Raw genomic sequence first — 248,612 nt, forward strand, 5'->3', positions numbered from 1 at the left:
AAATCCACAATCACCAACAAAATCTAACCTTGTCTTCATTGCAACGAGAACTAAAACAAAATAAATTCATTTTCATAAAGCACATCTTCTATGACAAAAACTAAAGTAATGTAGTAAATAACTTTCCCACACAAAGAACATTCCATAATCACTTCAAATTTCATAGTACAATACAGATACACAGAAACAATATATTTGTAGCAACAAGAAATTTAAAAAAATCAATAAACAGAATATATCTGATAATAATCTCCTTCACAATTCACCTGACTAAGATATGCAATTCAACCTTGCACAACTTTAACAAAAATATGAATATGTAGAGTCTCCTTGCATACAATTTGACAATTAATGGCATAAAGAATACAAACTTCTCAAGATAAATCTGTGAATATTATCAATCAGATGTAGGCTTCTCTCATACCCTTATGTTGCCTCCTTTCTTAATTCCTTGTATATTCTCTGCACGCAATCATCCCCAAATCTAAGAATGGGAATCATTGAACAAGAAAGATCATAAGTTTTATTGAAAGTTTGAAGCCGCTAATTGATAAATTACTGTTAGCAAGACATAGTAGAAAATAAGACTAAAAAATACATTAATTGTTGATTTTGTTTCACTGATGTTTACATAGCATAGCAATTTCAATACATAAGAAGGACATATTTCCATAGCAAGTCAATTTGTGATATTGTTATCAGGATTTAACTGTGTAATTTTTTAAGTCAAATTCATTAATGTATGATGTCCCCATCCTTACCCTAGTGACAGAACAGCAATAGAATACTTATGTGGTTAAGGGGTGGCAGATCTTGAGCACCAACAACTAGCTAGCTTGCTTAAAATGAATTACCTAAAGAATTTGCATATCACATCTTGAGAAACAATGAGAAAGAAAGTCAACCATTTCCGAATTATTGATGTAACCTTGCAGACTTATTCATGTAACCTTGTAAACTTATGAAACTTTTTGCAATAGGAGCTGCAGCATCATTCCCTGGATGTTCCTATGTTCCTAGTACGGGAATGGTGAAGGATGTCATATTGATCATCAGCGATGATGAAGACATTCCATTAAAAGTAGCCAAAGTTCCAGGTACTTTAAAGTTATTATTCTATAGTGATATAATAGTAATTTAGTTTTTGATCACTCTTCATCAACTAATAATCCCATGATTGTTTTGTAGGGAATGATGTCTTTTGGAAAAAACTTGGTGATGAGTGTTTGCGAATATTCGGGTCCACCGTGCATACCTGGTAGAACATCATATCCTAACTAAAACCCCAAACCACTATTTTGATTTCATATCATTGCTAGAATAGTTTTCTTTTTCATCCATTTCTTGAACTATATTAAAGGTAGCTTCACTTCATTTATGAGTCTAACATGTTTTTTTTACTTAAAAGGTGGAATATCCAAGACAAAATGTTGAAGGATGATCTTATAGAGAGCATGACCCAACTCTTTGGACCTCGTGCATTCGAGAAAAACAAGCTCCTTGAAAAAGTTGGTTTATGTTTGAAGTATATTAGGGACTAGTACAGAAAAAATTTACGGGATAACCCTAGGTATGAGCATCAGCCCTATGTTCCTAAGGCTGAGTGGTAGGCTCTGATTTTGGATGGAAAGTATAAAGCTGACAAGAAAAATACAATTACACTAGTAGAGAGTACACCGCCAAGGTATGTGATACTATTGAGAATGTAATTATGTACTAATTAACCTCTATATTTATACTATCTAACATATTTCAAACTTTTCATAGATTGTCTAACACATCAAAGGCAACAAAGGCAAGACTAGAAAAGCACGGGACACACAAGCTCGGCTCTGGTGGTTTTTCGAAACTTCAAGTATGAGTTGTAAGTATTCCTGATCCTCAACTTTTGCAACTTTTGTATTTCCTTTTGATATTTTAACTACCCTCCATTGGTTGATGAAACAATGCAAGTAAAATTCACCATACCACGCAAAAATGCAAGGCTCAGAGTTCAAGAGATGCCTCACAGAAGAGGATAAGAGAATTGGCTTCCAATAAGGCTATAGAGTCGTGGTTGAATGGCTACAAGCTAAAATCAGTGTGGAAGGTTCTAATAATGATGCATCTAAGCCATAGGTAAATAAGCTAAATGAAATTTATTTCAAATTAAATACTTTACCAATTAGTCTATTTGATGTTAAGTTCCAATATAAAGTGAGTATATCTATTTTAAGGAAGCAATGATAACAATGTGTAGGATGTTGGAATGTAGCCTGACAATCCTTCTACACAATCTGTGAATGCTGAAGGTTCACATGATGTGCATACCAATGGTGGAGATATATATTTGCTATTAAAATTTTTATATGTAATTGCAATTGGTGTTTGGATTAATGTAACATTTTGTATAGCAACTATAGAGGATCGAGGGGTGGATGTTCATGAGCATGTTGACGTTGAGTCCAGACAAAATGATGTGGTCAGATCAAGTAAAGAGCGCCACAGTTATGTTATTTAAAATAATTAAATACTTGTAACAATTATAATAAATTGTTTTTAATTTAACTCTTTTATTTGTTATTGCAGAGGACCCCCCTTTGCAACAGCATAGGAATTTGAAATCATCAAGAACAAAGAAAAGAACTGATGAGGGGAGAATTGATGATGACGTTGATGCTCCTCTTAGAGCTTACATAGAAAAAAGAAATAGAAAGAAAAAAAAGAAATGATTGTCATCTACATACCTTAATTGATAATGACTAAATTTCATGTCTCAATGAATTTAGTTATGTGCTAATGAATGTTCATGAATTATGTGTTAATGCAAAATATTGATGAATGTTACATGTTTATGAATCTAATGTGTTAATGAATGTTATCATGTGATATTGATTGAATGTTACATTTTATTAATGGTTGAAAGAATGAATGAATGTTAGATGTTAACGGGGAATGTAGAGTGATGTTAGGGGGAGGGGGGTGGGGCCAAATGAGCTTCCACCTTCACCTGGTTGGCCCTATTTAGTAGAGAATATTAAACTATTCTTGAAACAAAGTGAAGCTCAGTAAGATGTAAGTGAAGCTCAAATTGGCACAAATAGGGAGTCAATATGATGTAAAGGGTCATTTGAAGTCCTAGGGTGTCCTAGGAAGAGTTATGGGTGGACGGTAGTGTTTACATGATGTAATAGGCTATTAAAGCCCCTAAATGATGTAAAATGCACTCAAAGTGCAAGATCTTGTAAAATTGCCAACATTGGCAACATAAGCCAACTTAGGCTTGAATGGGGTTAGTTAATGTTATAGGTGTGTGAAGAGTGTTTTAAAAGGTCTTTTAGAGTCATTTAGGAATGACATTATAGTTGACATTATAGGAATGACAAGGATTGATGGTCTTATTTTTACCTTTTTCTCTAACACACCTTACTTCCCATGTTATCATTCTTTATGATTCTCTAGCTTAAGGATCCTCATATTCTCGAAGATTCTTCTTATATGTGACTTAACTTGGTAGGTTTAAATATATCTTGCAGTAGGTATATGAGGCCAATTCGAAAGCTAAATATGACGCAGCAGGAATCTGGTTGGTTTTGTTTCTTGGCACAATAATATGAAGATTGCAATGTTGATTATCTTGATTATGTCGAGCACACAATAATTTCTTTCAATGATTGATTCATGAATAGGTATGAGCATAGGCTTATTGATGACATGGTAGCTTATGATTTGAAGAGTGATGGTGCCTATGTTTGGGCATGAAAAAATTATGACGGTGATGTGCAGAGTGATTTCCTTGCGCAGGGTTAGTGGTGCAAAATACTATTTTTCATTGAATCTGGCTTTGAACTAATCATTATATCTAATCTTACATATATCTATTGTTTTTGTAAGGAAGGAAACATGATTACTTTCTTTAGAAGCAAACCTGACTGGATTTTCTGTTTTCAGGATTTGGATCTCTTGGTCTGATGACATCTGTCCTAGTGAGATTGTAATCCACTTTACTATTATATATAACTTGGTTCAATTACCTATTTGTTTGGTGTATATGTTTTCTTACAAGTAAATCATTTTTAAACACGGGATTATTTAGTAGTATTTATGTTATTTGTCAGCAAACATGCACACATTCATCATATTCTATACCCTCATTCTTATTCATACTTTAAATTGGTTTAGATTTGGTTCATGAGTTGTATGCTCTAATTAAATATTTTTCTGAATTAAGCTCAATTTCCATGTCCTGTACTTGGGGTATTGCCTATCATTTGTCATGGCGTTCATTTTCGAGCAAGCTTGTCTGGATGTACACACCATGACATCTTTACATGGACATTATGTGTTGCCACTTTTATCCATTGGTGGAACTGCATGCATTTAAATGTCTGGCATATGTGTCCATGATTCTGTGTATTTTTGTGGTTGTGAAGAGCTTATATTTCAAAAGTGAAACTTTCGGAGGTTTTTAATATTTATTTTTGTGATTGAATATAAACATGCACAATGGCATGGCTCAAGTTGGGCTCATGATTCATGTATTCCAGTTTTAAGAGGACCTATTCTAGGTTGTTAGCCAAGATCCAAAATCCTCTACATCTGAGTTAATTTTGTCTCATCATTTTTCAAAATTTCAAATCTTAATCTTCTACAGGGCCAGGAGATTCCTAACAACACAGAACATTTATTTTATTAGAAGACTAAAAACGTTCTGGTCGATCACTAAAATTTGGATGCAGTTTTAATTCTGTCTGTTTTCATAAGTCTAATTGCATTGCCAGTTTGTTGAAGTTTCCCAAATTTAATGTCTACATATAGAATATTTTTAGTTGTTTGCAACCATTATCCCTGTGGGACTTGTAGAATAATTTGAAACTAGTAAATCCATTCTTCGCAAATCATTCCTGATTTTAGTTATTTCACAGGTTTGCCTTGATGGAAAGACTATTGAGGCTGAAGCAGCTCATGGTATAGTAACTTGGTATTTTTGTGTTCATCAAAAGGGAGGTGAAACTAGCACAAATGGCATAGCTTCTATCTTTGCATGGACACGTGGGCTTGCACACAGGTACAAGCACCTGGTTTAGAAGTTCAATGATTGATGGGTGATCCACATTCTATTTATGGCTTTGACCAACATCTACATGATAGTGTATCCACTAACTTCTTTCAGATCTGACAAGCATTCATCCTAAGAATGATCTAGATTCACTTCCAGTATCTTCTCTATGTTTAATTGCTTTTACTGCTTTTACGGCAGGGCAAAACTAGATGAAAATCCAAGACTACTTGAATTTTCAAAGAAGCTAGAAGTTGTCTGTGTAGGAACTATTGAGATAGGGAAAATGACAAAAGATTATTTAGGATATTTAGGCATGGCAGAATATCTTTTATTTTGTTTGGACTAATACAATAATATTTGACATTTTGAAGTGTATGTTTGTATTTTTTTATTATAAATATAGGATGCATACATCTCCTTGTAAAAGTTGATGATAGAGATGAAAATAATTAAGAAATAAGTCATAAAGGGCTTCATTTGAAGCATCATGAGTAAATGCTCATAGTTTCGTGACTGAATGCTTCGTTGAAGTCTTTGTTTTAGTTTTTTTAAATTTCAAGCTATAAACATCTTGTTGTGAAAGCCGATGGTAGAGGGAAAAATAATTAAGAAGCAAGTCATAATCAGCTTCATTTGAAGCATCGTGATCAAATGCTCATAGCTTTGTGACTAAATGCAACAATAGGTTCTATGTTTTGTTGCTAAGAAAAACAATCATTTATCACTTTGTATGTGCTTCCATGTAATATATTAATAATATCTTTTATCAGCATGCTTTTGTAGTATCTGTCAAACTATTGATGCTACTCACAAACCGAGTAAAACAGAGGAATACTGTGAAATGTTTAATCTAGGAAATGTTTGTAAGGTATGTAACAAACTAGGAACTATGATGGTCATTTAATTTTTCCCAGAGAGAAGCACTTTCCATAGGCCATATTAGCAGCCAAGGATTTAGTTCTGAGTAAATGGTTATACAAAGTTAGAGTGTTATTTAAATTTAATTAGATATAAATTAATATTCTTAGCATTCAAAATTCCAACTGTCAGTTTAGTTCATTCTTGACCATGGTCTGTTTGTGATAATTCAGTTCAAAAGGTAATTTATGGAAGACCCAATTTGATCCATCAATCTATCATGCAATATTTTGCATAATTTTTTCTCAAATTGTAGGATTTTATGCTTTGATTGTGAACAGGACTTAATGTTAATTCTTAACATCATCGTCGTAATGTGTTGTTATATTCGGTGGATTCCATCATTGTAATTCAGGCAGTTCCATTTTTCATTATAGAACTAGTTGTTTTGTCACTATGTGCTGCTCTATTTTTCTATGTTCTTTCCTGCAAGTCTGGCTTCTATTTTCCTAGCTAGATCTATGTAATAGCAGAAATTCTACAAGCTACACTCACCATGAAGAAGGTCATATGCAACACAACCAAAAGAAAGCCTATGATATAAATATAAAAATGAATACTGAGATAGCAATTATTCACTCAAACATATGTTAAACGGATAATGACTTTACAAATGGCTTCTAGGTATTTCTGCAACGAAATACATGCTTTATCAAACTTGCAACATGCACAATACGTAATGATAATTCTTAGCCTTTATTACCTGCGTATTCATAGCTGTCAAATTGTTTTCTTGCTCTCGCTTCTTTGAATGCCGCATGATGTGACAATGCTTTCTTTTTTGACACAGGAACAAGGGAGCGACGACACAGACAATAGCAGGTTCGGCTCTTTGACTGCATACTAGGTAATTTCCCCAATTCTCAAGAATTCGATTTTTTGACACTAAATGCAGAAGTTATAATTACTAGGCTTTACAAGCCCTATATATTTGAATGAGCGTTTTCTCTATCTGCCAAATTTTGAGACTATGTCTTTGGCCAAATATTAACTTGTTCTCTTCGTACAGCTGAATTCATATGTATGAAAATTTATTGAGTACTTGACAAGTAAGTTTATTATTGCCCACAAAAATGGTCATTTCTTTTGGTTCAACTTTGATATGAGACAATCACGACACTCTCTACTTGGATTGCTTATGTTGTAATAGTATATCAATTATTATGCAGCATTTGCTTACACTGTGTGGATCCATCAGTTTTATTTTAATTGTGATATACCTAATAGAGTATTGAGTGTAGATAGTTTATTTGGTGAACAACTTTTGCCTGATTTAATCGTGGACAGCCATATATGCTAATTGTAGCATCGATTTGGTGGAGCATTTTATGTTCCTGTTGTGATGATAGTTTGTATGAGTACTATATTGCTCAAACAAATATAATGACCAGAGGTAGAGACTAATGAGAATGATAATTTGGGTTAGCATGTTGGTGTAAGATTTCATCCAGTGTATCTATTATAACTTTTAAAAACATATAACTATATGAAGAGAATGGCTATAATTTGTATTTCATAAAGAAAACTATAAAGAGTTTTATTGTTTATTTCTCCACTTTTCTCCTAAATTAATTATAGAATAATATAAAAGTTAGAACATTCAACACTTCTTATTGATGGCAGGAGACTGCTTTTCCATTGAAAAATCAGTTTCAATGTCACCACAAATCTATATAAGACATCTAGGATAGTAAGGACCAGCGGAGCCATGAAAAAGTATAACAACAATGCATCATAATTTGCAATAGAAGGCAACACCATTCCCCTTTTAATTGTTAAGACCAAAGTTCAAACACAACACCTTAGAAACATTACTGATAATCCCTCCCTACCCACTCCAAATTTGATTCAAACAACATAGAAAAACCTTTCAAACAAGCTTACTTCCAGCTAAAGAGATAAGTTTCATTTCTTGTAGTCTCTCTCTTTCTATTTGGCTTTCCTCTGAGTCTTCTTCTGGAATCAATGCTTGAGGTGTCTCAAGAGCTGCATAAGTAATGATTTAATAGTAAGTTTCTACAATTTATAAGAATTCTTCAGTTGATGCTTCTAGAATCGATTATTAAAGGATTTTTTCATCAATATTTCGGAACACACTCTGTGATCCATCCTCAGGATGTGATGCAAAATGTTGATGAAAAACTGACTCTGAAAAAACTATGATTTACATGGACAGGCAGATCATTATTTTCTTGAGTATTTTGAATCACCCAATTCAATTAAGAGAAAGGGGATTTCAGGGATTCAACTTACAATCTAAATAATTTGAATTACCCAATACAATCAAGAGAAAGAGGATATCAGGAATTCAACTTACGATTTAGATAGGCCAATGCGAGGGTGTAGAGCAAGTTAAAGAGAGATTTTTATCTTGCCAGTACTCCAATGGTCATCCAGTACCAGTAGCTTTTAGGAAACAATCCACGAGCTTCTAACGTTGCCACACCAATTGTTTCATTGCTTGCTCCGCGCTGCAACAATAACCGGTCATCACATTATCATAACATTTCTCAACTGAAACACAAAACAAACATCAATGCCCCTTTCTAATCTATATATGTTATAACACAGTTACGATCCTAACCTTCAGCCAACGCATTGATAGATATTCATTCACTGCAATGGCATTTTGAGCATACATGAGAGGAGATATCCAATACCCCCATATCCACCAGGGCTTGATGTCCTCTGCAAACACAAGATCCACGAGGAATGTCAAATTATTTCAAGTCTGGATTACTAGAATCTATTCTACTTTGTTGACAATGGTATGGTACCTCTAGATATAATGAATCCACCAAGGACTAATACAATCAGGAGTACAAATGTTCCAAAGGTGTTTTCCACAAGCTTACTCCGTCCGACTACAACAATTAAACAAAAAAGCGAGAGAGACATTTGGTGTAGGATGAATAAGAGTAAAAACTGTCGAAAAAACCTGCATGAGAGAATGGATTAGAGTCATCAAGTGCTGAATTGATGGCGCTATGAGGAAACGAATGGTCTTGAATCTAATACCTTTGGGGATTTGGGGTAAAGCCAATGGTATAGTAGGTGAGAATGACCCGTATGGAAGATTCCAAGAGTGGGAGAGGAACTCTCATGACCCATGTAGGAAGTGAATAAGCTCAGACAGGATACAATTTTGAATCTCTCTACTTGTAGAACACGAGAAGGTGAATAATAGTAATAGACAGCTCTATAAATCCGTTGAACATGATGTTAAGCAGGGTGAAAAATAGAGCACCGAAGTAAACAGACACGAATTATTTTTTTTTGTTTTACTTCTTTTACCATCGCAATTGCGACGGCAACCCCAAAAATTGTGACGGGGTTGTCGTCGCATCTACAGTGACTCCGTCGCAATTGTTGGGGTTATCGTCGGCAACCCCAGCAATTGCAACGAAGTTTCTGTAGATGCGACGGTAACCCTGTCGCAATTGCGACGGAGAACACAAGAATTGTGATGGGGTTGATGTGCCAATAAGGTGGCTGCATAGCGACGGATAGGCGTCGCAAATGTGACGGCAAAGGGTAGACGTCATAAATTGCGACTAAATAACTACGATGTCAATGTCTGTCGCAGTGGCAACACATTGCTGTCGTAATTGTGACACATAGCCATCGCATATCGATGCCAAATCTATTAGTGTGAGCATCATTACCACTAGGGTTTTCCCTTTGATCAAAGGTTCTCCTAGTCAACAAATCTAGTGTAATTGTCTATGTGCATCTTTGTATGGTTGTTGTTTACTTTGGTTGAATGGTTAAGTTTATTTAAAAAAGATAAATGTTTTAACTATTGGATAACTGATTCACACATCCCCCCATCAGTTATCTAGGTGGAATATTGTTTTTAACAATATATGTAATAGATGATAAGTATTGTAGGTTTTATTTTTACTTTTTTACTTTTTTCCTTACTTTGTTGCCATGAATGCCAAATGGGGAGATTGTTGACAATTGGCTATAAGTAGTGATGTAATTATTGTCATTAATAGCAACATATTATGTGCATACTTATAGTAAACCTTGAAAATAAAGATACTTAGCTTTTGGTACTTAGAAAATTGTCTAAGTATGGAAATGGTTTACAACAGTGTATTGTTTTATATGTAAAATGTTTCTAACATCATATTATGACTACCAAAGTTAGATGGAGATAGTATACATGTTGGTGATGATGTGTATAACCTCATAAATTAGTACAAATAGTTTGGGAGAGAGATATGTAAAATCTATCAGCATAACTATGTACAAAACAATGAAATTTAAGGTAAAGGAGTTATTTTGTTTACAAATGTATTACTTGACCAATTGGAGCCAACATCCTAGATGTTTACTCTAAGTTAGAAATTTTTATTTTGGTCTTAGCCGACCTAGCAACAATTTGTGAAAAGGCATGGTATTTATGAAAATGACATCTTGCAAGGTTAATTGTGTTTTTTGATGAGAGAAAGCGATATGTGAACTTCTTGTGAAGTGATATATGCAAAGCTTTTGAGAACCTATTTTTGTGATCCGAGATCAAGCTGAGGTTAGATATCAACTAGAAAGAAGTGACAGCTTTTATACTTCTATATTTGAGGAACTTAACACTAAATTACTTGTTTGAGCAGTGAGCTCTTCTTGTAATTGAAATTGTATGTTTGGGCAGTGGGCTCCTCTTGCATACATTTGTACTACAACTCCTAATAAGGTTCAATGTCTCTTAACAGGGACTCACATGCACTGAATGAGTTTATAGACTCCTAACAAGGTCCATCCTCTAACAAGGAACATTTATATTAGTACAATATCTAGTGGGTATCATCCCCACCAGGCTTTTCTCTTGGTAAGAGTTTCCCTAGTTACCAAAATATGGTGTTATTAGTTCTCTATGTGCATGGTTACTTTTACTATTCAACATTACTTGTTTACTTTCTTATGTATGGTTCAAAGTAATAAATAATATACAGTTTGTAACAAAATTTTGTAGAATACTAATTCGCACCCCCTCCCCCCCACCTCAGTATTGCCTATTTCTAATACTAAAAACATATATTCGAGGAGCCCAAGCTTAGATACCATAGATTGCTCAAATTTCCAAAATTGCTCAGTACTGATTGTATTTTACCGCTATCTAACACCAGTTGTTCCAGAGATTAGAGAAAACAAAATTCATAATATTATTACTAGAAAAAATTAACAACTTTTTTAGTTGTTTGAGATGTCCTATTGATTTTGGAAAACATTATAATTAGGGGCAATCATAAATAAGAAACTCACTTAACTACATAGGGACCTACGATACATTATTGAGTAAAAAAATGTAATGATTGAAGCAAATATAAAATAATTGAAATGAATATTTGAAACAGGTAAAATGATCACCACTTGCCTCACTGTTAGATTCCCCCCATAGCTCTTCTAAGTGATGCTCATCCCCGTAATGTCTTTTGTAGAGTTCTGACACCCTCAACTTCTTCAATGAAAGCCCATATGGTGTTAGAGTAAATTAATTACTCCAACATGGTCAGCATAGACCAACTCTTTCCAAATAGCCATTAAAACATGTGTAGCTGCCTCTGTCATTCCCACCTAACTACATCAACTAACATTATTAATAATTCATCGAGTCCAACCTATTGTATATGGAGTATTTATTACTCATTCTCTTATGAATAGAATGTCTAAGAATGTGCATTTCAGTGCTCATTTTCTAAGAAATGTTGTGTTGTTATTCTTGAATATTCGGAGTCATCTATTTTTAATCATGGTATCAGTGCCATGACTAAAAGTTTGTGACTACAAAGTGTTGAATCTTTTTTTGGAAAATAAGGAGATTGATGTTGTTAAAAAACTCTGCGTATTTCACAGCCTGTGAGTTGTTAAGGAGAATATCATATAAGTGGATCAAGAAAAGGCAACAGTGTTGAAGGTAAGATTTCTTCAAGCTCAAAGCACAATTTATTTCCAATTGTAAAAAGGCTTGTCCATGAAGTATTGGATTTGGAAATTTTGAGGACCACATTAATGTGTGGGCATGTTCTATATTGTTTAAATTTATGGTGATTTTTGAAAAGTTTTTTATGGTGAATATATTGATATGGTGTTGTCTTTTATAGTGGAAATATTTGAGAGATCTTTATATATGATTAAGAAGTGAGAGTATCTTTGGAAGATACAAATTGTGTGTGCCTCAAGGTGTGGAGATATTTTATGTGATTAAGAAGTGTTACTGAAGATTTATTGTGAAGTGATTGATAAAAATAAAAAGTGTTAACTTTGTTTTGAAAAGAAAAGTTTGATAAAGTTTTTGGAAGTCATTGTTTCTTTGGTTCATAAGAAGGCCAAAATCAAGGTATGATATTTGCAAGATCATGGATGCTTGTGTGATTTTTGTTCTTGCACATTTGAAATGTTGTTATGGTTGCCAATTAGATGCCTTGTCTTTTGGTTAGTGAAAAATTGGAAATGTGAAACAGAGTTAATTTTACAAATGAAAGACTTATAGGAAGTAGTCATAGAAGAAGAACCTACAGATCAAAGTGAACATGATAAATGGAATAAAAAGATGAATGCACATGCAACACTTTGGGAAACTATGGGAAACTTTGCAAACAATGTATGAAAGAACTAGCAAGTTAAAAGCAACGGATATTAAGAGGCAATTAACTAATTTGAAAATTAAAGTAGGAGATAGCATGAATGATCATATTGCTAAGTTAATTTTTTTAAGAAATCAACTTGCAATGATGAAGGTTGAGTATGAAGATGATGAAATCATAGAGTTCTTAATTGAAAGTCTTTCAGAGGAATATAATAATTTTATTCGTACATTGGAATTAACTGACAAATTTGAGAATATAGCATTGGAAGAAGTTTATGGTGCTTTGTTAAATGAAGAAGAAAGGCTTAAAAAGTGTAAAAATGATTCTAACAAGAGTCAAGCTTGTGTAGCTAGAGGAAAATACAAGAATTACAATCAAGAAAGATCGCATCAAAATTAGATAACTAATCAAGGGAATCAATATAGAAATAATCAAAGACAATGGTCTCAACAAAGAGATAATCAAAATAGGCAAAGTTATCAAAGACCACAAAATGAATGTACAAGTTATAACAATCATTTTAAAGGAGAAAGTACAATCAAATGTTTCAAGTGTGGACAAGAAGGGCATAAAAATGATCGATGTTCTAAGAAATGGAAAAGGAGATTTAACCAAATAAGGGAAGCAGATTTTGTTCAAGAAAAGGGTGATCATCATATAATAATAGCATATTTAGCTACTCAAGGTGATTCAAGTAATGCATGGTATATTGATTCAGAAGCTAGCCAACATATGACTTACAATAAAAATATATTTATCTCTTTAGAAGCAACAAAAGGTGCAAAAATATTTCTTGGTGATGGTAGTTCACATGACATAGAAGGAATAGGTACAATTTCAATGAAAGGAAATGATGGTAAGAATTTGGAAATAACTAATGTGAATTTTGTACCTAGGTTGGCCAAAAATCTTCTAACAGTGAGTCAAATAACTCAACATGGTTCTAAAGTGGAGTTTTATTCTAATAAGTGTTTAATCAAGGATATTAATGATGGATACCAAATAATGGATAGAGGTGTTGAAAATGATCAAATATATAAATTTCTAGCAAGTGTTGACAAGAAGGCTTATATAACTCCAAGATCATATTTAAGTGAGTTATGGCATCAAAGATATGGTCATTTAAAATATCAAAGTTTGGCTATGCTTTCAAAGATGAATATGGTTGATGGATTACCTTGGATAAATGATGGATCATCTTGGGTCTATGGGAAAGCTTGCATTAACCAAAATTGTTTAATTTTAGTTGTTTCAATAACGGTTGTCTTAATGTAGAGTTGTCTGTGGAGGTGGATGTTCTAACTTACTGAGTTCTTTCATACATTGTTAGATTGTGAGCTCAAATAACTAACTTACTAAGTGGATCTTTGCTTAGTAAGTTAGTCATTTGAGCTCAGAATGTCCTAATTTTGGAGGTGGATGTTCATCTTGGGTATATCAGCCTATTATGGATTTTTGGCTTGTAATTTTGGTATATAAACTTTTGGCTCACCCTTTAAGGCCTAAATGTACCTGGATTACACCCAAAAACATGATATATTGTTAGATTTTGGTGACTGATCCGAAAAGTACTATACATACTCTATAATGCCTTGGTGAGGTTCAGAGCCAGCCCAAGCCCCAAGCGAGTGTTTGGGGGTGGCAACCCCTAATACAACTAGGGCTAACAAGCCACAACTATCCACAGGTTCGAGGGCGGAGCCCCCGTGAAAAAAAAATTGGGGCTAATTTATCGACATTTTATGGCAGACATGTTGTAACTAGTTTATACCCTAAAGCAGCAAAAATACTTCTATAAAAGGGCTTAGGGTTAGGGATTATTTCATTGTGGGTGATGCAAAAATTGGTTCTTGTGGCTAAATTGAGTTGTAAGGGATTACAGATTGTAATCAGTTTGCAATCACTAGATCATAATAATATTGGATTTGTTGTTTGGTGGACGTAGCCCAAGGTTTGGGTGAACCACGTTAAATCTTGGTGTCTTGTGTTCTCTTCGGTGTGATTTATTATTTTTTGATATTGTTTAAATTTGCATGTAATTGTTATTTTTGTCTACGGTTTAATCATAACATATATAAACACTTTCATTGATACGAGCATGTAGATCAAAAGCTAAGGTTTCTAAAAAGTGGCTATAATAGCCAATCAGAGCAACAGTTCGAGAGTTATGACCTTCTAAAGTTAGGTCGACTAAAAATTCCACAATAAATGTCAAAAATGTAGTTGGATGACATTATATGTATTTTTAAGGTTTTTCGGCCCTAGGTATTAAGTTTGAGTGTCTAGAACCTTCCCAAGAAGCATGAAATTGCCTAGTTAAGAAATGTCTGAACATTGTCTAGGACAGCTCTGGGTGATAGTTTGCAACTTTGTCTTGCAAATTATTGCAATGAAGTTTCCCAGGTGAGGTAGCATATAGTAATTATGAATTCTATAATATTGCATTTGCGGTGATAATAAGAAGACCATATTTTATTCTCCCAAAATGTTGTTATTTATTTATTTGTGTTATGTGTTTATGGAATTAAGGGGACCACACTTCATTAAATGGTATTATAGTCGGAGTTCCCAAGTGTGTGGATAGATCAACAATTGTGAGGAAATTCACACCAAGATCATGGTTTGGGTTGTGCATGTAGACAGATCACCAACTGGGGGCAGTTTGCAATAGGGTTTCAGTAGAAGCATGAAAATGCCTCCATGAGGAGAGCATGGTGGAAGAGTAGAAGGTGTTACACCTAAGGATTTTAGAACCCTCCAGAGGCAAATGAAAGCATTGAAAGAATAGATGTGTAGAGGAATCAATCTTTCCATAGGAGATGAGGAAATTGAGGATGAAAGAGAAGAAGAAAATGCAGACCAAGTTGTAGTAGAGGAAGTTCTTAACCCAAAGATCCAAGTGAAGCTTTTTGAGGCCATTTTCAATATTGGAAAAAGACCTAAGTTTGTTGCTCCCACATTTTTGGGAAATCTCAATCAAGAGGAATTGATCGACTAGATCAATAAATTGGAAGAGTACTTTGAATATGAAGATACTAAAAATCTGGATAGGGTCAAGTTTGTGAAGGCCAAACTAAAGGGTCATGCAAAGAACTGGTGGCAGGAGATCTAGTTGGATCAAAACAAAGGAGGAAAGGACAATATCACTAGATGGGATTAGATGGTAGCTAAAATGAAGCAACAATTCATTCCCATGGATTATGAGCTTGATCTATTGAAGACAATGCAAGGTTTGAAGCAAGAGGAAAAATCTATTCAAGAGTATACCAAAGAGTTTTACCAAGTTCTCATTAGAACTAACCATGCAGAAGCTGATAAGGAGAAAGTGGCCCGTTATGTTAATGGGTTAAGCCCAAGAATTCAAGAGGAGTCAAGTCTTGTTCGAGTGCCTAGTATTTAAGAGGCATACCACTTTTTCCTAAAAGTGGAGGAGAAGCTGAGAAAAAAATTTGCTAACAAGAATAGTGGAAGAGGTCATGGGGGGAGATCTAGTGGACGGTCTTATGGAGGCCAAAATTATTATCAAAAGAATAAGGATGAGGTGAGCAGTAGTAATCAGAACCAGAGGGGGAACAATTCCAATCATTTCCATAATCAAAACAATAGATATCCTAGAGAAAGAGGCAAAGGACAAGGATCTGGAAGAGGAAGCTTTTGTTTCCTAAGAAAAATGCTCCTCCACTAGTTCTCTTTCTGTCATCAATAAATATAGCCCAATTAGCATCAGTGTAGGCTCTCAACTCAAATTTCTCATGTTTCTTGTAGTATAGACCATAGTATTTTGTCCCTTTCAAATATCTCATTATTCTCTTAACAGCCATCAAATTATTATCCCTAGGATTAGCAAAGAATCTTGCAACTATCCCAACAGATAATGCAATATCAGGTTTGCTATATACTACATATTGCAATTTTTCAATCATAGGTTTGTACAATGTTTGATTCACCTCAACTGATTCATCATTCTTTGACAATTTATGTCCTGTCACCATAGGTGTGTTTACTAGCTTTAAATCTTCCAATCTAGAAGTTTTCACCATTTCCTTTACATATTTTGACTAAGTAATGTATATACCATATTTCATTTGATGTACTTGTAAACCCACAAAGAACTTGATCTCTCCAAACATGGACATTTCAAAAAAATTCTTCATTTCATTTGCAAAAACTTTACATAAAGTATCTTGATCTCCAAATATGATATCACCAACAAAAATTTTGAATAGTAAAATACCTTTGCCTTTCTCTATCTTCAAGTACAGATTGCTATTATCATTAGTTTCTCAAATCCAACCTTCACAAGATAGTTGTGAAGCCTTTCATACCATGCTCCTGGTGCTTACTTCAAACCATATAAAGCATTGAGTAGTCTACATACCATGTTTTTGTTGTTAGCATCAACAAATCCTTCTAGTTGTTCTATATAGACCTCTTCTTCCAATATGTCTTTCATAAATGCAGATTTAACATTCATTTGATAAACTTTGAAACATTTGTATACAGAGTAAGCACGTAGAGTGCTTACTCCTTCCAATCTTGCAACAGGAGCAAATGTTTCTGCATAGTCTATCCATTCTTCTTATGCTTACCCCTTGCAAACTAGTCTTGCCTTATTCCTTGTGACTTCACCATTTTCATCTATCTTGTTTCTATACACCCACTTGGTGCCAATCATATTTTTATCTTCTGGTCTAATTACTAGAGTTCATGTCTTGTTCTTTTCAATTTGTTCAATCTCATCTTTGATGTCTTTACTCCAGTCCACATCTTCTAAGGCATCTTTCACTATTTTAGGTTCATGCATGCTAAGAAACATGTACCATTTCTCAACATATTTCTTGTCATTGGTCTTACATATCTCCAATAATTTGTGTAGAAAGGTGACGTCTTTTGACATACTTTGACAATCTTGGTTTTGCTCTGTTTTCCTCATTTGGTCTATCAACTTCTGAATCAGTGTGTACTTCTCTATCAGGTAACTCAACATCTCTTTCATGTACACTAATCTTAGAATCAAAATGTGTCTCAACTTCATTCTATAACTCGGCACCTGATTGTAGCTCGATTCCTGAATGCAACTCGGCATTCATTGTATGAGCATTGAAACTTACTATTGATTTGCAACTTAATTTACAACATCTTCGTCAACAAGCATACCTTCATAAAAGTATACATATGATTTATATTCCACTGGTTCCTTCATAGGTTTAGCCTTGTGTACTTCTGTATATTCATCAAATTTCACATTTGCACTTTCCACAACTTTGTTAGTGTTAGTATTTAAACACTTATTGTGGAATAGCCAAGGAATATACTTTCTTCACTTTTTGCATCTAATTTACCATTTCTAAAATCTTTGAGAATATAACACTTTCTTCCAAATACTTTAAAATATTTTACATTAGGTGAGTATCCATACCATAATTCAAAAGGTGTTGAATGAGTACCTTCCTTGACTTGCACATGGTTCAAAGCATGGACAGTTGTACTTACAGCCTCCCTCTAGTATTTCAAAGCAACATTATTCTCCATCATGAGTGTCCTAACACAATCCATTACATATCTGTTCCTCCTTTCAACAATTCCATTTTGTGGAGGGGTTCTAGGGGCAAAAGTTTTTCTTTTGATACCTCTATCATTACAAAACATCTCAAACTCATTTGATGTAAATTCTCCTCCTCTGCTAGATTTCAAATATTTCAAACTTTTACCTATTTCCTTCTCAACTCTTACTAAGTACCACTTAAACGTTTGAAAAACATCATATTTATGTTTCAAAAACATAAACGTTATCATCATATAATAATCATTAACAAATAGCATAATGTACTTATCACCTTTGTAGCTTTGCACATAAATTGGTCCACACAAGTTAGTATGAACAATCTCCAAAATTCCTTTAGAGGTGTGAGTCTTACTCTTAAAACTAAACTTTGTCATTTTGTCTAACAAACATTATTTGCAAATTATATTGTCAGGTTTCTTCAACTTAGGTAAACCTCTGACTCTCCTTATGTTATGGATACTAACCAAGTTATCAAAATTAACATGACATAATCTCTTGTGTCATAACCACATATCATCAAATTCTACAACTAGACAAGTAGCATCATTCATATCAAGGTAGAATAGATTACCTCTAGTTTGATCACCTTTTCCCATTAGTTTCTTATCAATGTCATATATCTTAGCAATCTTGTTCTCAAACTCAACCCTGCAACCTGAACTATTTAGTTGTGACACACTCAACAAATTATGGTTAAGTCCTTCAACATAATAAGCATTGTCACATAAAATCTTTTCTATGAGTTTGATAGAACATTCTTCTTTTATCAGATAGGGTGTATCGTTACCAAACCTTATACTATTTCCATTATAATAATTCAAGGTAATGAACTTATGTTTATCTCCAATAATGTGATGTAAACACCCACTATCAATGATCCATCTGTCATTCTTGTTCACACAAGACACTAGTGTAGTTGCGTCATCCTCATCAAAATCATCCTTCATTGCAACATACACTTCATCATCATGATCATCATATCCATCTTTGGTTTCCTCTTCTGCAATATAGCAAGACTTCTTGCCTTTGTCTTTCTAATCTTTGTTGTCCTCATCTCTTCTACTTTTGTATATGTCTCTACCTCTATATTTCTTATTCTCTGGACATCTAGCAGCAATATAAGCAACCTCATTGCAATTAAAACACATGATAGGTAACTTACCTTTGAATTTTTCTTTACCTTTGTGAAATCTCCTTGCTAGTAGTGCTTCAAGGTGTTCTACATCCTCCTCATCTGTATCACTATCATTGGAAACATATTTTACCTTTTTCTTCTTCTTCTCATTAGGTTCCTTCAATAAGAGCTTAGATTTGAAAACAGATTCAACATTGTCAGATTTGAAGTTATCAAAATTGGATAGCTCAAAAGCAATGAGCCTACATACCATACCTTCAAGAGTTGGATTAGAACCTAGTATACATCTCAATTCTTGCATAAACTCTAATGGCATAGATGAGCAGCAATGTTCTTAAAACTTTGCTTGGTCCAGTCTCATCATCTATCTTACTAGTAGATCCTCTTATAGCATCAACAACATCTTTTATCCTAGAGCAATATTGAGCAACATTCTCACCTTCTTGCATCCTCATATCATCGAACTTACCTCTAAGACTTTCAGATTTGGCTCTCAAAACATTTGCATCACCTCCATAGATGATGTGAAGAGCATCCCACATTTTATTTGCACTGACACAACCCTTGATGTCATCGAACTCAGCATAACTTAGGGTAGAAGCAATCTCTAACATTGTCTGGTTGTATTCTTTCTTCTTTTTCAGATCTTCAGCAATTATGGCTACAACAAGATTAACATGTTCAGTGGCGATGGTAGATTGTGCATGGTCTTCAAGACCTCGTAGATGTAGCCTCATCAAACTCTTCCATGCAGGAAAGTTGTCCCTATTAAGCTTGGGTACCTCTCTTTTTGACATCTTGATCTTTTGCTTCTAGTACCTTCAAACTAGTCCTCTTAAGCAGATGGCTTTGATACTAATTGTTAGAATTCTTTACAATAACTGAGAGGGGTGGTGAATTAGTTATCCAAGGTTTAGATATACAAATAAAACTTTTCACAGCTTAGTAAACTCATATCCATAAAACATATTCATGAATGCATCCATTAGATCATACAATCATTTAAACTTTGTAGGTTATTGTTAAATAAACTATGTAGAAATGTAAGCATGAAACATAACACATTTGACACAATGATTTTACATGGAAACTCAATTTGGGAGAAATCACCAATAACATGCTACTCATTCTTGCTCTTCTGAAGTGATACCCTGTGAAAGGCCAACCCTGTTAAAGGTTACAATACACACTATTAAATGTGACCTAGTTAGAGGATTTCAATCACCCTGTTAGGAGTGAGCCTTATTAGAGGAGATCATTCATTTGGAATGTCACCCGGTTAAAGGATTTACAAATGACTGTTAGACCAACCTTAATCCAAAGGATTTACCGTAGACTAGTACAATGATTAGAAAGTAAAAGTAAGGCTTGATCTGATAACAACTTACAACACACTTGCAGATTACATATCTTTGTTTTAGTCCTCCATTCTGCTTGGCTTTCACATACTTCAGCTCTGATAGCTTGTTCACCCTTCAAGCATTCATACTCTTAAGCCTTCTTGCTTTGCTTTCCAATAGTAGTCTCTTTCTAGTTCGGTCTCTAAATGAAGCAATACCTTAGACCTCTTGTCTAAATTAGGTTCTCCAAAATTGATCAACCTTGCTTTTGACCAGCGATCTCTATAAATAGAAAATTAAGATTTTTTTCCTTTCATCCTCTATCGTCCATTTTAGGGTTAGGTAGGATTTAATGAATCTACCCACTTTTTCATTTTAGTCCCTTCTAAAAACTTCTCCTTCAATCCTCTTTGAATTTTTCTCAAAATAGTTTACCATGAATTATGTGCCACCAACTTGTCATAGTTATCTTCCACATGCTTCCCAAAATTCATGAAAACAAAATAGTCAGTGCAGATTTGTCAAATCCATGATTTAACATGAATACTGGCACTCAACACCAATATGCTATCACTCGGCTTTCATATTGTTCTTCCACTTGTCATCAACTAGATCATTCAACAAACACTAAAGTTTACTGTTACTCAACATCAACTAAACTTTACTTGGTTTATATTGTATCACTTAGCATACACTGAAGTTTGACTTTGCTCAGCTCCAATTGATTTTCTATTTAGCTTGCACTAACTTTTTTCGGCACCTATTGTCCACTTGGTCAAGTTTGGTAGACTTAGTTCTTCTTACTTATTCTCTTAGACTTTGTCAATGTATCCAAAATTTGCAACCTTAAGTAGATAATCAATGCACTATATCATCACAGTCTTAACTGATCTTTGTACTCATTTTACATACCATAACTCAACCTTTTCTCTAGGTGCTATTGTTATATCATTTGATCAAAACCTCCTCATCAATCAAACAAATGATAGTTCTCAAATCAACTAAGAAGATTTCTTACTAACAAGTAGCAAGTTTGACATTAGTGACAAAACAATGATTGAAACACATTTTCATACTTGTATCAATTTGTTTTCAACAATTATTTAGTTAACATTAGTTTCTATAAGAAAATTACCATGGCAATCATAGACATTTCCAGAATGGTTATAGCTTATATGATATGATCATATTTATGAGCCCTTCATTTTCATCAAGCCCATTACAAATACAAAAACCATTAGTATTTTTTTATAATGTTGAAGGGTTGTTTTCAATATCAAAATTATCTCAAAAGGTGTGGCATTTTCACACTATCCACTCTTTTCTTCCTAGTTAACAACTAACATATAAAGCCAAGGCAATCCTAGGGCAAAATGCCACCAATGCAATTTTTCTCACTTTCAACCAAAGTTTTTTTGGTTTTCTCACTACATTACAAATAATTCTTTAGTTTCCTTCGCCATAGTTATCATCATCTCTCTATACAAGCAAGAGAATCAGTCACATATATCTTCACTTTTGTCCAATTTGATTTGCAAATATATCCATATTCTGGCATCTACTCTTCCATTCCACAATGACCCACAAGAAGCAAACTACAAGTGAATAAAATGAAATATGAAACACACAATTGAATACATGCATACCAAGTAGAGTTTAATCAATCATATGCATTTGATTTTGCTTTTAAAGATAACAAAATAAGAACATTGATAAAGTTCAACCAACACATCAAAACATAGCATCTTCAAGACATATGCATGAGTGCATAAATTTAATGAGAAGAGATGTTTTATAAAAACATATATTTTTATTGTAAAGAAGAGTATTCATTTACAGAAGGAAAACATCAACAGTTCACAAAATTTCATTGATATCAGGTCCAAAGTTTAACATGTACATATTGGAAAACAGATCAATTATTTTAGTATCCACCGCAAGTCACAGGAGTTACATAATGATGTATTATGCACAGAAAACATTGAAGATTACTCCAGGAATACTACAACAACATATTGATAAACAAGATTTCAATATCAAATGAATTTGATGCAATTCATCGATGGATTTTAATAAAAGAAAATATGCAATAACCTATCTACCATATTCAAACATCAAATCCAATAGTAAAGAAGACAGTGACACGATGGAAGTAGAGGAAGCATATACAAATTTCAATAAGTGATTGAATGAAGGGTATTATCTTTGGTAAAAACTCAAAACATCAAATATAATGTGCGATGATAAAAAAATCAATATACAAGTCAACATGTGTGAAGCAAAAGAGGTGATATTAGGGCAGTTGAACAAGTGAAGCAAATGAGGTGACATTAGGATAGTTGGACAATTTGACCAATTGATTATCAATCACCATGCAATGTGTGCCGCTTGAGATATAAGCATTGAAGACTTGCCTTCCCTATTACCTTTCAGTCCATATGCCCTAAGGAATAGTGTTGGTACAGATTGGTAAAACCTACTGAATAAGGATAAGCACAAACGTGGTGAAACTTTTCAACATTTTAGGCTTTGGGAAGGATGACAAGTGTGGGAAAGACATTGATTTTTATCCTTTTGTCGGAGCTCTGCAAGAGGTGAGGAAAGAGTGTTCCCTATCTCGTAGGTGAATGAGATCTGTGTCACCACTTTCAAAGTTTCTCAATGAGAAGAGTCAATGAATTCTGATACAGAGGAGTTTTTTCCACTGAGTTGGAAAAGGAGGTTTTGATCGAGGAGGAGGTCAAAAGTTCAATTCCTACCAAACAGTGGAACGACTTTCTGTTCAGAAGCGCTAGTGAGGGGCGGGCGAAGAGTAAGGGCAGGGTCACACAGAGATTAAGAAAATCTCATAATGGGTTAAGAACTAAAAAATACAAGAAGGAACAAATAAACATTATGTAGAAACAAATAAACATTGTTCAAAAACAAATAAACATTATGCATGAAAATTCCTCCACCAAAATGCATAAAAATTCCTCCACTTGATGAAAATGACCCAAATACAATGAGTGTGCGCCAATATTTTGTCTAAAAATTGAGCACCGCACTTTTTCACAGATTTGAAATATTATGTTTTCTAGAAAAGTAAAAACGGAAGAGGAATGGACATTTGCTATTCCACCTATTTGGGTGGAATAGAAAATGCCCATTTTTAGGCAAAACTGGCATATATATTCTATTATGAATTCCGATAGGACGCACCCAAACGAAAAATTGAAAATTTTAAGAATTTATCAACACCTTTTCCACTCTAATTTTCACTGCCAAAGGGAGTGGTTTGAGTATTGGGGGATCAAATTGTATAACTTCTTACAAACAATGGTGTATTTTAAGGTTTTTCTCACATGCTTTCTCTAATAAGCATTTGAGTCCTATTTTTATTAGTATATATATTTAGTGGCTTCTCTATTTTTTTGCACTAAAAAATGAAGTATCCTCTACAATTATTTTTTCAGTTTATTCCAACAAATCTAAAAAATATTAGAGTTACTAATCTATGAATAAGTGATATTAATTGTATATAAAATAAATGGTAAAGATATATATATATATATATATATATATATATATATATATATATATATATATATATATATATATATATATATATATATATATATATATATATATATAATGAATTTTTGTGAAGATTTATATTTAATGTATTGCTCTTTAGTTGCTATTTCAGACTCTGATCCTGCATCTAGGGCACATTGTCGGTACACTTAGGCTACTATCCTACTGAGATTGGTCAAGATAGACATCAATCGTCTCCCTCCCTACCAGTTCTCACTAGACGCTCCAGCTCACCTCCTCCCCTTGACAGGAGCTAAACAAATATATTAGACTTGACATCTACAAACAATATATTATTCGAACCTGAGTCGATCCTCTAAGGGGTTTACACCCGAGGATGACATTCTATGCTGAACACTTCTTGGATATTCGAGATGGGATCATTTGGCCCCCGAACTACTTAGATAGTGGACCCATGCCCTATGTATCTCTCTTGGCTCCTTCAGGGTGGGCTCTCACTAACTCCGGATTCAGATCGACCACCATATTGATAGAGAGGATCGAGTTTGTAGACTTTGTACCATGGCAGAGGCAGAATCTGAAACCCATTTCCTTTTTAGATGCCCCATATACTATGAGATCAAAGGGAAATTCTTTTGTTTGTTTAGAGAGTGCAGATCTCTCTTGGACTTCTTCAAGTACACATATCAGTGTTGCCTTACACTCTTCTTCATGAAGCCATACAACTTCACAACCACACTTTGCAACTATCTTTTCCCACGGGTCAAACCCAGGTATAGCTTATCACATCCTTCTTCTCGCCCTCATCTCTTGATCAGTGTACGAAGCAACCATATAGTTTCCCTGATACTGGCCACTCTAGATCAGTGAAACCTCATAGTGTTCCTCCCCACCAACACACTCCTCCCACAACACTCAATCACAAAATAAAGTCCAAGCTCACCATGTCCTTCTCATTCATTGTTGTCCTCCTTCCCTTTGCGGAAGGATCCCAAAATTCTATTCTTGTTCGGGATGACTCTTGCTCTCTTCTTTGTCCTCCTTTTTAGATTTTGTGCTTACTCTTTTATTGGCACCATTTGGTGTTCCATTTAATGTTATCTTCTTGGTTGTAAGCTCCCAATCCCACAGACCCGTGTTGTGGTCTCTTATTAGATATTAATATTATCTTATCTTATCTACACATAATCAAATATATTTACCATCAAACTTTATATATATATATATATATATATATATATATATATATAATTTTAGATTATAAATTTTTGTGAAGATTTATATATTTTTTACACATAATTAAATATATTTACCATCAAACTTTTGTTTAAGTTATATATACATTATTATAAATTGATTGATAAATTGATTTGAAACTATAACAACTATGATTCATTTTAAATTACACTTTATATAATCTCATTCTACATATATTTAGCATACCTATTCCAGACAGAAATGTAATTACTAGTAATTACACATCTCAAAATTGGAATTCGCAACAAAGACTATTGCTGGCCTTTTATCATAATTATCCACTAAGTGCCCTCGCAATAACATTCCCTCAATGATTGTGTGGCTATTGTTTTGCAATTGTTTTGTAACTCCACTTTGGAAAAGCGACAATAAGCTGTGAACTACTTCCAATAATGCTTGCTCTTCCCCTCTCACTAGCAATCCAATCTCCATCTCGTCCTCTTCTCCGCACTCTCCTCTTCTTTGGTATAAACGATACTCTGCAACAGAGTTCTCAACCTCTTCTCCTTTCTGCACTTCATCATCTTCATTGTCTTCTCCTTTATTCACTTCGTCGTCCTCTCCTTGGTCCGCTTCATCCTCTTCTCCACACTGACCATACGATTCGATGCTCATCCTCTTCTCCACACTGACCATATGGTTTGATGCATATCTTCTCTGCTCTGAGAAATTCATGATGGAACCTTTATGTGAAAACACCGACTCGTGCCCATCTACCCTTTTCAAACATTATTGAAAAACTGCTCTGCCATCCAAGCACTATTGAAATTGTCATTTGTGAAGAAATGACAATTTGTAACAAGATAGAGCATTACGGCATCGTCACCAGAGGAACCCTTCATCACCAATTCCGGCTTGGACATTATTTTGTAGTTGGAGATGGAGTCAACAATCACTACATTCTAAGACAACAAAGAGTCTACAACTGAGGCTGTTTCAGGGACTGCACGCGCACATATTGTTGTTTCATCTGGCCATTTCTATGAATTGATTTAAGAAGAGTTAGTCAATGTGCAATTAGATGGAAAAAGAAGATATTTGTAGTCCTAATAACTATTATTACCTGTATTCTTTGAATACAATGCTTAATAACTGCTCCCTTGTTTCCACAGAGATTCAAATTCTTCAAATTTTGCATGTGTTCCAAGCTTTCTATTCTCGGGTGAAAGGATTTAAACAGAGAAATAAAATAGACGCAATAAGAAAAAATATGCAACACCAGATTTATCTTGGTTCACCACAATAGTGGCTACGTCCAAACTGCAAAGTATTGGATTATTGTGTAAAAGATGAATACACATGAGAGGGAGCAACATATAAAAAGGCTCCAATAATATTACATATGAAAGGGTCTCAGGAAACCAAGAGACACACTTATTAGAGGGAAGAAACAAGTGATTATTGTCCTTCACCATATCAACAAACTCCCACCTGAAGGACAACCAATGCTACAACTGATCACCCAATACCCTGCTCAAAGAATGATCTATCTTTTCTTCGCAAGCCCAAGAGAAGTTCTAGCACATTCGAACTTCTCTTTGGCAACAACCTTCGTGAATATATCAGTCGGATTGATCTTGGTATCAATCTTGACAACCTTCAGCTTGCCCTCTTCATCTACATGACAAACAAAGTGAGCATGTGCGTCAACGTGCTTGGAGTGATGTTGTGATGAGTGATTATGTGCCATGAAGATCGCACTATGGCTGTCACAAAATAGGTTATATTCACTTTGATGAGCTTTCAAGTCACCAAGTAACCGCTAAAGCCAAAGCATTTCCCTTGCACCTTCGAAAAGAGCTAAGTGTTCAACCTTAGCTGAAGAAAGAGCAATGCAATGTTGCAACCGTGAAGCCCAACTGATCGTAGCTCCAACAAACGTGAAGGTATAACTAGTAGTAGACCTTCATTTATCCAAATCTTTGGCAAGATCAGAATCAGTGTAACCTTGTAGCTAAACTTTGTTTCTACCAAAACATAGGCGTAATCTGAAGTGCCTTTTAGATACCTTGGTATCCATTTGACGGCTTCCCAATGAGCTTTTCCAGGATTGCTCATGAACCTGCTCACAACTCCCACCGCATGAGCAATATCGAGGTGAGTAAAAACCATAGTATACATAATGCTACCAATTGCTAATTTGTAGAGAATTTTCTCCATAAATTCTCTTTCCTCCTGTGTTTTTGGACATAATTCAAAATTTAATCGAAAGTGACCAGCAAGAGAAAAAGGAGTTACTTTTGCATCAGCCATGCCAAATCTTTCAACAACTTTGTCAATGTATTGTTTTTGAGACAAAGTGATTTCCCTCTTTTTCCTATCCCTTGTGATTGTCATGCCAAGAATCTTTTTGGCCACCCCTAAGTCTTTCATTGCAAATTTGCTTGCCAATTTTTTCTTCAACTCATTAACTATTCTTTTGTTTGTGCTAGCTACTAACATGTCATTGACATAAAGAAGGATGACAAACTCACCACTTGGAAGTTTCTTGAAGTAAACACATGGGTCTGATTCACATCTTGTGAAATTATGTTTAGCCATGAAGCGATCAAATTTTACATACCATTGTCTTGGGGCTTGTTTGAGGCCATACAAGCTCCGATTTAATCTGCAATAAAAATGTTCATTTCCCTTCTTTACGAACCCTTGAGGTTGCTCCATGTACAGTTCCTCTTCTACATCACCATGTAGGAATGCAGTTTTCACATCAAGTTGTTCTAACTCAAGATCCGATGCTGCTGCTAATCCTAGAATAGTTCTGATAGTTGTCATCTTGACAACCAATGAGAAGATTTCATTGAAATCTATCCCTTTTTCTTGACCAAATCCCTTTACCACCAATTTGGCTTTGAAGTGTTTGTTGCCTTTTGCTTCTTCTTTTAACTTGTATACCCACTTGTTCCTAAGTGGTCTTTGATTAGGTGGAAGAGATACCAAATCCCAGGTTTGATTCTTGAGTAAAGAATCCATTTCTTCATGCATCGCAACTTGCCATTTTTCACCGTTTACATCGTTGAGAGCAGCTTTGTAAGTTGTTGGCTCAGAGAATTCTGAAATCAAAATTGAAGGCTCTGCGTCTTTAGCAAATAACAACTCATAATCTGAGAATTTAGCTAACATTCTCCTTTCTCTAGTGGATCTTCTCATTTGGGATCCTTTGTTCTCTAGTTTAACCAATTCAAATGGAGAACCAGTTACACTAGTTCACTGGTTTAAATTGTGTATGCCCTCTCTACTACTGGAGAATAGATTATTATAAAATTCATTCACATGACTTTGGCCATTGATGGCAATTGGATTTGTAGGCTTTGAATTTTCGTTAACATCCCTGTTGGACGTCCCAGTCTTACCAGTAAAATCCCTTGAAAAAATTTGCATATTCTGTGTCTGGAGTGATCTCATAGTGTCATGGGAGCAAGTGTTACCAATGTTTGTTAACTACTGGTTCAAACACTTGGTGTTAGCTATTTGCAGTCCAATGTGTTGAGTGTGCACGTCATTAAGGGGAGTTTTGACCACCTGCGGATCAATTTGCACCCTGTGAAATAGCTCTAACACACTGTGGATGGAGTTCTTCACCTTGTGCATTAACCTCTATTACTTGCGTGTGCGTAATACTATTTCTGTCCTATGGATTAGTTGGGCCCTGCGAATTGCATTGCATATTACCTACACTATGAGATCGTGCATTACCAAGGATGTGGCCTGTGTTCCCACTGTGCTCAAAGGGAAAGGGTGACACATGTTCACCGTGAGTACCCTACATAATGACAGGATTACCCTGCGAAGCAATTGACACAACCTGTGAATTGACTTCAATTGCCTACCTCCGTGGACTGACTTTAGCAACATGCGGGTTGTGAAGTTGTCTTCCTTCAAAAGCGAAGTCTTCTATGTCCGCACTGTGGCATGCATACTCAACTACATCTTTATTGTGTAGGCGCACTTTTTAGTACCCCTGTATCAAAATTTCAATATTTGGTTGTCCTGGTCGATTTTCCCATAAGTTGCCTGAACTCTCTTTAAACATGATGTTGTAAAAGATGAAGATCAAAGTTCTAGTGCAGATGTGAAAGTTCCTATTCCTCAATCCAGAATTCATTGCATCAGTTCAAGAAAGAGGTATTCGCAGATAAGACCACGTTCCATGGAAAGGAGGAGAGAGACTATTAGGGAAGGTCATGGGTTGCTCCTCCAAAAGATGCAAAGACTACAAATGTTCACTGCTATATTCCCAAGCCTATGGATACCAAGATCAAAATTTGGGATGTTTTTAACAGCGGTAAATGCATGAAGACATACATGGGTCATTCAAAGGCAGTCATAGATATATCATTTAGCAATGATGGTTCCATGTTTTTTTAAATGTCTGGTACGACAGGAACATCAAGCTTCGGGACACAGAAGCAGGGAAGGTGATTTCAACATTTCTCCATGAGGAAAATTTTGTATGTTGTAAAGCTCAATTCAGATGAGGATAAACAAAATGTGCTTCTTGCAGGTATGAGTGATAAAAAGATTGTGCAGTGGGACATGAATAGTGGGGTCAGGCAAATCAAGCCTTTTAGCCATAATACTAGGAGAAATACCGAGGGTTTCTGGCATTGTTAGGTTGAGTGATACAAAAGCTTATGTACCTCAGTCCCCGTGGATACAAAGCTGTAAAATAGAGGACAATATTGTCTTTGGGAAACAAATGGAGAGAGTTAGGTATGAGTGCATACTCAAGGCCTGTGCTTTGAAGAAAGATATTGAATCATTTGCATATGGTGACCAAACTGTAATTGGAGAAAGATGCATTAATTTGAGTGGTGGCCAAAAACAAAGAGTATAGCTGACACGGGCATTATACCAAGATGTAGATATCTATCTCTTTGATGATCCTTTTAGTGTGGTTGATGCACATACAGGCACTCACATTTTCAAGGAACGTGTTCTTGACATTTTGAGTAAAAAGACTGTATTTTATGTGATCCATCAAGTGGAATTCCTGCCAACTGCATATCTCATTTTGGTAATGTGCGATGGCAAAATTACCCAAGATGGGAAATATAGTAATATTTTGCAGTCAGGTACAGATTTATTAGAATTGGTTGGTGCCCATCAAAAAGCTTTGGATGCCATGGATGCTAATGCAAATTCCCATCATATAGTTGCATCTTCAGAATTTGATACGGTGGAATCAGAAAATCAAAATCTAACTAATAATCTACCAAATGAAGCTAAGCCACAGGTGCCATGAACAGAAAGCAATAATGAGATTTTTAGAGGAGATAATGACCAGGAAGAAAGAGATAAGAGAACAAGTGATGTTGATCCTGAGAATAAGAAGGCTCAGCTGGTGCAAGAAGAAGAAAGAGAGACTGGCAAGGTAGTGATTATTGGATGGCATGGGCAAACCCAACAACCTTTGGCAACAAATCACCAATTAGCAACTCCCTTCTAATTCAGCTACATTAGGCAGCTCTCGATGTAGCCGTCCTCATTGCCATATTCAATGCTTTGTGTTGTGAATCTTCATCATGCGAAAGTGCAGGGACCCAACACACATCTCATTGGCCATCACTAGTTAAACAGTATGGAACATATGAGAAACACAGAAGCTAGTATCCTCGAGTCCTTCCAAAAGCTGATTTAGTTGGTGCCTCCAAGGAAAAAGAACTTGCAGATAACCAGATCTCAAGAACTAGAAGGAAGCAAGTTGATGATGTGCCAAACAAGAGCAGCATGGCTAAATCAATAGATTATACGAGGAAAAGTGAGACGACGGGACCAAGGAATTTTGGAGCAAAATGGCAAAAACAACCAAAACCTTTGTCGCAAGCAACTTCTTCTAAAGCTACAATTGAAGGAAGGTTAGGACCGGCTGGGGGATGTTGGGATTGTGGGAAGATCATTATAAGAATGAATGTCCATAAAATCCGAATAGAAGAACTCAAGCCCAAGCTGTATTTGGAAAGTGAAAAGGTCAATTGTGGCAATTAACATTTGAGAAGATAAAGAGTCTAAATAGAGTATTAGATGAGAAAAGCATAAAACATCTGATTGGCTTTCAATCAATATTTGATTGTGTGTCAAATTTAAAGTTTCCTTCTCACATGAAGAATATCATCCACATTCATTGGAGATGGGAATATGAATCAGCTGGAATAAAAAGGAAGTAAATATTTGATAATATGATGAATAAGATTGACTCCGAAGAGGCAGGATGAAGCCGAAAGGTCATGGAAAGTTATTTATTGGTTTTTTTTTTTTTGATGCCAAGGGTTCTTCTTTTCCTGCATATAGTCAAAGTGCTGGAGTAGAGGAGAGGGCATATTAGTTTTCATTGCATATAGGGAGGAGAAAATTGTTGATGTATCAGACTTATTATTGCAGAGCCAATAAAGAGGATTTTATGTCAATGGTTTTCTGTTCCCTGTAATTAGTCATTGCTTCTATGTGTCTTTCTTTTTCCGAATTACAGAAGGAGAGAAAAGATGTTTTATTCTTTTGTCATGAGGATATGAATTAGTCACAGTAAGAAGTGCTTTGGGGTATTCAAAGAAAGATTCATTAGAAGTCTTTAATCATCTCATTTAAATTAAATGTTGAGTATATGGATTCATAAGAATTGTGAGTTCTATTGCTTGGTTAATAGATTATAAAGTTTTTCTTGCCTGGATTAAGTCTTGTTTAGGCTTAATTCAGTTTACCTCTTTTGCTCTCGGGTTAAGAGCATACCCCGTGTTAGTTTAGGAGAAAAACATAATTCCTTGAATATTATTCACATAGGGAGCTGTACCTTAATTCAGAGGGAAACTAGTTATTCTCAGAAACAGTTTCCCAACTGTTGTGTAAAGTTGTTCTTCATTACAAATTGGGTAAATTAAAAGGAGAATCGGAAGAAGAACAATCTGTTTACCAACATATTGCTATGTTGAATTGACTGTAGATGTCTATTGACATCCATACGCGCTATCTCATATTGCGCAGAGTTATTCGGATTGTATGAAGCAGAGTGCGGGCCCTGGAGATTGGAGAACCTATTAGGAGAGAGAGTGCTTGGTAACTTGTCAAATCCCAACCCATATTGCTGAAAATCTTTGTCTATGCCATTGTATCTTATTCCTCGACAATTACCTTGGCAATGAAAGTGTTCTATTTCATAAACCTGAGGTTGTGAATATATAGGCTCAACATTTGATTTATTTATGTTAGTTAACTATCTTGAGCTTACACTTTCATTGTCATAATTTCCCGAGTTGAAGAGGGAATCTTCTTGTTCAGTATGCCATGTATCCTCTGAGGGAGAGACAGGGGTAGGAGCAAGAACTGATGTAGGAGAAAGATTATTTGTGGGATACAACAATTGTGTATTACCATGCTAAGAGTGGGTGCCATTACTCATCATATCAAATAAAGGAATGAATTCTCTGTTAGGAGTCTCATCTTTAGAATGCGGAAATACCTTCTCATTAAAGATGACATCTCTGCTCCTAATGATCTTCTTTTTAGTTAAACTCCAAAACTTGAAGCCAAACTGATCCTCTCCATATCCAACAAATATGCAAGCTTCGGATTTAGGATCCAGCTTGCTTCTCTTTTCTTTGGGCACATATGCAAAAGCTTGACAACCAAAAACATTAAGATGAGAGTATGAAATTCTTCTATCTTGCCATTCCTCTTCCAGAATTTTGAAGTTCAACCTTGAAGGACTCCGATTAATGAGATATATGGCTATATTACATGTCTTAGCTCAAAAAAATTTCCCAATCCTGCATTTGAAAGTATACACCGAGCTTTCTCCATTATAGTCCTATTGAGTCTTTTCACTGCCCCATTTTCTTGAAGGGTGTAGGGTACAACTTTCACCCTACGAATACCATTATCTGCACAATAATTGTCGAACTCTAGTGAACAAAACTCACCTCCATTATCCGTTTTTAAACATTTGATCTTATGGCCCCTTTGATTTTCAACAAGAGCTTTGAAAACTTTAAACTTAGAAAAAACTTTAGATTTATTTGCCATAATATATATCCATACTTTCCTAGTACAATCATCAAGGAAAGTAACAAAAAAAAATTGCACCTCCTAAAGAGCTTACCTCAACCGGACCAAATACATCCGAGTGTACATGTTCCAATGGTTTTTCCTTGAGATTATGTCCATCTTTCAAGAAGTTGACCCACTTTTGCTTTCTGTAAAGGCAATGTTCACAAAATTTCAAATTTGCTAATTGGAGACCCAGTAGTTGATCCCTTTTGAGCATTACCTCAAAGCCCTTTTTGCTCATGTGGCCTAATCTTTGATGCCAAAGTGTTGCATCACTGCCCATGACTGTCATAGTAGCCCCTATTTCAATAGGCTTCTCAAGAAGATAAAGATTACCAACTTTGTTTCCCTTAGCAATTATTCTTGAACCCTTGGTAACATTCCAAGTATTTGGATGTAAGGATGGATAATATCCTTGTGCAAAGAGCTAACTGACGGAAATCAAATTTCGCTTTAATTTGGGAACATGGCGAACATCTTTTAACAACCATTTCCCTCCATCTTCCAGTTGTAACAAAATGTCACCTTTGCCAACTATTTCACATGATTTATTGTCTCCAAGAAATACCTCTCCAAATTGACCTTCATGGTAGTTTATGAAACAATCCGTACAAGGAGTGGCATGGAAGGAAGCTCCGGAATCTATCACCCAAGAATCTGATTTTGTGTCACTTGTAGAAAGAACTAAAACGCTTTCATCTTTCTCATAACTTGTATTTGCTTCCATGTTTCTCACATTTTCTTGTGCTTTCTTGTAAGCCTGGCAATTCTCTTTGTGGGGCCAGGCCTACCACAAAACTAGCATCCTCCATTCCTACCTCTTGACTTTGATCGATTGGGTGACTTTAATCTTCACTAATTGTAATTATTATTTCCTCTATGATGGCTTCTTCCTCTTCTCTCAGTGTTGACCATAGTGAGAGCATCACTAGATGAGGAGTCTTTGTTACTCCTTCTCATGTCTTCACTTAATAAAGTGGCAACAACTTCATCGTAGGCCAACTTTGACTTTGTAGAGTTTGAAGTGCTTACAGCTGTAACTACGGGATCCCAACTGTCAGGTAAAGAACATAACAAGATGATGGCTTTGGCTTCATCATACCAACCGAGCTTGCTTGACATAGTAGGGTATTCAAATCATTTATATGATTTGACATTGTAGTCCCTTTCTTCATTTTCAGTTTGTAGAGTTTCTTCATAATGAAGATTTTGTTTGCAGCCGACACTGTTTGATACATATTCTGAAGTTTGTCCCAAACTTCTTTCGTTGACTTCTCGTTTGAGACATTGAACAAGACATTTTTCGCTAGCGAAAGAAAAATGGATGCCATCGCCTTCTCATCCATCTTTTCTCAATCTTCATTAGACATTGTAGCCGGTTTATTAGACTTTCCTTCAATTGCAAGTGCTAAGTCTTGCTTAACCAACAAAGAGCGCATGTACACTTTCCACAGGCTATAATTCTTGCCTATAAATTTCTCTATTTTCATATCCTCCATCTTTTTGAAAAAAAAACTCAACACCAATTTCTCAATCTGCACACCTCATACTTTGATACCAATTGAAAGGCTTTAAATAGAGAAATAAAATAGACGCAATAAGAAAAAATACAAAACACCAGATTTATCCTAGTTCACCACAATAGTGGCTACATCCAGACTGCAGAGTATTGGATTATTGTGTAAAAGATGAATACAAATGAGCACGAGCAACATATAAAAAGGCTCCAATAATATTACATATGAAAGGTCTCAGGAAACCAAGAGACACGCTTATTGGAGGGAAGAAACAAGTGACCATTGGCCTTCACCATATCAACACCAGGCCCTCCCAGCAGGTGCCTATGAGATCTTTTGATTGGAGAGTCCTTGGCAGGACTTCGATCTCCTCTAAATGGTGATTGACAAAAATATGGAGCCTCTCCAAGTTCGCACACTTCAGAAAATGAAATCCTGCACACTTGTATTTTTTTCAGGTTGCTCGATCGAAAAGATAAAGATGATCCACTGAGGGGCATCCGTTTATGTGCAGCCTTTGAAGATTGCCCAGTTGCCTAATTGCTTTTTATAGAGATTTATCTCCTTGACCGTCCAGTCTAGGACAACGTTCAATTACAAGTTCCCTCAAAGAAGACAAATCTCAAAAAGAGTCAAGTACATGTTTCAGCTCAGGACATCTTTGAATATAGAGACTCGTCAAGGAAGATAAACCTCCAATAGAGTGCGGTAGACATTCCAGCTGTGGACAATTATAAATTGAAAGATTAGTCAAAGAAGACAAACCTCCGAGAGAAGTCGGCAAGCTAGTCGACAACACATTTTCTATCCTCATATTTGTCAGCCTGCTGAGTTGACCGATGTTATCTGGTAGCTCCCTTAAACTGCTGAAGTCCAAATCGAGCTTTCTCAAGTAAACATTATTTCCGATGTGACGAGGCAACTCTCCCAAGTTTGTACACCAACTGAGCCCAAAAAACTCCAGCTTTCTTATGTTTTCCAGAATGTCCAAGTCCTCTGGCGCGAATGTGAGTTGAGTACAGCAGCTCAGATTCAAACATTCGAGGTGCATCAGGTTCTTAAAAGAAATGGGCAGCCTCCTCAATTCTGTGCAACGATAGAGACTTAGATGCCGCAGTTTGCTCAAATAGCCTAAATTTGTGGGTAGTGATTGCATTCTAGCGTCTTCTAACACCAGGTATTGTTGCAACCAACTATTACAATCCTTTTCAGATGATTGAGAAGTCCTATTGATTTCGAAAAACCTTTAAATTTGTAGCAACTAGAAATAAGCAACTCCCTTAACCGCACAGGGACCTGCAACAAATTTCCAAGAAGAGAAATGCCAAGAATAAAGCAATTATAAAATGATCGAAATATAAAATCCACAAAGGTAAAATGGACGCTACTTGCCTCGCTATCTGACTCCCCCCAAAACTCTTCTAAGTGAAGTTCCTCTTTCTGTGCCCATTTGTATTCATGGAGTTCCAAAACGCTCAACCTTTTGAATGAAAGTCCTGAAGGAAGATTTCGCTGTCCAATCTCATACCAGCGGAGCCAAACCAGTTCTCTGGATACTTTATTCATTACTCGATTGAAAGAATCTCCATGGGTCACTAAATACTTTAGTCCAACTAAAGAGGGTGAGAGCGACCAGATTCCTCTATTTGTTCTAACCTTCAGTTCCCCTTCCGAGGACCAAACCTGAAAACCAACCTCACCACGTACTCTGGCCATTTCAGGTATGCCCGTGTCCGTACCCTGAAAAAAAACATAAAATATTTGGAAAATAAAATGATAATATATTAATATAATAATAAACTTTTTCAAACAAATAAATAAGATAGATAATTTTCACAGCAAGTCAAATTGTGATATTGTTATTAGAATTTAACTGTGTGATTTTTGAGTCAAACTCATTGACCCATGTTTCATGAGTAGAGAAATAGTTATGAGAGTAGAGAAATGAGAGATGGTCAAACAAACCGAATAAGTAATCCATTCCACGTTGCTATTATTCCATGAATGCCGATTCTGTTCTGCATACGGTAAAAATTTTAAAATCAAAAAACTTTAAAATAGAAGAGCTAATACAGCCAGCACGCAGTTCAATAAATATTTGGTTGTCCTGACTCCAAACACAATAGCATCTAAATAAATCAGTTTTCCTCAACTGTTTGGATGCAAAATAGGTCTAGCTAACAAGATTATCTTCGTATTGTGTCTTTAAGAGAAAACAAATTAAACCTAAATGAAAAGTTACAGAAATTGAAACAATATGTTTTAACAATGCATTTTATGTAATAAATTCATGGAAGATTCTGAAATAGACACTAGTATCTCAACGACGACAACTCTTTCAACACAAGAAATGCCCCTATCCAAGCGGAGGAAATATTTCAGAGCGGCAAAAAAAATTTAAAATAGCAATTTTTAACATTAATACTCACTTCACTTGCTTGCACTGATTTCTCTAGAATGAAGCGGTATAGTAACTGTTTTTACCAATGGAATATGTTTTGAAGGAGTTTCTTAGTTGTTTTTCATGATAGAATATCTTGTTTAAGAACAGTTTTTAATGACAGAATGTAGCTTAACTAGTATCTCAACGAAGACAACTCTTTCAACACAAGAAAAGCCCCTATCCAAGCGGAAGAAATATTTCAGAGCGGCAAAAAAAAATTTAAAATAGCAATTTTTAACATTAATACTCACTTCACTTGCTTGCACTGATTTCTCTAGAATGAGGCGGTCTAGTAACTGTTTTTACCAATGGAATATGTTTTGAAGGAGTTTCTTAGTTGTGTTTAATGATAGAATATCTTGTTTAAGAACATTTTTTAATGACAGAATGTGGCTCATTTGAAATTACAGTTTTAAAGGATTAAATTGATTTTTATATGAATTTCACATTAAAAAATAAAAATTATTAGTTAATTAAGCCGATAGGCTTTTATCTGTGGGCATTGCCCACTGACGGAAACTTGTCAGACACTGAGAAATTGTCTTATGACAGACAGGCAAATTGTCTCATGTCCGGAAAGGTAACTCAGAAAATATTTCCCATTTTTCAAAAGAAAATTTGTAGAGGATTTCCTTCCATTGTCATTACAAACTCTTGACACAGAGCTGCTGGCAGGGGTTTTGTTCTCATCAGATTGTTCGACAAACATACCACTAAGCATTTTCGTAGAACCCTGCCTAAGACACAGAGGTGTTTTCTGGTGACTACCACCGCTTCAGGAACTACCGCCGCTGCGCATTTCATATACTCTAATATCACAGGATGGTAGCAGTTCACCTCACAACGATGGTTTCTGGTGAGAATTTTATCCCAACAAAGCATTGAAGCTCGGAAGAGACTGATAAATTCCTGTTTGAAAGTCCACCAGAACAGGTGCGCTTATCACCTTACTCTCTCTTAATGCCTTGATGTAGCCATTTGAAGGAGATGGCGGTGATGTAGGCTACTAATTTGGTAGGTTTCCATGCCTGTGGCATCATTTCAATTTCTACGAATTGGAAAACATATTATAATAGTATAATCTATTTATTCTTACATCTTTGGAGGTTGCATCTGGCATTTCCTCTTTCGAATTTAGTGCCAGAGCATGTATATGATTCATGCTCACGTTTAATAGGTCTTCCAACATCCTTGTACGTTCATCACACGTGCTTTTCAGCAAATCTTCCCTACGCTTAACAATCCTAGCATTCGTGTAATGAAATATACAGAGGGCCCCGATTCAAGAAACTACACAAAGAAGCAACAACCTTTTCAGCCAAGTCCCTCCACCAACCTTTGATGGACTCTGCTTCTTAGTAGCAGCAGAACTTTTTCCCCACCAACACATATTATAGCAAAAGCCGCCTTGGAAATGAATGCCCCGGCTAAGTGAGAATAGGGACGAGATAACTCAATCATGGATATGATTTAACTTCGTTCAGCACATACGTGTAGCTACGAGAAGGATGTGTTGTGCTAAATGAGCTTTATCATCAGTATTCAGCTTCCTCCCTCATCACAATCCCATCTAAAAGGTGAACTGCATCTGATATATCTCTGCAAACACATTTTTTTATCAGTATTGGAAAAAAAAATGTTTTATCTGATAAACGACATTGCACTTAATTTTCATTCGGAAATTTGAACTTCTACATATTCATTCATGAGCAAAAAGATGGATGGTTGTCTTAAACAATTAAGACTCTTGACAATCTGTCTGTAATGTCCCCTGTTTAACCAGTTTGGATATATGTTGTCGTTAGCCTACTTCTATGTGGTCCCGGGGGCTAACAAGGACATGGACGGGATCTTGTGGTGTTTTGGCCTAGTCGATTTTGTTCTGGGGCCAGCTAAGTTCGTTTGGAGGCATTTACAATGTGACTTACTATTTTTAGTAAGTCAGCCAGGCTAGCCGGATGATAATTTTGATGATGGGGTTGGATGTGTTTTTCTTAGCTCTTTCTAACGAGCTATCATTTGTGGTGTTTCGAGATCATTTGCTATGGAATTTTAATGCCGGAAGTTATTTAATAAAGTAACTTCAATTAAATTAATATTATAAGGTTACTTTATTATATTTTGTATTTATATGTGTGCCCAAGAGTGGGACACCAAATGATCTCCTTGGGACTTTAAAGTGATAAATGGAAACAATATATTAAAATGCAAATATGAGATTTAATCCCACATTGCTTGTGGAGTGGGGGTCGACCCTCTAAGAGGACTTTATATACAGCCATGAATGGGGTGTGGAGATATGAAGAGATTGATGAATTCAAGCTTAGTTTGGTTGGTTTGGTTGCTGGCTTTTGGAGACGAAATCCTCCATTGGTGACAATCCTTTCGCTCTTGGAAGACAGAGTCAAGGGATTTAAGATCTATTAGCTTCATACTGTGAGCATTCAGCTTCAATTTTTCAGCTACAGGTAAGATTGAAATTGTTCCATTTCCAAAGGCATATCATTGCAGACATTGAACAGCATGGACAGCAGATTTGGAGGTGAGATTTGGAGCAGGTTTGTGGGTAAACAGTGCTGCTACAGTGCGCGTGAACCAGTGCATGTGAATAGTGCGCATGAACAATCCTCATTCTGTGTACTTGGAGGTCATATTTCATACCCTAACCGAGCAGCTATTAGATGGGTTGCTAAACTGGACATCCATCCTCAAATTTCGAACAGCAGCGATCATATTATTTCCAGGTTCTTCTACACCCGATTATAATAGTTCAATGAATGTATAGGTGTCATAATTATAAAGAGTTTTGCATATTCAGTCACTATGTAACAGTCTTTGCACTACAAACTCAGTCACTTTTGTACACAGCTATATGAAGTTTGTATATCTTGAATAGAGGAATAAGTGTACGGAACATTTACGATCAGTCCATAAGAACTCTTTACATTGCATATTTGTAGTAGTGTTCAAGTGCCAAGATATTTGTCCTTGCTATTCTTCAGATCATATGGTCATTGTTTGACAGAGAAGTATTATAACATCTGAACAAGAACTCAGAAATTATAAATCAGACTTTGCACACCAACTGTTTGACAAAATGTTGTTGAATCAAAACTAAAAAATTCAAGGTAGAATTAATAGGGTATGTTACAGTGGTATCAGAGCTATAAGTCCTGCCATCCTGTGGAGGTCTTATAGGAAATTTGGAACTGGCGGATAGAGGGGAAAGTGTTTTTGTCAAAACACTAAAATCAGAGCATTTATGTTTGAGCATGCGACAGGGGCCTTATAATTTCCGCAATACCAGAGCAAGACAAAGTAGGAGTTCAGACCTGCAAAGCAAACAGTCTAATTCATCCGTACAGGGGGGTATAGAATCCAGTCATACAGACACAGCGGAGGTATTTTTTGATCAAGACAGCAATATGGGTGACCGAGATGACAGGAATACAAGATTAGGTGGAGGCGGGAATGCCGGTCCAGAGCCTGGAGAGGAAAGATTTTTACAATTATTAGAGACCTTGGCACAGGGACAGCGATTAGCAGAACAAAGGGCACAGGAACAGAATCAGAGATTGGAGCTTATGATGCAGATGATGGCTCGTCAAATGGGGTTGAATGCTAACATGGGTGGAGGTAATAATCAGAATGGTAACAATCAGAATGGGAATAATCAGGATGGGACACATAATGGAGGTGAACAAGTTGGGAACAATTTCGGTCATGCACCCCAGCAAGCTAGGACCGTGAGTTCGAGGCCCATGATTCCCACATTCCCTCCTAGAGCTCCAGAGCAGCCCGTACCAGAACCCCAGATCATTGATATACAGGACCAGTTGAGGAGAGATTGGGAAGCCGGAGGTCCAGATTTTACTGCTGCAATTACCTTTAGGGAGTATATGGATGTGCGGATGAAACATATGCCACGTGGACATGACAGGAACCAGAACTATGAGCTACGGAAGAAAGTAGGGAAACTTCAGTTACCATATTATGATGGCTCGGGGAAGTCTTCAGCAAGAGCTTGGGTTCAAAAGCTTGACACATACTTTCAATTGAACCCTATGCCTGAGGAAGAAGCTATTAAGTACGCAGCAATTCATCTGGAGGGGTTAGCACACGAGTGGTGGCATCATGGTATGGTCACTATGGGTCATGCACACATTACCTCATATGTGGAGTTCACGGAAAGACTGATTGAACGTTTTGATAGGAAGGATCCAGAACTCCATTTCAAGGAGTTAGCTCAGCTTAAACAATGGGGATCATTGGAGACATACATTTCAGAGTTTCAGAAACTTGCAGTGTTAGTAACAGATGTATCTGAACGGAGGATACTGGTTCTATTTATGGATGGGTTAGCTGATCCGTTGAGAGGGTGGATTAAAGCTCTCAACCCTCCCACTTTGCAGGAAGCCATTAAGAAAGCTCGTGACATGGATTCCTCTTCAGCTTCTAAAAATAAATTCCTGGCAAAGAGTTTCCCTTCAAGGAAAGATAAGGACAGGAAACCTTTTCATAGAGAGCCTCCGCCACCTAAGGAGGAAAGTAAGAGGTTGGACAATGAAACACTTAATGATCTCAGGAAGAAGAAGCTTTGTTTTCATTGCAGGGAGCCTTGGGATTTGTCACATAAGTGTCCATTGAAAGCAAAAGCTAAGCAGATGGAGTACTTTTCAGCTGAAGAGTCAGTGGATGGAGATTCAGAGCAGTCATCAGAATCAGATGGAGATGATGATAATTCTTCACATGAGGAAGCACGTAGTGATGGCACGATAGCTCAGTTGTCTAGTATACAGGAGGCCGTCACTTTTAGAGTTAGGGGAACTTTGGATGGACAGAGATTTGTGGCACTCATTGATACAGGGGCAACACATAACTTCATTGATGAGAAGTTTGTGACACGCAGAGGGCTACATACAGAGGAGCATAGGGGATTTAAGGTGATGGTTGCCGATGGCTTCAAAATTGACTGTACCAAGAAAATCTCCAACTTGCAGCTTCGTTTGGGAGATTATGACATGACAGGAGATTTCTTTGTGGTGAACATTGGTGATCAGGATATGGTGCTTGGAATGAACTGGATGAAGTCTCTGGAAGAGTTTACATTTAACCTCCAGAAAATGGAAATGAGGTTTGAGGCAAATGGTAAGAAGATAGTGCTCAGAGGTTTGTCAGATGAGAGACTTCGAGTGGTCTCACTCAAACGAATGCAGAGTTTCTTTAGACATGATCAGGTGCAGTGGGCAACAGAGTTCAAAGTAATGCCTGAGGTGACAGAGCAACATAAACAGGAGTATCCACCTGATGTACAAAAAATAATAACCAAACATACTAAGGTGTTTGATGAGATACCTCCAGGAAGACCCCCAGATAGGGGAATCGAGCATGTTATTGAGTTAGAGGAAGGGGCTAAGCCAGTTATCATCACACCTTACCGCCACCCCAAGAGATATAAGGATGAAATAGAAAAGGCAATCAAGGAGTTGATTGACATGGGGCACATACGGCCAAGCAAGAGTCCTTTTGCTTCTTCAGTAGTATTGGTGAAGAAGAAGGATGGTACAATGAGGATGTGCATTGATTATAGGGAGCTAAACAAGAAGACAATCAAGAACCGATACCCTATCCCGCGCATCGATGAGCTTATTGATGAATTGCACGGTGCATGCTACTTCTCTAAGATTGATTTGAGATCTGGCTACCACCAGATACGGGTTAGAGAGGGGGATGTGGAGAAGACAGCTTTTAGATGCCACTACGGACATTTTGAGTTCTTAGTCATGCCTTTCGGGTTGACTAATGCTCCCGCCACTTTCCAGTCCTGTATGAATAGAGTGTTCAGAGATCAGCTGAGGAATTTTGTGTTGATATTCTTTGATGATATACTGATATACAGCCATACTTGGGAGGAACATTTGAAGCATATTGATACAGTGCTCAGTATTCTAGAGAGGGAGTCATTATATGCCAAGATGAGTAAATGCGAGTTCGGGATGACAGAGTTGCTCTATCTAGGGCATATTATTAGTGCAGGAAGTGTTCGGGTTGACCCAGACAAGATCAGGGCCATTCTGGATTGGCCACCGCCGAGGAACACTTCACAACTCAAGGGATTTCTCGGGCTTTGTGGGTTCTACCGCAGATTTGTGAAGGGATTTTCACAGATAGCCGCACCACTTACAGATTTGACACGGAGAGACAGTTTCAAGTGGTCAGAGAGGGCTCAGGATTGTTTTGACAGGTTCAAGGAGCTGATGAGTACGTGTCCTGTTTTAGCCATTCCAGATTTCACCAGGCCTTTTGAGCTGCAGTGTGATGCCTCGGGAGAGGGCGTAGGAGCTGTCCTCATGCAGGACAAACATCCCATCGCATATGAGAGCAGGAAATTACGAGGTGTTGAGAGAACTTACAGCATCTATGACAAAGAAATGCTAGCAATCATGCACGCGCTAGCTAAGTTCAGGCAATATTTAGCAGGGAGCCGATTCACAGTAAAAACAGATCATAACAGCTTGAAACATTTCCTTGGGCAGAAGGATCTTAATGACAGGCAACAGAAATGGGTGAGTAAGTTACAAGCTTATGATTTCGACATAGTCTATGTCAAAGGGAAGAAAAATATTGTCGCAGATGCTTTATCCAGAAGGCCTCATTTGCTTGCTGTTGGGATAGTCATGGATGATTGGAGAGAGTTGATCTTGGCAGAGTATGCCAAGGATAGTTGGGCATCTAGTATTATTGAAGGAACTATTCAGGATAGCCGATACACTGTTGTAAATGATCTGATCATCTACAAGGAAAGGATTTATTTAGTACCCGGGTCTGCTATGAAGCAGAAGATTTTGAGGGCGTTTCATGATTCACCATTGGCAGGACATCCTGGATTCTTTAAGACATATCGGCAGGTGAGAGAGCGCTTCACTTGGAAAGGACTCAAAACAGAGGTGGTTCAATTTGTTAGAGAGTGCCAAGTATGTCAGCAGAACAAACAGGAACATTCCTTTCCAGGTGGTTTACTACAGCCCCTACCCATACCAGAGAAGAAGTGGGATAGCATTTCCATGGATTTCATCACAGGCCTCCCCAAGGCACAGGGTCGGGATTGTATCTTTGTTGTGGTAGACAAATTGACGAAATTTGCACATTTCTTTGCAATTTCGTCTACGTATTCAGCAACACAAACAGCAGAACTATTTTTTCGAGAGGTATTCAGACTACATGGGATACCAAGAAGCATAGTCAGTGACAGAGACAACAGATTTATGAGCCACTTTTGGCAGGAGTTGTTCAAGTTATGTGGAACAGAGCTCACTCCGAGTACCAGTTACCACCCCCAAACTGATGGGCAAACAGAGATAGTGAACAAGTGGGTTGAGGGATATCTCCGAAACTATATTGCAGGGCAGCAGAGGGCTTGGGTGAAGTGGCTACATCTAGGGGAGTACTGCTATAATACCTCTTACCATATGTCTATTCAAATGTCCCCTTTTATGGCACTATACGGGTATGATGCTCCTAATTTCTTGGATTTGTTATTTGGGGACAGTAGGGTGCCTAAGGCCAAGGATCTTTTGCAAGAGTGTCAGGACATTATGCGATCCTTGAAGGAAAACTTGCAAAAGGCACAAAATCAGCAGAAGCAATATGCTGATCAGCACAGGGTTGAGAGGTCTTTTGAGGTGGGAGACATGGTGTACCTCATGTTACAGCCGTATAGGCAGTCCTCTCTCAAGAGGAGTGGAACAGAGAAATTGAAACCGCGCTACTATGGACCATTCAGAGTAATCAGGAGAGTGGGCGAGGTAGCTTATGAGTTGGAACTGCCTGCAGACAGTAAAGTGCATAATGTGTTCCATGTGTCACGCCTTAAAAAGGCATTGGGGCACAATGTGGTGCCTTCAGTAGTATTGCCACCTCTCGATGATGAGGGAAAGCTTATCTTGGTTCCTGAAGCTATACTTGACACCCGGGAGAGGGTGCTTCGCCGGAGGACTATCAGGGAGTACCTAGTGAAGTGGAGGAACCTACCTATTGAGGATGCAACATGGGAGGCAGAGCAGGTTCTTCAACATCCAGAGTTGAGATTGCTTGGGGACAAGCAATTTCAAGAGGGGCGGACTGTAATGTCCCCTGTTTAACCAGTTTGGATATATGTTGTCGTTAGCCTACTTCTATGTGGTCCCGGGGGCTAACAAGGACATGGACGGGATCTTGTGGTGTTTTGGCCTAGTCGATTTTGTTCTGGGGCCAGCTAAGTTCGTTTGGAGGCATTTACAATGTGACTTACTATTTTTAGTAAGTCAGCCAGGCTAGCCGGATGATAATTTTGATGATGGGGTTGGATGTGTTTTTCTTAGCTCTTTCTAACGAGCTATCATTTGTGGTGTTTCGAGATCATTTGCTATGGAATTTTAATGCCGGAAGTTATTTAATAAAGTAACTTCAATTAAATTAATATTATAAGGTTACTTTATTATATTTTGTATTTATATGTGTGCCCAAGAGTGGGACACCAAATGATCTCCTTGGGACTTTAAAGTGATAAATGGAAACAATATATTAAAATGCAAATATGAGATTTAATCCCACATTGCTTGTGGAGTGGGGGTCGACCCTCTAAGAGGACTTTATATACAGCCATGAATGGGGTGTGGAGATATGAAGAGATTGATGAATTCAAGCTTAGTTTGGTTGGTTTGGTTGCTGGCTTTTGGAGACGAAATCCTCCATTGGTGACAATCCTTTCGCTCTTGGAAGACAGAGTCAAGGGATTTAAGATCTATTAGCTTCATACTGTGTGCATTCAGCTTCAATTTTTCAGCTACAGGTAAGATTGAAATTGTTCCATTTCCAAAGGCATATCATTGCAGACATTGAACAGCATGGACAGCAGATTTGGAGGTGAGATTTGGAGCAGGTTTGTGGGTAAACAGTGCTGCTACAGTGCGCGTGAACAGTGCGCGTGAACCAGTGCATGTGAATAGTGCGCATGAACAATCCTCATTCTGTGTACTTGGAGGTCATATTTCATACCCTAACCGAGCAGCTATTAGATGGGTTGCTAAACTGGACATCCATCCTCAAATTTCGAACAGCAGCGATCATATTATTTCCAGGTTCTTCTACACCCGATTATAATAGTTCAATGAATGTATAGGTGTCATAATTATAAAGAGTTTTGCATATTCAGTCACTATGTAACAGTCTTTGCACTACAAACTCAGTCACTTTTGTACACAGCTATATGAAGTTTGTATATCTTGAATAGAGGAATAAGTGTACGGAACATTTACGATCAGTCCATAAGAACTCTTTACATTGCATATTTGTAGTAGTGTTCAAGTGCCAAGATATTTGTCCTTGCTATTCTTCAGATCATATGGTCATTGTTTGACAGAGAAGTATTATAACATCTGAACAAGAACTCAGAAATTATAAATCAGACTTTGCACACCAACTGTTTGACAAAATGTTGTTGAATCAAAACTAAAAAATTCAAGGTAGAATTAATAGGGTATGTTACACTGTCAATCTATCCCACAAATGCAGTATTTACTATGATTACAAATGTTGATTTTCTTACTGAATATAATAGATTATATAGACACACTAGAGAGTGAATTAGCAGCCATGGAAGAAGAAAGAAAAGCCATGGGCAATAATAAATGAATATTTTTCACTTTAAATGATTTTTCTCAATTTATAGTGTTTGAAGTTTAGCTTTATACTGGCAACAACAGTGCTGGCCACAAAAAAGGTATTATTTGGTATATATGTTTCCGTTCAAATTCAAGATTTATGTGTTGTTAATTAATAGCAAAGATTTAAATCATTTGGGTATTTCTTGTTCGGTAAGGTTAATGAAATATATACCATTATTTGTCTCCGTAGCCATAGGGCCACATTTAGTGGATTGTTTGGAAGACATGAATCTAGAACCACTGTTGGTAATATTCCAAAATGAATGAATGTTTTGTTGTAGGTACATAAAAATGGTAAAATCAGTGAGGTTTTTTTAAGTCACTGGTGTTTGTAGATTTAAGTTTTATCCAATTCAATTCCTTGGGTTTACAGTTTCCCACGGCTGCATTATATACAACACTTGGAAGTATATGGCGACTTTATAATGGCTATAATTATTCAGCCACAAAACTATTTGTAGAATGAGCTTATTTACTTCAGTCACTCGGTCAGTTCATGCTTCAAGGGAAAGAAGGTAGCAAAAAGGACCTATATGTGAGTGACAACTTCTTCAATGCTATGTTCTATACTTGCTTCTTTTTAAAACAAAATTTACCCTGTTTGGTCAGGAAATTTATTTTTTCAATCTAGAGATCAGTGACATATCTGATGATTGAGATATAAACGTTTTTCCATATGAATGGATTTGTGTGGGGCTAATTCTGTGTTGGAGGGCCAATTTCCAAATTATGCTGGTAATGATATAGTGTACATGGGCTTGTCCAGCGTTATTACCAAGGAAATAAACAACAAATTTATATGGTGTAGGTCATTTGCTCCAGCTTTGACTGTTTCCACATGTTTCTTAAATGTGTGCAAAGGTATGTTGAATTGTGCTGCTATTAAGACAGACTTGTATTTCTGAAGTGGATTGCAAAATATAGGGAATGCCCAACCAAAGTAAAATACATATTCATTCTAAACAAGACTGTGCATAATATAACTACATTATAACTTACTAATTTATTATACAAAATTACATAGTTAAAAGGAGAATTTAAAAATTTTCAATAAAACTATTATTATGCTCAACTACTAATTGTAACTGGGTGGTTATGGCATGTATAGAGGATGAAACGAGGAAGGCTGGGATCCAAAGTAACACGAATTGATGATCCCTGAAACCAAAATGCTATCTCTGAGTGATACTATGAACAAATGTGTGAGTCAGCATCTGGGTGGTACAAACAAGTTGAACTTCAATGGTTGGGAAAATGTTCTTCTGCTGCTACTAAGAAACAGAACCCATCAAAGGTTTGTTTAAGCAATAGTGCTAGCAAATGCACCTTGGGCTGTAATGGGTACACGGAAGAGAATGTCTGGAGAAAAAAATCAGTGCTGGCTGGGATGGAGTAGCCAAAGGAAATCCGAACTGTCAACTTAGAATATCCACGTCGGCTATAAACAAGGAATAAGTACATAGAAAACAGGGTAGCATTCACACGGACACTAAAAAGAACATTTTTGGGTGGCAGGGTTTCCTGAACAACAAGATAGATATATCAAATACATAGTGATGTATGTTAAAAAAATTGCTAAAATTCAAAGAAAACTTATTGGCACAATTTTATTTTTTGAACCTGATGCTTATATTCATCTTTGGCTACATAACATATACTGACTTACAAGAAAGGTCCCAGATGAACATGAATCATTATCATTTGTATCTGTATATCTATCTCTGTATAAATCTCGAATATGGATGCTTAACTTTAAGGATCTTAGACTTTGATTTTTTATTTAAAAATTTGTGTGTACATAGATCTCTTTTTGACTCTTTTTTAAAAAAGAGTTCATTTAAGAATTAAAATGTTAATTATCTTTACAAGTTCGGTTCCCTGATTGAAATAGGGAGCTAAAATAGATTGATGGAAATTTTAGGTGATTAATCTTGTTTTGTTTGTATTTGACATTTGCATTTGATTTCTAAAGGCATGACCATACTCAATAGGGAATTTCATGTAAATTGGATGCTTACTTTTAACTGATAATATGCAAAGCTCACATTCATAATGTACTGACTTTTAATTTATTTGTATTATAGTCTTTTGAAAAATTGATTGGTGTCTTAATTATCTGCTTGACCCTTGGACCTGCAAGGTGCGAGTGCTAGTTATATTTTTTTATAAATTGTCTATGACATCTCAAAAGTACTTTTTTTTATATTTAGTTCTGCCATAAAATTTATGATTTATAATTAAATTATTTAATTTTTAGACGACTTTTAGATATTCCTTTACATTTTGTTGCTTGTTTCTCCTTTCTCATTTCTAACAACACAACTCAAAACATGACAGTCTGAATAAATGATTAGGAAATATACTTTTTAAAGGATGAGGCTATCTCCTGGGCGGATGCCTGCCGGAAAACTGTCACGTCACTACTGGCAAGTTCTAATGTGTCGGTGGCAATTTTGGCGGTGGCCCTCCTCCACAACATTGTCTTCCCAGCTCGTATTTGAGCCACCATAAATGCAAAGCCACCAAGTTGTTTCCTGGGCCACAGACATATTAATCGGAATGCCACAGGAGAAGGTTTTTACTGTTGTCATGATGGGAAGAAGGTTTTTACTATTCTCAGGCCACCTGACAATGCCTGCTACCACCGAGCTCGTTGCCGCCTAAAAATGACCACCACATTGTGTACAACTTAAGCATCACACACTAATGCTTAATTCCTAGGCTAAAAGTGCTTAAAAGTCAAAGTTGACTTACTTTTTCAAGCTTAATTGCTTCCTTAGTGTGTGATGTTTAAGGGTGGCCATCTCTATATAATCGATGGCCCTTGTGATTGCCCAACAATCCAAAAACCGTGAAGGCAAGGAAACAAAAGGGCAAGGGCTTTCATTTCTTGAATTAACAGCTTGGGCAGATTGAAATTTTTATTTTCTGGTTTTGGAGGAGTTCAGAAATCTTTTAATCTATTGACTTATTTTTTTGAGCTTAATTGCTTATGTGATTGGCCAACAATCCGAAAACCACGAAGGCAGGGAAACGGAAGGGCAAAGGCTTTCATTTCTTGAATTAGCAGCATGGGCGTATTTGAAATTTTTATTTTCTGGTTTTGGAGGAGTTCAGAAATCTTTTAATATGTTGACTTATTTTTTCAAGCTTAATTGTTTCCTTAGCGTGTGATGCTTTAAGGGTGGCCCACCACCCTTAAACACCACCAAGGAAGCAATTATATAATGGATGGCCCTTGTGATTGCACAACAATCTGAAAAACGTGAAGGTGGGGAAACAAAAGGGCAAGGGCTTTCAGTTCTTGAATTAGCAGTGTGGGCGGATTGAAATTTTTATTTTCTGGTTTTGGAGGAGTTCAGAAATCTTTTAATCTTTCAGCCAGTATGTGTTTTTATATCAATAAACTTTGCAAGATTCTTTTCGCATTTGTTCAATGGATTTACATCAATTATTGATTTATTTGAATTTTTTTGTTGAAAGGGATAAAAAACAAATCTTTTGGTCGAGATTTGATTAAGGTTAGCTTCAATTTTACTGTTTCTGCAGGGAGTGTCGTAAACAATAATATATTGGTGAGTTTTCTTGGATTTTGTTTAAGTTGTTGGCGAATGAAATTTCAATTATTTTAGCGGTTTGGTTGGTAGTAATGGCCGTGGATTTATATCCGATTTTTCCTTGTGAGTTTTGATTTCCTTGAATCTCTTTAACTTGGGAACAATCAATTAAATGGACCTATTCCTTCAAAATTGTTTTCTTTGAGTCATCCAAAGTCCATGGACGTTGTAATGTTCCCATCATAAAATAAATAATTAATCAAACCATTATTTATGGGCCAATTGATTTAGTAAATCTCAGACCTATTTTTACTTAATTGTTTCCATAGGTGTGTTCATCGAAAATTTTGTAAACCCTTGTAATGGCCCTCCTCAAATCTGCTCTCAAAAATGCTGATGGAAGCTCAAGGAATTTCATCAAACAATTCAGATGCAAGGGACGTATGACTGATATAGTATTTCAGCTGGCTTTAAATGACTCTTTCTTCAATTTGCATCAATGAGAATCTTGTGCTAGAAGACTCCAAATGGACTACACAATGACCTAACATGAGTTTGCTACTAATTTTGACAATATTCAGTGCATATATATGATCTAAGCATGAGAAATGAACACCTACAGCCAACTGGCATTTTTACAAACAGTTGGTATGCAAACTAACTAGCTGATAAATAATGATATTGAATTGCTTAAATGACACCAGCAACTATTATCTTCTTAATTGCAATGAATTTTCTAATACAATGCTCATGAAATATGGCCAAGACTTTTGGCATTTACATGGCTTACAAAATGATAATGCTGATATAATGCACACTTACAGCTGAAACTTATAACACCTAAAAAAACAATACTAACAAAGGAACCTAGTTGTAGATGGCTGTAATAATTTTCTTCAATGCTGCCCCTTCTGCTTTGCTTTTCCGATTTGCTTTTTCAAACTGCTTTTTCGGATCCACTTTTTTGAACTGCTTTTTTTCGGACTGCTTTTTCAGCCTGCTTTTTCGGTTCTGTTTTTTCATATCTGCTTTTTCGGACTGCTGCCATGTTGAATCTCAAGACCATATCTTTCAATGGCGTCAAGATTTCCAGCTTGAAGGGATTTCGTCCTTCAAACTATTGAGACATAATCTCCAAAAAATTTCTCAATTTCTTTGATATTTTCCAAGCATACTTAAAAGAAGCTCTTCCATTTCTTTTATAGTGTTCTCACAAGGGCTCCATCCTTCATTTTCTCAATGTGGGATAAAACATAACTCCTTTTATGTAACTTATGTCTCCAATGTATTATAAAATAAAGAGGACTCTTTTAATTTAAATATTTCCCACAAACTATAGTCTATGCATTAATAAAGTTAAATATTTAAATTTAACTTTATAAATTAGCTTTATCAATGCATAACAAATCTTATCAGTGATAAACAAGTCTTCTTATCGATTTTAAACAATTACCATCGACATGCCATTGCCACTAGATGTCCGCCCATGCCCAAGATGACTTACTTTAAATAGTAAGTATGCCCAAAGTTGCCTCAAAACCCCTCAAAAAGACCTGCAACTGAAACTATCTAGGCCAAATGGCCTCTAAGTCCCTTTAATATCCTAGTTAGCCTACGAGACCGTGGGGAAATAGGCTAATGACAACATCATGCTATGAATGCTAAAAAGGGGACATTACAGTCCGCCCTTCCCAAAATTGCTTGTCCCCAAGCAATGGTCGAACAACAACCCAATCAATCCACCTGGATCCCAAATGTAGTCATGAACTATACTACTGTCAGTCAACATAGGCTCCTGCAACAACCTCTGAAAATTAACCAAGAGGAATCCATAATCAAATTGGCGAATACAACTCACCCAAACTCCAAAGTCAAGAACCCATGAGAAACAAGCTCTCGAAATATCAAAACCCAAGTAGAGTAGATAACCCAAACTGCCAACATAGTAAATACCATCAACACATCCCACTAGCCTATGTGGAATGTACAATACAATTCTACAACAACGATGAATACTCCCGCATGAAACTGCACCAAATACAGAGAATCCACACACTGCACACCCACTGCAATTAACACAACTCTGCAAATCACCGGTCACTGTCTCATAACCATAACACCCATGCACTGCTGATGGTGAATAGTCATTACACAGTAGATAGCAAAAACGAGAGCCCAGACCAAACATGTTTGCCATCAACTCCTCAACACATGGATCAAAAGAAAACCGATGAACATATCCTACAGTATAATGCCGGTAAAAAGAACCAATCCTAGTCAAAGACTCATCTTGCAGACGTGATACAACCAACTGTGACTGATCATCAGCTAAGTCAGAGGATGATATAGCCAAGAGTGCAGAATCAACAACAACATCACTAGTCTCTGTGCCCTCCAAGTCAAACATATCAGAATGCTCAACTGCAATGCCCAACTCAGTTGAACTTGCCTCCAGTGGAAACAGACCAAATATGCCAATACTAGTGTCGTGGACAGATATATCCTCATCTCCACTACCTCTATCAACCTCGACCATGGACATCCGCGGATCACCAGACACCACAGCTTGTGACTGTACAGAATCTGGTAAAGACTGCAGTCGCTCTAACTCCATGGTCACCTTAGCCAAATGAAACTATGACTCCTCGAAAGCCAATTGTGTACTCTCAAGAATCTCAGAAGTCACCTCAAGCTGCTGAGTAAGCTCACTCACCTCATCTTCCTTGGCCAATAATGCTTCATGTTGTACTCCCCCACTCCATAAGATAATCTCTGTCGGCTACCAACTGCATATAATTCTGTCTCAAAATCCGAATAGCCTCCCATATAGAGTGGATCTCTGTCAAGGAAAGATAATTGCCTCCCTGCTCATCCCTAGTAGGAAAACCCCATCCATAAACTGCTAACAACTGATGAGCAGCGTCGAAATGCTGGCAAGCGATAGAAATGTCTTGCTCACTAACTCTCAACTGACTAGACACATGATGGCACTGGCTAGACTGTCTCCTACAAACCTCCTCTGACGCACTGTCTAAAGGAGTATCCTCAAAGTTACTGGTCTCTAGAGTATTACCATCTATACCCTGCGAATCAACTCCAAAGCTCATATCAACATACGGAGTATCAAAGTCTGTAGCACTGCTGTCCAACTCCTCTGTACCAAAAGAAAGTGTCAAGGAAACTAAGTCTTCAAAACTGCCCATTGCATCCTCCTGGATGTCATCAATGCCAATATGATCCTGGGACTCATCTGTACACACTGCCAAATATGAAAGATCATCAACACATTCCAGCAAGAATGGTGGACTGGATATATGAACAAAGCCCAACACCGGTGTATAAAAACTAATACCAATATCGGACAAGCTGCTGGCACAAGAAAAGACAACACCGTGCAATCTGCTAATCAAATCCATGATAGCACCCAAACAATCACTGCTACCAAAAAGTGTTAAAGATCTCCAGTCAACTGAATCCCAAACGCCAATGTAACAATCTCGAGTCCATATCCGTAAACTAGAATCAGCTGGTAACTCAAGCAAACTCCTCACCTGAGTAATATGACCAATACCAACTAACTCCACATACCTGTCTGACATTGTCCCTGTATCCTGGATGTGAATGCAAGATGAACTCGCAACATTATCAACGACCACATATGATCTGCCTACCGCAGAAAGCTGAGTATCAGGAGTGCAAGATGAAACTAAACTCAATTCCATGCCATGCTTATCCCCATGTCTCTCCAAGTCCTATAATGCCAAGGGAATATTCACCAAAGAAGCTCGAGTGTCCTCAAGCTCGCGAGAAAGCTTGTCAACTTCCTCCTCCTTTCTCCTCAAGGCATCTGAATAGTCTCTGACAAGGCTAAGAAGATGGTCACGATCTGAAAGAAGATGTAAATAACTCAACTTCATCGTTCCCATTCCTTCCCTAATCGCCTGTAAGTCAACACAAGAAGACTTTGTCTGAACTCCCTTATGTCTACCCTGTAACTGAATCATCCGAATGTGATCCTCTATCATATCCCGCATCCTGTCATGATGAGATAATGAAGTCACAATACTGTCTTTGCTCACCTTTAGCTGGCTGGACAAATCATGCGAAGTTCTACCAGCCTCAACCTCATGTGACGAAGCATCTAACTGTGCCTGGTACTCTTTCTTAGCAAAGTCATGAATGCTCACTTTCTGATCAACTATACTATCCTCAAACATGACAGTATCCTCGACTGCAGTAACTTCATCCAGCCCAACTGTACTAGAATCACTATCTGTGTCAATCACGCAATCTGGTGTGTCTGTGATATCACCTTCTAATGCAACTGGCTCAACCTGCACAACATCTTTAACCCCTTCTGCCTGTGAAGATGATGCAGATAAACCATTACCTAAAGATGTGCTAATGTCTCCCTGTATCGAATCCGCATGTCTGTTAAACTCCTTATACAAGTTTCTGCCTGTCATAGGGAAGGTACAATCCTTAGGCCTATCATACCATAAGTCTTCTGCCAAAAGTTTAGAAATTTCATCCTCCCCCTCAAACAAGATTGTGAACATGATGGAGTGCATTGATGCCAATACTCTGTTGGGATGAAACTCGTCCATAATATTCCAAAATGTATTAAACATCCTGCGAATGTCACTAATACAACCAATTGCCAGCATAATATTTTCAAATCTACACCTTGCAAATACTTAAAGTAATCTTGCCCTCTTTGTGAAATAAGGGTCCCGAATGTTGTCCAACTTTTCAAAGCTTTTTACCATGGCATGAAGTACCTCTTTCATAATCTGATCGTCATAAGAATCAAGGCCAGCTATTATCCTCATGATTTCACTAATGCAAGAGAGAGTTGTAAGTCTTATTACCTCATCATGATGTCTCAATAATCGGGGCTTAACCAACGAACCAAATGCTGGAGATAAAGTTGTTTGCATAGCATCGGGTCTTGACTGATCAAACTTGCCTAAATAAGTTTCCAACTCCTCCAAAGTTCATAGAAGGTCCTCTGTTTGCTGAAATGGACAATCTAATTTCTTCTTTACATTGTGCATTCTTTCTTCCAAATCCTTGTCTCCTATTAAAGCCATACTGATAATTGAATTCAATCTAAAATAACTTAATCAAGCTGGCAGGAAACCGCTCTGATACCATTGTAATGGACCTCCTCAAATCTGCTCTCAAAAATGCTGATAAAAGCTCAAGGAATTTCATCAAACAATTCACATGCAAGGGACGTATGACTGATATAGTATTTCAAATGGCTTTAAATAACTCTTTCTTCAATTTGCATCAATGAGAATCTTGTGCTAGAAGACTCCAAATGGACTACACAATGACCTAACATGAGTGTGCTACTAATTTTGACAATATTCAGTGCATATATATGATCTAAGCGTGAGAAATGAACACCTACAGCCAACTGGCATTTTTACAAACAGTTGGTATGCAAACTAACTAGCGGATAAATAATGATATTGAATCACTTAAATGACACTAGCAACTATTATCTTTTTAATTGCAATGAATTTCTAATACAATGCTCATGAAATATGGCCAAGACTTTTGGCATTTACATGGCTTACAAAATGATAATGCTGGTATAATGCACACTTACAACTGAAACTTATAACACCTAAAAAAACAATACTAACAAAGGAACCTGGTTGTAAATGGCTGTAATAATTTTCTTCAATGCTGTCCCTTCTGCTTTGCTTTTCCGATTTGCTTTTTTGAACTGCTTTTCGGATCCATTTTTTTGAACTGCTTTTTTCAGACTGCTTTTTCAGCTTGCTTTTTCGGACTGCTTTTTCGTATCTGTTTTTTCGGACTGCTACCATGTTGAATCTCAAGACCATATCTTTCAATGGCGTCAAGATTTCCACTTTGAAGGGATTTCGTCCTTCAAACTATTGAGACATAATCTCCAAAAAAATTTCCAATTTCTTTGATATTTTCCAAGCATATTTAAAAGAAGCTCTTTCATTTCTTTTATAGTGTTCTCACAAGGGCTCCATCTTTCGTTTTCTCAATGTGGGATAAAACATAACTCACTTTATGTAACTTATGTCTCCAATGTGTTATAAAATAAAGGGGACTCTTTTAATTTAAATATTTCCCACAAACTATAGTCTATGCATTAATAAAGTTAAATATTTAAATTTAACTTTATAAAATAGCTTTATCAATGCATAACAAATCTTATCAGTGATAAACAAGTCTTCTTGTTGATTTTAAACAATTACCATCGACATGTCATTGCCACTGGATGTCTGCCCATGCCCAAGATGACTTACTATAAATAGTAAGTATGCCCAAAGTTGCCTCAAAACCCCTCAGAAAGACCTGCAACTGAAACTATCTAGGCCAAATGGCCTCTAAGTCCCTTTAATATCCTGCTTAGCCTCAAGACCGTGGGGAAATAGGCTAACAACAACATCATGCTATGAATGCTAAAAAGGGGACATTACAACCCTCGGAAAGATCCTCCGAAGGGTATTTAAGCATGAAATGTAGGTAGTAGTTGCCATGCGATTTGGATTATTTCTTTGTATTGCAAATTCCTATTAAAGTTGAGTATTGTTCGCCATTTCGGAAGTGAAAGATCTTTCCTACTTGGCTTTCTCTGGTTTCAATGGGATTCAACCCTCACCCTATTCCCTCTATGTATTACTTTGGAGCCCGTTTGGTTGCGGGCATAGGAATTGAAAATTAGATTTGAAAATTAGAATGAGAATGGTGATTGAGAATAAGATTTGAAAATCACAATTCTAATCTTGTTTGGTTCAGCTGGACTGAAATTGGAATAAGGCAGAAGAAAAAGAAGTGGATGAATGCGACTTAGCGTCCTCAGAACAAATGTTGCATTAAATGACACCAAAATGGGTCCTCCTGCTGAATTCTTCCAGAGCCTGAAGCTTTCATCAAGCAAAATTCTTTCGGACTGCTTTTTAGTGAAAATTCTGGTCTAGGGTCTACCGTATCAGGAGTCACCTGCAATGCGCCCTTGCTAATGTTTCCGTTCGTGATAATAAACTGGCTTCTTATAGTTTCGTCAAACAATGGAAATGCGTACATCTTTAGCGAAGCCAGAACAATACTGCAATTCACGAACAGAACCAGTAAACTTAACAGACAGTCAAGCCACTCTGATGTAACAGATAGTCCATTTGCAGGAATCTTGTGTTCTTTGACTTTTAGGATTGTTTATTCTTTGTTTCAATGTTGTTTCAACGCATTACCTTCAATCGCTCAACCTACCTTATCAATATTTTGTATCGCCTATCAAGAATCTGCACACGGATTTGAAAAAAGTATTCATTTTAGAAAAGTCAAATTGAGAATAGAAACAGCCCATTCCAATTATAGGTATTTTTAAGAATGGACAAATGCACATTTTGGATTAAAATTAGAATACGTATTCCTATTCCCTATTCTTATTCCGTGCACCAAACATAGAATTACAAACAAATTCTAATTTTCAAATCCTATTCCCATTGAACTCCAGCAACCAAACGGGCCCTTGATTCAGATATGGCAATTCCAGAACACCATTTTAGTCTGGAATATATCTATATTTATCTGTGATTATCTCAATATACTCTAGTGTCTCTTTGTACAATTCCCTTGAAGTTGTCAATTCATTCTGGAGGACTTAGCTTTAGCAAATCTGAAGAACAACACTATACTACATCACCTCTATCACTGTACAGCTTCTTACCCCTCACTGTACGCTTCATCTCCATCACCGTACTACATCTTCCCTCCTCACCATACGGCCTCCTAGTCACCACTGTACAACCACTCAATCACAACCGTATAGCCTTTTCATTGACAACCGTATGGCCCTTCAACTTTCACTATACAGCCTATCAGTCACTACTGTATGACCCTTCAACTTTCACTATACGACCTATCAACCACTATCGTACGGCTCAGACAATCCTCTCCCAAGCCGTACATTGCCTCCAGTTCACTCCCTCCCTTCTATACAATGCCCTCTAACTACCTAACAAAGACAAAACTAGGTATAGAGAGGAGTCATGTCTTGAACTGTGGGGATTGGAACATTACAGTGGTATCAGAGCCAAAGATCCTGCAAGCCTGTAGATAGTGAATGAAAGTATATAGCCTAAAGAGGAGGTCTCACTTAGTTAATAGAATGGGAGATCAAGAACCTACTCCTGCAGAAGTCATGGCACTATTGAGGGATCCTCTAACCCACTCCTGTGGAAGCCATAGCACTATTGAGGGATCTTTCAAGGAATCAGGCACAGATCAATGACACTCAGCAACTTATGGAAGAAACCCTCCGAAAACTTGTAGACAATAAGATATCTAGGGAACAAAATGGTCATAATTCCGACTTGGTTTCCGAAAAGGTGAATCCTCATCCGGCACACTCTTGACCTTCCATGCCGACTTTTCCTACACAGACGAAGGTACCACATAGAGGAAGGAAACCAACCTTAAAGAAAATTCAAGAGCAGTTGAAAGAAGATTGGAAGAATGCAAACTTGGAAGAGGATATATCCTACAAAGACTACATAGAACTGAGAATGCAATATTCTAGAGGCGAAAACTAAGGATATTTTAACGACAATCTCAAAAGAAAGTTGAGCAAAGTAGATCTATCACTGTTTGACAGATCTAGATCTATATCTGCCCAATCATGGGTAATGAAGGTCAATACTTACTTCCAACTTAATCCAATGCCAGAAGAAGAAGCAATTAAATTTGCAGCACTCCACTTGGAGGGAGTGGCACATGAATGGTGGCATCATGGCACTATTACGCTGGGCATGACCAAGTAAATACTTATGCAGAATTCACTGAAAGATTGATAGATCGATTTGATGGTAAAGATCCAAAACTTAATTTCAAAGAGTTGGCACAATTGAGGCAAACTGGATCGGTCAACCGGCACATCACAGAATTTCAAAAACTCTCTATTTTGGTTACGGGCATTTCCGAAAGGAGATGGATACTACTCTTCATGGACGGACTAACAAAACCACTGAGGGGTTGGGTAAAAGGTTTCAATCCTACCACCCTTTCGAAGGCTATAAAAAGGCGTAAGCATGGCATCATCCTCTCGAGGTTACTCCCACTCCAAACTGCCAATATTTCCAAGGGACAAAAATAACAAACCTTTGTCGAAGAAGCCTTCGTGGACTAAGCTACCAATTACAGATGCCTCAGTAAAGGGAAAATACACATCAAAGACATCCAATGATAAGGACGATCACGAGAATCTACACATAGAAGACGATCACCCCCACGAGGACTCCAGAATGGTTAATTTGAACCGAACAAAAAGGATTGCTGCATTAGTACGGCATGGAGGAACAATCGCCTTATCCGAGAGCCTGAGATTATGGTATTTCGTGTACGGGGTAATGGAACCCAAATTTTTATGAATTATGGATCTCCATCTGAGGATTAATGTTCAAGACTTAAAAGACGTATTGCTGATGCCAAATTTGAACTACAAATTATTCACAGGTCTAATATTTGTTGAGTCTTGGATGTGTTGATGTTCAGGTTGTTAAAGACAACATTGAAGTGATGTTTCTAATTGTAGGAGACATGCCATCTCCACCCTTTCAACATCACTGAATTACTTCAAATAGGCTCAAAGTCAAACAAATTTTTAACTTATTTAACAAGTATATGATCCTCTCCTCTTATTGCTGGTTAATAATATGCAAAACAGTAAATTGCAAAGTTTACTCAAGGATATGAGTACCGATGGAATTGAACCAGCAGTTGATTCCTATGTTTAGATTGCTAAGACATGCTATTGATATAGTACGCAGTACGTACTATAAGAAAGTTGAACTTTCAAATTGTCATTGATGCTCTTTGCAAGGCAAATGAATTGGATGAATCTGTAGAGTTGCTTTGAGGAGACTGGATCTAGGAGCTCTTTCTATTACTCATTTGATGCTAGAGGCATCCAATTTGTCATGATTGAAGGAATATTTGCTACAAGATTCGTTGAAACATCAATGCAAGCCTGGAAGTAAATAAGAATAGAGGAACAATGCCCTGGCTTATTGTGATATTTCATGCCCTGTGGTATAAATGCAATACTACTCACCAAGAAGGAAGTGATGACATGATGGAAGCTATGGAACCGCAAGTTTATACAGCTAAAGTAGACATGGAGATGGCAATGAACCTTTTGCGATACAATGGAGCCACAACTATCATTTCTTTCGAGCGTCCTAAGTGCAAATAAAATACATAGCGTTGATGATTTTTGGCGGCAGTCAGAATCTTTCATATTGTCATTAGTCATACAACACATGTTCAAGAACAGAGCACGTAAACAATTCTTGCATCTATAACGATGGCGGTTGGTCAACATCTCAGTTTTATATGGTTACCTACACATGCAACATTGGAGAAGTGTTCTATCATGCCTAGCAATGAAGATAAAGATCTTCTGAATTGAGAAGTTTGTTCCATCTCTCTATCACTAAAAAGATCACTAGAAGCCAAGCTTCCATATAACACCCACGTTCGAAGATTCGTGAAGTTTGTTCACAAGATGTTACAAGTTCGCAAATGCACATCTGAGGATATGAGCTTATACAAATAATTATGCACAAACATGGAATTTGGGAGAAGGTGTGTAGGAACTAGCATTGCGTACAATGATGTGTCAAGGAGAGACAAAACTGAAGGACACGTAAACATGGTTCCAACGAGTTATCATAGAAGGCAATGGCATGAGTGCCTTCAGGAACCTCTGTGCCTGTGGAAAGAATAGAACAGTATATGTCAAATTATATGCTTTATAAATCCCGAGAGAGCAATAGCAATAAAACAAAATATTTTGTTTAAGTCAGGATAAACAAATTATTATTATTTTTAATAATAATCAATAGTCATGGGAATTAGTTATGAGGAGTCATCGGATTTAAAAAAAGAGAAGCAACGTTTAGAATTAAAAGATATAGGTAGGAGACCCAGACATACAGAAAAAACAAGACATTGTAATATCCAAACATCCGAACATTTATATTCTCTTAGGAGAAAAGTATTTTTATTTTATTGTTGTATGGAGGAATAAGGGGTTTATTATGATATTGTAATATAAAGTCCATTATTTTATTTTTAAAATAAAATGTCCTTTGTTTATCATTAATGGCATGGAGATTTAAACTACAGGCGAATCGTCTTTCGTAATTATATTTTAGAATTTTGTATATGATTTTGATATCAGATAAGTGAACATGGTCAATTAGCATTTTAGATTTGATCAGCCTAGGTGTTGTGAAATATTAAATTGTTTCCGTACCTCTGTCCAGTTTGTCTCCTCCTCAGTAGAATTAAAATTCAACCTGGACTAATTTAAGATTGCATTATAATTGGTCTGTCACATTTGGATTATTAAAATTGTTGGCAGTATAAGTGCATTGAACATTATGAAGTTGTACATGAAAGTTCACCGAAGTTGACTCTTATCACCCGGATGAGCAAAGGCACTGGTCTTTTTATTATTGAAGTCAAAAAATCTATATATTCCTTCTACAAGCATCAAATTTATTATTATTCAATTATTCAAAACATTCAACCATTATCTAGTATCCAGTTTCATTGTGATCGAGTTCGAGGATCTTGCTAGCCGAGGAACTCGCAAAGTTTAAATTCGCTATCTAAAGCCTTAAACTAGGCAGTCAACGTTTGAGGTGAAGGTTTACTCGCCTGGGTGTAGCGGAGCCTGAAGTGTAGGGGAATCAAGAAGTATCCCGTTCGTTGGCCAATACTGAGTGAGAAATCCTATTGGAGAAGTGGCAGGCTCTTAGATTTCCAATCTGTGATTTTGGGAACCCACATGGGGAACCCTTCAAGGACAGAGGATCATTGTAATGCTCGATAGCGGAGCCACTCTAAACTTCATAAACTCATCTTTGGTGAAAAGAAGAGGTCTACTTATTAGACACGCGAAGGATTCCAGGTCAAGGTTGTCGGAGGAACACTTTTGCCCAGTACGCACCTTGTTCCCCAACTGAGTATCACCATGGCTAATCATACTATCACGGAGGATTTCTTTATAGTGGACCTATATGATATGGAGGTTATTTGTGGCATACAGTGGATGGAGACACTTGATGAATTTGCCCAATGTTGGTTCCCAAAACCGCAGATTAGAAATCAAAGAGCCTGCCACTTCTCCAATAGGATTTCTCAATCAATTCTGGCCAATGAATGGGAATACATCTCAATTCCCTTGCACTTCAAGATCCACTACACCTAGGCGGGTAGACCTTCTCCTCGAACCTGATCACCTGGTTTAGAGCTTTTCTAAAGCGAATTGAAGTTTTGGAGTTCTCTAGCTAGGAAGGTCCTTGAACTCGATCAAAATGAAACTGGATGTTGAATAATGGTTAAATGTTTTGTACAATGTTTGAACAATAATGAATTTGATGCTTATAGAAAGGAAGTTATAGATTTTCCGACTTCAATAATAAAAAGACCAGTGCCTCTACTCATCCGGGCAATAGAGTCAACTTCAATGAATTTTCACGTACAACTTCATAATGTTTTACGTACTTTACTGCCAACAATTAAATAATCATGATGCGACAAATCAAATATTATACGCAATCTTAAATTAGTCCAGATTGAATTTTAACTCCTTTGGCAGGGAGACAAACTGGACACAAGTACGAAAATGATATAATATTTCACAATATCTATGATGATCAAATTTAAATGCTAAATGACCTTGTCCACTTATCCAATATTTAAATTGTATACAAAATTTCCAAAAAATAATTACAAAGGACGATTCACCTACAATTTAAATCTCCATGCCTTTAATAATAAACAAAAAAAATTATTATTTATTATTAAAATAAAATAATAGAATTCGTATTACAAAGTCATAATGAGCCCTTTATTCCTCCATACAATAAAAAAATATGAAATACTTTCTCGTGAGAGAATATAAAATGTTTGGATCTTCATATATTTTACCCCTCACCACCATCCCATATTTATATTTGAAAATATAAAAGAAAATAACTTTTCAAATGAAGAGTCGTAATTTATATATTACCTCTTTTATGCAAATTGCACCTCTTCTTAAAATCTTAATTCTTTTAATTAATTTTTCATTAAGATGGATGCTTTCGATGAACTTGTTCATATCTTCCCAAGACTCGATAACATGTTCAATCCTTGCTCAAGCGTAATTATCATCGATGCCATTTAAACATTACCTATTGCCGCAGATGCATCCTTTAGTTTATCTACACAATCATATCTCAATAGTGATCTCCTCTACTCCCACGTGGATGTGCTCATAGTGGTCTGGAACGACCCGATGAGTTCTACGATGGTTGTTCAAAGCACAGATTGATGTCTTCATCAATGACGGCTCCAATTTTCACATGTTACAACCTGAATGGGGGAAAAGTGCTTGCTTCTATGGCTTGAGATGATTGATCAGAACTTTCCTATGTGATGCCGCAAATATTGAGATTTGGAATTTACTTATAATCGTCTAAATATTTGCTTGATCGAGTCCAAGGATTGTTTATTAAGGCTGAGACACGTAACTGCATAGGGTGTGCCATTTTTTTACAAATAGTTATTCAATTGTAAGCATAACTTCCCATGTTTTCCCTTGTGGTTGCATCAGATATTTGATCGTATCCCGACTGTTCTCATTATTATGTTTAAGAGGTGACTGTGTATAGTTCTTGTGATTTATGGTGCAAATGTTTGTGAAGTGAAATTGCTTATTTATTGTCACTGCTCCTCCAATTTGGGCCTGTATCCCATCTCATTGATCCAACCGGTAGCATGAAGGCCACCATCTGTTTCTTTCTTGGAAATGAATATGATGTCTTTGTTTCAAAACACATCACAAACTGCTCACAGACTTGACACTTCTACAACACTGCAAAACATAGAATATCTTCATGGGGAAGTTTTTGTTGCACAACTCATAAATCTTCAACTCCTGTATTCACACAATGGTCCATTATGCATTTTTCAGCTAAAAAGCATCCCATTCTAAAGCATCGTTATTGTACATTCAAATGTATTTCTGAACTATGTTATGTCTTGGTGTAGTAATATTCTATGTACATCTTCATGTGAGGACCCTTCATCGCTATAGAACATAGTGATTGCCATGTATACCAGAGTGGGCCTTTTCAAATTTATCTTTGTTCTGAATTCTGTAATAAAGTTGTGATATAACTGAATAAGTGTATCATCAATTGTGTATAAAAGTAGGAGAAAAAGATTGAATAGAAGCCCCTATTTGCCAAAATATAAGGCTCCATCGCCCAGTACGCAACTTGTTCCCCAACTAAGTATCACCATGGCTAACCACACTATGACGGACGATTTCTTTATAGTGGACCTAGAGGATATGGAGGTTATTTGTGGCATATGGTAGATGGAGGTACTTGATGAATACACAGAGTTTCAAACGGATGGACTTCACTTTTGTTGTCAATGGGAAGAAGTTTGTTCTTCGTGGGATGGCCAATGAGGGACCAAAGGAAGTTTCAGCATAGCGGATGGAGGCCATTTTTCGACATGATTACATTGCATGGGTCGCACAATGTTTTGTTTTGGCAGAACCAATAAAAGCACAACAAACCTGCCACGGGATGATCTTTAGAATATCTTGAGTACCCATGATAAGTTTTTATAGACATTCCTCCTGGCATATGCCTCTCATCCCGGGTCCAAGCATATCATCGAGTTGGAAGATGGCACCAAACTAGTTATCACCACGCCATACCGCCACCCCAAAAAATTCAAAGATGAGATCAAGAAGGAAATTCAAGAGCTGCTCGAAAAACATGGATCCATCCCAGCTCTAGCCCTTTTGCATCATCTGTAGTATTGGTAAAAAAGGATGGTACGATGTGCATGTGTGTGGACTACTGTGCATTGAATAAGAAGACAAGAAAAAATAGATACCTTATTCCCAGGATCGATGAATTGTTGGATGAGCTACATGGTGCAATTTATTTTTCTAAAATAGATCTTTGTTCCAGATACCATTAGATCTGCATGTGGGAAGAAGACGTGGAGAAGTCTTTTCGTTGTCACTATGCCATTCGGATTAACGAATGCACCAGCTACTTTTTAATCTTGCATGAATCGCATCTTCAACAAACACTTGTGTAAGTAGTTGCTGGTATTTTTTGATGATATCCTTTTTTGCAACAAAACTTGGGAGAACACCTGAGAAATTTGGATGAAGTACTAAGGATCATGAAGGCTCAGTCGTTGTTTGCCAAGCAATCCAAATGTGAATTTGAAATGTCAGAAACATTGTACCTAGGGCATGTTGTCTGTAAATATGGAGTGCAGGTCCACCAAAAGAAGATTCAAGCTATCATAGATTGACCCCCACCAAAATCACTCTCTGACTAAACGGTTTCTCTCAGCTCAATGCAGCATTAACAAATCTAACTAAGAAAGGTTCCTTCCAGTTGAATGAAAGAACGCAACATACTTTTGATAAATTAAAGAAGCAATAAGCACTTGTTCAGTTCTCGCATTACCTGATTTCACTCAAACATTCATTCTAGAGTGTGACACATCAAGAGAGGGCATTGGCGCAGTATTAATGCAAGATGGACACCCTATTGCATACGAGAGTTGAAGCTTACACAAGCGAAGTGTCTATATTCCATTTATGACAAAGAGATGTTGGTCATCGTACATGCACTGACCAAGTTTTGATAGTATCTGGTAGGCACCAAGTTTGTTGTTTGTACCAATCATAATAGTTTAAGATTTTTTTGGAGCAACGGGATCTAAATGAGATGCAACAAAAATGGTTAAGTAAGATTCAAGCTTTTGATTTCAACATTGAATATGTGAAAGGAAAGTACAATGTGGTTGTCAATGCCTTGTCAAGAAAACTTGCCATCTACTTACTATCTCAGATTTCAGCTGACTAGAAAGCACACTTATTCGTGGAATATTCTAAAAACACATTTGCATATAAGCTAATAGACGGCGACACTCAAGATGACCGATACAAAGTGGTGGATGACATCATTTACTATAAGGATCGGATATACTTAGTGCCTAAATCCAAACTGAGGTAAAAAATCTAGAAAGAAATACATGCCTCACCCTTGGTCGGACACTCGGGTTTTCTCAAAACATATAGACAACTCAGGAAAAGGTTTTCATGAAAGGGACTTAAAGTGGATGTATTATAGTACATATGGGAATGTGCAATCTGTTAGCGGAACAAATCCGAACACACTTTACCTATCAAGTTACTACAACCCTTGCCTATACCAGAACAGAAGTGAGAAAGTATCTCTATGGATTTCATCACCAAACTTCCTAAGGTAAACTGGAAGGATTGCATCTTTGTGGTGGTTGACAAACTAACAAAGTATGCACACTTTTTCACCATCTCCTCAGATTTTTAGGCCGCACAAGTAGCTGACTTATTTTTCAGATAAGTTTTTCGTCTCTATGGATTACCTCAAAACATTGTTAGTGATAGGGATGGTCGATTTCTCAGTATTTTCTAGACAAAATTATTTCGATTAGCAAGAACAAAATTGTCACCAAGTACTAGCTAAAACCCTCAGACAAATGGACAGAGGAAGATTGTGAGCAAGTGGTTAGAAAGCTACCTCTAGAACTACGTTTCAGCACAACAACAGGCATGGGTCAAATGGATGCATCTGAGGGATTATTGTTACAATACCACATATCACATGTTCATCAGGACTGATGGAGCTCTGATTTTTTGCAAAAAATTGAGTCTCCACTTGAGATTTGATGTTGGAGTTTTCATAAAACATTGTTGTCGATGCTGAGAGTATAAGAAAAACCAATAATAATGGCCACTTCCTTTTCTATAAGAGTAAACAGACAACAATGTGTGGTAGCAGATTAATGACTATTTCAGATAGCAGCAATCCTGATGGTCAAATTCTTTAATGGCCCATATAGAACATAATGCCGAGTAAACTGATTCAGCTTCAAGCAATAAAAGAACAATATAAATCAGACTCAATGATAAAGAGTTTCCAAACAGTAACTTCAAAGTATTAATGGAAAGCATCGACAGTAGCATGATGCATACTAAACAAAGGAATACTTAAACATATACTCAAAAGATACAGGCATCGAATGGAATGCAGCAATAATATGAGCCCTGGATAAGACAAAAATTAGAAAAGACAAATTAGTTTGTCCTATTTAAAGATAAAGGAAAGTCCCATGAGTGATAAAGATACTAGTTTGTATTGGAAATAAAATCACATAAGACAAATTAGAATAAAGACGAAATATCAGGTAAAGACAAACTATGTCTACTGTGATTTAATATCAATAAATAGACAAGCTATCGATAATGTATGAAGTGATAATAAACAGAAATAAATAAGAAGCTAAAAACGCCACATCATGCAAAGAAACAAATTTATATGTAATTTGTTTGAAGACAACGATAAATAAATGAAGAAAGATTCAGTCCATATTTGACAGCATAGCGTATATTGCAGACAGTAGAGACAAATGAGTTTTGTCTTACCTGATTTGAGGGGAAATAACAAATGATAAAAGGGTTGAATGTGGTTGAGAATCGAACATGTCTAAAGAAAGGTTCGTCCAATACAGAGGAGTCAATATACGGCTACACAAACATAATAAACAAATTCAATGAAATAATGTTGCCATCAATCATTAAAAGATTACTCGTCTTACACATGAGCGGCAGTTAAAAACAAGTTTAAAGTAAAAACATTATTTTGAAAGGCCCGATAATCAATACTTAGCCCTCAGACGATGTCAGAACAGTTTGGAAATACTGGCATCGGGAGTTTGAAGAATGTTCTATGTAAAGAAATAACACACATTAATAATAAAGCATGGTGTGCCTGAGTTAATTGAACCCTCCTGAAAGCAGCTTACTTTGTTCAAATAACTTAAAGATGGTTTTGATCAAGAAAAGGTGCGATTAAATAATTGAAGAAATGCAAAACTTTGAAGACAGGTTTTGGCTAAAAGTCGCGTCATTTCATTTGAATAGGAGGAATATAAATAGAAGATGTATTTGTAAACAATCCAACATTCAGACATTCAGTAGAAGAGAAGTATTTTATATTTATTTTGTATGGAGAGATAAGGGCAATAATATGATTTTATAATAAAATTCCATTATTTTATTATTATAAAATTATCTTATTTTAATAATAAAATAAAAATGTTCTTTGTTTATCAGTAATGGCATGGAGATTTAAAACTCAAGAGAATCGTCCTTCATAAATATATTTTAAAATTCTGTATATGATTTTGTTATCAGATAAGTGGACATGGTCAATTAAGCATTTTAAATTTGATTATCATAGGTGGTGTGAAATATTTTTTTGTTTCCGCAGCTGTGTCCAGTTTGTCTCAGTGGAGTTAAATTCAATCTGGACTAATTTAAAATTGCATCATAATTGGTCTGTCGCATCTAGATTATCAAAATTATTGGCAGTACAAGTGCATTAAACATTATGAAGTTGTATGTAAAAATTCTCTGAAGTTGACTCTATCGCCTGGATGAGCAAAGGCACTGGTCTTTTTATTGAAGTCAGAAAATCTATACAGTCCTCCTGCCAGCATCAATTTCATTATTTAAAAAATTTATACAAAACATTCAATCATCAAGTATTCAGCATCCAGTTTCAGTTTCATTCTTATCGAGTTCAAGGACCTTGCCAGCCGAAGAACTTGTAAAGTTTAAATTCGCTATAGAAAACCCTTGAATTAGGTAGTCAGTGTTCAAGGTGAAGGTTTACCCGCCTGGGAGTAGCGGAGCCCGAAGTGCAGGGGAATCTGAGCGATTTCCGTTCGTTGGCCAAAACTGATTGAGAAGTCCTATCGGAGAAGTGGCAGGCTCTTGGATTTCCAATCTGCGGCTTTGAGAACCAACAGGGACGACACCCTTCAAAGCACTATATGGGTAGGAACCCCTTTCCTTTATCAACATGGTATTGGATGACAGCTGCACACCAAAGACAAGGGACTAGCTTTAGGAAAGGCAAGACATCTTGAGATTCTTGAAGGAGAACTTACAAATGGTGCAAAATCAACAAAACATCTACACTGGTAAACACCGGATCAAGAGAGGTTTCAAAGTGGGGAACATGGTCTATCTCAAACTCCAACTATACAAGCAGTCCCTATTGAAGACAAAAGGGAAAAAACATTGAAGCCACATTTTTACAATCCTTATCGTGTAGCTCGTCGCATCAGTGAGATTGCCTATGAACCAAAACTTCCAGAAGGGAGCCACATCCATTCCTACCTGAAGAAAGTTGTGGGACAAAACATCATAGTAACCACAGATCTTTCGCCGCTCAATGAAGGGAAGATTGCGTTAGAACCGGCTGAGATCATTGATGTATGGAAGAAGACTTTGCAGAACCATATCTTGAGGGTATACTTGGTACGCTAGAAACACTTGCCATTGGACAACACAACTTGGGAAGGTGAACACATTCTGAAGCATTCAACATTGCTTTTGCTTGAGGACAAGCAAATTTTGGGACGGGAGGACTGTAATGTTACCGTCATAAAATAAATACTTAATTAAGCCAGTGTTTATGGACCGATTGATTTAGTATATCTCAGATCCATTTTTATTTAATTATTTTCATAGGTGTGGCCGTCGGCCATCTTTGTAAACCCTCTAGAAGTTCCTCCAAACAGTATTTAAGCACGACATGTAGGTAGTAGTTGCCAAGAAATTTGGATTATTTCTTTGTAGTGCAAATTTCTGTTGGAGTTTAGTACAAGGTAACCCGGGTGCGCACACTCGAGTCAAAACCCTGACGCACCCGAGTACCCCCGTCAAGAGATTTTTCGCCACTGCACCCCAGCCGCAGCGATCGAGCACTTGGGTGGGATGTGGTGCTCGGGTGCGTGGCGAGTGTTCGGGTGCACAGGTGCTCCCAGGGTGCTCCTAGTTAGATGGCTGAAAAATGTAAAAAATAAAGTGTTTTTGCATTTATTTTTGTTTGTTTTTAAAGCATGCTAACCGTAATTAGGTGTGGGTCCCATGTGGTCTATTTGAAGGTTTAATAAGACCAATAGACCTCATTTTCATTTCACCATTTCATTTCACTATTTTGGAGCAGCAAGGCGCTAAGTGAGCAAAAGAGTTTCGAGGAGTTTGTGAGAGCTTAGTGGGTGATTTTGCAAGGGATTGCAAGATCAAGAGGAGCAAGACGAGCAAGAAGATTTGATTTGGCAAGTGTCTCCTCAAGTTCAAAGTAGGTTTTTTTTATTTTACAATTTTTTTTGGTTTTAGAAATCAATTTATAATTTATAAATTTAGTATATGGTTTTACTTTCAAAATTCAACTTAAATTTTTGAATATTTCATTCTTGAATCTTGTTGATAGTTAATAGTTCTATGATTTTTATTATCTATATTAATTTTTAATTTTTTTCATTGTTGTTAAAATAAAAATATGGCAATATGGCATATGCTGAAACGTATAAAGTTTTAAGTTTTAAGTAGGCTAAAACTAGTTTGTATAACTTATTTTTACTTGGGCTGAAATGTATCATGATCATTTTTTATAATTTTATTTTCATTTTGTGAAATGCAATTTTATAAATGGCATCTAGATCTGGCCAAAGTGCAGAAGACATAGAAATTAATGAAGCAAGTGCATCTAATTATGAGCCTGAGCCCAAGCCCGAAGGAAGTGATCATGGGACTAATGTAGGTGGTCAATCTGAGTTTGAGAAAGAGCCTCCTTATCTTGCACCAGGGGTGCCTTCTATTGATTGCCCTTAAGAGATTTTGACAAAGTATGCTAGGAGTCCTTATGATCCAAAGTCCCCTCTAAAACAGTTTGCTACGAAAATTACACGACATACACCTTCAGGTGGTGGCACACATAAATGGGAGTGCAATATATGTGGCGCAGAATGATTTGGTAGCATTACAAGAGTTAATTCACACTTTTTTTTCAGTGGCTATGGTGTGAACCCATGCATATTCTTGTCAAATCCTAAGAATGTCAAATAGAGAATTGACGTGAACAAACTATGGGGCATTCCTGATGATAGTGAGGTTCCAATGCCTAGATCTTTGTCTGCTAGGCAACAGATAAAAATATATATACAGCAATTACAAGGGCAGTGAAATACATCTACTCGTATCTTGCATCAAAGAGCAGGGACTATGTCACCTACACCATCATTTTCCTCACCTACACAATTCAGCAAGGGATAGCAGTAGGGGGAAACGGAAAGCAGCTACAAGTCGTAGTGGTAGTAACCCCATTACTCATTTATTTAACATGCTCGCAAGGGACCGGTTAGATGATGTTGTTGGTGATTTCTTCTTTGCCAATGGCATCTCTACACATGTGCCTCGATCTCCCTATTTTGTGAGGATGATGTCCATGGCATTGAACGAGGGAGAGCCATCATATGTGCCACCAAGTGACCACAAGTTGAGGACCACAGTGTTGGATAGAGCCTATAACAAGGTTGGGATCTTGATGGAGCAAATGAAAGCATGTTGGATGGATTTAGGCAATAGCATTATCATGGATAGGTGGACGGACATTAGTCATCATCCACTCATCAACATTATGGTTACATGCACCGAGGGCCCATACTTTTTGAAGGCAGTTGATTGTTCAAGGCATCGTAAAGATGTTGATTTTCAATTTCATGTGCTTAGGGAAGCCATTGAGGAGGTTGGGCCGCAAAATGTGGTCCAAGTTGTGACCTATGCAGCACATGTGTGCAAAGCTGCAAGGAGGCTTGTTGAGGCAGCCTATAGGCATATTTGGTGGACTCCATGTTGTGTGCATGCCATGAACAATGCACTCAAAGACATGGGGAAAATAAAGTGGATTAGAAAGGTGGTTAATGATGGGAGAGAGGTGCAGATGTTTATCTGCAATCACCACGCATCACATGCACTTTTTAAAAGCTTCGCAAAGAAGCAATTCCTGAAACCAATTGAGACCAGGTACACATCATATTATATTCTCTTGGAGAGAATGATTGAGTTGCAAGAGCGATTGCAACTCATGGTTATGACACAAGAATGGAATCGATGGCTTGAGTCCAGAACAGAGCAGGGGAAGAGGGTAAAGGAAACAATGAAGAGTGATCAGTTTTGGAGTGACACAAAATACATAGTCTCCATTATTACTCTAGTGTTTTAGGTGATCAAATATGGAAATGCAGATTCAACTAGCCTTGGAGAGGTTTATGAGTGCATTGATTCCATGCTTGGGCAGGTGAGGGTTGTGCGTGAGAGAGACCCCACTCTAGCATTCTATACGGAGCACATTGAGCCTATCATTCAACGCAGGTGGGAGAAGTTGAACACTCCTTTGCACATGGCTGCCTATGCATTGAACCCGAAGTGGTACATACCTAGGCCTAGTAGAGTCACACCACTTTGGGATGATGAGGTGAAGAATGGGTTCTTTCAATGCATTGCCAAAATGTATAATATTGAGACTGCTAGTGAGATTCGCACCAAGTGGTCCGAATTTTCTAGTCTTTCAGGTAGTCCTTAAATCTTGATTCAGTGCTCTAAACTCTTTATAATTATAAGTTATTTTAATAATTAATTTTTACTTTACTTATAAGTTATAACTTTATTTAAGTTATTTTAATATTATGTTGTAAACTTTAAAACTTGTAACTTGTAGGATACTCGGATATTGCAAAGGTGGATCTCAAAATCATGGCACAAAAGAATCCCATTTTGTGGTGGAAATGTCATGGGTCACAGAAGTCAAAGATCACCTCACTAGCCATCCGAATGCTTTCTCAGGTTTGTAATACTAATTACTAATTCCAGCCCTTTATAATCTTAACTATAAGAGTTTTACGTTACTAATTTTTATTTATGATTCATTGATTCAATAATTATTAATCATTGATTACCATTTATTATTTGTTACAGATTGTATGAACATTTGTTTGTAACTTGTAAGTTGTAACTTTCAACTTTGTTATCTCAGGTGTCTAGCTCCTCAGCTGCAGAGAGGAATTGGTCCACCTATAGCTTCATTCACTCTATTAAGAGGAACAAACTTACCTCTAAGAGAGCAGAGAAGTTGGTTGTTGTACATGGTTACTTGTGGCTCAAAGATCATAAGACACACAAGTACAGGGAAAGCCCTACAACACAATGGGATGTGGAGCCAGAGGATCCAACTTAGATTGATGAGGATGACAATGTAGTAGAAGGCAATGTAGGGCTAGTTGGTGTTCTTTTAGAGGATCAGGATCTTACCCACGAGGAGTCTAGTAGTTCTAGTGATGAGGACTTGGGTATAGGGGATGATTAGAGAGCACTTGAGATGATTCCATTCTCATTATTGACATTTTGTCATTTTGTTAATTGTACTCACTTTGATATAGCTATGATACATTATTATTATTTTACTGTTTCATGCTATTCGGCTCATTGTCATCATGAGTATCTTTATGATATATGATATTCATGGAATCATATTTGAACAATGAATTTTGAATCTTGCATCTTGAACTAAGTTAATTTGTTAGATGGTCATTAGTAATGGTTATGAAGTTTCAAGTTTGAACTTATGGTTTGTGAATCGCATTTCAATTTTCTCTCTTCATTGTATTCAACTATATTTGGTATGTTAATGTTATATAATATAAATATATTGAAATATCATTCCATAATTAGCATTTTCAATCATATATATTATATATATACTATGCAACCCCCTTCCCCCCCTCTGTTCCTTCGCTGCCACACCCTCCTCGTCCTCAAATTGAGGTATTTTTTTCCCGCACCCAAAACTCATCCTGACGTCCCCCCGCACTGCCACACCCCCACGCCAGGGTAGCACTAGTTTAGTATTGTTCGCCATTTCAGAAGTGAAAAATTTGCCCTACTTGGCTTTCTCTTGTTTCAATGGGATTCAACCCTCACCCTATTCTGTTTGTGTATTACTTTGCTTCAGATCTGGCAAATCCGGAACACCATTTTAGTCTGGAATATATCTATATCTATCTGTGATTATCTCAATATACTCCGGTCTCTCTTTGTACAATTTCCTTGAAGTTGTCAATTCATTCTAGAGGACTTAGCTTTAGCAATTGTACTGCATCACCTCCGTCACCATACGGCTTCTTACCCCTCATTGTACACTTCATCTCCATCACCGTACGACATCTCCCCTCCTCACCATATCGCCTTCCAGTTACCACAGTACGACCACTCAATCACAACTATATAGCCTTTTTAGTTACAATTGTACGGCCCTTTAGCTTTCACCATATAGCCTATCAACCACTATTGTACGACCTATCGACCACTACCGTACGGCTCAAACAATCGTCCCTCAGGTCGTACATTACATCCAATTCCCTTACTCCCTTCTATATAGTGCCCTCTAACTACCTGACAAAGACAAAACTAGGTATAGAGAGGAGTCACGTATTCAACTGCAGGGATTGGAACATTACAGACGTTATCCCCAATTTTCTTTCTAGAGGGATCCCTCTGTATTTTCCAAGAAAATCGTTTTGGTTGTGTGTATTGAGCAAGATATTAATAGCGTGGGCAAAAGTCATTTAATTACAGACCAAAGCTGGGTTGTTCGGCCCTACTATTTAGATTTCGTAAAAGTCTAGAAAATACAGAATTAACAATGTGGATTTATTGACTGCCACTGGAAACATAACAGCAACAAATACACTCGACTAGATCAAATCCATGCAATTACAAATACAAGCGCCAAGGAGACCCAACAGCACAAAATTGACTTAGTAAATTGACAGAAGGCTAGCTCGTCGATTTTTTGCCATACATGATAGGGGAAGCATACAAATAGCCTTTATATTTAAGTTTACACATATGTAGAACCTAAACTATGCATTGGATTAGGACATTTTTGGAAATCTATTTTCCTGTAAATATAATGATATAAGTCACATACACCAAGGTTTGTGGAATATTGGACGTATGGGCAGGGGACAGGGTGGCTTGAGAAAGTTGGGACTGAGACTTCATTTTACATGCCCTAACTCTAAAGTTATCTAACTTATGACCATGGACCCAAGCGTAGAGAGATTATGTTGGTCGTGAGGATAGGAATTCCTTCATTCAATTCCTACAGACTCCAAACATTAATATCACAGAAATCTATTATTGCTCAGCTCACTTGAAGATTCTAAACAAAATACACTATCCTCTTTTTCCTATTGGTTCATCTAATTGTATTGTATGATATGGCGCAAGGGCTGCTTTAGCCATGCAGAGAAGCAAATCTAACTTGTTTATAGTAATTTATCTTTGTTATGCCCTTCAAGCTATTTGTTTAAATCAATGTTGCAATAGTCTATGCAGCTTGTGTATGATATCTCTGACATATGACTCTCTGACTCCAAAACCTCTAAATCATTGCCAAATGCATATCTAAGTGAATTGAACAATAAAGGCATAACTGAGTTAGCAATAATGAAGCTAATTTTACATGGAACTATATAGTTATTTAAACCAAAAAAAACCTAATACTATGCCATGTGGTCCTTGCTTTGTTGTACAATCTTCCTATCTCAAGTACTCATATCTTTGCACACTTTCTTGAAGCTAATTTTACATGAAACAATATAGTTATTTAAACCAAAAAAACCCAATACTTTGCCATGTGGTTTTTGCTTTATTGTACAAAGCTTCCTATCCCAGTACTTAGATCTTTGCATATTGTCCTATTTTTCATAAAATATCTCACTAATTCAAGAAGCATGAAATCTCATTCAAGCTCCTTATATTACAGACAATCCAAGTCAGAAGTGTATGTATGCTTGCTGGAACAAAAGTTGCATTGTCTTGTTTTTCTCCTTTGTTTTAATGTAAAAGTAAGAGGATGAGATAAAATCAATCTGATGTACTTATTGACATTTTTTGTCCCCCTTTAGCCCATTGTAGATAACCGATCAGAGACATTTTTTATGGGCTAAGATCTATTTATTTTTGGCTAGGAAGAGTAATGTATTTTCGGTATTCTCTGGCACACAAAAACATCATGCATTTTTAGCATCTTAGGAGTTGGTTGAATGAGTTTGATTGTCCTATGAGTCCTTTTTAGCTCATTCCATGTTTGTGGGTTGAAACCGTAGTGCATCTTTGTGCCCATGCATAATCACAGATTAAATTGAAGAGAGCAGCTTTCAGGTTACGATGTTGCGCAGGTCGAAAATGTTGTGTATTTTCAAGCATTGTAGGAGACCCTTTTCGCTCATTCAACGCTAGGATGTTGCACAAGTTGTTTTCGAACTTGCACGACATCGCATGTCTGCATTCTATAGGATGTTTTCATGTTGTGATGTTGCATTGTACGATGTTTTTCTGCTTGTGCATCATTGCAGGTCAGTTTGAAGAGATAAGAATTCATGCTGGGATGTTGCATTGCAATGCATTTTCATGTTGTGTGACATCACAAGGCTTGTGAGAGGAACGAGAAGTCTTCTTGCGATCTCGCACCGCAATGTATTTTCGTGCTTGCATGACATCGCAGGTCTTCTGTGCAGGGGGAATATGCAATGTGATGGTGCACAAGCCCAAGAAGTTGAGTTTTTGTGCCTACGTTGATTTTTTCCACTAACTGTATCTCATTTTGACCAATGCATATATAAGACATTTCAAAGGATATTAAATGGGATTTAAAAAAATTCCTGTGTCATCATCATTAGGCTTCCAGCTAATGCTTAATGCAAAAGAAATGATACAGACGAAATGACCCGGCCAGAAATGTAATAACACAATTTATATAATAAACATTTAGTACTGCTAAGTTTCAATCATTATAATTAGAGAAACATTCTTTATATATATCTTTGATGTATCTATAGTTTTGAATACGAGCTCAGTTTGTTTTTATATCAGAAAACATCTAAGTTTCAATCTATGTAATAAGAGAAACAATATATATATATCTTTGATGTATTTATACTTTTGAATACGAGCTCAGTTTGTTTTAAATCACAAAACATCTAGTACATTCTAATCAGTCGAATACAAAGTTGCTAGATTTCTAAAGTTTGCTGACACAGAGCTGATCAGTATTTCACTTGTGTCCTCTTTTGGATCAGCTACACTGAGAAAAGCCTTTCTAATCCATTTGTTGAACAAGATCAGTTTGGATTTATATCACAAAAAATCTAATACATTCTAATCAGTCGAATTCAAACTTGCTAGATAGTTGTACACAGCCTTTTTAATGGAGGCTTTCGTTATTATAATTTGAGATTTAAGTTCTCCAAGGACTATAAGTACTTTTTTCACAGAGGTGGGATAACTTATTCGTGAAGTTTGCTGACACAGAACTCATCAGTATTCCAGCTGTGCTCTCTTTTGGATCAGTGAAATGTTCCAAACTCAGCTTTTATATCTTTCCCAAAATAGGGCAATGGTAATATGCAGATTATGAATATTAGGATAGATAACTTCAGAAAAGAAAGAACATAGCAACATACATTAAAACATGTATTCCACTCTTCCGTGTTACTACCTCCTAATGGACGTGTGTTACTACCCCCTAATGGTTTTGGAAATAGCATATGATCATATTAAAGTTAAGTTCAGAGGCATAACAATTAATGTAAACGAGATGCAAATACGAATTAGATACAAGAACCTAATACTGAAGAGATGTGGTGGGTCTTCTAAGCAATGACGGCTGGAGGTGCACGTAGGAGGGAATCCCCTTGTTTGTCGTGGAGGATAGGTCTACTGGTGTAGTTACCGGCACCCATGTAATGACTTAGAGCTCCCAAAAATCTCTGCGGCCTCCCACAACTTCTCACAACCTGCTACTGTCTTGCCACACCATCAGTGTAGGGTCTGCTATCCACGGTAGGAGAGTATCAAACGTATCAAACGAACTCCCTCTCCTCCCATGTGATTTGGTACAGTGGGCTTCCTCTTTGCGGTAAGAAGGAAAGACCCCCGATAACCTGAATACCCTGCCGCTGGCCAGTCTATTTCATGATGCTCACCCTGTTGTTGGGCCCTTTTGGAAATACTGATTGACGGCTGAACCTGTCCTGAAGTGTGATCATTCTCACTCCCATTGTTATCAGAATTTCATAAACAGTCAATACTTGTTAAGGAACTTAATTCTTGCAGGCGGATTCCGATTAGCAATGACATCCCACCATGCAACACCACTTCTGGAAATGAACAAGTTTCTGATGAGAGGCTGGGACTACGTACAACTCCTCACACTGCCTTAAGGGGTTTCGTCCTCAAAGCAACCAGTAACATTTAAGCAACCTTTTGGATTTTGAACATATCATATTTCATCCCTTTAATCCTAAGGAAGCTCATTGCTTTTATAATCTCGATATGAGAGGAAGTACAAACAACTAGGCATCTGAGATAAAAGCTATTTTCGTCTTTTAGTCACTTAGGTTACTTTTTCTATAAAATGACTTTAAGTCTTAAGTCATAAAGTAACTTCATAAGTCCATTTTATAAATAAAGTGACTTAACTATAAAAATGCTCTTCCACTTAAATATTTCCCCCACATAATCAATTAACTCCTGTGACTAGTTGACATCCTTAAGATTAATGTCATAAGCCTATTTGGATCGAGAGAGACCAACAAGGCGCCAGTAAAATAGTTAATTTATAATCAGACCCATTTAAAATAGTTAGTTTATTTATGCATTTAGGTCTTGACAATGATTACTCATTACCATCTTGCACATCTAAGCATATTGTTGTGAGGTTTTCACACCATTGCCCCAAAAGTTTTAGGGACCCCCTTTTTCAATTGCCTTGGCAAAAAAAATTCGGAGTTGTCCAATTTTTTTTTCAATTTAGAAAATCTTACAGCTTGTACGCCTTCGGGCCAAGAGGGATGTGCTTAGATTTGTTTTTCACCTAGTCTTAACTTGATTTTCCAGAGCGAGTAATTTTATCCTTAGGCCAAACAATTTCAGAGATAACATTTTTTTCGATGGTTAAAGCAATATTCAACAGGCTAAATTTACAAATTTTTGGACTTAGACAATTTTATTTTAAAAATTGGATGTAATTGTATAATCTTGAGCATTTTCCAAACAAAATTTTTAGATTTAATTGTTTTGGAAAAAAAAAAAAAAAAAAAATTGGTCAAAAAAAAAATTTTGTGATAGTGAAATTAAATTGGAGAAATCGATTTTGAATGCTAGAAAAAAGGTTTATTTTTGGTAAAAATTTGAAATTGCATTGCAAAATTGAAAATGGACTTAATTGCAAAATTTTGCATTAAATTGAATAAAATTGCCTTGAAGATTTTAAAAATATTTAAAAAGATTGGTAAATTAAAGTTGAAATTCAATTTTAGCTTGCTAAATCCGATTTTAAATGATATTTTAATTACTAAAACTTTATTAAATAAAAATTTTAACATCTTCAAGGCTTTCTTAATTTTATTTTGCAATTTTTGGTCCTAACTGGCAATTAAATATGCAAATTTCACTATAGGCAAAATTAATTTTGGCTTGGCATTTAAATTGGGACCATCAATGAGACATTAATTTAATTGTCTTCTCCTATAGGTGATAGTCGGTCAGCTTGGAGGAGTAAAGGGAGAGTGGTATAAGAGGGCTCCTCCCTCTCTCATTTCTTCATTCGATCACAACTTTCTTCTCTAGCTTGGTGATTTTCTAAGGAAGGGCAGTTTTATGTGTTTGGCGATTTTGGGGGAGCAGATTTCAACCTTGGCAATGATGGAGCAGACCTAAATATTCCCTTGCTTGGCAATTTTTTTCACAAAAGGAGGCAATTTTCTACCCTAGCCAATTTTCCTTAAGAAGCAGATTTTCATGTGTTTGGCAGTCTCCTTCCTCCAAATTGAGCGAATTTCAGACCGATGCAATTTTGTTGGGGTAGATCTAAGTGCTTTCTTCTTGTTTGGCAATTTTTGAGGAATCTAATTTTCTTGCTAGAGCTGCAATTTCAATCTCAGATCTGGGCAACTTTGTTTGGTAGAGGATACACAATTGAAGATCTTATTTTTGGGCATGTGTAAGCGGTTTCAATAAGATCGAAATTCTAATTTATTTATTTTACAAGGAAGCTTGAATTTTTCAAAGTCTGATCCGAACTTCAAAAAGAGGGCCTAACTATTGGTAGAGGTAAAATTAAAGTAAAATTCAATTCATTTTAGAGCTGAACATTGGTCTCAAATGCGAATCCCACTCCTTGTTCTTGCTTGGTTTCATTTCCCTTGATATTCTTCTTGCATTCATCATCCACCACTTCATCATCCCATTGCTAGAAAAAAGTTTGGAGAGATAAGTGTAGATTTCATGATAGGACACTTGGCGACACAGAAATAAGCTAGACTACCCTAGGTTGAAGTTGGGAGATATAAGTGTAGTCCATCCTAAGGTAATGAAAAGGTAGAAATAAGTGGTAGTCCCACCCCTAAGTTGAAGATTTGAGATTTGATAAGTGTAGTTATAGAACTTGGCGAGGCAGAAATAAGCTAAATTTCATCAATAGAAAGAAGGTTGGAGATAGATAAGTGTAGTCCATATCACTTAAAATGAAAGGGCAGAAATAGGTGTTTAGGATGGTTGATGTTAATGCAAGCAAGAAACCAAAGGGAACGAACACAAGAAAAGACAAGGAAGACATGATGACTAAGACTGCCTTTTTTTTTAAAGTGAGGTAAATAAGCAATACTAATATCGGTACAATGAACATGATATAGCTAAAGGACAGACTGAAGGAAGGACAATCCTACATGGCAAGAAGATCTACAAAAGCAGATCTGTACACATAGCGGCCTTCCCTCCAACCTTGCCTTGTCTAGAAATGGTAATGGAGTGTGCATCTCGGTTTGATTTGGTTAGTAAGTCCATTTTTTATGAAGAGAGGGGAGTGTTAGCCAACATCGACGGACAAGTTCTTGAAGAAGCATTTAATATCCCCCAATACAAAAGCATGATAGTGGTAATGATGGATCAAGTAGCTAAGTTATTCCAAGATAACTAGGAGGCTTATTTCATTCATCTAAAGTAGGATTGGCTACACAAAGGCAAGAAGGGAGTCACCAGGTCATCAAGGCTCACCGTGTCAAATTTCAACTCAGAGTATGGTGATCTCATTGTGCTTCTCAGTTGGATCATGGGCCTAGCTCAAGGTATGCAATTCAAAAACTTGATGTATTATTTCAATGATGAAATTGAAAATGGAAAAGGAAGATTTGATTAGGCTAGGATCATAAGCGAGAATTTAGAGTTGCAACTTAGGATAGTGCAAAATCAAAAGCAATTCTATATGGGGTCCTACCTCTTTTATTTGATTTAGAGGCACAAAAATTGAAAAGTGAATCTCAAGGAAGAGTGAATTTCAAGGAAGAGCAAATTTGGAGGAAGTGATTTGAAAAAATTTGAGGCTAGAAACCAAAGGGATAATTCAAGTGGATAAGAGGAGAACGCCAATGAGACAGAATTTGGATCAAGATTGGATGAGTTAAGGAAGGTTGCAATCATGAAAAAATATTGGGGCACCCTTGCCTCCCTCAATGCCTTTATCGGATATGCAAAAGAGTATGAGAAGGACCATGAGAAGATACTACAAGTAGCAAGCAGCATGATGAACTCAGCTGAGCTCAAGATGAAGCACACACCTTGTCCTCCCATGAAGAAAGTCAATGAAAGGCTAGCCAAGTTCATCACTTTGGCTAAAAAGATGAAAGAAAGGGGTAGAATTATATTAGAAGATCATTTGATGTAAGCCCAAGTGGCAAATTCTCCTTCTTCTTAGGTAGGGTAGGTGTTTGATTCTAATTGGCTACCAATTTGGTGCCTTCTCATTGGTTGCCACCTTTCCTTTTTTTTTCATTAGTCTATTGATGAGGTGGTGTCTTCTCATTGGCCAATGGGGTGGCAACCCTAATTAGGATTTCTAGGATCCAATCTGGATCATTGGTTTTACCTCTTTATCTCTACTATCGGTTGTAATTTTGGGCCTCTATATAAGGCCATTTTCTCTCATTTGTAAAGGGTCAGAGAAAATTGTTGCTAAGATAATACCAAAATCGCTTTTCTTTATCATTGTTGTGACTTGCATGGTGATTAAGAACATTTGGTGTTATTGCATGGTTTCTACTTCCAATAGTTAGAATTAGATTTCCTTTGAAGTTGTTAAAGTAGATTTCATTTTGAGAAAGTTATTGAGTAAGAGTAGATGAATAGTTGTATGGTGAAATTAGTGGATGTTTGATAGGAATCTATAACTAGGCCACTAGCACCCTAGCGGCTTGTTGGGAAGCCTTGTATGGTAAACTAGTCCTTTTTCCCTTGAATCATTGCATCTATGGAGGTAGAACCACTGGTTAGCTTTCATTAGATTCGATCCCTGTCCATTTGCTAATCTTTCCATTCATAGGAGTAGGAGTAAATTGCAAGTAGTTGAGTAGTTGAATTTTATTCTAGAAAGTTAGGAAGGCATAAGTCATTTGAACACCCCCTCCATTAATCACCACCATCAACATCATCTAGCAGTCATATGAAATCATCATTACCATCACACTCAAAAAATTCAGTTCATCCTTGAAAGAATAGCATAAGGCCACCTACGTGATTACTAGCAAATCACATCAATAATTGAGTTAGTATCCACAGGTGTAAGGAACATTGGAGTTTTTGTCATGTCTTCGTGAGTATTAACTTTTCAAGAGAGGAATTGAGTGTTTGGTATCCCATATCAAGTGTTTGATTGCTATATGTTATGTAGTGGTACAAAACTAACATCAACCCATACCTTATTTCAAAAGAAATGTCTACTTGTTGGGTATAAGTTGCATCCACATTATTCAAATATTTATTACAAAATTTTAAATAGAAATCACTTCTTTGGACAATCTATTTTGCATATACTTAAAAAAAAATGTATATAGATTGTGAAGTATACTAACGTGAATCCATCATAACCCGTCACCCTATCGTCCCATGCAGATATGTTGCAAAGGAAGACAACTATTGCCAACGACTTCTTTGAACATGTAGATCTCCACAACATCCACCAAGATGTAATATATATTGGGTTGGCTACAAAATGGTTCCTACAAGGAAGGCGATTAATTTCACAACAAACACCACCAATGATAAAAATTTTCCACTTCTACAGAGATCCGTATGTTTTAGAATTGGTCACGTGAACATGAAACCAAGCAAAGATACATCATGTACTGAACAAGGTATTGGTTTGAACCAGCCTCAAAAGCATCAAAAGTTGAGTATACCAATCTCCTACAGGGAACAAGAGAAATGTGGGTATCGAAGATGCATCGCATGCAGCAGGCCAATACTCTAGGTTTACAAGACCTACACTACCATGGCTGCATCTATCGTCTGCAATTTGCATCAGAATCAAAGACCAAATGGAATTGGCAGCTTGCCCAATGGTAGGGGCCATAGGGCACTTATTTGACATTGTCCATAGATGCATGACTAAGAACAATCAAACTGGTAAAGATACTATTTGATATGCATCTATTAGTCAAAACAGTATGTCCTGAAAGACAGCAAAACACTATGATTCCAAGTAGCTACTACAAATTTAGATGCAAAATACTCTACAAAGATCAATCAACAGTGGACAATAATCTTATGTGTTGTCTAAATTTATAGTTCTTTGAGCTGTCAAACTATGTGTCCAACAACCCACATACAAGTTACAATTAGTACTATTCTATACTGACAAACTATTTATGTGAAAATGATAGTAAAAACATAATTCCAAACCTCAGTTTAATCATGTGCAATTGATTGGTAGTTAAATTTAGAGTCTTTCAAACTATTACATTAGGTAAGCAAAAAATCAAAAAATAACTTTGCTCCTAAAAAATCAGTTCATGACATGTATCTAGCTTAGTTTAATCGTGTACAATTGATTGGTAGTTTTATTTCGAGACTTTCAAACTAGTACTAATACTTTTATAATCAAAATTATATGTATTCAAACTGACATGCAAGATATGTAGACTATCATATCATTATCTTGAAATTAGTGATGTTTTGGTCTGTCAGACTGTGTATGTGGAAATGATAGAAAAATTTAGACTCCAAGGCTTTGTTTGATGATGTATGATTAATTTGCTTCTAAAATCAGTACTTGCATCCACATTTGCTAATAAATTATCATGGAAATGTAATGTCTTATTGAGAAAACAATGTTATGGTTACTAACAATGATAATGATTACATACTTGTAGTTTCACTTATGGTTAGTAACAATGATAATGATTACATACTTATAGTTTCATGTGATTGATATGACTAGTGGACAAGGCACAACATACAATCAACAAGATGAACTTCCATAGGAAAAAAGGAGAAACGATTGCAACTCAACAAGATGAATTCCATAGGAAAAAAGGAGGAGAAACAATCGCAACTACTATGCCCACCACAAAGATTAGATCCTAACTCAAAGGTGTGTCAGGCAAGAAAACCAAAATCAAACTATCCCACAACAAAGTGAACAAAGGTGTGTCAGGCAAGAAAACCTAAATCAAACTATCCCACAACAAAGTGAAGAAAGACTTAGGAAACGTCAACAGTTCTACACATCCCATAAGGAGGAAATACAAGCTCACAAGCATGCCCACTTAGTGGATCGCACTCAGAACAACCCTAAAGAAACACAAAAAAGACACCTCTAAGATTGTTTGAGAAGCCAACTATATCGCACACGTAGTAGGCAAACCAAGAATGCACAAGTAGACATACAACTTGTGCCTAACCAACAAAGAGACCCAATACTTGTTGGTTACTCAAACATTGCACCCAAAGCATAGTTAATCGAACCAACTCAAATCTATAACATTCTAGATGCCATGGCAACAAAAATAAGATTTCGGAAAAGGATAGATGAATTTTCAAATCTACAAATGTGTATAGTTTGTAAAGAAAGACACTAAGGAATGTTGGCACTAAGTTTGTGATATAAACAATGTGGAGAAGATGTTCTAATGAAAGGGAAGCACTGCAATTTTATAGAACAAACATGGACCCTGCATAACATTAAAAAGGTTAACACAAGTTGAAGAAATGCTCGTTGCTTTGGGTGAACCTAGTAGTACAAGTTACCCAAGTATTTGGTGGACAATATAAGTACCATGGTGTTGGTTAACAGATTGTTCTTCTTATATCTTCTCTCGCCTTTACTCTTGTGGAAAATGATGAAGAGCAAATGTTCCCAATTGTTGGGAAGTTATCTATGTTATTGTAACTTCCCTCTGAATTTTAAAGGTGCAGCTCCCTTGTGAAGGAATGTGCACTGAATTTGTTTATATTTCCTAATTAACAGGGGTATGCTCTTAACCAGATAGCGGAAAAGGCAATTTTCAAGTCCCCCATATCTATGAATGACTCAGGCAAGCAATTCGTTCACTTTTGGCGTTACCTACTCACAACTGTGAATATGATAAGCTTTAGTTTTTTCGCTTTCTACTTCTATAACCAAGTATCAATACTCTTATATGAGGAACTCACACACAACAACTTATCTAACATCTAAAACAAAATAAATGATGAAAACAAATGCAATAGAGCCATAGTAATTCTTAGATTACCCAACGATCATTAAATTTGAGAGAGATTGCACTTTACTAAAGATCAAACACTACCAACTCTATCAACATTCCATCTATCACATACAAGATAAAACACCACAACAAATGAACACCAAATCTTGACAAGATTCTCAAGCACTCAATTGTCTCGGTGATAGGGGGAGAACACACACCTAAATTTATCGATCCTTTCCATTAACTTTTGAAATAGTGCATATAGGCCTTTTATCTTTCAGTCGTTACAAAATAAATTACATTTCTTGAGAGAACAAAGTATATGAGAAGAGTGATAGTTCTCATTTTATAATGGGGTGATAATTACAAAAGGAACTAAGGAGCTGAAGTGTCAACATTCCCACCATCAATCTTCTTGGAGTTTTCTTGATTCGACTTATGAATTCTAATGGCCTCCAAGATAACTGAAAGGTCGTCCACATCAAGGATATGCACATTGTCAGAGTGAATCATCCAGTACTAATGTTCTCTCACCCATTTCTTGGCATTGTAGGACCGTAATTGTATCTTCTCTAATGCTTTTGCCAACATCCTGTCCAAAGTGGTGAGCTTATGAAGTTCTAAAACTTGAAAATTTGAAGGATGCATTGACTCGTCAATGAAGTTGTGGAGTGATGTCTTAGTATGATCGATGTCAATGACCTCTCCACTTTTTGTCACATGTGATTCTATGTGTAGATCCTTGAGATACTTGAAGAGTGTCTCCTCTTCTTTCTTCATGGACTCATATATCTTCCTCAGATGTTTTTCGACCTTGATTATACACTCCCTCTTAAACTTGAGCAGATGAAGCCAATATGTCAAGGGGTCATCACCAACCTTTGATATCCCCAGGCTGATGGTACTTTCGATCTTTAAATCCATAATATCCTTCAGCAACAAAATAACATCCTTCTTCAATGCTTCGAGATTAGCAAACAGAGTCTCTCCCAGCCTTGAGACTTCCTTGTAAAGATTGTCAAGTTTCTAAATTATAGGTAGCCCTCTAACTTTCATATCCTCAACCCATCTCCACCCAATTTGCCTAAAATGTATTTCTTCTTGTAGTCTAGCAAGTAAGGCCTTGTTCTCTTTTGTTGATGGGTCGAATTGGAGGTAGAGGATTCCCCAGCAGAGTGCCAAGTGGTGTTGGTGGTTGCCTAATATACTCGAACATCTCAAAATTGGTTTCTTTTAGATGAGTCTTCGACAAGTTTGTCTCTTCAAGCTCCTCTTCCACTTGCAGGTTTGTAAACTTCCACATTTCCACAATGGTGTCGTGCCTAGGGGGCCCTATGTCATATATCTAAATATTAGAATCTGCTAGAGAAGGTTCTTCTATATTCCCCTCACCCTAGGCCTGAGAAATCTCCATTCCTTATGTTGGTATCTCTTTCTAGGGCAGCCAGAGTGCGAGCTTTCTTAGCCTTCTTGTTTAAGGGTGGCTGCTTGATTGCTTGAGTAAGTAGATCCTTTGGAGGATCACTCTCCTTGGTCCTTTTTCTCTTCTTATCCAAGGTACTCTCCAACCATGGCTAAGCAGTCAAAAACATTGAGGGACGACTGGAGGGAGATCGCATTAAAAAGCTTCCTTTCCACAAGAGGGATGTTTTTCTGCTTAGAAGAAAATGGGAAAACAATTTTCTTACAAGAAGTTGCAGTATTACAAGCATTACCTTGACCTACCTAGTCTTGTGGTGTTTCATGTTGTTTTTGGTCTAAGTTAAGCCCATCTAAGGTTGATTCCCATTCGAGCCGTCTAGATTGATCAAATATACATTTGCACTCTACTTCTTTCCAACTTTCATCACTTTCTCCTAGTCTTTTCCTTTATTTTTTTTGCCTCCTCAGACGGCCCTATATTTGGAGCAGAGCCTCCTCAAATAGGTTAGATCCGAATTTTTTTTGTGGAGGTTTGTCCCCTCCGCTAGCACTCTAGGAAGGCCCTTATGTGATGGATGTGGTAGCAAAAGAACTAGAAGCAGCGGTAAAGGAGGCTTGTGCTTGATTGGCGGCCGCTGGTGAACCCCATGTCCTTTTCCTTCTCGCTCTAGTCCACTCTACCCACATATCTATCCTCTTTAGAATGTCACACATTAACTCGTCCATACTTTCCACTATAGGATCAGTTGGTGGCAAAGAATCAATAGGAGCACCTTAAATCTTGCTCAAATATGTAGGTGGTTGTATATGGGAACCATCATCTTCAATACCATCCACATCAATGCATTACAATAATAGATAAGTTGTCTATTATTAGTTAATGGTTATCTATTGTAAATATCTAATTAGCTTTAGTTTGCTTTCGTTTTTGGCTTTCTCTAGAATAGAATGTTTCTATTCTTTATGATCATTTCCTAAGGAAACATCATCTCATTTTTTTGTATAAATTGACCTTTTGGTTTCTGTTAATAACAAGAAAGTATTTTTACCAATGACTTCCATAATATGGTATTAGAGCTAATAATTATAAAATTTTGAAATTTTTTATAATTTCTTCTTGAAATTATTTGTTTAAATTTTTTCAAAAAAATTTAGTTAATTTCTCTAAAACCCGCCTAGTGTTTTCTACCTAGAGAAATTCGAATCAACCTAAACTCAGGTTTGAAACCTCTATGCAAATCATGATTTGGAGATAACAGAACCTACATTTTTTTCTAATATGCAATTTATCTACAAATCATGATCATTTTTTACTTGCTTACGACTGGTCAAAATCATGCCTTCACTCTACAACCCGTGTTTGAAATCTATTGCAGCTTGTGTCTGGCATAAATTTGGAAATCTGGTCTATTTTGCAGCCATTCTGCCCCCATTCGTGCATCCATTTTGAAAGATTTCTAGGTCAAATTGTCATTTTTCGGAGGCCAAACTCAACTCTCCAGCCTCATCTCTACCTGCAAATCACGATCTGTGCAAAAATTGATCTTTTTTATCCACGGATTTGCCATTTTTCTGCACTCAAAAGCTTCATTGGCCACTAGCTAGGGTTTTTGCTCGAAACCCTAATTTTTGTGCTCAAAATTTTTTTTGATTACAAAATCTTGATGGGTTTTTCAAGAGCTCAATTGGGTTGTTGTCCATTTTTCTGGGTGCCTCAATTTTTGAGCTAGCATATCTAAAAATCGACAACATATTCCTTCTAAGTTTTTCAAGCTCTCTTCTGGGTCACTCTCTGATTTTTTGGGTCTTCCGTATTTTTGCCTCGAAGAACATACATTCACAAATTTTCATCATTTTTCATAGAAAAACGTGCCATGGCATCTCTAACAAACATTCTACTTGAGCATAACTCCAAATTCAATGTTCAAAATTATGGCACCTAGAAGCAACGAATCATCGCAATTTTTGAATATCAAAACACTAATCAACTTGTTTTGGGTGTTACGAAGCATCCAACTTCTCTGGGTCCCGATCAAGATACATGGGATCTGAATAATCGAGAGGCAGTGATGCTTCTCAAATTATCTGTGGCTGCTGATCAACTTTCTCAGATTCCATCCGACAAGACAACTGTCAAAATCTAGACACATCTCAAAGGTCTTCATGAGACTTCTGACAAAAGTAGAGCCTTCTTCCTAAAAAGCACTCTGTCTTCTATTATCATGGATGAACGCACCTCGTTCTAGGCACACCTAAATCAGATTCAGGAAATCCATGATCAATTACTTGCCATCAGTCACAAGATAGAGGAAGAGGATATTACGGTTATCACTCTTTAGAGTTTACCAAAATCCTATGAGCATTTTATCGAGATTCTCAACATCACATCTTCTGGTGTTGATTTGAAGTTCACTGATCTCTGCACACTGTTGCTTCAGCAAGATTGGTGGAAACAACAATTTGGTAGCAGCTCTAGTTCCACCTCTATAGAGCAAGCCTTTGCTAGAAAATCCTTTCAGAAGGATAAAGGCAAGTTTCAGCAGCCATCTCAGTAGAAGTCTTCTGCTCCAGCATCATATGGTTCCAAAAAAAAGAACATTCAATGCAACTACGGTCACAAGTTTAGACACATTAAGGTTGAATGTTGGAAATGCTTAGTTGTACAGTCTAAGAAATCAAGTTTGCAGCCCAAAGCGAACAATGCAGAGCACAATGAACAAGCAGAATCTGCCTTTTATGCCTTCATGGCTAAAAGACTTGCAGATCATGTGAAGTCGTATGCTTGGTACATTGATTCAAGTGCCTCTCATCATTTCACTCACCGCAAAGACTGGTTTACTGACTACCAGCCTTATTTAGACTTTGTTATTTTTGGTGGTGGAGAAGAGTAAACGGTTGTCAGAAAAGGCAACATTCAGATTTAGTTTGTTGGGAGGAATCTCATATTCCTTGATGTGTACTATGTTCCAAGGATGGAACTAAATCTACTCTTAGTTAGTCAGTTGTTGCGACATTCTCCACATTTGGCAGTCACCTTCAGTTCACATTAGTGCACCATCACTGATCGGGCAACTAAATCTACTGTTGCAATGGGTCTTGAGGATCATGGTCTTTTCAGACTTACTTATTTTGGTGATTCTTGGGACTTAGCTATGGCTGTTCAGCAATCTTCTATAAGCATAGTTTGGCATCAGCGATATGGGCACTTAAATGTGCATTATCTCTCAAAGCTTGCTCGAGATGAGCTTGTTCTTGGATTGTCAAAGATTCAGACTACAGCTTGGAGTTTGTGGCACATGCCAAGCTGGGAAGCAACATCACACACCTTTCACCAGTGGCGATTCATGGCAAGCTTCTCAAATACTTCAAGTTGTTCATGCCAATATCTGTGGCCCTATGGCCACTCCTTCTATTCTTGGGTCCAGGTATTTTCTGTTGTTTATTGATGGTTTCAGTAGGAAAATGTGGGTGTATTTCCTTAAAAAGAAATTAGTTGTATTTCCTATATTTTAGAAGTTTAAAATTTTAGTTGAAAAAGAGTTTGGGAAATCTATTATTACTCTTAGATCAAACATCAGTTAACCACACCTCACACACCACAACAAAACAGTATAGTTGAATGTCAGAACAGGACAATCACTGAGATGGCTCGATCCATGCTCGAACATAGACATGTTCTAAAGTAGTTTTGGGCAGAAGCAGTTAACACTGCAATTTATCCGTTAAACTGGTCACCCACAGTGGTGGTCAAAGGTAAAACTTCGGAAGAGGCTTGGTCAAGTGGCAAGCCTAGAATCAGTCACCTAAAGGTTTTTGGCTTCCTTGCTTTTGTTTGGATCCTTGATGCTTCACACACCAAGTAGGATGCCAAGAGTTAGAAATTGATTCTTGTTGGATATAGCAGTCTTCACAAAGCCTACCGCCTGATCGATGTTGAGTTATCTAGTCTCATCTACAGTCGTGATGTAGTCCTTGATGAGCAGTGAGGACCTTTCATGCCAGTTTCTCCTATTCCTGATCTAGCAAACCAACCTATGCAGGCTCATGATTTGGGAGTTTGGCTTCCATTAGGCCCACTTGATGGGAGGGCTCTAGTAGCTCCTACAACTCCAGTTATACCAGTGATACTTGTACAAACACCTCTGGCTTCTCCTACAGGATCACCTTGCTTTGTAGATGCTTCACCTGAGTTTGATCCAAATTCTTCTGATGAGGACCCTGATCAGCATGCATCTTCTGATACTCATGTTGGTCATTCTCCTATCTAGCCTAAGTGGTGGGCGAAGACACTTGCTGATCTTCATGATGATGAGCTCATTGATGGGAGAACTACTCGGAAAAAGAGCAAAACTATAGATTCTGTTAACTTTGCTCTCATGGCCAACATTCAAGTGTGTTTGAACCTCAAACATATTCCGACGCTAAAAGAATTCTTGAGTGGGAACAAGCCATGACATCTGAACACTAGAACCTGCTAAAGAACAACACCTGGTTCCTTTCTGATCTTTCACCAAGTAAGAAACCCATTGGCTACAAATGGGTCTACCAAATCAAATACAAATCGGATGGTACTTTGGATAAGTACAAAGCTCATTTAGTGGCGAAGGGCTTTTCTCAGCGTCAGGGCATTGATTATGAGGACTACAAAGATGAGCACCATCATATTAGTCCTAGCCATGGCAGCACAATTTGGCTAGAAGGTCCATCAGATGGACATCAAGACTGCTTTCCTAAATGGTGATCTCCATGAAGAGGTCTACATAACGCAACCTCCTGGTTTCAAGGTTGCTAGTAAAGACCATCAGGTTCTCAGATTGGTAAAAGCTCTCCATGGCTAGAAGCAAGCCCCTTGGGCACTGTACATAAAAATTGAAAAGTAAACTCAGTGATCAAGGCTTCAAGAGGATTTTTTCATACTCAAATTTGTATATCAAGACTACTAACAGTGACATCATCCTTCGGGTTGTTTATGTGGATGATCTGATCATCACTAGTAGTTCAACATCTTTGATTAAGGGAATCAAACATAACTTATGCTAGTCTTTTGATATGACTGACCTTGGGCTCATGCATTATTGCCTAGGTATTGAAGTTTGGCAATAGTCTTCTGGTATATTCATCTCTCAGTCCAAATATGCCAGGGCCCTATTAGACAAATTTTGTATGCAGGATTGCAAACTTGCATCTACACCTATGGAGAAAGGTCTCAAGTTATCAGCAAAGTCTGATTCTCCTTTCATTGATGATACTACATACAAGCAACTAGTAGGCAACCTCATCTACCTCTCTGCTACTAGGCCTGATATCAGCTTTGCAATCAGCTATATTTTGCACTTTATGACAACTCCTAAGGCTAATCATTAGATGGCAGCAAAGTGTATGCTTCATTATGTAAAGGGCACTTCAAATTATGGACTTTTGTACTCTCGAGATTCTAATCCTACACTCAGTGGGTTCACAGATTTAGATTGGGCAGGCTCTATTGATGATAAAAAAGTCAATGTCTAGATGTGTTCAGTTTGGAATCTTGTGTTGTCACATGGACCACTAAGAAGCATCCTACACTCAGTGGGTTCACAGATTTAGATTGGGCAAGCTCTATTGATGATAAAAAGTCAACGTCTAGATATGTGTTTAGTTTGGAATGTAGTGTTGTCACATGGACCACTAAGAAGCAGCAAGCAATTTCTCTCTCCTCTACAAAGCCCAAATACAGAGGGATTGTTAAGGTAGGATGTGAAGTTGTTTGGCTTTGCCAGATGCTTGGGGATATGCAAATGTCACTAGTAGGACCGAATACACTGTTTGTTGATAACGAAGGTGTTATCAAGTTAGCATGAAATCCAGTCTTCCATGAACGAACTAAGCATGTGGATGTTCACTGTCATTACATACGACAGCTAGTTGAAGACTAGACTATAGATTTGTAGTATGTTCCTACCACAGATCAGATTGCAGACATTCTCACCGAGCCTCTTGGTCCTGATAAGTTTGTCAAATTCAAAGGATAGCTTGGTGTGTTAGATAGATTAACCATTAAAGGAGGGTATTACAATAGTAAATAAGTCATCTATTATTAGTTAATGGTTATCTATTCTAAATATCTAATTAGCTTTAGTTTTCTTTTTCTTTTTTCTTTCTCTAGAATAGAATGTTTATGTTCTTTACTATCATTTCCTAAGGAAACATCATCTCATTCTTTTGTCTAAATTGACTGTCTGGTCTCTGTTAATAAAAAGCAAGTATTTTTACCAATTACTTCCATAATAGAATATTCACATTATACATTTTGAATTGTTGTACAATCAACCTATAGTAGAACCTTTCTCTACTTTCAATCTCATCTGCGCAATCCGCCCAATAATATTTTAGCTCTACAACATGTTTAAAGCCTATTCAATCTCATCTATGCAATTTGTTGTTGTCCAGCAAAATGAGTAGTTAAATAATTACCAGTACAGACATGGTTGTATCGTTTCATTGGCACCGTATTGGACATTATAAATGTCATGAACACTTATGTATTTTGGATCATTATCATTGTATGAAATATCATTGTTGTGTACAGACAACATTTGATAAATGAATAGTATTTTGCGTTGATTATATATTTCTTTCATGTTCACCTACAAGCTGAACATTTGGTGCTATTGCTAGTTCGAATTCGGAGTAGTATGGAAGGATGAAGATACATAAGAATAAGAGTACAAGACAACTGGAAGACAAATGAGAACGGTGAAATAGAAATTTTGGAAGAAGAGCACGAGGCAGCGCAGAACTTTCACATTATGTACTGTGTAGGCCTTGAAACTTTCGTACGGAGAGAAGCTGCGGAGAAAGGGGTTACACTAGACAATGTGTGAGATGCTATGCATGCAAGCCCAACCACGAATAATTTTTTAGACCAACTGCCCCAGCTAATCGCATAAGCCTATGTGGTTCAGAATAGATGCAAGGATGAAGTAGAATGCAAGGAATGCCATCAGGAGACCCTCAAAAATTTCTATAAGGAGAGAGATGTACAACATTGCAAAACAGAACCATGAGCTTTTGAGTTGTAGAACCAAGAGCACTTGGGTCTATAACTGTCGCTTGAGTCGACCCATGATGTATACAGATTAAATAAGTAAGAGTGTTATGTTTTGTTTTGTTTTATAATGGTATATGTCAAATGCGCAATCTTTTATATAAGAATAAGAATTTGAGGGAAGAAATCGATGAATTACAAACTGTGTGTGGGGAAGCTAAACGACGACGGATAATAAGACAACTTGCCGAGGAATGGACTGAGGGGTAGCTAGAGGAATCACCTAGTGTGATAGTTGTAGCGGGGTTCACAGGAGCCAACAAAGGATGCCATAGTTCGTTGGAATGGTAGGGACGAAGCAATGAAGAGTTGCTCGAGGAAACAGGCATAGATTAGTAGTTCTTGAGGGGACAAAGGAGCAATTTTTACATTCATCCCGTACACCACTACGAGAGGGAACCTATGAAGATTTAATTGCTTTCAAAGTTTGTGTGAGATGGAATAAAAACTTTGAATACAGTTGGAATTTTCAACTTCAGGAAGAACTTTATGAACTTTATGCTTACATGTTGATAAAAAACTTATTTATAAAATCTAAAAATTATAGAACAACAAATGGTAAATGTTGAAATTAAATTTAATAACTTATTCAAAATCTTGGCAAATGTTTAAAACACAAAATCTAAATCTTACCAAAAAATCGTGTTTTAATGAGTCTCTACATTGGTTTGATGGAGTAAGTATGCAAAGCTTACTTGCAATGTCTCTAGTAGGGTTGCCAATCTGTTGGTTCCCAAAATTGTAGATTAGAATCCTACGAGCCTTGCCTACTCGATGTCATGATATCTAATCGGTTATGACCAACTTGATAGGATCAATCAATTCAATCTAGATCCTCTGTGTTTTTGGCTCTGCAAAACCAACACCGGTGCACTTGATCCTGGACAAAAAACTTAGATCCAAGAGGTTTATAGTAGATAGATTGAATGCAAAGATAGTTTCCCGAAATGACAAGATTTTAAAGAAATTTTTGGATTGATAATAGTGAGTATTAATCTTCGAAATACAATTACTTTAATAAACTTGTGAATGCTGAAATAAGATTATAAGTGAATTACTAAAACAAATAGATATCAAACCCTTAAAAGAAAAAGATTAGAATATTGCCAGAATATAGATTGAGAAATATGAGCAAGTTAATGATCAATGTTGAAATTTAAAAGGGCAATAGAGTCAAAACTATATGTTTTCACATACAACTCTATGATATTATGTATATTAAATCTATAAACAATTCAATTATTAGGATGCGTCAAATTATTTCATTTTTATGTGTATTTAAACTAGTCTATGATGTTTTAACCCTTATATGGACAAAATAGATACAAATAAAGAAAACAATAACAATATTTCACAATATTTATATTTGTCAGGTTTAAATAGCAACGAACAATTTGATCCACTTATCCTAATAACAGATTATTAATAGAAAATAAAGATGATCACAAAGGACGAACTATATAGTAATTTAACTCTAAAGCAAATAAAAATCTTACTGATTATATTATAGGAAAAATCGTATTGAAGACACTCAGATGTTGATGCTCCACTCAACACAATTTTATCTCCCACAATATCAGAATGTATGCCCAATAAATCAATATCCAATAGCTTGGTTCAAACTTCAATCTTCTTCAAGGAAGAATTTAAAAATCATATAAGCTTCAGGAATGCATAGAGTTTTTTTGGAAAATATTGAACAATGGTCTTTGTTTAGTTTTACGTCATATATTTATAGAGAATGAAGAGCAATTCCCTCAACCATCTCATCCCCTCAAAAAAAACTAATCCCATCTTAATAACTATAACTGCACTAGTTATTATTATTTAAATTTGGTATTTATTTTAGAGCAATAACTCCTGGGATTATCGGGTGACTCAAATCATTCTAGAACAACTGCCAAATTCCTTGATATATTTCTTCCGACATTTGGAGGAAGTCTTTATCATTCTGAATCATCCACAAATGGTAATTCGTCCTTATCTTTGCACTCTAGTGGCCCAAAGAAAATCTGAGTCCATGCTCAAACCTTTACCAATCTTCAAACCCAATCGAAGTATGAAGGTAATATGCATTGGTGCATACAGCTTCGATTTGTTTGACTGCGGCACATATGATTTTATATTCTACGTGAGTGTATGGAACATATATCGTTCCTCCTTCTGGCATATCAAAGTTTGATACCTTGCATCTATTGCTCATCTCTGCACACTTCACATTCTAAATCCGCGTGGGCTCCTAGGATGCATATTATACTTCATTCAATACCTCGCCATGTTCGATTGTTTATATCCTCCTGTCATTGGTGCATTTTATTATAGGCTCGTTGCATCCTAGTGAGAATCTCCTGCTCCCGTTAACCTTTCCTGAACCTACAATAACAACAAAACGAAATTAAAACCAATCAATGGTTAGTAAAAATTAATGTAAATCCCATAAAAAGTAGGCCCTACGCTAAAATCCCTATCATCATGGATGAAAGGGAAAAATTGATTATCATGTCCAAACACCAAAAACTCCTAAGAAAATCATTCACGGTATTAGAGATGCATTTCTTCTAACTTCTTGTATCCGCAGGCATATTCTAGCATCATCCATCTTTCTAAGATTTCATATACATTTTGTATGTTGGAAATACACTCTAACTTAATTACGTCTATCATTTTCATCACATACATTGGCATAGTATGCAAATTACATCTTGTTGGATTTCTTTATCAAGAATAGTGCCTGGTAATTCTTCTTACTTTGTCGTGGATAAATGTTCATTGAATCGATCTAGTCGGTGTCCATAGTGCCATTGAATGGAAAACCTTGCGTGTAAATATGATACTTTGAAAGAATTTTCCAAATCAAAACCAAGTTTATGGGCACAAACAACCACACCAAAGTTTGCCAAATGTTGATGCCTTCTTCACTTAGGCACCTCAAAAATGATAATTGAAATTCATTCACTCCCTAATATAATCCCGAATTAACTCAGAGGTCATACACATTTCTGAACCTAATATGAAGATTGAATCTGCCCAATGTGACTATAATCTGCATCAGTTATGGGTGCAAAGTCAAAAATAATTAAGTACATGGTTTTGAAAACGTGCTACCTCCATGATCTCATATTCTCGCTTGTGAATACTTGCTCTTATGCTTTGTATTGATCCATTTCCTCAGTCAACCAAGTAACATGTTGGCTCTTCATGGTTGCTATTTGAACTTCATTTCATGGCTTATGCTGTTGTATCTTCACTAGCACGGGATCAATAGTTTGAAGTAAGTACTTTTGATCATAGTTGGCATAATCACCAAATAATCAACAAGTTTCTACTAATCGTCGAGTTTTTGGGACTGGCGAGTTTTTCCCAAATTTAATCGCAAGAAAAAATTGTTGAGTTTTTGTTAAAAGATCGCCAATTAATCATCAAGTTTTTACAAAAAAAATTGGCGAGTTTTTTAGAAAAGCTCTTTTAAAAAAAAACATATATATATATTTTTTTATTTTGAAAAAAAATTAGCTTTTTTTGTTAAAAACAAAAGGCAAAAAGCCTATATATATATTATGTAAGATAGAGAGTTACAATATGCTAGTAGAGCTAGGAAGAGGAAAATGTGATTGTAATGATGTTTTTACTTCTAGTTTGACACAAACTATTTGCTATTATGCTTCCCACTAGTAGCGTTCGACATGAGAATGTGATTTTGCACCCACTATGTATTTATATATATCTAAACTCCTGCTTCTTTCTTTTGTGTTCTCTATAATGAACTCATTAGATGCATCTTTTCATTGAAATTTGCAAAAAAAAAGTATTTTGAATTAATTTTTTGCAATTTTTTTAGGTTCCCGACTTTTCCCGAGCTTTTTAAAAAAATGGTCAAGTTTTTCCCGATTAAACTTTTGGGGGGCCTGGCGAGTTTTCCAGCTATGCTTTTGATCGCAAAAAGCATCTGCAGATTTTTATAATTCTAGCTTATCACATTAGGAAAATTCTAACTCTCCCCACTACTGCTAAATAAGATCATTGAATATTTTGTTATTGGAAGAATCACAAATATATGAACAATCAAAATCTACTTGAGACATTCAGAACAGTGAAATAAGTGTCCCTACTGCATTTTCCATTTATAGTGTTCATATTAGGTGGTTGCTTTGGAACTCAGTGTCTAACATTAATAACTTGTTTTCTTTGCACATTGTTGCTTCATCAAGACATAAAAAAGGACCCATTGCATTATGAAAATACAACATAATCTCATAAATGGAGGCAAAAAAATTTGGGCTCCATTAGGCCGGACATGAGATGTATTCCTTCATGGATGGATTCTCTAGCTATAACTAGATCTCCATTGCTAAAGAAGACAGACTGAAAACTACTTTTGTGGTGGAGGATGGAGTGTATGCGTACAACTAAATACCCTTCAAATTGTATAACGCACCTGCCACATTTCAGAGGATCATTTTGCACATATTTGACAAAATGTTGGTAGGCATCTTTCGAGCATTTTTTGATGATTGGTCCATTTTCAATGGACAAGACAACCACTTGAAGGCACTCCAGGAATGTATGGAGAGGTGTCGATGGACAAGGTTGGCATTGAATCCAAAAAAATGTTGGTTCATGGTTCCTCAAGGAAAACTACATGGGCACATCATTTACAAGACAGGATTAAAGACCGACCCCAATAAAGTAAGGGTGATAGTGGAAATGAAAGCCATGATGGAGGTATCTAGAGTCAAGTCTTTTCTCAGGCACATTGGGTACTATAGACAGTTTATAAAGAACTATGCCCAAATTGCTCTGCCCCTGAACAAGTTGACACGGAAAGGAGAACCATACATTTGGACTTTCGAGCAGGAGACCGCCTTCACAGAATTGAAGAATAGATTATTGGGGGCGCCCATATCCAAACTGGGACAAGGAGTTCCATGTCCACATGGACACTTCAAACTTCGCCATTGGTGCAACATTGGCATAGACTGGTGACCATGGCCTGGATCACCCAGTGTATTTCGCAAGTTGGATACTATTAAAAGTTGAGAAGAATTACAGCACCACTGAAAGGGAGGTTCTCAGGATGGTGTACTCAGTACAAAAGTTCAAACATTACCTATTGGCTACACCATTTACCTTTTACATGGACCACTCGACGCTAATGTACCTGGTGAACAAACCAATTATCCAAGGCATTTGCAAGAATTCACCTTCATCATCATTGTGCAACCCAAGAAGAGTCATGTCATTATGGACCAGCTCTCCCGAATCAGGTCCAGGGAGCCACCGGAAGGGGTCAATGATGATTTTCAGGATCCACACTTACTCGAAATCGCTATTCTTCTAGGATGGTACAAGTCTATCGAGGAATATCTATCGACGTCTAAATTTTTGAAGGACATGTCAGGTGAACAACGAAAGCTAGTTTCAAGGAGCTGGGCTTTTCAACTCAAAAATTGTCTCTTATACAAGATGGGTTCTGATCAAGTGTTGCGATGACGTGTAATGGAAGAAGTGTAGAGTGTTCTAAGGGAAGCACATGAAGGCCCTACAAGTAGCCACATGGGACCTGACACAATGGCACAGAAGGTTTTACTTGCTGGGTTATGGTGGCGCACACTTTAGAATGATGCACGAGAATGGGTGTTGGGCTACAATACATGCCAAAGAGCTAATAAACCATTCAAGAGGGACTTCATACCATTAAACCCGTCCCACACACAAGAGTTGTTTGATTGTTGGGACTAGATTTTGTGGGTCCATTGAAGGCGAGTAGGGCTCGACGTTGCTAATACATAGTGGTGGCTATGGAGTATTTAACAAAATTGGTAGAGACATAGGCACTACTCGACAACTCTACAATGAGTTCGCTAAGTTCTTGTATGAACAGATCATCACACAATATGGCATACCTATTCAGTTGACAAGTGACAAAGGGGGTCACTTTGTCAATCATGTGATCAAATAACTGACAACATAATTCAAGATTTTTCATTCATTGTCAAGTCCCTGCTACCCATGAGCCAATGGCCAAGCAGAAGCCACAAATACAATTCTGGTGCCCATTATATATAAATCATGTGGCGTAGAACAAGCAAACTGGGAGGAAAAGTTGCCTTTGGCGCTGTGGGCTTACCATACCACATTCAAAGTCACAACTAGATAGATGTCGTTCTAGTTGATGTTTGGCCAAGAAGCTGTTATACCAGCCGAATTTATGGTCCCAAGTCTGCGAATTGCAATTGACAATAGACTCGGAGATATGGAGAGTTTATGTGAATGCCTATATCATTTGAACAAACAAGATGAATGCAGATTAACAACACAATGGGCGAAAGAGGGTGGAACAGACCTGTCGAAAGGCATGGCATGACAAGCATTTGAAAAGAACAAGGTTTTAGCTAAGTCAACTCATACTTCGGTACAATGGCCGCAACAAGATAAAACTAGGGAAATTCAAGGTTAAATGGCTCAGACCGTATAAAGTGAGAGAAGTCAGCGATAATGGATCCATAAAACTATGGACCCTGGACGAGCAAGAAATCCCTAATGCCATCAATGGGTCCAAATTGAAAATTTTTCGGGAACAAAAACAAGGCAAAATGGGTGGTAGTACCAGACGGGAATTTGATGTATCAACTTAAAAAATTTAATTAAAAAAAAGCCCCACAGACAGACTTGCTCCATAGACAAGTGTCCCACGGATAGGTTTTCTGGCGGACAAGTGTTCCACAGATAAGCTATTTCGCGGATAGGTTGATCCCATGGAATATGTGTCTTGCAGACAATGTCTCACAGATTCTTTCGTGGACAACGGGGAAAGAGTTAAAACCCCACTATGGGTAGTAAAAGATCAACGTTTCGCTAAGGAAAAAAAAAACAAAAGAGGAAGGGGAAACAAAGAGGTCCACATCGCGGGAGAAAGGAAGTCTACAAGGAAGAAAGAAACAAGTGGTGGAGGTATAAAGAAAACATTTAAGGAATTACAAACAAGTTTGCAAAGAGTGTCGACAACCAGGTGACTATAGCGAAGTTTGAAAGAAAGGAAGCCCTTCACAAAGAAGAGCATTCAACGTGGGAAGCCAATGCCGAATAGAGAAGCATTACCATGGGAGAACAAAACCTAACCATTTTTTGATTACAAACAAGACAAAACAAGAGACCGTTACGATGCAATCAACAAGGAAAAGAAAACAATGGAAAAACCAATTGAAGGAAAATATGGAAAAGAATGTGAGAGTGTTGGCTTTCGGAGTCCAAGTTGTAGGGCCGACACCATCCAGCAACAAGAAACAAAAAGTGAAGGCTGACCTATCACACCTCACAGTTCAGTGTGAAGGGTTAAATGGTAGTGAATGCTAAAGATGGTGGCAAGAGACTACAGATACAAATTTAATCAAGAAAATTCTAATACGAGTGCAAGTACATTGGGCAATACAACTCTCGATATTCTCCATTTGACTATTTGAGTCGATCCTAAGAACTATGATAGAAATGTACAACAAGAATAGCAAAACAAGTACATTTTTGTACAAGAAGCAGTGTATGACAGTCTCTTTCAAACCACGAGATTTTAGTAGGGTTTTTGGCATTCCTGACCAAGGAGGTTGCAAAGTGGGGACCAAGAATCACAAGTTGCCGCAAGAATGCAAGGAGTATTGGGTAAAATTGGTGGGCCACGACCTCACACCAAAGGAAATGGAGTTTGTGGTGAAAGGAGCCAAGAGTCGAGGACTATGGAGAGAATTCATTCGAGAGGGCCATTGGCAATGTATTATGGATGTAATTAAAAGCTGGTTGACGGGGGCAAGTAGGGCCTCAGATATTGCCCTGCCTTAGATTACATTCATGAACGACATCATGAATGGTATCGTGTATGATTGGGCCACAATCCTTGTAGACAAGATGGAGGAGTTTATGACATTACAACATTGGACATTTTCTATGCCACATCATGCCATTAGCTTGTTTTTGGAAACAGACTTTCATCAAGTTCTATAGGAGGCATTTATATACGAGTGGATCCATGACAAATTAGAAGTGGGTATTGTAGGGGTTGGAGGCATGCGAGGACATAGACAACAAAAGGGAGGAAACCATAGAGAGCAGTGGGGCTAGCTTTGAGGAAGAGAGTACCTTGACAGAAATTGGGAGTGATGCAGTAGTCGAAGGGTCCACATTTTTCACCCCTCCCCAATTGCCAACTTTGGCACACTTGACAGCCACTACCTTGCTTATTCCTTCATTTGGTCAAAGGCATGTGCCAATTATCATGACTTCATCGATGACCATGACAGATGTTATGACTCCACAGAATGTTTCACCAGATCCAGTTGCACCAACAACACCAATAGCAGAGTTAGTAGAGATGCACGCACTAGAGCCCGAACCTCAGGTTCAACTAGATGTAATCAGCTCTGAGGTTGTGGTCACCATATCTTCATCTTTGTTGGCCAAATCCTAGCCAACCTAGCTAACACAATCAATTGAGAGCATTGAGATGACATAGGCAACACAACCTAAGAAGGTTGAGGTGATGGACAGAGCCAGTTTATTTTTCAGACAACAACTCTGACTCATTCCTACAAAGGTCGGTTCCTCCATTCAATCCCTGAGGCATGGAGAGGTATTCCTAGGAGTAGCTGCTGAGGTGGGAGTACTACAGTCTGAGGATGCACCCCAAGAGGAGGTGGCAACACCAAATGTGGACGTGGCTACCGCAGGAGAGGCAGAGATGGATACCGATATTGAGTGGGTTATCGATGATGTGGGAAAAGAGCATTATGGGTCGGATGAGGATAGATGCAAGGCATATATCAGAGCTATGGAGGTTGTGATGGAGAGAGGACGCATCATTGGATATCAGGCTTTGACTCATAGGAAGGAGTTACATTTGATTCAAACCTATATTCGGGGGGTCTATCCAGAGTGTTTTCACTCCTACTTTGAGGCCAAGGGATGGCCAGAAGTGGAAACACCAAAGATGTTAGTTGATTGGGCTACAAAGCCTGAGTTGTGACCGTGCAACACTACTATGGAAAAGTTGGCACATGAGATAGTATGGGCATATAAAGGCGTCTACTATGGTCATAGGCATGCAGAAGCAGATAGGGAACCAGAGAGGATTGCAGCAGTAAGGTCTACAACTATCAAGATAGAAGCTCGAGAGAAGTTAGCTGCTGAATTAGTTAGCTAGTAGGTAGCATGGGCAACACTTCTGCAAGATAAGGAGAAGACTGAACAAAGATTGTAGCTAGCCGACCAAGGATTGCAGATAGCCCGTGCCCAAACCATGGAGGCAACACTTCTCTTGAAGGAGGCAGTGGAAGTTAACACATGGGCGCAAAAGGACTTACACATCCGGACTGATCAAGTTTATGAGTTTTGCCAACAGCAGAATGCTTCAGGGACGCAACCTCCTTCCTAGTCTATGTTGTTTTTTTGTTTGTATGTTGTCTCCTAATTTTGTTAGTTTTTGAATCCCCAGGAGACGACTTTTTTTTTTTGAGGAGGATGATGTTGTCTGGAAAAATGGGCAGTTAAACAGTTACCGATACGGACATGGCTGTGTCGTTTCATTGGCACCGTATCGAACATTATAAATGTCGTGAACACTAATGTATTTTGGATCATTATCATTGTATGAAATATCATTGTTGTGTGCGGAAAGCATTTGATAAATGAATAGTAATTTGCATTGATTATATATTTCTTTCTTGTTTACCTACAGGCTGAACATTTGCCCAATAATCCTTCAGCTCTAGATCATGCCTAAAGCTTCAACCTGGTTGCAAATGGTCCTTAATATAATTTGACAGGGTCAAACTTTAATCTTAGCACTTCATATGAATCAAACTTATACTTCTACTTAAATATTTTTAGCATGTTCTTTGCATTGGAACACATCGTGTAGGAGTTGGCCCCAATTGTGATAGGGAATTGAATACCTACCTTATGTGTGTTTGCAAATATAGTGTTCACCTCTATAATCTGGCAGTAGAGCTCAATGAGAATGATCCTATCATTTGGATACCTCGATAGCTTCTTGGGGAACTCATATAACCCAGCTACTCTAATGTAGGTGAATGAGGGAAATCAAATGAAGTAACTATCAAATTGGGTCACAATAGAGATGACTTCTAGAGATAATCTCCTCTCTGAGCATCCCTGTAATTCTCTACACAACCACATTGTGTAAGCATCATTCACTTTCATGAACTCTGCAAAACTATGGTGCAACTGGAGGTAGGGTTAGAAGTGATACACTTGAATATTTTCATCATACTCGCTCACATGGGGAAGCCCTGGCCAAAGCTAAATAGTAGCCAAGGTGTATATCAAATAAGATAACATAAAGAACTGATTTTGTACCTTTGCTGCTTTGAGCCACTTGGATAGTTGTTCACCCAAAATTTGGGCCCAATCTACATATTCACCCTCAGTGCACATCACTTGCACTAGATAATAATAGTTCTCTACGATATTTAGGGCATCTTCATTTCCTTTAACCCTATGCAAGAGTACCAAGGTATCAACAATTTCCCTTTTTAGGTCAATGTCATAAAGTGTTTTAGGCAAATTATTTTGGGTTCCCCTTGATACCTGGAACAATGTTGCTAACAAATCAACCCTTCTTGTTATTTTCTTCTCGTTATAACACCCTGTCGAGTTCCAGAAGTCCATATTGTTGAATTCTCCTCTAGCTGACTAACAAAAACAATTTTGCATCATGTCTCAGTTTATTATGAGCAGCACCTAATCATTTGGTAGATAAATTTGTTGCATGATGGGATCGAAGTGGGCAATGCACTTTAAAATCTGTTTAGGGGCTTGAACAGCCACAGAAAACCCGACCACTTCTACCAAACCACTTTCTTTTAGTCTCTGCATAATGGGATGAATTGGGTCAGATCTCAATCTCCTGTGCAAATCCCCCAAAGCATAGAATTTGAGCTAGGTGTCACTCAAATTCATCCACTTGTAGTCTATTCCGCTCAGACTATAACAGAATTTCATTACCATGGTTGAATCACTTATAATAGAATGCAAGGGCTCTGCTTTGCTTTAGTTGTATCTGTTGTAACAGTACTAAAAGATTTTTTTTGGTTTCCCATTGTTGGGAAATTAATGCCTACAAATAAGAGCAATCTTTGTTTCAAGTCAATTTTCATCAATTAATTAAATTTTGTTTATAATGTAGTTGGCAAATCTCTTTTTTTATGGTTGAGGGGTTAGGAACTTGATATAGGCACACATGTTCACCTCTTCAACCTAGGTCAAGGATTGAGGGGCATCCACACCATCAAAATCACCCAAGGCACGATCCCAACCTCATCCCTTATGGTGTCAAGTGTTGCACTCAACAAGTCTTGATTCCTTGTGGGCTCTTTGTGATCCAATCAACTTCACCAGTAGACCAAGGCCCTTTCGATGTGAATCCTTTTTTAGTAAGCAATATTTACGAAATGCTCATAGAAATGTGTACACAACTTGGAAGATAGACTTGTATGTAAAATATGATAGTAACTGGATTTGGTGAAAACCCTTTACAAACCCTCAACCAAATGCAAGTGGTAGGCATAAAAAAAGATTTGTCATCTTTTCTTGATGATTCCATTCATTTGTTGTGTTGACCAATTGGAAAAATTCCCAAATGACTGAGAGGAATAATGTTCAGCATCATACTCATGAAGCTCACTCTTACCATTACCAACAAGAAAACATAGCACTCATATAATAGTATACATTTTTCATCAATTCCCATAATCTTATGCATTTCAATTCATCAATATTTCCCTTAGCTTACGGATGATTACAATTTGCAACCATGGCAATGCAATACTGATTTCTTCAATATGGTAATTAGCAGGATTTGGATCTTACAACAGTTACTCTTCCTAATATTTTAATGTAGGAGCATCCTAGTCTTTCTTGCAATCCTACATGTTGGAGCCAAGTGTCAGTGGTTTCCAATTTTTCTATTGCTACCAAGTTGGTTAGTGGATGCCAAGTTACTGTAGCTCTAATGGATGCTGAGTTACTGTAGCTCTAGTGGATGGCGAGTTACTATAGCTCTAGTGTATGCGGAGTTACTATAGCAATCTTATGTTGACCGAGTGTTCCATCATGTGCTGAGTGAACCTGTTGATGTCAAGTTTTCTAGTGGATACTGAGTGTTCCTATATGTGTCGAGTACTAGTATTGGTTTTGGTTCTGTTCGTGCCAAGTTGTCTGTGAGCCAACTTTTGGCATTTAACTTATGTATGGGTATTTAATTTAGTGTCGTAGCTGACTTGTGGCTCAACCTATATTTAATGTGAAGGATTTAATGAGCTCGACCGACTTGTGGCTTAGTTGGGTATAAGTAAGGGATTTTGTGGAGTCTTTAAGAAAAAGTTATCATTCTAGCTTTGTGAAGGGGATGAAGTGTAGATGTGAATTTTGAAGAGCTAGCGCTACGACTTAGAAACTAGAGGATTGCTTGATGGACCTAAGGGTACAAGTGTGGATTCTTCTTGGTGTTCATATCCAATCGTGTATCTAAACTAGTTGAGATTGAGTTTGTAAGTTGGATCTTGTTGGATCTTGTAGAACTGATTTTGTAATTGTTGTTTGTAGTTGGCCCTAACTCGGAAGGCCTTACGACTGGGCATATTGCATGTAATTAGTTATATCTATGAATAAAGAGTTGTGATTTGGTATCAAATTTTGTCTTGTTGATTTGTTGTATTGTTTCCCCTGTGTGGTTGTTATTGGGGGCTAGGACATCTCCTTTGGGAATTCTCTTGCCTTGCATTGTGTTAGATGGTATCAAAGCAAAGGTTATTCCTGTGTGTGTACACAGATCGCCGAAGTGGAGGTAGTTTGCATCAAGATCTTGGGTTGGAGAAGGTTAATCTTGTGGTTGATTGATCTTCTGGATTGGTGGATTTGTTACTTAGGGTTTGATAAAATTTTGGAAGATGCCTCCAAGAAGATTGGACCCTAGCACAATTGATGATCTTAGTGATGCTCTGGAAGAAAGAATCTCAAAGAAGATAAGACAGAGTTCAGATCTAAGACTGCATTGATGAAGAGTGACATGATCGTAGAAATTATAAGTGTTTTAGGTGGTGTACCTAGGCATGTGTGTACTGATGGTAGTTATGAGGAAGTTGCTGAAGACTTTGAAGCTACTGGATCTAGTGGTGAGGTCACAATTGGTCGTGTGGAGAGACCTATTAGAACTAGGACTTGTTAGTTTGCTAGACTCGGATCTCAGTTGAAGCTGAAGCATAAGATGGAGGTTTCTAATTTCTCAGGTCTTTGACTCCTAAAGACTTGATTAATTGGATTGGTGAGTTGGAAGACTACTTTGAGCTTGAGGATATTGAGGATCCACTCAGAGTGAGGTTGGAACAAACTAGGTTGAATTGCAAAGAGATAGAGAAGAGGAAGGTGAAATTAAGATCACTAGATGGAGATTGATGGTGACTAAGTTGAAGGCTAAGTTAATTCCTATTGATTATGAATTTGAGTTGTTTAAAAGGTTGCAAAATCTAAAACAAAAAGATATGTTTGTGGAAGAGTATACCGAGGAATTCTACAAGTTGACTATTCAGTCTAGTTATAGAGAATTGTCAAAGGAGAAGGTAGCTCAGTACATTAATGGTTTGAGATTCAATATTCAGGATGAGGTAGGTATGCTGAATATTTCTTTAGTTGAGGATGCTTATCAGTATAAGCTGAAGGTAGAGGATAAGTTGAAAAGGAAAAGTCAAGGTAATGCTAGAGGGAAGGAGAAGCAGGATAGCTTTGCACAAGCTAAATTGTCATGTCCCCTCTTTTAGCTCAGTATAGTAGAGACATGTGAGTCAGCTTATTATGGGGTCTTGTAGGCTGACAAGGTTGGATAGAGACCTAGTATGGTTATTTAGTGTTGGAGACTTGATGTTTTGGCAATTATTGATCAATTGGGAGACCTTCCTTGTTTTTAGGAGGTAGTTCCTACTTTTTAGGAGGTATGATCTTGCCCAAAGTTGGGTTTCCATCAGATTACTCTTTGGGTTCAGTTTTAGAGGGATTGGGCTTGTTTCCTAAATTTTAGAAGCATCCCTAGATTTTACGAATGAGACTGCTAGTGGATCCTTGATTTCTGACTTCAGTCACAAACAGGTGATAGGATGATTTTATGGTTTGTGATGTCAGTTGGGCATTTTGTGGCTATTTGAGTTATATTTTTAATATTTCCTAAGTTAGTGTTTAATAATTAAATAAGGCTAAGTTATTAGCCATTTTGGAGTTATAAGGGGTTTTTGGCCTCATCTGGATGTGCATCCTATGGTGTGATAGCTCGTTGGAAAGGTCTCGAAATTCTCTAAATCTTTCTCTTTGGTCTCAGGGCAATTCAATGAACAGATTTCTATCTATGGGGAAAAAGGTCATTTTCTAGTAACATGACCACTTTAAATTAAGAAATTATAACACTTTCACTACCCAACGCTACTTGGAGACACTTAGGGTATGATTTGCAATTGACAGGGGTTATAAGGAGATAGAAGCTTCATTCTAAGAGCATCTTTTGCATATTTGACAACTTGTTTATGAATTTTCTCTGAATGGGCGATTTCTAATCTGGGAGGCAAACCCTAGGTTAGTGATTGGCTAGGACGTAGCCCTCAACAATCTTTGGCACCGAATCTCTTAGGCATTGTGCATGGTGATTAAGGACAGAGGCATCAATTCTCATTGGGGTTTCAATGTGGCATATCATCTTTCTAGTTGGGACATGGTTCATTGCAACTTGTGGGATGCCATTTGCAGCAAATACACCATGTGGTGTATAGAGTATTGCTTGTATTCACCTCCAAATGTATGCTGGAATCAAGAACAATCTTCACCTTCTAGTTTGACATGAAATTTGTATGTGAGCTTTGGGAAATGCATTGGATTTATTGCTTGGCTCTATAATTAAGACAAATCTGCCTGGTACGATTTGCAATAATTCTAATTTTTACTGAATACCTTATTTATTTCAGTCTTGTTTCATGGTTGTTGTTCCCTATTCCTTTCTATGTTATAAAATCATCAAAAACAAACCTTTTTGCACTTCTGTCTAGTTCTGCAAGAAAACATAAATAAACAGGAAAACAGATTTAAAAATATAAAATTATAGCAAATTAGTAGAAGAGATCCATCAGGGATCTTTCAGTGGTATCAGAGCTTACATCTTGCCAGCCTGTAGGGTTTGTGAGAAAATGTCACAAATGATTTCAGCATTTGGGTACTGGCTAAAAAGTTTTGATCATTCATTTTGGCATCTACGTATTGGATAAAAAGTTTTGATAATTCATTTCAGCATTTAGGTACTCACTAAAAAGTTTTGATAATTCATTTTGGCATCTGGGTGCTAGATAAAAAGTTTTGATAATTCATTTCAGCAACTGGGTACTGGCTAAAAAGTTTTGATAATTCATATTAGCATCTGGGTAGTCACTAGTTGGTGGATTGAATACAAATCTATGCATCCAAGAGCTAAGATACATATATTTTATACGCACAGGAGAGCTCAACTTGAGCAAGGGTTTGGAATAGACCAAGAACCTATTATGGTAGAAGAATAGGTGGGCAGCATAGGGAATCAGGATGATGAAGACAGAGAGATGGTGCAGACCTTATTCACTACTTAGCCCAGGATAGCTCAGGCTTTAGACAGATTACAAGATACCTTGTGTTGCAGTGGCAGAGAAAAGAAACACTATAGGAGGTAACATTGTTGAAAATGTAATAGGAAATTTAATGTTATGTTTTAAATGTTTTTAGTTTTTGAAGTTTGTAATAATTTCCTACAATGTGGTGGCATAAATGGAGGAGTGAAATGATAAACTCTCCAATTATAGCCACTTAGGACCATGTGTGTTTGTTTTAGTGGAGTAAGTTTTCTTTACATTGTAGTTTGAGTGTGCAATGATTTAAGAATCCAATCATTCCTGAAAAATGATAGATAGTTGGCAATAGGAATATTCATAATTTTTGAAACAGTCTCTTATTCTTGGATAGGGACGTTTCATATTCCTTATATAGGGAGTCAATTTTTAGAGAGGAAGAGAGGGAAGAATGTAATAAGTAGATTGTTAAATTTTGAATTCCATTCACAAGGAAAAGGGAAAAAAACAAGTTTTAGTTTTGGGTCGAATTCAGTATGTTTGCAGAAAATTAGTCTCAGTGCGTGGGTAATATCTCCCAAATGCACTGTTGGATTTTCATGAGTTTTGGATATGTTATTATAGGCCTAATTACACCCATCTTCACTAGAGCGATCGAAGAATTTTGATCTGGTTCAAAAGTTATTCATGTCTGCGTGTAGGTCTATCTAGAGACAGCAAGAAGCAATGTTTTGCAGAAAAATGTACTCTGATGTGGGGTCAATATCTCAGGTTTGAACTATTGGATTTCTCTCAAATTTTTATAGGTTGTTTGAAACCTAGTTATGCCAAATATCAATGGTTGTATTGAGAAAATATTGTCTGGTTCAAAAGTTATACATGTCTGTTCACGGGTCTATCCGGAGGCAACAAGAAGATATTTTGGGGGATTTATTTTCAAAGTTTTGTTTATTGAATCTAGTGGATGGTTATAGGAGTCTTATGAGTTGAGTCTAGGGTATCTTTGGTTATGTTTTCATAATAATAATAATGATAAGAACAGTTGGTTCAAATCACAATGGGTGATTATAATATATCGGCATGGCAATAGTATGTTCTTCAAAGTTCATGTCACAGTTGTTATTCATATATATATATATATATATATATATATATATATATAGTATGGGAATAGAACATGATTGAGACGACAGGGAGTCCATGTAAATTCATTTTAAATGTGTATGAAGAAACTCAATTAATACATTGTCATGTTGGATTTTAGTGTGTGATCTTGAAGGTTGTAGATGCCCCTTGAAGCAACTCAGTTGAGTGACTGATTCCTCCTGAGTTTTCCAAGGTGTGGCTCTGCATCATTTTTGGTATCAGAGCATAGTAAAAGATCTGGATAAAAAAAATTGTTGTTTGTGAAAGATTGAGAGAAGAGCCTGAGAAGAAGTCTAGGAGACTAGATAAGAAGAAAATAACCTAGCCGAGGAATGATGGGACAAGAAGAAGTAGCTTTATTGTATCTTTTTAGAAAGTATCAACAGAGAAAGGATTCAAAGCAGAAAGAGATAGAGGAAAAGAAGAAAAGAGAGGAAAAAGAAATGAGAAAACAAAGAGAAGAGGTAAGCAAGATAGAAGAGGAAATAAAAAGTTTGAGAAGGAAACTTGAAGAGAATGAAGCTAAGTTGAGAGAAAATAAAATGCAGAAAGAAGAAGTGCAGCAAGTAACTATTGGTGAGAGCAGTAATGAGGCAAGTCCTATGGGATTTGAGTGTGAACAATTTGTGGTTGAAATAGTAACATGTCATTTGAAAATAGAGAAGAGTACAATGTTGGAAGGTACTCCTATGGAAAAGATTTTGGAGGCAACTGATGAAGCCTTAAATATGCATAATGAAGAAAAATGTCAAGAGGAATGGCATGAAGATGAAGCTAAGGAATTTGTAACAACAAGTTCTGAAGAAGAATCTGATTTATGGGAAAAATTTGCAGCCATCATGGGAGAATGGAAAAGGCATGGTGGTAGTATGGAAACTCAGCTTGAAGAAGAAAGGAAAGAGTGCAATACTGTTATTGTTCTTGAGAAAAGTTGTAATAAGAAAGAGATATTTGAAAGTGAGATTACTACAGAAGATTAAGATGATGATAAATGTTTAATAAAGGAAGAAGAGATAAATACGATTCTTAAGATTCAAGATGTGAAACTGGTTGATAGTCAAGAAGTAGATAAGTTTATGGTTACTATTGATGAAGATAGATATGATCCACATTACATGGTGTATAAGGAAGCTCATATTCAAAAAGAGAACTCAAATAATCTTAATGCTGATGATATGTTTTCTTCTAATAATGTTTATGCAGGGATGCAGATTTCATGGATAGTGAATCATGCTGGAGACATTTCTGTGACATTTACAACATTAAAGAATCAAAGCTACAATGTGGAGAAGTTGGATATTATCTTTGTTTTTCTTGTAGATATGCTCATCCTAGTTCAAAGAAATTGGAAAGTTCGAAAGAAGAATGAGATTCATTTCTACAACACATCATCTCAAGAGGACTTGAGATTCATTCTACAGGGGAGTATGCTGCAGCGGCAGAGAAAAGAAATGCTATAGGAGGCAACATTGTTGAAAATGTAATAGGAAATTTAATGTTATGTTTTAAATGTTTTTAGTTTTTGAAGTTTGTAATAATTTCCTACAATGTGGTGGCATAAATGTAGGAGTGAAATGATAAACTCTCCAATTATAGCCACTTAGGACCATTTGTGTTTGTTTTAGTGGAGTTAGTTTTCTTTACATTGTAGTTTGATTGTGCAATAATTTAAGAATCCAATCATTCCTGAAAAATGACAGATAGTTGGCAGCAGGAATATTCATAATTTTTGAAACAGTCTCTTATTCTTGGATAGGGACGTTTCATATTCCTTATATAGGGAGTCAGTTTTTAGAGAGGAAGAGAGGGAAGAATGTAATAAGTAGATTGTTAAATTTTGAATTCCATTCACAAGGAAAAGGGAAAAAAACAAGTTTTAGTTTTGGGTCGAATTCGGTATGTTTGCAGAAAATTAGTCTCAGTGCGTGGGTAATATCTCCCAAATGCACTATTGAATTTTCATGAGCTTTGGATATATTATTATAGGCCTAATTATGCCCATCTTCACCAGAGTGATCGAAGAGTTTTGATCTGGTTCAAAAGTTATTCATGTCTGAGTGCAGGTCTATCTAGAGACAACAAGAAGCAATGTTTTGCAGAAAAATGTACTCTGATGCGGGGTCAATATCTCAAGTTTGAACTGTTGGATTTCTCTCAAATTTTTATATGTTGTTTAAAATCTAGTTATACAAAATATCAATGGTTGGATTGAGTAAATCTTATCTGGTTTAGAAGTTATTCATGTTTGAGTGTGGGTCTATCCAGAAGACAGCAAGAATGTATTTTCTGGGCAATTTGTTTTAAGAGTTTTGTTTAATGGATTTAGTGGATGGAAAAGTATATGGAATGGATTTAGGGAGTATATTTGATGAGAGGAATATCCCTAAATGTTCAAGGGTTACACAAAATTCAGTTTTCAATGTGTAATACTCTTGGTTATTCAAATTAAAATGCTTGACTTGCTACAGGAAGATGAGTTTATGACAGTCCATATATGCAGATTTGAATTTACTCTGAAGTTTATAATTTTGTGATGTAGAGAAGAAGATCTACTGTTGAGTCCCTTGAGTGTTTAATTCCTTAAGGAGATTTCCAGTGTTGATCGCTCTGCATCACCTTGGAGCGTTTGGAAATGGGTGGACACAAAGGCGGGTGAAGTAGATCAGTTTCAGTGGTTGGTAGTTAGCACAACCATTAGTCCCATTGTTCAGTTGGGATCTCCCTTCATTCCTCTAGGTGGCATCGCCATCGTACAGCTAGTACGAATAGACCATTACTTCCTTAGTTCATACGAGGTGAACGGCCAGCATGGGTGGAACCACCAGAGGTGGGGTTCTAGGAGTCAGTTTTGGTAGCCACAACTGAGTGGAGAGCTCTACCCCCTGAGGTTAGGGATCTCTTCCCTCTTCCCCAGTATTGTGCATAGTGTAGGGATACAACTAGGTTCAAGGGAGATTGTGGTTATAGACCACCACAGAAATAGCAAAACTATGACCTCAATAGAGCTACTGGGAAGATCACATTGGCTACATATAATGGCTCAGGAGATATGAGTGCATGAGCTTGGGTTCACAAGCTGGATATATATCTTTCATTATGGCCCATGCTTGAGCATGAGGCTATTCAGTTTTCTGTGTTGCATCTAGAGGGGATTGCCTATGATTGGTGGCACCATGGATCGGTTACCCAGGATCATACCTTAGTACATTCCTATGCTGAGTTCACTAAGTGACTCATTACACGGTTTGACCGTAAGGATACAGAACTTTACTATAGAGTTGGCTAATTTGAGACAAACTGGTCATGCAGAACCTTTTATTAATGAGTTCCAGCGCATTGCAGTTATGGTACCTGATATGACACAAAAGCGTAGTGTGATGCTATTCATTGAGGGATTGTAGGACAGGCTTAAGGGATTGGTTCATGCTTTCCAGTCGACCACTCTTAAAGATGCTATTGATGTGACATTGAGATTGGACACCACTCCTACCTCTTATCAGACTGATAAGAAACCATCGAGGAATATACAGGCACCACAGAGACCTTCTTTATAGGCTAAGGAAACGCCACCTCCACCTCCCAAAGTAGACTTGGATTCTAAATATGAACTAAGGAGGAGGAAATTATGTTTTTCTTGTAGGAGCCATGGGTACCAGCACATAGGTGCCTTGGGCAAGGAAAGGCACATCTTATTGAGGTCATATCAAATGTGGACGATTAGGAGGTTCAGGATATAAATGACAAAGATGATGGTGTCCAAATTGAGCTCGAAGATGTTGAGGTAGCAGTCACAACATAGGGGACTATGGCTACGTGGTCAGGTGCATCAATAATTCACCTCTTCTACATCTCAGGTATGATCCATGGGCATACTATGTATTGTTTGGTGGATAGTGGGTCTACACATAATTTTATAAATACAAGAATTGTAGACCGATGTGGTCTGCAAGCATAGAATTTTTCAGCAATCGACGTGATTGTGGCCAATGGTCTTACTTTGCAATGCGTCAAGGGTATCCCATAGTTGAGCATAGGCATGAAGGGATACAACTTGATAGATGAATTTTACATATGTGATCTAGGGGGCTCGAATCTAGTTTTGGGTGTACAGTGGTTGCAATATTTGGGGAGATACAACCAAGATTTCAAGAAGAGACAATTGGAGTTTATGGTGGGAAGAAGGAAGATCGTGCTCAAGGAATGCCCACTTCCGTCTCAGGGAGGATCAGCTAGGAGTATGATTACTGATCAAGACTCAGATAGTAACAGTGATTTGATCATAACCCCATGTCCCTCAATATCTCAACACACAGGAGCGGGTGCCTTAGATTTGCCACCGAGATTGTATGAGGTTTGGGACAGATTGCATAATAGGCCTGTTTTGGGAATGGAGCTGGTCTGCATTTTGATAGGAGGACAGGATGGCCATTTGTTTAGATTCTTGGGTGCGAGAGTATTCAGGGGTGGATACTCTACTATGACGATGTGATCTACTTCACTTCTACACCTTACAGTGGGGAGTATGTTTGTCCTAATGAGACACTTCAGGTTTGGGGTCGATTAGTGCTCTGTATTTGGATTGCTTGGGATAGTGGAGGATTAGAGTTCTATTGCTTGTGGGCAAGCATCTCCGAGTGGAGGATTGTTATGTCCCCTCTTTTAACTAATCTAGCAGAGACATGTGAGTCAACTTATTATGGGGTCTTGTACGCTGACAAGGTTGGATAGAGACCCAGTATGGTTATTCAGTGTTGGAGACTTGATGTTTTGGCAGTTATTGATCAGTTGGGAAATGTTCCTTGTTTTTAGGAGGCAGTTCCTACTTTTTAGGAGGTATGATCTTGCCTAGAGTTGGGTCTCCATGAGATTACTCTTTGGGTTCAATTTTAGAGGGATAGGGCTTGTTTCCTAAATTTTAGGAGCATCCCTAGATTTTAGGGATGAGATTGCCAGTGGATCCTTGATTTCCGACTTTAGTCACAGATAGGTGACAGGATGATTTTATAGTTTGTGATGTCAGTTGGGCATTTTGTTGCTATATGGGTTATATTTTTAATATTTCCTAAGTTAGCATTTAATAGTTAAATAAGGCTAAGTTATTAGCCATTTTGGAGTAATAAGGGGTTTTTGGCCTGATCTAAATGCACATCCTATGGTGTGATAGCTAGTTGGAAAGGTCTCGAAAAACTCTAAATCTTTCTCTTTGGTCTCAAGGCAATTTAGTGAACAAATTTCTGTCTATGGGGAAAAAAGTCATTTTCTAGTAACATGACCACTTTAAAATAAGAAATTATAACACTTTCACTACCCAATGCCACTTGGAGACACTTAGGGTTTGATTTGCAATTGAGAGGGGTTATAAGGAGATAGAAGCATCATTCTAAGAGCAGCTTTTGCATATTTGACAACTTGTTTATGAATTTTCTCTGAATGGGTGATTTCTAGTCTGGGACGCAAACCCGAGGTTAGTGATTGGCTAGGATGTAGCCCTCAGCAATCTTTGGCATCGAATCTCTTAAACATTATGCGTGGTGATTAAGGACAGAGGCATCAAGTCTCATTGGGGTTTCAGCATGGCATATCATCTTTCCAACTGGGACGTGGTTCATTGTAACCTGTGAGACGCCATTTGCAGCAGATACACTTGCTTGTATTCACCTCCAAATGTATGTTGGATTCAAGAGAAATCTTCAACTTTTAGTATGACATCAAATTTGTATGCGAGTATTTCTTGGCTCTATAATTCAGACAAATCTGCGGGGTACAATTTGCAATAATTCTAATTTTTATTGAATACCTTATTTATTTCAATCTTGTTTCATGGTTGTTGTTCCTTATTCCTTTTTATGTTATAAAATCATTAAAAAAAAAAAACCTTTTTGCACTTCTGTCTAGTTCTACAAGAAAACATAAATAAACAAAAAAACATATTTAAAAATATAAAATTACAGTAGAACAACAGAAGAGATCCATCAGGGATCTTTCATAAACTAAGTGTTGAAAGTGAACTGAAACTTGCTGATTAGAAAAGGAGGACAAGTAGAGGTGAGTTTAGAGGTAATTGTTTCAAATGTGGTAAAGAAGGGCATAGATTTTTTGAATGTCCGATTGGTAGTACAATTTTTGTTGTGAATGATGTTGTAATTCAAGATAGTCAGCCTCAGCAAGGAGAAAGTTTGTTGGCTCGACGAGTACTGGTTGGTGAGAGGACATTGGATTCTTGTCAGAGGACTAGTTTGTTTAGGATTTGTTGTAAGTCTGGTGGTAAAATCTGCAAGGTGATTGTGAATGGTGGTAGTACTAATAACCTTCTTGCTGAGGAGATGGTTCAAAAACTTGGTTTGAAGAGAGTGAGACATCCTTATCCTTATAGGATTGGCTAGTTGCAAGGTCAACATGCTTTGGAAGTGAGGGAGCAATGCCTTATTGATTCCCAGATTGGGTAGTATAAGGATCAAGTGTTGTGTGATATGTGGACATGAATAGTTGTCATGTGTTGCTGGTAAGCCCTGCAAGTATGATTGCAGGGCTCTACATGATTGTGTCAAGAATGTGTTTACTGTTGAGAAAGGTGGCAGAAAGTTTTCCCTAATTCTTTTGCAAAATGAAGAGCTCGGTAGGAGGAACCTGAGTATTGGCAGCCGAGTTAAGTTGGCAGATTTTGAGAAGGTTGGAGATTAGTGTGGAAAGAAGACCTGTAACACACCTCAGATGGATGTGAAGAGGCAGAAGAAGAATAAAGGAAAGAGTGTACAAGTTGAAGATTTGGAGGATATGTATGTGAAGAACTAGTTTGGGATTTATGTGTTGAATCCTAAAAGATGTTCTTCCAGTTACTAGAACATCTTTTCGAACCTGGGGTGTCTGATGTAGGAGCATCCTAGGCTTTCTTGCAATCCTGCATGTTGGAGCCGAGTGCCAGTGGTTTCCAATTTTTCTATTGCTGCCAAGCTGGTTAGTGGATGCTGAGTTACTATAGCTTTAATGGATGTCAAGTTACTGTAGCTCTAATGGATGCCGAGTTACTATAGCTCTAGTGGATGTTGAATTACTATAGCTCTAATGGATATCGAGTTACAATTTGCAACCATGGCAATGCAATACTAATTTTGAATGTTCCTATATGTGTTGAGTGCCAAAATTAATTTTGGTTCTATTCATGCCAAGTTGTCCATGAGCTGACTTTTGACATTTAATTTATGTATGGGTATTTAATTTAGTGTTGTAGCCGACTTGTGGCTTAGTTGGGTATATCTAAAGGGTTTTGTGGAGTCTTTAGGTAGAACTTATCATTCCAGATTTGCGAAGGGGATGAAGTGTAGATGTGAATTTTGAAGAGCTAGGGCTACGGCTTAGAAACCAGAGGATTGCTTGGTGGACCTGAGGGTATAGGTGTGGATTCTTCTTAGTGTTCTTATCTAGTTGTGTATCTGGACTAGCTGAGATTAGGTTTGTAAGTTGGATCTTGTAATGACCCTATCTTTTAGCCTTCACGTTCTCCAAAGTCTAAATGGAGCATAAGAGGAAATTAAATTAATTTCTTATAAAGTCATTAAATAAATTAAAATTAAAAATTAAAAGGTGACTTTATATTTAATTAATCTAATTAATTATTATATTACAAGGGAGAAGCTTCTAGAGCGTGTATTAATTATTGGAGAGGTGGAAGCCTCTAGTAATTTAATTTTCTATAAGCACAATTAATTATTGTATTGCAAGAGAGGAGTTTTAAGAGAGTGCATTAATTATTGGAAAGGGGAAGCTTTTAGCACTTGCAATTAATTAATGTTTTAGTTCCTTCTAGAAGGGTGAAGGAAAAGGATAAATAGGGGTGAGAGTCTCATTGTTGAGCATGAGATTTTTGTGAATGACATTTGATAAGAGCTTGGATGTGTGAATCACATATCTTTCTTGGCAATAGAGGACACTCATCCTCTCTTGTAACATTCTACACATCATTCCCTTCGGATTTGGCCTTTGGAATATGTTGCATTGTCCTTGATTTCATCATTTTGAGAATTAATATAGTTTCAACATCAGTTCCATCTTCAGTTTGCATAAAAAAATCTATTTCGGCAGTTGGTTTTGTTTCTGGGCATTCCAAGGTGCCCATTACAGTAGTATCAAAGCTTTCTTGCAAAGTCTTTCAAGAAGTTATAACCGGTGGGTGCCCATTACAGTAGTATCAAAGCTTTCTTGCAAAGTGTTTCACAAAGTTATAACTGATAGGTGCCCATTCTGTGGTGTCAGAGCCGTTTCTAGAGTGCCCATTATAGTTGTATTAGAGCTCATTATAGGATGCCCATTATAGTGGTATCAGAGCTATTAATCCTACCATTTTATGGAGATCTTAAGCTTTTATGTTTGAGCATGTGACAAGGGCTTTATAATTTTACAATACCAGAGCAAGACAAAGTAGGAGTTCAGACTTGCAAAACTAACATGGCAATTCATCCATGCAGAGGGACATACAATCTAGTCATACAAATACAAATGAGACATTCTTTGAACAAGATAGTAGTATGGGTGATCAAGATGATAGGAATACCAGTCTAGATCAAGAAAATGTAATGTTCAAGTTACTGGGTACATTAGAGGAGGGGCAGCGAATGCAACAAGAGGAGAATAAGCAAATGGATATGATGCAACAAGAGTAGAATACGCAAATGGATATGATGTTGCAGCTAATGGCTAGACAAATGGGCATCAATATTAATCCAGGTGATGCCAACAATGGAAAAAACAATAATAGGGGCAATGATAATGGAGGCCAAGACAATATTAATGGTAATAATGGACATGACAACAACGAAAATGAGGCTAATAACTTTAGACATGTTGCACACTCAGCTTGAATAGCCAACTCGAGACCTCTTCTACCCACCTTCCCACCCAAAGATCCAGTTCAAACGATTAATGAACCATAGATTGCAGAGTTACAGGATCAGTTTAGGAAGGATTGGGAGGCTAGTGGACCAGAGTTTCAGGCAGACATTTCTCTCAGAGATTACTTGGACTTGAGGATGAGACACATGCCCAGATCAGGAGGATGAAGTCAAAACCTTGAGCTGAGAAAGAAAGTTGGGAAACTTTCTTTCATCATGTCCAATACTAGCTCTACCAAATTTCACAAAGCCATTTGAGCTTCATTGAGATGTGTCAGGAGATGGGATTGGGGCGGTCTTGATGCAGGAGAAGCATCTCATTGTTTTTGAGAGCAGAAGCTCCATGGAGTGGAGAGGAGCTATTCCATCTATGATCGAGAGATGTTGGCTATAATGCATGCATTGGCTAAGTTTCAGTCCTACCTAGTTGGGGGAAAGTTTGTTATCAAAATCAATCACAACAGCATCAAATATTTCATGAGCCAACATGATTTGAATGATAGACAACAGAAGTGGATTATGAAGTTACAGGCCTATGACTTTGACATTGAGTTTGTCAAAGGTAAGAAGAATGTGGTGGCAAATGCTTTATCCAGGAGACCTCATATTTGTACTCTATCTGAGATTATAGGAGATTGGAGAAATAAGATCATAGAAGAGTATGCAAGGGACACTTGGGCTTCTAGAGTAATTGTAGGCGCCATACATGATGATCATTACGTTGTGATGGATGGATTGATAAAGTTTCAAGGTAGGATATATTTGATTCCTTCATCATAGTTTAGGGAGGTAATACTGAAGGCATTTTACAATGCACCTATAGCTGGACATCTAGGGGTCTTTAAGACCTACAGGCAGATCCGTGAGTGGTTTACATGGAAAGGGCTCAAGGATGATGTTCAGAAGCATGTCAAGGAGTGTGCAATTTGTCAGCAGAATAAGGGAGAGCAGACATATCCAGTAGGGTTGTTACAGCCTTGGCCATTTCGAATAGGAAATGAAAAAGTATTTCTATGGACTTCATCACTAGATTACCACGAGTACAAGGGAAAGATTGCATCTATGTGATAGTTGATCGGCTGACAAAGTTTTCTCACTTCTTTGCTATTCCATCCACTTACACAACAACACAGGTGGCAGATCTTTCCTTCAAAGAGATATTCAAGTTATATGGGCTACCTAGTTTCATTGTCAATGATTGGGATAGTAAATTCACGAGTACTTTTTGGCAGGAACTGTTTAGGTTGTGTGGCATAGATCTTACACCTAGCACTAGTTATCATCCACAAATAGATGGGCAGACAAAGATTGTGAATAAATGGGTGAAGGACATCTGAAGAACTATGTGACTGCACAATAGAGGGCTTGGATCAAATGGCTACATATGGGAGAGTACTATTATAACACCACTTATCATATGTCCATCAAGATGACTCCATTCATGGCACTGTATGGCTATGAAGCACCTAGTTTCATGGATCTGGTTTTGGGGGATAGTAGAGTGCCCAAAGCAAAACAATTCTTGCAGGATAGTCAGAATATTTTGAGGTTGCTCAAGGAGAATATATAGCAAGCCCAAAATTAGCAGTTGTATGCGGACCAACACTGGATAGAGCGCAGTTTTGAGGTTGGGGATATGGTTTACCTGAGGCTACAACCATACAAACAGTCATCACTCAAGAAAAGCAGAGCAGAGAAGTTGAAGCCTAGGTTTTATGGCCCCTACAAAGTGATTCGCATGGTGGACGAGGTTGCTTATGAGATTGAGCTTCTAGAGGGCAGTCGGATACATAATGTGCTTCATGTGTCAAGGCTTAAGAAAGTCACTGGTCAGAGAGTTGTGCCTTTAGCAGAATTACCACCATTAGATGAGGAGGGAAAGCTTGTACTAATTCTTGAGGCTATTCTGGATACTAAAGAAAGGACTCTACGAAGCAGGTTGATTAAAGAATATTTAGTTGAATGGAGATATCTACCAGAGGAAGATGCTACTTGGGAGAGTGAGCAGGTGCTACAGCAAACAGGACTGAGATTGCTTGAGGACAAGTAATTTCAAGGAGGGCAGACTATAATGACCCTATCTTTTAGCCTTCACGTTCTCCAATGTCTAAGTGGAGCATAAGAGGAAATTAAATTAATTTCTTATAAATTCATTAAATAAATTAAAATTAAAAATTAAAAGGTGACTTTATATTTAATTAATTTAATTAATTATTGTATTACAAGGGAGAAGCTTCTAGAGTGTATTAATTATTAAAGAGGTAGAAGCCTCTAGTAATTTAATTTTCTAGAAGCGCAATTAATTATTGTATTGCAAGGGAGGAGTTTCTAGAGAGTACATTAATTATTGGAAGGGGGAAGCTTCTAGCACTTGCAATTAATTAATGTTTTAGTTCCTTCTAGAAGGGTGAAGGAAAAGGATAAATAGGTGAGAGTCTCATTGTTGAGCATGGGATTTTTGTGAATGACATTTGATAAGAGCTTGGATGTGTGAATCACATATCTTTCTTGGCAATAGAGGACGTTCATCCTCTCTTGTAACATTCTAGATGTCATTCCCTTGGGGTTTGGCCTTTGGAATACGGTGCTTTGTACTTGATTTCATCATTTTGAGAATTAATATAGTTTCAGCATCGGTTCCATCTTTAGTTTGCATAAAAAAATCTATTTTGGTAGTTGGTTCAATTTTTAGGCATTCCAGGGTGCCCATTATAGTGGTATCAGAGCTTTCTTGCAAAGTCTTTCACGGAGTTATAACCGGTGGGTGCCCATTATAGTGGTATCAGAGCTTGTTTGCAAAGTGTTTCATAAAGTTATAACCGATAGGTGCCCATTCAGTGGTATCAGAGCTGTTTCTAGGGTGCCCATTATAGATCTTGCAGAACTGATTTTGTAATTGTTGTTTGTAGTTGGCCCTAACCCAGAAGGCCTTACAGCCGAGCATATTGCATGTAATCAGTTATATCTACAAATAAAGAGGTATGATTTGGCATCAGATCTTGTCTTGTTGTTACTTTGTTGTATTCTTTCTGTTGTGTGGTTGTTGCTGGAGGCTAGGACATCTCCTTTGGGGATTCTCTTGCCTTGCACTGTGTCATATTTGAAGGTAAAAGGCACATTTGCATGGAGATGAGATAAGAGTTTGTATCTGCTATAACAGTATTACGACATTCTCACCATTGTTTCATTCACAGTCTTCTTGTAATTGCTTCGATGTAAAATTGTTTGCTTAGTTTGATGCAGATTGGAATGATAGGTTAAATCTTGGGTGAGTTTGGATAGAGGTTTTCCTGTTAAATTAGGGTTTTTATGGGGTTGTTTTGTGTTTGAAGGTGGTATTGTTTGGGTAATAGAGGTGGCTAAATGGTTTTTTCAGCTTTAGGGTTTCACAGAGGGGATCTTATTGGTGTAGTTGTATATGCCTCCTCTTGGGAATTGTAAATTTGAGTCATGGCCACCAGAATGCTTTTATCTTTTTGTAAACAATATTTAAGAAATGCTCATGGCAATGTATGCACAACTTGGAAGATAGACTGGGTACCCACAATGTTTTCAGATCTGTATCTAAAATGTGATAGTAACTTGGCAACATGTTCAGAATTGCACATAATGGATTTGGTGAAAATCCTTTACAAACTCTCAGCCAAATGCAATTGGTTGGTGTAAAACCAGATTCCCCCACCTGTTGCCGATGTCTATTTGCTATAACCAAAGTTAATGATTTGTTGAAAGTGCACAATTTGCAACCATAGGAATGCAATACTAATTTCTTCAATATGGTAATTAGCAAGATTTGGATCTTATACATATAAGTTGATTTCATTTACTAATGCATCATATGTTCGAACAACTGAAACACTTATAATCAATATTGACTTAAACAATATCGGCTTAAACCTTGCACTGATTGGTGCAAGTGCTAGTATAATTGAAAGCAGCATCTTATATCCATTATTAACCTTTGTATTTGGCATAATTTTGCATTCAACTATATATAGAAAGAAGGGCAAAGAAAAGCCTCTTGGTTATTAGTTCCTGCCTTGGAACAATAGCAGAGCCAACAGACTAAACAATGATTAATCCACATTGATACAACCAATTATAGTTTACAATTTTGTTACACATGTTTTAACACTGATCTTATATCATAAAAAGTGCACAATAGCTTTAAAAAATTCCTTTATTGATGGACATAATTGGGTGTTGTGTGCCTCAGGGAAAACACACAAATTTCGAAGCAAGAGAACGCAAATTGGGTAAGGACTGAAGTAGGGCACTACAGGTTAAAAAATGATTTTTTTGCATGTTGTTAGATAGGTGGACTGTTAGCAAAATGCATGGCATGGATTTGGGGTATAGTCCAGGAACTATAGCATCAGCTATGCGTTGAAAATATTAAACTGAAAAGTTCTTTATGCAAGATATAGAATGAATGTTTATGTTGATTTCTGATTGGATTCCATTTGTAGCTGCAGGTTGTCAGGGTATTTTTTGTATATTAAAACAGGACTAGAATGCACGATTCCTAACATGTGACGAAAGTAGTTAGGAGACATAATTTTAACTTGCATTTTGAAAGACATGTCACCGAGTTTCCTGCATGTAAACCTTACGTAGAACTAAATATTGTCGAGAGACGCCTTTTTCAATACAAATGCCTGAGGCAATCCTTACCTTTGTTTTGGTAACATGTCTACTGCTACAACATTTCCAGCTCTAGTATCTAACAACAGTTTTCTCCTTTTTGTAAGTTATTCTCTGATGGATTCCTGTCACATGTTCCAAAGTACCTGTTTCACCACAGATAGGGAGGGTTGGAAAATGACATGCAATCTATTTCTTTGGCTGCTCACTAGGGTGAGACCTTTAAATGGGAGTTCGTAAAATAGAAAATTTGTAGCTATGTTTCCTACAAACCAATTTAAAAATTCTTCAATGAATGTTTATACTATGTCTCAGAGTTCTCATTCATGGGGATGCATAAAAAAAAAAAAAATTAACCTCCCAATAAAATTGTATTTGTTTGGAGAGTGCAAACATCTTTTCAACAAATCCTTGTATATTTATCTACATGTTGCATAAATTTTTGAAACAACATCATCTGCAAAAATATTTCAACATTTTCTTTATGTTTTACTGAGCACTCAAACCTATTCTCACATTTTTATCTGGGCATAGGCAAGGTTAATGTTGGTAAAACTTAGATATGTTAAGTTTTTGCAACCTCTAATTGCTTTTTCTTGGAAGCTTCAAAGGCCGAAATGACAGTTTCATGAGCATTGAGAACATTAATAATGGATTAGGTGCAGTTGGTAAAACATAAGTCCTTGAAACCTTGCAGGCTGAAATTAGTGTAAGATGATACCAAAAAGAAATAGCTCCTTCAAATATTCAAGCGCAGTTAATCGTCCACTTAGCCTAGATGTTAATGCAAATGGCATCTCTAAATATTCCAAGAAAAGAAGCTTACTGACACAAATTGATTGTCAGGATAGAAAGGTATCACATCATATGTAAGGGCTATTAGCACATTGGCAAAGGGATATCATGTTTAATACCTTGCATGGTAATCTACTACTTCACAACCACGAAGACTGTTAAATTCAGCATGGGATAGGAAGATCAAAACCGTCTTAATGCCTATCGTAACACAACAATGCATACATTTGCAACTGTGTGTCATATTTTAGGAGCATTCACATTTCTTGATAGTATGATGGATATGTAGGATATGAAAAAGTGGAGAATGTCAAAGTTAAGCCTAGAACATTCATTAGAACCCTTTCTTCAGTCATGTCATTCAGTTATGGTGTCATTGATCATGACTGATCCAGAGTTGCTTCATTAATAGGGGATGAGTGATATTTTCAAAGTAAGGTTGAATTTTTCATTGAGCTGCATACACAACCAATGCAAGGAATGAGTGTAAATTTCATAATATTCACGACTGTTAAAGAGAAGTGCATGGTCAACGGGATGGTGCAACGAAGCGCAAAGGATGGGGTATAGAAACACATCATACAGAGTTCAAGAATGTATGATGACCTTATGAGGCAAAAAATACCAGTATACAAGGCTCATCTTTCATTTTCAAGATATCTAATAGTGAGGTTATGAGCATAAAGGAAGAAAAAGGGATATAGGTTTGTGGAAATAGACCTTGTGTTAACTATTTTCTATGTGTGTATTTAACTGCCTGAGACAAGGTGTCAAGCACCCATAGGTTAGTCTCAAATGTGTACTTTTGGCAAGCCTACAATAGTGGTATGGTCTAGTGCATTGACAGTTTAGTTTTAGTGTCTTATGCAGTAATGCCAGTAGCTAAGATGTGGTAGTTTTGAAAGAGCCATTACCTAGAACCCCGGATAAGCAAGATGCCCTAGTTTACGGTGACAATATTCCCAAAATGGGTATGAATTGTAATTATGTAGCATCCAATGAAGACAACAAAGACAGTTAAGATGGTGGAAAATATAGGGATATCGATTGTTAAGAATGGTGAGAAATTAACATGCCTGATGACCTACAATCCCAACGTGTCAAGTGTATAAGATGTAGAGTTCTATGAGACAATAGAAGAGTAACTATCAAAACCATGCATTTCAAGGGGCAGTACAACATTAAAAAAATAGAACACCATAGAAAGATTCACATGGGAAATCAAATTAGATAGTCAAGATGTTAGCATGAATACTGATGATATTCCTTTGGGGAAGTATCCTAAGCATTGGAGAGTATTAACATGTTGCATTCATGACTGTGTTTGTTATTGATGTCAACATAGCAATAAATCTGTGAAGACTAACAGAGCAACAAACAGAGATCTTAGTTGTACGGACAAGGTTTTGATTGTCTGATGATGCACGTTCATAGACATGTTATTCACTATGTCCTAATGATGTGGTTAAATGCGCAACACATAAGTCGAAGATGTATGGAAGTTGTACCTGATTTACAGAGAGCAGTTCAAAGACAGAGTACCTAAGAAGTAGTTTTTGATGTTTGCATTATATCTTCTAACAAAGATATAATATCTTCTAACAAAGATATAATATGGTGATGCACAATCAACCAATGACTTATGACAGTCTGATGATGACAATAACACATATGCAAGCCCAAGTGTTGCACGTGTGAGAAGTTGTATAGACTGTGAGTCAATAGTGCTATTGTAATTGTAAATTAATTAATTATGTTATTATAATTAATTGGGAAAGCCTCAAGGCCAACTCAACGAACTATTTTGAAGATATGGTATAAAGGGAAGATTTTTTCCTTGTTTGTAATGTAAGAAGTATGTGAAGTAATTAAGGAAGTGCGAAAAGGAGCATAATTTTTACTGAATGCGTGTAAGCAATCCAAGGGATTATTGGATGCGAATTGTGTGATTTGGTTACAAGATCAGAAGGAGCAGAAGTCTAGTTGACAGGACAGAGAAAGAGGAAGGAGCAGTACTATTCATTTCTATTATTCTACAAAGAATAATACAAAGATCATTTGGACAGTAAGTTCATTGGTCTTGCAACTGAAGTTGTTTGGGAAATGGGTCCAACTATCCTTTACAAATCCTTATAGAGTTGGAATCTCCTAACAGGGATTCAAAGTCTCGTAACAGGGACTGATATGTATTAAATGTTGTTATAGAATCCTAACAAGGTCCATCCTCTAACAAGGAATATTGATATTAGTACATCATCTTGTGGGTACCATCACCACTGAGGTTTTCCCTTGTTAACATATCTGGTGTTAATTGTGCATGAGTATTTTTTTATGGTTTTTGATTATATTACTCATATGGTTAAAGTTGATTAAGATTGATAATTGTGATATTAGTTGGATATTGATTCACCCCCCTAGTTATATTGGTGGACTATATATTCTAACAATTGGTATCAAAGCGCTAGGTCCTTGAAGGATAAGCTTAACAACTTTGGGAGATCAATGGAAGATCTTTTCAAAAAGGATAGTCCTAGATTTGATGGGGCCAGCTATGACAATTGGAAGGAGAAGATGAAGACTCATTTTTTATGCATGGGTCTAGTATATTGGCTCTTGACAAAGAGTGAGAAGGAAATTGTGGCAAAAGAGAAGCTTGAAGAATGCAATGAAGCAGAGAGAGATTTGTTCATGTGCAACATGAGAGCTAGAGAAGCTTTACTATCAGCTCTTCCTAAGAATGAATACAGTCAGGTAAAGTCACTTCAAACATCTCATAAGACTTGGACAACATTAGAATCTATTTTTGAAGGTGATACACATACAAAGAGAGTAAGATTGCAGAATTGGATATGTGCATTTCAAGATACTAAAATGATGGAAGATGAATCTGTAAGAAGCTTTATTGGTAGGATATCAGAAATTGTTGCAGAAATCAAGTCATATGGTAGAATCGAGGAAGAAGATGAAGCGGTGTAGAAGATTCTAAAAACTTTAACACCACCATTTAAGTAAGTAGCTTAGATGATTGAACTACTGATCCCTTGCATTAACGAGCTTTCCAGGGAGACATTACTTGGAAGATTGGAAGTAGCAAAAGTTGGTTTGAGACAATTTGGAGATCTAACTAGAGTTGAGACAACCTTCAATGCCTTCAATGTTTGGCCAAGCCTATCTAGAAGTGCAAGTACACATGGAGATTTTGATAGTAGCAACAGAACCAAATCTAATAAAGACAAGAAGATTGAAGAAGGTATAGGACTTCTTGTGAGAAGAGAAAAAGATAGTAAGAATATCTTTAAATGTTGGACATGTAATGAGTTTGGGCATTATGCATCTAAATGTCCTAAAAGAGAGAAAAAGTATATGGGGAAGTTTAATCCTACGAGACCTAGGAATTGCTTGTATGCTAATGAAGATGAGGAATCTTATGAAAAAGCTTAGAGTGAGAATGATGATGAGCTAGGATTTGTAGCTATTAAGGAAGATGATCTTAATAGAGAAATTAGAGAAGGAAGGGCTCTAGTTTCCCAAGTTGAAAAGAAATCTGATTGAATAATAAACAATGGATATTCACATCCCATGATTGGTGATATGAAAAGTTTGTTAGATTCAAGAAATATGATGGAGGTATTATTAGAGTTGATAACAATGCAGCTTGTCATATTATAGGAATTGGATCCATTACTTTAGATGGAAGAACTAACATTGACGATGTTTATTTTGTTGATGGTTTGAAACATAATTTGTTTAGTGTTGGACAATTGGTGGACAAGGGTATCAATTGCAATTCACACAAAAGACTTGCACTATGAAGGATAGAGATGGTAAGATGATTGGAACTCGAACTAGGTTCATAGGTAATGTAATTTAGTTGAATCCCACTGAAATGACATGTTTGGTTGCTGAAGTGGATACCAGTTGTTTATGGCATAGGAGATTTTGCCATATAAACTTCGATAATATTGTGAAAGTTAGTAGCATGTTTGAAATTAGAGACTTGCCTAAAATAATAAAGCCTACTAATGTTATTTACAAAGAATGTACTTTGGCTAAGCAGAAGAAAGTATCTTTTCCCATCAAGAAGTTCACTACAACAGAGAAGCTAGAAATTGTTCACATAGATTTGAGTGGTCCTACCAAAACAAGGATTCTATGGTGAAAGGTATTTCATGATTTTTGATGATGATTTCACTAGAATGATGTGGGTAGCATTTCTTAAAGAGAAATTTGAAGCTTTTGAGAAGTTTAAGATATTTAAGAATAGAGTTGAGAATGAATCTAGTGTTAAGATTAAGTGTTTGAGATTAGATAAAGCAGAAGAATTCACCTTTAGAGAGTTTAACATATTTTTTGAAGAGAATGGAATCAAAAGACAGTTATCTTCACCCAAGAATTCTGTGAACAAAATGGGATTGCAGAAAGAAGGAATAGATCAATTTAAAATGCAACAAGAGCGATGTTTGAGATTGATGTATCCAAGATATTTTGGAGAGAAGCAGCCAACACAACAGTGTACACTATGAACAAAGTACAAATCAGAAAAGGTATGAGCAAGACCCCTTATGAATTATGGTTTGGTCATTCACCATTAGTTGTGTATTTTAAAATATTTGGAAGCAAGTGTTACATTAAGAGAAATGATGACATTGGTAAGTTTGATCCAAGAACTGATGAAGGTATGTTTCTTGGCTATTCATTGAAAAGTAAGGCATACAGATGTTTTAATCATAGAACCAATACTACAGTTGAGTGCGCAAATGTAAAGATTGATGAAAAGTTTGAAACTAAGGAAAGGATGGTAGATTATAATTCTAATGAAGAAGAAGATAATTTTGGAATTGTTAGGAAGAATGTTGAGGTTTTCTTTGAGACTAACAATGATCTAAAAAATGATGTACAAATTGTTGAGCAAAGAGGAGAACAGAGGTCTGAACCTAGAGATGAGATAAGAGCTAAGACGACATCTCTATCTCTAACAAAAACATGACAAAGAATCACCTCGAGTAGATAATTGGAAGCAAAGAAAAAGGTGTGATGACAAGAAACAAAGTTAATGAGGAATTGTGTATGATTTCTCAAGTTGAGCCTAAAAGTGCAGATGAAGCATGTAAAAATGATCATTGGATTCAAGCAATGAAAGAAGAAGTGGATCAGATTGTGAAGAATGAAACATGGGAGTCAATTCCTAAACCTAAAGACAAAAATGTGATAGGAACCAAATGAGTATTCAGAAATAAGATGAATGAACAAAGTGAAGTGTGAGAAACAAGGCTAGACTTGTATGCAAAGGATATTCACAACAAGAGGGCATAGATTATGAGGAGACATATGCCCCTCTAGTCAAAATGGAAGTTGTAAGAATGTTCTTGGCTTATGCAGCAAATAAGAAGTTCAAAGTATATCAGATGGATGTTAAATCAGCTTTCCTGAATGGAGAACTTGAAGAAGAGGTATATATTGAGCAACCTGGAGGTTTCCCTCTGACAGAAGACAAAAAGATAGTATGCAAACTAAAGAAAGCTCTATATGGTCTGAAGCAAGTGCCTAGAACCTGGTATACAAGATTGGATAAATATTTGATAAAGCTTGGATTTGTTAAAAGTACGAAAAATAGTAACTTATAATTGAGAGAAATTGAAAATGATTTGTTGATAATAATAATATTTTTTGATAACATAATATTTGGAGGTAATGATGAAACAAGTGATAAGTTTGCTGAAGAGATGAAGAATGAGTATGGTAGGAGAAATGAAGTTTTTCCTAGGATTGCAGATTGTGCAGAACAGTGATCGTATTTTTATTTCACAAGCTATGTACTTGAAAGATTTGTTGAACAGATTTGGATTGGAAAATTGTAAGCTTGTTGGTACACCTATGATAACTGGTCACAAGTTATCCAGCAAGGATGAGACACCTACAATTGAGCAGAAGAAATACAAATCCATGATTGGAGGTTTGCAATATTTGACTCACACCAGACCAGATATACCAAATGCAATTAGGAGTATAGCTAGATTTCAAGCTAATCCTAAAGAGTATCATTATGCAACAGGAAAGAGGATATTCAAATATTTGAAAGGAACATCTGACTATGGAATTTGGTATGATAGATCAAGTGCGATTGGGCAAGCGCTATGGATTATAGAAAGAGCACTAGTAGTGGAGCAATTCTCTTGGAGGAAGATTGGTTTCTTGGCTAAGTAACAAACAAGATTGCATTTCGTAGAGTAGAGCTGAGGCAGAGTATGTAACAGTAGCAAATAACTGTAATCAAGTTATGTGGTTGAAACAGATGTTGAAAGATATTGGAATTGAATTTACAAAACCTGTTATCATACGTTGTGATAACACAAATACTGTAAGTATGTCTAAGAATCCTATGTTGAATTCTAAGACTAAGCATATATCTATTAAATATCATGTGTTGAGAGAAAAGGCAACAGAAAAAGAGATCATATTAGAGTATGTAAGCACTAAAGATTAGATTTCAGATATCTTTACAAAGCCTTTGCCTAAGGATACATTTCAGTATTTGAAAGGTATGCTTGGGGTTATGCCCCTGCCTACTTATGAGTAGATAATGCAGTGAGTGCATTAATCCAATGGCATAGTGCACTATTGTTAGACTGGATTGAATGCTGATGCTTCCTATGTGGGGGAGTATCTGTGATGAGTTGAGTCATTGAGGACTCTTGGTATTTGGTCTTGAATAGTGTCTTTGGACACTCAAGCTAGTTGTAATTTGGAGATGTAATATTGACATAAATGAGACTTTTTTCATTAATGTCAATGGGGGAGATATGTACATGAAAAACACCCTCTAGCTGAATGGGGGAGAGAATGCACAAGAAAAATATGAATGGGACAAAAATCTTTACTTTATTAGGGAGATTTAGAAATATACATGTAAGGATGAAAGAGGAATATCTCTATGGGGGAGATATGTATGGTTAGTTATTTATTATGAAAAACTATTGTCGATCCTAACAAGAAGAAAAACATAGCAGTATTCCAAAGGTTTTCATATTTGACTGATAAAGAGGATTTGAAAAGATGAGAACATCAACAGTAGTAGAGTACTATTTGGTATTCTTGGAACCTAGATGTTTTTCACCTATGTTGCTATCAATACCAAAGCGGGAGATTGTTAGCATGAATGCTGATGATATTCCTTTGGGGAAGTATCGTAAGCATTGAAGAGTATTGACATGTTGCATTCATGACTGTGTTTGTCATTGATGTCAACATAGCAATAAATTTGTGAAGACTGACAGAGTAGCAAACAGAGATCTTAGTTGTACAGACAAGGTTTTGATTTTCTGATGATGTGCATTCATGGACATGTTCTTCACTATGTCCTAATGATGTGGTTAAATGCGCAACACGTAAGTCGAAGATGTAAGGAAGTTGTACCTAATTTACAGAGCGATTTAGAGTCAAAGTAACTAAGAAGTAGTTTTTGATGTTTGCATTATATCTTCTAACAAAGATATAATCTGATGCTGTGCAGTCAACCAGTGAGTTATGACAGTCTAATGACAACGACGACAAATGCACAAGCCCTAGTGTCGCACGTGTGAGAAGTTGTATAGACTGTGAACCAACAATGCTATTGTAATTGTAAATTAATTAATTATCTTATTATAATTAATTGAGAAAGCTTCAAGGCTGACTTAAGGAATTATTTTGAAGATATGGTATAAAGAAAAGATGTTTTCCTTGTTTGTAATGTAAGAAGTATGTGAAGTAATTAAGGAAGTGTGAAAAGGAGCATAGCATGTAAGCAATCCAAGGGATTATTGGATGTGAATTGTATGCTTTGATTACAAGATCAGAAGGAGCATAAGTTAGGTTGACAGGACAGAGAAAGAGGAAGGAGAAGTACTATTCATTTCTATTCTTCTACAAGGAATAATATAGAGATTTTGTTATGGTTTCTGATTATATTGCTCATATGGTTAAAGTTTATTAAGATTGATAATTGTGATATAGTTGGATAATTGATTCACCACACCCCCCCCCCCCCACTCTCAATTATATTGGTGGACTATATATTCTAACACAAGCTCCTTAGGAAAGTGCTAAGAGTGTGTCCAAAGTTCACCTATTGATGGCCGGGTGAGTCTAGTTCTCTAGAAACCCATTGCATGAATATAGTTTAATGGACAATCAGCAATAAGAAGTCTTACGAACAACAAGGTAAACTTTGCAGTCCATCAAGCTAACAATACCAATGGAGATCGATAAAGAGGCAGAGGACCATCTTAGCATAGTCAAAAAGATTTAAGGATAATCTAACATCATAAGTTAGATCGATGACAAGTAATAGTGAACAAATGAAAACAAATGATAGGTCATATAGCTATTAAAAGTCCATGGAGAAGACAACATCTTGAGTGGACAAATAAAACAATGTTGTCATATGATAGCTTAAAGAAATGTCATAGCAAAATTTTAAGGACAAAGTTGTAAGAATTTTATCAAACAAAGAGGCAAGCATTGTGATCATAAAGACTAAATGGAACAATCGACATGGCAAGGAACCGTGAAGTCGTCAAAAGTGCAGTCAAAATACTATGAAGCAAATGGGCACGAGGTTATAGTTTTTAACACCTAGAAACATATGAGAGAGTGAGTTGATTTAAAGAGTCAAGTGATATGAAGCATCTAAAGAAAGGCCTTTATCTTTGTCAAATAAAGATACTCAAAGACCTCATGAAGTAGAATCTTTGAAGTCCTTAAAATGGTTCAAGAGGTGAAGCGAGATGAAAGTAGTATCAAAAGAAAAAGTCCAAAGATGATTTTTTTTTCTCATAACACGCAAAGAAGTAGTAGTTGTTGGAATAAGCATTGTCGTTACACCAAAAGCTCGAGTTGTCAATGAACAGTACAACAGCCAGAGACAAGGATCCGCGGGAGGCAATTAAGCACATGTCACAAATCCATCGATCTATATTGAACAATACCTTCATTTAGAGGGAATGGAGGCACCAACCTCCCAATAATCCCCCCTTAGCATGACCCAAGGGATTTGAACCATAACCCAACGCTCTGATACCACTTGTTGGAATCACCATTTTTGTTAAACCAAAAGCTCGAGTTGTTAATGAACAATACAATAGCCAAAGACAAGGACCCATGGAGGTGATTAAGCACATGTCGCAAATCTATCAGTCTATGCTGAACAGTACCTTCACTTAGAAGGGACGAAAGCACCAACCTCCCAACAATACTAAGATATCTTAATGAAACCCAATACGGTGATAAATTCAAAGATGAAGTTAATGATACACACTTCACAGGGTAATTAAATATTTGTTACAGGTAGACCAAAACTTCATATTTATCCTAATTGTGGACTAAAAAATGGGTTAAAATTGTAAAATTCTAAATATTGTCTTGTTATATTGCCTGTCAAGTTGAGTGTAATTTTGTCAGCAATTAGAGCTAGGCATGAGTTGTGTTTATCTTATAACCTAACCCATCAACATTTTCTTTATACTGAAATAAAAATAAGATGTTTAAAGATCTCTCATTATCATTTTGTTTAAATTGGAGAGGATGATATTTTATCTGTACTTTAAGTGCAGAAATCATTTTGAATTTTTTAAAAAACATATTAGGCTTCCTTCAACAATAATCATGGTATGATCAATACTATCATATTGGTTTAAATTTTTTGTCATAGTTTTTATCATGTGTTTGATCATAATACATTTGCCCTGCACTCTCTTGACCTAAAAAGGTATTTTGCTTGATCTTTGTAATCAGTACCGAATTTCCTACTTTAGCATATCAAAAATTTAGGAGTTTTCTTACAAAGTTGTAGAAAACTAATATCAACATGTTTACTACTTGCTAGTAGTGTAGTCATTTGAGCTTTACTGATTCCCCTATTTTCTAAAATTGCCCTGTCTTGCCAGCATTTGGCAAGAACTTTTCACTGATATGCAGCTTTTTCTATAACTGAAGAACTAAAGAAGTGCATTGCTAATAGCTAGAGAATAACTCCGACTAAAAAAATAGCAAAATAATGGACCTGCATATTGTTATGAAATGACGTCAGGCAGGGACAAATTGACGCTGCAAGCCGCTAGAATGAAATGGCTGCATGACAGATAGAACATAACAGTCAACAAGGAATACTTTTACAATAAATAATGTCACTGTAGTTTGTGTTTTATAATGTCAACATACTTCACAGGTGTCAAATAAAAGGTTAATTGAAAACCTATATACAGGGGCCAGCTAAAATAACAACAGTCAACTGTAGTTAGGAAAAACATGGCTAACAAAGATTATGCGGTGGGGAGCTTTTTGAACATTAATAAATTCACTTCTTCGATAGCTATTTAACTGTAAAATCAATACAAATTTGATAATAAACGCTAGTCTAACCAGAAGATTGTTTTATTTTATTTAGATATAAAAATAAAAGAAATGACATCAATTAAAGGAAACATTATCTTACTTCTTGATTTTGAAGAATAATATCTTGTTGTTGGAAAAAAAAGCGGTAAGGTGATTGTTTTCTTGCTATATCTCTACCCAAATCTCTTAGGTGGTCATGCATTCTTATATAATTGTAATCATCATACTCAATCAAACATTTATTCAAAAGCCTTTCCCAAGTGTGTAGACCAGTCCACCCCAATCCATTCCATACTTCAGCGTTGGCTATAGTGGCATCAAATTGGATGCTTGGCTCACCCAAATACCACATACCCTATACATCCATTTCATTGAGACTATTAGATCTGACGTCAGTTTTAAATTATGTTAGATTCACTTCTAATTTTTTATTTTCATTTTTTCGATATGTTCTTTCTAATTTCTTGTTTTTGTTTTATATATAATAGTTTTAGTATATGTATTATTTCATAATAATATTATATTATTTTATTATATATTTTGGAATTAATTTTAATTCTTTAATTTTTTAGCTTTATGTTTATTAAATTAATTTTTAATGATATAATGATTTTACTATATAATTTTTTATACAATAATATTTAATAATATTTAATGGTTCAATAAATTAGTTTTGATTCATTATTTTTTAAACTTTATGTTCATTTTTACTATACTTAATAATTAAAATTTAATGTTTTCTTATTGTTAATGTACAATCACAATCTAACTTAATATCAATTTTTTTAGTTAAAATAGGTAACATACATATAATATTATTAATTTATAAATTAAATGTTATTTAGTTCAATTCAATTGATTAAGCTAATACAAATAATTAAACAAAATAAATCTTAAATAAATTTAAGAATGAAACCTAATTGAATACTAAAATAAAGAAAATAAGTATTTTGTAATTTCTGTTAAAATTCTAAATGAAAGTGCTAGTTTGAACATCTATACGTCACAGAAAAAAAATTATAGCACTATGTAGATATCAAATTCAAAAGAAACTTTATCATCATGTAAGATTCACTTTCTAATTTTTTTTTCGTTTTTTTGCTATGTTCTTTCTAGTTTTTATTTTTGTTTTTCATATGTTCGTGAGTGTATTTTAGGCGGGAAAATAAGGTAAATCGGCAGGAAAATGTTTTTATTGGAAGGCTTCATTCAATTCGATAAGTTGTTCTCCTTGGGTCTTTCTACAATCTAAGGCTTCATTCAATTTGATAAGTTGTTCTCCTTGGGTCTTTCTGCAATCTCTGAGGTAAGATTCACTGATTTGAATTCTAGATTATTTGAAATATTTTGTATTTGCTTATGTTTTTATTATTTTTTGTTTCAATCAATTATTTTTATACAATTAATTATATGTAATTTTTTCCTAAATCAATGTTTTTTCTGCAGTATGAGGTTAAGGTTATCAAGGTTATAGAATCCTTTGAAACATAGAGTGGATTACAGTTAAATTTAAGACAAATTCTTCAAAAAAAGGTACTTTCATAAATTGTGTGTCTTTAATACACAAGTTATGTTTTGTGTATTTAATATATATGTGTTTGTGTGTTGATTTATTAAATGTGAATGTCATTACAACAGTAAATAACCAAAACAACATCCAAGAGCATGTGTTATCCTTTCCTCTTGATCTTAACCAAACAATAACAATCATTGACACAATGCAAGGTGGAGATGGTAAGAAAATTATTTATTCAACTTTATAATGAATTCTAAATTTTTAATTTAGCAATTAGTCTTATAACAAACTCATTTATTTGCAAGTGTTGATAATATTTATATGGAGGACCGTGGCCAATTTTTTTTCGAATAACCACATGTTGATCTCATATTTATATATTAATTACTTATTACCAAACTATGGGGAGCACAATTGTAGATAGAGACATCATTTGTTATTGAAGATTGACTCAAAATGTCATGGTTTTTAAATTTTGTGTAATACATGATGATAAAGTTTCTTTTGAATTTGATATCTACATAGTGCTATAATTTATTTTTTATGAGATACATAGATGTTCAAACTAGCACTTTAATCTAGAGTTTTAAAAGAAATTACAAAATGTTTATTTTCTTTATTTTAGTATTCAATTAGGTTCATTCTTAAATTTATTTAAGATTTATTTAGTTTAATTATTTGTATTAGCTTAATCAATTGAATTGAGCTAAATAACATTTAATTTATAAATTAATAATATTTTATGTATGTTAGCTATTTTAAATTAAAAAATGATATTAAATTAGATTGTAATTGTACATTAACAATAAATAAAAAATTACATAAAATATTAAATTTTAATAATTAAGTATAGTAAAAATGAACATAAAATTTAAAAAACAATGAATCAAAACTAATTCTAAAACTAATTTATTGAACCATTGAATATTATTAAATATTATTGTATAAAAAATTATATAGTAAAATCATTATGCATTAAAAAATAAAAAATAATTTAATAAACATAAAGCTAAAAAATTAAAGAATTAAAACTAATTCTAAAATATATAATAAAAGAATATAATATTATTATGAAATAATACATATACTAAAACTATTATATATATATATATATATATATAGTAAATAGAAAGAACATATCAAAAAAATGAAAATAAGAACTTAGAAAGTGAATTTGACATAATTTAAAACTAATGTTAGATCTAATAGTTTCAATGAAATGGATGTATGGGGTATGTGGTATTCGGGCGGGCCAAGCATCCAATTTGATGCTGCTATAGCCAGCACCCCATATTTCAATTGGAACGGTGTACTTTTCTCCAATAAAGAAACATGCAACATCAAGGAACATCTCTTTTTCTTCATAATCAAAGGCATCATAACTTATTTTGAGTACCTGTTGGATATCAGTAGGCAATACCCTCATAATTTTATGCAGTAAAGACTGCCAACATTCTTTATGAGACTTTCCATAGAGTTGTGCTCCAATTACCTTAAGAGATAGAGGCAATCCATGAAAAACCTTCGAGAATTCTTCAACAAACTCCTCAAATCCATGATGAGGAAAACATTGTATAAAATCATGCCAACAAAATAGTTTCTTGGCATAAAATGGATCAAGTTCTTTCATCTTATATATAGAGGCAATGCCCCAAGATATAAAGACGTCATACTCTCTCATGGTAACAATGATTAGACTACTTGTTTCAAGTGTATCTTTTGCAGGCAACAGAGCATCCAACTAATCCACATGATCCACATCATCAAGGACAATCAATACTCTAACAGATCTCAAATACTGTGAAAGAGTTTCCTTACCATCTTCAATATTGTCAAATGATACATTTAAGAAACTGAGATCATGTAGCATTTTTTTCTGCTTCTCATTTAGCATTCCTTTGGTTGAGGCATCTCGAACATCAGATACAAAACTAGACCATTTAAATGCAGAGGATCTTTGATTATACAACTCTTTTGCAAGGGTGGTCTTTCCAGAACCACCCATGCCCCAAATTCAAACAACTTGTACACCTTGATCTCCCTCACGGTCATCCTCACCCTCAAAAGATTGGATTGTCATTGTACTCATCTCGAAATCTTCTACTATTTCTTCAAGACCTACCGAGTATTTTGCTTTTTAACTACAATATTCACAGTATTCTTCACCACCCTATCCTCATTGCTGAACAAGTAAAAACATTGAAAAATCAAAATATTGACAGTATGTTATGCCATGCTGAAGTTAAAATCATATTAAAATGAAGAGGGATACACATTTGTTAAAATAAAATAGGAAGGCCGAAAGTGTGATACTTACTCTTTGCTTTCTATGATCTCACAAGTGTAAAATGAGACGGTGTGGAGTGTCCCCTTCCACTCCTAAAGGTGTTCGAGGTATCTACCCTTCTGATCATACTCTGTGTCCTTTCCCTTGGCTTGCTCATCTGAGATCGCTAGGATCTACTTTGTAGAAAATAGGAATAATTGTGGCACTGGATTTTACCATAAACGATAACTCTGACAAACACCAGGGTGATTGTGCATAGCTCCTGGAAAAAATAGCTATATATAGCAAAGCGCTGTTCATTGTTGATGCTAATGTCCGGGGAAAGAAATCACCAGATTCCAACTCTTCTGAGTCCAAAAAAATAGAGAGTTGCATACCAGTAAGAATGCCATAGAGAACGCTGGCCAGGGTGGCTTTGATGTCTGGTCCACGATGATTGATGAAAACATCATAGGATGACTTTTTCATGGGGTTTGAGGCAGAGGCAGAGGCAGATGGTGCGAGTCCATCAAAAGGGTCCATAACTTTTTCCCTTCCCTTACTACCGCTGGTGGAAGTAGACGCCATGGGACCGGGTTGCAGTGAAAGGAGATGAAGAGGCAATGCAGGCTTAGGTAGTACGAAGTCTTCTTCCTTAGGATGCGCCCGATCAACTAGATGTATTGTCGTCTTGATGCCTCTAATTGCTTTTACCCCTGAATATAGACATTGCCTAGATGCCAATGTCTATGCTGGCTGAATTAGATTGCTTTTCTTTTCCAGCTGACATGCTAAGGAAAAAGGCTTTGTCTTGCTTTTCTCTTAATCGAGGAAAGGTGAAAGGCCGACTAATTGGTAAAATGGATGGTGCGGGTTATGAAGGTAGCGTACATGTTGTGAGGTTAGAGGGAAGAAATGACCGAAAGTGCAGAGGGATTTACAAAAGTAATGTTGAAAGGATTGCGAAACTGCATGGAAGAAGTGCAGAATGTGAGACGTGTAGTACAAGAAAGCATGCAGAAGACAGAAGAGTTGTGAAAGGACATGGAATTGATTGGATGTTTCCTTTATTGCACTGCCTATACCTACAAAGTATCTCTTGAAAAAGGAAGGAACAAGGAAATTATGTAGTTAGTCGAGTGCACGGTGTAGTACTCCAAAATTGGCTCATTGTCATCTCAACCAATTCTGGTCTATTTCTGATCAATCTTAAAGTCCTATTCTATTAGGCAAATTCTTATTCGGCTACTCGCTACTTGACTTAATTGTCAGATGTAGAAGACCCTAATCTGCATTCATCACATTTCTTATTTAATTCTTATAGTACGTACTCATATTAGTCACATTAAACCTACTTGATTTAATTATAATTTAATTTAAAAGTATTTATACTTTATTAAATTAAATTATCTCCTAAGGCTAATGTACTATGGGATTAAATTTATTTAATTTAATAAATACACCTATCTTGATTAATTAAATGTAATTATTTAATTAAATGGGAAAGGTATTTCTAATTAATTAAAGAAAATTATTTAATTAATGAAACAAAGTTATTTAATTAAATAGGAGTAATTCTTAATTAATTAAATATAGTTATTTAATTAAATAAGAAAGTGTCTCTAATTAATTAAATAGAATTATTTAATTAAATAGAAAAGGTAATTATGAGAGCATATCTCATTTTATTAAATTAAATATCTCACCAAAATCTCTCTTCACTTCAAAAAAGGAAATTCCCAGTTCACTGTTGATCAAAAAGGAATTGAATCAGTTAACTCCTTATTTTACTCAAATTGAATAAGTTAACTCCTTATTCTACTCAAATTAAATCAGTTAACTCCCTTTAATTTGGGAATCTTCCTCTATGACTGAACTTCATCTTCAATCCTGACCGTTGATTGAAATCAATCTCAACCGTTGATGGATTCCAGGAAAGTCTATTTAAGAGACCCTCATCTCTTCATTTTGAGAGAGGATGAATTAGAATTTGCATTGAATTGCTGTTGAAATTCATACTCACATTTGCTCATGTTTTTGCATACATCTTGCGTTCTTAGTTTAAATTCATTTAGCTTAATATGCATGGGTTAATCTAGTTTTGTTTCAATTGTTCCTAGATTAGAATGCATTTCTCATTCTAGATTAATCTGCACAATCATATAGATTAATTTCATTTCTTAAATCCTTGGTTCTTAGAGGGTCTGGTTTCTTAAACACCTCAAATCTGAGGATATCTAACAAGCAATTCCCTTTAGATAGAAGGCAACAGGTTGTCTTGCCAGCTGATTTTCAGATGAATAATTCAATGTTGATTCCAAGATGAATCCGCATACGATGACTATGTTGAAGTGTGTGTGTTAGCATAGGCAGCATATTTATGCATACATTTCTGGCGCCCACCGTGGGGCAGGGAAAATCAATTTTTCTGGCCTCTTTCTGCATTTTTTTGTTCTTTGTCCGTACTGTTCCGTACAGATTTGGGAATCTTCGCGTGAAACTATTCATTTTTGCGCGAGGATCCAAAATATTCATGAGAAGATTCTTTCTGTATCGCACGAGAAATCGTTTGAGTGCGCGAAACTTCGCGCGACACCTATTTCTTCGCATGGGTCGTAAAACTTCTTTGCGCGGACTGTTAGGAATTTTGCGCGAGACTCTGCTGATAGATGCTATTTTTTTCATTGATTTTCATGTTTTCTAGTTTTTTTGCTAACTGCTCACTGTTTTTGGTTTTTCTGTGTTTTCTAATTTTTTGGAACAACATAACAGTAGTTTGCGGGATAATTGGAAAAGCATGATAAAGTTGCTAAAAAAGGTAAAACATCTACTAAGCGTGTTGCGAGGATTACCAGGTAATTCTCTTTGACTGATAACACTTCATTTGGAGCTAAAATGAACATCTCTCGTGTTAAGCTTGTGTGTGTTTCCTTCCATGTTCTCATTTTACAATATATGCATAATTTGATACTAGGTTGTGATCTCTATTAGTTTCATCTAGCAAGCTTAGTTACTAGTGATAGATCTAATTAGCTATCTTGGGTTATTGGACTCACTAATCCGTCGGCCCCTCATTTCACCATGTGGTTGCAAGATCAGCACCACGTTAAAGGGGAGGGTTCTACAGGAAATAAGCGTTAAATGCTCCACTAGGCAACCCTTTTGTGCTTTCTAGAACTCACTAGTTTCTAAGTTGTGGACTCATTTTGGCTCGTGTGAGGGGTTAAATGTTCCACATCTTTGGACTCACCTCGCATTAGTTAAAGCGTTAAGTGTACCACCTTGTGCTCTTTGACTACTTTTGGATAGATTTGCTTTCAGAAATTAACATCTGTACACACATAGTAATTAGGCCTCATGAACACTATTCGTGGATCTTGAGAGAGTGGGTTCCTAGTGAAACTCCTCTCTACAACGGATTCCTTGTAGGTGGGGAGGATACTTTGAGTATCTCGCAGATAGATGAATCTTCAACTTGTTGATTGAGGCATCCTTTCTCCGGAGAGGTTGATAGATCACTAGGAGTTGATATCATAGATCTTTAAGAGATACTCTTAGTTTAGCATGTCAGATTAATCTGTTTGCTTTGATTGGGCTAAAAGTGAAAAGGTGTCAAGACCTTGAATCTGGAAGCTAAGTCCCCTTGTGGTACACTATTGTGAGTCGGTCACCTTTAGAGAAGGTTAACAATAGTAGACAATCCCTCTACAGGGAATACTGCGTTGATGGAACCTCGAGCGGTAATAGCCATTTTTGACATGGTAGTGACAACCGCTATATAAATGTCCTTATGGAAGAAATCTCCATGGGTGTGGTTCATTGTGGGTTGTCAGATCTCCCCAGCAGCTCTTGAAGATTAAGTTCTCAGACTGTGTTGAAACCTCGGTGCGCCGGGATTGGAGGTCACCCCTGTGAGTCATAAAAGTTACAGAGTCAAAACATTACTAAAAACCTTAGAGAGGCCAACTTTTATTTTCTAGAGATGTATGCATGATTTCAAAACTTTTTGAAAACATACACAAATAGCTCTCCTAGGGATTAGCACAAACTAAGTCACTTGATTGTTCATGCACAAGGTTGCTTTTGCCCTTGCTCATTGTTTTCATACGTGCTTGAAATCACCTGCTTGTTGTTCTAAGAGCCTGTTTATCTACCTGGTTACTAAAACGATCAAAATTTGTCAAAACATTATGCCTATTAAATTGAAACTATCAAAATAATTCAACTTTTCACTACAGTCGCGCGACGATTAACTTTAGGGACTTGCTGTTCTGTTTTCTTGCCAAATCTGAGATCCTGTCTCTCGCGACCATTGTAGATTCTCACACGAAACTCTGTTGAAACATTGTCAAAAACTTGCTAAAAATTGGTCATTTCCTACACTTCTTCGCACGGCCTATAAAGGTTTTTCACACAAAATCTTGTGTCAGCATTATCACATTCAGTTTGTTTTAGCTATTTACGTATTGAACACTATCTTTTTCTGCATCCATTTATTGTTCTCTATTTGCAAACAGTCTCAAACAGTGGCATCTCGCTTAGCTAATGACTTGTGATCCATACTTTAACTAGTCTTGTCTCTCAGTTATCTTGCTCTTGTCCTTTAGTGGTTGTTGTACTCCATGTCATGATAGTCATAATCTTTGGCTGTTCTAGCCTTCAAATTAGACTATTCGTACCTTAGTATACTGCACTCTTATCTTGCTTTTCTGAGACTCCATTCTAGTGTGGTCCTTTTCTAAGCTTTTTCTTTTTGTGATTGTCTATGACTGTGGCAACTTGACTTATGTTCTAAAACTTGGCTGTCACTACTTGAAACATAGTACATCAAAATGGCTAACAACAAATGTGCTAAATCCAATATTCCTAGTGAGGAAGAAGAGCTACTTATTGCAAACATGAAGCAACTAATCCAATCAATGAGCGCTCAACTTCAAAGACTGAAGGAGGAAGATGAAACATCATTGAACAAATTCTCCTTGAGAGACAATTTCCCTTCCTCCTATGACAACCAAAAATCACATTCTTGTGATCTTGAATCCAAGACATCTGAGAACACCTCACATACGCCCAAGAAATCTAGGAATATCTTTAAAAAAAAACCTTGGGAACCTAAACCAAAGCGTGATTTCACCCCTTTGGGAAGATCTTATGAATCAACTTTGGAAGAACTTCTTGAAGAAAAACTCATTACTTTACTTAAGCTCACTTTGGCGGGAGTTTCCTTTATGAGTAACTATTGTGTCTATCATAGACATAATTTACATAAAACTTCCCATTGTAAGGAGCTGAAAAACAAGATCCAAGATCTCTTTGACAATGGTATAATTCAAAAATCTAAGCTCTCAACTACTAAAGATTCTACTCTCAAGAAGGATCAACCTCATGAAACCATGTCTAGTAACGGTTCAAACACAACTTCTACTTCCTCCAACATACATCCACCTTCTAAATTGTCCAATCTTTCCAACACATATTCACCAAAAGAACTCACTACTCCCCCAATTGACTATGTGTACCCTCAAGGACTACCTTTAAAGGAAACTCAAGCTAATCTTGACTTAGCTGCAAACCTCTCCCATACTACACAAAGCAAAGATCCAAAACTTCCATGTGTTGCTCCTCCTATTATCCCCAATCCAACTATTCCTCCATTGTCCCTTTAAGAGCCTATTATGGAGACTCTAGAAATATATTTGAATACAGATTCAGATACTCCCTTATCCTTGGATTTGGTTTCATGTCAAGAGGACCACTTAAATGATGAAGAAACAAATGTTGATCAAGACCAAGATTCCTTCATCCCCTTTCAAGTCTTCCAAGGTCTCGTGCCTCCATCTCAAGAGCCACATAGTCCTCCATCTCCCATGTCATGCACCTCTACTAAGCAAGATCAAGATATTCCTTCCACCATCCTTACAAAAGACCAAGAGAAGGATACTTTTCCTATGTTACCCAAAATTCCTTTTGAAGAGAAAAATGTTCCCTAGCTCTCTTATTCTACCTCATTACATTCACTTCCAAACTATGCTGAAGCTTTACATATTCCTGTCAAAGGTATTGCTCCTATAATAGTTACTCATAAATCTATTGATGACTTTGGTCATATTGCTCACTCTAAAGATGTTGATATCCATACTCATGGTTCATTCACATCTTCTAAATCTATCCTTGGTCCCTACCCATCTAAGCTAAAACCTTCAAGTCTTCCATCCATATTGGGACCTTATGTTCCTCTATCTCCTATTGCCACTACTAGCTCATTACATATTCCTCCTTCCCTACCCCAAGATCAAAAAAGATACACATACTTGAACTCTTCACATCCACCTTTCCATCTAAACCAGTCATACTAGCCTCATTCATCCATAAATCCCAAGTCCTTTGGAAGAAATTTGGATGATCAATTCAAACACAAGTGCATGAATCCATCCTCAAAAGTTCACTATGTCTCCCCTAATCGACATGTGAATGTCAAGAAGGAAAATATGCAAAAGAGACCGCAAAGGTCCACTATTCAAAGAGCTCAACCAAAGAAAGTATGGGTTCTTAAATTTGTTATTGAAGAAATGTGTTCCAAAGCATCTAATGAAAAATCAAAAGCTATATGGATTCCCAAGTCTCTTTTGAAGGACTTGAATATTGAAAACAAATCAAAGTTGACATTGAAGCTTCCAAAGGCTTTCACTCCACCTTCTTCCCAACATCTTCCTAAAAAGGCTTCAAAGCCTTCTACTTCACCTTCCTCCAAAATTATTCCACCACCTCATACATCTAAACCTCATATTATTTCATCCATATTTCCTCCATTATTCCATCACCCTTCAAGGTGTGTGTCAATGTTGATCTTGCTCACTTTTTCTTCTCCCCTTGTGCATCCCTTTCATTACCCTATCCACTCCACTTTCTATCCTCCACCTTTTATCCTTCCATCCCATTTATCTTATCCATAGCCTAAACCTTGTCCTCCATATATCTTTTCTACTATCTCCCTCCATTACCTTATCAACATCTTTGAGCGTACCTTGCTATGGCCTTGGCTTATCATAACTTACATTATAGGAGTGCTATCTAACTTGAGAAAGGCTTGGATTCTTTCCAAAAGCTCTAAAAATCCAAAAAAAAAGAAAAAAAGAAAAAAAGAAAAAAAAAAAGAAAAAAATGTGCCTTGGTGAAAACCTGGAAATAGGTGCCTTGGTAGCAAAAGTAAAGAAAAATAAATCTGTCCTATGGTGAAAACCACTTCTTGTGGCACCTTGGACAAGTACCATGATGAAAACCTAGTAAACAGGCGTCATGCGTAATTCTTCCATCCATGACATCCTATCATGATCTTGCTTATCCTTTAGATGTCCTCATTTCCAAAGTCATTCACTTATAACCTCCATAACAAACTTTGCTATCCTATTCAGTTAACCCTTTGGTCTTGATCAACGAAACAAAGAAGAAAACTTCAGTTCTTAGCAATCTCTTGACATGGTCATTTTCGTGGATTACTTACATGATACCCTTCATTACACCTTGAGCTTGTATTGTTATATCCTTTTCCCTAGCCTGGGTAATCTTATGAAGGATTTCCTTGAGGGTAACATTCACCGCTTCATATTCCTTGCCTATCCATCTCCACTTATCCACCAGCTTGCTACTACATATTGTCCTACACCTTGCTAGACATTGGAACACAATCAAGGTAATCCTTCTTAAGAGCTAGTAATCTCTGACAATTTTCTAAAAATTTGAAAAAAATCTAAAAATCAGAAAAAGTCCTGAAAAAATTGTTACCCTGGTGGAAATCTAGCAATAGACACCTTGGTAACACCAAAAAAGTGAAAAATCTCAAAAATACAAAAAAATCAAAAAGAGAAAAATACAAAAAAATTGAAAAATAGAAAAGTGCCATTGATGAAAACTTGGAAACAGGCATCATGGTTGCAAAAAAAGAAAAATCTTGCCAAGAAGGTGAAAACCTGGTAAACAGGAGCCTCTTGTTCCCAATGCCTCATCTGGCAGCGTACCTTCAAGCTTTCTGTATAGTCGCTTTCGCTTTCCTACTTTCTTGCTTTCTACTCATGTATCCATGATTGAGTCTTGTCATAGCTCGGGGGCATCCCCCCTTAGTGTCACTCTTTTCAAGATTCTCCTCATAGAATCTCCTTTGCGATAGTCACCAGTGGTTCTCATTGCGTCTGCCTACTATAGCTAGTGTCACTCTTTTTGAGATTCTCCTCATAGAATCTCATTCACGACAGTCACCAGTGGTTCTCACTGCGTTTGCCTACTGTCGCTAGTGTCACTCTTCTTGAGATTCTCCTCATAGAATCTCCTTCGCGATAGTCACCAGTGGTTCTCACTGTATCTGCCTACTGTCGCTAGTGTCACTCTTTTTGAGATTCTCCTCATAGAATCTCCTTTGCGACAGTCACCAGTGGTCCTCACTGCATCTGCCTACTATCGCTAATGTCACTATTTTTGAGATTCTACTCATAGAATCTTTTTCGCAATGGTCACTAGTTGTTTTGGCTATGTCCACCTACTGTTGCTCGAGTTATGTTTCCACATTCCTTTATGGAAGATCTCTCTTGCATAAGTCACCAATCATCTTGGCTGTGTCTGCCTATTGTTGCTCAGTCCTTCTTAGGTTCTTCATCATGAAGATTCCACTTTGACCTCAGTCACCAGTCGTTCTGACTACATCTACCTACTGTTGTCACCCTATTGAAGAGATTTCTTTCAAATGTATTCTGGACATTGACACTTGACATCAATCCCAAAACATTGAACTCAAAAATGATATACTTGTTTGGATATGCTGAGCTTTTTCTTTGTTTGCTTTGTTTTTGCTTTATCATATCTCCTCGAGCAACTCGATGATGTCATCTTTGACTAGAGAAGTAATGACTAGGGGCATGATCTTTTCTTTGCTTTTTGTTTGCAGTTTAGTTCCAATTAGTTGACATATTCCTATAAGAGGGGTGTCCACTATAAGAGCCTCCATCTCGTATTGGATGGTCGTGTGTACCTCGACTCCTTTTATACAGATACATCAATGACATTGGTTCTTCTCCTTGTTTGTTGGAGTAAACTCTTCATGCTACAGTAAATACTGATACTCATCCTACTAAGTGAATGTACGGGTCACTGTGAGTATATCTAGCGCACTTCTTTCTTAGGTTACGAATGCAAGGTTCGTTATGGATAGAATGAATACTGAATAGTTAGCATAAGAGGGATTTCCCTTGTGTTTGGTGTGCCTGTCATGCAAGCAACATTCAGGTCATCCTAGCGTTTATGCTCTGATGCTTATGTTAACTTGCTACATTAAAAGGGACAAATGTTCTGGTCATTCTGGCTTCTTGTGCCTCGAATGCTTACATTTAATCCTGACAAACCAATAACGTATGTTATATTCATATTTCCATGATTGCAATGTTAGTGGGAATTGTATAACATACGGGCTTTATTTTATATCCGGTGATGATTAAATATCGAGGCTTGGTAACCAGACCTAGGGTTGCATTTAACAGTCTTGCATTACATACTTCATTTGCATAAGCATGCAATTCGATGGTCATTCTGTTCCTACTCCACATGCATCAGATTCCTCTACGGCTGCATAAACATTTGGTTTGTTAATTCATGCTCCTTAATGGAATACTTGTGACTATCAAGCAAAAACACGGAACACTACGTGAGATGTCAGTTCATACATATGCATTCTATCTAAGTACAACATACATCTCATGTACATCAAAGTAAAACAACACAGACAATGACATGTACACAGGAATACTCAGCTCAAGATTTTGTATATATATATATCAAAAAAATGGGTCAATACAAAAATGGGTGCTACTCAAGCGCAATCGATCAAAAATGATACATGTGGTGTTGGCATAGCAATCGATACATAGCCAGGGAACAAAATCAAAGATCAAGAACAGATCATCTAACTCTATCTCGAACCCTCGCCTCTAGGAGGAGTAGGGGCAGTAGGTGGCAGAGGCAGTGGCGGCATATCTGGCCTGATAGGAGGTCATGCACCCCCAGACTCTCATGCATACTAAGAAAATCACTGCACCTGAAGTGTCTCATCAGGTACTGCACTCGTATATGCCGCATTATAGTATGCTGCCTGAGCTGACTAGAAGCAGATCTCATCTTGTGCTAGCTCTAATCTCTGCTCTACAGTCTCGGCGCGCTCTCTCCAAAGATAAGTGTCCCTCTATTGCTCCACCAGTTGCGCATCCCGGACCGCCACCGCAATCTGTAACTCTCCCAACTGTCAAGAGGCCTGACGAACCTGCTCACGATACTGCCGTACCATGTCCTGCACCCCACCTACCAGCTGATCCGGCATATCCTCATCAAGCATCTCTAGTGCCTACCGCTGTGGTGGTGCCTGCTACTATGGTATCTCCTGCTCAGGGGCCTGCTCCTTTGTCCTTTGCCTCCTCCATCAATTGTGTCTTGTCCCACTGCCCCCGACATCTGGGTCTGATCCCATCTGACGTGGGGGAATAGGCATCTTCTGTACCCAGTGCTGGACCTATGGCAGAATCTGTGGCTGACTTGGCGACTGTGGCTATGCTTGTTGCTACCGGGGCACATGTCTCTGTACCTACCCTACCATCCCTAGTGGATCTGTGAAGCGTGGGAACGAATGGCCAATCAAAATTCCTGATATGCAAGCATCATCCTTGCATCTACTACCTCTGGCAGGTAGTCCCACTGAACTGTAGCTAGACAGTGGATATCTATCATGGATCACCCTGGATCCATCCGTGGAGGCCATCCCCGCTCAGCATCCTTCTGCACCCTAGCATAGGCACAACACTCATGTGAAATGTCCTAGGGACGGCCATACTACTGCCACACTCGTGAAATAGAAAATCTCTCAATAACTGATGTCGTCCTACCTGCCAGAGGTCGAGAACTAAACATCCATGGCAGCTCTTTGGGGGCATCATCCTAGTCTTGTGTCTCTCTCTAGGGAAGCCATACAATGGACACCAGGTCATCAAGATGCGTCTGCCAGTGCTCAGTCTTACCTAGGTGGGCCTGGGTAATATGCCCTTGATATCTACATATGTATGACTCCATGGGCTCTCTGGCATCCTCAAAAATTGGCCGACATACAGGAAGATGCTCCCAAGTCCAAATCTATAATACATATACCCTTGCTACCATGGTCTTCTTCTCATGGAAGATGACCTCATGCATCTCATGGAAAAGGTGGGCCAACATGCGCTGACCCCACCCGAAGATCTCTGGTGCCTCCAACATCCTGCGAAGCATGGCACCCCAGCCGCACTCCAACCCATGCTATCCTTTTTCAGGACATAAGAAGTAGCTCAGAAATATACCAAGCACGGATGCCAGCCTGTGTGTCGGTCCATAGGTATGCATCAGATCATCCCAGCTGATGGCTCTACCCCTCGGTAACTCTCTCCCGAACACAACAGATAATGCCTCTGTCCTTGCTTAGGGCACTGTATCATAGATGACCTGGACACCGTGAAAAGGAATCCTCAGAATCCTCTAGGTGTCCTTCAGAGTGATGGTCATCTTTCCCATCGGCAAGTGGAAGGTGTTCATCTTTGAATGGAAACGCTCCACCAAAGCTGTGAGTAAGCCGTGATTCACCATCACAGCTGGAATTCGGCATAGAGAGGTCAAACCCAATCGGGCAATGTGAGCCTGATCTGCATCATCAAGACTCCGCAATAACTCCCCATATGCTAGATAATGAGACTTGAATGAAACGTCACCAAAAGACTCTTGCACACAAAAAACAACAAACAACAAACAAAAAATGAAACGATCAGTATCAATTCGAAACGATGCACCAAAACCAATTAAAAAGCAATTTTTCAGTATGAAAATCAAAATTTTAAACAAAATTGTCACAAAATTTTGTGCAAGATTTGTGAAATCTCGCGTGAAGCTCTCCAATTTCGCATGAAATCATTCTTTCTTCGTGTGAAGAATCTCACCATCACGCGAAAAAAGAGTTGCTCGCACGAAAAAAGAGTTGTTCGTGTGAGAAACGAATCGCCTCCCATGAAGAATCTAAATCTTCGCGCGAAACTTAATGCGGTCCACGCGAAGATCCTCCGACCGTGTACGAAGAAACAACGCACCCTCTTTCTTCGCGCTAAGAAAGAAGATCTTCGCGCGAGAAGACATAGGCCTCGCATAAAGACTGAATTGAAAATCCTAAAACATGCTAAAATGTGCAATAAATGACCTCGAAATGCATGAAAACAAAAGTATGAAAGAAGGGACTCGATGACTCACCGGTGGTCCGTAGTCTGCTGGGCAGCTGTGACATCTGGAGCACTCGAATCGATGATGTCTCACGCTAACTGCCATGTCTCTCTCAGAGCTCAAATCAATAGAAGACAAAAAGAACAAATGAATTGAAAATGACCCCTCAAGCCCTTATATAGTTGTTGAACCAAATTTTTCAAAGTGCTCAAATTTGCGCAAAAATCACACTCCTGGCTAATTGGACCGTTCTAGATCCATTTTCAGGATCAAATTCAAAATCTAACACACTTAAGAGCCTCATAAATGCATTTTAAAATTTTGGGGATCAACGTGATTGAACGCTTGTGCAGCCCAAAATTTTTTGATACTTTGTGATTCTTGGAATCCTTTCATCTCTACATTCTCCATATTTTCAAAAATTGTTTCCGAAATAGTCAACTCAAATCAACCGTGGCTAAATTTGATAAAATTTTGGTCAAACTTGATTTTTGCGACTTTGTAATCTTTCAAATCAACCCTAAATCTTCTTTCGATTGTTCTGATCTCTTCTATATTCTACTGAATCTTAGATTTCTTCTATATCTCATGATATACTGCTTCAAATCATCTTTCTGGTGTGTCATCTTTTGATTTCGCTCCCGAAGGGGGCAGGATGATTAACATCAATAAATACCTATTTCTTGGGGCATCTGGTTCCCATCTTATGTCCTTATCACTTGGGGCATCTCATCACTCGGGGCATCTTGTTTCCTTCTATCTGGCATCTTTTCTATCTATCTTATCTTTTCATCAATTAATCAACCTTATAACAATTCTTCTCAAAGTTCGATGGACAGGTATTGGGACAGTCTAAACCTTGACTCCTAAGGATCAAGCCTCGTTCTGGGGATGATTCTACGACTCAAGATTGGACCTTGTTATCTTTTATTACTCTCGGGTATTTAGGTGTTCTATCTGGATCCTTGAAGATTACACTCTGTTCTAGAGATAGTCTTCTAAATGCTATTACTCTCGGGTATCTAGGTGTTCTATCTAGATCCTTGAAGGTTAAGCTCCATTCTAGTGATAATCTTCTAAATGCTTTCAGTTTCGGGTATCTAAGTGTCCTATCTGGATCCTTGAAGATTACGCTCTGTTCTGGAGATAGTCTTCTAAATGCTATTACTCTCGGGTATCTAGGTGTTATATCTAGATCCTTAAAGGTTAAACTTCGTTCTGAAGAAACCTTTTAAATGCTTATCAATTTCAGGTATCTAGACGTTCTGCTTGGATCCTTAAAGATTATGCTCTGTTCTAGAGATAGTCTTTTAAATGCTACCAATCTTAGGTATCTAGGTGCTCTATTTGGGTTCCTTGGGATTAAGCTCTGTTCTAGAGATAGTCCTTAAAAGCTTATCAATTGGTCTTCGTGTCATCAACTTCGGAACCAATCTCACCTGCCCATCATACTTTTTGATTTTCTTTGAATTGAACGTGCTGCTTGCACATTCATTCAAAGAGGGGCAAAATGTAATACCCCAAAATTGGCTCATTGCCATCTCAACCAATTCTGGTCTATTTCTGATCAATCCTAAAGTCCAATTTCATTAGGCAAATTCTTATTCGGCTACTCGCTACTTGACTTAATTGTCAGATGCAGAAGACCCTAATATGCATTCATCACATTTCTTATTTAATTCCTATAGTACGTACTCATATTAGTCACATTAAACCTACTTGATTTAATTATAATTTAATTTAAAAGTATTTATACTTTATTAAATTAAATTATCTCCTAAGGCTAATGTACTATGGGATTAAATTTATTTAATTTAATAAATACGCCTATCTTGATTAATTAAATGTAATTATTTAATTAAATGGGAAAGGTATTTCTAATTAATTAAAGAAAATTATTTAATTAAATGGAAGACTATTCTTTAATTAATTAAACAAAGTTATTTAATTAAATAGGAGTAATTCCTAATTAATTAAATATAGTTATTTAATTAAATAAGAAAGTGTCTCTAATTAATTAAATAGAATTATTTAATTAAATAGAAAAGGTAATTATGAGAGCATATCTCATTTTATTAAATTAAATATCTCACCAAAATCTCTCTTCACTTCAAAAAAGGAAATTTCCAGTTCACTGTTGATCAAAAAGGAATTGAATCAGTTAACTCCTTATTTTACTTAAATTGAATAAGTTAACTCCTTATTCTACTCAAATTAAATCAGTTAACTCCCTTTAATTTGAGAATCTTCCTTTATGACTAAACTTCATCTTCAATCCTGACCGTTGATTGAAATCAATCTCAACCGTTGATGGATTCTAGGAAAGTCTATTTAAGAGACCCTCATCTCTTCATTTTGAGAGAGGATGAATTAGAATTTGCATTGAATTGCTGTTGAAATTCATACTCACATTTGCTCATGTTTTTGCATACATCTTGCGTTCTTAGTTTAAATTCATTTAGCTCAATATGCATGCGTTAATTTAGTTTTGTTTCAATTGTTCCTAGATTAGAATGCATTTCTCATTCTAGATTAATCTGCACAATCATATAGGTTAATTTCATTTCTTAAATCCTTCATTCTTAGAGGGTCTGGTTGCTTAAACACCTCAAATATGAGGATATCTAACAAGCAATTCCCTTTAGATAGAAGGCAACAGGTCGTCTTGTCGGCTGATTTTCAGATAAACAATCCAATGTTCATTCCAGGATGAATCCGCATACAATGATTGTGTTTAAGTATGTGTGTTAGCATAGGCCGCATATTCACGCATACACACGGTAGATAATACAGACAACCGTTCAGGCGACAACACTCAAAGCAAAAATGGAGAGTTCGGCAAAGCTGTGGAGCAGCTAATAGGCTAAGCTGTTCCACTTTGTTGTTATCTTTGTCCCCAAGTCCGTGTCCTACCTTCCACGCCTTTAGACATCCAATTCATTAATTTTCCCTCTTATTAATTAATTTATTTTGAATTTAAATTTTCCCTTTTTAGCTTTTTTGAATTTTTTCTCTCACATATATATATTGTTATTGTTTTTTTTTGTACAGTTTACATTGATTTATAGTGCATATAATTTTTTCAATCTAAAAGAGCCCCCTCATAATTCTTTCAAATAAATCTTTCCGTCTTTTCTCAATTGGTTCTCTTATTATTATGCACAAAGAAAGTGCAATAGTGATGTAGATAGTAAAATATTAATAAGATAGTGATGTAGATAGTAAAATATTAATAATATATATTGAATAATATGTATTTATTTGATTATTATAATTTATTAATATTAATTATAATTGTGTATAAAATTCTATTATATTAGAATCTAACATTTCTTAGATAAGAGGCTCACGATTCATCATTGTACTATTAGAATCCAACACTTCTAGTACTAATAGTTGCATGTTTCTATCCTTGCAACAATAAGTCGATAGGTGCTCGATAATAAAATTATTTTTTAAAATATAATCTTATATGAACAAATTATATTATTAATAATTTTTTTTTGTATTAGATATAAGAGCATCAGAAAATACAAGGCAACCAAAGAGCCACCATGAAAATCAACAAGGAGGCCAAGCCTCACAAAGGAAGAACAAAATCAGCTATACAAAATAGCAAAAAGAGGAGAAGAAGGACTATCTAACTAAGAAAATCATACTATATGTCCACCCAAGCAGTCCAACCTAAGGGACCCTCCATCCAAACAACGCTTTTATGTTCTTGAGTTAGCATTAGCTTGAATAAATCTTCTTTTCTAATATTCACTTTCTTATTGATCTCTCTGTTCAGCCTAATGCAAGCATGCTCAAAAGCTTGCAAATCATCTAGGGTTCTACACCATTGGTATCCATGCTTCAACTCATAGCAGAAAAAACAACATGCTCATCATGAAGGAACTTTCTTATCTTGTCTCGCTTGATCAGCATAGTAGCCTGCACTTGCAAAGAAATTTTAAAATAAGTAAGTTTTCGAAAAAACTCAGTAAGATCCCTTGGCTTACCTTGGTACCTTTCCTCATTCCTGCACTTCCAAATCTACCAGAGAATGTTAGACGACAATATATTCCAAAATAAATTGGTATCTTTAGGAAGACCATTAATATGACCAATGATAATATCAAGAATATTAACATCAATAGGATAAACAATGCCAAACATTCTCCATATTCCTTTAGCAAAAGTACAATCTAAAAGAATATGTCTACCAGTTTCAGGAACTTTGCATAAATTACAAATATCAGAATTAGATAAATCTCTCTTAATAGGCAGCTTGTCGAACATGACTAACCATCTGAAGCATCTAATTTTAGGCTCAACAAAATTCTTCCACAAGATGTCAGTATTTTTTCCAAACATCAGCATCATAAGAAGAGTACCGAATAGCATTGACATGATCAATAATATATGTATTACAATCAAGGATTCTATAAATATTCTTGGCCTTAAGTAGATTCGTGACAACTCCACCAGGCCAATTACAGTTAAGGTGCCTTTGAGAATCAACATGGCATATAGTGGGAAGACCATTAACAACTTGCACAATCATGTTATAAGTTCTTTTATGGGAATCAGGGATATCATATTTGTTTTTAAGCTCATCCCAAGGAGTGATTTGATTCTGCTCAAAGAGATCTATGAATGTTTAATACCTTTCTTAGCCCATAGTTTGGCAGAACACCCTTGGGTGAGGGCCAAAGGCTTACCATTTAGGTGAAGATTCCACCAAATGGATCTTTCACCATGGAGTTGAATATTACAATGAAAATCCTTGTTAGTGATGAATTTCATAACATCGTCCCAAGCCTTCCAAATAGACCTGAAGACTGCGAAACCTTGGACCATGATAGGAAAATTACCAATAATGAGGTCACAAAATCTTTTAAATAGATTAATAAATATTATTTACTTAAATTCAATTTATCAAATAGAAAAAAAAAAATCATTTAAAAAAACTCTATCAAAAAATGTATTATAAAAAATTAATAAGAGCTCAAAAAAATAATACAAAAAAAAACGAGTCTCTAACAAAATATTTAAAGAAAAAACTAAACTAATATAAAAGATAATTTAAAACTTAAAAGTAATTTTTAAAATCAAAAGTTAAATAAATAGAGATGACAACATGAGCTAATGTGGAGATCACATGAGGCAAGAGCCTACAATGCATTGATAAATTGCGAGTCTCTCATCAGAGAGGTCTTGGGTTCAAATATATTGATGAATTAACACATACTAATAATCAATCTTAATAATAATAAATAACCTAGGCATCGGTCATTTACCTATCAAAAAAAATGTGGAGATCACATGTAATTATTTTTAAATAAATAGGAAAATAAAAATAATTGTTAAAAGTGGAAATTTAAAATATTATCTTATGTGAACAAATTAGATTATTAATAATTTTAAATTTAAATAACATAATATTTACTAAAATATTTTATATAGATTAATAAATATTATTTATTTAAGTTCAATTTATCGAATATGAAAAAATTATTTTAAAAAATCCATCGAAAAATTCATTATGAAAAATTAATAAGACAATTACAAAAAAATAAAAAAATAAAAGTAACGTCTCTAACAAATATATATTTTATTGACTAAATAAATTATAAAAATAAAAAAATAATATTTAAAGAAAAAACTAAACTAACAAATTTTTTTTTTAAATAATTCAAAAACTAAAATCTAAAACAATTTTAAAAATAAAAAATTAAACAAAAAGATATCACAACATAAGCTAATGTGGAGTGATTATTTTTTTAAATAAACAAAAAAGAAAAATAATAGTTAAAAGTAAATATCAAAACAAGAGTTAAAAGTGGAGACGGGAAGAATTTATAATTTTCCAGTCAAATTGACAACTCTTCCGACCAACTAACAACGTTTCCATTAAAAATTCAATTTTTGGAAACAAAGTTCCCACAAATAGCCTATCCGCTAAAATATAGATTTTATTTTAATTTTTAATTTTAGCATAATAATTATTTTATTTTAAAAATTATTATTATTATTTAAATTTAATGTTTAATAATATTGATAGCTTTGAATATATTTTAGTTTTGAAGGTTCTGTCTTGTTTGTTAGGTAAACTTTTTTATAAAATTGTTTTTCTAATAGAATACTAATTGAAAATATGTTCATAAGATTGACTTTATGGCATTGTTTTTTAATTTTCAATTAAAGCTAAATATTGCGTTTCTTGGAAAATGAATCAACAAAATTTCTTCACCTAAACAAATGAATGCATATTTTAGTTTCAATTCAAAAAGTAAATATAACAAAATAAATGAATATATGAAGTGAAGAGAAATACTTTTTTTCAATATGTTTGAAAATCAATTAAATTTAATAAGCACAATCTAATTTAAAATTATTATTAAATAAATTCAACATATCTAAAATTTCAAGAAAATAGATTAAAAAATTAAGTAATAACAAATATTAAATCTTTATTTTAAAATTTAAAATAGTGATGATTGTATATAAATGAAAAGAAAAAATTCTAAATATTGTATTTATAAATAAATATGTAATATATTAACAACAATTTATATATTTAATATTTGTAATCTTATATGTAAACCTTTAATGATAATCTATTGAAATAATTGAAAATCAAATAAATTAAAATTATGTACACTATTTAAAAGTGCTTTCATCCATATACCTTGTCATCTTCTTGATGGACATAAACATTTGTCATGAAAAGAGGTGGTGATTTGGCATGCCAATTCACTTCACCCTTGGCATGCTAACTTGTTCACAATTTTTTCCACATGCACCAAACCCCATTATTTTAATAAAGAATTGCAAAAGTATTTTGTTGGTTTTTTTAATAAATAATTACAAAGAAAGAGAAAGAAATAGGTACCACTTTCTTCAATTTAGTCTCTTGTTATCAATATACATTGTATAGAAAATCATCTTCACATTTGTTGCCAAAGTTTTAGTCTACCATTTTAAGCTTCTAGCTTAAAAAGTTTTAAATGCACTTATGTTCAGTTTCTTGTCTAGGTAGCCCCTACGTGGCTCTGTTCTCATCAAACATCCTGATGTAGAGGGTCTAGGGTTCTATCCAATAACCAACTCTAATTAAGGTTCCAAACCTAGAATAATCCAATGATTCTTGTCTCTTAATCTTTTCACCAATCTAAGCCTCCAAGACTCTTCCCTAACTTGCCTCCTAGGTATAATTGGTCTGGTATAGACTTAATCTCCAATTTTAAGGCACTAGTCCTACTAGCCCTTCTTTCCCTTAGAACCCTAACCCTCGCTTAGGATCTTATTCTTTCATTTTTGTGGAGTCTACTAATGTTGTAAATACCCTCCATAACCTTCCTGACCTCATTCAATACTTTTGGTCACAACAACACCCAAAGAAAACTCAATTTCTTCACATAGGGCTAATTAGGCCTATTAGCTTCTAGCTCTAGTAACCCTATTTTGCACCAATACTCCAAATTCTTCCAAACATCCCCATGAACAATCTTAGGAATCTTAAAGCTATCACTTAGCACTCCAAGATTCCAAATTTTTAGAGCTTCAAAAAACCCATAACCCTATTCACCCTTAAGCCCTAGTTTCTAACCTATGTTTTAGGCCTCCAGTCCAGTCAGCATTGAAAAACTCATAGAACTCTTCCAACCTCAAATCAACCTTCCATTCCACTTGCCCATTCAAGTTAACATCTTAGGGCTTCTAGGCACTCTGTTGGATTGACCCAACCTAGTCATGGGTGTGCTCTGCAACAACTTTTCAAAATTGTCCTAGCTTATAGCTTACTCCCAACAGTTAGCCTAAGGCATCAAACAATGGAAAGGTAACCAAACATAAAAATTAAAAACAAAATAAAAACACTATTTAAAATGTCTAATCTATCATCCCAAAATGTTTCATCCATTTTCCACCATGGATTATTAGGTTAGAGGCATTTTTGAAGACTCGCAAAAGCACATTATCTTGTCAAAGACTAACAAAAAAACATAATCTTGTCAATACTCCAAATTCTTCCAAAAATCCCCATAAAAAACCTTAGGAATTTGAAAGCTATCACTTAGTACTTCAAGATTCAATTTTCAAAGCTTCAAAAAGCCATAACCCTATTCACCCTTAAACCCTAGTTTCTAGCCTATGTTTTAGGCCTTCAGTCCAGTCAGCACTGAAAAAATCATAGAACTCTTCAAACCTCAAACCTCAAATCAACCATCCATTCTACTTGCACATTCAAGGTAACATCCTAGGGCTTCTAGGCACTCTATTGGATTGACCCAACCTAGTCAAAGGTGTACTCTGCAACAACTTTTCAAAATTGCCTTGGCTCACTTACTCCTAACAGTTAGCCTAGGGCATGAAACCATGGCAAGGTAACCAAACATAAAAATGAAAAAAAAAAAAAAAAAAACTATTTACAATGTCTAACCTATCATCCCACAAGGTTTCAACCATTTTCCACCGTGGATGATTAGGTTAGAGCCATTTTTGAAGAATCAGCCATGTGAAGGAAGTTCTCAGACTAGTCAAAAAGAAAATGTTGCAACTTGCTAATCCAAAAACTTCAATCCAAGAATGAATATGAAAAAGAACAAGGAAGCACTACTCTATAACAAACATAAGTCAGATCTCTTATGCTAATCCATACATGACTAGTCATACTAAGGCATTAAAAACTATCAAAAATAATGCAAAACCTAGAAATTTGTCCGTACAACAAGTCCATACATGCATGAACTAAATGGAGAACCTTCCAACCCTTTAAAAAATGATCCTCCATGCTCATATACCCGAGCATGGGTAGTTACAACCTCCAAAATCACTAATTGCAATTTCTTTCAAAAACTGCAAAAGTTGCTCAAGCAACTTTTTTAGCAACTTTGCAACTTTTGAGCAATTTTTGTTCTTTACCACTTTTGGTCAAATGGGTCCACCTAGAACCTTTCTAGGACCCTAGCTAAGATACCTAGGATCTATTTAAGCAATCAAACACCTTAGTTTTCCACTCCTAATCATATTTTACCTATTGAGCAACTTTTTGGCTCATTGAGCAACTTTGTAGCAATGTAGGATCTAATGGGAAAATTGGCTCTTACATTTGGACTAGTTGTACTCCAAGGACTCTTGAAACTTATTAAATACACACACACACACACACACACACACACACACACACACACACATCTAATTAACCCCTAACAACTCCAAAAACCAAAATTAGGGAGGTGTCCCACACCATACTCCCCTAGGACAAATAACTCAAGTCTCTTGAGTTAAGAGGTCTTCAATGGTGACTCCATGCTTGAGTATGTCTACTTAAGTCATCCAAGTGGCTTCAGTATCTAGTAGTCTCTTCCATGTCACAATATAGGTCTTGTAGGTGCCCTTCCTGGTCTTCTTGATCACCTTAGAATCCAAAATGTTGTCTAGTTGCAAAGGTTGGAGAGTTGGCAAGTCTTGAACCCAATCTACCCCTTCCAAGTCTACAAGAGTGTGTTGATCAGCATCTAATGAAGCGCAAGGTAGGAGAATCCCCAAATGAGATGTCCTAGCCCCTAGCTATACAACCATGTAGCAAAAATGTAACATCAAGAAGCAATAACACAAGATCTGACACCAAATCACAACTCTTTATTTATAAAATAATGGTTACATGCAATGTGTCAGGCTATAAGGCCTTCCCGGTTATGGCCAAATATAAAGCAAGTAATAGTTCTACAAGATCCCTCAAGATCCAATCCAAACACTAGCTAGTCTAGATCCACACTCTGGTAGAAAACCCCAAGGAAGATCTCAACTTGTGCTTGCAAGCCCACCAAGCAATTCCCTTGTTTTCCAAGCCACAACTACTAGCTCTTCTCCAAATTCGCTCTCCCAAGCTCCTCCTCTTCACCACAATGGATCAATAATCACTAAAGAGTTCCCCAACCTCTACTTATACCAATCTAAGCCACAAGTTGGCCCAAAACACAAATTAAATACAAATACATAAATTAAATGCCACAAGTTGACCAACAATAGTAATTAAATGCCCAAAATTGATGTCTTAGTAAATTCACGATATCTCTTAGCTCCAAATGAATTAAAACTTGAACTTTGAATCATAGTTAGTACTCTAGGCCCTATTCAATCTTAAAAATTTTCATCCACTAACTCATTGTGGAAAATTAGTTACATGGCATGCAACAAGCACCAAATTCCTAAGCAAGGTCGAGCTCCTCCCAGACCATGTCGAGCAACCAAAGACCTTGCCGAGTCCTAAGAGCATGCCAAGCAACATAGACCATGTGAGAAACTAAGGATCATGTTGAGTAACCAAAGACCATGCCAAGCTCTAAGACCATGCCGAGCTCCATAGACCATGTTGAGCTCCCAGAGCATGTCAGGTACTAGTCCTTCTTCGACTGAGTACTAGTCCAAGAACCCTCCAAAGCAACTATTGAGCCTCCTCTCATGAACTCCAAAGTAGTAACCAAGAAAATGCAAGATGCTCCTGCATCAAACTGCCCAAGTAAATAGAAAAGTGTGTCCCACACTTTGATGCCCAAAGAAAGATTAACAACCATCTTCATCTTCAACAATGGAGTAAAATGACATGGTCTATATTTGACCTGCAACCAAATAGCTCACATAAACTACATAATAGATTATGGTTACAGCAGAAGATAAATTTGGGGATTAAATTGATCATCGGTTATTACATCCTAATGATAATGCAAAATGTATCTCAACTATGAGATATTTCTTGTCAATTTCTCACAACAGCCACACACAACGGTTCTATGTACAACTGTAAATCTAAATAATGGAATGATCTACATAAGCCCTTCATTGTTACCCATATACAAGAAAGAAATCTATTATAACTTTTGAGGAATGGGGAAGGTGACGGTCTCAAATGTTTTCCCATTATTATTCCACACAGATGTAATAAGTATTGCAGCAATATGTTTTCATAAAAACCTATGTAGTTGGAAAAAGCATCCTCCACTAGTCTTCAATCTCCTCTCTATGTATTCATATAGGGTGAATAATATGTGTAGCAGATGTATCTAGTTTAAAGTTGATATTAGTGAAAGAGCTATAGGAAGATGTATAGAGGTTGACAGGAAAAACCATAACATATTAGTATAAGCAATCAATAATGAGTTCTCCAAAATTTAATCCCAAAACAATATTAAATATTGCTTATAAATATTACTCCATATGCAACGTAAAACAAAAAAATGGGATGGAATACAATGGAAATGGAATAAGGAGTTGAATAGGTAAGTGTATAAAATGGATTAAAATAGGGCATTAAATAGGTTATAATCGGCTCTCATCAGGAAGTGTTGATGACAGATTAAGTACTAGTGGTGGAGCATTCTTTCTTGGTAAAAGACTAGTGTCCTAGACAAGCAAGAAGCAAAATTGTACATCTCAATCCACAACAGAGGCAAAATATGTGGCAGCAGTAGTTAATTGTTCTAACATTGTTTGATTCAAACAATTTTTGGAAGGAATAAGATAGAAATCAATGATCCAATAGTCATATACTGTGATAACACCAATGCAATCAACATATCAAAAAATCCAGTGATGCATTCCAAAACAAAGCACATTGCAATAAAATATCACTTCTTAAGAGAATTGGTACAAGAAAAAGAAGTCATATTGGAATATGTTAATACAAAGGAACATATTGTAGACATATTTACCAAGCCATTACCTAAGGATGCAATTCTATATCTAAGAGGTAAGCTAGGGGTCATTCCCCTATCTGAAGTTCACTAAAAGTAGTTTAGTGATGCATCAACTAGAACCTGTTGAAGATCAATCACTTGATGTAGAATTAGCAAGGGCATATTGCAAATGAATTAGTACTTAAGGTACATTGGTATTAATAGAATTTTTATATTTGGCATGTATTGTCAAAGAGGGAGAAGTTTATTGTCATATCTTTGAGAAATTTTTGGAACTAGAATAAAGGAACCAAAGAGGGAGAAGTTTTCCAAAGAAGAAGTTTGCTAAAAGAGGGAGAAAGTTCTGAATGAACTTGGTAGAACTTGTTGTAGACAGAGAAAGAATCTAGTGAAAGGAAGAGCTCATACTAACAAAGGGAGTTCTCAAAGAACCAATTCAAAATTTCATTTTGCTATGATGTGTTGTGTTGTCATCAATGCCAAAGAGGGAGATTGTTGGATACAATTGATTAATTGTGTATTGTCTTTGATATTACACAAATGCTATATCATTATTAGTTAGTGTATGTTGAGCTCACTCAGGTATTGAAGACAATTTTATGTGTCTATTGAGCATTCCTATGGTTACCTAGTTCAGAAGGCAGTGTCTACCGAGTTCACTTGGGCATCGAAGGAAAAGTATGCAGAAAGTGAGTGTTAACCAAGCTCACCTAGTTAATTAAGGAAAGTTGAATGGAACTAGTGCTAACCGAGATCACTCAGTTTTCAAAGGACTTTTGTAAAGTTTACTGTGTTAACCGAGCTTCTGTTGGTTAACAAAGGATATTGTTTCTGAGTTAGTTTCTATCGAGCTGGGTCAACTAATGAAGGATTTTCTTATTTTGGCATAGTAAGCTTAATTGATTTATCTATTGATTCTAGCTAACTAAGGTGATGAATATTAATTATTCTAAGTTGTATTTGAGCTGACTTGACAAAGTGAAAGATATAAGTATAAGGTCAAGTTGTGATTTCAAAGTGTGATGGTGTGGATGTAATGCAAAAAGATGTTATTAAAGATCTAATGATGAGAAGAGGAAGTGAATTTGAAGGATAAGTAGAATATCCTTAGGGAGCATAAAAGATATATTTGATTAGGAAGGATCAAGTACAAGCCAAAATAGAGATTTGTAATCAACAATTTAGTTTCATTCAAATCAGGTCATCTCATTGTTACTCTTTAACCATTGTAGTAGTGATCTAAATCTCTTAACAAAGTTGGCTTAACATCTATTTGCAAATACTCTAACAAGGTGGCAGTTCTATTGAATTGTCTTAAGACCTCTAACAAGGCCACTCCTAATAGGGTGATTAAATCTTTTAACAAGGTCACACCTATTAATGTGTTTTGTAGCCTTTAATAGGGTTGGCTCCTAACAGGGCTCACTTCAGAAGAATGAAAACAATAACTAGTTGCAATTGGTGGTTTTTCCCAAATTGGGTTTTCACGTTAAATCTTGGTGTCAAATGTGTTCAAGCTATTTTATTTTATGTGTTTGCAACTAGGTTAAAATAATGGTAATCACAGATAACATCTAAAGTTTATATGTCAAGCATTTACTGAGTTACAATATTATGTATGTGTTTACCAAGCTTTAGCAATATTTAGTTTTCAGTTTGGATTTTTTACTGACATCTAAGGGATTTGGGATTTTATTTTAGTAGTAACTAATTCAAGCCTCCCCTCTCAATTACCCCTCTTATATTTCCAACATCTCTCTCTCTCTCTCTACACACACACACACACACACACACACACACACACACACACACACACACACACACACACACACACACACACACACACACACACACACACACAACCTTTTAAACTTCTCTAGAAAAAAAGTTTGAGGTGAATTTCATTAGCTAGAATTAGCAAAACATCATCATCAGGCTTCTATAGCTAAAAAGTGTTGACCTCCTTACAACTGGTGATAACATAAGGGCCACACCACATAGCATCAAATTTGGAGTGCCTACCAGGTTTAGCTCTATCTATATCCCACTTGAGAATAAGGTCCCCTTCTTTGAAAACTCTAGTTGTAGCCTTTTTTTCAAAACTTCTTTTGACCTATTGCTGACGTGTCTCAAGTGTATGCATAGCTTGTTGTATCTTCTCTTCTAATTCAATTAGTTTTGCTAACCTGATTATCAGGGGATCAATCTCATCTTGCTCCAATTGATGAGCTACTTCAAGAGAGGGGAACTCAAGTGAAATAGGCAGCCTTGATTCCTATCCATATACCAACATAAAAGGTGTCTTCCCAATTTCTCTCTTAGTTATAATTCTTTCAGTCCAAAGGGCAGTTTTTAACTTGGCATGCCAACACCTCTGGTTATCTTCAATTTTCCTTTTAATTGTTCTAATAAGGTTCTTGTTGGAAGAATCAACTAGGTCATTCCCTTGGGGATAATAATTTGAGGAAGTGCTCAAATATATTCCACGTTCTAGAGCCCAAGAGCATATATGAGTTTTAACAAAATATTTGGCATTATTTGATATGATAGTTGATGGAACACCAAATCTGGTCACTATTCCATCAAGGAGCTTAACCACTGAAGGATCTACTACATCTCTCAAAGTTACTACCTTTGTCTATCTTCTAAAATAATCTATGGTTGCCAAGATCCATTTATGACTGGAACTAGAGGGTGGATTTATTGGACCAATGAAATCCAAACCCCATTTAGAAAAAGGTTGGTCTACTTGGATAGGATGGAGGGGAAGAGCAACCAATCTTTGCTTTCCTGAGAAGAATGTACATGTCCTCACCCACTTGTGACAGTCATTGAATAGGGTTGGCCAATAATAACTAGCCCTCATTATCTTTATTTCTATAATCCTAGCTGAGAAATGACCACCAGTAGGGCCATCATGGAACTCCTTCAATAACATGTTGATTTGATTAGTTTGAATACACCTTAATAGTGTTGGTGTTTTGAAACATCACAGTTTCAAATTACCCCAATAAGAACAAGATACATCTAGGGGTAGCTACTTCCCATCTTCAACATACCCTTTCAGACACCAAGCCAACTATAAGGCTAGACCCTTCTTCTACTTCAGGCTCTGCAAAACCTAGGTGATTGGACCTCAAATTCACTTATATGGTACCAGTGCTAAAGCATACACTTGAATCTAACGAAGTAGATAAAACCCTCAATCTTCTAACACTTATGCAAATATCATAGACATGAAATTTCTAATGACATGACTTAAGAAATTGATAAGCTAAGTGAGGGCATCCTTTTAGCTCTTAAATGGAAAGGGAAATGGATGATTATAATGTTGATTTCAGAAAATCCCCAAATATGCAATAGTAAGAATAAGTTGATCCTGTAGCTAATTAGTGCCTTATCTATTAGGAAATTCCATGAATTACATACATACATCTATGATACTAGTGACATATTCCATACATCAAGATATCAGATCTAGCTTATCACTTTGTGAATCAGACATCATTGTTCATAAAGACCTCATTCTTATGAAATATCCTTCTCAAATAACCAACAACCCTGTCAAATGCATCAAGCACTTACTTGGCCCTTTGTTCCAACAGAAAAATATATTAGACATACAACCTTGAAAGGATGTGAATGGGTCTTAGTTCTTTGTCCCTAAACCACATAAGATTGCAAATTACAGAGATAGGAGATGAGAATCAAAATGAAACTAAGAGATTCCTGCTCATTTCTATTCATTTTTTTGAAACTATACATTCAGATGCATGTAAAACAATTCATAAAACTACTAAATAGATTAGAATTAACTATATTAGCTTAACTATTGTTGTTCATACAAGAGGAATATGCTAAAGAATTGTATCACAACTATGAAAACATATCAAAAACTAGAACCCTTGGTCTCACAAATATGAGAAAACGCAAGATTGGAACCCCTAAAATGAATTAAAAAGAGAGAGAGATATAGGAGATGAATGAAGTCTCGGATCTGATCTAAAAGTGACATGTGTCCACTTGAATCTTCATTCTTTGCAGTTGTAAAAAATCTTTCATTTTTCTACCCATGAAATCTGATATTATTTTCATCATTATTCTATAACAAACTTGGAAATATCTCTTATGAATGATGAAAACCCTTTGCATCACCAAAATATCTAAAATGCTGATAAAATCTTCATCTAACTAACTTGGAGATGACAAAACTTGACCCTAACTACATTTTTATTTCCTTTTACACACATTCAGTTTATCATCTTGCTAGAAAACAAATGTGAACTTCTATACCTGAATATGGTTGCAAACTGAGTATTTGGGAAAAAACCTTGTCTAACATGAGTAGATGGCTTCCTATGTAAAAACAAACTCCGAAAATGAAAATTTCATTCTCTCCCAATTCCAGTGATATATAATGCTACTATATTTGCTTATCAAAAATATCCAAAATCCTATTTTGAAAATCCTACCACTATCATGGCTCTCTGGTCTACACTTGCCTTTTAAATTTTATGCAAAAATTGAAACATAACCTATAGTTCAAACTTTACGTTATATTCTCTTTTAAATTTAAAAATTCTTGCAGGTGAATTTTGAGGAAAACATTTTAAAATCACTTTTTATTTTTATTTTTTATTTTCTCCTTACCCATGCATCCAAGTCAAAGCTACATTTGACCACATATGCCACATGGCAGCACACCATTGGTCAGTGTCTTCCATGTGACCTTCTACCTAGATGCCATGTGGCACCCTTTGATTGGTCCCACTTGTCACGCTACCATTTGGAAACTCCTCATTGTCTCTCAAACTACCCAGTCAGTGCCACATCATCTGCTTGACATCTGCCACTTCAGCACCAACCGGGGCCTGCTACCATTTGTCAGCTAGGTGCATCCCTACATGCATAGTTAGCAGTCACCATGTCACATATGAGAATGCACCCTTGTGACATGTGGCACATTGCACCACGCTAGCATCTCTAAATCCATGCTAAGATAGGTCACCCCTAAGACATGTCATTCAATGAATTGTCCTCTGGCATTATTTCACTGCCACTTGTCATCACGTGGTTGGTTTGATTTCCACATTGTTGTTGACATCAGCTTCTTATTTGGCATATTCATTCAAAATTTCCTCCTCACTGAACTGGTTGGGTCCCACACATGAGCTACTTGTGGCTTACAAAATTTGTCTGTCTTCAAGACACTTTACAATAGAGTGACTTGGTATTTAAAAACATAAAATAGTCACCACAAGACTAATGTGAGATAAAAGGCTTCAAGTTTTATTTCAAAATTTGCACTTCTCCTTTGTCTCCTGTGGGTGAGATCAACTTAATAATGCCAATGACAGATGTGTGGGATCCTAAAACCATTTAAATGGGGATCGATGTCAATAGCATCATATTGGATTTTACAGTCTCATTTAGAAACCTCAGAGCATCATCTAACTTTGACTATGGCATTCATTTACATCTTCATTCTACACTCATCTATAATTACCATCAACCTTATTTCAAATCAAAACTCTCACTTGGCATGAAGCATTTTCAAAAGTGATATCATGTCAAGACTAGAATCCCTCCTTGATAGTAAATGGAAGTGGGTTGGCCTATTTCTTGGCTACTTTGATCCAAAATTTGATCAAATTAACTCCAAGGCATCCAAGTTTATATAAAGACAAGTTTGTTCGATGGCTGTCAGATCTAGTGGCAATAGGCGTCTTTTTCATATTATGAATGGGAGTATTGCAGGGAACTATGACACCATTGTTGACTACAATTTGAAGACTCAAGGGAGTGAAGTCCATCCAGACTAAGTGAATGCTTTCCTTGTTCAGTGCAGCTGCATATCCTGCTTCTCATGCGGTTAAAAATCTATCTCCAAATCAAGACATCCTAACTACTGTGGGTGATCTGCTAATGTTGTTGTGGATAGTTTGTTGATGTTACCATGGATGGTAAAGAACATTCTTCAAATATGAATTGTGGATTCCATGTATGCTACTAATTCTCAATTTTGCACTTTGGGTATTAGTCAATTGATTCATCGCCATTCAATGGGTAGAAGAATTCAAAAGATTAAAGCTCGTATGAACTTTGTTATTGGTGATGGAAACTAGCTGAACGTAGGCCATACTATGGTGTCTCACATAGAAGAATCAGAATCATCAAGTAGCTCACAGAGATGAAAGTATACAAGACTAAGTCTACTACCCATCAATTCCAAACTGGTGGGGATAAAGCCAAAGATTGAAAAGTTGGTTAATTTGTTAGAAAACTTCCTTAAAAGGTATTCATGAAAGACTACACTCTCCTCATTTGACTTAATGCTCATTTGAATTTTTTGAGTCATCATTATTATGGTTTCCTTTCCTTATGTATTTTCGAATGAATAACATGATTGGAATCACCTCTTGAGATTGTCAAATTCCACAATATGTCTTCAATCTTTCAATGAAGCTCTTAATGCTTGACTTGTAGCCAATGAGAGCTTTAGAAGTCCTTGATCTCCTATTTCATCTTATGCCTTTTTAAAAAACTTTTGAGCATCTTCAATCGATATACATTTTCATCAGTCTGATGGAATCAATCAGACTCAAAGTGGGTCCAACTAAAAACACATTGTTTTGAAACAACAGACACATCAAATCGATCCACTAAAATTCTTGAAACCAATTGAAATCAAAATTGATCGATGAAGAATTAAAATTTAACTCACTTTTCAACATGTTTGCAAACTATCAACTTTACATCGATGGGTCCACTAACTAGCCTTAAAAACTAACTGAAACTGACATTTGGGCCTTGGGATCTGACACACTAATTCTCTATTCCACATTCTTAGACCTTGCCAAATCTCATGCCATGAAAAATTTGGGGTCAAAAGATATTGACCGTCAAATTTTCTCTCTCAAAACTGCCTGCAAGCAAGCATGTTAGAAAAACACAAAACGTACTTGGATTTGGATTTGAAATTAGGGAAAATTAACACTTGGGGGCATGAAAAATGGGGCATTGGTTCACTATCATGAGGAGAATATAAATCTATGATTTCTGCTCGTGATGAATAACTGGGCATATTTGGTGAATGATCAAAGTGGGCTACTTAGAATTGCAAAATTGGGAATAATGGCAGAAAATCATTTTTTGCAAACATAATGGACCTAAGAAAGTGTGTAGACAGATTTGTTAAGACTTGCAAACTAACACACTTACAGAAAGTTTAGAGAAAAATGTAACAGTACAATCCATTTGATCTCACCTGTCATGGATTCAAAGTTATGACATCCTAAATAAGGGTACCAACCAATCTTCACTTTATGACACTAGTCAAACTTTACAAATTGCATTTAGAATTGCATTTGAAAACTCATCAAATAGATTCGTCATAAGCTCAAAATTGAAACATAACAAGTCTCTGACCTCTACAATGCAATGTAAAAGGAATTTTCTCATTTTGATCAACTGGGCCAAATTTATGATTGATTAAATAGGGTCTCACACAATTCTAAGCAATTTGCATTAGGATGACAACAATAAACGACCGACTTTGAGGGATTCAAAACCTAGTCAAACATTTTGAAATGACTTGAAATCTAAAACATAGGTTCTCTAATATGGATATTAAACACTCCAAAGTAGCAAGTCATGAAACATTACTGGGTACGAGATATTTAAATGCAAAAAGGCTCCCTATCATTGTTTGACACTAAGGCAAAATGTAGATTTGGACATTACTCAAAATGGAACTTCATAGAATGACTCGAAATGGAAATTTATCTTCATAGGATGAGTGGATATATTGAATGCAAGGTGTTAGAAACATTAAACACTTGTTAGGCCTCAAAAGGATAGCCTAGTACACATGCATTAAATGCACTTTAAAGGGCTCACAAGCTTGGAATGGTACTCAAAATCAAGGCTTTAGTTTTGAGTCCCAACAAATAGGACTCCATCAGAGTCCTTTCTAAACAATATTTCATCCACCAAGACATAAGGGATAGACTATAATCTGAATTCTCTTCTCTTGTCTTTGTCTAAACCTTGGGGATATCTTCCTTCTATCAAGAAGGTAGTCATGTTATGCAACCAATCATCCTAATTTTCATTCTCTACTCGTTACTCACGTTGTATTAAGAGGGAAGCCTATTCAGATGTCTCAAAAGATTAGGCCATTTTATCACATAGTCCCTTGCCTCTTACAAGCTTGGTGGTCTTAATATCAATGTCATACTACACGACTTTAGTAATCCATTCAAATCTCTTTTCATTAATATCTTTATTTAGTAGGAACTCCTTTACACTTGCATCTCGGACCAAGAATTGGACCTTGTTATGAGATAGAAGATGTCTAAACTTTTTGAGAGCCCTTACAATAGTAAGGACTTTCTTCTCTACATAGCTATATCTACCCTCATAATCCTTAACCCCTTCACTAAAGAAAGCAATGAGCTGCTCCAAATTCTCATCATTCAATTGTGTTAGAATAGTTGATATGCTTGACTCCCCTCCAAGAGAGTAGAGGATGAAATCTCTATCAAAATTGGGGCTAACAAGAGTGGGAGCTAATGCATTTGATTTCTTGATCTCCTCAAAATTGACTTTCCCTACCTTAGTGCAAGTGAACATCAAATTATTTTTTAACGTAGCTATGAGATGTTTCACCATGGAAGTAAGATTAGGGATGAACCTTCTTATGAAGTTGAACCTACCAAGAAAGTTTTGCAATCCTTTTTTGTGACTAGAAAGTGGTGGAGAGAGAATTTCTTCTACTCTCTCTAGATCTATTGTTATCCCATTTCTTGTTACAATGTGTCGTAGGAGCTTTCCTTGATCTATGGAAAATACACACTTTTTTGGATTCAGAGACACACCATACTCTCTACATCTAATGAATACCTATCTCAAATGGTCAAAGTGATCCGTTGCATGTTTTGAAAAGATAGTTATATCATCAAGATATATTAGCACAAATTTTTCTAACACACCCTTGAAAGCCATCTCCATTGCCTTTTGAAATGTGGGACCTACATTGGTTAGTCCAGATGGAATTTTACAATAGGCATAGGTACCCCATTTGGTAGTGAAGGTTGTCTTATATTAGTTTGACTCTTGGACTAATACTTGATTATATCCTAAAAAACTATCTAAGAAGGAAAATCTTTCTGAACCACTAACCTTGGACACAATTTGTTTCATAGAACGAAGGGGATGGTGATCTTTAAGAGAAGCCTTATTAAGGTCCCTAAAATCTACACATAGCCTAATTTATCCATTCTTCTTCCTAATAGGAACAAGGTTAGATACCTATGAGGAGTTCTTGATAGGGGAAATGATGTTAGCTTATATGAGCTTTTATAATTCTTTCATTATTAATGGTTCAATCTTACGGTTAACTAGCCTATAGTATGTTGAAATAAGCTTGGGTCAAAACCCTTTAAGTATCCATATTTCCAAGCAATAACATCACTGAATTCTTGACATAAATTAATGAAAACTTCTTGTTCAGTCTTAGTGCATACCTTTCCCAAGTTAAGAGTTTTTCTATTAGCAATGGTGACAAGTGTGTAGTCATCCCTTTTTGCAGTCAAAAACCTTTACTTCTTGATTGATCATTAGAGTTGAATATACCTTCCAAAGTGACTAGACTTTTCGGAAATTTTTTGGAGTTAAGGTTCACAATCTAATCCCCATATTGACTTTGCAACTTAGACTATTTTTTAGCATAGAACTTTGCTTCATTTTGTAGGAAAATAAAAATTTGCAAATTAGAATCAAATACTTACCAATTAGTGAAATTATCTAGGATAATAGGTCTTACAACAATTATGATCTATTGCTTCTTTTCATTAGCAACATGCTCTAGTATATCATGATGAGTACCAATTGCTGCAAGCCTATTAACATGTTTATTTTTAATCCTAAGGACACTATGAATGTTGAATGCTTGAAAACCTTCAAGTAGGTCCCAAACTCTATGCTTGTATGACTTGAGAAGGTCTTTATTTGTGACATTTTGACTTATGATTTGATTTACAACCAACTCACTGCTCGAAATACCTTCAAGAGCTTAATGCCTCTCCTTTGTGCAAGTTGGAGACCTTGGATCAGGGCTTCATACTCTGCCACATTATTAGTGCAGCTGAATTGGAATCTATAAGAGAAATATTATTTCTCTAAACTAGGTGAAACTAACATGACATCAGTGCCTAAACCATTTGTGTTCCTTGAGCCATCAAAAAGCATAATCCACAATCCATTGGCATCTTCTTTTGTCTTCATGAGATTGGGAATAGAAGGATCTGTTTCTAATATACAATATGTGCCAAGGCCTATTTCCTAAGCCTCTTGTATTGGGTCAAGTTGATAAGTAGTGGCCCATTCATCCAAAAGATAATTAGGCACCTCTACTAAGGAAGTGGCAGGTTCATGTGCTATTCCTTTATCATCTATCTCATGAATTATACAATTCATGTTTATGGGACTAGGTGTATAGGTCTCTATGTGATTAAGGACCACAGGCTATGCCCTTATAGAAGCTTTTGTCCCATATCTTGTTCTAAAAAATGTGTAGGACCAGTCAAATGCAATATAGCCACATATTTGTGTAGAGAAGTCCCTAGAAAGATAGGCAAAATGTGGCTTGACCTTAGCTATTGATATGTCTTGTGTGACAGTGCAACCAGGGTATGCATGCAATTCCATTTCCATATTTTTTAAGGTTCCTACTATTTTTATGGAGCTACCAATTAACTAGGGCACATCCCTAACCATTGGCTCATATTTAATACCAAGGAGGTCAGCAATACATCTAGGCATTACCGAACTACTAGCCCCTGAATCAATCATGAAATTATGAACTAGATTGTCCCCTATGACCAAAGAGACATAAAAAGGAGGAGGCCCATTTTTCTTACTTATATCTCCTTTTTTTGGCTGCACTAGACTTGTTTCACCTTCTTCTCTAGTTGACTGATTTCCTACCCTTATGCTTTCTACCTCCTGTTGTATTAGTTTCTAAGATGATGGCATAGTAGCAACATCCCATATGGAGATATTAATAGTAGCCTTCTTCATATGATCTACTACATTGAGAGAAGTGCCAACTATCTTGACTAGAGCCTTGGGGGCTATAGGAATTGATGGCTGACATTCAGTAGTCTGAGATTTAGTAGGATTATTTTTTCTCATATATTGCTTCAGTTGGGGAGAAACATTTGGTTGTGCACTTTTAACTAAAATAGAAGAGGCAACACCTAAAGTTGAAGTTTAGTTCGATGGAGAAGGTGTAGCATTTTCAATAGCTCTCCTTTTTCTTCTGGTGTTATGAGCAATGACATCATAGTTATCATGATTAGCATAGACGTGTTCTTCTGGCCAATGGTTTGTAAAAGAATGATCACCTTGCTATTGTAGATGAGAAGCACCAGTAGGTTGGCTAGCATTACATTATTGTTCTGTTGCTTGATCTTGTGTGGTTAGTGTTGGCTTCTGAATTAACATCTTTTGAATAACCCAATAATAAGAACACATGCACCTAGGGGCATCTAGCTCCCATGTTCAATGCACCTATTTAGACATCGGGGCCAACTATAAGGCTATTTAATTTCTTTCTTCTCTTTAAGCTCTACAAAACCTAGGCGAGTGTACCTCAGATTCATTTATATGGTACTAGTGTTCAAAACATACACTTGAATCTAACAAAGAAAATAATACCCTTAATCTTCTAATACCTATACAGACAATACAGGCATGATAGCTAATAACATAACATATGAAATAGATAAGATAAGTGAGGGTACCCTTTTAGCTCTTTCAATGTGAAAGAGAAAAGATTTGATTAATGATGTTGATTATCAAGAAGAGTAAGGTATGAACAACAAAAACATGCATTCTCCAAGTTGACTAGTCCCTTATCCATTGGGTATTAACTAAGCTGTAACATACATATGGATACCCAAAGATACTCATATACTAATATATCTAATCTATCCATCTATCTTGCAAATAGACATCAGTGTTCATAAAGACCTCATACTCTTGAGATATCCTTCTCAAATAACCAACAACCCTGTCAAATATATCAAGCATTTACTTGGCTTTTTGTTCCAACAATAAAACATACAAGACATACAACTTTAAGGGATTGTAATAGGGCTTAAGTTCTTTCTCCCTAAGCTACAAAACATTGCAAATTATAGAGAGATGAGAATTAGAATGAAACTAAGAAATTAATTGTTCATTGTATTCATTTCATTGAAACCAATACATCAAGGTATGCAAAACTTAGATAAGACACAACAAATGATAATATTAATTTTTTTCTTATAATTAATTACAATTTTGTTGTTCATAACAGAGAAATATTGAAGAATATGGTATCAAAGTAGTTAGAAAATTCTCCAACATTGGAACCCTACTGGTCTCATGGTGACAAAACTGGAACCTTATTGGTCCTATAATAATGAGAAAAATTCTCCAGAACTAGAACCCTTTCCTCCTCATCCTAGAAATCCTTATAAAGGATTACAACAAGCTATAGATGAGAGGACACATGTTAGAATTATGACTAGAAAAAATATGTAGAGATAGCAATGATATTGCATTTAAAACATTCTTTGTATTTAAATGAAACTAGGACAACGGCCGCTAAATCAACATGGTGGAACTTTTTACAGGTGTCCTCAACTTGATTTGGTTTGTCCTCTTCTACCTTTAATCATGGAATTCTTCAACTACCTTCAAAATATTTACTTCTTCCTTGGTGGTCGTTCCATAAAACTGATTTCATCTAATTTGCACCATATCCTTACTCCATCAAAAAATTCGATGTCCATTAAAAATGTGTTGCTTGAGCATTAACTCATCCATCTATTTCATGCTGACTTGTGCCATACTTTGTTTTTGCATTTTGAAACCAAATATTTTTGCTACCCTATGATCAAACCCCAACTGACTGCCAAGTGAGATCCATGTATGCAACATTTGGAACTTTATTGAATGCTTTTAACTCTTGATCTCATGATACACTAGAGAAAAATCCTTTTGTATCATCTCAAGAAGGAAGCACCGGCTCTACGATCTCATGATTGTTAATTATTAATCCCTTTATCACAACATTGTAAGCCTTGGAAATGGCTTCTATGATCATACAATATCTCAGTTATCATGACATTAGAACATACATTTTATCCCCTCATGATCCTATGATCATGGTTTACACTTCCTTTGGCATAGCTTCTTAACTCATTTTCATTTGCCCTACGATCTTACAATCACGACCAATTAACCATTTCATATCTTTGGCACTTAGCATTTCAGCCCTTATGATGTCATGATACTATATGCAAGAAAACTAGATCTATTGTGAGCAAGAGAAAACTAGCAAATGTTAGCCAATATGCATATATCAAGATTTTCAAATACAATGAACACTAACTAACACTTGCTTGAGTTTTGAAACTCAAAGCAACCAATAGACCAAGTCCTCAAGAAACCTCAAACAATTCAACCAAGGCACCCATGAGAGGCCTTGTTGGTTTGTTTAGATTGGAGAGATGTTGGTGTGCTCTCCCAAAACACAACTATGATAAATCTCTTGATAGAAAAATGCAACTATGATAATGATCCTATGCTAAATGAGTGAAGAACACCTCAAACAATGGCTATGGAAGTAGTCATGCTTGAGAGCATTCAAGGATATGGAGTTGGAAATGCAAGAAAGAAACTAATCTAACAATGCAATTGAATGATAATGGAAATGTAAGAAACAAGCTAATCTAACAATGCAAATGCAATGAAAGCTATCAACTACCAAAGGTTAGTATGCAAAATGAAAAATCACTAACAATCTCAAATGACAAACTATCATGACAACAATGCATGTGAGGGAGATGAAAATGCTCGAGACAAGGGCTCTATTTATAGGCTTGGGAGAGGCCCTGGTGAGGTGGAATCTATGTGGCATCCACATAGGTGTCATAAGGGAGACAAGTAAGCAAGCCATGCAAGTGGTCAACATTCAAAGTTTGCTCACACATGTGTGAGAAAACTTGAAGAGAGGAGTGAGGGACAAAGTTGTAAGAGGTGTGGGAAGTGTGAGTGTTCCTCACACATATGTGAGCACACACTTAGGATTAAAAGGGAGTTTAGCAAGGTGTTTAAGGTAATTAAGTGGGATTAAGTGATGGGTAGGATTAGAAGGATGAAATTGATGGGTGTAGAGTAAGTTTTAGGCTAGGTTTAAGATTAAATTAAATAAGATTTAATTTAATCATAGGTTTAGAGAATTTAATGGAGATGAAAGAATTTAAATAAATAGAATTTATTTTAAAAGGGGATTTATGGAGGGTCATGCATTAAATAAATTTAACACATTAGGGAGGGGGAGTATTTTAATTAAATTTAAATACCTTAGGAAAGTGAACTTATTTAATTAAATAAGTAGAAGAATATGAAAAATATAATTAATTAATACATAATTAATTATAGTGTCAAGGGAGATATTGAATCAATTTAATATAGTGTTTAGGAGAATTTTAAGTGTCTACTTTTTGCCCCTCTTTGATGTGATGTCGGAATGACATTATATCAAAGAAAAGAAAATACAGGCTGCCCCAGAAAGGATAGGAGTCCTAAGAGTTGTGTCGAAGCAATAAAAAGGGAGGAGGGTGCCCCCTCGAGGAAATGGGGGGAAAAGGAATATATTTTGCCCCATTTTCTCAAAAATAGACACAGGGAGGAAAAGAGAAAGAGAAAAAGGCTCAAAAGATGACCTTGCATGACTTGTGGGTAAGACTAGAATGAAGCAGGATGAATTGGATACTGATTAATCTAAATGTAGCTTAACTACATGAATGCATGGGATTCAGTTGTGTTCATATGAGAGAGCACACTCTAGTTTGATATTGCAAGAGGAGTTATGCATCAAATGCTATAGTAGCATAGATGACAAGATTCATTTGCGTGCAATAGATGTAGGTTTCAGAGTCATGGTGGAACAAATGACATATACGCACTGGAGAGGTTTGGGCACACCCAAAGCCTCGTTAGGGATCTTGGTGAAAAGTGTGCTAACTTGTTACCCCTAGTGAGAAATGCATAACCATAACTCAGAAAACCAATAGAGATGTGCTAAAGAATCATGAAAATAGATCATATCGCAAAATGACATGTGTAATCAGGTTAAGTCATTCAAATGATACCAAGGTATTGAAGATCGAGGCACACTTGAGAAGGAAATCACTGATACACAAAGATAAATTCAACAAAAGGATTTTATGACTAAGTAGTCATTTAGTCCACAATTCTTGCCATGAACTTTATCTAGATGGTGAAAGTTGTTAAGCTTGTGTAGGAAGGATTCATCTTGTAAGGCAAAATTGAGTGTTTGATTGAATTGTATTGAAATAGTTGTGATTGTTTGCTAGCAATGACAGTGAAAGGAATGATGTTCTCAAATCATTTAGTCTTAGTGTAAACTTGTGTAAGTTTGTTTGCAATCCCTATTTGATAAGCTTAGTTTGATGGGTTGAAGCTCAACATCATGAGATAAATAGAAGAATTTGGATAAGATATGATAAGATAATGGAAGAACTGAATTGGAATGGAAGAGGAATGTGAGAGAGCAAGTGATAAATGTTCTCTAGAGGAAAGTTTTCTTAATGGAAGACTAGAAATTTGATAAAGGTATATGCAAATAGATGGAAAAAATGAAGGAATTGATTATGGAATTGATTTGTGTGAAATTATTGGAAGAAGAGAATATGATTAGATTAGAGGAGAAATGAATTGATTGAATTGATGAAAATGACTAGATTGGGACCAGTGACAAGGGAGATCCAAGGAACAATGAATGAATGGGAAGGGTGGGGAGACTTTATGGACGAGATGATATATGGATAAAATGGAAGGTGAAAGAATATGAGGACCACCGATATTAGAATATGGGGAGCTAGGGACCATGTTTAAAAGGAGTTAAAATGCCCCATACCTAGGATCGAAAAATGGAAGGAAAGTATGGTGGGAAAAGATGCATGAACATGGAAAGATGGTGCGAAGTCTATTGAATGGAGGAAGGGAAGGCATGTGTTATTCCAAAGCATGTATGAACATTTTGTTATTGTGCCTCTAGTATTGATCATGAGCATGGGTATGAAAGGGGAATGAATATGGGATATGAGAGGGAGGGTAGGAATATGATATGGGCAATGATATGAAGGATAGGGATGAAATATGGATATGAAGTGGATGAAATGGATGTGATAACCAAGATCAAGGACATATGAAAGAAGGATGGAAGTATATATGAGTATGGATGGAAAATGGATGAAATGAACATGAAAATGACTATGGGATGCAAGATATGGATAGAATGTCAAGATCAAATATATGAAAGGATTATTGGAGTATATAGGATAATGTATGGATAATGCACAAAAGATATGTCAAGTGAGCATATAGATGGATGAAAGATAAATAATAGTCAAGATCAAAGATGGAAAGGGTGACAAATAGTAGATGGAAGTATGGAATATATGTAGGGAAGTTTGGTATGGATGGAGCTTGCCCCTAGTGTAGAGTGCAAGTGGAAGAAGGAAAAGTGAATGGATGGATAAGTGGAATTGGAAAATAATGGATACATGATAGAAAAATGAAGGGAGGACTCAAGCATCAAGATATATGGGTGGGATCCCTTTTTATTTCTCTTTCATTGGTATTTTTAGGGAATTTTGACTATTTTCTCATAGATGTTGGTTGGATAGTGAATGGAGGACAATGACTTATGAAAAAATTTGGATTAAGGGGGTGGAGTGGTTAGGAGGAAGACATGGTTGATGGATGCTAGGTTGGAAGATTTGTGAATGAGTAGATGAAGGAGGTGAAAAGATCGTCATTGACACACAACTTGAAGGGTGATGGAAAGGTGGAAATTTTGGAGGATATGTAGGAGAAGGTTTGAATTTTGGGATATAGGGACCCAAAATAGATGGAGGAGACGATGGATTTAGGATGGTGGATTTGGGTATATAAGGACCCAAAATGGATTTGGAAAATGGAAGCTTGGGTGATCTATGAATGAGGGAAGCCTTTGGATTAGCAAAATTGGATGCCATTTTGAAGTTTTCTGTGAGTTTCATTGCTTCATTAAGTAGCTTTGGAATCCACAAAATTTTTACATTTTTTATTTTTAGCCTTTGTGGCCTTCTGATTTTGCTTTGGATCATATTTTTCTTTTCTTGGACATGTCTTTTAGAGGGGACATGTTGATCCTTGGATTTTTGTAGATTTGTGGCTTGATTCACTTTATCTTTGGCATCCAATTTGCTTCTATTGGCCATGGTAGAGGTGTATGAGGATAAATGGTATGGAGAGCTTATGGATGATGAACATTGAAAGGAACTCAAGGACGTGTACCTTTTTTGATCTTTACTAGGTATATGAGGGGATGGAGTGGAAGAATTAGATATGGTGGATGGATGTATGTAAGGACCCAAAATGGATGGAAATAAGGAAGCAATGGGAATATGGATATAAGGGCCCAAAATGGACTTGGAATATGGATGATGGGAACATTTAGGTTTGGATGGAGGAATTTTAGATTTGGAAGGAGGAATTTTGGATTTGGAAGGAGTGGAAGGTATACCAACATCTTGAGACATTATTTCTTCAATGGGATACTTATCATTTTCAATACAAGATTTGACTCCATCTATATGGGGTTCATGAGTAGATTGGATAGGTGTGATAGGATAATGTGGAAGATTAGGATCACAAGGGGGATTACGAGGGATAATAGGATATTGAGATGGGCTAGGATCATGAAAGGAAAATGCAAGGGTACTTTGATCTTGACTTAAAACAGGATCATGTAGTAGAATGAGTGGATCATGAGATGGAATATAATCATATAATGGAGTGGATGGAATGGAACCATGAGATGGAGTGATTTGATCTTGACATGGAGAATTATTAGTGGATGGAGTGAAAGGAACCTCTTCATGAAGTAGAGGATCTATGGATGTTGACTCTTGAGATGGAGGGGAATTAATAATGTGTGTGGTACATGGAATGTCTTGATCTTGATTGGGAAGGGGATCATGAGGTGGACTAAGAGGAATAATTGGATCTTGAGGGATAAGGGAATGATGGGATGGAGAAATGCTTGGATCTAGAGGAGAAGAGGAATCCATAATTGCATGCTTTGGAGGAAGGTCTTGAGATGGATTTGGGTGTATGACTTTGGGTGGTTGGATCACTTTATTTTTAGTTTTGTACATAGACAAGGTTTCTAGTGAGATAAACCTATTACAAGGTGGGGATGATGTTGATTTTGGAGGATTACGATTGTGTGAATGTGTAGGTATGGGTAGGGGATTGGGATGATGGTTTTGGACACAAAGCTCAAAGTATGTGGAATTACATGGAGGATTTGGGTTGGATGGGACATGAGGATTATGGTCTTCGAAACATGGGGGAAGAGAACATATGTCTTGGAAGGTAGATTTTGACTTTTGATTTGCTAGGTTCAAGATGGAATTCTTTAGTTCCTTAATTTCTTTGGCCATGACATTTATGTTTGAGGAATTATGTGGGCTATGAATGGAATTGTATGTGGATGAAGGATAATGAGGTGGATTTCCCTTGTCAAAGGTAGAGGAATAAGGAATGTGAGATGGATTGGGATTAGATATGAAGTTTTGAGGAGTGATTTGATATGTAGGTTGAATGGGAGGTATAACTCTAGATTTCCTTTGAAGATCTTCAACCATTTGATTAAGCCAATTTGTATCCATGGAACTTAGATAAAGAGTGATGAAAGATTTGATGATGGATGAAATATGACCTTAGGGCTAGGAGCAATTTTGGACTTTGTTTTAATTTGATTTGGATTGGATTTGACTTGATATTGATTGGATTTGATTTGATTTGATATTGATGAAGGTTTGAGATAACCTTTATAAGATTTGGGTCATTCAAGATAACTAGGATTAAAGTCCAAGGATTATGATGGTGCTCATAGGTTCGAAGTAGAAGAAGATTTGAATGGATGAAATTAGAAAGATTGATTTTGGATGAATATGTAAATGGATTGAATTAAGAATTGATTAGAAATGAATGAGTTTGACAAGGGTTTGGATTGGAAGGATGATGATTTGAAGGATGTAATTAAGGATGAATGATGAGATTGGCTGAGAAAATTGGATCTTGATGTGGCTTATGAATCATGACTAGAATGAAGATTAGGAATTTGATGGAATGAATAGGAAGATGAGGAAATGATTTGGATGAATAGAGAAAATTAAGACTTTGAGGAATGGTTTGAATGATTAGGAAAAGAGATACATGATGGTGATGAATTTGATGGAAGAAGTGATTTGGAAAACAAGAGCTTCTTTTTGTTATTTTGTTGTTTTTTTGAAATGTTTTTGCATTTTGAACTTCTTATGATGTTTTTAGATTTTTTTGAAACATAACATGCAAAGCATATAACAAAATATATATAAGAAAAGTTTAGATGGTGTGTGTCCCCTTCAAATGGGGAGGCTTTTTGAACATTTAAGCATGTAGAACACAACAACAATCCTATAAGGCTTTGACTAAGATATACAAGCTTAGCTAGGGGTGTCCTTGATATACGCAAGGTACGTGAGGTCCAAATCTGTAGATGAAAGATAATAATGTCACATAGATGAGAGGAGACGGTAACCCAAATCTCTAGCTTCACTTCCCAAAGGTATAAAGTTATTTGGGGCTTAGCCAAGAGTGACAAGATTATGCTCTCAATAGAGGTGTCTTTCATTTCACCTCCCCATGTTCATACTTTGCTAGAATGCTAGAGTTGAGGTCATCCCAAGGGGTGATGAAATCCCTAAGCAGGCCTCCTAAAAAAAGTGTAAAACAAGACCACTTATTTCTTGTGTACTCAAGATCACCCAAAGACGCAAGAGGAGTGAATATATAAGTGGTCTTGGGTTTAAAACACACTTGTTCTTTTCAAATGAAGCTTAGATTTTCTAATCTATTCTTGAAGATACTTGTGTTTATAACATACAATGTTCTTTCCAACTTGACAACATCGTCAACATAATAAAAAGTGAGGATTTGTCAACAAAAGTAAATTGATTGTGAATATAAGAAAATTGCTAAAAATGAAATCAATTTCATTAAGTCATTCAAAATTAAGTGAATTCATTTTAAGCACCAAGTCTAAATGTTTCATAGCAAGCTTCATTGACCTTAGGCATTCAAGAGTGTATTTTCTATCTAAACATTCATTCCAATGAAAGCATGTCAATTTTCTTAAAGCATTCAAGATTGTGTTTGACTAACCTAAACATGCATTCCAATGAAAAACTTATTCATTCCTTAATGGCATTCAAGAGTGTGTTTTAATGACCTTCATCCAAATGAAAGGTTTCGTTCAATTGATTATGCATTCAAGATTGGATTTTCTTGTTTTATGTTTAGTTATTCAAGAGTGTGTTTGATTTATCCCATTAAGTGCAACGTTCATTTAAAGAAAAATAGTTAAGCATTGAAGTTCATTCCCAAGAAAAATTAAATATTAAGCAAAACCTACAAGAAAACATGGTTAGGTGTTTCTAAAATACTCCAATCTGCAAGAAAAAAACAAACTTGATTAGCCTCACAAGAAAAACTCCAAAGTGAAGGCTTTACTATGGAAAATTTTATTTTAACTTTTTTTGTTATTTTTCCTATATGTAAATAAGCTTAGAATAACCCCAATCCTGTGGAACCACTAAAAGTCAAATTTTATTTTATACTTTAAAATTTTTTTTATACATCATAGATGATAGAATGCAGGTAGAGACAACAGACATCAGACATGACAAAACATAGAGATGACAAAATAAAAAAAAGTGTGACATACCTGATACTTACATTTACAGATCGCAGATGAAAGAGTAGAGATCATAGACACCAAACTGCGAAGACAATAGTCTACCAAAATGAATAGTTTTTGGCCGCCCAAAATGCAGATGATAAAATAGGTTAAATAGCATAGATGATAGAATAGCAGAGATGATAGTTTAGTATGCGCAGACAATAATTAACAAATACTATAAATTTGTGACTGCCCACAATGCAGATGATAGTTTAGTATGCATAGATGACAAAATGTCAGAGACAATAGTTTAGCATGCGCAGACGATAGAACAAAATTTTTTTTAAAAAGTTTTTTTAGTAATGGTGGATAAACTAATCTGCGTAGACGATGGAATGCAAACAACACTACGTCTAGCGTAGATGACAGTGCATAGGTTTTGGTGACAAGTTACAACTTTTTGATAGATTTTTTAAAGGAAAATAGGGACATGGGTCCCACCAGGCATGTCAAAATGTATGCAAGAAAACCTACCTATTGGAAGCAAGAGCAAGCAAATATTAGCTACAATCGATATGTCAAGCATTCAAAATCAAATGGAAGATAACTAACACTTTCTTGAGTTTTGCAACTCAAAGAAACCAAAAGAAAAGTCCTCAAGCAACCTCAAACAGCTCAACCGAGACACCCATGAAAGGCCTTGTTGGTGTGTTTAGATTGGAGGGATATTAGTGTGCTCTCCCAAAACACAACTATGATGAATCTCTTGATATAAAAATGCAAGTATGATAATGATCCTATGCTAAATGAGTGAAGAACACCTCAAACAATGGCTATGGAAGCAGCCATGCTTGAGAGCATTCAAGGATATGGAGGTGGAAATGCAAGAAAGAAACTAATCTAACAATGCAAGTGAAATGATAATGAAAATGTAAGGAACAAGCTAATCTAACAATGCAAATGCAATGAAATCTATCAATTACCAAAGGTTAGTATGCGACATAAAAAATTACTAACAAGCTCAAATGACAAACTAGAATGATAACAATGCATGTGAGGGAGATGAAAATGCTTGAGACAAGGGTTCTATTTATAGGCTTGAGAGAGGCCCTGATGAGGTGGAATCTATGTGGCATCCACATAGGTGCTACAAGGGAGACAAGTAAGAAAATCATGCAAGTGATCAACATTCAAAGTTTTCTCACACATGCATGAGCTAACTTGAAGAGAGGAGTGGGGGACAAAGTTGTAAAAGGTGTGAGAGGTGTGGGAAGTGTGAGTGTTCCTCACACATGTGTGAGCACACACTTAGGATTAAAAGGGAGTTTAGCAAGGTGTTTAAGGTAATTAAGTGGGATTAAGTGATGGGTGTAGAGTAGGTTTTAGGCTAGGTTTATGATTAAATTAAATAAGATTTAATTTAATCATAGGTTTAGAGAATTTAATGGAGATGAAAGGATTTAAATAAATAGAATTTATTTAAAAAGGGGATTTATGGAGGGTCATGCATTAAATAAATTTAACACATTAGGGAGGGGGGAGTATTTTAATTAAATTTAAATACTTTAGGAAAGTGAACCTATTTAATTAAATAAGTAGAAGAATACGACAAATATAGTTAATTAATACATAATTCATTATAGTGTCAAGGGAGATATTGAATCAATTTAATAGTGTTTATGACAATTTTAAGTGTCTACAAATACAAGTTATCATAACATCATGGCTCCATCTCTTACTCCTTATGAACACACAATGACAATCATCTTTTCTTTTGTCATAGCATTGGGAACCTATCATTCTATCTTTATGTTCTTATGACACACTATACTTCATAAGATCAAAACCCAAACCTTTTATCCCTAAGATCTCACGATGAAGCATAGCCGTATCATCAGAATATCAAAACATCTTAAGCCCATGACCTCATCGGAACATTATAGCTTCACTAATTCATCTCACAATCTTATGATTGTTCTGCCTTTGTAGCCTCGTAGCCCTCCTTTCTTCCTCTTAAGATCTTACAACCACACTATTCATTATAAGATTGGGAACTTGAATTAGCACATGCACATTTCCCTTTCTTATGTTCCTAGCCTCACCTTGCCTTATCACTTTGACCCTTACGATCTTACAATCATGACCTTTTCATTCCATTGGACATCCTCTATTTTGCTCCCATGATCTTATGATCACTAGCCCATCATAGCTTTGGAAAGCATGTTCAAATTAACTACAATGTCACAATATCCCCTTTGTCATATGATTAGGACCCTGCTTATTACCTTTGCATTATAAACTTACGATCTTACGATCACCCAATTTTATCATATGGTTGTCGGCCATCATTTCTCCCTTCACAATCTAACAAAACATTGCATGTTGTAACATCGAAGCTTGACTTTCCCTGGTATTTCACACCTTCATGATCTTACGATCATATGACCACATAGTGAAGTGTAGCATCTCATCATTGAAACTAGGTGCCTATGATCTTGTAAAGCTATGATGTTACAACCAAACCTGAATATCGATTGCTTCATTGAATGAAAGATATATTGAATGGACCTGCATTTTCTTTATCAATCAGATATCATAACTCATTTGAAACCTGAACTTTACCTTTTCTTGTTGACTTTTTATCCTTCCTAGAGTGTGCCTATGTGTCAGCTTTTGATTTTTTTACCTCTACTCTCACTTCACCATCTAGGCCTATTAGGACACATGTCCTCATGTCATATTCTTGCATTGTAGAAACAATGAGCACTTTCATTCTGTGAAAATATGGCAATCGTAGATCTACCCAGATCTGACAATTAGGAAAATGTATATCTATTTTACTGTAGTTATTGTTGAAGTCAAATCACATCATGCCACCTAGAAATTCATTTTGACAACATCCCTTAGCAAGTCATTTTTATGAGCATGCCCCACCATTTCCACATGTCAACATGTTGTATTCTCATATTGGTTATAAACCTTGCAACTTCATTTTGCAAGAATACAACAATCATCGATCCTAGAAGTTCTGAGGGCTAGGAAATACTAACCATCATTGCTTGGAAACTAAAAGAAAAGAGGGGCCCGCAGGGATAGATGTCAGTTATTCATGTCATTGCCACTTAAAATCTTTAACTCCATGTAAACCTTGTGACTAAATGAACCAAGCCATCACCCCGTCACAACTCTAAACCATGGTAACCCTTTAACTCTAGTGACCATGTGATCTAATGCATTATGCTACTCCATAGCTTAAAACTGGAGTTTACCTTAACTTCATGTGATTCTATGACTAAAGACCCATCTTAACCCTGATTGCCACATCACAACCTAAGAGCTTAACTCTTTCTTAACTCATTGTGACCACGTGACAAGGCAATTGCCATATCACATCCTTGACCTCAGGTAACCATTAACCCACTGCGACCATGTGAACACACTATAACTAACCACCTAATTAACCTCTTCATGTAGTCACAACATAAAATGTAATTGCATCATTTTCCTTGTGAAGCCATTACAACCACATCATAACCATTGATTGCTCAATCACACCACAAAGTGTAACTACCAAAAAACAACCACGGCCATGTGATCCATTGAGTCGAGTCTTCACACCTCAGACCATGCAATTATCCTTAATAGTCACAAAGCTGTGTACACCATGAAATGAAAATATTTCAAATAGTCGCACCTCCATGAATTGTTAGCATAAGAAATGGGCTATGTTGTGACCAAAGCAGTCACACCATCATGACTTGAAATTTATAAAGGACCAAGATATATAACAAGGCAATAGATAAAAAATTAGGGATATAAAGCATATCCTATTACAAAAGGTTAGAAATCAAAGTCCTAACAAAACAAAAGACAAGGCAAATCCTTAGGGTTTAAACATGAGTGACAATTTTTTTTGAAACCCTAGGTAGTGTAGGCATGGAATTTCCTATTTTTCATAGGGTTTTTACAAATTTTTGGGTAAGCAGAAAATAAAGCCAACAGTTAGTGCTTGAGATGATTCTGCCCTATGACACATACAATACCCATAGGAATAGTTGTAAGAAGGAAAAAAATCTTGCTCTTGAGCAAGGTTGTTCTGAGGAACTAATGTCCTTATTGGATTTGTGTTTGTATTTGTAGTTGGGGTATTACCCATAGGTCTATTCTGATTGTATGGAGCATAACCCTTTCCTTGATTTGGTAGCCTATATGTGGGGTTTTCGTAATGAGGCTCAAAAGCCTTGCTATTTTGAGCTTGTTTCCTTTCCAAGATCACCACCTTGCTTCTCATCTTTTGAACCACTGAGAAATCATCCTCTAGCTTCTTTTCCTGATCCTACAACTTCTTGTCTATATTTTGCATTAGGGCCTACATCATGTCCTTCAACTCTCCTAACTCATTGGAGGAAGTAGAAACTATTGGGGCTATAGTAAGATGTTGACTTGTGGAAGTGGTAGGAATAGGGGCTACTATAGGCTAATGAGTAGGCATGTCTAGAAAGGAAGGCATTGGAGGTCTTGGAGCTAATTTCCCTCCTTGTATCAAGATATTATCCACCCTTATAGAAATCCAATATGCACCTAGCAAGGTATCCCCACCCATAGTTTTCACTGTGGTAGAAATAGCACTATTAAAATCTCTAAGGTACTGCAAGAGGGCATTACCAGGAGTAGGCTTCACTATAGCAGGTATCCTATCCCATGTTTTTTGAAACCTATAATTAAAATCTATCATATATTCATGGGTTTCCCTTTTGATGGTAGTTAGATGGTCTAAGAATGATAAATGATCACTCTTATCTTTGAAGTGTTTGCAAAACCTTTCTCCTTGCTCATTCTAGTTGTTAATAGAGTTATGTGACAATCCTCTATACCATTGCAAGGCTTTTCCTTTTGAAGATGAAGCTAGAAATCTAACATAAATATCATCTTTTGTAATACCATGTATATTATAGATATTTGAGACCTCTTGAATATGTTCTATTGGGGGAATAGAGGTCTCACTAGTAAAATCAGGTAGGTTGTTGAGAGCATCTACTAGGATATCATGTCTCTAAGCTTGAATGAGAGGACACCCACCGTTAAAGGTGAAAAAATACTTAATTTCTAGGTTGGGCCATGTGGAACAATGACCTATTCAAATGGAAAGATGGTACCCTAGGCTATGACCTATCAAGCAGAGGAGTAGAAAGAGATCTAATAGGTGTCCGGGTCACTCTAAACTCCTAACTGGTGATAGAGAGAATCTACTTCTTTTCCTTCTAGGATTTGAAAATGAGAGTTCAGTTTATTGGAAAGTACCTCTAGAAGATGCCCTTGTTTGAGCTTTGGGCATGAACCACAACAATTCTAGTCTAGAAACCAAGATGTAGAAGTGGAGTTGCCAAGTGCTTGAATGTGTGCCTCTTGAAGGCCTAGAATGCTAAGAGCAGCACTATCTCCCCAGCATAAGTTGAAGTTCTTTTCTTTGACACCACTAAACCAATAGACTTAAGAAATGCTTTAATAAGAATCCCACCGGGCATGCCAAAAACTATTAACATGAAAGTTTGCACCCTTGTCTAAAGTTTTGACCTAAAGACAACCTTGTGTAACATGGACACAATCTTGAAAGTGTGAGACTTTGCAATTAGAGATTGACTCTTTGGAGAAGGTCAACTTCCTTACTATCAGGGTGCACCTAACTATTTCTTGAGAGGAAAAGGTAGAAGGAGATGCATGAAAATAAAACTACCTATTCTATTCTAGAGGGGGTGATACATCAAATAGTATTTTGATCTACTTCTTTCCAATATCTACATTAAAATCCAATAAATTCACAAGATATACCACTATCAACATTCCTTCAATCTCAACACCATAAAGAAGTCACAAAGATAGCATGAACATATAAGGAATACAATAGACTCACTTAATAGATCAATTAACAAAAATGATCATAATCATATGGTATTACAATTGTTAAAATACATCCATAAAAGTGCTGCCAAATAGTTTGTACAACTTAACTGATTAAGAATGGATATGACAGAGGCAATTTCTATTGAATATGAAGGAAAACAATGACAAAGTAAATTTGTAGAAGACTAGAAAAAAGAGATCAATCCTTTGGAAGAGCACAAAATTTGCCTTTATAGGGTGCAGGCATAACCCATATACAACCTTGAGTTTTTACTACCTTGACCATTAGATTGGATTTATAGATGAGAGAAATAACTAAGAATTAGAAGAAAATTTGATCATGAAGTACAATTTCTTTTGGGCATGACAAAATGAGCAAGAAAAGGAGTACAATCAGCCACAAGAGATTAAATCGAAACAAAAATGATCATGAAGTGTATTTAAGAAGCATGGAGTGCAATGACATTGAGGACATCAAAGAATGATTTTAGATGAACAATCATCTTTTTCCTTGATCTTTCCAACTACTACATGAATTTTATTTATATTTTGCTAGATCAACCATGTTAAGAAGTCAACTCATTTAAACCATTCTTTATACCACATGGCCCTATACCCTTGAAATATTTCACTACCTTGCTAGCAATCTAACTATCTTATTGACCCGTGCTCACATCCATTCATGGCTTCAAAACTAGTTTTCCATATCAATTGTCTGACCTTGCAAAATCGTTGACTTCTTTTCCTTATGCTTATCGCTACTTTGTACCTTTCTTTCACTTCATCCTATTAACTATTGTGACCTCGCACTCAACATGAATTTGACCTTTTGCACCATCACCGCAGTTCGAACTTAACAACCCTCAAACTGTGTGATGATGCAAAATCATTTGTTCTATCTTCGTTTCCCCTTCGAAATAGTGACCTTAGGTTGGCATAAACTTCCTGTGATGTTGCGATTGCCATGATCCTAACTGTGTGTAACAACCATTCACATTTTCATAACTTGGAAACTAATTACTGCTTGGACACCTATGATTGTGTGAAGACAAACCTTTAACCATAATCGCTCCATTGTGACTGCCATCTACTCTTTTCCATTGGCTGATGCGACCATGCAAAGCCATCATACTAACTATGACCACACCATTGCAAGTTAAATTACTAACCTCGATACTAACTCTACAATGGTGGACACAAGGTGTTCCATTGCTTCGTAGCCTTAACCAGGGTTCAATCATTTAACTATGTGATGAAGCAACCAAAGGTTTTTGCCACTTCACAATCTAAGCTTTGGTTAGCTCTGAACCCCTTGGAACTATACAAACAAGACCTTTTGCAACATCACCACTTGAATCATTAACCCATCTAGTAACCTCATGAATGTGCGAGAAAGGCATTTCCCAACATTGCCAACCTAACCCCAAAATAGGTTTGACCCTCTGTGATGGTGTGAAAGCACATGAATCTGAATTGTTGTGGTTGATTTCACATAGTCACATCTTGAATCTGGGTAAGCCTGAAGCTGCATTTGATCATGCGACTAATGGTTAGTCGCAACATCACAACTTGAAACTAAATGCTAGCCCTTTGAGCTATGAAGCCACCCTAACATCAAGCTTGACTATTTTGTGCATTCGTGGCCCCTTTGACAGTTAAGTCTTAACTACTTGTGATTGAGGAAAGAGGGATAATTGCATCATCACAGCTTGAAATTTTCCTTTGATATGAATTTTCTAAGGCTTAGGGATGAAAAAGAAAAGTCAATTTCTTTTTGTATCCCTATTATTCTTACATGGCATTTAATTGAATAGGTCAAATAAATGTGGACATGGTTATCACCCTAAATATTTGAATTTTAGGAAGGGGGACAAAATTGTTTAATAGTGATCAATGGAGATTGATTTAATCAAATAATGAGTGAAGCATCTAGCGAGTTGGTTTGGCTTCGTTGGTTTGAAGTTAGATGATGAAATCTTCCGTCAAAACTTTCATTGAAAAACTTGAGAATTTTAGAACTGTATGAAGACTTTAATGAAATCACTTAGAAGAGTTGTGGGGTATGGCCAAGTAAGTAGTATTTTTTCTACTTGTTTTACATGTATATTTAAATCTTGGGTAAAAGCACAAAATTGTGTCACACTTTTGTAAAGGAAAAGGCTAACAAAAGTATAACTCTTCACCTTTAATGACATAAAACTGGTATTATTATATAGAATTTAAAAATGAAGTAAAATAATGAAGTCTATAGAAATGGATGAAGTTGAGGATTATAATCTTTAAAAATTATTTGAAATAAAAATTGATATATTTTCATATTTTTTATAGATAATTTTTTAGTTGCTGAAACAATAGTCCAACAAGATAACTAGGGGGTGAATTAGTTATCCAATAATTAAAATATGTTTCTTCTTTAAAAAAACTTATCCATTCAACCAAATTAAATGGCAACCATAATAAGATGCACATAGACAATTACACCAGATATGTTAACTAGGGAAACCCTTGATCAGAGGGAAAACCCCAGTGGGAATGATGCCCACAAGATGATGTACTAATATAAATATTCCTTGCTAGAGAATGGACCCTGTTAGGAATCTATTACAACATTCAGTACATATGAAGCCTTGTTAGGAGATTTTCAATCCCTGTTAGGAGATTCCAACCCTATTAGGAGTTGTGATACACTATATGCAAGATAAGCCCATTGTCCAAACATGCAATTTCAACTACATGAAGAGCTCATTGCTCAAACATGTAATTTACTGTTATGGTCTTCTTTCCTTTGTTCTATCAACTGAGCCAATCACTATTAGACCTTGTATACTAGGTCACAAACCTTAGATCCAATTATCAAACCTTAGATCACTCAGCAAAACCTTGGCAATGAAGTTTCCTTCACTTCTGCACTACTTTGCTCAACTTCGCATTCAACTTTTTCTCTACTTACAATCACTTCACATAAATACAATTCATGTCATACTCAATAAAGGAAAATGTCCTTCCTTTATATCAAGTCCTCAAAAGAATTCTCGGAGTCGACTATTAGACCTTCTCAATTAATCATTATAGGACCACATTAAGAACACATTACACTTAGCGATAACATTAATCTTCCACCTTGCAACTTGAATATATTTTTGTACACGTAATATTATGAGAAGAAAACTCAGCCATGTCATCATCAACATGTCTTCTTCATGTCCTCAACCTCGATTCTTAGAGTAACTATTCTGCTAGGAGATATAACAAATTTACTAGAATGTACCTTTGTAAACTCTATCTCAAAACAAACATCACCAAAACTTACATAACTTCTTCTAGACTTATCATTTCTACTTCTGACATTAACTACATATAGCAGATACTCAAAAGTATCTCCCATAACCTTAGATAGTTAGAATACTTAACTAGCCATCCATACCAACTTGGTCTTTTCATTTTTCTTCTGTCAAATACCACATAAAACTATTGACATAATGAAAAACTCAGTCACGAATGTAATATATCTACAATACTCCCTCATAGGTATATCATCAACATTCATGCTTCCAAAAATCTCCCCCTTTGGCATTGATGGCAACATAGATGAAAAATCTAGTTCCAAGAATACCAACAAAAGATTGTTCATCTTTCTTTTCAAATCCTCTTCATCAATCATTCTCCCCCATTGATATACTTCAATGTGATTTCTCTCAAACTATCATTCCATGTTGTACTTCCTTTGGACATACTGTATTCATGTCAAACTTCTCCAACTGTTATGCATACTATTTTCATGCCAAACTTCTCCTCTATTGACATCAATGTCAAAGGTTTTAGCAACCAACTTTACTGCATCAAACTCAGCAATAACTGATTCTTACTTAGCTTGAATGTCCAAAGAAATTATTCAAAACAACATCTAACAAGAGTCCTAGACGGCTCTATCCATCACAGATACTCCTCCATACAGGAAGTATCAACATTCAGTCTAGACAACAATGGTGCTCTATTACATTGGACTAATGCACTCTTGGATCATCTACTCTAATGTAGGAAGGGGCATAACCCAAGCATACCTCACAAATACTCAAAAGTCTCTTTGGAAAGAGGCTTAGTGAATATATCTGCAATCTTCTCTTTAGTGCTCATATACTTCAATCTAATTTCCTTTTTGCAACTTCCTCTCTCAACATGTGATACTTAATAGAAATATGCTTAGTCCTCAAATGTAACACTAGATTCTTAGACATATTTACCATGCTTGTGTTGTTACAATGTATAACAATAGGTTCATTGATTGGTATCCTTTAGCATCTGCTTCATTCAAATAACTTGATTGCAATTGTTTGCTGCTGCAACATATTCTGCTTCCGCTATACTTTGTGATATATAATTCTACTTCTTGCTTAACCAAGAAACCAATCTTCCTCCAAGAAAGAAGGTTCCACCACATGTGCTCTTTCTGTCATCCATACTGCTTGCCCAATCTGCATCAGTATAAGCACTTAGAGTAAAATCATTAGATCTGTCATACCACAATCCAAACTCATATGTTCCTTTCAAATATCTAAATATCCTTTTGACTACTACATAATGTGCTTCTCTAGGATCAGCTTGGAATCTTGCAATAATTCTAACTGCATTTTCTATATCCAACCTTGTGTGAGTCAGATATTGCAATCCTCCAATCATAGATCTATACTTCTTTTACTCAATAGTAGGTGTCTCATCCTTTGTAGATAACTTGTGTCCAGTTACCATAGGTGTTCCAATGGGTTTGCATGTTTCCAAACCAAACCTTTTCAATAAATCCTTCAAGTACTTTATTTAGGAAATAAATATTCCTTCTTTATTCTATACAATCTATAATCCTAGAAAATATTTCATTTCTCCTATCATACTCATCTCAAATTCTTTCTTCATCTCTTCAACAAATTTATCACTTTCTTCATCATTTCCTCCAAATATGATATCATCAACAAATATTATCAAAATCATCAAACCATCATCAGATTCTTTCCAATATAGATTACTATCTGCCATACCTTTGATATATCCAAGATTTGTCAAATGTTTGTCCAACCTTGCATACTAGGTTTTGGGTGCTTGATTCAAGCCATACAATACTTTCCTTAATTTGCATACTATTTCCTTGTCATTTGTCAAAAGACAACCTTTAGGCTACTCAATGTACACTTCTTTAAGTTCTCCATTCAAAAATGTTGACTTGACATCCATCTGATACACTTTGAATTTATTTTGTGTTGCACAGGCTAAGAATAATCTTACTGCTTCTATTCTAGCCACTAGAGCATAGGTCTCATCATAGTCTATTCCTTCTTGTTGTGAGTAACCTTTACATACCAATCTTGCTTTGTTCCTTACAACTTAACCTTGTTCATTCATCTTATTTCTAAATACCCATTTAGTTCCTATTACATTCTTGTCTATTGGTTTGGGGACCAATTCCTATGTCTCATTCTTTACTATCTGATCCAATTCCTCTTTCATAACTTGTTTCCAATAATAAACTTTACATGCTTCATCTGCATTCTTAGGTTCAACTAGTTGAGATATCAAGCATAGTTCTTCATTGACTCTGCTTCTTGTCATCACACTTTTGTCTTTGCTTCCAATGATCTGCTTGGATGGGTGATTCTTTAATTATCATGTTCTTTCCTAAAGTAGGAATTGCTATCTCAACTCTTGGCTCTACTGAGGGTTTCAACCTTTGTTCCTACCTCAGCTCTCCTTCATTCTGTAAATCATTGTTAGTCTCAAAAAATACTTCATCATTCCTTGGCTTTGTAACAACATCATAATCTAAATTGTAATCAACTATTCTTTCTTGTATCCTAAATTTCGCATCAATTCTCACATTTGCACTTTCCATAATAGTCTTAGTTCTCTGATTATAACATCTATATGCCTTGCTTTTCAATGAATGACCAAGAAACATACCTTTATCACTTCTAGCTTCAAACTTACCAATATCATCATCTCTTTTGATATAGCACTTATTCCCAAAGGTTCTGAAATACTTAACTATAGATGAGTGACTAAACCATAGTTCATAAGGGTCTTGTTTGTGTCTTTTCTGACTTGCACTCTGTTCATAGCGTAGACTGTTGTATTTACAACTTCCCTCCAAAATTTCTTAGATACATCATTCTTAGCTAACATAGCTCTTGAAGCTTCTGTAACTGACTAGTTTCGTCTCTTTGCAATGTCATTTTGTTCAGGGGTTCTTAGAGCTGATAACTATCTTTTGATTCCATTTTCTTCACAAAACATGCTCAACTCATTTGAAGTAAATTATCCTCCTCTATCTGATCTTAAACATTTAATCTTCATACTAGATTTATTCTCAACTCTATTCTTGAATATCTTAAACTTATCAAATGCCTCAGATTTCTCTTTAAGAAATGCAACCCACATCATTCTACAAAACTCATCAACTAGAATCATAAAATACCTTTCACCATAGAATCATTTAGTCTTTGTAAGACCACTAAGATCTTTGTGTACAATCTCCAACTTTGTTGTAGTAGTAAACTTCTTGCAGCGAAAATAAGTTTTTTTATGCTTTGCCAATAGACATTCCTTGCAAATTGTGTTAGTAGGCTTTACAATCTTAGGAAAATATCTAACTACAAACATACTACTAATCTTCACAATACTGTCAAAGTTTATATGACAAAATCTCTTATGCCATAACCAACTATCATCTACCTTTGCAACCAAATATATCATTTCAGTAGGATTCAACTGAAATACATTACCTCTAGATATGGTTTATGTTCCAATTACCTTTCCATCTTTGTCTCTGATCATGCATGTCTTCTCTATGAATTGCAACTAATAACCTTTTTCCACTAGTTGTCCAACACTCAAAAGATTGTGCTTTCAACCATCAACAAAATATACATCCTCAGTGTTAGTGTTATTGTCAAGAGTTATAGATCCAATACCTTTGACTTGGTATGTTTCATTGTTTCCAACTCTGACAATACCTCCATCTTGACTTTTGAAGTCAACAAACTTGTTCGTATCACCAGTCATATATTGTGAACAACCACTATCAATTATCCAATCAAATTTCTTTTCAACTTGTGACACCAAAGATACTTTCTATAGACTTTCTTCTTTAATTGCCACAAATCCTATTTCATCATCACTAGCACTCACTACTTGTTCATCCGAATCATTATCTTCATTTGCATACAAGCACTCTCTATCTCTTCTAGGTTTGTAATTTTCCTTATACCTTATCTCTCTTTTAGGACACTTAGATGCATAATGACCATATTCATCACAAGTCCAAAATTTAAAGATTTTCTTACCTCCTTTTTCTCTTTTTACTGGAAGGGCTACTCCTCCTTCAATCTTTCTATCCTCCTCAGATCTATTGTTGCTAGCAAAATCTCCTTTAGCACTTGTGCTCCTTGATAGATTAGGTTAAATATTTAAGGCAGTGAAAGTTTTCTCTATTCTAGTCAATTCTCTAGACTATCTAAGCTCATTCTCAACTGCTTCAAGTCTTCCAAGCAATGACTCCTTTGTGAAATATTTAGTATAATATATCAACAACTGTATCATGTGAACTGCTGACTTAAATGGTGGTGTTAGAGTCTTCAATATCTTCCATATAACCTCATCATCTTCTTTGCTTCCTCCTTGAAATTTAATAGCTATATTAATTTATGATATCTTGGCTACATATCTTCTTACATATTCATCTTCCATCATTTTAGCATCTTGAAATGCACAAATCCAACTTTGTAGCCTCAACCTTTTAGAATGTGCATCACCTTCAAAACTATTTTCCAAAGCTTTCCAAATCAATTGTGAAGTAGTAAGTGATTTTACCTGATTGTACTCAATTTTAGGAAGTGCAGTCAATAGTTTTTCTCTAATTCTCATGTCACACATAAAAAGATCTCTTTTTACCTCGGTACAAGTTTCCAAATCCTTTTTAACAATGATTTTCTTTGTTATTTTTTTCAAGATCCAATATCCCGGACCCATACACAACAAATGTGTCTTCATCTTTTCCTTCCAACTATCATAATTTGTTACATTAAACCTCAAACTATCTTTCCTGAACATGCTCGCCATGGATCTCCCAAAGTTGTTAAAATTTATCTTCAAGGACCTAATTCTTTGATACCAATTGTTGGAAACAATAGTCCACCAAAATAACTAAGAAGGGGGTTCGTGTGGGGGTGGGGTGAATCAATTATCCAATAATTAAAATATTTATCTTCCTTAAAACAAACTTACCCATTCAACCAAATTAAACAACAACCATAATAAGATGCACATAAACAATTACACCAAATATGTCAACTAGGGAAACCCTTGATCAGAGGGAAAACCCCGGTGGGAATGATGCCCACAAGATGATGTACTAATATAAATATTCCTTGTTAGAGGATGGACCCTATTAGGAGTCTATTACAACATTCAGTACATATGAGTCCTTGTTAGGAGACTTTGAATCACTGTTAGGAGATTCCAACCTTGTTAGGAGTTGTGCCAACCCTATTAGGAGTTGTGGTACAATGTATGCAACATAAGCCTACTGCCCAAACATGCAATTTCAACTACAAGAAGAGCATACTGCTCGAACATGTAATTTACTATTATGTTCTTCTTTCCTTTTTTCTATCAACCAAACCAATCACTGTCAGACCTTGTAGACTAAGTTCCAAACGTCAGATCCAATTATCAAACCTCATATCACTCAACAAAACCTCAACAATGAAGTTTCCTTCACTTCCACATTGCTCTGCTCAACTTCACATTCAACTTTCTCTTTGATTAAAATTACTTTGAATCAATACAATTCATGTCATACTTGATAAAGAAAAATGTCCTTCCTTTATACCAAGTCCTCAAAACAATTCCATGAGTCAGCTGTTAGACCTTCTCAATTAATCATTATAGGACCACATTAAGAACACATTGCACTTAGTGATAACATTAATCTTTTGCCTTGTAACTTGAATATCTTTTTGTACATGAAATATTATGATGAGAAAACTTAGCCACATCATCACCAACATGTCTTCCTCATGTCCTCAACCTTGATTCTCAGAATAACAATTTTGCTAGGAGATATAACAAGTTTACCAAAATGTGCCTCTGTAAACTCTATCTTAGAAGAGACATCACCAAAACTTACATAACTTCTTTTAGACTTATCATTCCTTCTTCTGACATTAACTGCCTACACCATATACTTAGAAGTGTCTCCCACAACCTCAGATAGTCAGAATACTTAACTAACCATCTTTACCAACTTGATCTTTCTGTTGTTCTTTTGTTAGATACCACAGAAAACTATTACATTGACATCAATGACAAACTTAGACATGAATGTAACATATCTTCAATACTCACCCATAGGAATGTCATCAACATTCATGCTTCCAACACTCTTGACATTCAATGACATAAAACTAGTATTATTATATAGAATTTGAAAATGAAGTAAACTAATGAAGTTTGTAGAAATTGATGAAGTTGAGAATTATAATCTTTAAAAATTATTTGGAATACGAATTGATATAATTTGATTTTTTATAGATAATTTTTTAGTTATTGAAAAATGTAAAAATTAGGGATCTAGTTGTTGACATTAAGGTCAATCTGTCTATTAGCGACTTAACACTTAGTCATTTGGTTACATTTATACCAAGATTAGCAGTTGCTACTGAGAATATCATTCATCCAACAATGTTAACCAAGTGTTTCAATTGCTCCCGAGCTAAACAATCAGAGTGTAGTTCATGCCAAGCTTCATAGTGTTTATCGAGCTTCAAAAGTAGTGTGTAGTTTTTACTGAGCCTTAGAGACAGTTTGCAGTATAACTCAAGCATAGTGGTGTCTACTGAGCTATCCTATAGAAGTGATAAAGTCTATGGTGTTTATCATGCTCGTAGTGTTGGCATATTGAATCTAATGTTGACTGAGTCATGCAATGTCAAACAAGTGATTCAGTTGCTATCGAGTTTCTCAGTGTTCATTGAGTCACATAGTGTTGATCGAGTTCTTGCTACTTGAGGTGATCAGTATGGACTAAGCCTCAATGTCAATTGAGTGCCAAAGTTTTTTAAGCATTGAAAATGGTTGTCGAGTGTTAGAACATCACCAATCTGTCTTTAGAACTCAAGTTACAGTAGTTGGGCCGACTTTGTGAATTATGATTAATTTGGTATTATAGCCGACTCTAGTAAGTAGTTAATTGGATTGATATATATGTAATGAATTGTATTACATCCAACATATCAATGAGAAGTAATAAGAATAAGATGAGAGTGAATAGAAGGCTACAAGCAGTATATGGTATAGAAAAGATTTATCTATCACAACAAGGTGATCATTGCAATTAAAGGAATCTCACAAGAAAATCAAAGTTATAGATTAGAGATCAGCCACTAATTCATCCTGATAGGTGTATTAGTTAAATCATTTAACAGGGTAGACTTAACTATCTTTTGCTAAATCTCTTAATTGAGTGCATACTTAATTGTATGTTTGTAAATCCTTTAACAAGGTGGACCTCATAGTCCTTATTGCTCCTAATAGGGAAGATCACCAAAAGTGATCAATCGTAAGCCTTAACAGGTTAACTTTATACTACAACATTAAAGCTTGTGGGTATCATCTCCACCCTAGTTTTACTTTCTACTTGCAAGGTTTATGGGTCACCATATATTGTGTCAAAGTGTTATGAATGTTTTATTGCTTTCATTCTTTCATGCATGCAATTAGATGAGAGTAATATATGAAGGATTAATTGTTGAAATAAGTTTAAAGATTTTATTGGTTCCTGATTCACCCCTCCTCTCTCAGTAACCTAGCATACCTTATATTTCCCACAATTGGTATTATAGAATTTGATTGTCACATTTGGAGTTTGATAGCTTGAGAAAAGATCAATGGTAATGGAGGTATATAGGGAAGAAAATGCTATTGAGAATGAGAATTTGGATTTGGAATTGGCCATTGGAAATATCAAAAAAGAGAAGGAGCATCTCTTTCAATCCTTTCAAAGAAGAAAGGAGCTACCAACACAATTAAATGACAATCTCTACATTGAAGAAAGAATTGTTCAGACTTGTGCCAAGAAAGAAGTTCAGATGAAGCAGATGCAACAATCAAAGATCTACTTGAGAAGAATGTTACTCTTCAAGAAGAAGTCAAAAAGATAAATAGAGAGAAAGAAATCTAATTAGTCAAGATGTGTGAAGTCATGGAAGAAAAAGATAAAGCCAAAGAAGAGATATAATAAAAAGATAATGAAATCCATCAACTATCCCTTCATCAAGTAGCTTTATTGATCAACTCACTAGTGTAAATGAAGAACTCATGAATCTAAGATCAAAGAACGAAAGGATATAGCATGATCTCAGCATGGAAAAGCAAATGAATGAGAGGATGATGAAATCTCAAGAAAGCATGAATCAATTGTATGAGAAAAATTAGTATAGACACAAAGGGAAAGTTGGATTAGGGTATACAGAAGAAGGTGAATCATCTCAACAAGGAGCTCAAAAGAACAAAGGACCTACTTGTAATCATTATGGTAATATAGGTCATACATCAAAAAAATTTTGGAGTAATGGAAAATAAAAATTCAATGGAAAGTGTTACAATTGCAATAAGCATGGACACTGAGCAAGTGAATGCAAAGAGAAGTCTAAGTTTGAAGGAAAATGCTTTAACTGCAAAAAACAAGGACATAGATATTTTGAATGCAAGACCAAGAAGTTGAACCTTGCAGAGAAAATTGTGAAAAAAATATTTGGATGAAATTACAAGACATGGTGTAGATATCACTACTGTGGTGAATATGGGCACATTGGAGAAAATTGTGTGAAACGTCATATGAGGAAAATAGATACCAAAAAGAGTTGTTTTGTTTGTATAGAACTTGGACATCTTTCAAAGAACTATATGAATAGAAGCAGAGTTGAAGATGAAAAGAAAGCCAAAGATGACAAGATTAGGAAAAAATGAGGCAAAAATGAGTACATAAATCTCCAGAGAATGCAAGCCAATGACCCTAAAATTGTTGACACCCAAATCAATGAGTTGGGTAGCCCAACCATTTCAACTTAGTTTCCTATGGAGATCACTAGAACTATGATTCAAAAGAGGTTATCCAACATCAGTTCTGGCTAGCAAGTAGAAAGATCCATATCAACATTCAAGATGCACAAGGATCACGAAGTGATAATGGAAATTCAAGACCTTATTGAGAAAGGTAAAATTGCATATTGTTTCAGGATGCATATGCCAAGTTTTTGGTGACTCTACCAAGTACCAAGACCTTACCGAGTTGAAGATGTCTCCCAAGCATTAAAGATTAAACTGAGTGGAGAATAGACTATCACCAAGTGAATATACATATAAAGCATTAACGACAATCAAAAAGAAGAAATTCATTAAAAGGAAGAAATCAATTGCATTATTTCATCATAAATTTTACAGATCACAAAGAAAAGAGAGAATTCAAAGGCCTCTGAGTGATCAAAGCATTCATTATTGAAGATTTATCATGTTTTCAAAAACCCCATGGAGCAATGGCATCATCAAACAACAAAGTTAAGAAAGGTTCTGAAATGTTGATTCATGGAGTCGACTACAAGGTGCCTACATTCAAATTGAGTCTGGCGATTACAGAGGCACTCGAGCCAATTGGTGCACAATCCCAAATTCCACCCAAGGTATTACTCATTCATGACATCCATTCATTCTACCACTATTCTATTTAGGAACTTGGAATTGTAGAGATGCATGAGGCATTCAATGAATTATGTGTCGATGGTGTATTGAAGTTGAAACACCAACATTTGCAAACAAAAAGTTTGATGCATACTTCACATATGCCAAAGGATTTTCAAGACAAATGGATCAAATTTATCTTGAGCCATGTTCATAATGGAAAACTATGGTTAGATCACCCCATTTAGATAACAAAGAAAATGATTCAGAGAATCATTGGACTACCAATGTTGAATAAGGCAAAGATGACCAAAACTCTAGTTTGTGCATAACTAACCAAACAAACTCTTATCAAGTGGGATAGAAGAGGAATGAAGCTAAGTGGTGTAACAAACATGGATTTGAATTTTGGGATCCATGTAATTGCTCATAAAATTTATAGATCAAGCTGGTTGACGTCTCCTATGAATCAGTTGACCTAGCTTACAAGGTTGTGAAGAACAATCTATCTTTCGACCTTTCCGAGTTGTTGTTGAATCAATTAAAAAAGAACATGGAGAGAATACCAATGTCAAAGAAAAACCTATGTAAGTTTGGTTCTCTCTTAACATGTTTATTTTTCTATGTTCATAAATTTTTCCCTTTTAAGGGATTTGTAGTTTAGAGGAAAGATGTTCCATATCTGTATCAAATAAATGAATTCATAGCAGAAATGGGAGAGAATGTTGATGGTATTATGGACAACTATATTGAAACTTTCAAGGAGAAAATGTAGAGTAGATTTAGGATACCCAAGAAGCTTGTGGAAGATTATGAGAAAGATAAATGTTTCATGGTTGACTGTGACAAGGTTTACATTCAGGCAGTCAGACCTAGAGTGGTATGGGTTAAGCCTCTAGAATATGAGGTTAACATAGATAACACTAAAGATACCAGTGAATCTCTACTAAATGAACCTATGGATCCTAAAGCCACTTATTTTAGAACATATGATGAAGCTAAGGCCAAAATTAAGCTTAAGATAAAGCTACTTCAAGTAGTGAACAAAGGAAGGAAGAGGATAGAGAAGATAATCTAGAATACCAAGTCATCAAGTTCTCCTCTCATGCTTACTGAGGGAAAATGAGAGGATGAAGATGTAGAGGAAGTAGAATTAGAGGAAGAAGAACCCCCAAAGAAGAAGGGGAAGGTTATTATAACCAAACCTAAAAAAGTTTCCATTGTCATGTTTACCATAAGGTCAGCCAAGTCCAAAAGGAAATTGAAGTTGGGAGAAGAAGAAGTTGAATAGGTTATATTTCAGAGGTCTTCCCCTACCCTTTAGGACAAACTAAAAAGATTAGAAGAAGGATCTAGTATGACAAGTTTTAAGTTACTCAAATATGAGACCAGGAACCCTGAGGAGAAAAAGAAGATTGAAGACATTATTTTATCAAAGTTGGGTAAGTGGAAGTACTCAGCTAATGATCTTACACAAAAATTCCTGATGCTCTTTTGGATGCAATAAAACCTAAGTGGGATGGAATAATGAAAACTACAAAAAACATCAGTGAACAAACTTTGAGATAGCTTATGCCAAGTCTCAGTGATAAAGACATGAAATAAGCATTGAAAAAAATGAGAAGAAGCTGACACCCAAGTTTAATACATGTATGATATTGATGAAAGACATTGAACCTATGATGAAGTCAGCTACTTCCACATGGAAAAACATCTACCAACTGCACAAGCCTAGTGATTTTTTTGTGCAAGTAGATGACAAAGATGGTGAAGATGAGGATGCAAAACAAGAAGTAGAAATGAAAGATGATGAGATGGATGATGTCAATCTTGATGATGAGGAGGAAGGCCAGGAAGCCATTGAGAAAGTCTTATAGAAATATAGAGCATTTAAGAAACTGATGCAGACAAAATTGAAACATTAGTTATGACTCCATTTCCTCACTCTCCGAGCAAAGCCTTTGTGCAATCAAGCTCAGAGAAGGCTTCTATCGAGTTGGTTCAAGTCAAAACTGCTACACCAAGCACTCAACCAATCTCTGGATCCATACTGTTGAGTGTTTCATTGACTAAAGTGCCTAGCACTTCATCTACCAAATAGAAATCCCTCCTAGCATCAGGCTTGACCGAGCAACAACAAGGTATTTCTGTTGTCAATGCTATTTCTGTAACACCTTGCCAAGGAACCCAAAAGAAATTACCTAAATTTTTACTAAGTTTTCCAAACATTTTTTTAATAGTTGATAATGTGATTACATAGTAATTACAAATTACTATGTAATTGCATTATTTAATTTTTTTTTTGCTAAAGTTTTCAATACAAACTTGGTATAGAAACCTGGCTCAAATTGTCAAAATTTATAAAACAAACTTGGTTTTCATTTAAAAACCCACATCCTGATTTTAACAAATCACCCAAGTTAAATCAAAGAATGGTTTCCAATATTAAATGAACAAACAAGGGTTTCAAAAGATGAAATTCAATCACAGACATTTTGAAAACAAAGAATAGTAGATTCACAAACAAGGGTTTTCACCCAATTTTAAAATTTTGAAAATAGATTTATACAGACATGAAGAAGACAAGAATTTAAAGAGTGGAAAACTATTGTACAAATAACCCACAAGATTCTACCTAAATCTGATTTTAGTACGACAAATGCACAAAGCACACAAGTAATCCCCTTTCTTCTAAAAACCTCCTTCTCGAAAATTGCTCCTCCAAATCTTGGTAAGGAGAAATGAACTCCAATTTCCTGATAAAGATTTTTTTCCCAAATTTAGGACTTTGATTGTACAATCATGTGAAAAATCTTTTCCTTTAATATTTTATTATATTTTAATTTCATGCACAACTTTATGCAATTTAAATAAAATAAACTTTATTAAATTAATACTTTCTCTCTTTGAGATGTTTTAAATCAAATATTCATTAATTTAACTAATAACATTATTTAGAGTTTATTATTAAAATAAAACTCCTAAATAATTATCATTAACTTAAATAAATATAAATATGTCAAAATAGAACTTTAATAAAAATATTTTAAGTTTAATTCTTTTATTTAATTAATTAAATATAACTAAATATTGAATTTTCTTTATAAAATTTCCATTAAATTAAATCATTAAATACTCTTTAATTTTATTTAATTATATCAGAGAATCACACCAAACCCATAAAACTAAATCCAAAAGCTCAACTAAAAGACAAAGCACCGAGTCAAACTCAGGGTCAAAATCATGAATTCACATAACTTGATGAATTCCAACATGTAAATGACTCAAATACTTGTCCTACTTTCTAGGACAATTGTCGTAGGGTTAGGATTTGGACTCAAGAATTATCTCCCCACTTATACCATTGAGATGCTGCAATAGGGTATGCTCATCTTGTTAATTCAGGGAAGTCGATTGTTGACATTAAGGTCAAATTGTCTATTAGTGACTCACACATAGTCAATATTCAGTTATTACCAAGTTTCTCAGTTGCTACCAAGCTTTAGAAGCTATGTACAGTTCATGCCAAGTGTAATAATATCTACTGAGTTGTTTAGTGCAAGTGATGGAAACTCTACTGTTAACCGAGCTCCACAGTGTCAATTGAGTTACATAGTGTTAACCATGTTCTTTAGTGTCTATCGATCTCACAGTGTTAGTGATGTAAATATAGTGTTGATCGATCCATAGAGTGTCAACTGAGTGATTCAGTATATGCCAAGTTTCGTAGTATTCACTGAGTCATACAGTGCTGACTGAGTTCAAGCTACTTGGAACTGATTAGTATGAACTGAGCCTCTTCATCAACCAAGTGCTAGATGATGTCAAATGTTCACAGTAGTTTCTAAGTATCAGAACATCACCAAGTTTGTCTTTAGAACCTGAGTTATAGCAGTTGGGCCAACTTTGTGGATTTTGGTGAAACTTATATTGTAGCTAACTTCAGTAAGCTATGATTTAGATTGGTTTATATGTAATGTATTGTATCATACCCAAGTATGTATATGAAGAGCATATGATGAGTAGAAGTGTGAATTAAGAAAGCTATAGGCAATATAAGGGACATCAAAGATTTATCTATCACAACAAGGTGATCATTACAATTCAAGGAATTTGAACTAGCAAATCAAAGTTGTAGATTAGAGATCAACCACTAGTTCATCCTAACATGTGTATCAGTTAAATCCTTTAACAAGGTAGACTTAATAGTCTTATGCTAAATCTCCTAACCAAGTGCATACTTCATTGTGTGTTTTGTAAATCCTTTCATAAGGTGGACCTCACAGTCCTTAGTGCTCCTAATAGGGCAGATCATCAAAAGTGATCAATTGTAAGCCTTAATAGGCTAACTTTATATTGTAGTACTAAAGCTTGTGGGTATCATCCCCACCCTAGTTTTACTTTCTATTTGGAAGGTTTCTAGGTTACCATATCTTGTGTCAAATCTCTATGAATGTTTATTTTTTTTCATTCTTTCATACATACAGCTAGATCAGAATACTATATGAAGGATTAATTGGTGAATTAAGATTAAGTTTTATTGGTTCCTGATTCACCCCTCCCCTCTCAATAATATTTCCTACCTCATATTTCCAATAATTGGTATTAGAGCATTGTGGTTCTCATTGAAAAAGTTTAATAGCTTGAGCAAAGATCAGAGGCCATGGAGGTATACAGGCTAGATAAGGCTATTGACAATGAAAAGTTGGATCTTGAATTAGCTATTGGGAAACTAAAGAGAGCAAATGAGAAACTCTCTCAATCATTGAAAAGCAGGATAGATCTTGCAGTACAAATGAATGACAATCTCTATACTGAAGAAAGAATTAAAGATATATATCTTGAAAGAGACTTAGATGGAGCTGATGAAGCAATCAAAGACCTATTAGAAAAGAATTCCATTCTTCAAGAAGACATTAGAAAGCTGAAAAGAGAATAAGAAATCCAATCATTTAGATTGTGTGAAGTCATGGAAGAAAAAGACAAAGCCAAAGAAGAGATAGAAGAAAAGAACAATGAAATTCAACATCTATCCCTTTAGCAAGAAGACTTCATTGATCAGCTCACTAATGCAAATGAAGAAATCATTAATCGAAGATTAGAAAATGAAAGACTACAGAATGATCTAAATACTAGAAAGAAAATTGTTAAAAGGATAATGAAATCTCATGAAAGCATGAATCAATTGAAAGAACAAAGTCAGTACAAACACAAAGGAAAAGCTGGAATACGATACATAGAAGAAGGTGAATCATCCAAGGAAGGAGCTCAAAAGAATCAAAGGCCTACTTGCAAATATTATGGTAAGATAGGTCATACATCAAAAAAATTCTAGAGTAATGGTAAAGAAAAATTCAATGAAAAATGCTACAACTCCAATAAGCATGGTCATAGAGCAAGTGAATACAAAGAAAAACCTAAGTTTGAAGGTAAATGTCACAATTGTAAGAAAGAAGGACACAAATCTTTTGAGTGCAAAACCAAGAAATTGAACCTAGCAGAACAGATTGTGAAAGCAATATTTGGATGGGACTACAACACATGGTGTAGATGCCACTACTGTGGTGAATTTGGACACATTGGGGAAAGCTATGTGAAACGTCACATGAGAAAAAGAGATACCACTAGAAGATATTTTATTTGTACAGAACTTGGACATCTTGCCAAGAGTTGTATGAACACAAGAAGATTTAAAGATGAAAAGAAAGCCAAGGATGACAATATCAGAAAGCAAATGAAGTATTAATGGATACCAAAATTTCTGACAATGCAAGCCTAGGTCATGAAGTAAATGTCACTCAAGAGTTGGGTGACTCAAGCATTTCAGCTTGAATCCCTATGGGAACAACTAGAACTAAAATTCTAAAGTAGACATCTCTCATCAGTTCCAACCAACAAGAAGAAGAAATCCATATCAGAATTCAAGATGCACAAGGATCATTGAGTGGTTGAGGAAATTCAAGACCCTGTCGAGAAAAGTCAAGATACACTAAAGTATTGTATGTGGACACTGAGTTGTTGAAGACTATATTGAGTGATAATGATTATGTCGAGATATGAATGTCTCCCAAGCATTAAAGGCTGAAACCAAGTGGAAGACAGTTTATCACCAAGCAAGTAAATGTAACAAGCATCAATGGTGATTGTAAACAGGAAATTCGTTAAAAAGGAAAAATTGAAGGCATTGTTTCACCACGAATTTCTAGAGCTATTAGTGTAGAATGATTTCAGAGTCCTTGATCAAATTCAGCTTTTATTGTTAAAGGTTTTTCAAAGTTTTCAGAAACCCTACCAAGCATGGTGCCTTCTAGCAACAAAAACAAGAAAGAGTCTAAAATGTTGGTTGAGGAGTCAATTGCAAAGCACCAAACTTCAAGTTGAGTCTAACAATTGTAGAAGTGCTTGACCCAGCTATAGCACAATTGCAAATTCCACCCAAGGTATTTCTCATGCATGATATTCATTCATATTATCACTATTCTATTCAAGAGCTAGGCACTCATGCAATGAATGAAGCATTGAACGATCTATGTGTGAATGACATTCTAAAATCTAAGCATCAACATTTGGAAGCCAAGGGCTTGACACACATATCACATATGCCAAGAGACTTCTAGGTTAAATGGATAAGATATATTCTGAGACGTGTACATAATGGTTAGTTATGGTTGGAGAAACCTACTCAAATCATGAAGAAAATAATTCACAGAATCACTGGTCTTCCAATGCTAAACAAAGCCAAAATAACCAAAAACCTAGGTCAGGTTGAACTAGTGAAGCGAACTCATGCCAAGTGGCATGGTAGAGAAATGAAGATAAGTAGAATCACAAACATGGAACTAAAGTATAGAATTCACATGATCGCTCATAAGATCTATACCTCTAGTAATCTCAATAGTGTGCCATGTGAGGCATTTGATTTGGCTCTCAAATTAGAGGAGAATAACATGACATTCGACCTTGGCAAGTTGTTATTGAGTTAGTTCAATAAGAACATGGATAGTATCAAAGGTTCCAAGAACAATCCATGTAAGTTTGGTTCAGTCTTGACTTTTTTATTCTTCTTTGTGCAAAAATTTTTCCCTTCTAAAGGTACATTAGTTTGGAGAAAGGATGTCCTTGTTTTATATCAAATGAATGAGTATATAGCAGAAATGGGTGAAAATTTTGATAGCATCACGGAAAACTAAATAATTCAAAGAGAAAATGCAAAATAGATATAGGATACCTAAGAAGCTTTTAGAAGACTACAAGGATGGTATCTATTTCATGGTGGACTATGACAAAGTGTATATTTAGGCAGTCAAACCAAGAGTGGCATGGGTTAAGCCTATGGAGTATGAGGTTAACATTGATGACACCAAAGGTCATTAAGGCACTATTGAATGAGCTTGTGGATCTTAAAGCAACTTATTTTGGGACTTATGAAGAAGCCAAGGAAAGAATAAAACTTGAAATTAAGCTTCCTCAAGAAGTTGACAAAGGAAGAAAGAGGATAGAAAAACTAAGTCAAGCAAGTTCTACTCTCCTATTGTTAGAAGGAAAAGGTGATGATATGGAAGAAGATGATGTAGAGGATGAAAAAGAAGAAATCAAATATGAGGAAGAAGAGCCTATAAGGAAGAAAGGTAAGGTTATCATAACAAAACCTACTAAGTCATCCACTGTTGTATTTACAAGGATGACACCAATGTCTAGAAAGAAATTAAAGTTAGGTGAAGAGGATGTTGAGCAGATTATCTTCAAAAAGCCTACACCTACACTTCAAGAAAGGTTAAATAAATTAGAAGAAGGAACTGGCATGGCATGTTTCAAATTCCTCAACTATGAATCAAGGAATATAGATGAGAAAAGACAAATTGAAGATACCATTATGACCAAATTAGGAAAATGGGAGTATTCTCCTAATGAGTTTACTCAAAAAATTCCTGATGAGCTTATGCAAGCAATCAATCCTAGAAGGGAGTATGCAAAGAAGACTGCAAAAGACATCTTTTAATAGACTCTAAGGAAACTCATGTCAAGTCTCAGTGAAAAGGAAGTAAAAGAATCTTTGAAGGAGAATGAACAAAAGTTCACTATCAAGATGAACACTTGCATAATACTTCTCAAAAACATTGAATATGTAGTAAAAACAATAACAAACACATGGAAGAGCATCTACAAACTACAACCTAGTGATTTTGTTGTTCATGTTAATGACAAAGATGGTGATGATGACGAGGAAGAGAATATAGAAATAAAAGATGATGACATTGATGATGTAAATCTGGATGATGAGGAGGAAGAACATGAAGCCATTGGAGGAAGCCTTCCAGAGATTCAAATAATTGAGGAAATTGATGTAGAGAAGATTGCAGTAACAATAATGGCCTCATTTCCTTATTCTGTGAGAAAATCCTTAGTGCAATCTGGCATCAAGAAAGCTTCTACCGAGTTGGCTGTGGGTACCACTGCAACACGAAGCACCCAACCAAGCTCTTGACCTATTGTGCTGAGTATTCCATTGATTGAAGTGACCAACACATCATCTACTGAGCAACAAGTTCCTCCATCATCAGGTTTATTCATGTAGTAACAAAGTATTTCTACTATTAGTACCATATCTACATTTGTTGCTAGCCCTTAAGTTTCTACTATTGTTTCTATTTTGCATACGTCCATAGCTAGTACAATGACAGTTGAGAACAATTCTCAATAGAGTATTGAAGTTTCAAATAAGGGTAAGGATAAAGGAGAAGAAATTGATCTAGATGAGGATATAGTTATTGTGAATTGGGATATCTCTACTCTCACTCCTGATCAAATGAACACCATGGGGGAGTTATTACAAAAGAGAGTTAAGAAACATAAGCTTAGAGAAGAGAAGAGAAAGGAAACCCCAAGTGCTTGAAGATATAAAGGACATATTTGTAAATGCACTAAGTATTGAGGTTGATAGTGTATATGAGCAATGTTAGTATGCTAATAGAAACCAAATTTAAATAAAGCTTCTACAAACTAAACAAAATTCATAAACTTCAAGATAGACTAAGATGAGATCTCAATTGAAAATATGAGCCATTAATGGGCTCTCTCAATGAGAAGCTCTCTTGTTGAGTAGCTTTGTCTAAAAAGATAGGATGTATGCTCAATATGCTTCCAAAGGCTTCAATGGATGATTGTGGATTTTTGGTGTGGATAGATGGCTTTAGTATGGATTTGGCTCTCAAAATAGCATTATAACTTTACTTCATGGATTGTGTTATTTTGTAAAGGGGAAGGATCCAATTTATAGGCAAGAGGCTTGAGGGATTGAGGGCTAAGATGCAAGGATGGGAAAAAGCTTATGGAAGGCTCAGATTGCATGAGAGGAGAGCACATGGATTGTGCTTCCTTATAGCCAATCAAGGAGTGACACATGTCACATGGTGAGAGGATGGAGGAAAGGGCAAGGATGAGTCAACAAAGGAGGCTCAAGAGATAAAATCTTCATAAAGACCCTCATAATGACTTTGTAAGAGCAATAAAAGGGCTTGTAAGAGTCATTTATGACCTAGTGGACTTCATAAAGTTTTATGGTTGAGATATTTTGAGGGTGATGAGAGCAAATTCGACTTGGACTTGATTAGAAATGTTTTAAGCTTGTTTAGGCTTGTGCAAATGATTAGAGGATGGATTAGGATGGTTTAGGATTAGCTTAAGGATAGGCAAGTGGATGGCATTTAATGAGGGTGGGTGAAGGAGGAGATATTTGTTAACTTTGGCTTGGGTTAGGAAGTTTTAACCCATGTTTAGGGAATGTGACAAGGTTAGGAGGGGATTAGGATTAGGTTTAAAGACATCTTCTAGAAGAGTCTAGATTTTGGATGAGGATAAAGACTTTCTAGAATAGTCTAGAATTTCCTAGGATGAGGATGAAGACTTTCTAGAAGAGTCTAGAACTTCTTAGGGTGAGGATAAATTAGATTTTTAGGAAATAAATAAAGTTTTATTTATTTCAAGGGTTTGGGTTGAGGAGATATTTATTAAAACTTTTTTAATAAACATGAGGATTAATATTTAATTTTAATTAAATATTTTGAGTTGGGGTTAGGGGTAGGAAATGATGAGATTAGCCTTTAATCGAAATTAAAGAAGGATTAGAAGATTTTGGAAGAGGTTATTGGTCATAGGGAAATTGGCCAACTTTTGGGATAAAAATAAATCTTTTATTTATTTTAGGATTTTTGGTCAATTTATTAATTAAATAATTAATAAATAAGAAAATAATGTTTAAATAAGATTTAAACATTTTTGGGAGGGATTTCTTAATTAAATATTTTTAATTAAGATAAAGGGATTTAATGGCATAAAAATTAATTAATTAATTAAATAATTAATTAATTAATAAATGATGATGTCATCAGGACTTTTTCAGAAAATAAAAATACTTTATTTTCTAAAGATTTTTAGGTGTCTACATTTTGCCCCTCTTTGATGTGATGCCGCAAGTGGCATGGCATCAAAGATAAGAAAATAAGATGCCCAAGGCTAGAGCAGAAGAGGAGAGAATGGACTGTGAGATGCCCCCCTCAAGAAGGCAGCGGGGAGAGAAAGCGAGGCTCGGTGGCTTCTTGAAAAACACAAGAATCTGGGATGAGCAAGGAGACTCAGATTGGCAAAGAGAAGGGGCTGAATTAGCTCAAACTCTCACTATGGGAGAATGATAAAGGAGAATCAGATGCACAAGAGGAAGCAAGCTTAAGACCTTAGGGAAGGTGGAGGATGAAGGAGCAGAGCGCTATAAAAAGGAATCCAGGATAGGGAGATGGATGAGGGGATTATAAAGCTGATGGAACAGGATTTCAAAGAGTTAGATTGGCGGAAGATGGGTTTCGAAGATCCCTAGGACTAGGATTGTGGATCTCGAAAGATGAGGCTTGGTGGGTTGATTTGGATTGGTGGATCCCTAAGACTAGGATTGTGGATCCCTAAAGCTAAGAGTGATGAGTGATTCAAAGAGATACTGATGCATCAGCTAGGGTAGGAGAGACAGATGCTGGATATGGATGGGGGATAATGGAGATGAAGGAAAACCATTGAAGCTTTTTCAGCGGGGGGATACTTCAAAGAGAAGTACCACCATGTAGTTGAGCACTAGATTTACTATAGGACTATTGGTTAATTGCCAAGGTTACCAAGAACATCAAGGCCTTTTCACCAACCGTCCAAAGGACTAACAAACTAACTCAAAACAAACACACAAGGATTGCCCCAGCATCACACATGAATCCTAGAGGAAGCAGCGTGGAAACGACACTGGAGAACCCACAAGCAGAAAAGAAAAACAAACGAAAGACCTGATCAAGACCTTACACTCTAATTGCCCCATTCGCAGCATACCATGATATGGAAGATCGTGGCAACCTTGAGGAGGGAACAAGGAGATTGCTTGGAAAAGATACTTCAAGACCCAAAAGGGGAGATTCCAAATCAAAAGAAAGTGAAAATCCAAAAGAGAGTTGTTTGCCAACGAGATGGGTAGGACGAGGTACTAACGGACCAAGATTAGACTTGAGGAAAGCTATATCCTGCAAGGACCTATCGGAGAGCACCTAAGTTGGTGGATCGGGATGAGTGGTGCGTCTGGCAAGCTGAACTAAGAAAGATAACACTTTGGTGACAGGAAATCTAGCTAAAGGATGCATTGGAATAGCTAACCAAGATGTGTGATGGGTGCAAGATGCTGATCAAGGACAAACTGACATGAACGCTGGATAGATACAATGGTACTAAGTTAAAGAGGATGTACAAGCTGATGGACCAAGATATGTTACAAATGTACAAGTTTGTTCATGTTTTGGTTTTTGTGAGATGGAAATGTTTGTGAAGGATGGGATGTCTATAATAGGTGATAGGTGGATAGGTAGATAGTTTGCGAAAAGATTAAGTGAAAATGGGGTTTTGTTTGTGCACGTGATAGTATACAAGCTAGGATACAAGATTATTTATAGGTTGGAATATGGTACAAACCTTGGACAAGATTCGGATAGACAAGGTATGGTACAAGATTTACAAGGTATAATACAAGCTTTGGTACAAGATTTACAAGCTGTACAGGAGGTATTTACAAGCTTCATCAGATTTTGGATATTTGGTTGGAACACCAAGGGAACAAGCAAGTGTGTCTTATGGGATGGTGGGTAAATGGATGAGGGATAGGATAGTGATAGATAATGGATTAGTCTTTAGTACACAAGGCGCCTGAATTACCAGGTTTTCACCAAGGTACCTATCCAAGGTGCTTGAATTGCCAAGTTTTCACCATTGGACGCTTATTTCTCTTTACTATTTTTTTCTTTTGTATTTTTCAAAAGCTAGGTATACCAAGGATCTTCAAGCATAGAACTTCTTGAGATGAATGATGTTAGTAGGATCATTCAAGAGTTCTCCTTCTGGTGTAGATAGCTGATAAGCTCCAGAGCCAAAGGAAGCAGTGACAACATAAGGACCAAGCCATGTAGGTTCAAACTTGCCTTTCTTTTCTCGATCTACTTGGACTTTCATGTTTTCTTTGAGGACCATGTCACCTGGCTGAAAGTGTCGTGGAAGCACCTTCTTGTTGAAATTTCTTTTGAGACGAGTTTGATAGACTGTGAGATGATCATAGGCTTGTTGCCGCTTCTCGTCTAAGAGATCTAGCTGGGTGAGTCGAGCTACTCTATATTCTTCATCTGATATTTGCCCTTGCAAAGATATGCGCAAGGAGGGAAGTTCAACCTCTATAGGTAGTACCGCTTCGGCACCATAGACTAGGGAGTATGGAGTTGTGCTTGTGGATGTACGGAAGGAAGTTCGATAGGCCCATAAGGCTGGATTTATTTGTAGGTGCCAATCACGGCCGGAATCATTGACAACTTTCTTTAGAATTTTGAGGAGGGTTTTGTTAGTTGCCTCTGCCTGGCCGTTACCTTGTGGGAAATATGGGCTAGAAAAGCAGTGATGGATGCGGAGGGAAGTGCATAATTCTTCCATGTTGAGATTTTCAAAGTTACCTCCGTGGTCGGTGAAGATGGTGGATGGGATGCCGAAGCGGCAAACAATGTGGTACAAGATGAACTTGGAGACCTGAACTCCTGTAGCTGAGACTAGGGGGACTGCTTCCACCCATTTAGTGAAATAGTCTGTAGCTGTTATTATCCATTTATGTCCATCAGATGAGAGGGGTGTGATAGTTCCAACTAGGTCAAGGCCCCAACAAGCGAAAGGCCAAGGTGGTGCAATAGGCTGTAGATCCTGTGCCGGAGCGTGCACAAGATTTGCATGCTGCTGACATGGGAGACACTTTCTGACAAAGTCACAAGAGTCTTCTTCAATGGTAGGCCAATAGTAGCCTGCTCTAAGGATTTGTCGCGCTAGGACAATACCACTCGTGTGGGCACCGCAAAGTCCAGAGTGTACTTCCTTTAACACCATCGCGGCCTCATTTTGGTCTAAACATCGAGAGAGAGTATCGTGATAACCCCGACGATATAGGTATTGGCTATGATAACATAGCGGGATGATTTTCGGATGAGGTTCTGGCGTTGGGTACGTGTGAGGTGAGGGGATATGATACCATCGTTAAGGTAAGCATGAATCTCATGGTACCAAGGGGATTGGGGACCAACCAAGATACAAACACGGTTTGAATCCTCATTCGCATAGGCGGGTGTGAGGAGCTGCTCCACTAAAAACTTATATTGTGTAGCTGCTTGGGGAATTTCCAAGAGCGAGCCTATAGTAGCCATAGCATCTGCTGCTTTGTTCTGTATTCGAGGCACTTGTGTAAACTGAAGCTTTGTAAATTGTTGGGTTAGCTGATCAACTAGCTCTTTGTAGGGTAATAGCTTTTCATCTTTGGTTTGATATTCATTTAGGGCTTGCTTGATGATGAGCTGAGAATCGCCAAAGATTTGTAGCTCAACAATGTTCCATTCTACAGCTATCTTTAATCCTGCTATGAGGGCCTCATATTCAGCTATATTGTTGGTGCTAGGGAATTGTAGCTTGAAGGCTTTTGGAATGTAATCTCCTTGAGGTGTGACCAACAATATTCCTGCCCCTGATCCATGAGATGTGTATGAGCCATCAAAATAAAGTTTCCATGGGGGTTGTTCTTCAATTAGACAGATATGCTCATCTGGAAATTCTGTGATCAACGGATAAACATCTATTAGAGGTGCATCAGCTAGGTGATCTGCTATAGCTTGCCCTTTGATTGCCTTTCTATCCACATACTGGATGTCAAATTCACTAAGGAGCATAACCCATTTGGCCAAACGGCCTGTAAGTGTTGTTCTAGAGAGCATATACTTGAGAGGGTCAATCTTGGAGACTAGTTGGATGGTATGACTTAGCATGTAATGGCGAAGTTTTTGAGTTGAGAAAACAACTGCCAAACAAGCTTTTTCCATAGGAGTGTAATTGAGTTCATAACCAACTAGGGTTCTACTGATGTAGTAGATGGCTCTTTCTCTATTGTAGTCATCAAGCTGTGCTAGAAGTGCCCCTAGAGCAGTAGGTGTTGCTGATATGTACAAAATCAGGGGACGACCAGGAACTGGTGGAACCAAGATAGGGGGATTGATGAGATATTGCTTGAGATGGTCGAAGCTGCGCTGACATAAAGGATCCCACTTGAAGTTCTCATCCTTCTTCAGTAAATGTGAAAATGGTGTACACTTATCTGCAAGCTGGGAGATGAAGCGCCGAACAGATTGGAGCTTTCCTTGAAGAGAGCGAAGCTGTCGCAGTGTCTGGGGAGGAGGCATGTCTAAGATAGCCTTGACCTTCTTGGGGTCGATCTCTATACCTCGTTTAGAAACTATGAAACCTAGAAGCTTGCCAGATGTGACCCCAAAGACACATTTCTTGGGATTCAGCATGAGATGATATTTGGCTAACCTATCAAAGACTTTCTCCAGGTCAGCAAGATGATCCATGAAGGTATGAGACTTGACCAAGATATCATCCACATAATCCTCCAAAATGCTATGGATGAGATCATGAAAAATGGCTGTCATAGCTCTTTGATAGGTAGCCCCAGCATTCTTTAGGCCAAAAGGCATCATGTTGTAGCAAAAGGTTCCCCAAGGGGTAGTGAATGCTGTCTTATGTTGATCCTCTTCTGCAATCTTGATTTGATTATACCCAGAAAATCCATCCATGAGGGACAAAATTTCATGTCCAGCTGTAAGATCTACAATCATATCTATGTTGGGCAAGGGAAAATCATCTTTTGGACAAGCTTTGTTAAGATCTTTAAAATCAGTGCAGATTCTGATGTCACCGGAAGGTTTAGTGACAGGGACCATGTTGGAGATCCACTCTGAGTAGTCGATAGTTCGGATAACCTTAGCAGCTAGCATTCTTTCTAATTCAGCTTTGACCAATAATGCCACCTTGGGGTGCATTTTCCTAAGCTTTTGTCTGACGGGCTTGATCTTTGGATCAACTGCAAGATGATGAACTACAAGCTTTGGATCAAGTCCTGGCATGTCCTGATATGACCATGCAAATCGGCCAATATTCTCTCTTAAGACCTCAAAGAGGAGGTCAGCTTGGTCTTGTGATAGGGACGCAGCAATGTGAACAAGTCTGGGGATCTCTGAAGAACCAATGTTGACTTCTCGAGTATCCTCAATTAGAATAGAAGACACCTCTGGTCGATTATCTTGAGGAGGCAATGCTAAATCCTCATGTTCTTCTTGTGGCTCTGGATTTTCTTGCTGAGGGGTTCTCTTCGTTGCCTTAGCTAGTCTCAGATTCACCTTAGTTCCAATTTTGGGTGTATCGGAACTAGGTTGGGGATTTTCTCCAAAATACCCCTTGGGATCTAGCTTGTAGATATAGGCAGAATCTGGCTTTGTTTTCTTGTGAGGAGTTTCAGCTCCCATGAATCTTAGAAGTGCCTCCTCTGATGTGAACTCATCGGTGTGTATGACACTTGGTTGGTCCCAATCTATGAGTTGTGGATGGGCGAGTGGTAGGTCAATCAGGTGGATGGATAGTTCTTGGAGAACAGAGTCTCCGAGGGAGATTTGGTCTAGGATATCGTCGTAGGCTCTCTTTTCAACTTCCTCAGGAATGTCTTCGATTTCGACAAGGTTGCGGTGAATGTTCGAAAAAGCGTGACCGTTCTCATTGGTGCCCCCAGTTGTGGATATGCCAAAGCCAAGACCTGACTTCGATTCCCACTTATGTGCGTCGATGGGGCACTGCATGCCTCTTTCTTCTGGTCCTAGACCACCACCTTGATAGTTCCATTTGTCAGTGATGAGCTTATGTTCTTGGGGATACTTTTGGCTGAAGTGATCAAGGCGTGCTTGATTTCTTTGAGGTGCATCCTTATGTAACCATTTGTTGATATCTGGAGTGAGCTCCTCATGAAGAGGGATTTTTGAGGATACAAAGGTTGTTGGGCCAAACTGTTTGTATCGAGGAGGTGGAACCTCCTTAGCTTTGTGATATGTCGGTTGTCCATGGGCATGTGGATCAAGTGGGAGTGCCCCGACAACAAATGCATCTGACAGACTATACTCTCCACAACCTTTGTTATTGATCTTCACGGTAGACAGGGTAGAGGCGAGGATGGTTTCTGGGTCATTATAAGTGTGGGATGAGCTGGCGATGGATGTGCCAATATCAATTCCAGGGAAATGGTTTGTATATGAAGCTTCAACCGCATTGCAGTAAGCAAAGGGTTCTGGATCGGCATGGATGGTTACCTCAGTGCCTTGATGCGGAAATTTGATGCACTGATGGTAAGTGGATGGAACGGCTTTCATGGCATGAATCCATGGGCGACCAAGGAGGATGTTAAATGGTAGGTTTAGATCAATAACATGGCAGAGTGTCTCTTGGATGACTGGCCCAACCTTGATTGGCAGCAAAATAGTTCCTTCTGTGGTTCTTTCCAAGTTGTCATAAGCTTTGATGGTGATAACCTCACTGATGATATCTGCCTCAGTATACCCAGCTTGTTCTATGAATTTTAGGGTGCAAATATTCAAGGCTGATCCATTATCTATCATTACTCTTTTTACAGCAAAGTTGGATACCATGATGGCTATGCGAAGCGGAAGGGTGTGATCTGGCTCGACCACGGGTATGTCGGTGGGTTTGAACGATAGGGCACATGAGGATGAGAGGTGTCCAACAAGATTACGAAAATCAGTAGCATTGATATCAAAAGGGACACGAGATTCTATGAGAGCACTATCAAGGATGTTCTTGTACACAGGACTAGTGCGAAGAAGGTCTAAAATGGAGATTTGGGCTGGCATGTTCCCAAGGTGTTCCAAGATATTGTACTGGCTTTTTGATGGAGCTGATGGTGTTGGTGTAACAGGTGGGCCTGCGATGTTAAATCGCGCTCTTCGAGTGGTGACTGCACACTCATTGATTGGTCCTTGGATATTGATAACATTGACGGAAGGCTCTTTCTCGGATATACAACCTATAAGGCTACCATAGTCTATATAGGATGAAGTGTGGTCATTGTTCTTCCCATGCTGTTGGTTTGGCTGACGGTTGTTGGTGTTGTTGTTGTTGGTTTGGATAGGTGCTTTTCCAGGATTTTGGTTGTGGTGTGGAGGAAAAGCATTTTGATAGATCTGTAAGCCTGCATTGGGAGAGGTTTGGGCACCAACAGTGATTTCCTTCCGATCAATGAGGTCCTGCACATAGTCTTTTAGTTTCATGCATCTGAGGGTAGTGTGACCTTTTACCCTATGAAATTTGCAGTACTCATTATCTTTGTACCATGTAGCTTTGGATTGGCTTGGGTCAATTTGCTGGGTAGGAGGAAATTTGATGAGGTTTTCTTTGACTAATTTCTCAAAAATGACATCCAATGGTTCACCAAGGGGTGTATAGTTTCTAGGTGTAGGTTGGAATCTAGGCTTTTGTCCTGCAGCTACATTGATGGCATTAGCTTGATTGCTAGACCCTTGGAAGTTGGGTCTTGGATTGTGGTTTTGATAGCTTTGGTTATTCTGTTGTTGGTAGTTGATAGCTTGTTGATTTTTTGGTTGATATGGTGGGTTGGACTGGTTGTGAGAAGGACCAACAATATTCACATGTCTGGTGTCAGTGATGCCATCTGTTGCAACGTGCTTGTTTTTGTTCCAATACCTAGACTTGTCATTGGAATGTGATTGATTTTGGTTGGCTTCCTTGTAAAGCTTGACCACACCATCTTTAATGAGTCCTTGTTCAAGGATCATTCCTTTCTCTTTGATATCTTTGTAGGTTTGCAAACAGTTCATGGTCATGTGGTGAGCCAAGCTAGGATGGGCATTATCAATAAATATTTTCACAACATGGCGTTCTGGCAAGGTGCAGGATATGCGGGTGGTAAGGGTTTGCCATCTTTGCAGGTATTCGGCAAGGCTTTCTCCACCTTTTTGCTTGGTGTGGACAAGATCAACTATTGATAGCTCTGTTTCAACAAGATGGGCATATTGGGCTACAAATGCCTCAGATAATTCAGCAAAGTTTTTAATTGTGCCATAGGGGATTCTATAAAACCATTCAAGAGCTGGTCCAGCTAAGCTTTTGGGAAAAAGGCGCAAGAGGAAGACATCATTGTATGCTACGTCCTGACAGTGCATGTAAAATTCTTTGATATGTGTGACAGGGTCTCCTTTTCCTCTGAATTTGTCAAATTTGGGTACCTCAAAGTGTTTGGGAAATGGTGTCATGGTAATGGCTCTATCAAATGGGTAAGGACACACATTCTCAAACTTGAATGTCTTCGGATCATTCCCTTCTTGGATGGCTTTTAGAGCTATCTTCATTTGCTCCCATTCTGAATTGATAGGTGATGGCTGGGGTGCCCCCAATGTAGGAGTGCCTTGAGGTAGGTATGTGCTGGATGGGGCCACTGAATATGGATGGCTATAAGGGATTTGCTGATAGGGATTGTACATTGTTTGGGCAGTTGCATGATGGATGACAGGTTGCTGAGGGGGAGGTGGCGCATATTGCTGCATGTGCTGCGAGGCTTGCTGTTGATATGGGATTTGAGGTTGGGATTGAGGAACATAAGCTGGCTATGGGATAAATGGATTGCTTTGAGGAGGTAAGGTATAAGATGGTTGAGAGGCTTGGGGAAAGGATCGGGGGGCTTGTGGGGTTTGACCAATATATGTGGGTTGTGCCCCCATTTGGGATGGTATCTGCAAATAATTGGTGGTTGGCTGGGGTGGTGGATTACCTCCTAGAAGTGGCATTGAAAAGTAGTTGGTAATTGGAGGTAATGGATTAGTTGGTGGTGGAGGTGGTGGGAATTGAAAGCTTGGGAATGGAACTGATGGGGTTTGATAGCTTTGTGGTTGGATTTGGAAGCTTGGTAGAGTGGTGGCAGGGGCTGGGGTCACTTGGGAGCTTGGTAGAAAATTGGTAGTAGCTTGTGGGATTTGATAGCTTTGTGGAGTGAGGGTAGTAGCTTGTAGATTTGTGGCTAATGGTATTGAGCTCCCAAGACCTAATGGAAATTATGGGATTGTGTGTTGGGCTGCAGTGAACAAGCTGGGGGTGATGAAAGGTTGATTACTTGGCCCCATGGGTGGCATCCCTGTTGTATATTGCTGAGGTTGGCCAAAGATGCTAGCACTGATTTGGGAGATGGGTGGATTTGGAAGGCTAGTTTGGGGAGCAGCAGCAGCAATAGTGAAGGGGGTGAACGGTGAGCTATTTTGGGTAAAGGGGGTTTGGAGCGGAGAGGTATGAACCAAGGATGGAGTGGTGGTGGCTGGGTTGGCTTGCGGCATGGAGATTTCAACTTGGGTGGATGATGGTATGTTTGGGTCTGTTGGATCATATGGATTGGCTGGAGGCTCTTCTTTTGGCATATATTGAGGATAATTTGGATCATAAGAGCCTATGGGTGGTGGTAGCTGCCCAAACAATGGGTGAGATGGATCTGATAATGGAGGGGGTCTTCCAAAGTCAAAGGTTCCTACATTTTCCCTTCGAAAATTAGCCATGATTGTCTCTTTGTTCTTGTCTATAATGGCATTTACCAATACTGCATTTCCTGGTTGGTTCATGAAAGCTTCAATGTCAGTACGTGATGGCATAGCTTTCTCTGGGCTGAAGGATGGCTGAGTGCTCAAGGGGGGTGAGGCTGTTCGATCCAAATGATAGGGCTCCATTGTTTCTTTCTTCTTGGCTAAGCGAGTGATGGGTGGCATGAAAAATGCTCTTAGGGATGAGATGCAATAATGCTGATGGATGCAAAAGGGGGAAGGCTTCTCTATGCAAATGATTTCCTAGGTTAAGGCAAAGCTATATGAAAAAACCTAAGGAGGATTGGGTTGGAGATTCTAACTTCAAAGATATGTTGCCAAAGCACGAAAGGTCTGCTTTCCTATGTGCAAGCTTGGTGGTGATTGTGTCAACTTAAGGATAGACTGATGATCCTTTAGGAAGAACACGAGATTGACCACTTGTGGATCCCAACCTTTAGCTCAAGGTGATGAGGGATAACAAGTGACAAAGCTGGATTACCCTAGACAAAGCTCTGTCAAAGGGATAACCTTGGTGAGATTGATGGATTTGGAAGATTTTAGGAGTGGCAAACTTTTGGCAAAAGTGACAACAATTTTGAAGGCTTGGATGTGTGGTGTTGATTGCTGGCTAGATGGTTTGATTCTAAATGAGATGGATGAGCTAATAATGCTTAAGGGGATAACCTAAGATGGCTGGCTTTTCTATAAAGATGACTCTAAAGTGAAGCTAATCCAAGAAGATGGGGAGAAACAAGGGTGTCTAATCATAGAAATCATGCCTAGTTGGTAAGGCATAAGCAGGATTAACTCCTGGATGTTGGCTAAATTTGATGGTGCGCTCTAACCAGGCCTCTTGAAGTGCTTCGTCGGTAGCTTTGTCCTCTACTTTGTGGAATTTGGCAATTCGTGGGCTTGGTGTTATTTCTTTTCTCTTGGCTGAAAGTTCTTGGTATGCTAGAGATGGTTTGAGTTTAACTTTGTGGAACTTCTGTTTGGGTTTGAGTTGCTCTGACATCAATTTTTGAATTTGCTTGGCTTTGAGAGATCTTGGTTGTTTTGCTTCAACTCATTCAACTTATGGAATAGGCAGTGACTACGCTAAGTATGCCCTAAGCTAGGATTGACCAAGTTTGGCAAACATTCATTCAACAAATAAAAGATCAAGCAATAGATAGAAACAACCAGATAGAATTTTTTGATTCTCAGAAAGTGATACTTGCGCCAAGGAGTGTGTATGTTCTACAAATGTTTCGATCAGTCACCTCAAACACATTAACATCCTAGATGGTTGTCTACAGGGTTGACAGTTGGCTTAGCTAAGGAGTCCTCAATATACCCAAGGTACGTGAGGCCCAAATCCGTAGATGAGACCAAAAAGATGTCACACAGCCGAGAGGAGCGGTAACCCACTTCTCCTCTTTCACTTCTCAAGGGTATAAAGTTCCTTGAGGCTTAGCCCGAGTGACAAAATCTTGACCCCAAGAGAGGTGTCTTTCGATTCACCTTCCGATTCTTATACTCCGCCAGAACGCTGGAGTTGAGGTCGTCCAAGGGGTGATGAAATCCCCAAGCAGGCCTCCTAAAAAGAAAAAAGGTTTTGGATCCTAATCTTATGCACCCAAGATGGCCTCGAAAGACGACAAGGGGAGAGAAGACTTGGATGACCTTGGGCTAAAAAACACACTTGTTTTTTTACCAACTGATGCTTAAGTTTTCTGATCTAGACTTTGCAAGCACTCATGTTTAAGATACAATGTTTATTCCAACTTGAAGCGCCAACAAAAGTAAATCGATCGAAGAATGAAAACAATAAGAAGAGTTAGGGTCAACAAAAGCAAACTCGCGCGCCCAGAGGCCCTCCACGTCAAGTATCGATTAATTTTCTTTAAGGCATTCAAGATTGAGTGTGAGTTTGTTTTAAGCCCAAAACAAAAGTGTGTGAGATTCGATTTCAAGCGCGCGCCCGGAGGCTCTCCACGTCAGTTGTTGTTCAATTTTAGTGCCCAAACTTGAAGTGTGATCGATTTAATCTAGAGTTTTGATCATTTAAAAATTTTGATAAAGTTAAAGCAAACATTCAAAGACCAAGTGAGTGAGTTAGATTGTGGAACATTTAACACCTTTTTCAAGTAGACCCATCCCCATAAATGGCGCTGAGATTGCAACCAATGGTTAATATTTGATGGGTGATTAGAAAAGAGGTGAGTCCAAGGAACTACTCAAATTGATTTTTGCAAATTTGTATTTTAACTTAACAAGGTTTCTTAAATGTCCAAAAATCAAACTTTACCTAGATTGCGAAAAGAGATTTGTTTTGTTCAATTTTTAGAAGCTCCAAATGAAGTGTTTGATATTGCAATGGTTAATTGATCCTTAGAATTCAAGATTGGATTTGTTGTTTTAATCATGCATTCAAGGAAAATTTGATTTTAATCCATGGCATTCAAGAGTGATTTTAGCAACATGCATTCAAGGACAAGTGGTTAAACATTCAAGTGTTTTCTTTTGAGCATTCAAGATTGAGATTTTGTGTGTTGTTTTAAGAACTTTGAAGTGCTTTGTTTTAACCTTAGATCATTCAAGATTTTGTTTTGGACTCAAAAGTGAAAATGACTCTTTGGACTTTGGTTTTCATTTCAAAATTTTGTGTTCTAGTTTGCATGTTTTAAGCCCAAAAATGATATTCCTAGATAGTTTTGATGCATGAAAATCCTAAGAAACATTCAAGATTTTGCAATAAGACATTTGTTTGGAACAAATAACAAAGCTTTTAGGACAATTTTTGGCAACCATTTAGGACTCTTAGTTTTCATGAAATTTTTTAAAAGAACTTTAGTGTGCACTTAGTGTTGATTTTGAACCTTTTGAAATAGAAACTTGAAGTTCTTTTTAAATTCCCAAAAATGAAGTGTTCCTAATTTTGCATGAATGCATCTAAAACCTTGATGTTGCAAGGATGCAAATGATTAGATTGGTTTAGTTTCACTTGTTAAAAGATTTTTTCTTTTTTGCAAATTGTTAGTTTTTCAATGGATTTAAGTATGATTTGGGGGTTCATTTTAAGCACTAAAAAGAAGTGTGTATGATTTTGCTTCCTTAACAAAAAAAAAAATGGCCAAGATCTCCCACAAGAAGAAGAAGAAGAAGTAGATGGAATAAGAAGAATATAGACAAGAAGAGGAAGAATAATCCCAAGTGCTTTCTCCACCTATAAGCTTGAAAAATCTGCAAACACTATGAGATTGACTATGAGTTCCTTTGTCTTCTTCATGCTCATGTAGACCTACAAAACCAATTTATACAATCCTACCAATCACAAAAACAAGAAAAATTAGCCAAAATCAGCAAATGACATACAAAACTTGACTAAAAAAGCTAATGAAGATGACCCATGCGGGGTCCCACCGGGCGTGCCAAAATGTATATGAGCAATGTTAGTATGCTAATAGAAACCAAATTTAAATAAAGCTTCTACAAACTAAACAAAATTCATAAAATTCAAGATAGACTAAGATGAGATCTCAATTGAAAATATGAGCCATTAATGGGCTCTCTCAATGAGAAGCTCTCTTGTTGAGTAGCTTTGTCTAAAAAGATAGGATGTATGCTCAATATGCTTCCAAAGGCTTCAATGGATGATTGTGGATTTTTGGTGTGGATAGATGGCTTTAGTATGGATTTGGCTCTCAAAATAGCATTATAACTTTACTTCATGGATTGTGTTATTTTGTAAAGGGGAAGGATCCAATTTATAGGCAAGAGGCTTGAGGGATTGAGGGCTAAGATGCAAGGATGGGAAAAAGCTTATGGAAGGCTCAGATTGCATGAGAGGAGAGCACATGGATTGTGCTTCCTTATAGCCAATCAAGGAGTGACACATGTCACATGGTGAGAGGATGGAGGAAAGGGCAAGGATGAGTCAACAAAGGAGGCTCAAGAGATAAAATCTTCATAAAGACCCTCATAATGACTTTGTAAGAGCAATAAAAGGGCTTGTAAGAGTCATTTATGACCTAGTGGACTTCATAAAGTTTTATGGTTGAGATATTTTGAGGGTGATGAGAGCAAATTCGACTTGGACTTGATTAGAAATGTTTTAAGCTTGTTTAGGCTTGTGCAAATGATTAGAGGATGGATTAGGATGGTTTAGGATTAGCTTAAGGATAGGCAAGTGGATGGCATTTAATGAGGGTGGGTGAAGGAGGAGATATTTGTTAACTTTGGCTTGGGTTAGGAAGTTTTAACCCATGTTTAGGGAATGTGACAAGGTTAGGAGGGGATTAGGATTAGGTTTAAAGACATCTTCTAGAAGAGTCTAGATTTTGGATGAGGATAAAGACTTTCTAGAATAGTCTAGAATTTCCTAGGATGAGGATGAAGACTTTCTAGAAGAGTCTAGAACTTCTTAGGGTGAGGATAAATTAGATTTTTAGGAAATAAATAAAGTTTTATTTATTTCAAGGGTTTGGGTTGAGGAGATATTTATTAAAACTTTTTTAATAAACATGAGGATTAATATTTAATTTTAATTAAATATTTTGAGTTGGGGTTAGGGGTAGGAAATGATGAGATTAGCCTTTAATCGAAATTAAAGAAGGATTAGAAGATTTTGGAAGAGGTTATTGGTCATAAGGAAATTGGCCAACTTTTGGGATAAAAATAAATCTTTTATTTATTTTAGGATTTTTGGTCAATTTATTAATTAAATAATTAATAAATAAGAAAATAATGTTTAAATAAGATTTAAACATTTTTGGGAGGGATTTCTTAATTAAATATTTTTAATTAAGATAAAGGGATTTAATGGCATAAAAATTAATTAATTAATTAAATAATTAATTAATTAATAAATGATGATGTCATCAGGACTTTTTCAGAAAATAAAAATACTTTATTTTCTAAAGATTTTTAGGTGTCTACAGATAGCACTCAACCTATTTTGGACCAGTTAGCAGAAGCTGTCAAAAAATTCAATGAAGACTTGAATGGATAGGTTAAGTTGCTACAGAGAGTAAACAAAAAGTTTGAGAAAAAGGTATTAGAATAGGTGGCGCAGAAAAATGCAATAAACTAAGTAGAAATGTCTACTATTCTTGTTTCATTGGAGACATCTCTAAATAATGTCACTTCATTATTTGTTAAGTTGTGTAATACATCTATCTTCACACAAGGAATCAAAGATAAACTATCAAAGATAAATTAAGACATAAAGGCAAGTGCACACCAGTTGTCACTTGACCCAAGCCACAATTTTGCTCATTATTCAAAGATTAGATTTCTGACAAATTCACAAGAGGAATTATTAAGAGAAGAATCCAGGATCAAGGCCACACTTGCAGAAATCCAAGGCATGATTCTTCCAAACATGGAGCATTGTAGACACACATTGCACATGCTAAGACACTCATCTATGTCAATCAATTCTCCATAGTTGATCACATGATGGAGTTATTAACAGAAGTTTAGATTGCATTGCATGCAAGTAAGGTGTTACAAGAAAATTGGGAAAAGACAATGGAATTAATCTTGAAGGTACACCTAAATTCTTGTCACATTTTGGTATTAACATATACACCTTTGGCATTTATGTCAAAAAGGGGGAGAAGTATAGAAGTATGTATGTATGTATATACATGTATAAAGAGGACAAGCAAAGAATATATGTATAGGGGAGTAGTACTTCAGATTTATAAGGTTTATGTATGGGGAGTAGTGTAGTATTATACAAGATACATGAACAGATAAGCAACAAACATCTTTTTAAAAAACAATTTTGAAAAATCTAAAAAATAGAGTATGTTACAGAGTTGCAAATAGAGATCAACCACTAGTTCATCCTAATAGGTGTATCAGTTAAATCCTTTAACAAGGTAGACTTAATAGTCTTATGCTAAATCTCCTAACCGAGTGCATACTTCATTGCATATTTTGTAAATCCTTTCACATATTGGACCTCACACTCCTTAGTGCTCCTAATAGGGTAGATCATCAGAAGCGATCAATTGTAAGCCTTAATAGAATCAAAGATAAACTATCAAAGATAAATTAAGACATAAAGGCAAGTGCACACCAGTTGTCACTTGACCCAAGCCACAATTTTGCTCATTATTCAAAGATTAGATTTCTGACAAATTCACAAGAGGAATTATTAAGAGAAGAATCCAGGATCAAGGCCACACTTGCAGAAATCCAAGGCATGATTCTTCCAAACATGGAGCATTATAGACACACATTGCACATGCTAAGACACTCATCTATGACAATCAATTCTCCATAGTTGATCACATGATGGAGTTATTAACAGAAGTTTAGATTGCATTGCATGCAAGTAAGGTGTTACAAGAAAATTGGGAAAAGACAATGGAATTAATCTTGAAGGTACACTCTAAATTCTTGTCACATTTTGGTATTAACATATACACCTTTGGCATTTATGTCAAAAAGGGGGAGAAGTATAGAAGTATGTATGTATGTATATACATGTATAAAGAGGACAAGCTAAGAATATATGTATAGGGGAGTAGTACTTCAAATTTATAAGGTTTATGTATGGGGAGTAGTGTAGTATTATACAAGATACATGAACAGATAAGCAACAAACATCTTTTTAAAAAACAATTTTGAAAAATCTAAAAAATAGAGTATGTTACAGAGTTGCAAATAGAGATCAACCACTAGTTCATCCTAATAGGTGTATCAGTTAAATCCTTTAACAAGGTAGACTTAATAGTCTTATGTTAAATCTCCTAACCGAGTGCATACTTCATTGCATATTTTGTAAATCCTTTCACATATTGGACCTCACACTCCTTAGTGCTCCTAATAGGGTAGATCATCAGAAGTGATCAATTGTAAGCCTTAATAGGCTAACTTTATACTGTAGTACTAAAGCTTGTGGATATCATCCCCACCCCAGTTTTACTTTCTATTTGGAAAGTTTCTGGGTAACTATATCTTGTGTCAAATTGCTATGAATGTTTATTTGCTTTCATTCTTTCATACATGCAACTAGATCATAATATTATATGGAGGATTAATTGGTCAATTAAGATTAAGTTTTATTGGTTCCTGATTCACCCATCCCCTCTTAGTAACCTTGCCTACCTCATATTTTCAACATATACCCGGTACCTACAATCTACATAAAATACACGCATGTGCATACACATATAATCTAAACTAAACAAGCAATGGTAGGAAGTGGTGCATTGTGTAGATCTTGACTAGCAGGTGACTACGACTCCCTCCCTCAACCATATCAAGAATTTCAATCATAAAGGAAAATATACAAGTACACCATATACATGCAAGTATGGGGTAAGTATCCATAGAAACTGCTTATAAATCATTTTTCTAACTAATCATCACAAGATAATTGAAATTACTTAACTGAACAAACATATATCATTATCAAAATAAACATGAACTATATGAAATAACTAGTAACTCATCACATATAATCAATTGAGTCTGAAATAACACATTAATCAAATCCAGTAACAAAGTATCGATAATCATAAAACACAATCACAAAACTTGCCTAAAAGAATCCAATAATACAATAGAAAAGTCAACTAGGGGTAGGCATTGCAATTTCTACTATCAATACATTTAATGTTGTTCCTATTTCTTCCACTATTATCTCCACCATGGCCAGTGCAATGACAATTGAGAATCAGTCTCATCTGAGTAGTGAAGTTTTAAATAAGGGTACAAAAATTATTTCATCAATAATTTCTACATAAAAGGAAGAAACTGATCTAGATGAGGATATTGTTATTCCAAATTGGGATATCTCTGACCTCACTCCTGATCAAATGGATACCTTGGGTGAACTTCTAAAGAAAAGGGCTAAGCAACAAAAGCTTAGAGAAGAGTAGAAGAAGAAAAATCAAGTCCTTGAGGACATAAAGAGCATATTAGTTGATGCTTTGAGTATTGAGGTTGATAGAAAACAACCTATTCTAGATTAGTTAGCTAAAATTGTCCACAAGTACAATGAAAAATTAAATAGACATGAAACATTGTTATAGAGAGCTAAAAGGAAATTTGAATATAAATTGTTGGAGCAAGTTGCACAAAAAATTGCTATAGATCAAGTAGAACTATCTAACATTCTTTCATCACTGGAAACATTTGTAAATAATGTTGTTTCATTATTTGTCAAATTAAGTGACACATCTACCTTCACAAAGGAAATCAAGGATAAATTATCCAAGATAGATAAGGATATGAAGGCAAGTGTACACCAGCTATCACTTGATCCGAGATATAGTTTTCCACATTTCACAAGGATTAGATATTAGACAAATCTCTAGGAAAAATTATTAAGGGAAGAAGCTAGGATCAGGGCCACACTTGCAGAAATTCAGGGCATGATTCTTCCAAACATGAATGCACTACAAAAGCACAATGAACATGTAAAGACTCTCATCCATGATAATAACTTCTCCATAGCTGACTACATGATGGAACTATCAATAGAAGTATAGATAGCCTTGCATGCAAGTAAGGTATTGCAAGAGAATTGGGACAAGACTATGGTACTAATTCTGAAAGCACATTTTGATTTCTTGTCACATTATGCTATTAACTTTTAGATGTTATACACCTTTGGCATTTATGTCAAAAAGGGGGAGAAGTAAATATGTTAAGAGAAGAAGATTAGTTGTATATAATATTATTGACAAAAGGAGAGAGGAATACTATACTCTAGATGTATGTATATAAGAGAGATATATGTTTAGGGGAGTATTATAACAATATGCAAATACATATACAAATAAGCAGAAAATATCTTTACAAAAGCAATTTTGAAAAATTAGAAAAATAGAGTATTTTACCGAGCTACAGCAATAAGAAGACAAAATCGAGTTGAAGATACAAAATGTTGATAAAGGAATTTTTGACTTATAATTTTGAGATTTCAAATTTTTGGTACAATAAGTGTTTTTGTCACTAATGCCAAAGGGGGAGATTGTTGACATTAAGGTCAATTTATCTATTAGTGACTTAACACTCAGTCAATTGGTTATATTGCTACTGAGCTCTACAATCGCTACCGAGCTTATCACTCATCTAACAGTGTTAACCAAGTGTTTCAATCGCTCCCAAGCTAAAAAAACAAAATGGAGTTCATGTCGAGCTTTAAAGTGTTTACCAAGCTTTAGAAACAATGTGTAGTGTTTATCAAGCTTCAGAGATAGTTTGCAGTATAGCTCGAGCATGGTAGTGTCTATGAGCTATCTAGTATAAGTGATGAAGTCTATAGCTTCTATCGAGCTCACAGTATTAACATAGTGAATCTAGTGTTGACCAAGTCATGCAGTATCAACCAAGTGATTCAGTTGCTACTAAGTTTCTCATTCTTCATCGAGTCACACAGTGCTGACCAAGTTCTTGCTACTTGAAGTAATCAATATGAACCAAGCCTCAATGTCAATCGAGTGCCAAAGTTTTCCAAGTGTTGATAGTGGTTTCTAAGTGTTAGAACATCACCAAGTTTGTCTTTAGAACCTAAGTTATAGAAGTTGGGCTGACTTTGTGAATTATGATTAATTTGGTATTGTAACTGACTCTAGTTAGTAGTCAATTGGAATGATATATATTTAATGTATTGTATCACATCCAACATATTGATGAGAAGTAATAAGAAGTAGATGAGAGCAAATTGAAGGCTACAAGTAGTATATAGTATAACAAATATTTATCTATCACATCAAGGTGATCATTGTAATTAAAGGAATCTCAAGTAGAAAACCAAAGTTGCAGATCAAAGATCAACCACTGATTCATCCTAATAGGTGTATCAATTAAGTCCTTTAACAAGGTATACTTAATAGTCATTTCCTAAATCTCTTAACCTAGTGCATACTTCATTGTATGTTTGTAAATCCTTTAACAAGATGGACCTCACAGTTCTTATTGCTCCTAACAGGGCAGATCACCAAAAGTGGTCAATTGTAAACATTAACAGGTTAACTTTATACTACAGTACTAAAGCTTGTGGGTAGCATCCTATTTTACTTTCTACTTGGAAGGTGTTTGGGTCACCGTATCTTGTGTCAAAGTGTTATGAATGTTTTATTGCTTGCATTCTTGCAATTAGATGAGAGTGATATATGAAGGATTAATTGATGGAACATGTTTAAAGATTTTATTGGTTCAAGTGACTCACCCCTCCCCTCTTAGTAACCTAGCCTACCTTATATTTCCAACACTAGTTCCCACCACGAAACTATATGAAAATAAACTTATTTCCCTTTCATCTCAAACTATGTTATAGTTAACATATATAGCTAGAACAATCAAACATAAAAATTGGCTTTCAACCTATATTTTCTCTCTTTTAATGATTCAAATGTCAACTCACCTGAAATCGATAATTTTCATCTCCCTCCACATTTTTCAAAACAAATCTATTCTAACTAAAAGAAAAAATATACATTCTAGAAGAGGACTCTCTCCTATAGAATGTCATATAATTTTTTTATTATTTTGATATGATTTAATATTTTTTCTTTCTCAAAATAGACATGTTTTTTAGTGTTAAAATACGTGCTTGTATAATTTTTTAATTACAATATACTATATCTAATTAAAACAATATCAACTCTATATAAGAATATTCTTGACTTTGATCTCTATAAAATGGTGTAGAAGTAGTAGACTGGGCAAAAGCACAAACTTGTGTCACCCTTTTGTAAAGGGAAAGGCTAAAAAAAGTATAATTGTTCATCTTCAATGACATAAAATTGGTACTATTATTTGGAATTTGAAAATGAAGTAGACTAATGAAATGTGTAGAAATGCATGAAGTTTAGGATTATATTTTTTAATATTTATTTGGAATAAGAATTGATATATTTTCCTAATTTTTATAGATGATTGTTTAACTTCTAAGAAACACTAAAAATTACGGATTTAGTTCCCACCACAAAACTATATAGAAATAAAATTATTTCCATTTGAACTTAGACTATGTTATAGATAACATATATAGCTAATTTTTTAATTTTTTTAAAATTTGACTTTAGACCTATAATTTTTCTTTTATAATGATTCAAATTTCAACTCACATGAAATCGTTAGTTTTCATCTCCCACCACATTTTTCAAAACAAATCTATTCTAACTAGAAGAAAAATTATACATTTTGGAAGATGACTCTCTCCTTTAGAATGCCGTATAATATATATATATATTTTTAATATGATTTAATAATTTTTTCTTTCTCAAAATTGACATCTTTTCGAGTGTTAAAATACGTGCTTGTAGAATTTTTTATTACAATATACTATATCTAATTAAAATACTATAAACTCTATATGAGAATATTCTTGACTTTGAGCTCTATAAAATAGTGTTTATATGTTACTAAAAAAAATCATAAAAAATAGTAAGAGTTATTAAAACGCCAATTTTCAGAAACAATTCTATTTCTTTAGTAATTGGATACAAACTAGTAGAAAACATGCATTTAATAGACATTTCTAATTGGAAAAGTGTAACACCATATATAACTTAGCTAGAATGAATTTATCTAGATCATATGTTTAAACAAAATTGATTTTTGGATAGAAGTACTCAAATTCAATCATTCTGATAAGTTAGCCTAAAAGGTGACACAACTTTGTACTTTTAGTAGTATATATGTTATGAAAAAAATATCACAAGAAATAGTAAGAGTTATTGAAACGTAAGTTTTCTCATTTTAAAAAAAAAATCTTTAATAATTGGATACAAACAAGCATAAACATGTATTTAATAGACATTTTCAATTGAAAAAGTGTGAGACCATATATAACTTAGCTAGAATGAATTTATCTAGATCATATGTTTGAATAAAATTGTTTTATATATAGAAATACTCAAATTTTTGATAAGTCAACCTAAAAGGTGACGCAACTTTGTACTCTTACTCTCATTTTATAATTGTTGAATGCTTTATGTTTCTCCACTTGGAAATTTTTCGTAGGCCCCTGGACAATGGGAGAGAGTGTGGATAAGAGAATGAGGTGGAGAAATGATTGTTTGTGAAAGGGATGTAATGGAGGCAATTCACAATTTATTGCTAGGTTTGTTGTAAAGTTAGGAAGTTACCCCAAAAACAAGTCAAATTGACATCCTATGCAAATCACAAAGACGTGCCTTTTTTTGAAAGTACCTCCTTGTTACTATATTATCAAGAATTATAACCTTAGAATTCCAAGATCTATATTTCAAATTGTCCTTTGGGTTGGGAGCTCCCTTTCCCAATTTCAATAGCCGAGAAATTTTTTGTAGACTCTTAAGAATCACAATCTTGAGTCCTTGATTCGTTAAGAGATTTTCTCCCTTGTTATTTCTTTGGTCTACAAACTAGATATGATTTGGTGGCCAAAGTTTAAGATATCCCCAAAGGTTTATCTAACCTATCCTTTGCTACTTATGAGTAAATTCTTTCATTATTACTGTACAAAAATTGTTGATCTATTTTTAAAAATTTATCTTCATCTTTTAACATTATAGCTTTACTATTAAAATGATGTAGCTCCTTTGCCTAAATATGTTACACCTTCTTGTCGAACTCCTTATTACTTATAATATTTAGCATAGTATTAAAAACCTCCTCCATCATCTAATTTTCTAAGGCTTTATTTAGTCCCCCACCAATCTGTGGAGATTAATCATCATTATCTAACATTATCATAGTTGTTGTCTCTTCAAATTCCTCTTCATAATCATTCAAGGGAATTTCACCTTCCTCTAAATCTTTATTACTAACTTGAACAACTTGATCACATACATTCTTGATGGCACATCTAGGCATAAAAACTGAATATAGAGTCATGAATTTACAAATGGCTTCTTTAGGTACTTTTCCTTTTCCAATTTTATCAGATAGACCTATATCCGTCTCCAACTCTATCTAGTAGAACCTTTTTCTTACCATGTGTGTTGGCTTGCTAAAGACACCACTATCCTATATCTTTTGACTATCTTAACATGCAATGATTTTATTTGATCCTCTCTTACGTACAAAAAAGATACATTAGTTCTCAAACATCCAACTTTTAAATGATGATAAAACACATGTTTCTTCCATGTCCGACCCTTAAAAATACATGCTTTCATCTTTCATTTCCCAAACTAAGTAATAATTTCAACATCTCCAATAATCACAACATCAGAAGGAGTTTCAATCAAAAATTTGGTCCTCGATTCATTCATACCATTGACATTTTTTCTTAAACACCCTAATAAATTTTCCTAAGACTTCCACAATCCAAGCCAAAACTTCAAAATTCAAATATTTTATTGGAAGATTTAAGAGTGAATACATATAAGTTTGTACATATTCTTTAATTCTAGACTTTTTTAATGTTTGGTTTCCAATCCACAATTAGAAAAGAATACCAAAGAATAATGGACCTCCTTTCATAAAATTCTTTTTTAATTCCATATTAGATTCTCTACAGGAGGACCACTTGAAAGAGTACAAATGCTAACCATATCTTCAAAATTAATCTCTCCTAGTCTCTCTCTCGGACCAACCCATTTAGTGAACAAGACTCTATCCTTCACCTTATCTACCCTAGATGCGAGGACCGTAGTCAGATCATAATCAAAGTTTTTTTGTATGAAAAATCTTTCAAATATTCTTGGTGTCTGGATATGCCTTGACTAGGTTTTCTTGCTTTGTTATCATCAATATCCCTTCTCATCAATATCTAGACTTCCCTCCATTTAAGTGTCTAGAGTATTTATCTTGTAGTCTTTGATGCCCTAATGAAATAACATTTTCCAGTACAACAAAAAATATGAGATCTCTGACATAGTCTAGTCGAAACACTTCTGCCATTATTCCTTATATAATTAAATGATCAACCTTTGTATTCTAACCATTATTTATTCCATTCTTAAAATAACTTACATGGATTTCCAAAGTTTGTGATATCCGAGTCTCTCCACATTGCATCTAGATTTGCTTGCTATAAGATTTTATTACAAGTACATCTTCAATCCACAAATCAAATTATACTATTAAATTTTATTACTTTTATAAGACATTTTATATACCTTGTAACATGACAGATTTATTTCCTTTTAATTGTATACAACTTCCTCTCTTTTCCAATCATTTTTCCACAATTTTCCCAATATCTTTTTCATTGACGCAACCGCCACTTTTGATGCACCACTTTTGATGCAAGGGAGTTGCTATGAAGCCGACGGGGCTATTTGTCAATTCTAGTCATGAAAAGGAATCATTTTAAAAGCTCTCCTTTTTAAAGTAAAAATTCCCTCTCGTACCGCTTGTTTTGTTTTGTTTATTTATTTTTCTTATATTTGAGGAAGGAGGGTAAAAGGCAACACTTTCTTTCCCTGGGGTTTCGAGGAAAGAGGGGTTTGGCGCACAGACAGAAGTCGTCTTTCGTGCAGGGAACGGTGACTTCCATTTCCGCATCCTTTCCTCGAAGGAGAACACACTGACATCAATTTATATGCAGGCCTTGATCCAGCCCGATTCACCTTATTCTCCCTCAAAACATATCCATCGTCTCAAAGATTTGTGCGGCTTTAGCGCTTCAACCCCATTATCCCATCTATGGCTTCTTCGTCCTCATCTCGCCATCAGAAGGCTTTCTCTGGAATTGAACCTCCCAACAAACCCAGAGAGGTAGAGAAATTTTCCCAATTGTTTGATGTGTTCATCAATCACAGAGGCCCCGATGTCAAGAAAACTCTCGCTACAGAGCTTTACAAATCTTTGAAGGAGCGGGGCATAAGGGCATTTCTCGATTCGGAAGAGAAGGAGTTCGGAGGCTCATTTCCTTCGAGCATTAAGAATGCAATTAGTTCTGCTTCGGTACATGTCGCTATTTTTTCAGAAAATTATGCAGAGTCGGCTTGGTGTCTGGCTGAGCTAGTTCTTATGTCAGAAAGCAAGGCAAAGATTATTCCCGTGTTTTATCAGGTGGAACCAGCGGCACTCCGCTACATCGAAAAAGGAAAATATGCCGAGGCATTTTTAGACCATCAAAAGAAGGGCCGGTACCTGGACAAGATAAAGGACTGGAAGGAAGCTCTTCAGCAAGTTTCATTTACAGCAGGATATGAATTCAAAAGTGAAGAGTAAGCTTTCTTCTTATTTAATTTCAATTTACTTGACAAATCCATTTAAATATTTATTTTTCTTCTAGGAACACAGGTAAAACTTCTTTCCATAAAAATCCCCCTTTTCTTGCAGTTCTATTGACTGCAGAGGCATAGTGTCTGTTGTGGAGAAAGAAGTGCAAAGGATGAAACATTTACATGTTGCCAAATATCCAGTCGGACTTCATAAGCTCGTCAAAGATTTCGAAAGGCGGTGCCTTGATGAGCTTGTTCAAGATTTTGAAAGCCAGTGCGGAGCCAAGAAAGCTAATGTCGTTGGCATTTTTGGCATGGGCGGGGTTGGGAAGACAACTCTTTCTAAAGAGCTGTTCAATCAAAAGAAATCAAAATACACGAGAGCGAGCTTTCTGTTTGACGTTCGGGAAGCCTGGACCAGCGGCAAATTTCCTTTATTGCAAAGTAAACTAGTGAAAGATATCTTTTCTGAAGATCACACTTTCCATAGTAGTGAGGAAGGGACAAGTGTACTGAAGGATTGCTTCGAAAGGAACACATCTTTCAGTTTCTTGATTGTTTTAGATGACATTGATCATGTGGATCAGTTAGATTCTCTATTACTTAAGGATGTATCTGCTAATAATCTGGTAATTATTACAACCCGAGAGGTAGGGGTCCTTACAAGTGCAGGAATCAACACAGGATATCATTTAAAAGGATTGGATAGAGAAGACGGGAGAGAGTTGTTCTGTTGGCACGCCTTCAGCCAACCTTGTCCACTTGAAGGATACGCACATCTTGTTCAGGACTTTGTTAACATTTGTGGAGGCTTACCTTTGTCTCTTCAAGTTCTCGGCAGGCTTGTAGCAGGTAGAGATAAGTGGTATTGGCAGGAAGAATTGCAAAAAGCCAGCAAGGTTCTGCCCGGAGACATAAAACAGAGACTAAAGTTAAGTTTTGATAGATTAGATAATGTAGAAAAACATGTTTTTATTGACATAGCATGTTTTTTTATTGACAAGTCTATCACCACGGCCATGACCATTTGGAAGGGATGTGGATGGAGCGGTCGCCATGCTGTGGAAATACTAAGAGAGAAATGTCTTATAGAGGAAAATGTAAGTTATCTGCCTTTCCTGGAATGGGAAGTGAAATGGAAATCTAGGCAGGATGAGTTTGCTTTCAGAATGCACGACCATCTGCGGGATTTGGGAAGAGAATTGGCAAATGATCTGAACCATCCTCGTCGTTTGTGGCAACCCAAACATCTTAAATCACTGGTATGTTTGCTCTTCCTCGAAATTTCCTTTTTGTTAAATTTTTTAAATGTCAAACTTCCTGAAATGTAAGATTCATTGCGTGGATGCAGGAATTAAAGAGATTCCAAGACATCCTAGCCCAAACCACAGACAGGTGTTTTCATTCCTTTTTGGACAAATCCATGGATTGTCAAATTACATTCTTTATAGGGGAGCCGGAAGATAGTTCAGATGCTTCTCTCCTATGGCTTCAGCTGGACTACCAGAACCGGCCTCAACTTGAAATGAATTCTGACATAAACCCTAGCATTCCTCCATGGATTAATCTTCAAAACTTGAAGTGTTTAAGAATCAGTGGTGGCCGTTTCCAGAGATTGTGGCAGAGCAATTCGCAGGTAGATTGTTCTTCCCTATCGAAAGGTATTTCATTTTTATTAACGGTATGCTTAGATGTAAATTATGTTATGGTATAATCACATTTCTTTTGAATATCAGGCACCCACCCGTCTAAAAGAGCTGCAGGTTCGGGAAACCTTTGTAAAAGAGTTTCCAGATTTATTACAAAAATTAAAAAATGTGCAAGAGGTGGAGATTTTATGGAAGAGGTAGTTGAGGAAATGCAAATGGATCTCCGGGAAATAATATTCTTTCAAATCCTTAGTTATCTGAACTTAATTCCTCCAGCAATACAGAGTTGTATTCATAAATTGGAATGTAAGGCATTAATGCCGCTTTTTAGCAGGCAACCCCAAACATTGCTTTTGAACGGAGCCTTCTTTCTTTTACCTGGATGAACTAAGTATCTGGTCTACTGTTCCAGAGTTTGTCCTTACTGGTGTGGAATCTCTGTTTTGTAACGCCAATGTTGGCATCGACTGTAACGCTCAAACTTTTATTCCCAAAAGTTATTTGAATGTGTCGATTCATTATTTTAATGCCCGTACGCTGTCAGGTCATTATTTTAATGGCTATATCTATTAAGCTTGCATGAGGAGAAAACTGTGGATATCATTTGATGTATACAATTTTCCACAAAGACTGGACGGCAAAAGACTATTTGTGGCGTGTTGCACGTCGCTGTTTTCCTGAGTATCTTTCCAACTCACCGCATTAAAGGCGGGAGGAATAGGAGGCAATGAAAATAAAATGATGATTAATTGATTTATTATTACTATCTTATATATTATATAATAATATAATCTTAGTGAAAAAATTATTAATTAATAAAATGAATGTATTGATCTTTAACAAATGATGTATGAATGGTAGGGAAAGAAAACTGTAAAAATCAAATGATTAAATTTTAAGTCTTTTTGTGGAGATGTCTTGGGGAGGATCTAGTGAGTGAGTCTAATAAAATTTCATCTAGTGCATAAGATTTGGTCTCACATTTTAAAAGCATGTCAATGTAGTCTTCAAATCTTGGTTATATGAAGGGACTTGTCAAGTAAACTACCTAAAATAAAATCGGAGTGAATTGAGATTTCCATGTAGCATTTTGAAAAGTGCAAAGGTAGAATGTTCAATTATTGGATCTTCTTATTCAAAAGCTTTTGAAAGAAAACATGGTGTATGCATGAAATTTGGTCGAGTGATCTTGAGAATCAGCCATGACTTCCATCCTTTACTAACTCCTCTGAGATTTATCTTGCGAAATTTGGTGAGTGTTTAGTTGAGCCTTTTTTCCACATCACTTTATTTTGAAATGCTCGGATTTATTTATTTTCTAAAGTATGCAAAGAAATAATTCATAATCGTCATTGAATTAGTTAAGAATTTTTTTTTCTGTAATTTTCATGTAATTTGATGATTTGTTTCTTAGTGCGTTGTGCTTCTTGACTTAGCCCAATTTGGGAGCATTTCAAATATTTCGAGTTCCTACGTAAATGGAGTGAATCAAATTTCCAAACTAAAAAAATCTTCTTGAGAGCTTTCAAAATTGGGTCAGTGTGTGATCTTTATCTAAAGGCTTCTTTTAGTCTAAATTCTACAAATGATGGGTTATGTTGCTTTAACATCTTGTCTCTTTTAGTCTGTATTTTGCAAATTGATCTTACCTCATTTGCTTTACAATCTACTCTATTCTATATGTATTTTATATCAATGCCATATGAATACACTTTCATGGACCAAGATTCTCATTTCTAGTTTTCTTATTTATAATTTTGGTTGTTGGTTACATGCAAAACTTTGTTAGTATTTCTCTAATTTTAACTACAACATGTGATTTTTTTTAAGGGACAGGGTTTTAGCTTTTACATGCATTTTTTGTGTCATTTATTTTAAATGTGTTCTATCTCTTTCAATGATCATTATTACAATGTTGATGACAACTTGAATGACCACTACTTGTTTGGTTGCTTCAAGCTTTGATACTTTCGTTGTAGTTCACACTCTCTTGTTCATTTTTTTGTATAGTCCATACACCATTCAATTGATTGATTGGAACTTCTAGGTTGGCATGCATCTATGATATTGGAGGTAAATTATTCAATTATAATTGCAAGCTGTTTACAAATTGAAACTTTAATATTAATGATATATTAGGATAAGTTGATGAAAGTTGTATTGCCAAAATTATTAGCCACAATTTAGCTTGAAAAATAGGGCATGATAACCTCCAAAAGAAGTTGTATCCATATCAATATGCTTATAACGCAAGCAACTAAAAACCAAATTGTAAAGCATTTTTATGCTCATTTGAACTAGTAATTTATAAATTGAAATGTAAGAATTAAATTAATTTAGTTTAAAATACACAAGTAGTTATTAGTGCTTTATCATTTAGTACTCATATATTCTTATGATTTATGCATTGTCCAGTATAGGTCATGTGCAATAAAGTTTAATTAGTAGTATGACCATGGAAAAAATAAATCTACAATTCAATGTGTAAATTTATTTTTATTTTCTCTATATATCTACATTATTCAAATGCCTTTAATATTAGAAAACAACAAGGCTTGTGCTCTCTTTTTTTATTTTTATGTTTTTCTACATTCACTAAAGTGGTCCTCTCAAGACTATTATAGATATTTTCTTATTTTGTGTTTATTGTGTTATTCTATTAAGTTTACAAAAGTGGTTCAATAATTTTTAAATATGAAATACAATTATATTAATTTATGAACAATGATCAAATGCTAATGTTAGAGCTACAAGTCACCACACTAAATATATGACATGATCAAATGTCACAAATATATAACATGCTTTTGATGTGTCTTAAGATGGATTAGTATTGTAAAAAATTTATTTCACAACCATACAACTTAAATTATATTATATGTAATAATACGATGTATCATTTATCAATGTCCTTTCATATTGATTTTCTTCTTAGATAAGACTAAGTTCAAAAGTTTAAAGACTATTAATAAAATACCAATTTTGATGTCATGTATTGCTCAACTAATATTTTGTAAATGGTAAAGTTGTATTGTTCAACTAAATCTTTTTATTCTTTAGTCTTCCTACAAAATCTATAATTACAATGTAATCATTATAATTTTTTTAAAAATAAAATAAAACAATACTATTTTGTTAAGAGGGTTTTTTGAACACTTCATAATTATGTTTAAAAGAAAAGCTAAGCTTGCAAATTAATAGGTTATAGTTTTCCTTCATGTGGTGAGACAATCGATTCATGAAATAGGAAACCAACTATGATTATTATTAATTTAAACCACTAAATTATTTTTTGTGTTATGATATTATTTTGTATTCAATTTTTTTTGGTTAGTATTTTAAATTTAATTTCTAATATATTAGAGACAATCTTATTTTCAAATTTTACAACCATATTCTAAATATGTCATTCTATATTGAAAAGTGTTTAAGTATATATGATAAAATTGTTCAAAAAATAAAATCCTCTTACATATAAGAGTAAATAGATTGGTAATTTAATTTACTTATATTAAAACCAATTTATATTCATTAATTCAAATTCATATTTATAAAATAATATTATTTAAATAATTATTTTATCAGCGTTTACTTTTAAAAGTTTTTTTTTTACATCAAAATATATGAAGTTTAAAATTAATAATAAAAATAATAATGTACAATATATTATATTTTGTATTTAAATTAATTTTTTAATGAAATGATGATTTAGTACACATGTTAAATATAATTAAATACATATATTATATATTACTTGATCTTACATCATTAGTTTTAAGTCAACTTACATTTGATCATGATACATAAAAACTAGTTTTACACACTTAAATTGTCAAGTCAATCAATTAAATATCAAAATATTTAATTGATATTTTTTCTATTCACTTTAATAAATTATTGAATTTATTAAGTAATTCACTTTCTATTAATTAATTAAATATTTTTTATATTTAATTAATATTCTTCATTTATTAAGCTAATTCACTTAAGTCGGTTACACTATCCTAAGTCTTTTAAATAATCCTATTAAGTAATTTATTTAAATTACTTAATTATTCACTCACCTAAATCAGTAAACCTATTAGTCCACCTAGTTAGTCCATGTTGTGTGCCACATCATATTTGCATCGATAATTAATTTTAATTAATTATTAAATAATCCTATTTATCCTCACCCATGTGCCCTATTTTATGGGGCCAGAAATGGGTATGTGGCCTAGTGTGACTAAGTCTCTAAGACACATGTCTCGAGGTGAAAAAGTCTTCTCCACTTCCACTAACTTGGACTCAGTGAATCCACCTCATGTAGTGAAGAATGACTCATGAGACACTTGTCCATAGAGTCCTCCTTAAAGGAAGTGTCCTCTGAAAAAGTGTTGTTGAGATGTCTTCCATGTGTCTTTCTTGTTCCTACTATTTCTCTCACATCTCAACTAAATATTAATTTCTCTCAACTCCTTCAATTGAGTCACTCTCACTCGTCCATGTATCCTAGGTTGTCTCTCCACTATCAGATGTTTCCACCTAGGTTAGTGTCCTCTTAGAGTCTATAAAAGGAACCCCCATTCCCTCATACAAGTCAATTAGAGCATACTTACAATTAGAATACTTAGAATTTACAAGCAATTGGAATTTAGCAACTTGAGCATTTAGAAATCAAGCAATCATCCATCCACTCCATAGTTGTTCATCCAATCCCCATTAGAATATTAGATTTCTCATCCATCTATCTTCATCATTTGCATTTAGCATTCTAGGTTCATTTGGATAGAATCTAGCAATGAAGTTCACAAATCTCCAAAACCTTGAAGCATCTTGAAGAAGGAGGACATGTTAAAACTAGTAAGGAAAGGTAAAGATTCCATTTTTAATTGTAATCCTTCATTGGGTATGCATTTGTTAGCCTCTAAAGATTGATTGTGTAGGCATTGTCATCAATTTTTGTATATATTTTTTGTGCCCAACATGGGGCCCAACCCCAAAAATTTGATCTTTATTTTTATTTTTTATGTTTGCAAGTGACCTATAAGTTGTTTTAGCGCATCCATTTTGCAAATTTGTGCATCCATTCATTTCAACTATGCTTCCATATGTTTATGTGCATTTGTGCCATCTTCTTGCGCTTTTGTTATTTTCTAGCATGCCTTTGTTATTTCTGTGCATCTATTCACCACATTTGTTCACCAGAAACTCACATTTGTTTATTCTATGCTTCTATTTCATTTTTATATGCTTTCATTTATTTCTGGTGCACTGTCTTTTATTTATGTTTATGTTCACTGTTACTATGCATCTATATTGCAAAGTTGTGCATTCATTTCAGTAGTTAGATTTTGATTAATTTTCTAGTTGCATTTTAGATTTTGACATCTTAACAAGTTCTTCATTCTAGTAATTTTTTTAGGTTTTTTTTGTAGGACGTTGTGTAGAAGGTCCCTAAAAAACATATTCTATTTGACCCTTGTTTGCAGGTTGCTAAAAGGGGTTGTTAAATTAAAAACCACAACCTTGATTTGGGCTTCAAATACGACATGCTTTTCGATTTCATGTGTCTTCTTTAGAGTAGATCATCATGTCAATTGTGTCTTGTGTAATAGCCATGTTCTATGTTTTACCCAAATTTATTACAAAATGTATCGTCCCCACTTGTCATTCATGGGTCTTGTATGTAAGAGAACTTTGTACTAATCTTTAGAGGTCTAGCCTCCCAAGATTTTATTTAGCAGAGTTGGTCAGAGGGAATGACCCAAGTGGTAACAGATTAACACCAGGATCTTCGAATCTACTATAAATAAAAATACTTTGGGACAAAGGTTCATAGAGTGGTTGTAATATTTTTATGTTGTGATGTGATTCTCTCTTAGTACCTATGTGGTGCATCAAAATATATAGAGTGTAACCTCTATAGACCGAGGGATCCCCTTAACGGGTATTGTCATCAAATGCATAACCTTCCAAATGAATGCACTTATTAAATACCTTGTTTTAGATTGCCAAAAATCTTCTATCTGTTGGCACTAAGGGTCCCTAAAGACATCCCACACCTCTCGTGTCTTTTCTGTAGAGTAGTGTTCCTTGGGATTTCATCACCCTTAGAATTCATATCTTGGTGTACCCGAGAACTGAGTGCACTGTAAGGTGGAGCTTGTGCCTCCAAGCTACCATTCTATCCACACCAAGTTAGCATGGCTGGATCTAGTCCAAGTGGGAATTCAACAGATACTATCTTGGCCAACCTTAGGATTGTGGTGTGTTTGTGCATTGAATTTTAATAACACTTTTAGGGAATCATTCATACTATTTTATGTGTGTGCATACTTTCTTGCCAAAAAATAGAGAAAAAAAAAACATAAAACCTCAAAATCAAAACTAACATTTCTAAATTCCATTATAATTGCACATTTTTAACTATCCCATGCTTTTGTTCAAGCCCCATGCATTTATTATTTATTGTTGCACTTTTAGTCTGTAGATTTATACTTTTGTCTGTGATTATGTGCTTCTGTCTATTATTCATCCACATTTGTTTATTGTATCTACACTTCTAAAATACTCAATATCACACATCTGTAACTTGTATCTGCACATTTGTTTAGTCTGTTTGCTCATTTATAATAGTGCATCTCTGACAAAGAATAGTAGAGACCTTTTCAAGAAAAGAAAGAAACACTTTTGGAAACCCATTTGGTTTGTCATTCTAGTTCTTTCAACAATTGAAATATTTAGACAATAAAAATACCAGTTTGAACATCATTTTCATTTTACATCCTTCTAGTCTACCATATCAAAATCCTAAAAACATCCACCATAAATCTTTAGTGTTAAGAAATTCCATCTTAGCGAGTTTCATTATTAGGATTTATCATCCTTTATCTAGAAACTTAATTAGATTGGCATTTTGAATTATCTTTGTCAACACCATAATGAATACCTATCTCCTATAGACTTAGAGTTTCATTGTCTACATCCAAATTTTCAACACTTTAGCAAATCCTTTAACAAACATATACACTTTGACATTTTATGTTAGTTCAAACTAGAGCTCAAAAGATGAAAGCCCAACAACAACAAGATAACATGTACGAAACAAACACATATGAGAATCCTTAGCCCAAAGAAACTGTTAGGTCCTCTAGATACTCAATGGAAGATGAACCAACTAAAGAAGAGATTAAGCAAGCCATGAAAGATCCTAGATTTCAAAAGATAATAGGAAAGATATTAGACCTAGGAAAAGAATGATACTGTCAAGCTTCCTACTGATTTTTATCTTAATCAACTTAGGAACACTTTTAATGATCAACGAACTCCTCAACAAAGCTTAAACCCACAAAAAAAATTTCAACAAGGTTCAATCTCACAAGGTCCTTTACGTTCAAGTGATCCTTTGCAAAAAAAAAACACAACACCTTCACAAGGACCCATTCAACTAAGTCCATATTCTCAAGGTCCTTTACTAGGTTCAACATCCCAAGGGTTAATCCAACAAGACACTACTCAACAAGATTTACTCTTATAAGGACCTCCTTAGCAAGGTTATACCCAACATGATTCTTCTCAACAAGTTGTAATCCAACAAGATCCTAGTTCACCAATTGTGACCTTACAAGGACCTCCTCAACAAGATTATACCCAACACAATTCCTCTCAACAAGGTTATGCCCAACAAGCATCTCCTCAAACAAGGTATAACCCAACAAGGTCCTAGTCCACAAAATTTACCCTTATAAGGTCCTTCCTAACAATGAAAATCAACATATCAAGGATCTCATCAACCAAGGATGACCCAACAAGGAGTTACACAACAAGGTCATCGCCAACATATTTATCCTCAAGGTTATGTCTAGTAAATACCTACACAATATGTTCTACAAGATCCTTTCCAACAAAAAAGTTCAACATTCCAAGGACCTTATCAACAAGGTTACAGTCTTCATGGTATGAACACATATAGTACAAATCCTCAAGGAATCAATACTCAAGGAAACTCTTCATATGGATATACATATCATTATATCCTCTAGTACAACAAATCTAAATACTTCAACAAAAATCTAATATATTCAAATTGGATCTTCAACCAAGAGGTACAAGTTAGAAGACATGTCCATGTCCCTTTGACAAGATCTTGGTCATGATTCTATTTCCACCCTATTATGAGATTCCCAAATTTGAAAAATACAAAGGAAATGCAAATCCACAAGACCATGTTAGAGAATTTTTTGTTTTGTACATTGAAGTAGCTCACGGTGAGACTTATCTTATGGGACTTTCCACAAAATTTGGGAGACCAAGCTACGGAATAGTTTTCTAAGTTGTCACCTTGTATTAAGTCTTTTAAGGAGCTTGTTGATATGTTTGTAACACAATATTCCTATAATATTAGACATGAAGTGACAATGCTAGATCTTTGAAATACAAAACAAAAAGAA

The 248,612-nt window shown here is 36.1% G+C and overlaps 1 protein-coding gene, 1 long non-coding RNA gene and 1 pseudogene across 2 annotated transcripts; 2 read left to right on the forward strand and 1 right to left on the reverse strand.

Annotated features, from left to right (window-relative positions):
• Positions 1-3,507: 3,507 nt before the first annotated feature.
• Positions 3,508-4,066, forward strand: LOC149545525 (uncharacterized). Its single transcript, XR_016353596.1, has 3 exons — positions 3,508-3,565; positions 3,669-3,784; positions 3,931-4,066. It is a non-coding gene; the product is annotated as an uncharacterized LOC149545525 (long non-coding RNA).
• Positions 4,067-35,046: 30,980 nt separating this feature from the next.
• Positions 35,047-140,565, reverse strand: LOC149545526 (disease resistance protein Roq1-like; annotated as a pseudogene).
• A 96,942-nt stretch (positions 140,566-237,507) lies between these two features.
• LOC149545527 (disease resistance protein Roq1-like) lies at positions 237,508-240,940 on the forward strand. Its single transcript, XM_089790689.1, has 4 exons — positions 237,508-238,534; positions 238,650-239,793; positions 239,883-240,167; positions 240,268-240,940. Exons 1-4 carry the CDS (start codon positions 238,008-238,010, stop codon positions 240,379-240,381), a joined length of 2,070 nt encoding a protein of 689 aa, XP_089646815.1. The 5' UTR covers positions 237,508-238,007; the 3' UTR covers positions 240,382-240,940.
• Positions 240,941-248,612: the final 7,672 nt, after the last annotated feature.

The sequence above is a fragment of the Cupressus sempervirens genome, chromosome 7 (assembly GCF_028749045.1).
Source record: "Cupressus sempervirens isolate cs-2001-9-10 chromosome 7, ASM2874904v1, whole genome shotgun sequence".
In the NCBI taxonomy this organism is placed as follows: Eukaryota; Viridiplantae; Streptophyta; class Pinopsida; order Cupressales; family Cupressaceae; genus Cupressus; species Cupressus sempervirens.

Bases quoted from the DNA above. Each gene is read 5' to 3' on its own strand.
- LOC149545527 (XM_089790689.1), top strand. From the start codon at position 238,008: ATGGCTTCTTCGTCCTCATCTCGCCATCAGAAGGCTTTCTCTGGAATT. The intron at 238,535-238,649 runs GTAAGCTTTCTT...CTTTTCTTGCAG, and splicing joins TATGAATTCAAAAGTGAAGA to TTCTATTGACTGCAGAGGCA. The intron at 239,794-239,882 runs GTATGTTTGCTC...GCGTGGATGCAG, and splicing joins CCAAACATCTTAAATCACTG to GAATTAAAGAGATTCCAAGA.